Source organism: Scardinius erythrophthalmus (genome assembly GCF_964197995.2).
Source record: "Scardinius erythrophthalmus genome assembly, chromosome: 9".
Classification (NCBI taxonomy): domain Eukaryota; kingdom Metazoa; phylum Chordata; class Actinopteri; order Cypriniformes; family Leuciscidae; genus Scardinius; species Scardinius erythrophthalmus.
In genome coordinates this window covers 10,953,601-11,241,958 of record NC_138229.1, presented here as the reverse complement: position 1 = coordinate 11,241,958, position 288,358 = coordinate 10,953,601, and the positions used below count along the sequence as shown (strand labels likewise).

The window sequence follows — 288,358 nt, the reverse complement described above, 5'->3', positions numbered from 1 at the left end:
TTAATTATTACAATGTGGCCACGATTTATTAAAAAGAGGAAACTAATTATTATATCATGCACGCAATTTACTTAAAACGAGGGAACGAATTAGTAAAAATGTGCTTATGTATTAGTAAGTCATGGGAATTTGTGGCCACGATATACATATATTTGTTTGCCTGTGCAGAGCTCTGTATGAGCCAATATTTGTCAACTGCAAAACATTTACCATAGTACAATGAAACAAAAAACGTATTTTGTCTCAATACACAGCTATGAATCACAGTCAATTGAGAAAGTTGCTTAATGATCCCGGAATTGTCTTTCACATTTTTGTTTGGTGGTGCTAAATTGTAATTATACACTTTACCTTTAAAAGTTTTTTTGTATTAAAAGTGTTTCACACAAAAATTAATTCATAGAAAACTATATTTAAAACGAATAACACTCGCATGAGGCTCTAGTAAGTATCTAGTAAGTTCTTCTGCATATTATTCCTATTTGCAACCTTTGTGTTTCCAATAAAATAACATCAAAAGACAAAAGGTAGCCATTGTGTGATGAATCTGGTTTACTGATTAAAAACAGTGTACGCTGTCATTCACAGGGAACTTCTGTTCAAATCTGTCTGTGCTATTTCATGTGCCTTCAGCAGATCTCACTTGTAAGACGCCCATCAGCTGTCAGAAAAGCTTGACCGGTATAATGGTCTAATGAATTTGACACACAATCAGGAAATCAAGGTAAGAAAAAAAAAGGTTTCTGTGCAAGATGGTGGAATAGACAGAGATGATGTCATTCCTACCGCGATACAGTAATCACTCTCCAATTTTCTTTTTCTGTTTCTCATTCTCTCTCTCTTATACAGACATTATAAAACAATATAATATAATAAAACAAGTAACAACACTTTGAATATTAACTTACAGAGACATGAGTTCTCCAAGGCAACAACAATCTTACTGTAAACATACAGCCACTTTGAAACACATGGAGTATGAACCTATGAATGACTGCAGGAGAGTGTTTAAGGTAATTTCAGTGTTTGGCATGGTAATGGATATGACAATGTTAATATTTTTGGTCTTGGGAATAAATCTGCTATGCTGCAGAGTAAGTATGGGACACGCTACAGTATAAGACATGCTGCTGTTAGCAAGTAAGACATGCCACTGTTGTACGATATAGCATACATGAATTACCTATAGCAGATCTATATAGGTGGAGCTGGGGAAGGAGGAGGGTTTTTGAAAGTGTGCTGCAAATGATGACCAAGTATTTAAAAGTTGAGCAGAAAGCTCATTGGCTACTGACACGGCAGGAGCCAATCAGCTGTGCCCTATAGAGAATGATGTGATTGCAAGCAGATTGAGCTAAGGACCCATCACCCTGCACCCCCTAGAGTTTCATGATGGAACTTTTTTGAACTTTTTTGTTGTCAATATAAGAAGCATGCTGTTATGTATGAGAAACTTGTTATATTCGGAAGGATGCTTCATCTGCGGCATGAGCTAATAGGCGGTTATTATGCCCTGCACAATCTGTCAAACACATGATATCATAGTTATTTTGAGGGGGAGGGTTGCTCTGCAGGCTTGCATTTCCATACAAGAGCGCATGTGTAATCTCTCTGAGCACTTTATATCCTTAACATTTCTGCAGAGACCCCACACAGACAAGAAAGGCTCCATCTTCTGAGGGTAATCAGAACCGTAATTGGATAAAAGAAAGGCAAGCCGACACCAGGCCTTTTAAAGGCAGTTTTATCACGCGCAGTCAGGCTACGCTAGAACACATATACGCACTCGCACATTCACGCCAGTCCCATGTCTAGCTCAAAAGCTTCTGCTTTCAAATGCAGACACATCAAAGGGGTAGCGGCTACGGTTGTGTTTGTTGTTTGCGATGCAACAGCAGCGAGTGATTTCAGCAGTCTGAGTAGGATCAAATGTTCCTCCATCGGTTTAAGAACGATCGCTTCTGACGTTGATACAAGAGTATTTGATGTGATTTGAGAGCACCAACTAATTTCAACTGAGCTTCAAAAAACAGTTAATAGCCTTTGTTCATCTTCAGAAGATGAAATGTAAATGACATGATGTGGATGAGTCTAAAGGAGATCATACTCCAGGTTGTTGATTGATGGCCGTTGGTTCTTTTAATATTCTGCTCACAGTGAGGGAGGGGGGAACCTGTTTTCTGCACATACAGGGGCCATCTGCCATACTGGCAACACCATTGTGGGGTGAAGAAAATCTTCTGGCTCCTGTCTTATGATGTGTGTGTGTGTGTGTGTGTGTGTGTGTGTATGTGTGTGTGTGTGTGTGCCGCGTCCTTGCACACCTGTTAAAACCGCAGCGTTTGTCTGAAATCCTTGTATGTGAGGATGCGTTAGATGATGCACGAGAGACTGCTTCATTCCACCCGTTCGTGCTGAAGGGAATGTGAAACGCAGTCAAGGAAAAACATTTCAGTAACCTTGACCTTCATTTCAACTCGCCACATATTGACCTACATGTTTTGTCGACCAACTGATGGCATGTCCCACTTTTGGTTGCCTCTGTATTTAAAAGCTAAAAGCCACAACATTGACAATATTGACCAGGGACTAAAACATATCACCTCTTTTAGAAACCTAAACTTCATGGTCAGCCGATGTTAGCAGAATTAAATATCACATTATATTATGAGCTATAAATGGTAAAATTAAACAATTGTGAAATAATTTCATTAATTGAAATCAATTCATGCAAAAGGTGGGTGTAACATTTCAGTCTTTTTACAGGCAGAATTAATGCAACCCAATAATTGGCCTTAATAGACAACAATACAAAACACTACTGTTCAAATCGGTTTGATCTTCCTTCTGTTTTCGTCCTCCTTTGGTGTTTGTTTGCCGTGATTTTTTCCCCCCAAACCTGTTCAACGGAAATCCCAGCCTGCAGCTAATTTCATTGGTTAAACATACAGTATGGAATTTTTCGCCACTAGGGGTCGCTAACCTCTTTACCATAACAAAGGCGTAGTTTGATGACGCAACACTTATGGATGTTGTCGCCAACGTCAAGCCGGCCGATCTAATAATGTTTATGGTTGACTGAATACATCGATGCTTTTATCATGACTGTGATATGAAGCAGTTCGGGATTGCTAAGAGACAGCTATCAGCTCCACACGCGACGCGAGCTCCCGCGGATATAAAAGGAATATGGATATTTCATTCTACCGAACTACAGGCAGAATTACTACTCACAGGTCAGTTTATTAGACAAATTAAACTTGTGAGGTAACGCAGCGCTGTTTCATTGGTCTAACATTACATTAGCACACTAAACTGCATTGAATGTGTTGAAATGTATGTGTTAGTTTGTCTGTATGAGACTAGCAGTAAGCTAGATCAACATTAGAATAACATACAGATCATATTCTAACATTTTATCATTGTTGAACTATATAACATTGATTAGTTTTATGTAAATGTGCTCACCTGTTTAATAAAGTACATGTAGGAGCGGTCGAAGTCTCAGACGTGGAGCTCTCGTTTATATACTGTCTATGGGAGCTCTCAGCATCTCGAAAACACAGCGCTGATATTGATTCTCGTTTTAGTTCTCCTTTTTTATCCAAAGTCTGCTTGCCATGGTCCGAAATGTTTGAACGAAACAACAACAGCGTGCAAATAGACATTGCGAACTCCACAGTTGTCTGCGTCTGTCGCTTTGGTTAACCAGAGGGCTCTGCTCATAGCTCTGGTTGCCATGGCAGTACGAGCGGAAACCATAGGCGGAAACCAGGGACAACGCGGATATGCATTGACTGCGACAAAACGGAAATAAAGAAACGTGCCGTGTCTAAAAATTAAATTAAAATTTCTCCTGTTTTGAAAGTTGTTGGAAACAGTCGGGATAATGTAAGTTAGAGCTTAGATTCTCTGCCCGAGCCCGAGCCCGGACTCGACCCGGCCGGCGCGTCGTGGTCACTTACACAATTTGAAACTCGTAACACACGCTGTCACCGAATTTACAAATCTTGCTTGTTGCTCACACACATATTATGTTGAAATAACAATATGTTGTAGTAACATTATTAATCTTTAAGAATATTTGATTGAATGCTGAATGTTGTGCTTGTTCAATTTAATACAACTAAAACTTTAATTGTGATAATTAAAATAACTGAATATTTAATATTGAGTGGGCAATTTTTGCTAATTTATTAATAGTATTTATATAATATATATAACTGCGCAGCTCCCCCCTGTAGCTTAAATGATCTAGCACAGCAGCACCTGCGTTAAAAAATATTCTGGCGCCGTCCCTGGATATAACGGCCCACATATTAAAAATGGTCGGGTTTAAATCGGGCTCGGGCTCGGGCTCATAATTATAGTGAATGTGTCGGGCCGGGCCGGGCTCAGACACAACGGGCTCGGGTAGGGTCGGGCTTGATTTATTGGGCCCGATCTAAGCTCTAATGTAAGTACACAACTAAAAAAAATATATAACGTAGATATAGTGATTTTTGCTAATTTTAAAGCAAAAAAGATACATATTGTGCCTTTAAGGTTACAGTGACAGGTAGGTTTAGGGATCAGTGTTTGGTGTAGGCAATCAGTACAGTGATTGACATGACCAATGAAATCTTTAGAATCGGCTGCAGGACTGGTTTTGGGGGGGAAATCACGTGTTTGTTTCTGTCTTTTCCACCTGCATTTGCGCACAGCTGTTTGAGTTTCGCAATCGGCGTGTCCGCCCGTTTGCGCTCACCTGTCTCTCTTGCTTATTTTCTCCGCTATATCTATGCTTCCTTTCCCTTCATTCTCTGCCAGTGTTTTCTGTGCTTCTTGCTGGTCACCTGCACTTTTTTTCTTGTCTAGTTTTGTCATTTTATTTGGTTTTGTTTTGTTTTTATCTCACATATTTTTTATCTGCCCAGTTGTTGTGGTTCCCTGTTCCTCTCCATAATTCTCTGGTCTCGGACTGCTCTATCGTTTCTGACCATTTGGACTGTTACTGTTGCTGGAGTTTGGATTTTCCTGTTACCGTTTGCCTCTGCTTTCTGCTATGAACACCTGCCTGTTTCTGATCGTGAGTTGGGATGTCCCTGTTGGTTCTGTTTGCTCCTTGCCTGACTATCCTGCTTGTCTGACATTGATTCTCACCTCACGATTCGGATTTGATTGCCCTGGACTTTGACCCCTGCCTGCCTGACCATTCTCTTCTCTACTGTTCCAATCTGTTTTCAACATTTTCTTGAGAATTATTTCTGATGGATCATGAGACCCTGATGTCTGGAGTAATGGCCCCTGAAAATTCAGCTTTGCCATCACAGGGATGGATGGATGGATGGATGGATGGATGGATGGATGGATGGATGGATGGATGGATGGATGGATGGATGGATGGATGGATGGATGGATGGATGGATGGATGGATGGATGGATGGATGGATGGATGGATGGATGGATGGATGGATGGATGGATGGATGGATGGATGGATGGATGGATGGATGGATGGATGGATGGATGGATGGATGGATGGATGGATGCTGTACTGTCATTCCAAAAAAAACGCTAAATGCTGGACGAACAAAGAGAAATCGGTTTTATGAACTCAGAAATGAACTGAAAGACTAAAAGCAATTTCATGCTTCAGGGAATGGAGTTGAGATGTGCCATTCATCCTGTGCTTACTTCAACCTTTATTAAGAACAAAAAGGCACAGGTATTAAAATTAATAAACCAAGAAATATGCAAGTGGGATGAGGGAGTTCTGTGAGTACTGAGAAAGTTAAAGAGAAAGAAGGAAAATGGAACAGATAGATTGAAATCTCCAGGCAACATCCCAAATCTTCAGGAGGAAAAAGGCAACAAAAATGACATGGAAGATCTTTTCATGAAAATTTACCTAAGTGGCCATGCCAAGCATCCCACGAAACTCCTGACATTTACTGCTAAACTGATTAATGACATTTAACTGAAATTGAAATATTATGTCTGAGGGATAAAGGGTTACATTGAAGGGAAAGGTCGCCAGTTTTCTCGTCAAAAGCTGAGGTGACTGGATGATCATTTGGAACAATAGAAAGAAAAGACTGCAAGAAAGACAAAAAGAGAGTAACAATGAAAAGACATTGTGATGGAACACATTTCTTCGGCCCTTGATTGGATGCAGGGTAGGAGGTCGTATTGCACTAAAATGAGAATGACCTCAGCCATCTAATACAACTTAATGGGTGTAGTCACTGCCATCAAGATATCCAGCTGGGTATTAATAGCTCAATTAAAGAAAGAGTATTGGATTTCTTTTTCAATTGCAACGTTGAAAAGAACATTGATAAGTGCAGAAGCAGCAGGGATTGATTTTACTTCTAAAGTCAAGAGATCACAATGGTATTAAACCTTCTGTGAGATGTACGGATCATCGGGAACTGCTGGCTCCCTTGCTTTCTCGCTCTAAAACTCTTTCGCTCTCATGAAAAAGAGTAAAACAAAGTCAGTGTTGTAATGGAAGAGATGAAAAACACTGCCAGTTTTTTGCCCTCTTTGCTCATTGTAACATATTAGAAATTGATGTTTACTTACAGTAGGCTACTTGTTAAGACCTCATTGAGTGTCTAACTAACTCAGACTAGAGCTAGTGAGCTGCCTTAGGATGATAATTATAATGAAAACTATAAAGTTTTAATAATCTTCCTGGTAATGCTTTACAATTAAGTTTAAGTTGTTTGTTGTTCATTTGTCATTAGTTAAATACATAGGTTAACATGAACTAACAACGAACAATACTTCTGCAGCATTTATCAATCTTAGCTAGAGTTAATCTCAATTTTGTTTTGTTTTTAATAAAAGTTGTATCTGGTAACATTAATGCACTGTGAATATATAATATGTGACCCTGGATCACAAAACCAGTCACATGGGTCCATTTTTAGAAATTGAGATGTATACATCATCTGAAAGCTAAATAAATAAGCTTCCCATTTATGTGTGGTTTGTTAGGATAGGAAATGTATTGTTCATAATATGAAGTTTTTCTTAAAAATATTATGTAACATTAACAAAGATTAATAAAAGCTTGAATATATATTTACTCATTGTTAGTTTATGTTAGCTAATAATGCATATATATATATATATATATATATATATATATATATATATATATATATATATATATATATATATATATATATATATTTAACCAATGTTAACAGAACATTATTGTTTGCTGGTGTGGACGCTATGGTTTGTTATAGTTCTCGTTCTAGGTGTGAACAGGATTGTAACTGACCTACAGTACCATGGAACCTTGTAGATGAATGATCTACAACTTTTAAGACTCGACTTACAATTGATTAAATTGACAATTAATTGTGTTTGATGTTGGCATGTTGCTAAGTTAACAGCATAATATTCTAATGATTTAAGCATAAAATACACTGCGCAATCCACATCTTGCATCTACATGTAATCATTGCTCATGTATCAGTTTACCAGGTTTACATGGCCATGAGGAAAGCATATTGAAAGGATATAACTTCACACTTTCTATCACAATGTTTAAGTGATACAGATATAGCACTTTATTTTTTAGTCCTCTTCCGCATGTACATACTATGCACTTATTATAGCAATTACAATAACTGGGTTATAACTAGGTACTAACCCTGAACCTACCTCTAATTACCAGTACTTTGGGGAAGTACACTGTAATTACGTACTGTGAAATGAAGTGAAACCGATTTCATTTGAAAAATGAGATAAAGTGTGTGTATGTATGTATGTGTGTGTGTGTATATCTATATATATATATATATATATATAGAGAGAGAGAGAGAGAGAGAGAGAGAGAGAGAGAGAGAGAGAGAGAGAGAGAGAAATTCATTCTAAGTAAAGTCAAAATTCGGTGGTAAATCTACAGCAATGACACAGAACTAGGAATATTCAAAGCCACATAGGCCATATTCCTGGCTTATTATGGTCATAAATTATGAACAATCACAAGACTAATCAGCATTGTTAATTGTAGAAATTCTTCATCGAAAACGGCTGAAGTTTAGTGCGAGCAGGATGGATGTGGGGATGTGTGGTGCAACAGGCTGTTATTGCTATGCAATTCTCAGCCATAATAAAGATTGAACCACTGCTGTTCTGCACCTGTAAATGGGAGTGTGGAGGACAAATTGTCAGAGAGGGGCCGTGACGCTGCTTCATGAGTAAGAATCTTGTCCTTCGTGCAGTGGTCATGAATAATTCATCAACGGAGCTCTTCACACACTCCGTCAGCGCTTTAATGTGGCTTTACCTGCTTTAGAAACAGCTGGATCTCTGCTCTCCCTTCACACTCTTTCTGCAACTCAATTCCCACTGTGCTGCTCTGAGCCATGCTGGAAATGAAGTAAGTGTGTGTGTGTGTGTGTGTGTGTGTGTGTGTGTGTGTGTGTGTGTGTGTGTGTGCGTGCGTGCGTGCGTGCGTGCGTGCGTGCGTGCGTGCGTGCGTGCGTGCGTGCGTGCGTGCGTGTGTGTGTGTGTAACGGGAGACCCCTCGGGCAACGGGAGAGTGCCACAAAAAAACATGCAAAAAACGAAAGTATAAGATACATTTTACGGCAGACTACATGAAAGTGTACCCCTGTCTTATAAGAGTAAAACATAATGATAGTCTTGCACGCTGTAAAGTTTGTAACAGTGACTTCAGCATTGCCCATGGCGGGTTAAATGATTGTAAAAGACATGTTGAGGTGAGTTCAACAAGTTTCATTTCATTCATGTGCATATTAGCCTATTCCTTAGACCTGTTTAAAGCTGCAATGGAATATAAATAAAAGCAGTTTACATGAATAGTATAAGCAGCTTATAAATAGTAAAAGTAATCTACAAATTGTAACATTATGAACAAATAAATGCATAGGCCTATAGCCTATAGAAATTATGTATTATGCTTTTATATATTTTAGGGACAACAACTCTGTGGTGAAATGTCATATCCTTGTCCTCCTTCCATTTTTTTTTGGGGGGGGGGGTACCTCCCTGAAATGAACTTTTGCAGGTTGGGATGTCTGGTGTGTGTGTGTGTGTGTGTGTGTGTGTGTCCAGGAATGATTGGACACAGTGTATTTTCATATATAAAGACAAAGAAAATAGTAAACTGAAATAAAATAGCTTAAAAAAATAAAAACCAAAGCAAAATGGTACATACAGTATAAAAATTACAGATATATCATAATCTAACCTATGTGTGGGAGAAGACATCCCACCTGCAGATGGCAATATGATGTGTGATGCCAACAAGGTTAAACTTTAAAAAATATAATGAAATAAAATGAAGCAAAAAAAAAAAAAAAATATATATATATATATGTGTATATATATATATGTGTGTATATATATATGTATATATATATATGTATATATATATATGTATATATATATATATATGTGTGTATATATATATGTATATATATATATGTATATATATATATGTATATATATATATATATATATATATATATATATATATATATATATATATATATATATATATATATATATATATATATATATATATATATATATTAGGGCTGTCAAAAGATTTCCAAAATAATCGCATCCAAAATAAAAGTTTGTGTTTAAATAATATATGTGTGTATGTGCACTGTGTATAATTAAATTTGTATATATAAATACACACACATGCTTGTATATATTTAAGAAAAATGTGTAATTTATATATAAAAAAATTATATTTATATATAATATAAATTATATATAAATATATACAGTATATGTATGCAAATATTTCTTAAATATATACATGCATGTGTGTGTATTTATATATACAAAATAATTATACAGAGTACACACACATATATTACTGTATGTAAACACAAACTTTTATTTTGGATGCGATTAATCGCGATTAATCTTTTGACAGCCCTAATATATATATATATATAGCCTATATATATATATATATATATAGCCTATATATATATACACAGTGAGGAAAATAAGTATTTGAACACCCTGCTATTTTGCAAGTTCTCCCACTTAGAAATCATGGAGGGGTCTGAAATTGTCATCGTAGGTGCATGTCCACTGTGAGAGACATAATCTAAAAAAAAAATATCCAGAAATCACAATGTACGATTTTTTAACTATTTATTTGTATGATACAGCTGCAAATAAGTATTTGAACACCTGAGAAAATCAATGTTAATATTTGGTGCAGTAGCCTTTGTTTGCAATTACAGAGGTCAAATGTTTCCTGTAGTTTTTCACCAGGTTTGCAGACACTGCAGGAGGGATTTTGGCCCACTCCTCCACACAGATCTTCTCTAGATCAGTTAGGTTTCTGGGCTGTCGCTGAGAAACACGGAGTTTGAGCTCCCTCCAAAGATTCTCTATTGGGTTTAGGTCTGGAGACTGGCTAGGCCATGCCAGAACCTTGATATGCTTCTTACAGAGCCACTCCTTGGTTATCCTGGCTGTGTGCTTCGGGTCATTGTCATGTTGGAAGACCCAGCCTCGACCCATCTTCAATGCTCTAACTGAGGGAAGGAGGTTGTTCCCCAAAATCTCGCAATACATGGCCCCGGTCATCCTCTCCTTAATACAGTGCAGTCGCCCTGTCCCATGTGCAGAAAAACACCCCCAAAGCATGATGCTACCACCCCCATGCTTCACAGTAGGGATGGTGTTCTTGGGATGGTACTCATCATTCTTCTTCCTCCAAACACGTTTAGTGGAATTATGACCAAAAAGTTCTATTTTGGTCTCATCTGACCACATGACTTTCTCCCATGACTCCTCTGGATCATCCAAATGGTCATTGGCAAACTTAAGACGGGCCTTGACATGTGCTGGTTTAAGCAGGGGAACCTTCCGTGCCATGCATGATTTCAAACCATGACGTCTTAGTGTATTACCAACCGTAACCTTGGAAACGGTGGTCCCAGCTCTTTTCAGGTCATTGACCAGCTCCTCCCGTGTAGTTCTGGGCTGATTTCTCACCTTTCTTAGGATCATTGAGACCCCACGAGGTGAGATCTTGCATGGAGCCCCAGTCCAAGGGAGATTGACAGTCATGTTTAGCTTCTTCCATTTTCTAATGATTGCTCCAACAGTGGATCTTTTTTCACCAAGCTGCTTGGCAATTTCCCCGTAGCCCTTTCCAGCCTTGTGGAGGTGTACAATTTTGTCTCTAGTGTCTTTGGACAGCTCTTTGGACTGATTGTATGGGGTGGACAGGTGTCTTTATGCAGCTAACGACCTCAAACAGGTGCATCTAATTTAGGATAATAAATGGAGTGGAGGTGGACATTTTAAAGGCAGACTAACAGGTCTTTGGGGGTCAGAATTCTAGCTGATAGACAGGTGTTCAAATACTTATTTGCAGCTGTATCATACAAATAAATAGTTAAAAAATCATACATTGTGATTTCTGGATTTTTTTTTTTTTTTTAGATTATGTCTCTCACAGTGGACATGCACCTACGATGACAATTTCAGACCCCTCCATGATTTCTAAGTGGGAGAACTTGCAAAATAGCAGGGTGTTCAAATACTTATTTTCCTCACTGAATGTGTATATATATATATATATATATATATATATATATATATATATATATATATATATATATATATATCTTTTAATGCAGATAATGGCTTCATTTTCAATGGCAGTCAGTACTCGTGCCCTTTGCCTCTGCTTTCACAACCCTTTCCCACCAAAATGGTAATGTGCCAGAAACATTGCAAATTTACTATTTTCTATCTCTTTAATAACTCTATAACTAAGAACATCATATCATGTGTGTTTACCACATACAACATGTAATGATAAATATAATTTTGTAAATACCCTGACAATTTAAGGAGGCTAATAGCACTGAATAAAACAAATATTTTAAAATGTTGTATGCATCCATATCCCCAGGTAATCCCTTCTGTGGCAGTTGAGGAGTCTGCAACACACTGTCACTTCGAGTCTGTTTCTCGGGCTCATGGGAAATCAAAGAAGAGAAAGGAAAACAGAGACAGAGAGGGAGCAAGAGCAGGAGAGTGGAAGGCGGAGAGAGAGAAGGATCACACAAAACAAACAAATTCTGCACAGTTGTGGCAAAGTGGCAAACGTTTCCTTCCCACCCTCAGAGAAGTTTAGCATTTTTAACACGGCTGAACATGGCAGTTTTATATATACTGAAAAAAAGATGTTTGTAATTGTTTCAAAACATCACATTTGATGCAATTTTACTGTAAATACGGTCTAAACCTTTGGTTTTTGCAAGAAAAATTATGAATTACCATATCATTTATTGTAAAAGAAAAACCCAAACAAACAGTAAAAGGACATTCCCAGAGGTCCTTGTGTTGCACCTCACATATAATAAAAAAATTATACAGAATTTTGTTTCTTCTTATTTTTGTTATCAGTAATGTACATTAGTGTGTTTTGTGTTAAGTTTTGTTATTTAGTTTATTGCATTATTTTAGTGTCATGTATGCTACCCTGATGGTGTTTTCTATTTGTATATACAACCCTGTATACATCTATGTACGGGCTTACAATGAAATTTGATTCATCATAGCTTTCTATTGTCCCACCTGTATTATTGTGTTGTTTATCTGTATATTTGTAGGTAAAAAGGCAGATTTTGAATTTCGTTTGCCATAGTTAGTCTCATTGGTTGTAAATTAGTTCTACGCACTCTAAACGTGACTACTCAATAAAATGCTCCTTTTTTGTTTGAATCTCAGGGAGGGGCTGAAAATGGGAAGAAAATTTTTAAAACACAAATATTTGAGCTTCCGCTAATATCAGCCAACCTTAATTTGACTTTCCTGGGATGAATCTGAGTTGGGTTGGGAGGGAGAGATCTCCGCTAGAAATATCCCTTCTTCAGACACCCATAGCGCTGGACATTTTAATCAGGTTCACTTCAGCTTACACTCAAAACTAATCAGTCTTACTGCACGCAACATGTAATTTGGATAATTGTGTTATTTGGCAGTGCATCCACCAGCTGGGAAGTTCTCTTTGCAAATGTCAAGATGCTGAATCTTAAATCTTAAATCTTGGCATGGGACAATCAATTGGCAATTTTTATAGAGATGTTGTAAACACTTAACTCTGTTAAGTCTAACTTATGAAATAATAGTGAGAAAATCAAGTTTTTGAAAAATGGAAGAGTTTATTGAACTTTTAGACAAAATCTATAAAAAAGTTTGCATATATGTTTTAATTAAAGGTACAATATGTAAGATTTTTGTAATAAAATATACAAAAATCACTTGCACAGTGTGGTATATGTCCTGCAGCTGTGTACTTACAATATCCCAAAAGTTCCCAAAAGATTTTTAATTTCAGAGAAATTCCTATTTTAAATAATGGCTCGTCCCTGGTCATTGTCGCCTGTCAATGACGTAATATCCGCGTTATCCCTGGTGACAGACGTGGACAACTGCATTACGTCTAGCGGCACGCTCACGCTGTTTTTGTTTCGTTCAAACATTATGGATCATGGCAAGCAGACTTTGGGACAAAAGGAGAACTAAATCGAGGATTAATATTAGCGTGGCGTTTTAGAGATCCGCGACTAACTTCGACTTGACAGAGACGTCGCTCCTGCGTGTACTTTATTAGACAGGTGAGCAAATGTACATAAAACTAATCAATGTTATATAGCTCAACATGATGAAATGTTAGAATATGATCAGTATGCTATTCTAATGTTGATCTAGCTTACTGCTAGTCTCATACAGCCAACAAACTAACACAGAATAACATTATAACTTTCAACATACTCAAATGCAGTTTAGTGTGAAAGTGTAGACCAAGTGAAACAGCACTGCGTTACCTCACCAGACCTGTGTGAGTAGTAATTCTGCACTTGCGGGTAGTATCACCCAATGATATGTCTTAGATGATTTTATATGATCAAAGCTCTGTAGTTATTTAATTATTTATTTTCTGGGGAGCAAAACATATAATGCAATGCACCTCGATGACGATTGAGAGATGTACAAACAATCCTTCATCAAAAGCCTGATGTACCATATTTGATATTCACAGGATTTTCATAAAAAATTAAAGTAAACCTACATGTAAGTTTCTTCAATCCAGAAAGTGTTCATCTTGAAATTGATAAGTGCAAAGACCCAAATGAGAATGTTTTTTCAAAAACTAAACTTTTAACTATTAATCAGATGACAGAAGGCATTGTGTGTAGGTTTTATCATGTTGATCAGAGGCCTCGGAAATATGTGAATCAAATATGATACTGTATTAAATGGTTGAGCAATGCTGTTTCATCTCTTTTGTGTGTTTCGTTACCAAGGAGGTCTATAAGGTTTGTAGTACCTCAACGTATGACCTTCCAAGTCAAGGCTTTAACCAAAGTTTTAGCTCTTTAATCGTACTAAATATGATTACTCTGGTTTCTCTACAGACATGATAAATTATGGTGAAAAGCCATTTACTTCTCATTAGATTAATTGGCGATGCAGAAACATGCATCATTAGACCGATGCTGACAGCAGAGCAGGTTTACATCAGTAGTTACAATAAAGCTCACTGCAAATATGGATTTACAACAGTTATTTGCATATAGACTCAATATTTATGAAAATATTTTGATGCTAAAATTCTACCACTTCACTGTATCTCTGCAATATTTTGTGAGTGCCAACCCAATGTCTAACGAATCTCAGATCAATCCTAGCGCTTTCCCTCTAATGGATAATCTCATATTTCTCCAGGGACAATGGAACAATGCAGGAGTGTAGATGTGCCTCAGGCATCGGCTTGCATCTGTCCCACAGCACAAACTAAGAGGCTTTTAGTTGTTTTCTGGAGTTTGAGGTTAGCATCATTCCTTCCTATAGTTCCTCACACCTCCAGATTCCAGCTCTAATTTCACAGTCCACACCTCCTGAAAGCCGCACCTAAAATGCAATGATCCAAGAAGCCTCTTAAAGTATTGCAGTTAGATTGCTTTTTAAAAGAGGTAAGGTCTTACACAGTGCATTATCAAAATCAGCAATGTCTTTAGCCATGATTGACTCATTGACTGTGTGAAAAACTTTGGCTAGTTTGAATCATAGCATGCTAAATGCGTGTAATATCTGCATTAAACAAAAATAATGATTGTGCTAATGGAACACATCAAGTTTTTGCATCATTTTTCAGAGATTTGTCTTACATCAGTGGCATTTATTTCTTGTTTTAAGGATAAACATCACTATATATTGTACGGTTTGTTTAAAAAAAAAAAAACTTTATATACTGTGGATAATACTTCCACTATATAAAGATATATTTCATAAAATAAGTCTTAAAATATATTCTTCTGATGTCAGATGTCTGATGAACAGATGTCTCCTGGGGTGTTTATTTATTTTGAATAAAAAATCAAGACAAAAAAATATCGATATACACTACCACCAGTGAGATTTTTTGGAAGAAATCAATACTTTAAATCAGCAAGGACACACTAAATTGATTAAACGTGGATGTTAAACTCGTTAAAGTGGTTTCCACAAAAATATTAAGCAGCACAACTGTTTAACATTGATAAAACTAATTAATGTTTCTTGAGCACCAAATCAGCATTAGAATGATTTCTGAAGGATTATGTGACAATGAAGACTGGAGAAACAAATAAAAATGTTAAAATAGAAAACTGTCATTTTAAATACTAATCATATTTCACAGTATTGTGATCAAATAAATGCAGCCTTGATGAGAACAAGAGACTTTCAAAAACATTAAAAATCATATCAAATCATCTGTTGAACAGTGTGTGTGTGTGTGTGTGTGTGTGTGTGTGTGTGTGTGTGTGTGTGTGTGTGTGTGTGTGTGTGTATAACAAACTTTTTCCAAACTTCGGCTTTAAAGTTTTTAGAAGAATCTCGTATTGTCTTATTAGTGCTGAGCGTGTGAAATTGGTTTTCAGGGCTCTCAAGTCTCACGCATTGGGCGTGAGACACACGCAATTCAACCAGTTCACACGCTCACACGCCACACCGTGTATTTCTCACGCTGAAAAGGCAATGCCAACCAAGTTTTCCTGCGAGCTTTATAACGTTTTATACGAGGCGCAGGCATACAAAGTGAAGTTTCCTGCCGCCAGCACGTATCTCGGCCAGATTGCGTTCGTTACAAGGCAACACAGATGCGCGAACACACGGAAGTTGACGGAACATTCTCGGCCACCGTACGTTCGTTACTAGGTAACCAACAACATCGCGCGAACACACGTCGTGATAATGGAGAAGGTACGTTGGAAGAAAGCTCGTCTAACATTTTTAGGCTAGAACATTTAATATATAGCCCATCGTTTACATTATTATTGATGCAGTTAAAAACTCTACAACTACTCTGCAACCAGGCCAGAAGCTTTGGCTCAGTCAGAGACAATTTATATAAAGTCCTAAAAGGACTTTGGCTCAGTTTGGCTAGTTTACGTTTTCTTAATGTTCTTAATGGAATGTTAGTGGGTATGGGAAGGAATGAAGATGTATTTCTTCATTTTATTTAAAATACATTTAAATTTGTTTATTTTATTTTATTTTTAATTATTATACTGTATTAATAGTCTTTCTAGTTACATTAAGGCTACATGTATTAAAGCAGAGTGCTCTGGGTAATATTTTATATGGACTGTCAAAACATACATTAATCATTGCCATTGCATTTGTATTTTTCAAACACAAAACACATTTCATAAGCTGGAGTGTGTACTCTTGTGTACACACACACACACACACACACACACACACACACACACACACACACACACACACACCTTAATAATACTCTAATATGTCATTTGTTCACAATGTCCCATGCACCACACAATAAATAATTATACCATTTTGACTAGACACATTCAAAATGCAAAAAGATTTGTTTTTCCAAACTGTTTGGAGCAATTTGTTATATTTTTGTAATTTTTGTATAACTTATTTGCATTTTGAAATATAACATTAAAGAGTTTATTTGATGTGATGAATTGCTCTGTCATTTATCAGATTTACCAATTGTTATAATTTCAATTTGGGCTGGTTAATTATGAACAATGGGTAAAATTGGGGGGCGGGGACATATGGGGGCGGGGCTTCATTAGGGCTCCTCCCCTAACCGCATGTGATCTCACTCCAAGCTTTTGGTAAAACTTGAGAGCCCTGGGTTTTGTAGGTGTGATTTCCTTCTACCCAAAATAATCCCCACTTGCCCTTATTACAGCTGTGCTGCGCTTGATGGCTTACTCAAATGTTAAACGTGACCTTTTACGAGACATTTAAGGTGGGGACGCGGCTGATGTGTTTGCGTATTTCTACGACAGCGCCGCGTGAGACGTGCAACAGCATGTGTCCTCTGAGTCATTTCTGAATGATGTTCCTTTGTTTACACTGAGTGACACCACAAATTGTAATACGCAAGTGCAAAATATACCATAATTGAGAGAGAAACCTACTGGATTAGGTTTTAAACAACATGTCAAGTTATCCATTAGCCAAGAGACGGATAACTAAAGGAATTCACCCTCATACAATAAAGAACTCAGGCATCACATTAAGCACTGTCATACTGCATTTTTAATTAGCATAACCGCTAACCATCGAGACTGCTGGAGTCTGTGAGGAGAAGTGAGTGGCGTTTACAGCCTCAGCGTGATTCATCTCAACTTCTGCTCCACAGTCCACATCCACAACCATTAAAACATAAGATCTGTCTGTATTAACTGCTGCTATAAATGGCCATTGACCCAGCTTGTTATAGAACAATTATACTGTAGCATCACTCGGGCAACAAGCTAGGAGCTTCTGACTAGGAAGTTATAATGACAATATCATGACAACTTTTAAAGTGTTTGGCATGGTAATGGATATAGCAATGGTGTTATGTTTGGTCTTGGGGAAATAGATCTGCTATACTGCTGCTGTTGTTGTTACTGCTGCTTCAGAGCAAGTACCGGACTTGCTACTGCCAATACATACACGACACGCTGCTGGTGTACAATATAGCGTACATGAATTACCCGTAGCAGATCTATACGGGTGGAGCTGGGGAAGGGGGGCGGGGGGGTTTCTGAAAGAGCGTTGCAAGTGCTACAGAAGATTCTAACATTACATAACACATAACTACATAACATGAACTAACAATGGAAAATAGCATTTATCAATCTTAGTTAATGTTCATTTCAACATTTACTAATACATTATTCATACCTAAAATATTTTTAATGAACCTAAGCTAACATGAACTAAGAATGAACAGTTGTATCTTTATTAACCAACTTTAACAAAGATTAATAAGAGTGGCAACAATAAAGGCTGCATAAGTCACGGTTCATGTGCCTGTAATTATCAGCCTATTTAATACCCTTTAAATACCTTATTAACACTATTAAATATCTGTTTGAAGTCAGTTAAAATGTTTTTTTTAAAGAAATTAATTATTCTATGCAGCAAGGACACATTCAATTGATCAAAAAAATACATTGTTACCAAAAAAAATCTATTTCAAATAAATGTTGTTCATCAGAGAATCCTGAATTTTTTTTAGCTCTGTTTCCACAAAAATATTAAGCAGGACCTATTTTCAACAAGAAATTATTCTTGAGCACAACATTTGTGTGGAATTTGCATCAGAATGTGAACAGACTGTGGCTGTTCCATAGGAAGCTGAGGCTAGTTAATATAATAAAAAATAAAAAAAATATTAAAAGTTTTGTAGTCCAAATGTAGTCCATAAAGATGTACACTCTCAGTCTCAAGCTCTTGCTCTCTCTCAGTCACACACACCACACAAATAGCATGCAATTTTCATGCTTTTAGCATCATTTGATGTTAAAGTGGCTAAAAGCCTTGGAAAACAGAAACCGAGAGACTGCAGCTTTCTCAAATGGTGATACCTAAGAATACAAGTATCACTCTCCTCACCATTCACCTCTTAAATTTCATTTTTATGTTTATACTTTAAGAGGACATATTTCTTAGTGTGCAGAACACAATGTCTTCAGTAGTGATTAAAATGCATCACCTCTGCAAAAATATGTAAAAAGATATTGCATGAATAGCATGCATATCTGAACACCTCATTGAAAGATGTCTGCTCTGGTATGTGTCAAGACCTCCATTTACACATATTTATGTCGGTTTTTCCTTGCGTAATAGATACTCAGTTGTCTGATGTAAGTTTAACCCTTATGCACCTGTTTCTGTGAGGAATTAAACTATTAGATTGTTAAAGTGTTTTATTCAAAGAAATAACATGTGGAGTCCCTTCATGTTGAGGACTCACTATTACTTGTACATGCAGTAGTATAAATACTGTAGATGTTCAGTACAGGTTTATTTGATTTCATTTTTCTTTTTTAGAATTCTAAATGACTTATCACAAAAGCCCCTTCATAATCTTCACTTTTTTTGGTCCTTCCCCATTCAACTAGCAAATCAATCAATTCCCGATGGACAAAATCAAGTCCCGCCCTACTTTTTTTTTTTTCTTGTTTGAGAAGCCATTTTACTCAGATATACGTCGCAATAGGAAAAAGACAATTAAAATTTTTGTTTCATGCGGACTTTAACAGAAAGGATGGACTTACATTGTTATAGTTGCCATAATGAGTGATTTCTGTCTGTGTCCTCCTATATTGTCTCTGCTTGTAGTCATAGTAAGCAGTACTCAACTTGTGTATTCATGCATAAGTATCATGTAAAGCCTTCAGATACTGACTACTGAACTTTCTGTGAAATTCTTGAAATGGATTAAACAATATTGTCGTTTTATGTTCTCGTGGCTGATGTAGTACCAACAAATCCTGATAATCTTTTCACAGTTCACTCTAACATTCCAATACATATCAATAATATTTTCTAAATCTCAGATAAAACAGGGAAGAGAGTGTGGTCATAATGCCCCTTGGACCAGATAATTCGTTCAGGTAAAATAGAGTCATCAGTCAAATCTGAAAAGGTCATTGGCTGTGGCACTGTGACAAGCCCTTTCCAGAAAATCCATTAATCTCCAAATTCAAATTGTCATTCTTCATCCTTATTACAACAGGGTCCAGTTACCATCCAGCTGCCGACCCAGGCATCCTCATTTCCATATACTAGCCTCATCATCAGAAGGCCTCTACTGAGAGGATTAAAGATGACAATGGAAAGAGAGAGAGAAGGAAAAAAATTAATGACTGAAAGAAGGGATAAGTAGATGAGGATGATCCTAGTGAGCTGCTTCAGTGTCTACTGTATTTAGGACACCTTCTAAAGGTGTGGTCACATATAGTGTTGCTGTGCGAGCTTTCACAGGCTAAATCCAGTCATTCCAATAGGAATCCGCAAGATCAGGAGTTTCGCGTGAGGGCGAAAATTAAAAACTACATGAAAAACTACAAAACATGGCACAAGACAGGAAATAACACAAAAGTCCTCACACAAGACATGAACACAGGCTGAGATTGTGATAGAAACACTACAGACCCCGTTTTATTTTGAAAACTCTGGGGTTGCATTTCAGTGCAGACGAACCAAAACTGAGACTTTTGAAAACGAAGGCATTGCTGCCCACATTCGCTCCCTGATTGGGTCTTCTGGATAATTGCATATCCTTCCCTGATTTGTGAATCACCTATCATTTGACCATTACGCTACCGGATCACGACAATAACAGACCAGAGCCATCTCTCAACAGCTCTGTAACAGGCCAGCCTCGACAACAGAGTAAACAATAACATGGAGACAGAAGTGCAATCTTATGAGCTGACTTTGTAATTCTTTTTAGAAGTCATTGTGCAGTTAAACTCTGCATTTTATAATACTGCAGCTGCCTACAGTACATGCACAAGAGGCAAGCTATCATTAGAGCAATCGGCAGCTGTTCACTACACGCATGCCCAGTGTGTATGAATGGTCATGTGACGTATTTTCGTTCACGTAGTGTGGATGGAGATCTTTTCTGAAACGCAGTGGAAACTCCAGAATGGACGAAGATCGCAGTGTTAAAACGAAAACGCAGTAAGACCTTGATTAGCTGGTTCAGGTGTGTTTACATGGGATTGGAGCACTGGAAGACACTTCTGTTTTAGATAAATAACACCATATTGCAACACTTAGGGCCTGTTTACACCTGGTCACTTCATAAGTTTTTACTGATCGGAAATCTGATTTGTTAAAACCATTTTTTTGTCCATTTACACTTGGCCACATAAATGTGCCTCCGCAAAACGAATATAAATCCGATCTTCAATTCCCACGCTATATGCAAATCTAATGGAGTTCTCGTCAACAAAAGCAACAGATCTGCACTGCATTTTATATCAAAGACCGCTAGAGGAGAGAGAGCAGCATCAGCTCTGGTACGATAATTTAGGCCCACTACTTTTAATGAACACGACTTTATGTTGAGCTTCAGAATGTGACGCTGAACTTTCAGTTTCACCTGCAGCAGTTTGTGAGTTGGCTTGCTGAAGAGATACTCAGCAACTCATCTGCAAAGGCCATATCTGTGGCGAATGCGATGCATGTTGCATTAACGCAACCAGTAGCCAGTAGCCTATAACACGCTCTAACGCATTTATTTTCTTACCATTTTGGAAGGAGTAAGTTACATATGGTTTTAACAACCAGATGCATTTACCCTTGTCCAGTTTTGTCAGGACTGCATTTCAAAACATCTCCTGAAGTGGTTTGAGTGATTGGATTTAAATCTGTCTCGAAAGCTTTTTCCATGGCATTTACACCTAGTCTTTTCCAATCGGATAGCTATCCGATCAGAGAAAATGCATGATGGTGTAAACAGGCTCTTAGGTGCATCAGTACTTCACAGTTATCATATATATATACACATATAAAATATTTTTTAAATGTAAAACTCTGTTGTGTGCTTATATTAGGGAAGATGACAGTTCACAGGGCTCTATTGGCATAAGTATGCCCTTTGCTCATTTTGATTTTTGTCTAACCCTGTGAGACTATACAGATCAAATTAGGCTACAGTATACTGAAATTAACTGAATGTGATCACAATGAATTGAATCCTTGGGGTCTGATGCAAAATGCCATGCACTGACATTTAAAAAAAAAAATGTTATGCATTGTACGAACAGAGGCCACTTTATCTGCTCTACACTGCTACACACTAACAAAGGTTTTCTTATAATCTAAAGGATAATTGGAAAGAACATAATCAAATGAACATTCTGATACTATTCATTCACATCATACCAAACCCGTATGACTTTGTTTCTTCCGTGGAACACAAAAGGAGACCATTTTAATAATGTACTGATTTTCCATGCAATTAAAATGAGTAGGTAAGAAAGAGGTAATAATTACAGCTTCATAAAAAGGATGGATGGATGGATGGATGGATGGATGGATGGATGGATGGATGGATGGATGGATGGATGGATGGATGGATGGATGGATGGATGGATGGATGGATGGATGGATGGATGGATGGATGGATGGATGGATGGATGGATGGATGGATGGATGGATGGATGGATGGATGGATGGATGGATGGATGGATGGATGGATGGATGGATGGATGGATGGATGGATGGATGTTATATTCACACAATAAAATGAATTTAGAAGATGAACAGTCATATGGGACCACTTTTACAGACAGATAGATATCTAAACTAGATAGACACTAAACTAGTGTCCCTGCACACCAAAATTCCATTTGTGTGATGACGCCGTCCAAACACAGCAGCCCTGATCCCTTCAAAGATCTCTCCCGACCACAAAGAAAACCTCACACATTTCAGGCACTCAGCACGCTCGGAAAGTGCAGACGGTTCATCTAGCCCAAGAGCCTGTTTGTACAGCAGGTTATGGGCAAAAAAAAAAAAAATCTTTATGCAAGCTGTTTCTCCATACAAACACACACGCGGTGCAGCTCCAGAGCTCACTGTCATTACAGATGACAGCATCACCCAATGGGAGTCAGCTCCACTGAAGAGGGATGGCACCCGGGGTTGAGAGGGGTTTGGGAAGCGGAGGGGGGGGTTGTTTGAGCTGTATGGATTCATGGATGGATGGATACATGGATGTGAAAGGAAAAGAATGCATGGATGGATAGTGCGGAGAGGAATGACAATGGAATGAGAGGGCAAAGCCTGCCGCAATATGCAGGAAATGAGCACATGGGGCGCTGGGCTGAACACTACACCGTCTGGTAGGCAATTACTAGGCATGTGTGTGTCTTCCCAGGTTAGGTCTTAGAGCACAGAGAGCGGCTGTGACAGATACACACACAGCTGTGGGAGGAGAATTGTGCCGTGACCAGACTTCACTGTACTTCCAGTGCTTGAGAAAGGAAATCTAATGGATGCACAGTGTGGTTCTTCTTTGTCATCGAATTTTTCAACTCTCCCTGTTTTTCATCAGCAAAATCACAAGCAAAAAACAATCAGGATCTTGAGAAATAGCGTGGCATTTACTATGGTTCAGCTGTTTTATTTGCAGTTAAAAAGTTTTATGGTTTGGGCAGGGATATTAGCTCTTTAATTAATGAATAAAATGTCAGATATTTTATCAAGTGTTTTCCCTAAACGCAAGTTCAGATCTGGTTTGCATCATTTGCAGATCAAAAAGAAAATAATGACAATCCTTATTGGCTTATGGCACCACCAGAAGTCAAACAGTCCCAAACCTAAACTGTGATGTGAAAGGTGGCAGAAATGAAAAACATACCATAATGAACATATTTACATGTGTCTCCTCCAAAAATGTAAAAAGTATCTTTAAAAAATCTGTAAAAATATTTTTAAAAACAAAAAAATAAATAAAACAATGCAGTACTTGAGAATCAAAACTAACTTAAGATTTTAAGACTTGTTTTAATAGTTTGTATCTTAGGTGTATTATTGTCCTACTGCACTGATATTTGTTTTTCTGTTGTTGTTGTTGACCGAATACACCTGAAAAGATAAATTATTAATACAATTTTTTTTTTAATTAAAAAAATTGTAGCGCAAAGGACAAGAGTGTATGCAGCAGCATGGAATTAGCAATCAAATACATTTCAAGTTCTTTTGAAAAAAAAAGGGCATTATAATTTAAATGGGCATCATAATATTATGATATATGCTGCATATGATATATACTTTTTAATTACTGTCAATGGAGAAATATGCTAACTGCAGGCAAATACTAGTTCTACCAGTAGGGACTAACTGTCAAAGCTAACCAGCCAAACCTAACCTAATTTCCTACTGACACACTACAGCAAAAGGTATGGTATCTTTATTAAGAAACTGGCTTAAACCCATTTTTGGGGGGTGAAAATACTAATGTGCCTAAGATTTTTGCACAATACTATATAATAAATAGGGCCAAATCTTCTCACTAACCTCTCAAAGGCACAGCCGTCCAGGAAGCAAATCTGTACAAGAAGTACCCAGGAGCTGCATGGGAGGCTCTGGGCAGATTTAAAAGAGAGAGATGAATGAAGTCAAAATGGGTGAGTCAGTGCCTGGAGTGTCTCATGGTTTTCAGTGTGTCATTGCTGATTACTGTGGCACACTCCAGCACAATCAGGTTTATTAATCAAGAGGAAGATAGAAGCTATGGGGATGAGACGATGACCCTTCAAGCTGTTCGTGAAGTGTGAGTGGACCTGCATCACATCACTGCCACACTGAATTTCTGTAACGGGGAAAGGAACGGATATAAATAACCATGTCCCTGCTGGACTCTAACTGTAGAGTCTGGATGAGTTATTTTAACATCCTAGCACAGTGAATGTGTTAGTATAGGTGAAGAAATCAAACATGGTTAGTTTTTAAAAAAATATATGATTTAAAGACTAAGAAATTAACTGAATTAATTGCACCCACTGACAGCACAGTTCAAGACAAAAGAAAATCAGAAAAAGGATAAAGGTACAAGATTATCAGTGTTTACCATAATTTCTTTTAGACATGAAGATTTTTTTTCATCTGAGAATTTGCATATAACAACACTTTTAGCCTACAGTACTTTTTGCCATCCAAACAAAATGCCAACAGATCAAATTAAAGAAAGCTGCCATAGCTAAACATAATGAGGTTTCAAAAAATATAGTATTTGCAGACTGTCTTTGCTGAAACAGACCATAGATTAGACACAGGACTTAATAAAAAAGACATAATCTTGGAAATCTACTTACAAAGACTTATAAATTCCACTTAATTCAGTAGAGGCTAGAAAGCGCTTGAGATGTGTAAACTCAGATTATCTTTATCTGAACATGCTTGTTTTTTCCTCTATCAATGCTTTCAAATGTTTTGTCAGTTTTTTCATATTAGTGTGTATCTTGCAGTAGCGCCTCCTGCTGGTGAGGAGGTTTACTGCTTGAACTCAGTTCAGGATAGGTTAGCATGGCCCAGTTAGCCCCTGCTGGAAGATGTTGTAACTACATCATCTTTCTCGTAGAATAATTATTTCAGAATTTCCTGATTTTTTTCCTGAAGAAGTGCCTGATTTTTGGAGGCCTATATTATATTATATTATATTATATTATATTATATTATATTATATTATATTATATTATATTATATTATATTATATTATATTATATAACTTTTTCTTATTTATTCATTTCTGTTTTACAGATCAATTTCACAAAAAAAAAAAATCCATCCGTGAAAGCCAGTGATACAGACTCAAAAATGTGTTATTTTTTAAAGTTTCACGCCAATATGTTCATTCTCCGATGCATTTGATTTGCGTAACCTTTTCAGAGAGAAAGGTACATGTCCCCTGGTGTAAATCTCAATTAACCCCCTTATGGGATGACAATTAAAGGGGTGGGGGGTGGGGGGGTGGGGGGAGAGATGAAATGCTAATTTTCATTCAAATTAAGAGGGTAATATCAGGTCATTTTTTTATTCTTTTCGGTGGCTGCGCCCAGCCAAGAGCCACCGCGCCTCGTAGTTTGGCCACTAATTGAAGCCCAGCATGAAACTAAGGGCTAAAAATATATTAAAACTGTCAATGTGCCCTCTATTAGTTCATTCGACTCACAGCGGTAAGGCATAGAGCTAACTGCACTGGTTATACACCTCAAGGTTATAACAGCAAAGTGAGAGAGTAAGACAGCAAGACTGAAAGACGATTATTTACTGGACTTTCTCCTCATTACCTTTGACTGCTGTTGGACTTAACAATTATCTTGTGTTGCTATAATTAAAAAAGCTTTGCTTTCTTACTGTTATGACCTGCGTTACTTGTATTTGTGTTGTTGAGCTGTATTCTTTCTCTCCTTTTTCTTTCTTGCTCTATCTCTATCACAAGTAATTATTGCAATTTCGCATAAATTAAAAAAATACACTTACAGTTTCTATATTCAGCTGAATTTACTAGCCTGGAAATCCAGACCTAAATCTAAAACATTAATGGTCTGGCATCGACTAATGAAAATCGGCCAGCTCGAGGGGCGGCACCAGGCATGCATTTGAAAATCTCACTGCACGCAATTGGATAACACTACGACCAATCACAACAAGTTATCGCTTAGCTACCAGCGGAGCTAACTGGTAGATTAGACTCTTACCGTATCCGGTCGGCAAAACAGCAAAAACGCCCTTCTTGCAAAGGAACGATTCGAGCGCTGTCTTCTGTTCCTCTTTTAAAGAAAAAGTCTAAATCTTTCATTGTAGCGGCCAAAGCCGTTTTCAAACAAATGGTGTTCATCCATAGCCATCTTGCAATGTTTACTAATGACTTCGACGTCGCAGCGCTGTCATCATCTCGCCTCTGGCCCGCCTATATCAGATAACCCGATGTGATTGGTGCAGCTCAGATCGAGGGGCATATTTAATGAGCATCATTACTGGACACCAGAGTAACTCGCTGAGCAAATTCAACTTGTGCTCTCGCGAGAACTCACCAGGGTATGAATTTACAACAGCAATGTTCAATACTTCACACACCAAACCAAATGTTTATGTTTGCAAGACATAAAAATACATGCCATGTTGTTATAGCATCTTATGTTTATTGGACATGTACGGTAGGCTACATGCATGTAATAACAACCTGGCACTAGCCTGAAGTGACAGTTAGAACGTCAGCTGGCCAGAATCTCTCTGACACAGACACCAGCTCGCTTGTCATTCTCTGTCTAATATCAGACCATTTTGCTCACTCCCAGGCCTTGGTGAGGGAGGAGAAGCGTTTTCATCCATTCATCCCATACTTCCATCAAACTTTCTTTAGCTGTGTACTGTACATGGCGGACTGCTTTGATTTGTAAGTGACGACAGTGAACCTTTTGGTGTCACTCAAACAGACACTACAGAGAGACTGTGACTATCTCTAACAACACAGATTATCTCCCAAATATATATAATATGTCCATAAAAACATCATTAGTCCTTTGTTTGACATGTCATGCATGCTTTAGTATTTTTTGTATTGTTCACAATTAGATGGGGGTGGGGGGGCTGACTAGCGGTGCAAATCCTGGCCATAATAACAAAACACCATCATTTTGTTCCTAAATAATGCAATAATGACTTGCATTTCTAAAATTATCAGCACATAATGCTGTGTAGTCTATAAATGTGTTTCATATTTCAATAAAAAACGAGTCAAATGGCAAATCCTGGCCATAATAACAAAACACCATCATTTTGTTCCTAAATAATGCAATAATGTCTTGCATCTCTAAAAGTATCAGCACATAATGCTGTGTAGTCTATAAATGAGTTTCATATTTCAATAAAAAAACGAGTCAACACCAGAAGGCTGTCTTTCAGTCTCAAATGATCTAAATACTTTATTTCACCTGATAATTTGATGCATAAATAGACAGACAAGCTGAACCAAGCTAATGATCTGATGTTGTTTTAAACCAAAGATCAATGCATTTAATTGGTTTAGGTTACAGTAAGCGATTTTCAGGCCTTCCCACTTCGGTCTCTCCATCGTTGTAAAGCTTTTCTAATATTAACGCGGGTCGTAAAGCTAATTGCCTGATCATAACCTTTTTACAGGGATATTTCTCTGATCTTTTCTTTTTTGTAATGCCTCTTAGCCATCTCTCTTTCTACAGTATTTCTTAAAATCTCCCTCTTGCTCGCTCTCTCTCTCCTCCCGCATCATGAGTGGACACGCCCCCTACTGCTGATTGGCTACAAGTGGGTTGTGGCACTCGGTCTGATCAGCTTTCCACTCTCTCAAAAAAAGCTTACTGCACCTTTAAGTAATTCTTGGTGCTCTGTGATTTTGTATATGTAAAAGATGAAATTCTTGTATTTAAAAAAGAACATCATGCAGGTTTGGAATGACATGAGGTTGAGAAAACAAAATGTTCCATTTTGAGCAAACTATTCAAATGAAATTTCAAGTTTTTAACGATTCAAAGTAAAACAACTTACGATAGCTAACCTAAGCTGCTCTTTTCATTAATCAGACATTTGGGGATTCATAAAAAGCATATAAATAGCAAAAATCACAGAGCACTAATGAGAAAAAGAGACAGAGAGAAAGAAAGAGCTAAAGGAACACACAAGAGACTGTCTTCAGCATTCAGACAGCCAATTGACCTTTTCACAACATTGGGTCTGGCCACAGCACAAGCATTTCACACCACAGACAGGGTGGAAGAGCTGCCATCACAACAAGTGACTGGATGAGAAGGGGCCGTGTCGCAGCGGCTCCTGAACGAATACCAAACAGGGCTGGACAGATGGTGCCCTCTCAGCTAGAGGAACCCCGTGGCCCGAGCTCAGAGTGCCACTGGGCCTTGGCAGCCAGAGAAGGTTTTAAAGGGGTCACAGGGGCATCTGGAGTCGAGGCAGTGCTGGGGGTGGATCTCAATCTATAATCTCTCTGGGTGAAGCCTGGCAGCACAGTAAAACTTCCTGTTTACCTTTAAACTCCTTTAAACTTCTCAGGTCCAGTTATTTTGGGCTTTAGCTTTAATTATGTGTGTGTACGGGGTGAGAGGAGGGTGCATGTCTGAGATGAGGTCATTCTGTCGTGTGTCATACCCAAGGCGTCACTTTCAACCATGCTTCAATATCTGACGCTCAAAGCACCCTTTAGCGTCCATATGAAACGCATAACCCTACCACAGACCTAAACCTACCCAACCGAAGCGTCACATATTGACGCTAAAGGGTGCTTTGAGCGTCAGATATTGACGCTTCCGAAAGCGTCAGTTACATGACGCCTAAACCTACCCATAACCGAAGCGTCACATATGGACGCTAAAGGGTGCTTTGAGCGTCAGATATTGAAGCATGGTTGAAAGTGACAAAAAGTGACGCCTTAGGTATGAGAATGTGTTGCAATAAATAAAAAATCTAAAATATTTCTCTTAATCAGTATTTTGTCTTGTTTTCCAGTTTAAATATCTAAGCATTCTTAAAACAAGAATCATTTCATATTTCAGAGGTAATAATTGACTTAATTGAGTTAGTCTTGTTTTAAGCATAAAATGTCGTTAGGTTTGTTTAAATCAAGCAAAAATTATTTTTCGATGACATAACTTTTTAACTTAAGTAATTTTCTTCTCATGTAAAGTTAGATACATTTACTAGAATAAATATTAAAAATATGAAATCAGGAATAGCCATTACACAATATGTAATAATATATACTGCATACATGTTGTATGTCATCTTCTACACATAGACACAAACGCAAAACAGTCATGGTTTAACAGAATAAAAAAGGCTTAATATTATACTTCAATATCTCTATAATAAATTCAACTCCATGGTCCTGCCAGAAATACCAAGTAAAACGCTATTAAACAATATATACAGTGTACATATGTATATATACATATATATATATATATTGTATTGCACTGCAGAAGCAACTGGGATTCGTTGAATGTCTAATTTAGAGATCTCAATGAGAATCCATTCTCCCAGAACACAGGATGAATTCAACTGTAGTCAGCAACTGATATTTTTCTCAGTATTACATCTGCATCACTGTCATTATACTGCAGTCCTGTTTTATTATGGAATTTAGTCTCATTGCTGTAATCATGGTTGTCTTAGCTCTTCACAAAACAGCTGAAGTGGCAGTGGGCTTTTATTGCACTTGTTTTGAATAAACAGTTTTCTATCTGATGGAAAGGGTGAGCGTTGTTTTAATGTGTCTTAATCAGTGCACCATTTTATGTATCGAACTGCTGTGGGAGGCACCGATAACCGTCTTAGATTCACAACTAATTCTGAATTCCATCAATGATGTTTAAAACTTAATTAACAGAAGATCAATTGTGTTTACACTGTAAAATGGTGCAGGCAAATTTTAATTAGAATATCTATACATTATTAATTGTCTTAACAAGATCTGAAATTAGGAACAGACTACAGACTGTTTCAATTAAAAAACATCAGTCAGAGAGAGAGAGAGAGAGAGAGAGAGAGAGAGAGAGAGAGAGAGAGAGAGAGAGAGAGAGAGAGAGAGAGAGAGAGATAACTTACCAGAATCAAACTGAATTCCTAATTACTTTGAAATGATTCACTGACCCAGTAAGATTGGTGCTTAAAAATGACTGATTTTAATAAAAAGGTGTTTTGAATAAGAGTGACTTTGATGTAAGTGCAGAAAATTGTGCAAAATTTAATTATTGTTCTTGACAAGCTGACTTTTTACTCTTGCTTATTACATAGATCTTAAAGTCGATAATTGGAAGTTGCTAATTTGCATTACAGTAATCGCTAACAGCAACTTGCTGTTGTTACACACCCATACTTTGTCACAATCCATTATATTATACAGATACTGACAAATAAGAGCCCTCTATTACAGATATAATGAGTAAGAATTTCAGCATGACTGACAAATTGTCCCAGTAATTTGCTGTCACACTGAATTTGCTCGTGGTCTGTTTTCTATAATTCTTGTAAACAAATGGAAAGGCAAAAAAAGAAGGTTTCTTCTCATCTCTCACATACACTTGAGCGGTCACAAAAATTTAAAGGGGATAAAATGTTGTAAAAGACCCATTTACTGTAAGATAGAAAAATATGATAAAAACAACCCCGATCTCACGGCAATTCGTACGAATTTTACGAGGTGGCTAATTCATACAAATTCATACGACCTCACTCGTACTAATTAGTACGATTTTTGCTAAATCGGACATATTTTACGAGTTGCCCAATTCTAATTAAACCTACCCCTGGCCCCGCCCCTAAACCTAACCGTCACTGGGGTTTAACCAAATAGTATGAATTCATACAAGTGAGGTCGTACGAATTCGTACGAATCAGCCACATTTTACTCACTCGTACGAATTCGTAAGAATTGGTCATGAGGTAGCGTTGGATAAAAATGTGAACAAATATATGACAAAGGCCCTGACTTTCACACACTTATAATTCAAGCATCAATCATAATTCATGCTTTGAAAAGTGTTTTTTAGTGTAACTGTTTTAATGCTATGCATTGGAGACTAAACAGTAAAAGAGCAAAGAATGCGCTAGCAGTGTAGATCTAAGTTATGGTTCATCAGTCAGTGTCCCGCCAGAGGGTAGTCAGTGGGTGGTGGATCTCTGTTCTCTCAGACACGCAGATATCCTTATGCAACCTCATGCATGCCCTCAGACAATCTAATACAACCTAAAATACCTTTAACTGTCAGAACATACACACACGTTCAGACCTGTAGATCGATTCCTTTGTTCAGAAACAGTGATTTAATTTGGTAGTGTTGCATTTTCTCCTTCACTTGGTTCACTTTCACAAGGCAACATTTCATAACCAAAATGTGTTTATGCAAGTCACATGTGTGTAAAACAGTCTTCTCATTGGTCAGAATGCACCTGTTTATTTCCCAGGATTAGCATCCTGCTCTGGACTAATAAGTTACTGTAGCTCCACGGACGAGCTGAGTTTTTTTTTTTTTTTTTAAGAACTGTCCACTGAAAGGATCCTTGGGGAAGGTTCCTTTGGGTAAACCCCCTTTTTGGAACCTTTATTTTTAAGTGTATATAAGCCTTGAATATATATATATATGTATATATATATATATATATATATATATATATATATATATATATATATATATATATATATATATATATATATATATATATATATATATATATATATATATATATATGGTCTGTGTGGGAATCAAGGCTTTGTCGGGACAGCATTCTTGCAATTCTTGTTTTGGAGAAGAGCAATGACATTTTAAGATGAAGAGATGCTCTTTGGTTTTCAAGTGCAATAAGTAATGTGTTCACCAACATAATTAGACACTGCAGCTTTTTATGTAACACAGTAACCATTATGAAGAATGATACAGTTTGGTTTGTTTGGTCGGTTTGCTTTCTCAAGCGAATCAGGCTGAGACCACCTCGTTCAGGCGATGCCGGGACGATTATTTTGGTGCGGATCCAAGTGTGATTGCTGTGTTCATATATGCCTAAATTAACCAAACTAAGGGAGAAAACATTTCATGTTCTGTAACAAACGCTTAAATGGAGCCAGGTGTAAAAACGTCCTCAGCCTCACACTGCCTGAAAAGCCCACACACACACATATGAAACTAGCGCTGAGGTTTAGACAGATGTAACTTTCGTAAAGTGCCACTCTTCACACACTACATCCACTTTATATTCCAGTCACACTACACTTAAGTAAAAAAGACCGTAACCCCAGGGAGGGCTCTTAATCGATCATGTGTCTGCCTGCTAGCGAGTGATTGACATGGCTGATGTAGTCCTCAGTGCGTCTCTCAGGACCTTAGTCACTGCTACACACTTAATTGGTTTCCGCACCGATGTGGCGGGTCAGAGATAATCGACCGGCCCTACAACCCTTATATGACCACATTCTCCCACAAGGGTCTGCTTATTGCATTGAGTCATCAAGCACATATTGATGCTCTAATGATTAATGCCGATGTCTAATTTTAAGGTATCAGATCTTCAGCTTTTGTCACAGATGTGCGGGAATGTTTAATAGGACAGGCTACATGACCCAATTGACAGAAGAACTGAATGATGGGACCCACTGCTGACATGTGACAGCCTTCGTCCTTTTTGAAATAGCAAGGGTGAAATCGCTAAACTGTTTTGCCTCTTTTGTGCACATATTTCAGTAGGAAAAGCAAGCATGCATTTCTTATTCTCTAATCAACTATGATCCTGTTTAGCCATGAGCAAAATGCAAAGTCAGTGGATCTTAATCTTTTTAAATTTTAACTTCAAACCAATAATTTAGTATGATTTATGCAGTTTTCCTCATGGGGACCAAAAATGTCCCCATAAGATTAAACATTTCCCCATAAGGATATAACACACATACACATGACTGTGGAACTTCTTTCAGTTGTAATTCAATATATTCCACTTCCTTTAATTCTAATTAATTCCAAATCAACATGTGAAGTGTAGTCAGATCAATTCAAATTCCAACTTATAAACTAGTGAGCTCTCTTCCCCAAAGCCCCAAAGCAATTGAAAATGATTTACTTTTGGTTAGTCTGAAAGATGTTAAACATTGCGTGGAGGCATAAATAGAGATTATATATTAGTGTATAAAAACTACATTGTGATTTGACTGGACTAGCCAGTTTTATGGCCAAACTTTTAGCTGGAGGGCTGTTCCTGAGAGTGTTGTCAAATCCAATAGCATGTCTGTATATCAGGGGAGATCATTCAAGCAAAGACTCCAATCCATGACGCATTTTATTAACCTTCAAGATGGTGGACATTTTTTTGGATGTGTGGAGACTTGTCATATTTCCCCTATGGCTCCGTTGTGCAATTTCCTGCTCTTCACATTTTTCATCCCACACTCAATAATTTATTAAAGGGGAACAGTTGTTTAAAGCTGAAGAGCACTGTCAGACTCACAGACTAATTTATTCTTTAATCTTCAAGACAATTTCATTCATCAAAGTCTATGCCACACTTTCTGTAAAACACCCCTTAAATTAAACACGTCCAGCTGCATTACTTGCGGAGTAAACAACCCATTGGACTCTGACATTAATGAGCACTGAGAAAGTCAAAATGAAGAAAGTCTTGTTTGAAGACAGTACTTGCAAGGTGCTTCCCCAAGAGAGGCTGAGCACAAACAAGTGACCTTCCGAGTTTTCGTACCGGCTTTCAGACCCGAAACTAAATCTCCTAATATGACGTTCCGCCAATATTGTTTCTGGTAGTACCCAGTAATTAAGCCCCCATCATTGATTTGAGGGAAAATTCCAGGTGAAACCTAACGCAACAAAGCTGCGTTTTAATGTGACCCGTGCCGGATCCGGTTTCCCCTGGATGTGCAGAGCAGCACTTCGCTGCCTTGTATACGGCCATTTAGAAATCAATCCCGACTGTGCTGCTAATTCATTCTATCAGTATCCCAATGATTTTATCTGCGGTGTGGAGAGCTCCGCTAGGTCCCCACGCACAGGCCAGGACAGGGCATGGGCCGATAAAACAAGATAAACAAGTATTGAGCCTCTCAACTGAAAAGTCGCTGGCTGAATGATGCTGGGTGGATCACAAACAATGGACCCTATAGGAGCTGGGTAACTGATACAGATGAACATAGTCCGGGAAGTGGATTGAGCTCCGTCTACACTTCAAAAAAAGAGGTCTTTTCCAGACCTTCATTTCATGCCATGAAATATAACGATGAGGAGTCTTATTACGAAAAAATGAAACAGACCTCCACGCCGGCTCCAACTAGGGACAGATTTCAGATAAAGGAAGGCAGACCTACTGGCACTGACAATGTCAGAAGAGCTGTAGTCTGACTCAAGCTCAATTTTTGATCTAATTTAGTTCGATATAAACATAAACCAGTCTTCCTGGATGACAGTCAACTTGGGTAGGACGCAACTCTAACACAGTGGATAAAAATGCTCATTTATCAACCTGAGCAGAATGATCTTGATAATGATCTTATGAAATTTTGACATTGCCTCTCAACATTCATTCTGTAGGGCACCTGAGCTTTGTATTTTCCATCTTAAATGGCAAGTTCACCTCAAAATTAAAGTTTTGTCATTATTTACACAAATAAAGGTTATTTATTGGCATCTATGGTTGCATCAATAACCATTAACATCCATTGAACCTTTCCATTCCACTAAAGATTCGTAATAGTGGAAAAAGGTTCTTTGGATTCTTAAAATATTCTTATTTTTATATTTAAAACAAAAATGGTTCTTTTAAAAAAGGATCACTGCAAGGCTCTTTAAAGAACACAAAATGGTTCTCCTATGGCATCACTGCAAAAAAAAAAAAAAAAAAAAAAAAAAAAAATCTTTTTAAAACTTTATTTTTAAGAGAGTACTCACCCAAGATGTTGTGAAAAATGTACACTGTGCATTTCATATAGCTTTTATAAAGGGTATTTATTCCATATTGGATAGCCACAGTCCTCATTCACTTTCATTAAAGGGTACATAACATGCACAGTTTCACCTAATCTCATGTTAATCTTGAGTACCTATAGAGTAGTAGTGCATCTTTAATATCTCCAAAAAGTATTTAGTTTTATTATATTTATAAAAGAAAAATACAGCTTTCCGATTCTCTCCGGAAAAAGCCGAGGTCCTGGAGGCGGAGCTATAGAGTCAAGCGGTAATGCTTGATTTCCAGCAAAAGACAGAAATCTGATCCAGTTGTACTTACATTAATGGGGTCTTTTATCACTGGGACCGCTCCACGTTTTAATAGCAAACGATTTGCAAATCCAGCGTCGACCTGGGCCTTGTTAATAAAACATTCGTCACTGAAATGACCAGAACACACAACCGCACTTGGTACACTCCGTTGCTGCCCCGGAAAAACAAACTGCATCCACTGTTCCTGTAACACTGAGTTCTTTGGAAAGCTGAACACGGTAAGCTTTCCCTCACATCCAAAAAGACACTTTTTTGGAGACATTCTTGAACAAATCCTATGCAGCACTGGCTGCCGATGATTTCCTGTTGAAGCGCGTTGATGTGCGCGGTCTTGCTCTCCTCTGGTCGACGTGTGCGCGGGCGCGCTTTTCCGAGAGAAATGCTCATATAAGGAGTTCCACTCTCATCTACGTCATTAGATCCAAGATCGAAAAAAACCAGCCGAAACTTGTACCAACCCGGAAGTAAGATTTTCGGCACAGAAATTCTCCGTTATTCGTACAAAAGATTTTTTTTAAACTTTTCCCATGTTTAGCATGAGAATCCATCTCTTTAACACTGTAAACAACTCTGAATACATGAAACACCATTGTACCCCCCCCCCTTTAAGAAAGAAAGTCACATGGATTGTTTCAACAACATGAGGGTGAGTATATCTTGACAGATGTTTTGTCGAACAATCCCTTTAAAATCATGCACTGCCTGCTCAGAACTAATCAGACGGGCTTCATTAGGATGTTCCTGGAAGTTCATGGGTGGTTTCTCCATAAAATAGGGTTTATTCCGCACAGTGGGCCTAATATGGCATGACAGCTTTAAAATTGCATGAATAATCAAATAATCTAATTAAGCACACAACTTTAATTTGTCTAGGATGTAAACATGCAAGGCTTAACGGCTTACAAAGCACATGTCTCATATGATCTTCTGTGATATAGATTCTTATTACATCAAATTATCATATTACTACTGAAGAGGCTTTTTTTTCCTCCTTGAAACTTCAAAGTCAAAGCCATTGCTATTACCTTGACTATAGCTGAATAGCAAACTGCAGTTCTTTGGGGACAAAAACGCTGGCCTTGGATAATTTCACTGTGCGTGTCTAAACTGAGCCACCCACATTACTGCTTTATTCATCCTTTATCACTATCAACTGAACACAGTCTGTTTGGCCTGTCTGGAAATATGAAATACTTGTGGGAGCTCTTTATGTTATGGCTAACGGCAGACTTTGCGAACAATAGAGGCTCTGAACAACACTCCCCCTGCGTACAGTGCAGTGCATTGTGGGAACACTGAATCTCAATGTTCTCAATCAAAGCCAGCTCACTTGACGAGCTGGTGATAGTGATTCACACAGACAGATTAAACGAATGAAATGAGAAGAAAATGACAAAAACACCAGTCACCAATGGATCCAACATGTTCAAGGGACCAACAAAAAAATTAACAAAAGTGGTATTCAGGTCTGCTTTTAACATCAGTCCAATATGGATGTCCTTTGGTTGTACTTGAATGTACTAAATACACTTTATAGAAATATTACTCTCATTTTGTGCACACATTGAAACTGTAACAAGCTACTCATAATTTAAGGCAGTTAAAGGGATAGTTCACCCAAAAAATGAAAATTCTGCCATTCCAAACCCGTAAGACTTTTGTTTCATCTTCGGAACACAAATTAAGATATTTTTGATGAAATCTGAGAGCTTTCTGTCCCTCTTTTGACAGTTACGCAACTACCACTTTGACGCTTCAAAAAGTTCTTAAAGAGATTGTAAAACTAATTAGAGTATTAGTAGACTGTCTGCTTTATATCTTCTAACTATTTATTGTGATGGTCCTCCGACAGACATTCTACGTGTAGATGCAACATTACTTATAGTCAACAGAGTTAAAGGGACCATCAAAATAAAGTGAAACTGAAAATCTTACTCGTTTGGAACGACATGAGGGTGAGTAATTAGTGAAAGAATTTTCATTTTTGGATGAACTATCCCTTTAAACTGCAATCAAGCTAATTAATAATCCAAGCTACAAGCTACCAATAAAATATAGCATGGAAACTTGGGGGGAAAAGGATCTTGCACAAGGATTGAGGACACAAAAGAAAACAGTAAACATTATTTCCATGACGTTCGGTTTCACTCTTATGAGTTTATACATTTTAGTGAAGCAAAAACATACAGCATGACCAGTTTAAAACACACTTAATGATATTGTATGTGGTATTTTATAAAAAATAAAGAAAAAAAATTAAACATTTTAAATGTATGCAACACAGTACAGTGCTAACAAAAGCAATCACAGCTCATTTGCCCAGTGCCTTTAAATCACTCCACTCATGTCCAAATCCTCAGGCTGTATTTTCCATTATCTGAATGTCAGATTTCTCTCATCACAACACTTTGAAGATTATTCCATCTGAGAGAAGAAAAAAAAAGATAAAGAAGGACCATTTGTTGGTGGGAGAAAATAACTCTCTCTTTTGAAGCGGTTGCATGAGAACTAGGTTTAGTGGCTTTTTAACGGCAGGCATCAGAGGCTAACGCTTCATGTCCTGCGTGCCAGGGAGCCACAGCTGTGGAGAAATAATGTGCCTTTCTGAGAGCTGAAAGTGCATGGAGTCATATCTGACTTGCACGGCTGATTAGATCAAATAAGGATGCAAGAGAAGCATTCAGCAGATACAGACAAAATTGTATTTTCATGTTCAATGCAATATTTTATGTCGGGGCAAAACTGTTGCAATATAACAAAACGAAAACAAGGTCTAGCGTGTGTCTGTTCTACTTATGTTGCTGTGTGAAGAACTTTTTTCCAGCTTTAATGCTTGGCATGCCTGATATGCACAGTTCTTGTTTGCACAGGAGGAGAACACTGAAGTGTTTCAAGGGTATCAGATACCATGGGAAACTGATGCTGATTATGCTAACTGCCTCTTTAAGGGTAGTTAAAGGAAATATTTCAAATTTGTGAGGCAATATAAACAAGTAAAAGACATAATTGGAATGCAGCTGTACAGAGTAAATGCAGTTACTCTTTATGCTTGTGATTGACACTATTTGATAAGCTTTTAAATTGCCTTCAAGTGGAAAGAATGATAAATTTGAGATATTTGCCCCAGTCACATTTTTAAATACGTTTTTCTATCCCTTCCCTGCAGAAGAAATGAACCATTTGTAGTGACAAAGGCAGCAGACAAGGAAAAATATTTTAAGCAATCACGCAAGCAAAAACATGTAACAGATTTTTTTACAACAGTAATAAAATGTAGTTATTCTTGTAGATATTTTACACCAATTTGAGACACAATATTGACAGTTACTTTGTCTATTTTTTCTCAAACAATGAAGTTCTAAATAATGCCAAAGCAGAATCTATTGACATCTCTGAATGTATCAGTGTTTTTGAATGAATCAGTTAGGTGAATGATTAAACGACTCATTCATATAGACAAATCAGTGTTTTCAAACAAATTGGATGAATTAATGATTCAAAGGACTCGCATATAAAGACAGTCAATTGTTGGCACCTTCTGGTGTAAATATATAATGCGCAGCAAGTGTCAAGGGTCTGAAAATCCACACCAATAATGTGGGCTACAGATTGCCATGTCTGGAATATACTCAATCTGCCAATAAAAGTCGAGGACTTATATTCGATTATATTTTTGTACTTTTATATTTTGTATAATTGATATTTTATTTTATAATGTTAAATAAACATAGTTTATACTACAAACAAATTCAATCAAATTTACAAAAAACGTTTGACATATAACTATAATATAGTGAAATACTTTCAAGAAATATATTACTTGGATACAGTGTACATGTGTAGCTACTTTTAATTGGCTTTCAATGGAGAGAAGGAAACTCGAGAACTTGGCAGTTAGATCTACCAGCAGCTAAACCTCATAGTTCAGACTGAAAAAATGGCAACCCATCTTCGCTTAAAATATACAAAACTTTGCATAATTCATTAATAGTAACGCATGGTCCTTTTAGGAAATTCTCAGCTTTGAACTAGCAGATAAAAATAAGGGAATTCTTAAACTCCATCAGCTTTAAGAGTTAATCACTTCAGAAATCTTCAAATGCAAAGCCGCCTGTTTGACATTATCAGACGGCGTTTGTGAGTGCTCTGTACTCAAAGCTTTTGCGTGTGAAGTGCTCTAACTCAAAAAGAGCCTCAGTCAATAGATCTCGCCTTTGGCTAGCCCATTCCCAAAGTCCTTTATTTTCCCAAAATCCGTTATAGCATTCATTTCTATCCCACAAATATAGCCAAGTCATGCACTCACTTCACACTGCTTCTCAGGGAAAAGATATAATCTCTGCCATTTTCTGCCAACCAGAATGAGCTGAAAGTCCCCTGCTTTCAGCATCAGAGCCCTGTGAACAGGCTCTTTCTCTGGCAGCTCTGCAAGGCACCTAAAGAGAAGCTTTGTAATTTTTCTCAAGCAATAATTTAAAAAATGGGTTTTTGCAGGGCAGTGTGATAAAAGGCCTAAGCAAGCTGCTTATTTGAAATAGTCCCTGGAAACAGTTGATATGTGTGCAATGCTGTGCTTAACAGAGTACACAATTTTGCCCTTTCAATACCTGCAGTCAGAATCATTTGTGGTAAAATAAGATAATCTCTTCTTGTGCTGCATCCTCAGGAACCTCATCCTGTGGTGGAGTAAATGTTAGGTGTAGAGTAATAATTTTATAAATAAACTTAATACTGAGGATGTTTCCACCTGCACATCTTCAGATGAATGACGAACTGTGTACCCAGTGTAATAATTTTATCATTTAATTGAAGTGATTGTCATCTACAATGTGAATAATTGAGTGCCAGGATCAAATTTGTTTTAAATACTGTTCATTCATGATATGTTATATATATATATATATATATATATATATATATATATATATATATATGCATGCACAGCCTGAATGAACAGTATTTCAAACCAGTTTGAACCAAAATTTCGTTTAAATTCCATTATTTTTATCTGCTGTTTCAAAGCTATATACAAATAACTAATTTAGCATCTAATGTGCCTAAAGTTTTTGCACATTATGTTTGCACATTATGTTCACATTATGCAATATTATTTATGAGGTTCTGTAGCATTAATGGTTCTTGAAGATCTGCATTAATATGGATGGAACATTGCACTCAAATACTATGCAGTAACAAAACTAATATTCATAGTTCCCATTTGCATAAAAACAGTATCATGAGTCGAATCTTATATAATTGGAAAAAGCACATAAATATGACTTTAAAAATAAATCTTGAACATCATCAGTACTTATTTTCCTCACCTCGAGACAAACTCTGAACTAATGACTCTTTTAAACAGGCTCTTTTAATGAATCACTCTTTAATGAATCACTTTAAAGTCTTAAAGTTTTAATGAATCAATCTTTTAATGAATCACTTTAAAGTCTCAAACTCATTGGTTTGAATGAGTCTGCACTGTAAAACATGTTTATAGTTTTTACAGAAAAATACTGTAAAAATGCTACAATAAAACACATTAATTGGTTTTCTTACCACTTATAGTGATCAACTGTAAATCACAAATGAAATTTTACTGTAAAATACTGTCAAATTTATGGCTTTTGCAAGTAAAAACTATGAATTACCATATACGGTTAAAAACAGTAAAAGGACATTCCCAGAAGTCCCTGCGTTACATATCACATATGATTTTTTTTTTTATAAATAATTTTGTTTATTCTTTTTTGTTATCAGAAATGTAGATTAGCGTGTTTTGTGTAACATTGTTATTTATTTAATGGTTATTGCATTACTTTAGTGTAGTGTTTTTTTTTACCATTATGGTGTTTTGTTTTTAATGTGGTGGTTATTGGTACATTTTAATGTAAAAGGGCAGATGTTGGTATACAGTAGTTAAAGTAGGTATATTAACATTAAATCAGTAACACTGTAAATCAGTTAATGACCTGTTATTTCCATGTATACAATGAGACTTCATCAGTTTAATTACGGACTGGTTAAGTAAAAACATGCAGTTAACCCTCTGGTGCTCTTCAGTCTCTTTTTGACTGAAACAATGTATCATTTCATTTTTTTTTTTTTTTACTTCGGAATGATATGCATCGGAATGCTATGCCACTTGGTGACTTTTGACACACACACACACACTTGCATATGTGGTTTACAGGGACTCTCCATTCTACCCCCTGCCTTCACTAACACTACCCCTAAACCTACCTATCACAGAAAACTTTTGCCATTTTTAGAATTTCAAAAAGCACCATTTGATATGTTTTTTAAGCCATTTGGTATAACCATATATACAAGAAAACACACACACAAAATAGTGGACGTGATTTGAGAAGGTTAAACGACCCTAAAAAAAATGGTCCTCTAAAATGACGGCCTTGGAAATGAATGACACATTTTTGGGGGTTATAATCTACAAATCAGCTATGATGCAAAAAAAAGCATATAAATAAAATATTCAATAAACAAAATGATCATAATTATTTCATAAATATTACTTAGTACTATCAAATTCCCTCAAAATAAAAAATATTAAATAAAAAGTATTATTGAACAAAAATATATTACACTGAACTGAGAGAGAGAGAGAGAGAGAGAGAGAGAGAGAGAGAGAGAGAGAGAGAGAGAGAGAGAGAGAGAGAGAGAGAGAGAGAGAGAGAGAGAGAAGAAAGACCAGGAGAGTGTAATCCGTAAATGAGGAACACCAGAGTTGTGTTGTAAAATAAATGATTTTGTTAGTAGGCCTATTTGTTATTAATGGAATCATTAATGGAATCATTAATGGAATCGTTAAAGACCTGGAACCTTATATGCTATCAGAATCTGAACCAAAATCTTTACAACCCTAATGTTTCCCATCCCTACGACTGGCAGAGAAACATTTAAATTGGTCCTTTCTTTCCGTATTACAGCCTGCCCATTTCACTTGATAAATAGTGCGTAAGGGTTTAGCTATTTATAAACCTAGTTTCTTTTGCAAACAAACTGCAAATCTTCATCAATGTCTACAAACAAACAAAGAGTTACAAAGATCAGCTGGAGCACATTACAGATGTTGCCTGAGCAGTGAACTTGAGCAAAACACGAATGAGATTCTTCTGCGAATCAGTGCGTACTAAATAATAACTTGATTATAAACAGAGAGTTTGATGGAAACAGAAAAATCGTTATTTGGCACTTTTACATAATTGTCTGCTCCCTGAGGTGATGTCAGATTTGCTTCAGTTAAGGGCCAAATTGGCTTCGCTCTTAATATCATGCTTTCCCCTCACACAGAGTATTGCTTTTCTGAATATCTCAGGTGAGGAAGATGTCTTGCTCAACATTTCTCGCCTCGGGGGCTTTATTTTTCATGTGTGCCAAGTCAGGAGGAAAACAAACTAGGAGACGATGTACAAAAGGCAAAGAAATATAAAAAGGTGAAGGAACGGAAGAAACAAAAGCGGAAAAAATGAATAATGCATAACAAAGTCCTTCTCGCTCTGCAAGGGGGGCAATGAATACTGAGGTATCACCGGTTTTAGAAGGCTGTTTTGGTTGGTGAAATACGCATCCCTGGAAGCCTGAGCCAAACCTCACAGCAATACAGAGATAAAAAAACATAAAAGTAGCAGAGACAGATTTGAGGTATACACACCGTCAACTAGACTAACTGTATACATTTTCCCAAGTACCAAATCTTACACTTTCAGGGTTTTTCTGTTTTTATACTGATCTAAAATACCTAAAAATACATATTTTTATGTATTCAGTCCCACTTTTGAATATATTCTATGGTTGTGCCTTATGCAGCTACTGTTCCTCAGACTGAATTCTATTCTTTTCTGAATATCTATTCTTCTTGCTTTAATTATCAACCTACTCATCTGCTAAAAATAAAATAACAGCCTTATGGAATGACATGGTTATTGATGGTCCACTTTAGACACTCATAGGTAACTTTGCAACTACATTTCAACTAACTCTCATTAGAGTATTAGTAGACTGTTAGGTTAGGTTAGGTCTTAGTTCAGGTTAGTAGAATAAGTTGACATGTAGTTGTAAAGATACAATGGCAAAAAGTGTCCCAATCAACCTGAATTCACCCTACTTATAGTCAGTAGAATGTCTGTTGGGGAGCATCAAAATAAAGTATTAGCTGATAATAAGACATGCAGTCTACTGATACTCTAATAACTGGTTGTTGACATGTAGTTGCAAAGTTACTTCTAGTAAGTAGAAAAGTGGACCATCGAAATAAAGTGTTACTAGTAGCACGATACTTCACTATAGGCGAGACTGGGGCTTGTTGACACATATTTTACTACAGTAAATATTTTGTCTACAATACACTATTTAATATTTCTGTCATTATAGCCTCATTGCCCTCACATGGTGTTTTTTTGTGACAACATGGAGCAATAGTGATTTTGAGGTATGCAGTGTTAGCTTTGTTTGCTTCACACACAGCTTCTCGATAACATCTTGATTTAATCTGTCCACAAAGTAATTTCCCACATCACAACTGCCACAATTGTGCCCTTTCGCAAACTCCAGATGTGTTTTCACAGCTCTTCGTACCTTTGTGACACTTTCCCATACAGAGTAGTGTTGTGCTGAGTTCATGATATGGTTGAGTGCTGCCATATTCACAGCTACTGAGCTCTGAAGGTCCTTCAAAGAGATGGTTGTTGTCTGATTCTAGCACAAGTCTCACTCTTGTTCCCTGAGAAGAGTTTTGAGGAACAACCTTTTCAAGACAATGCCTGGGTGGTTTGATGAAGCTTTCACTTCATGGTATTTGATAAATGTTAAAATAGTGCTCATAAATGGCTGTTGAGATTTTGTTCTCAGTTGAAATGAGTAGAGGCTTGAACCGAAAGAGTATACCTTACATCACGACATGCAGATTAGCTTAGCAACATGCTAACTTCAATTTCAATTGGAATCCATTGTGATCCTCTGGATTTTTCAAAAATGTGATCCTTGACTTTTTGAGACAGTAAACAACAGAAAGAAGAGAGAGGGCAGATCATGAAATTACCTTAAAATTCACCTACCCACCAGGTCAGCGTATGTCACTTCAAGTAACAGACTGGATAAGCTCTGCTGAGTCCTGTAAAGACTTTTGTCCTGCCATGTCAAGGACCCTCACAAAAGCAGCTTACTATCATTCCTCTTAATTAAACATTCATTGAGCACATTAGCACAGACAAGCTGGGCCAGGAGGTACAGAGCCAGCATAAACGTGACTAAATACAGAGATGCTGAGTCTCTCTAAGACTCGGGGAATAAAATATACAGCCTTCTCATACCCTCCTGCCATAGACCAGAGTCACATACAAATGCATTTGGCATGAATCAACCCCCTTTTTATGGGAATAACTAGATTGGAAAGCATCGATAATGACTCATAACATCCTAGAAAATTACACTACTCAGGGCTTTGTTGCAAAATTGAAAAGAAAATTAATCCCCTTTATAATTGGCTGCCAAGGGATTAAGGCAATATTTACTTATGGGCTACATATCACAGTGAAGCTTCAGCATGTGTCCTTGGAACCCCTGCTTTTCTTTTACCTGTAATGTACTTGGAGGCAGAACTTTGCATGGAGATCTTCCACAAGGGAACGTTTGGAGCGATCACATATTCATAATGTTTTCTTGGCCTCAGTGTCCTTTCAGTTCCTCGACTGACATAACAGATTTGAAATTTCCTTTGACTGTGAATGGATTGTTTTAGACCGTTTTCGTTAATGCTTACGGCTTATTTTAGGTCTAAAACATGGATGTTAGGGCAGACTCAATTTGAGGTAATGTTCTGAGAAAACAGGCTCTTAGAGAAATATGGAAACATAATCAGTACCATTGTATGTATGAGACTTCACAGCAAATGTACTCATGAAAAACATGCTCAAATCAAAAGGATAAAAAAAGAAATGAATTACATTTTGCACCAAAGCAGCATATTAGAATGATTTCTGAAGAATCATGTAGAAGAATCATGCTTGATTCTGCAGAATCAAGTCTGGAATAATGACAGCTTTAAAATATATTTAAAATAGAAAATAGTTATTTTACATTAGATTTTACACAGTTCTTCTGCTTTTTTGATTAAAGGTACACTATGTAACTGTTTGACATCTAGCGGTTAAAAACAAAACTGCATGCATTTTGTGGAAGAACATTGTTTTGGTTATGCTTCGGCTCTGCGTGACCGTGTGGATGAATATGGTTCTTTCTCACAACTAAAAAAAGAGGGATTATCCTACTACTCATACAACATTTACTTCCAGGCTTAAGAGAAGACGTAACTGTAGCTTTACCCATTAAGAGGACAAGGCACTTGCTTGAAAATAAATTCCCTGTGCTACAACAACCATAATGAAATGACCCTTTACAATAGATAATGCTTTACAATGCACTCTGTTAGAGAGATATGGCAATTTATCTGTTCAATAAAATACCTTACTCACCTGTTGAGTAATAAAAATGCCACCTTTGTGTTGCTTTCACAACATTTCAAATCCCTCAGTTCTTGCAGTATCCGAAAAACCAAGCCAATGTTGATTCTCGTTTATTAAAAAGCTCTATCACATTCTCTTTTTGCCAGCAGACTCTCCTCATTTCAGCGTGTTTTTAAAGCAAGTGATTCCCCAGAGATTTGAAATTTAGCGTGCTACATGTCAACCTTTCGTGCTCTTGCTAAACTATGCCACTCACCACACACGTTTCAAAATAGCCGGATCAACTTTTCTATATTGACGGATATGTCGAGACACGGACGGCCATGGGATGTACGCAATTTCCCACAAAAGCCATCCCGCTAGGTCGAAAAAAAAATGGCATTTTTAATAACAGGCTTACCATAGTGAATCAGGGTAGGACAAAAACATATAGTGGAAGTTGGACTGATGATGTATTGACTTAAATTTTGTTGATTTTGAACAAAAAAGTTCAGCCCAGGCTCATTAGAAAAACATAGCCTAACTGTGGCAACATTTTTGCGCAAAATACGTTGCGGCGTGCACGTTTCGCGACAGTTTCAAAGTGAAATGTGAAATGAAAAACGCAATCGTAACCATGCCATTTTAGCTTGTTTTTGAACTCTTGTCTTTGAACTCTTTTATCATGACTCGTCTTTCACAGGATTCGTACCCGAGCTCTCTGCGTCACAAGTACAATTCTGTACCAGCTATCGAGCAAGCTCAGTATGTTAGTAAAACCGAACATATGGAGCTGGTTAAGTTATGAAAACTCCAAAATATATTCGTTTACAAATCATGCACTATGGTAAAAAGTTTTGAGGTCATAAATTGTGCGAGGAGCCGCATGAAGTCTTTATTAATTCATAATCTGCCACTGTAATCATAATTGTATATGAAATCGATTAAAAGTGCTTGCTGTTTTACTGCCTCAAGTGTTCATTTCTGTTGGAAACTGCAGTGATATGAACGTATTGGTTAGTATTTTACATTTGGCAAAAATGTTGCCACAGGTTTTTCCAATGAGCCTGTGTTGAAAAATATACTAGTTTTCCTTTACTATAGATACAAACTTTTCAACAGTACTTCATATTGTTTTTTGAAAAGTATAATGAATAAAATTAATATATTATGCTAATTGTCGTGAAAAGAAATTCTTAATGCAAAAAACGTCTTACATGAAAGTGATGTGATTAAAGTGGGACCCACTACAATCCTCTGGACCCTGTGAAATTTAGGAACAACATCTGTGCAATAAGAAGTACTGTACTGATCTATATTTAAATTGTAATTTCAATGCTGAAATGCCAGTGGTGGGTAGCATTATTTGCAAAACAGAACCACACTTTAGCCATTCACAGGTATACAGCTCATGGGAACAACAAGCAGCTTTTTATCTTTGTCCCCTTAATTTAATGCTCATGAATTTCATTTGTTATGTTTGCACTGTTGAAAATAATGGACTGAATGATGATTGAGAGAATAAGGCATTTTGGCGGTGCAGGGACATCTCAATGGAGCTGTGCAGTACACTGAGCTCTCAGTCTGTTTAGCCTGCTGGAAGCTCGGTTGATTATAGGGTTGCTCTTCCAGTTTGGCTCCAAAAGCAGATTTATGGCAATAGAGCACTGAGTGATATTGGCTGATTCTGATTGTTTAAGAGGTCCTTGTGTGGGACCACCATTTCTGTCACTCTGCCCATTTAGAGTGTCTGCTGCCAAGAAAGAAATGTATTTTTTGTGCCAGTTTGCAAACATACAGGAGAGCTTGGACTGCAGGGATAAAGGCTTCAGATGATTTGACTTGAGCCTTACTCTTAGTTGACAGTGTTCTGTGTGTTCTCCAACACCTTTCAGTGTTCACAAAAACATCACTTTCCAGCATCATGCCTTTAAGATTTTCTCTGTTTTGATTTAAAAATGCATGAGTCTGAATACAGTGTTACAGCTTACTTTGTCATTCAACCATAGCGAGAGTGCAAGCAGAGCCGGTTCTAGACATTAGGAGGCCCTAGGCAAAATTCATGTTGGAGGCCCCCCACCCCCAATAAAAAAACACTTGAAACAAATATGATTCCTAACCTTTTTATTTATACAACATTTAATTTTAAAAGCAGTATATTTTTACTTACACAGTACATAAGTTTGGACACATTACTATTTTTAATGTTTTTGAAAGAAGTCTCTTATGCTCATCAAGCCTGGATTTATTTGATCAAAAAAACAGAAAAATAATAAAGTGAAATATTATTAAAATTTAAAATAATGGTTTTCTATTTTACTATACTTTATATTTCTGTGATGCAAAGCTGAATGTAGTGCCACGTGATCATTCTGATTTATTATCAAATGTTAGAAATGGTGCTTAATATTTATTTTATAACCTGTGATACTTTTTTTCAGGATTTTTGATTATTAAAGAGTTGTTTTAAAAAAGTCTTCACTATCACTTTTTATATATTTAACACATATATTTTTTTTTTCTGTATTTTTGATCAAATAAATGCAGGCTTGTAGAGCATAATAATAAACTTCTTTCAAAAACATTAAAAATAGTAATGGGTCCAGACTTTTACCGGTACTGTACATATTAATCAAACTTTATCTACGGTAATCTCTTTTTTGTTTAATGAAGATGTTATTGTTGTTGTTGTTATTTTGCTGTTTTATTCAATTTATTCACAGTTCCAGAATCCCACTTCAGTAGATGAGCATAAGTGCTTTATATATTGCATTGCTACCTTAAATATGCTATACACAAATCAAGTGGAAGAGAAAGACACGATCGCTACTGAGCAGAAAAAAATATATAAAGTGAAATTATTGGCGTAATGTCAGGAATCTAATCATCAGCAGAATTTAGAAGATAGACCCATATATATGAGATCCTTTAGACTATTTGAAACATTTAAAAATGTTGTAGTGTGTTGGCTTTTTAACTTAGAATACAGACGTCTTGTCTTTTAATTTTGTAGCTTTTTTACTAGTCAGCTCCCGACGCGATGTTATTCATTGTACGCGCAAATTCAAAGCGTCGCGTCTGGGCACGTTAATGACGCTCGCGCTCTTTTAAACTCGTAATAAAGCGGTGAATGATTTTTCCAGAAATGACGCTGATCTACAGTACAAGTTTATATTTAGAATACATTGCAATCACTCCAAAATAGATGACGACAACTCTCACACCTGCATTATGAGCTGTGCTTCTTTGTGTGCTTATTAGGCTTTAGCCTCGCAGCATCTGATGGATGCGTTCGTTACACATACTTTCAGAAGCCGGCACACATTAATTGGTTTAACTGCAGTAATGTAACAGTCTATGGTTAAGATAAACATCGTCACTATTTATAGTGAATTAATAAATATTGAAATAAATTGTAGATAGGACATTTGTACTTTTTTTTTTTTTTTTGTCCCTCTGTCTGGGCCCCATCCCGCCAATCGGGCCCTAGGCACGTGCCTAGTTTGCCTTTGCGTTAATCCGGCTCTGAGTGCAAGTGGTTGGTGTTGCTTGGTCTGCCAGGAAGAGACAAACTAATGTGGGGTCATCAGTGGAGCAGACAGGTTCAGGCTTGGGTCATCTAGAACTGACACATTTAAAAATAAAACCTCAAATAGTGCCTGGTTTCTCTCTCTGAGTTACTTTTGGTAAAAAAACAGGAATTATCAGATTAAAAAAATAAACAATATTCAATCCAACTGATTTAAAAAGGCATCAAATTTGACATTCTTTCTAATTACGTGTCCTAAACAGTCAGTCAACTCAACAAGCTTCCTCAGCATTTTATCAGACCTCAGACATATTTATGGTTTGTCTCAATATGTTTCTTCCGCAATCAATTAACCTCTCCTCATCAATGTTTAAAATGTAATATTCATGAGGAGTGGGATTTTTGGTCCAATCAGTTTTCAGTGTGGGCGGGAAAATAGCCACAGAAATAGAAACCGAATGACCAAAAAATGTCTTGTCGCTTGCCACGGATGGTTAGGACACAGTATTAAATGTTGTGATCTGAATTAGTCATTTATGCTGTAAATTAATTTAAAATATATATACTTTTTACTTATAAAAATTACAAAATTATAAAAATTCTCTCTCTCTCTCTCTCTCTCTCTCTCTCTCTCTCTCTCTCTCTCTCTCTCTCTCTCTCTCTCTCTCTCTCTCTCTCTCTCTCTCTCTCTCTCTCTCTCTCTCTCTCTCTCTCTCTCTCTCTCTCTCTCTCTCTCTCTCTCTCTCTCTCTCTCTCTCTGCATGCGGGGAGCGTTTGGGTGTGTGTGAGTGCGGGTGAACGCGGTGAGAGGGCGGTTTTTCCTATTTCCTTTTTTCATTTATTTCTTTCACTTGGAAGTTATGACGGATAAGTAAGGAATTAATTATATTGGATAGGTGAGCTGAAAGTTTTCGTGAGTTGTTTGGAAAGTTTGACGGAGCTGAGATGGCATCCCTTCCTGAGGGGAGTGCAGCGTCTCTCACGCTCCGTCATGGGGTCAGGTGCATGGCGGAACCTGGCGTAAATGTGGAGGATGTATTGATCGCGGCTGGGGAGCAGATCGGCTACGACAATATTTGCTCGGCTTCTCGAATGAATAAGGCGGTGGTGATTTTCGTGAAAGAAGAAAATTTGGTTAATCGTCTGATAAGCAACGGCATTGTGGTAAGTGGTACCTTTATTACTGTTTCACCGCTGGTTACACCTACTACTAGAGTGACGATATCAAATGTGCCGCCATTCATTAAGAATAGTGAAATTGAACGAGCTCTTGCGAGTTACGGAAAGTTTGCTAGTCCAGTTAAAATGATTTCTCTTGGATGCAAAAATGAGGCCTTGAAGCACGTGTTATCATTTAGAAGACAAGTTTTTATGTTTCTGAATGAACAAGATTTGAATGTTTCTTTTAGACTGGGGCATGAAGGAAAGTCGTATCTGGTGTATGCGAGTACCGGGAATAATAAATGCTTTGAATGTGGAGACATTGGGCATAAGAGGGTTGCATGTCCACATAAGGCTCAGAATGTTGAGAATAAGCAGCAGAATGTTGAGAATACGCAGCAGAATGTTGATGATGGGAATCGTGAAATAGATCGAGGAATACAACCTCAGGCTGTGAGTGAAGTACATGATGGTGGCGTTGCTGTGGGTGATAGTGTGAGGCCTAGTGAGGAGCCTACTGTTGTTGTGAACCAAAGTAGGGATACTGAGAGAATGATGAGGGCTGATGAAGTTACAGTGACAGCAGAAGTAAGTGGAGTAGGTGAAGAAATTGTGATTAGTGAGGCTGGTGGAAGTGAAATTGAGCCACAACCTGAAACATCACAGGGCTTTGAAATGAGTAATGATGACAATGAGATGGTGGATGACGATGCTTGTTCGGAAATTTCTGAATTTGGTTCCCAAGTTATGGGAGAATTGTATACATTGCAGGAAATAAATGATTTCTTGGATGTAACTTTTGGTAAGATAGTTGAAGTAAATGACTTTTTCCCAGATGTGGATAAGTTTATTGCTTCAGTTATTATGCTACAGAGAACGGTAAGCCATGACGAACTAAGTAAGAAGAAGAGATTTCGTTTGAAGAAACTCTTAACGAAATTACGTCAGGGTAAATCTCGTGCTTCAAACTATTAAGCAATGATTAGGTTGCACAGGGTGTCTCTCTTACAATGGTTTCTTTTTCTATCCCTTTTATTCTTTCATTTTTCTATGGAGTGTTTGAGGGTTGGTTCCTTAAATATAAATGGGGGTAGAGACAGGAAGAAATTGGCAATGGTTTCAGAATTTTTGAAAATAAAACAGATTAATGTTGCATTTTTACAGGAAACACATACTGATAACAATAATGAAATAGAATGGGGTATGTGGTGGGGTGGAAAGCTCGTCTTAAGTCATGGGTCAAATAATAGTGCTGGAGTTGCTATTTTATTTTCAAAGAATTTGAATGTTAATATTTTAAATGTTGAGGAAATTGAAAAGGGGAGGATTATAATAACAAAAATAGAGTTTGAGGGTTTTTTGTTTGCTTTTGTAAATGTATATGCCCCGAATAATGGGTCAGAAAGGGTGAGGTTTTTTATGAAACTGAATGAATCTCTTAAGAAAATTGATGATGGTGTGTGTATTATTGTAGGGGGAGACTGGAACTGTACAACAGATTTCACTGTTGATAGAAATGGTGAAGAACCTCATAATCAATCTAGTTTAGTACTATCCAAAATAATGGAAAAAAGAGGTTTGGTAGATATATGGAGAGTAAGGAATGGAATGGAAAGACAGTACACATGGGTTAAAGTGACTGACAATATTGTGTGTGGGGCTAGATTGGACCGGTTTTATCTTGGAAAAATATGGAACAACAGAATAATGAATGTTTTTCATTCACCAAATGCCTTTTCAGATCATCATATGGTTGGTTTAGATCTTAACATAAAAGAATTGTCAAGACGTACATATTATTGGCATTTTAATGTTAAACTGTTACAAGATGTTTTGTTTTGTGAAAGATTTACAATGTTTTGGAATGAGTGGAAAATGAAAAAGAGTTTTTTTGAGAATATTAGCCAGTGGTGGGAAGTGGGAAAAGCCCACAGAAGAGTTTTTTGTCAGAATTATACCTTGCATACCTCATCTCAAATTAAAGTAACAGTACAAAGACTGGAAAGAGACATTGTGCAGTTAGAAAAAGAAATTATGGATAATCCTGGAATTGTGCAGAAAGACTTTTTGGAAAAGAAGAGAATGGAACTTGGATCTTTTTTACAGGAACGGGCTAAGGGAGCACTGATTAGAGCAAGGTTTTGCTCGATTAAAGATATGGACGCTCCTAGTTCTTATTTTTTTAACCTGGAAAAGAAAAATGTTCAACAGAAACAGATGTATCATCTTCGTCGTGCAAATGGAACTATAACCTCTGATCCGGTGGAAATCAGAAAAATGGCAGTGAACTTTTATGCGTCATTATATAGTAAAGAATCATGTGACTCTAAAAGTACTGAGGAATTACTGCTTGATTTACCAAAGTTACCAGATGGACATAAGAAATTGCTGGATAATGAAATTACTTTTAAGGAACTCACAGAGGCAATGCAGCAACTGTCTTCAGGTCGGTCTCCAGGAATAGACGGATTGCCAGTTGAATTTTATATGCAATTTTGGAATCTAGTTGGAGTGGATTTGTATGAAGTATTTTTAAATTGTTTTAAAGAAAAATCACTCCCGTTAAGTTGTCGACGTGCTGTCCTCTCACTGCTACCAAAAAAAGGGGATTTATGTTTATTGAAAAATTGGAGACCAGTGTCCCTACTATGTCTGGATTATAAAATACTGTCAAAATGTCTGGCTAATAGAATTAAGCATTGTTTAGGGTTTTTGATTGATAAAGATCAAACGTATTGTGTCCCAGAGAGATCTATTATAGACAATATATTTGTGTTACGAGATTTAGTTGACTTTAGCCACCTTAATAATAGTGATCTTGGGATTGTATCATTAGACCAAGAAAAGGCATTTGACAGGGTGGATCATGGGTATCTGTTTAATGTTTTAAAACATTTTGGTTTTGGTGAAAACTTTTTATCATATGTAAAATTGTTGTATTCCGATGTGTTTATCATGGTAAAGGCTGGTGGGGGTCTTAGTGCTCCAGTGCCTCTTGGTAGAGGGATAAGACAAGGCTGTCCATTGTCTGGGCAGCTGTATAGCCTAATGATTGAACCTCTCTTACATAGATTAAAAAAACATTTACAAGGTGTGTTATTTCAAAATGGAAGTGAAAGTGTTAAATTAGTTTTGTCTGCTTATGCAGATGATATTACGGTGTTTATCACAAGGCAAGAGGATATTAGAAGTTTAAATGAGAATATTAAGCTTTATGAAAAAGCGTCCACTGCCAAAGTAAATTGGGAGAAAAGTGAGGGTTATATTATGGGTCAGTGGGACGGGGTAGGATATCCACAACTTCCAGGTGGCTTGAGATGGGGAAGGGAAGGTTTAAAAGTGTTGGGAGTTTTTATAGGCAATAGACAATATCAAATGAAGAATTGGGAGGGTATGCTGGATAAGGTGTCTGCCCGATTGTCTAAGTGGGAATGGCTATTACCACAGTTGTCTTACAGAGGGAGAGTTCTGGTCGCCAATAACCTGGCAGCGTCTACACTATGGCACAGGTGTGTAGTCATGGATCCACCTGAGGACATTATATGTGAAATTCAGAGGAAATTGGTAAATTTTTTCTGGAATGGCGAGCACTGGGTCCGAGCATCAGTGATCTTTTTGCCAGTTTGCGAAGGAGGACATGGTCTGGTGGACGTTAAGAGTCGTATCCACGCGTTCAGATTACAAGCAGCAAAAAGATTTCTTTATCAAAAAGACTTGTTATGGACTCCTACAGCATGTGCCATCTTGCAGAGGGCAGGTGGGCTTGGTCTTGATAAACACCTGTTTTTAATGAAACTGGAGGATATGAATTTGTCTGAAATTACACCTTTTTATCGGACAATGTTTCACGTGTGGAGGAATGTTTTAAAGGTGGACAGAGATAGGAGCAGTTCTATTCACTGGGCTCCTGAGGAACCATTGTTTTTTAACAACATGATCCAGACAAGACTTTTGTCCTCAGTGAGTGTGCGAGCATGTCTGCTCAGGAATGGTATCGTGAAGCTGGGTCATCTAATGGATAAAGATGGATGGAAATCTGTCGAAAATATTAAGGAAGTGACTGGTTTACGATCACAGAGACTTGTTTCAAAAATGATGGAGGAAATTTCTCTGGCAGTACAAAGAACTTATGGAGAAAGTATAGCAACAGGACAAATGTCAAATCAGAATGACATGAAAGTTTTTCCAAGGATCAAGATTTCGTCACTAATGCGTGATGAGAATGAAGGGGAAGTTGCCGATTCTATTTTGAATTTACAGACTCCTCAACTGGAGTATCTGGATTGTGCTTCGAAGAAGGCACTTTACCACACAGCAGTTAAGGTGATACACCAGAGGTCACTGAAGAGACAAAAAGCTTCCAGATGGCTAGAGTTGTTGGGACCAGACTTCCTTGTTAGAGACAGGTGGAGGACCCTGTACAAACTCCCTGTAGAAAAGCGAACTGGTGATCTGCAGTGGAGGATCATACATGGGGCGATAGCTACGGACAGGCATGTGGCACACCTGAACCCAGCAGTGGGGGGGCAGTGTAGGTTTTGTGGTGAGGGTGAAGATCTAGAGCATCTGTTTTTAAAATGCAATAGATTAAACGACTTGTTCGAATTACTTGGAACTTGGTTTCAGGGGTTTACAGAAGAATTTTCAGATAAAATATTTATAGGAGGGTTGAAATATAGATTTTTATTAAGAAGGAGAGTATGTTTATTGAATTATCTAATAGGGACAGCAAAATTGTCCATTTGGAAAACAAGAAAGAACAAGGGCCTAGAGTTGGCAGCAACAAATTCTAGAGTAATGTGTATGAGTCTGGTGGCAGCAAGATTGAGAATGGAATTTACATATTACAGTCTCATAAATAATGTACCTGCTTTTTGTGAAATCTGGTGTATCAATGAGGTTCTATGTGTTGTACATGATGATCAATTGGTCTTAGGTTTTTAAAAAAAATGTATTTTTATTTTTTATTGTTTTATTTTTTTTGAATATTATATATTTTTTTTTTATTATTATTATTATTGTGAATGAGATATAAATGATGTCTAAATAAAAGTTGTTTAATCCTCCTCTCTCTCTCTCTCTCTCTCTCTCTCTCTCTCTCTCTCTCTCTCTCTCTCTCTCTCTCTCTCTCAATGCATTGGTATTGATCCGTCTTAGAGTGGACATGTATATAACTGTAGAGTCCAAACTCTGAGGTACAGATGCGCCCACAGTGTGGCCACTTCGGGACACTTTGGGGTGACAAATATAGCAGTATGACCATGGTTTTGAATATTGATATATCTGCCCTTTCCAATGACCACAAGAATGGGCAGTAATCTCAGACAACTTAATATATTTTAATCAAATCCTCAAATCTTCGTTTGAAGAACAGAATTAGAGATCAGTTATCATGATTAGAAAATCTGGCATCTGTCAAATCATCTCAGATGTATTAAGCAAGTTAAGAAGAATGGACCCAAGGATTTACATCATGTTTAACAGGAATTTTGGGAGACACAACAAGTGAATAGGAAATTATACATCAATCTTCCAATGAAATATCAGATATCATTATGAAAATGCTGCCAGTTATTACTCCGATTATTACATTTCTTTTTTCATTACATGTTGCCCCAAGAACACATTACTATGCAAATTAGATACACTGTATATACATTGTATTGAAAGGGTGTTACATCCACCAGCTGGAGTGCACTCCAGCCAGACAGTGCATTGGTGTGAATCATTGAGACAGCATTTAGCAAGAACTTGAACAAGAGGCATTAAAAATTAATCGTCCTCCTTTAAAACTTTAATTGAAACAGTTTGACACAAAATTACCCCATGATAAACTTTCACATCTGATCAAAGTTATAGCAAAAGCATTAAACACCGTTGTGGTAGATTAATTTTTAAAAGCTTTAACTTAAATGCACACCTTAAAAATCTCACTTTAGTTGTCTGAAAAGGGAGCATGACCTTGAATGATGGGATTACTTCAACATTTAAATGTGAACAAATTGGTGTATAATTTCCTACAGGGGGTCATTCTGAGATATCCAATCAATCTCATCTCCCTGTATTGTGTTATGTGGGACGCAAAAACTACTGAGATGGGATTTTGTCTGAACAGCACCGGATTTTGAGATGTATCACCTGCAAAACTGGTTTTCAGATCAGGAACTGCATCTGGGCTAAATCAAGCCAAATGTTTTATTGAGCTGTGGCATCCATTATTCATAATGTCATTAACGGCTTGAGCAACTCCACCATAGAGCGGCATACCAATGAACCACATGAGAGAAAGGCAGAGAGAGAGAGAGGAATATTAATTCTTGTCTCTTGACTGCTGTAAAAGGTAACTTAAGTCTCATTAATTCTCTTGGCTGATCATTAAGAGGGAACCTTGCTGAGTTGGTTCACAGAACAGCTGTAGCAAAAGTGCCGCCATTTTGGATTTTGAACTGGGTACCTCTCTGCCACAAGATTGGATCAGGTCCAATGGTACCACCATTGAACTGAGATTACTTATACAGAGACATTATACACTCCAGCTCAGTCATTTCAGGATTAATGAGAGGAAATGCAACTTGGTGACTGTGGAAAGGGGAGCCTTTCAATTAAAAGAGTCAATTTTCTTATTTTCAAAGGCATTTTATCTCTAAGGTGGACACCCAATTTGATATGGGACCTTTCAACCCAAACTAATGAACCAGATCTCATGAAATGTGTCTCTATAGCATGCATTGTGTTTATCGTGCAATTTATATGCGAAAATTAGTTTTTACATTCATATGATACGCACTGTAAACAACTTGGGTAGGATTAGTGGTGTGGGGTATTACACGCCATAAAGTGCGTATCATATGCATGCGAAAACTGCGTATCATATGCACGTAAAAAAAAAATTCGTATATAAATTGCACTATAAATACAATGCATGCTATACAGATGTATTTCATGAGATCAGGCTGGATATTTACCATCTGAATCTTACCATCTCACGTCGACAAATGGAAAAGTCATCCAGCTACTTATTATCATGTTAATTATTGTGCATTTCGCCCCAACAGGAGCACCTTTTACCCCAAATACCATACGTTTAAATATTCTTCTGTTGCTGAAAAACTGTTGCTTTATTTACCTTGAGCAAAATTGAAAATCACTAACAAGACCTTTGTCTCAGTCAATAATTTTAACAATTCTCATTTGCTACATAAATCTTACCCCGGTGCGCCTTTAGCCCTGTTGCACCCTGCTGAACATAAAACATGTTAATAAAACACGTCAGATTCTGTATATTCTCTTCCAATAAATCTCAACCAGTTTCCCCTTTGTACCACAAGGCAGGAAATGCAAGATTCGCCTCAGACTTGGCAGGTGGCTTTTGCTGCCCCTCTGTCTCCTCTATCACTGCATCAGGCAAAGAGAGAGAGAGAGAGAGAGTCTCATAGGAAGCCAGGGCTGTCAGACGGGGTCAGAGAGCACAACAGAACAGGCACAGTGTAATCAGCGCTGGCGTGGAGTAATAACAAAAGTGTTTACAAGGAGATGCCCCACTGAGATTCCTTCTCATATCCTGGGCCTGTGCTCCTCCGCTCAACTCATAAAAACACAGAAATAGGCACATAAAGAAGAGGCTTGAACGCACACACTCTCACTCACACAAATCCACAAACACGTTATATATGATGTGGAAAAGTTAGCTCCCACTGTAAGCATGAAATATAGCACCTTTTTGGAAACATTGGCTGTACTCATAATGTTCTCAGTAAAAATTCCAGCAGCAGGTTAGCGTGTTCCCAATGGAACCATAAATTTGCAGGTTATCTGAGAGACCTCCCTCACTGCTCCTTTTTTTAATGAACCATGAGCTTTAGAGTGAACATCCATCTTCCTCGTTGGCAGTGAGGAATGACACTGACCAGAGGAAGTTGAGGTCACCCAAGGTCAAAGCCATGTCAGCCAATGCTGTTCTCTTAAAGCGCCCCAGCCTTTTAAAGTCCCAACTGTAATTTCCCATGAAATATACCCCTTCCCCTACCATGAACAAGTCTATAAAACCCCTTTAAAAGTCAAGGTCATTTCTTATCAAAAGTAAATCCCTGCATAACGTAACGCCTGACTCCACAGCACCTCAATATCCAAATTCTTTATGGAAAATAATGTGGGTGAGAACTCGTGGGTGGATGGAGGTGGTTAGATTATGGCTGAGATGGATTCCTAATACTCTTTTCTTATTTTGGAGTCCACGGCCCCGTTTTAGCCAATCAGTCTGAGCCGTGTCAGCAGGAGGTTAAAGCACCAAATCTGGCTGGATGCAAACAGATGCTCATCTTTCAGAAAGCCATCTTTACACTAAGGTGAGTGTAGACAGAATGTGGAATAGACAGAAGACGATAGGCAAATGTCTTTTCCTGTCATGACACATGTGAGTCATGTGTGGTGTCTATAAGACATGAACGAATGATCCTGATAAGAGGTGGAGTGAAGGAAACCTGAGCCTGGAGGTGAGGGCTGAAACATGCTGATACAGACACACGCTGTGTGTGATTTAAATAGCAGGATACTTATATTATATTATATTATATTATATTATATTATATTATATTATATTATATTATATTATATTATATTATATTATATTATATTATAGGGTAAACGTACCTATTAAGCTCACCAAAATCTACATTGAGACATTTTTAGTGCACAAGATATTGGTTTTAGTACAAGAAGTTATTTTTAAATAAAATATTAATCTCTCACACTATAATATTTCATTTTATTTTAAACGACAAAAGTATTTCAATTAAGATATACATCATTGAATATAAAAAGTCTGGCTGTGCTTAATGGGTACATTTTGTACCCTTTAAGCACACCCCTGTTCCCAATAAGCTCACAACAAGTTTTATTAAAAAATCTTGTTTATTTTAAACAACCTTTTTAAGGAATAATTGAAAAAAGTTTTATTTGAAGGTACAGAGTCAATCACAAAAAAACAGAACACTAAAATCAAGCAACAAGGCATTCAATTTGATCAGGTAGCCTATCCTATTCATAGTGACGTGTCATTCAAACTCATTGCAACATCTAGACTAGTCCACGTTCAGCTATGTGTAACCCATATTGAAAAATCAAATAACAAAACAAACCAATGTGCTCCTTAAAGGGATACTCCACTTTTTTTGGAAATTGGCTCATTTTACAACTCCCCCAGAGATAAACAGTTGAGTTTTACCGTTTTCGAATCCATTCAGCCGATCTCCGGGTCTGGCGGTACCACTTTTAGCATAGCTTAGCATAATGAATTGAACCGGACAAGACCATTAGCATCTCTCTCAAAAAAATGACCAAAGAGTTTCGATATTTTTCCTATTTAAAACTCGACTCTTCTGTAGTTACATCGTGTAATAAGACCGACGGAAAATGTAAAGTTTAAATTTTCTAGGCTGATATGGCTAGGAACTATACTCTCAAAATCGCACCTTTTCATTTTCCGTCCGTCTTAGTACACGATGTAACTACAGAAGAGTCAAGTTTTAAATAGGAAAAATATCGAAACTCTTTGGTCATTTTTTTGAGAGAGATGCTAATGGTCTTGTCCGGTTCAATTCATTATGCTAAGCTATGCTAAAAGTGGTACCGCCAGACCCGGAGATCGGCTGAATGGATTCGAAAACAGTAAAACTCAACTGTTTAACTCTGGGGGAGTTGTAAAATGAGCTTATTTCCAAAAAAAGTGGAGTATCCCTTTAACTCTCTGGGTCAGAGCTTTCCTGTCTACTCCAAACTTCTTGGACAGATACGACAGGTTTCTGATGGCTCCTTCTTTGTATGACATGCCTCTTTCATCTTTGGGCATACACTATAGTTTCGTCTAGCTTTTGTCATCTTAAGACTGTGAAAATAAGTTTATTAATCATTTTTTTGAAGATTAACATAGTGACAACCATCAGTTAATATTTAAATTCTGATTATTAAGTATTTACATAGACGTTTAATGTGGGTGAGCTTAAAGGGAGCACACACTGTGCTTAATTGGAGCAAAAACATTTTTTAATTAATAAATATTAAATTAAAATTTAAAGGAAAATATTTTGCTAAATTAATAATCTAGGTAATGTATTAAGTTTATACCAATTTTAATATGAACAACTATTATAGACAATATCTATGAAATTATGCTTTTTCTAATTGATGTCACACTGAAGCTGTGTGATTGTCATAGTAGTGCACCCTTTAAGCTCACCTAACAATAATATGAATTCTTTAAAAATTACAGCAGTTTAAAACCACAGACTATCAATAAAATGTAAAATTATAATATTATGGATTTAAAAGTACAAGCCATTAATTCCTGTGAAGTAATATATTAATGTAGCACACAATCTTATACAGCTAGTAAGCTAGCTATGTTCGTAGCATCTGGGCTATGTTGCTAAACTATCTTTTAGATCTAACTGTAATTATTTCCCACATCCAGGTTCCAGGTTATAATATTCAAAAGTCTAAACATTAATCTCTTAATTTTGCAATAAGAAGATGTACTTCTTCAAAATAAAGGCTTAAACATATAAAAAATGCACATCTGAGGGGCTCCTCTTCTGGTGAAAGTTTTCAGACAGCTTTGAAAATAGCCGCCAGACAGTGTGAACACATGGACACACATATCTCAGTGTGCAATGGTCTGATTGGTTTAAAATTACAGGAGGTATATAGTAACAAACACATCAATTGGTTAATACATCAAATAGGATAATACATTGCCGTTTCTTTTTATAATCTGAGCTCCAAGATGGTAGTGTGCTTAATGGGTACTTGAGCTTAATAGGTACGTTTACCCTATTATATTATATTATTCCATTATAATATGCTGACTGATTATCATCATCATACATGAAAATAGTGGTGCTGCTTTAAATTTTTCAGGGTTCTTTAATGAATAGAAAGCATTTAATAGAATAGCATACAGGTGCTAGCAATGCCCAATTTATGATTCACTCTTTTGAGTTGGTTCTTTTCAACAAATTTTTCAAAGGGTAATGTATAAGCAAAATGTTCTGAATTGGTTCACTATTCACGGTGAATCACAGTTCACTCACACACTGATTCGTTTTGAGTGGTTTCTCATTCAGTACAAATGTAACGAGAGGCTTTAGAACAGAGAATAAAATGCACTTCATAGGTGAAGTGGATTTTGACCTACAATTAACTTCAAATGCATTTGCTTACGCATTTTACTCTGTATTGCTGGTAAAAAAAAAATATATATATATATATATATATATATATATATATATATATATATACTAGGAAATATGTACATACAGTACACACACAAACATGTTTACTTAGTTATTTAAATGGGACCAGGCTTCTGTGGTTTTTATTAACAGCTATAAATACTATATTTTCTTTGCATTGGTCTAAAAGTGAAATTTTTCCCATGTGTTTTTTCTTTGTTTTGTTTTTTTACATAAAACACCCCTAAAAAAATTGAGAACGGGGGTAAATGTTGCAATATGACAAAAAAATAATAATAATTAAATTAAATTGAATATTACTTTAATGAATTGAATCATTTACATGGAATGCCTACAAAATAAAAATTTGTGAAACATTATAATCCTAGAAGCATAAAAAAATAAATAACTGTATGCTATTGATTATGCTATTACGTACCCACTAACCCTAACAGAAAACTTTCTGCATTTTTAAAATATTTATTTTACACACAAGGACGTCCTAAAAAGGAGGATTTGTCCGATTTAGCTCACTTCTGGTTACAAAATTATCAAAATTGTTCCAAAAATATTAAGTGGGTACACACACACACACACACACACACACACACACACAGAGAGAGAGAGAGAGAGAAACACAGCTGTTCTTAACAGCATATCCAGTCCTGTTTTGAACAACAAACATAAATGATCAATGGAAATCATTAATCTTATAGCCAGCTTCTCTCTGTTCCTTAATTTAAACCACATCAATAGATTCCATAATTGATCACGAACCTACAAACAAAACAATCAGCAATTCAAAGCAAAGGAATAAGAGAGTAGATGAAAACATTACCATGAGCTCTTTCCAGACTTTTCTCTAGTTGTGCTACTGTAAATGCAGAGAATGTCAGTAATAATCACAAATAAAAATAAATGCACATGAAAGTTTAGCTATCAGCTCATAAATGCAATAAGAGGAAAGTGCACCGCATACTGAGTTTCTCAGAATACTTAGAACAAGTCCCCATTGTCCTGACTAATTACCATTCCCATCTAATAATCACTGACCAAAAAAAAAAACATATCCTTTGTGAAACAGTCAAAATAGAAATGAAAATATAGCCTTTCGTATCAGCAGCAGCATGATGAATAACTCAAATGGAACTGTCTTTTTTTGATAATTTAAAACAGCTAATTTTCTTTAACATTCTCTATATATTATGCAAAATGAGAGATTATTTTCCTGTCGCACTAACCCAAACTGCAAAAGCATAAACACTATTACTGAAATGTTGACATTTAATGATTGCCCTCGGTATTGAATTCCAGTGCAACATTAGTTTAATTCATTCACTCAGCATTACCGTCTCATTTACTGGGCACTGGCATCATTAATTATTCATCCATGTTGTAGGGTATCGCCATTATATTATATTTTTTTTCCTATTTTCCTGCCTGTATGATTTCTAGAAGCTGGCAAGTTCATAAATCTTCCTCTTATTCATGGCTGCCTCCTTGCCCTTTCCCAGGGGGTAAAGAAACAGACTAGTAAAGCTTCTCTTCCACTCCCTGAGCTCAGGCTGAAAGTCATGCCCACCAGACCATAGACAGCCCATGATGAGAAAGCCCTAATGCCTGTGTGGAAGTGGGCCGAGATGCAAAACTGCAGCTGGTGAGAAGGAGAAGATGAGGAGGGGAGGTTACTGAACCTGGACCGTACTGCCGTCCCACTGGAATAGTTGAGACTAGCGCCTATAAATGTTTTAAAGCATTTATATGGGTCATGATCCAGGTCTAAGGATAGACTGTTAGGAAAAAATGAAGGAGGGAATAAACAGAGATGCAGGTTTCTTGATGGTGGTGTATTATTATTTTTACTTGAACCCCGGGCCTCCTATTGACATTCAGCGCAGAATAAGGTGCATCAGCTGACATCAGCGGTTTCATCACCGCTCTTGATGTCTTCTGACCTTGTCAGCACTCATCTCTGAAAAAATGACTGCAGCTTTAAGGTAACAACTACACATTTACACTTATAACCCTGTATGTTATGCCAGGGACGTAACCTGGCATAACATACAGGCATTGAGGGGAACAATTATTTAATATTTAACAATATTTAATAAACAATATTTAATATTTGACAACTGTTTTAAGACAGATATGTTCAATGACCCACAGTAATATACAGTAATGCGAACTACTCAACTTTTTAATGAAAATTCACCATTTTGAATTGAAAATATGCTATCATTTTTATGACTTCTTAATTATTGAATTTCTTTAAATAAAACAATACAAGGCAACAAGACATGGTTACAGCCATGTTATGCTTTGTTATAACAATGTGATTTCAAAAATAAAAAAATCAAGGAATAAATGTTGCCATTTAAATGTGCCACATTTAAAAATGGCTGAAAAGTTAGATTTATAATTATAATTAATGTATATTATTTATACACGTGGAACTCATATGAAATAAAATATTAATATTGTTTCTAAAAACATTTAAAAAAAATCTATAATTATATTATTTGTACATAAATTCAATAACATAGATAGACAGACAGACAGACAGACAGTAGTATATTAAATATACTAATATTAATATTCAGTTATTTGTGGTGAGTTTACAAAAAAAGTCTTCTTGAGTTTTATTCTTGCAAGAAGGTCATTCACATACAGACATGATGCAGTTTTATGCCGTGAAACGACAACCTTACCTAGCGCGTGGTGTTTTTTATATATGCACACACATTACCATATTAAGAAATGGAAAAATACTCAAAGCGTTCAAAAACTCACTTCTGTTCCTAGCAGTCCAGTCTAGCTCCTGCAAAAGATAGTTTCAAGGATGTGCAGCTGCGTTCACAGACACAAAAACAAGTTGTTGTAACATACTTCTTATCAGAGCCTGCCGGTAAATTTGCAGACAGCATACAGAGACACAAATCATATAAAGTACAAAACAGAAATAAATGCTGAGGAAATAGTTTTCCATTACACTCCTCCATTTTGATTATTTATTAATCAATCATAGGTTTTATATTTCACACACACACACACACACACACACACACACACACACACACTGTATATCTATGTAATTAGATAAGGAAGCGAGGTTTGGAATGTAATATCCAATTGATAATTTAGATCAACATGACATGCCTGAGCATTCATGCGGCGGCAACAGCAGCTGCCTGGCCAGCACGGGTTCTTCCTTCAGTCTCACCTGGGTTTGTGAGAAAACCTCTCTGCTGCCAACCTGCTACCTAAGTCATGCACAACACACCAAAGGCTCAACGAAAGTCCGTATAGATGTTAGCTGGTTTGCCAACTCACATTTCAGTAACTTCGTCTCAGTCTGTAGTTACTGCTCAACCTGCCTTGCATTCCCCATTCTTCACAAAAGATAAACAGTGTAGAAAATCGAAATAAAATTTAGTGTCAAATTATTATTATTATTATTATTATTATTATTTACCCTTAAAAATCTTCTCTGCACTGTCTTGACCATCTGGAATTAGTTCACTTCAATGCAACATGTGTTGAAACATTCTCAAAGCAATTAGATGTTTTCTATACACTCCTATGGATGTTCAATCAAAAATCGTTATTTTTTTTTTTTTTTATATATATATATATAAAGGATCCATCACGGGTTGTCTTTTCCATAACTAATAGCATACATACGTTTCTTCGATTTACATATAACTGAAATATTCAAATCATGAGATCTATCAGTACTCAGCCCTAGTTTGATTTAATCAAATAAAATCATCAAAAACATCACACAAATGAATTCTGCTTAACTGCTAAGCTTAAACCATTAGAAGTTAGAAAACGCAATTTGTTGAGCACTTTAGGGTAAGGGTGAAGGAGAAAAACTCAAAGGTCACATGCTTAAAAACAGCATATTATTGATTTACTTTAAAGAACAACTAATTATGTTGAAGTTTTTCTGAAATATGCACTGTACCATACAGGTTTTTAACAATTAGTTAGATGAATAGCCCAAGAGGCTGCATCACATGGCAATTTACTGTAATCGGACGTCTCTAAATGAATGCGCGCATCCTATTTCCACCTTTGCGCGTTATTAGTAATCAGCTTCAAGCATTACGCGGATCCATTACAGCTCAAGGGCGTTGATGGAGTTGTTATTGTATGTGGTTATCATCCCGTGCTAATGCATTAACCATAGCTGTTATCTGCTTGACCATAGATGCATATCCTACAGTATGCACGGTAACAGGATGTGGCCTGTCTGCACCGCAAGCATTCAAGTGCATATAACCTTTCAATCGCTGAGTGTGTATGTGTGCACATCTATCTCTCCCTGAACCATTTATGCAAAAGCTGAGCCATGTATTAAAGTTGGCATAAGCTTGCTGCAGGCCTGCATGTTTAGATTGATGATACTGGAGTAAAGGTTGGGATTTGTTTAGCTCCGTGGCAGTCCACTCGTCGACTGATTTCTATTAATGACCTTATTATGGAACCAGAGCATTCAGACAAGCTGTTTACCTGCCCGGGGCACACGCCACTGCTAGAACTGATTGCACACATTCATCAATAAGAACTAGAATCCAATAATCCAATACTGGCTCCTGCTCGGCATGCACCACAGACTGTTCAGCAGTCTTCTCTCCAATGAGTTTATGAGGATAAAAATGAGGCACTTAATCCAGAGCGGGCACACATCACACCAGGCAGACAGCCAGATCCCTCTGCATCATCATCCTGGTGTGGAGACAGAAAAGAGAGAGAGAGAGAGAGAGAGAGAGAGAGAGAGAGAGAGAGAGAGAGCGCTTTGGGGTGATGGTAGAGAGATTGGAGGCACTTTTGAATTAAGGCTGCTGGGTCAAGTTCAGTAGAATATGGAGGTGGTGTTTGACTGACAGCTGAGTTTAAAACCTGGTAATACAACAACAGTGCAAGGTGCAACCACAGTATCAGCATTCATTAATATCTGTGGCATTTATTGTTTTGCTGCCTCACAGAAGCTTTTACCCCTTTTGCTACTGAAGATCTGAACCAAGCAATGCAGAAATTGCAAAAAAAAAAAAAAAAAAGATAATCGATCTGTTACAAAACCTAGCAAACTTTCTCCATGGACAACATTTTTAAGGAATCACAGGCACCAAATGCAAAGGCTGTTTCTAAGGTACCAAATTTTTGCCAAATTGTAAAGCTGCATGATGCCATTCACAAAGACAATCCCAGAATGCATTGCAACAGGGCTGTGAAAACATAAATCCAAGTTGGCTGATGTGGCAAAAGAAATATAGACAATATAAATATTCTTGTAATTCTTAAATACCTTAGTATTTCTATAAAATCTTAAAAATATTGATATAATCTTAAATTTGTTGGGGGAGCATCAAAATAAAGTAGCTATTGGAAGATATTAAGCAGACAGTCTGCTGATACTAGTTAGCTGACAAGTAGTTGCAAAGTAACTTTTAGTTAGTGGAATGTCTAAAGTGGACCATCAAAATAAAGTGTTACCAAAGATTTATCTTATGCTGAACAAAGCTGCATTTTTTTTTATCAAAAAATACCATAAAACTGTAATACTGTGAAATATTATTACTATTTAATATTGTAAAACGCTTCTCTATTTTAATATATTTTAAAATGTAATTTATTCCTGTGTTGGCAAAGCTGAATTTTCAGCATCATTACTCCAGTCTTCAGTGTCGCATGATCCTTCAGAAATCATTCTAATATGCTGATTTGCTGCTCAAGAATTATTATCAGTGTTGAAAATGGTTGTGCTGCTTAATATTTTTGTTGAAACTGTGATGCATTTTTCAGAATGATATGATAAACAGATTCTAATTTGAAACATATTTTTTGCAATGATGTAAAAGTCTTTACTGTGACTTTTGATCAATTTAATGCGTCCTTGCTGTATAAAAGTATTAATTTATTTTTACAAAAATCTTACTGATCTGAAACTTTTAAACAGCAATAATTAGAAAATAGAAAGCATGCTCTCCCATAAGTAGCACCGCTTGTGTAGTGACCAGATTTGCAGCTTAGGAAAAGCGTTCCAAATCAGTCACTTATGAGGTTCCATTTGAGTTAGGATGCTGCTTTAAAAAGAAGCTGTCTATGTAAACAGTAAGGCAGGTCACTAGGTTTGGGAACAGAACCCATGAGGCATTTATGCCCTGTACTAATGCTCAATGGCTCACAGTTTGTCCTTTTTTACAAAACATAAGTTGACTTTAGTTCACACCACAGGCTTCAGCAGCTCTTAGCACAACTGGAGCTGTCCAGTGCTGAAACTGTGACTCATACTGCATGGCAGAGGTGTCCAATCCTACTCTTGGCGGGCCACTGTCCTGCAGAGTTTAGCAATTAAACACACCTGAACCAGCTAATCAAGGTCTTACAAGGAAGGCATACTAGAAACTTCCATGCAAGTGTGTTGAGGAAAGTTGAAGCTAAACTCTGCAGGACAGTGGCCCTACAGGAGCAGGTTTGGACACCCCTGCTATATGGCATCTCGAATATCACACTAGATTATATGCACTATACATTATACATTTTAGAATGTTCATTGATTGCCAGTACTCCCTTAAATGTCGCTATGTTTATAGCAAGTCATGACTCGGCCCACACCAACTATATTCTTTGTGCAGAAAATTGTGTGCTCTGCAGAATGGATTTAAACATGGTGAGATGTGTAGCTGAAAACATTATAAAACAAGCATAAATGTTTAATAAATGAACACAAGTTGTGATGGATGTATATCTGTGGCCTATTCACGGCACCTAAAAGTCTTTAACTACAGTAAATGAATGTATACATACAGTATTTGATTGAACAACATGTATAAAAATTCAAATCAGTAGCAGCAAAAGTATCAAGAGACCTAAAAAAGAAAACAAATCGTTTCATGAATCATAAATCCTAAATTTATTAAATAATTGTGTCACCATTATTCTCACTATTTAACCCTCCCTGGTCTGATATACGAGCTTTAACATATTTGACAATCGAGCTAAATAAAACGTGTATTGCTGAATCAATGTACATGATCTAAAATAAGAAGCTCTCAAGTGAGCCACAGTGGGCCTCTGTTTTGTATCGTAGCAATACTGTATTTGACAGACCTACCAGGCAGAAATTAAACAACAATTGCAACATTCACACCAAATAGTAGTAATCAAAAGATCAGAGGGAGTGGGGGTTGCATTTTAATTGCCAGCTTATTTAGCCTAAACTGCAGAGTTAGCACCCCATGAATTAAACAGTGAAAGTGGTATTTCATCAGCAGAGTGGAGGCGTGCATCTTTTTATTGTTCCATAATTAATGGCCCCAGTTTTCACACCACACTAAAAGACAAATGGGGGCCTTTTTCCATGACCTAATTGGAGCCTCCCGTCTAAAATTACACGTTAGCAAGTAGAGGTTGGAAAATAACTGCAAATGGGTCATCAAGGAGCATTACTGGCCTGTGAAAGTTATCAAGAGCGAGGGGTAACCACTCCACTTTTAAAAGGCAGACTTTCACTTTCTGATTTTACTTAAGGAAATGTCCTTGCTCTCTTTTTCTTATACTTTCAAGTTCAAATATGCACAATGTCCTGTTGGGCCTATCATAAAATATCAAATAACAATCAGAAATAGCTCAACTTAGGGAGTAAAAAAAACATCATAGCTAACATATTTTAGTCATGATTTAGGATATCAACATTTTTGAAGTCCACAGATCAAACGTATTTGAGGTTCATAGAACACTGAATTAATAGGTTGATTTTATAGCACTTCTAACAAAATAAATTACATGTTTAAAGCCACCACCTCTATTTATAGTAACATTGACCTAAACACAGTTAAAGATTTGTATGTTGTTAAAAGGTGAATGCGATTTCACCAAGTACAATGACTTGGATCATCTTTGTTCCTGGATCATCTTTGTTGATCCTGGAACAACATTCCAATCAGATTTGAGGGATAAGTTTACAGTTTATGTCAAGTTTAGGCTTACAATAAAAGGTTTGGTGCTTCTACCTGTAAAATCCAATTACAATTGAAAATGAATTAAAAGAAAATTTCCATAAAATTATTTCATGATGGAAACCCCTAAAAGGTTCCATATATGAAGCGCCTGACAGAACCCTTTAAGTTTCTATATAGATAAAATTGCAAAAACATTTTAGGTGTTGCCAGTATAATATATGGTTCAGTGTCCATTCAAACATATACAAATGTATTTTGGGTATTCAATAATATAGTCAAAAGCCCAAACAATCCATTCGTAATAATGCATCAAGCAGAGATAGATCACTAACCATCTGTACTGTGTTGCAAAAGGCGATTTGAGTTTCCCCTTCCCACATTATATGGCAGTAATGATGGAGGTTTTATTTTCGTAAGGTGAGTGATGCATCTGTAAAGCTGAGATGAGGGTGGAATGCAGACAGATCCATTACTGAGCCATTAGACACACTTCTAATGAGCGAGTCATCAGAAATGATCAGGGCCAGGGCACGACACGTGTTCCTGTCTCAGACAATAAAGAGATATTGTTTGGTTAAGAGATGACAAATCATTTCGCTGACAAATTGCATACAGCAGAAACTGCAGAAGACTTTTTCAATTTATGCTCTTGCATTTAATTTAAAATTGTGCTCAGGTCTTGATATATGAGAAATTTAACATATGAATCTAAATTAATTGGTTCTTTATTCTTGTATTTTGAAGGAACAGGAAATTTCTGTCATTATTCTCTAACCCATGTCATTCAGTTGTCGTTCTCTGTGACTTTTTTTTAGACCATGGAACACAAAAGTAGAAATTTTGTAAACGTATACTTATTTTGAATGGAATAGACATCGGTTTAATGGGACTCCTGAGATATCAGACCGGTCTCTACGTATATATTCCAAGTCTTTGGTAGTCATACTACTGAAAAAGGGTGAGTAAATAATGAAAGATTATTTAATGTTGAAAATGGACTCTCAATGGAACATGCATTCTGTATAAAAAATAAAAATAAAAAAACACAAACTTAAATTGAGCTACAAATACAATAGGTAACTAAACAGAGCAATTCCAAGAGGGTCCTCCCCCTATCCGTGCTCTAAAATAAACTTAGACTGCAGACAAAACGGATCCTTCCACATGTTGCACAGCATTTTCTGGTCCTTTGCTTTTAGTCAGTGTACATTAGTAACAGACGTTATTTGTTCATAGCAAAGAAAAGGCCTCCATGGGTCACCTCATGTAGTGATTGAAGTTATTCGCCTGAGTGACTCTCTGAATGAAGCATTCATTGTCCACTCATCTTTTATTTCCCCATCCAGACAGTGTCCTCCTCCTACTTTCTTTCAATCTCGAAAGAAATATACTGCAACTTCAAATACTAAGAATTCCCTTATTATAAAGAATTTAACTATTATAGAGATTATGTCATTGTCTAACCTTTGACAATACTGTAGTTTGACAGTTGTCTTTGCAGCCAAGGAATAGGTCCATTTTAAGGTTTGTAAAGGAAGCCAGTCCTCTAGTTAAGTGGGTTTTTATCAGTAGAGACAAAGACAAGCTGCGCGCCTCATAAGCTGAGGAAATAGCCTCTACTATCCACCTGCTGATAGTTTGCTTGGAAGCAGGGGAACCCTTCTTAGGTGACCCAAAACACACCGGGGGACCAAGAACCAGTGAGGGGGGGCCCATGGGAAATCAGAAAATTCAACTGGAAATAAATACTTGTTTAGAAAATATTAAGCACAATTTCAAAAAGAGACCACAGACGTATTGTCTGTTCGCACTAGAACATGATGGCCTCTGAGGTCCAGAAGGAACTGTCTGAGAGCCAGAAATACTGACAACATCTCCAGGCAATTGATGTGTCCCACGAAAGATGGTGGTCCTTCCAAAGACCCCTGGTATAGCGGCCCTGGGACAGAAACCATGGTTTCTTCCACATGACCAAAGAACGAAGGCATCTGCGCGATACTTTGATAGTGCGAAATGGGTTCCCCCTCAGGGAAAACCCTCTGGTCCTGAGCCACCACTGCAGGGCCCTCATATACAGCAGGCCAAAAAGGTATCATGTTGGACGCTGCTGCCAGAAGACCCAGAATCCTTTGAAAATGTTTGACAGTGATGGCCTGGCTTAGCTTGATACTCATGACTGTGGTCAAGATGGTGTTTATACGAGCAGGCGACAACTGTGCCCGCATCATAACTGAATCCCACACTGCCCCCAGGAATATCGTTCTCTGTAGAGGAATTAGTGAACTCTTCTTGACATTGAGTCTCAACCCCAAGCACCTAAGATGGTTCAGAGCAACATCTCGCTTCAACCGCCATCTCCTCTGACTGTGCCAGAATGAGCCAGTCGTTGATGTAGTTGAGAATGCGAATGCCCTGAAGTCTCAGTGGAGCTAGAGCAGCATCTGTGCATTTCATGAAGGTCCAAAACCCGAGGAGCTTCCCTCTCCTGAGGAGGAACCTGCTCTATGGCTTCCTTTGCTAAGAGGGACTGAACTTCTTGTTCCGGCTGATAAGTGTGTGCACAACCCTGCTGAATTTTGGAGGATGATACTCGAACTGAATTCTGTACACTTTTTCCACTGTGCGCAAGACCCTTCCAGGTGTCTAGATATTCTACTAGGGGGACCAGTCTCTCGAGACTGACCTCGGATGTTATATTTTGGATTTCGGTGACCTGAAGCAGTTGACTGGCAGGAACTAACCGATTTAATTTTTCTACAGGCCTCGTGAGAGGAAGCGAACTCGGCAGGGCCGCAATATTTTCGGGTGGACACTGCGATTTGCGTTCGCTGGAAACCGATGAGTCCCGAAGTGCACTTGACGGCGCCATGCTGAAGGCGTTCCCCAATGTGCCGATTCTCGACACAGCGCAAGTTCCCTCGAAATTGAACGCTCTTATTACTTTTGTAACGGTTTATTATTGAATACATTTCTGTCCAGATAAATGTACAATTAAGTTCAATAATTTAGAATTAATAGAATCAAACAATAAAAAAATAAAATGCAAAAAATAAATAAACATTTTGCTACATTACTCAGAAGTCTGTAAAGTTGCATTTGAATGGCATTATTTGTTATGGCATAACTTTATGGCATAAACTGAACTTAAAGTACATTTTAGAACTATAGTAATTAAAATGTGCTGCCATCTGTTTAATTGATTCATTTTTCATTTTTTAGTCCCTGCATGACTTCAGTTTGCACACATAAAAAAATTATAAAGCTATGCTAGGAGATAAACAGCTTTTTCTGGAACACTATAATAATTTAGTGTTGAACTGCATCATTGTTGTTCACTTGGGTTTTAATTTTACCTGATCTGTTTTTTTATTTTTTTCCTGCACATTTTTTCAATTATCAACGGATGACTTTAGGATAGGACGTGTTTTGGCCCTTAATGTAACTGCAGTATAAACCCATCATTTGGAACATGTGCTAATTTAGGATTAAATGCTGACTTTATTACACTCATTTGTCATCCACCGGGTTGTTAAGGTTCTATCCCGAGCATCAGTTTGGTTAGAAAGAGCCTGGCCTAATGCAGATAAGTGACAGGCATCATTACATTGGTAATGAAGGAAAAGGTAATGAATTATAAATAGCCTCTCATGGTCCAGCAGTGTCCTACATGCTGTAATTGAAACATGTACTGTACTCTCAAGAGATTCTTCCAGGGGAGGAGTGTAAAAATCAGAGGCAACTGCTCCTTTAAATGTCTACATTTAGTAAGAATTCATATTGAACTCATTTCTAAATAAGAAAGAGAGCGAGAGAGTGACAGCACACCAGATGAAGAAATGTAGAGACAGCTGAATACCACTGAAATTACTTGACCCTTAGGGCCAGGCAAAGCGTGTTCCTGTTTGCCCAAAAGAAAAAAAAGTTCTTATAATTATAATTAAATATACACTCATGGCCATGTTATTAGGTATACATTGCTAGTGCTGGGTTCTACCCCCTTTTGCCTTCAGAACTGCCTTCATTCTTCGTGTTATAGATTCAACAAGCTGCTGGAACCATTCCTCTGAGATTTTAGTCCATATTGACATGATAGCATCACATATTTGCTGCAGATTTGTTGGCTGCACATCCCTGAATCCCCCGTTCTCATTTCTGTATTCCCGTTCCCATGCTCTATTGGATTGAGATCTGGTGACTATGGAGGCCGTTTGAGTATAGTTACCTGTCCGAAAACTTAGGCAGCTGACTTAAAAGGGTACCTATCATGCTACTTTTTACAAAATGCTAAATAAGTCTCTGATGTCCTCAGAGTGTATGTTTCTGTGTGAAGTTTTAGTTCAAAATACCCCACAAATACTTTTTTATAGCATGTTAAAATTGCCACTTTTTGGGGATGAGAAAAAAACGTGCCGTTTTTGAGTGTGTCCCTTTAAATGCAAATGAGCTGCTGCTCTCTGCCCGTTTCAATAAGAGGGTGGAGCTTCAAGAGTGTGTACTCTGGTAGCAACAAAACAGATCTCATGCAAAAAAATGTCAGAAACTGACATAGCGGTGTTCAGTTCAAACCGGAGTCGGACAATAATGCCAACAGAGCCAGAGAACATATGCTGTATGGAGATAGAACAGGTACAGTTTAGTTTAATTATTGTTATAACTTGTGTTGTCACCTTGCTTTTATCCTCCCTTTCATTCTCTCCCTTTCATTACTGCCGTGAACAGTATCCCTCCAGAGACTATAAGCTGGATCACGAACAGTTGGTACAGATCCAACCGCAACTTTCAGACTCCATCATTCGTTTTCTAGCTAAACTGTCATAGAATGGAAAGCACAGGATTGTGGGATATCAAAGGCAGCGAAGGATACCTCTATGCTGCCTTCAAAAATGTATCGAAATGGAGGTATCGCAGGAGACAGGAAGTGAAGCTTGCATTTCTTCGGATGTGCCTTGATGCCTTCCTTCCTTGGAATGAGTCCACCGAAGGCAGCATTTTAAGTTTTCCATTGTGTTCAAGAAACCAGTTTGAGATGATTTGACATTTTGCGTTATCCTGCTGGAAGTAGCCTAGCCATTGAAAGATGGGCACACTGTGGTCATAAAGGGATGGACATGATCAGCAACAATACTCAGGTAGGCTGTGGCATTTAAACAATGCTCAATTGGTACTAAGAGGCCCAATGTGTGCTAAGAAAATATCCCCCACACAATACACCATGACCACCAGCCTGAACCATTGATACAAGGACAGGATTGGACCCATGCTTTAATGTTGTTTACGCCAAATTCTGTTCCTACCATCAGAAAGTGAGACTAAACAAACCAGGCAACGTTTTTTCAGTCTTCTATTTCCTGATCTTAGCTGACAGGAGTGGGACCCGGTCTGGTCTTTTGCTGCTGTAGCCCATTTGCTTCAAGGTTCAACAAGTTGTGCATTCATACTGTAGATGCTTCTCTTTAGACCTCGGTGGTAACGAGTGATTATTTGAGTTAATGTTGCATTTCTATCAGCTCAAACCAGTCTGGCCATGCTCCTCTGATCTCTGGCATCAACCCAATTGTTTCATCATTTATGTATTATATCTACATCTTAGGGTCTGACTAGAAAATGTACATGTCTATCAATTCAGTTCAGCCATCCTTGACAAATCTAAAGTATAAAACACAGAGCTTTGTTCTGTACTGTGAAATGTTAGCTATTTTTCCTTAGAGGCCTTTGAAGAATAAGCTCTTCCTTTATTTCTTGGCAGACTCACCTATTTAGAGTGTCCCACGGCACCAATTATTCCTTATGCTTCCAAGTTACACTTGCTAGACTTCTTCATAATAGTAGTATGTGCAGGTAGATCAATAGACCAATAGTGGAAAAGAAGAGGAACAGGTTACAAGAGAGCAATTTGTTGACAACATAGTATGGATAATAATTGCTGAGTGAAAAACATGTCAGGGCATCAGGCCAAAAATCACAATGTTTAATACACATAGTTCAAATGATTCTTTAGCATTCATGTTTTATCATGTCCCAATTTTTCTTTTCTTATTTAAATTAATTCATGAAATTGGATGTAATAAATACACAGTTCAGCGGGTTTAATCCATGAAGTCTCAGCTGACCTCGCCTGCATGTTTTATGATTGTGGGAAAAAAGCAGACAGCCATTTACTAGAGGAAAGCACACTTTATCAGAGCCACAGAGACAAGAAGAGCTTCACTCCTGCGCGGTTTAGCATCCTCAGTGAAAGTTGTTTGCTTTGTGTTCATTTATCAAGAACAAGTTATGTGGAGGTAGTAACATAAAGCCAGGTACACTCAGAAGGTCATACTTCATTCTTTTAAACTGCACACATGCAGTCTCCATAGCAACAGACAGACTTCAGGAGTCCTTAGTCAACACACAGAACAGCGACGAATTCAGAGCAGCGTGGTGACATGACAAACACTCAAACTAATTAAGAAAATTTGCAGTTAAATATCTAATTGTTGGTACACATTCAAAAACAATGCTTTTATGGCATCTGAAATATGTATATTCATCATGAATGTTGTTTGTTAGTCTCAAAAAATAGTCTTTCTTTAAAGAACCAACAAGAGTAGAGCTGCACGATTCTGGCTAAAATGAGAATCACGATTTGTTTTGCTGGAATCAAGATCACGATTCTGAAAAGCTTTATTATTTTAAAGATCTACAAATCCTGAACATTAGGTTACCAAACAAGATAATAAGTAAAATAAGACAAAATACTCTTGCTTCAGTCAAATTTAAATAAATCTCCGTAAAAGCTCAGTTGAAGTTTTTCGATAGCTACTACATTAGTGGTGGAAATTTTGATTCTTTCCAGAGACTCGTTCATTTTCAGTTCGTTCACCAAAATGATTCGTTCAGACTCGTTCACTGATTCGTTCAGTGACAATTTCTTCATAAATACTGCAGCAGGTGGCGAAAAAGAGTGTATTTTATGATATGTTTTAACGAACGTATTTACTTTTTTAAAAAAACTGATTTGGCTTTGTTAAAATTTGTGCCTTATTTACTAAATTAATAAAATAAGTCTAAATAAGAGGTTCAGATGACCAAAACAAGGTTTTCTTGCATAATTAACATTTTAATTGTTTGGTCAGACATACACATTCATAAATCTGGGATTATATTAAACGTTGAGTTATGTTATGTATGTTAAATATGATAAACAATTATACGCACACCTATAACTGCGCTTTGAATGAGTTTGAATCACATGCTAAATGACCGATCTACCCAGTACTCTCATTCACGAACGAAAGTACCAGTTTGATCAATTCGTTCACGAACGAGATCTCTCTCTCGTTCTTTTTTTACAGTCTATGGTTCAGACTCAAAACAGAGCGATCTCGGTCAGTGACGGGCGTATTCGTTCAGTAGATCCAACCAATTACATGCCCCTTCACAGCCCTAACTGAAATGTTATTTGCTAACGTTACGCAAATGAGACCTAACCAATACTGTCATATTTTTTGGTTTGTTTTAGTTTTTAGAGAAGTGCATATGACATGAATAAAACGTAATTAATTCATTTTTGATCATACAAAATGAACACAAGTAGTAAAGTCAATTTTTCAAAGTGCAAAATACCACAAAACTAAGTCTAAAACACACAAACAAAAGAAAAGCAGGTAAAGAGAAGTGTAAATTTAAATCAAGTAAACCGTCAAGTACAAAATGACAATGTTAATTTGTCTTTGTTATATTTAACCATGCTTGCGTTATTAAACTGTTTTCATTACAATGGTAAAGTGTTAATTTCCTTCTTTGATGCAAATATGCTGACTACACAAACCCATCTCTATCGGTTCGCCACCATTATCGTTCAAACAACTGGTTCTTTTCGTTCACGAACAACATGTACCAGTTCGTTCACGAGAAGATCTCTCTCTCGTTCAGACTCAAAACAAAAGCAACTCGGTCACAGTCAGTGAAGGGCGTATTCGTTCACTACATCCAACAAATCACATGCTCCGTCACATCTCATACTCGAACGCTATTGGCTTGAGGTTTAGTCATTCTTGACAGGTTGAAAACACAGAGCTATCCAGTTCACTGAGCTGCGCATGCGCTGCAATAGCGCCGCGCGGCGGTGGAGTGAGGAATTTCAGTGAACGAGAAATATGAGTCAATGGATTACGTGAACGAGAACGATTCGTTCACCTAAAAGATTCGTTCAAAAAGAACGATTCGTTCACGAACGTAACATCACTATACTACATTAAAAACAACTAGCCTAACTGATAAAGTTCACACATTATTTAAAACAAGTGAACAGTCAGTAATAAAATAAGAACAAATACACAAATTACAAGCAGAGATGAATACTAAATAACAAAGTTTACAAAGTCCAACAGTATATTCAGGTACAGAAATTAATAATTAAACTTAAATGTAAAATAACACTATTTGTCACTGTATAAATTAAACATAGTTTAATCTTTGCTACAGCTGTATTTTATTGTTTTATTTATATCAATGACACAGAAAACAGTATATAATATTAAATGTGTGCTGTCACTTTAAGACTGCATGGACCGAAAAAAACGGACAAATATTTGTTTCTTTTTCAGATGTACACATATGAAATAAACGAGAGAATACTTGTTGAGACGGTCATTTAGACCGGTATTTTGACAATTTTGTGTTTGTGTCCGTTCGAGCACAGTCTGAAATGTGCCTCTCTCTCTCTCTCTCTCTCTCTCTCTCTCTCTCTCTCTCTCTCTGTGCACAGATAAAAGTTTTCGGAGATGGTCCTCACTGCGGAACATGAAATCCATGGGGAGGAGTCGGATAAAATCCAACTCCTCCCACCTTACATATACCTAAACCTACCCATCTCCACCCCCTGATCCCTAAACCCACCCCTAAACCTACCCATCTCCACCCCTTAATCCCTAAACCCACCCCTAAACCTACCAATCTCCACCCCTTATATCTGGATCCAACTCCGCCCCCCGGATCTCATGTACTGCATTGAGGTGCTACTGCAGGGGTGGGCAAACTTTTTGGCTCAAGGGCCACACTGGGTTTTAAAATTTGACAGAGGGCCGGCCCAGTAGCAGATTATGAAGCACAATCTCATGAAAGTGCGTATCTATACCACGAATTTTATTTCTCGTGCCATTTATACGGCAAAAAGGTTTTTTTTTTGTTTGTTTTTTTTTTTGCATATGCTGCACTGTAAACCCCTTGGTTAGGATTAGGGGTGCGGAGTGCGTGCCTATTACATGCCATAAAGTGCGTATCATATGCACGTGAAATTTGCGTATCATAAGCACTACAAATACAACTCTTGGTATTCGCACTTTCATGAGATCGGGCTGAGCAAACACATTTACATTGTGGCAACGTCTGCGCGAAATTCAACAACTGAGAGACGATATTCTGACAATACTTTTTTTATGTTAGATATCCCCCATTTAGCATGTTATGTCTTGATGTTAATTTTTAATTAGTCAGATGTTAGATAGCCTATACTTTTTAAATATTGTTTATTCTTATTATTATTTCATGGGCCTAACAGTAAATTAGAAACAAATTACCTGCAAGTGTACACTTAGAAGAGTAAAAATGACAGAAGGTTACGTTAATTCACCTTTATCAAAACTGCATGGCAATTTGCACTTCCAAAAGTCATTTGTGGAAAAAAAAAACGAAATAAACGAATACAAATTTATTTTAAGAATAATAAATTAAAACATAAAAAGCAAAGGTAGATCAGAACATTTAATGAAAAAACAAAAAACAAAACGGGTTCTGTAGCACTACATGGCAGACACGAGCCGAAAGCGGAATCAGTCAGGATACATCCACAAATCCAGAGGAGCTAAATAACTAATATTTAAAATAACTAAAAATAAATAGCGGACAAATCAAAGGAAAAACTAAGGTGTGCAAGCGGTTACCAAACATTTTTTTCTCTGTGAGCTTCCAAAAAAAGAAAAAACATTAACGTGCAACCAGTCTGGCTTAAGTCGCTGTCTGTTTGGTTTCCATGGTGACGTGTCATTGCTTGTTACGTGACGCACCGCAGCCACAACAGCGATGATTGAATGATGATCAGCTTTTATGTCATTTTTCCTTTTTTACATTTGTTAGCTATGGCTTGCATGCAATATCTGATATTCCGATTGTCAAATATATGCAACGCAATATATAAGGCAAAGTATTGCAAGAAAAAAGGCAAAATTAATGCGATCTTAAGACAATTTTTTAAATACTCGGCGGGCCGGATTAAACAGCCTAACGGGCCGCATGTGGCCCGCGGGCCGTAGTTTGCCCACCCCTGTGCTACTGGGTTTTCGGCTCTTCTTCCGTGATTAAAATTGTTTGAATGTGTAAATTGTCAAGTCAATACACGTCCAAATTATGAACTTTCACTCTATGATGGTTAAATTTAGCAGTTAATCCGCGAATCAAATGCATGCCGAACCTAATCTAGTGCGATCCGTTCCACCCCTAGCGCGTTCTCGTTGAATATCATTGGCAGAATCGTAGAAATGCAGGATTAAGATCGCGTGGGGGGGGGTGGGGTTGAATCGAGAGCGTGATCTTTTAACGATTAATCGTGCAGCTCTAAACAAGAGACTAAACAGTATACTTAGGAATAAATGAGTGGGTTAACAAGGGAAAGGTGGACTTAATAGGTTGCTATGGAAACCACCCCATACCCTTAAATAGGACACTATTTGAAGGAACAGCCATTTGTAGTGGTGTCCGAAACCGAGTGCACTCGTTTAATTCCATAATGTACCCAAATAACAAGTGTACAACTGATGTACACTCAACTGCTAGAGAATACCCATAATGCCCTGTGAGGGTCATGCCAAATTAAAGGGACACTAGGCAAGTCTGAGCGTTTTTTCTCTACGAAGCTCCCCCTAGTGTCTGGTAGTAAATGCTTTCAAACACTCTGTCGTAAAAACTAACTGTTGTCCCTCCCCCCTCGCCACGAGCAACCCAGCTGATCAGCTGTCAACCCAGCTGAGCAGAGGATCCGGGTATTTCAAAACCAGTTATGTCTACCGAGGCAAGTAAAGCATTATTTTATTTCCAACTGATGGCAATTTTTTTTTTAATGGGGTTGTCATGCATACTAACGTTAGTATTTTTACCGGGAACGAATGATATGAACGAGGCGAACTACTGCTTTCGTGTTTGTTTGTTTTTGGGATAATGGGCATGAGCATAAAAAACATATAGGGCCTATATCGGAGGTTAATATTTGTCTAAAGTTATATTAGCAAGGTCTATAAGTTCATCTGGTAGAATGACAGTTTACCTTTGCTTGTCTAAGAAAACATCAGAACGTTTTTTCTAGCTCGATCATGATATGTGCAACATGTTTATTGCCTATTATCAGACGCGTTGACTTAGTGACATAAAATAAAAGTGAAAGTTACACAAATAAAACCTACAGAGGAACGGCCAAACAACTAAAGAAATCAAACAACGTGTTTGCTAATGACAATGCTAACATCAAAGTTATAGTATCTAGCGTACTAGTAAGCCCGTAACAGACAGCGATCATAATAAAAACCTTTACAGACAATAGCAAACATCCTGAGGTCACAATTACTTGAAATTTAAATATTAAACACAGTTTATTCCAAAGATACTTGCAACAGCAGCCAGGTCAGCATCCGTTTTGCAGGCTTCTGTTTCTCTCAGTTCTCGCCATTCTGAAAAGCCGGTCCGATATTTACTCGAGTCTGACTTCTTGCTCGGTCAGTCTCCCGTTTCCTCTTTCGTTGGTCCTCCGACAAAGATTTCCTAGCTTTCTGCTTCTTTTTTACAGGCTCAGCCATAACTCAATCTATCATTGCCCTTTGCTTATAGCTAGACGGTGCTTGAATGGGGGCGTGTACGTGTGCAGTGCCGTCAAGCAATTCGTTACATCGCGAGACCTGATATCACACGATACTTCCTGACGGCGAGGCCGCCGACCCGCCGGCCCAAAGTTGCAAGTGAGTTTTTCCGCTCTCGGGCACCAGGGGGGTGCGAAACCACCACCATTCAACCCGAAATAAGTAATATAACCATTCCACTGACTCCGAAGCTGTTCAGTTAAGGTAAAAAAGTTACCTAGTGTCCCTTTAATTCTTGCATCTGACCAGCTGAATCATCTATCCATCCATTTTCCAAACCACTGGTCAAATGTGGCTACAGCGTAATATCATACAGGTATAAATTCCTTTTTAATTGATTATTAAATTGTTTAATAAATGTTTTTTCAAGCTAGTTTCCATGAGTTTCCAGAGTTCAAGATAAATCTTTTCATTACTACTGGAGCAGCCAGTTTGCTAAGTTTCAAATGAATATTAAACAGCAAACACAAGCTACAGTATGCAAAAGTGGCAGCCCTTCCGGCGCGCTCAAGTGACCGAATTCAATCAATCGTTTCATTCACTCCATCAAGAGGACTATATTAGTGGAGTAATATAGGAACACAGCCTTCGGTCATCAAAGGGGCCGTTTACATGACACCGTTTTCTTTTGGAAAAACAGTTTTCAAAGTGCAAGTTTTTGAAAACGATATCGTTATTGTCTCCTTGTAAACCACAAAACCGTGCATTTGTGAAAACAGTGACAGCGCATGTGGATTACATGTTCAGTCTATGGGCACGTAGTGTTTCTTTACAAAGTGACATCGCTTACTACTGGCCTGGCATGAATAATAGCCTACAGCATTTTTTATCGTTTCCATGGATCCATGTAAACGGGGATCTTTTTGACAACGTTGTTGTTTGTACACGAAAAACGAAAAAACGTATATCTGTTTTATTTCATTGTTGTTCAGTAAACGTACCCTAAGGCAAACAGGAATAGGAACTGGGAACACATCATTTATTTTGTATAGTGCCTTTAAAAGTTGCTTTCTCAAAGTGCTTTCCAACACAAGAAAACACAACAATATAAATTGAAACACATTAAATACAGAGCAAACACACCAAAAAGAAACATAGATTAACACTGAATAATTAAACAAGGAAAGTGATGAGTTAAAAAAAGCAATCCTGAAATAAACAGTTTTTTAAGACAAGATTTACAAAAAAGCAATCTAACAAATTTGCTTCCCTAATGTCAACCAGAAGACAATTGCACAATTTTGGAGCATAAGATGAAAAGGCCCTGTCACCCCTGGAACGAAGCCATGTTTTAGGAATGACTAAAGAAAATACCATGAGAAGATCGCAAGTTGCGACTAGGTGTATAAGGTGTTAGAAGCTCAGCCAAGAGCCAGATAATGCAATGCCTTGAATCTAAACCAAAATATAGCATAAACCTAACAATTTAATTGTTTAATCCATTTAAACTGGTAAACTATAACTTGCTAAGATCACACCACACTGATTACTGATATCCTGACATTTGCTAAATCCACTTACTCTCACAGAAGAAGACTCTCAGTGAGTCAAATCTGTTGACAGTCCATTACCATTCTGGAGGTGAAAAGCATTCACAACTTATTCTGGTGTGACCGTTGTTTTTTATTAGATTGCCTTGTGTGGCATCTCATCTTTTGTTATGGGATATATTTGAGAAATCTGAAGAAGCCATCTGTTTTTTTAGAATTCCTCTATCTTTCCTCCAAATATAAAGTACCTTTATTTGTCATTCAGATGTCACTAGTACGCCACAGAATTATTCCGAGGTTCTTCCTATAATTATAAATCCAAGAGTAAAACAACAAGCTAGGCTCATTTACATAGGACACATTCAGCGAGTGTGCATGCGTCATTCTCATTATCTCAGAAATCCACCTGTGATGAAGCCAAACAACAACACTGCAAAGGTTTTATGAGTACATATTTTAGGCTGATGGGATCCTGCATTTCTCAAACAAAGAGTCAAGGGTAACAACTTTTTGGGAGTGAGCTTCACCACTCAGCAATTCTGCAATTATTTTCCAGTTCAAACAAATCATTATTTTAAGTCACTTTCACAGTGCAAATTCATCATTAGGCAAGCACCAAGACGAATGGACATGTTATTGTTGCTATTGTAATTAATTACAGGCTACTGCCATTCAAAATATTGGGGTCGGTAAGATTTTTTGGTTTCACTTTACTTTTGATGGTCCCTTTAACACATTCTGTTGACTATAATAATGTTGCACCTATGTCTAAAGTGTTAGTAGAGTATAATAATCGACTAAGTTTACATGTACTTGCAAAGTTACTTATAGTCAGTATGTTGAAGGACCATCACAATAAAGATATTAAATAGACAGTCTACTAATACTCTAATGAAAGTTAGTTGGCATGTAGTTTAAGTTTACTAGTAAACAGAATGTTCAAAAGGGACCATCAAAATAAAGTGTTTTGAAAGAAGTCTCATGTTTACCAAGGCTGCATATTTTACTAAAAATACAGTTAATATTATTAAATGTTTTTATAATTTACATGAGAATACAAAAGAACAGCATTTATTTGAGGCAGATTTTAGTAACAACATAAAAGTTTTTACTGTCACTTTTTAATCATGCATCATTTCTGGATAATAGTATTAATTAAAAATAAAAGTATTAATATCAAGCATTTAATCATCAGTCTTTAGATTAAAGCTTTTTAAGATTCGTAAGACATAAAAGGAATGAGAAACAAAACACTTTTGACTGGCAATGTATTATACGTGTAAACATTTATGGATTCATGCATAGAAATATGCAATACATGTTTAACAAATTACATTGCAAATACTGCAATTTGTCATTTATTTTTAAATAAATTAGATTTCTGTAAAAATATAATATATTGGTATATATTACAAAGTATACACATTTCAAGTGGATCCACAATAGATTGACTACAAAAGCTGCTGTGGCCTTTGTTTCAAGGGATCAGACTGTTTATCTGCCATCATTACTGCATTATCTGTATCGCATACTGCTAGAGCTCAAGGACTGATTCTCCCAGATAAATGTGTTGTTTATTTAACTTGATAGACTTTACTGTACCGAATCTGTCATGTCATGCCATGCCATGTACTGTTTTTTGCCACAAAACTATTATAAGCTATGAAAGTACCAGCGCTGATGCTCAGTGTTAATTCCACTGACTGAAGAATGAGATGAGTTTCAGAATGGTTAATTAAGTGGCCACCCACAAAGCTGTCAATTACAAGGCATTTCAAACTTCTAATATATTCTCTCACATTCTCTTCTGCGTTGGCACATGCTTCACAGACATTCATTCACAGTACACGCTCTCACAAGCAGATGCTTACTAAGTCCTGTTTACACAAGTCCAGACCCAAACAACTGGCCGGCTCATTTGCGGGTCATGTTGTAATCATGCAAAAATGCAGTGTTGTGCAACTGCAATGTCTTCAAACAATGATCATGCAGCATACAGTATAATCAAGATTTAGCATATTAGTCTTCCTTCTCAAATTAAGTGAATTATGACACGAAATGTCCAAATCTAACTCACAACATTTTCTTTTCTTTTTCTTTCTCTTTCTCCACATTTCCTGTGATACCTCACTACTGTTTTTTTTTTTATTCAAATTGCAGTACTGAAGAAAAGGAAGAATATAAAGATTATGAACAGATTTTGTTGCCTCAACTTCCAATAGCCAAATGGAGTGCAACAGTTGGGCTGCGGAAGTAAAAAACTATGCACTTATAAACCTTTAAAGACAGACTTACTGTGAGCTACGAGGTTGTTAATCCATGGTATTTGCTTCTGCTGAAGCCGTCAGCCTGCATTATTTCAACTTATTTTAAAAAATAATCGCGTTTAACAGTGGAATTCCTGGTGAAAAACTACATTACCCATGATGCTGTACTGAAAATTACATCAATCAAAGAGTAAAAAAACAACACCCTCCAAAATACTGCCCCACCCACTCCCATAATGCACTAAGAAAGAAATTGAATTTGATTATGTTGTTCGCAATGCTTCATGAAACCGTTAAGTACACAGTCTTGTACGTTTTTCCTTTTGTATGATTTTTTTATTCAGATTTTTGTCTGAAAAACATTCTTGCTTCAAATTAGGGGTCGAACAACTTCAGAGTTTTTTTTTCTGATTTTTTTTTCAAGACCCCGTCAACTAGTCGCTGATGACGTCATTCATGAACAAATAAGCCTGAACCAATAAGCTGTTAAAAACATGCATTCACCCAATCTATTTAGAGCATCTATATGGTATAATCAAACAGATCTTGTGGAGAGCTCTGGAAGTGTGCATTTATTTGTCATTTTAACTGTTGGAAACGGAGCGTAAAAGTGGACTTCAAAGATTTCTAATCCTGTTGCGCCCTCTGCCATGACCAGCAACTAGTCAACATCAAGCTTAAAGCGTCATAGCAGAGCATTAAAGTCGACTAGTCAACGGTAGCTAATGTTAATGGATACAATTATTAACTACAGTGCGACTCTAATTATATATTTTGTGTTCTTTTTAGACTTTGGGCCCTATCTTAACAATCTGAAATGCAAGTATCAAATGCGAAACGCAAGTAACTTTGTGGGCGGATCTCACAAATCTAAAATGGGTTGGTCTGAAGTAGCTACATTACTCATAGGTGTGGTTTGGGCGTAACGTGCAATAAACCAATCAGAGCGTCATCTCACATTCCCTTTAAAAGCAGGCATGCTTATTCCATGGCGGATTGCTATTATAACGGCGAATTTGCCAGGCGCACGCCAGGAGCGGTTCACAGCCGAGGAGACCGACGTTCTCGTCAGGCCCGTAAAAGACAGAGAAGTGACATTGTATGGGGATGGGAGAAACCCACAGGTTTGATCCGGCATTACTACAATTAACCTGAATAATTTGGGTAAATGTGTAAGCTAGATTTATGCCTATTTTTTCACATCTTCATGGACACCACAATGATTTCCCTTGTGTGGTAATATTTTTCCTTGTAATTATGTATGGTTTGCAAAAATGAGAACTGCTGCATCTGTGTAGATGAGAGAAGCAAAGTATATGCTACACTATGGCCAAGCATACTCCCTTAAAATAGCATCTGAATAATGTGCCACTGACTTTAGACTAGGTTTTTCCTGGTCTGTGGCAGAATTGTTTTCTGAAACTTCAAAATAGCACCAGGGAACGTTTGCGCTGGAACACGCATCCTCTTTTCACTGAACTGCCCCCAGGAGCGCAAGTTCATTCCCTAATTTACAGTCGGTGTACAAAGTCAATTGCGCTGGATGCAAGATAGGGCCCTTTGTTTGCATTCATGTTTTAAATACTCTATTCATACTCTTGCTACTACAAGAGAAACTTGCTGCTACAAAAAAAACGTTCAAATATCATATGAATCCTCACACAATTTTCCTTTTAAAAATCTGGAGTTGAGGCAGCCTACAGTTTATGTCTCCCTTTCTTCTAATTTCCCAATTACTCTGAACCAAAGCAGTGACGGATCTCTGCCCACGCTCTCTCTGTGATCTGCTTACGTTTGTTTCTATATCTCCAACCGGCTCTGATGCATGAATTACACACACTCAGGGCAAATGAAGCAGGACAGGGAGGTTGTACAGTCTAAGACACATACTAGACATTTCGTTCAGTGCCCTCTGCTCTCTCAGAGCAGGAAGAGGAGGGGATGGAAGGAGATCAATGTGCAGGCATTAATTCACTAGGGCACTTATCCAATAGGTTGACTGACAGGCACTAAGCTGGTGTCGGGGAGATTGTTAGAGAACATCCATTCAGTTGTAGGGTCTGAAAAGAGCAAAAGGACAGAAAAGACCAAACAAACAGTGCTGTCAATGTCAAGAGAGGGCAGACACAGAAAGGTGGGCAGAAACTAGAGGCAGCGTTGTTTTAGTATCATTGATACTATTATAGTTTATATTTTGAATTAGATTTGATTTTTACAGTTTCTGGGGGGGGGGGGGTTGTTAGTTTTTGTTTTTAAATATCTATAAAGTATTTAATAAAAAAAAAATATTTATTTGTATTTTTTTATTTCACTTAAACAAAATGAAAATGAGAAATGTTGCCTTGGCAACTAGCTGAATTAATTTTATTTTATTACTGTTAACGTTTATTTTATTCAAAGTAACACTTTTTAGGGTTTTAGTTTCAGTAAACAATAACAACCCTTCTAACAACTCCATAATCAACCAGTGTTGGAGAGTAAGAGGACAGACTCTTGAGATGGTTAAAATCAGTCTTCTTTAAATACATCTTTAATTAGAATATCCACAACAACAACAACAACACATATATATTTTATTTTTTTATTTAATAATACTTATTGTTTTGTTATTATAATTGTTTGAGTGTGTAATAAACAACATTATTAAATATATATTGTAAAAATTTCGAAGTTAGTGTTTTTACGCATTTTTACATTTATTCCAAAATAATAACTAAAGCCAGTAACAATTTAAACAATATATATTATATGTGAACTAAAGTTTATCATCAAGCTTGTACACACTAGTCATAAACACAGACATGAAGATACCTTTAACTTCACCCCACAGTCAACATGTTTTCAGGCCATTTCTAGTCTGATTTTGACATGACATAAATCAGTGATATCTACAGTAAGTGGCTAAGCTGTTTACTTACTTTTTAATTAGTCTTCCCAATAATGCCATTATTTTCTTCATTCAGGCCGATTTGAGAACACACACGAAAATTCTCATCCCCCATTCATTCTCAATTTCCCCCCACTAAACCCACCGGATGCATTAGGGGGTCAATTTGGCTTAGATACACGAGAGACTAAGACTCCCACTGTAACTTCAAATTTGCCCATTGTCCTCTGTCCATCATCATCATGGCCTCCTAATCATCCCCATATACTGATTAGCTTCATCACTCTGTCTCCTCTCCACCAATAAGCTGGTGTGTGGTGGCGTTCTAGCAAAATATGGCTGCCGTCGCATCATCCAAGTGGATGCTCACACTGGTGGTGGTTGAAGACATCCCCCCTTCCCTGTAAAGTACTTTGAGTGCAGAGAAAAGCGCTATATTAATGTAATTATTTGTAATAGTAATTATTATTATTATTATTATTAGTGGAGATCTGAGTTTCTCCACTGCCATATGTGCCTCTTGTGTTATTAAAGGAACTGATCGAAAGACTCATGTCTGCATGTTCTTTAGAGCATGTGAACAAAAGTGTTTCTGTGATCATTCAGATATTCCGTCAAACACAGGAGCTCATTGAGAAATCTCTCTGTGTGCTTTGGGGAAGGGCCATGGGGTCTTTTTAAAAAGTGGAGAAAGGGAGGGATAAATTGACTGAGGGATGAAAGGCTGGAGAAAGATGAAAGACAAGGGGGCGAAAGGAAAGACGATAATAGATAGATTGGTGCAGGACTAACGCAGGACAGAGGAGCCAAAAGGTCAAATGCTACATATCCAGTCTGTTTACATCATTCATTTGAGTCTGCTGCCACTCGGATGAACGACAGATCTATTTTTGTTGCTCAGGAACTTTAAAGCCAGCCCAGAGGTAGACAAGTTACAGTTGTTTGAGACAACAAGAGGTGAAATAAATAATGAAAAATGATGCTTCATCACTTAATCTCTGTGTTCTCATGTGTGTCAGCTCTTGCGATTCAGCTCACACCAGCAACAGATAAAAGAGAATTCCTGAGTGAATCAATACTGCACATCTGCCATTATCATGACAGTGCCATGATAAATAAATAAGAGCCCATTAATTACCTATTTTTAACCGTCAACAGATGTCTGTTTTGTTAAAGCACATACAGTAGTTTCATAAAGTAAACACGAATAAACTATAATATCAAACAAAATTGTTAGAGGTGTAAGCTAAAGGTCAGCAGCATGAATGTTCTGACACATTGTATCAAGGTACCCCTCTGGGCAATGCATGGACAAGTCTGGCGTGAGTAATGTCATGATTCCAGTTTACCTCAACTTTCAATAAAAGTGTTAACATAATGTAAAGTAAAATAAAGTCAAATGTAAAATACTGGAATTCAATTGGACTGCATTTGACTGGCTTTAAAAATGTGTTTATTGTAATAGTATGTGAAGTATTGTACATTACCTTTAAAATCAGTAAAAAAAAATTAAAGAAATTAATACTTTTATTTAGCTTAAGTTCATACAGAGCCCCTAAAGGGACATATACAATTTACAATGACACTAACGACTTTTATTTCAAATAAATGCTTTCAACATTGATAATAATCAGAAATGTTTCAGCATATTAGAATGATTTCTGAAGGATCATGTGACACTGAAGACTGGAGTAATGATGCTGAAAATTCAGCTTTGCAATCACAGGAAAAATTACATTTTTAAATATATTAAAAATAGAAAACAGCTGTTTTAAATTCTAACGCTATTTCACAATATTACTGTTTTATTGTATTTTTATCTTGTATACATTTTTATTATATACAATTAATTTATTATTAAAATAACCATAATTTTCTTTTCCCCTTAATGATTTCAAACTTTTTGAACATACTTTTATTAATCAAACCCGCTGAAGTCAGTTCTATTTCAGAGTGTCTCCCACTTCCACTGGCTCAAAATATTTCTTCATCTCCTCACTGCTTGTTAAATTCAAGACCTGCAAATAACACACACGTCTCCACCCGCTCATTCCACTGCAATGTAAAATTACCAACCAATCTCAGTTTAAAATGTTTCCCCCTCCCCCCTGTGCAATTTATATTCTCTGATTGCCTGGGGAAAGAGGTCATTACTTCTGATTGACAGTCATTTGGCTTTGGAAAGGACTCTACCCGTTCCGAGCCTGTTAGGCTGCTGGAAATCATTAGGTAATGGGAAGCACACACTTCCAGTATAGACCCCGTAGACAATTGTCTGACCAGAAAAAACCTAAAATAAATTGTAATTTTACTCAAGTAACTGGCTTTGTTAGTACTGTGGCATGCCCTCACACACGTTTCCAGTCGGACAAACAGATTGTCTGCTACTTTACGAAAAGACCTTGAAATTACTTATCTTATTGTCTCTGAAACTTTAAAACTGTGAACTTTGGATGAGTAGACAGACTCAGTCCATCAGTGTAAGCCCGCCGGAACGCTGTGGGGGATGAGGCTGACTAAAAGACCTGATAGATTGGAAGCTGCCAGTTTGATTAAGGCCTGTGGGTTTAGATGCCTATGATAGGACCAACCCAGAGCCACAAAACCACATTCAACTCACTGCAGCAAGGACACAAAAGTTTAATTGCATCACCTTGGGACACATGCTCAATTTAGGATTTTTTTACATGCATACACACACACACACACACATATATATATATATATATATATATATAGCTAATACATTTGAGTGGCTCTCTTAATTTGAGATTTTTTATGACAAAAACTAATCACAACAGTTTCCTTTGCAGAAACCTACCAGGATTTTAAATGTTATTATTCACGTAACCATAACAGAAGAAATGCCTGCATGTCAAATTTCACATTGTGTCCATATACTGAAAGTCATTTTGGAGCGCATAATGGAATTGAACGATCTGTATAGCCAGCATATGTTTGTCTAACTATCAGCATGTGGTGAGTTCGAGATAGAACCACAAAGTGTGCAAGACCACCATTACTTTCATTCACATCTACTGTACGCCATGAACAAGAGGACATTCATACATAATTATACAGCTTATATCTGAGAAATCAGCATATTTCAAATGAACTAACACAAAAATCACTTTTAAATGCAAAACAAAATGCTTATTTTGCTTCCATATTTGGCATATTTCTATAAAGCTATTTAATGGTTTTAAAAAGAAATGTTGTTCATTTTATCCTTCAGGAACTGATTAGAAGGGCAACGTAATTACATTTTGATTAAAAAGAAAATGATTTGTATTAAAACATAACATAAACAAAAAGGCAATTTCATGTTGACTTCAAATAAAGCATCCCAAATGCAAGAATCAAGCATACAAACATTAATACAAACAAGAAACCAAGACCGCATGCCACGACAACTTTCGGAGTGTTTGGCATGGTAATGGAAATGACGATGTTAAAATGTTTGGTCTTGGCGGAATAGATATGACATACATGACACGCTGCTGTGAGCATGTAAAACATGCTGCTGCTGCACAATATAGCTGTGGCAAGCAGGACGAGGCCGAGAGCCGTGAGAAAGGCGCAAGGCTGGTGGCGTGATTGATAATGAGCATCACCTGCGCACCACACCAGCCTCGTATCTCTCACAGAGGAGCTGCGGAAGCATAATAGGAGGGGCGATGACAGAGAAGGGTGAGAGAGGACCAGGCCTGGGACATTTATGTTATGTTTGTGTGTGTGCAGCAGTCGTCTGTGAAGGGATGCCGCTTTACTTTAGTTTTTGTGTTTGTTTATTTTATAATAAAGATTTTGTGAAACATTCGCCGATTCCCGCCTCCTCTTTTCCTTATCAACCAACTTTGTTACATTAGCATACATTAATTACCTATAGCAGATCTCTACAGGTGGAGCCGGGGAAGATGGAGGGTTTCTGAAAGCGTGCTGCAACTGCTACAGCAAACACTGATCAAGTATTTGGAAGTTGAGCACACAAGCTCATTGGCTGCTGATGCAACAGAAACCAATCAACTGTGCCTTGTGGAGAACAATGTGATTGGAAGCAGATTGAGTTAAGGACCTATCAGACTGCGCCACCTAGAGTTTAATGACAGAACATTCCCTGATGCAATTCACTCGCTTTTTCTCGAAAGTTGTCAAAACCTGCAAATGACACCACACCGGGGGCTCTGCGAGTTGTGTTGGTGTGAAGAGGTTGATTCAGGTGGCAGAGGACTCTAATTAATAGTTTGGGTGCTGTAAATCTCACCATCTTATGCTGCTGCAAAATGCAATTTACTGCACTGCCCTTCAGCCCTGGCAAACAGCGAAAAGCAATCTAGATAGAAATGCTGCACAATCAAATGATCATGGACGCCATCTTTGCGCGCATACACACACATGCATGCTTCCATGTCCCCACAAACGCATTTGATAAGAAATACTGTAGTAACGTTTGGTCTTAAAACTAATTTCTGGACATGGTAACACAGTAGATTAAATGCTCAAGGAATTTGTATTAGACAACGTCATGCTCATAAAAACAGGCTCATTTAGTATTGATGCACTTAATATGATAGAACCTTCCGGTCTACTGAGGACTACCTGACATATTGAACTCCGTGGGGCTAATGACCATGTGACTAGCAGCTGTTTTGAACAGACAGGAGTCTAATGAATGAATATTAATAGCACCAGGTCAACGAGATTGAGTTTATTGTTCAATAAATTGTAAATCTGTCCAGCTTGAGATGCTTCTTTATAGAATTAAAATCATTTTCCCTACATCTGTGCAGAAAATGACTCTGGTTCAACTTTGGTTATCCCTATGGTCAACTTTGCATTTAATTCTGCTATCATAAGTGTTAAAACTCAGCAGGGGCCTGGGATTATCTTACTCAGCATTTATAGACATTTTTCAGTTGTAAAAATTCAGATGATTCACATTCTATTCCCATTCCGTTTTATATCTAGTTGAAGTTTGTTTATCAGGTGAGATCCATCTGTTCCAGAAAAATGAATACATTTCAAATGTGATTTTTGTGCAGTTCAGTTTCACACATTCCCCAATGTTTCACATGTGATGACATATGCAAATTTCAAGCCTTACATTATTTTTATGAGATCACGCTACATAACCACACATATATTTTACATGCTCCTACATGATTAACATGTGTTTGCATGTGAAAATCATTTGAGTTTGTCTTTAAGGGATTCTAAAACTGATCATTCCTCATCATTTAGTGTGCTGCAACAGTGTGTAATAGATTGCATTAGAGTTGTCATGTCCACGGAGACTGAACTGCATCAGCAAAGAGGGGCTGAACTTCATGTGTTTGTGATTCTGGCCTAAACTGCCTCAGACATTGTGGGCAAAACCCTGGCAAATGAGCCCACAGGGATCCTATTATTCCCCTCTCACACACTCCACATGGGAAATACTCCTATTATGCCGTATTGTTGAAACACTTATCAACGTGCATGGTACACTGATGGAGAAGCATGGACGATTTTCCGCTTGCAGCAACACTTTCGCCTACATTCATTCTCCCAAAAGAGGTGCCAGTTTTGTTGGAGTCTGAATTTTGGACCGTCTTATTATTAGACTGTGAAAGTTGAGGAATGTGGTCTATAGAGATAATGAATAGTCTGGTCATTATCACTAAATAAACTTCAACACAAAGCAATAAAACACTGACTGACCATTCATTATTACAGTTTTTCTCAGTCGCTTTGGTGCATTTCTCACATCACTATTTACATTTGCACAACAGTTAGTTCAACCTCCACAACATTTAGTCATTTGTGCACATCATAGTAGCAGTTTCTCATTCCTTCCAACAAATTGCAAATGCTTTTGGACATGCATCAATTGCTTTCATACAACTCTCTGCTGTTTTATAACATTATCATTTGCTTATGTCATGTCAGTCAAAATTAACTATACTTGTGAATGCTGAATAGTCATTCCATATAAAACTAATAGTCCTCATTTCATTGCTTGAGTCATTACATACAAAAATGTTGAACTAGCTGTCAAAATTTGTCATTTAAAAAAAAAAAAAAAATCCTGAAAAAGTCTCCTAAATTGAACAATTTGCAATTGAGCAAGAGATGATATTCGCTGTGATGTAGATTACTGTAAATTATGTGACCAGACAGAGAGGAACGTCTGGATGTGCATGAATGATTACAGTCCTATGTATGTTGTATGTTCAGTTCCAATATGTTCTGCAATATTGTGTACAGTTGTGCACAGCTCTACCCAAAGGGAGTTTATGTTTGTTGTAAATAATGGTGTATTTTTTCTTTTGCACAATGCTGTGAACAAATTAGAATTGCAAAGAGCATATGCAGTAAAAATGTGAAACATACATATTCAGTGTCTTGTACTCAGTTACCTCATAAATACAGTAATGTGTAACTTTACTGTATTTTTCAAATGGCTGTGCAAATAGTATATAGTGCTGTCTTGAGCATTTTCAGGTAGTATCACCAAGATCTGACTTTTATCATTGGAAAACATTTACAGAGTAAACTGTCATAATGAAAACACGACAAAACCATTTGACTATCTTGTTCATAAACGATGGTGTCAGGACTTTTTATTTTGATGACACTGACACTTTCATTGACATAAATACTTGCTTTTGAGGAGTGAGCTTTCCATTTTGAGCAAGTGACACGCTTTTGCAGGTTATCAACTAGGTTTTGCAGTTTGTACTAATTGTTTTGAGAACTGCATTAACTGTTGTGCAAATGTAAATAGTGTTATGAGAAATGCACCAAAGCGACTGAGAAAAACTGTAACATTGCAAGTAGTCATGAAATATTAATTTTATTGTGTGAAAAGAAAGAGACAGCAGGGTGACATGTAAGACATGGAACTAGCACAGTGTAGGAGATTGGTTGCCAGGGACAAAAAAAGTAAAAAAAAAAAAAAACATTATTTATCAGTCATTGTAGGGGATTCATGACTACACTATCCAACTTAAGGTAATTCACACAATAAATAAATTATTTTAAAATCTTGTATGCTATCTGAAAAAATCGTCTAATTCAATGAACAAAACAATCGAACTAGCAAAAAGACGAATACTTTAACATTACAGTAATATTAATACGGAAATCAGATTTTTTTTCTTCAACTACAATCAATAACTGAGAAACAGAAGTTGCGTCAAGGTTTCTTTTGAGAAAAAAAAAGAGAAGCCTGTTTATTCCAGATAATCTTCCGCATACCTATTTACAAGACTTTCAACACATTTTAAATACCATTAGAAAGCACAAATACTGCCTGTGAGTGCAGGACATATAAAGGATAAAATTACCAAGTAATGCTGCCATCTCTGTCCCTCAAGACCTCCAATTAGTAACAACTCAATAGAGTACAATAAGCACTTTAGCGCTGCCTCATTAAATTGTGTGTGGATCAGAGAGAGATGGATAGGGAGCAAGGGAAGGAGAGAGAGAGAGAGAGAGAGAGAGAGAGAGAGAGAGAGAGAGAGAGAGAGAGAGAGAGAGAGAGAGAGAGAGAGAGAGAGAGAGAGAGAGAGAGAGAGAGAGAGAGAGAGAGAGAGAGAGAGAGAGAGAGAGAGAGAGAGAGAGAGAGAGAGAGAGAGAGAGAGAGAGAGAGAGAGAGAAATTGGTTGGCTGCTCTGTGTTTACCGTGTCCAATCTCATGGCTTGAAGGTTTGGCATGGCTGAAATGTTTGGCCTCAGGTTCCTGCTGTTGCCATAATGCAAATGCAGCACTCTGTTTCCTAAGTTTTTTTTTGTGTGTGTGTGTGTGTGTGTGTGTGTGTGTGCGTCACTCTGAAAGTCGTGACTGGTTTGGATTTGTCTTTTGGATTATTATTTCTCTCAGGGGCAGACTCAAACAAGCAACTATGTGACAGCAGCCCAACATTAAACTGTGGCTTTCGGTTTCAACTCAGAGCAAAACACTGATTTAATGAAGTAACAACTTGTGACATGATGCATATAAATATTTTCTCTGTCTGTTAACATCCTGTTATTTAGTGATTCCCAGGATGTCCCAGGATTGCCCCCATAGAGTAGTCTACTGTCTGTCAGATATATTACACACAAAACATTCTCGATCTGGTGAGGTAATCTGATTGGCTGGTTTTATAAACTCTCATAAACAAATTTGGATATTATTTTATATTACATTTACATATTACATTCACAATTTAAAAGTAAATGCAGTAATAAAATAAAAAGTTTTTGCCATAAAGTGAATAATTATAAAAGTCTGAATGCTAATCCTAAATGATAACCAATATAATATGAGACTATTATAAAGGAACACATTTCTGGTATGGTGTTGATAAAGGTGAACGATACTCGGTTACTCACGTAACCTCGGTTCTCTCTAGAGAGGGAACGAGTATTGCGTAAGCTTGCTTACGCTGCGGGAAAGTCTTCTTTTCTCGAGATACTGAAGCCAAAAATTATCCTTAATTTCATTTTTTGTCAACGCAGTGCAGCTGCGGGCAGCTGAGCTAGAGCGGCATACTGCGCGCTCATTGGCTGCCGCGCGGCAACTGCTTAAGCCTACCAGTGAGCCTGGCGTGACGTCACGCCCAATGAGGGCGCGCGCGCCCTAGCGCGTCACAGCCCGCCAGAATGGGCGGCGTCAGAGCATATATAAGGAAGGCTCGTAGGCTATATTCTCTGTTTTCTGTCGAATGAAGCGACACGAGCTACAGGCTTCAAGCACGGCAGGGAACGCAATACTCGTTCCCTCTCTAGAGAGAACCGAGGTTACGTGAGTAACCGAGTATCGTTCTCTTACGAGAGGTTCTCTCGTATTGCGTAAGCTTGCTTACGCTGCGGGAACCCCTTGTCCACGCCGTGCGAGCCTAACAATCACGTATGACTCTATGAAGAGCATAGAGGTGAAAAAAACAGGTGGCCAGCGGTGCGGGCCAACACATGTTCATAAGCACATCTAGGGAACGCAAGAACGGCAAGGCCGGTCTATGTATACTGACCCTGAGCGTGCAGCTCAACAGACAAGCTAGTCAATAGTACAACCTGCGCATATGGGCAGGACATGAACACGACTAGACTGACAGAAGTTTCGCCTGCAGAGCGGGAACTTCCAGGTTATAAAACCTAACAAAAGTGGAGGGGGACGCCCAGCCCGCCGCCATACAAATGTCATGAATGGAAATCCCGCTGGACCATGCCCACGATGAGGCCATGCCTCTGGTGGAATGAGCCCGTATGCCCAACGGACATTGCAGGTCTTTTGACGCATATGCTGCCGCAATAGCGTCCACTATCCATCTGGATAGCGTCTGTTTCGAGGCGGCGCGACCCTTAGCGCGCCCTCCAAACGAAACGAAAAGCTGCTCTGAGAGCCTGAAGGCTGCAGAGCGCGTGACATAACACCTTAACGCCCTGACCGGGCAAAGGCGGTTGACACCCTCCTCACTGCCGGATGACGGCAGGGCCGATAGGGTAATGACTTGAGCCCTAAAGGGAGTACCTAACACTTTGGGGACATAGCCGTGCTTCGGTTTGAGAATGGCTAACGAGTCGTTAGGTCCAAACTCGAGGCACGACGCGCTGACAGACAGCGCATGCAAATCGCCCACTCGTTTGACTGAAGCTAGAGCTAGCAGAAAAACGGTTTTAAGCGTCAAGTATTTCAACTCCACAGAGTCCAAAGGCTCGAACGGATGCACTTTCAGGGACTCTAGGACCAGGGACAGGTCCCAAATAGGGACTGACGGGGGCCGGGGAGGGTTCATCCTCCTGGCCCCTCGCAGAAAACGGGTGATGAGTTCATCCCTGCCCAGTGAGCGGCCGCGCGCCGAATCGGCGAACGCTGCTATGGCCGCGACGTAAACCTTGAGCGTGGAGGGGGACCTGCCCGCGTCCAACATCTCTTGGAGAAAGTTCAATACCTGTGGGACTCCACAGGACTGAGCATTAGAACCCATTTCCACACACCATTTGTTAAACACTGACCATTTAGACGCATAGAGCCGCCTCGTCGAGGGGGCTCTAGACTGCGTGATCGTGTTAATTACCCCTTCTGGCAGATCAACGAATATCCGTTGATTTCCCACGCATGCAGAGACCAGTGCTCTGGATGGGGATGCAGAATCGACCCTCGAGCTTGAGAGAGAAGATCTCTCCTCACCGGGATCGGCCATGGGGCTGTGTCTGTCAGCCTCATCAGCTCGGAAAACCATGGTTGGTTTTCCCAGCGCGGGGCTATGAGGAGCGCTGCGCAGTTCGTCTCCCTGATCCTCGCTAGCACTTGAGGCAGCATCGAGATCGGGGGGAACGCATACAGCGGAACGCTGGGCCATGTCTGGGCCAGCGCGTCCTCGTGTTTCGAGAAAAACCTCTGGCACTGAGCGTTCTCGCTCGCGGCGAAGAGGTCGATCTCCGCTTTGCCAAAGCGATGCCAAAGCGCTTGGACCGTCTGGCGGTGTAGAGACCATTCCCCTGGGGGAACGTTGTCCCTGGACAGTCTGTCCGGGCCGTCGTTGAAGCGACCGGGTACATGAGCTGCCCTTAGGGAGCGCAGCGGGCCCTGAGCCCAGGATAGGAGGCGCTCTGTGAGAGCGCGCAGGGCTCTGGATCTGATTCCGCCCTGGCGGTTCACGTAAGACACTACTGACATATTGTCCGAGCGGACTAGCACATGGTGTCCCCGTAGGAGTGGTAGAAAGTGCTTCAGCGCTTTCTCGACCGCCAGCATCTCTAGACAGTTTATGTGAAGGCTTTTCTCCGTATTCGACCACCGGCCGCAAATCGGACTGCCCTCGTGAGTCGCTCCCCAACCCATGTTGGACGCATCTGTCGAGACCACTTTGCGGTGTGCGATGACCCCCATCGACACTCCCCGCTGAAACCATTCGGCCGCCAGCCAGGGCTGCAGGGCTGAGACGCAGCGCTGAGTCACTCTGACTGGTGCACGGCCCGAAATCCATGCTTTGCGGGACACTTCCGACTTTAGCCAGCACTGAAGCGGGCGCATTCGAAGTAAACCCAGCTGCAGGACCGCTGCGGCTGACGCCATATGGCCCAAAAGCCTCTGAAAGGTTTTTAGGGGAAAAACTTTTCCCACCTGAACGGAAGCGGCGAGGTGCCGAACACGGCGCGCGCGCTGTGTTGACAGTCTGGCCGTCATCGCCGCCGAATCCAGATCTATACCCAGGAAAGTGATAGACTGGCTGGGGGTTAGAGAGCTCTTGTCCCAGTTCACGGAAAGACCCAGGCTTTCCAAATGACCGAGAAGCGCTTTCTTGTGAGAAACTAGTTCCTCTGTTGACTGCGCTATAATGAGCCAATCGTCCAGATAGTTCAGAATTCGCATCCCTTTCGATCTCAGGGGTGCGAGGGCCGCGTCCATGCACTTCGTAAAAGTACGGGGTGCCAGGGACAAGCCGAACGGCAGGACGGTGTACTGATATGCCTGACCGTCGAAGGCGAATCTCAAGAATGGCCTGTGCCGGGGAATAATCTGAATCTGAAAATACGCGTCTTTCAGATCGAGAGAGATGAACCAGTCCCCCGGGCGAATCTGCGCGAGGATTTGACCGGTCGTGAGCATTTTGAACGGTCGTTTCACGAGCGCTTTGTTCAAATATCTCAGATCTAGTATAGGTCTGAGCGCTCCGCCCTTCTTGGGTACGAGGAAATAGCGGCTGTATAAGCCTGCCTCGGCAGCCAGAGGGTGAACCCGTTCTATGGCACCTTTGTGCAGTAAATTCGCTATCTCTGTGTGAAGCAGATGGGCTGCATCTGCTTTCACTTGTGTCTCGACCCGGGCGCGAAAACGCGGGGGGCGGCGAGCGAATTGAAGCGAATAGCCCTTTATCACTGTGTTTAATACCCATTCCGACATTCCCGGAATAGCTTTCCATGCATTCGCACTCATAGCTAGGGGTCGGATAGCCTCCGGGTCCCGCCCGCCGCACAGCGCGGGACGGGGAGCCTGTGGCGGTATGTGCGCGAGTCGCGCAGTGACAGTGAGGGGAGACGGGGGCTCGCTGATAGCGGCAGCCGGCTGAATGACGCTGTGAGAGAGCGTTTTGAGCAACGGCTCGCGGCGCGGAAGCGGGGCGGGCTCGTGAGTGTGTACATGAGAGCGTGCGTGCTGTATAGCGGGCACAGGACTCTTTATTAACGCACAGCCGGCGGTGGAGTGCTTTCGTCCCCGAATGTGTGAGGCAGAGCGGGCACTGTGTAGGTGTGAGCACTGGGTTGTGGGCACGTGACCTACAGCTAACACTCGAGCGGCCGTAGCGCGCTTTATGTGAGTGCACTCTGTGGGGTACACAGGGGGGATTGTGCTTGTGTGTAGTGATGAGCACTGGGGTGTGGGCATGTTTACTACACTCATAGCACTGACGGCGTGAGCCGGATGACCAGATTTTACACTCTTTATTCGATTTATCTGGGTCGCCGTAAAAACGGCGTTTGTGTGCAGGCGAGAGAGTTGAGAAACTGGCTCGTTGGCTGCGGTGGACACTACTGCAGTAGCCTTTATCAAGGGGACTGGCAGAGGGATACAGGTTAGCTTCGACGGCGGTCCGGCCGCGGCGGGACTCAACCGTCTTTTCCTCCTTGCGAGTGCTAGGAGGATTTCGCAGGCTCGGTTTTCAGCGAAACTCTAGGCCGGGGACCCCGCGGGGGTGGCGGCCTGTGTTGGCTGGTGGAGCGGGACCTGGGTCGGCCGCGCTGACGCTGCTGCGATGCTGGAGGTCGGGAGGGGCGCCGCGTGGGACTGCGTGCAGGAGGCTGAGTTTTAGAGCGGCCTGCAGCGGAGCTCGAGCGGCGGGGCAGGAAGAGGTTCATGGCCTGTGACGCCTTCTGAACTTCCGAGAAACTGTCCACGAGGCCACTTACCGCGGGGCCGAAGAGGCCGGCGGGTGAGAGCGGGGCGTTGAGAAAAACGGACCGCTCTTGCTCTCCCATGTCGGCTAGCGTTAGCCAGAGGTGGCGCTCAATGACAGTCAGCGCAGCCATAGATCGTCCGATCGCCTGGGCTGCTGTTTTCGTCGTGCGAAGAGAGAGATCCGTCGCACTGCGCAGGTCGGTCAAAGCAGATTTATCAAGTTTTCCCTCGTCGAGCTGGCTGAGGAGGTCGGCTTGAAAAACTTGTAAAACCGCCATTGTGTGCAGGGCTGAGGCGGCTTGCCCAGCGGCGGAGAAAGCGCGGCTGGCAAACGCCGAAGTAGTCCTGCAGGCCTTGGACGGAAGGGCAGTCTTTGAGCGCCATCTCGCGGATGGGGGGCAAAGATGCGCTGCAACCGCTGGTTCGACCGGTGGGATCCGGTCATACCCTTTCTCCTTGGCTCCGTCTACGCGAGAGAGAGTAGATGAGGCCGGAGAACGGAGTCTGGCCGAAACTGGAGCGTCCCAGGATTTGGTAAGCTCCTCGTGAAGCTCCGGCAGAAAAGGCGCTGGCCTGGACACTGGAGCTCGTCGACTGGCGGGCAGGAAGCACCCGTCGAGTCTGTTGGGCGGAGTCACCGCTGGCGGGGACCATTCGAGGCCCAGGTGTTCGACTGCTGCCGTGAGGAGGCGGAGAAGCTCGGCGTCCACACTGGCGTGAGTCCTGCTGGACGCTCTGGTGGAGGAGGCGGAGCGGACAGAACCGGACCATTCCTCGCTGTCCGACGCCATTAGTGAGCACGTGTCCAGTAGCGCGTCATCATCCGCTTCATCCCCTGAGGCGACGGCATCGAGGGCGTGAGCCGTCGGCTGCGCGTCGGGAAGCGGGGGCGGAGAAGGAGAGAGCGAGGCTCGCGGGAGAGGCTCCGGCGAGGCCTTGGCTCGAGTCTCGGGCTCCGGTGGTCGCTGCGAGCGGCGTTTCTTCTTACGCGGCCCGAGGACAGTTGGAGCAGGTTCCGCGAAGAGGGCGAGTCGAGCCCGCAGGGTCGACATCGGCAGCTCTTCACAGAGAGCGCAGCCGCCCGTGGAAAGCGCGACGGCTGCGTGGTCCTGGCCCAGGCAGAGAGCGCAGAGAAGATGGCGGTCTCCGTCGCTGAGCGCGGAGCGGCATGAGCCGCACGTGGTGCGAGGCATTTGCAACAACGCCTCTGCTCTTTTAGAAAGTGCTGCGGAAGCAAGAACACACACAAAAAGAGCTTGCAAAGGATATTCGCCGGATAGCTGAGCTGGCACGGCAGGCTGAAGGCGGCGAAGATCGTCCGGCTTCCTCAGGCTGACCTAAGCTGGCTCGTTAGCTGGGCCTTGAAGGACAACGGCGACGGCTTCCTCTCCGAGATCAGCGATGCGAGTGCTTCGCTGAAAAGACAGAAATCAGAGAATATAGCCTACGAGCCTTCCTTATATATGCTCTGACGCCGCCCATTCTGGCGGGCTGTGACGCGCTAGGGCGCGCGCGCCCTCATTGGGCGTGACGTCACGCCAGGCTCACTGGTAGGCTTAAGCAGTTGCCGCGCGGCAGCCAATGAGCGCGCAGTATGCCGCTCTAGCTCAGCTGCCCGCAGCTGCACTGCGTTGACAAAAAATGAAATTAAGGATAATTTTTGGCTTCAGTATCTCGAGAAAAGAAGACTTTCCCGCAGCGTAAGCAAGCTTACGCAATACGAGAGAACCTCTCGTAAGAGAACTAGAGATTTACTAATTGGGCTCTAGGGGAACCAAAGACAAAGAAAAGAAAAAGGCTGGGAAACATTGATTCAGGAGTTTATTGCAGCATAAGGAGCACCTGTTATATGAAACTATTGCGTCCAATAAAGTTCTAACTCAGTTAGTTTTTTATGAGAAGGATTGTGCTGCAAGGGATTTCACTGCATTTTAAATAGATCTTACAATAAAAAAAACATGCCCTTATTTGCTTTTTCATATATGTTTTAAAAATAAATCTTTCATCCACCATGTGTCTATTTTCCGACTGTTTTCCAAATTAGTGTTAATACCCGAGCATGGATTTTTAATTTGTTTCATAAATTTGCTCATTACTTCCATTCTATTAATTAGCATGCTGTTAGCACTGAACAAACAGGTCTCCAACCATGCCCATCTTTGTGCCAGTGTATGATGGAAAGGACAGAATGCCAGCATTAATTTGCCCTGTTTTAAAAGCAGCTCGACATGTGGCCAAGAAGGTGTCACGCTGTGCTGATGACTGCCAATGAACCTCTGAGCCGTGAAACATGGCAGTATGGCCACCATTCACCATTTGCGCTTCTGCAGCTTTCCCTTGAGGACAGACATCTCTGTGCCATCATATGTGGACTGTGGACAATCATTAGTCATGATTTGACTGACTTTGTTCTTTATTTGCTTCATGTTATCATTGTAATTCAAACCTGCCATATTTACCTCCAAATTGGATTCAAAGTAATTAATCTGGGTAACACTTTATTTTACAGTTTCCTTGTTACATATGTTACTTACCATAGTAATAACAGTAAATTATGCATAATTACATGCAACTAACCCTCAACCAAATCCTAATCCTACCCTAACCTTATAGTAAGCACATGCAGTTGCTTAGTATTACTCAGTACTTAAATATATAATTACATTGTAACAATGACACCTTACATTATTACAGCACCTCTCTCCCCAGTCTGGCTCGAACGCGTCGTTAGTTCCTGTTTCGATGAAGCTCCTCCTTCCGAAATACGAAATGTGCTGTGATTGGTTAGCTGGCCCAGTGTGTTGGGACTGGCACCATGTGTTCGGAAAATGTCACGCCCCATCCCATTAACGCGAGTTTCCTCTGCTCAGGTGTAAATATCAAGAATGGTGTCAATTTCAAACCAATTCAAGTCTGATTCAGACTTAAGAATGTTAACAAACAAGAGGATCATCCAGAACGGATTTCATGCAAGGACTTTCCAAGCACGGATTTCACAGGAAGTTTCAAAGTGTTTTTTATTTTTATTTTTATTATAGCCTACATTTTAGATACGTTACACCATTTAATCATGATATTTGTTGGAAAACTATGGTAATACTAATTAATTGAACAGCATTAACAGAAGGTTAATTTTCCTAAGGGATGGTGAACAGCCTTACAAAAGCGAGAGCTTAAAAGCTACAGTAAACATTACATAAATACTGTAAAGTTTAGTTAGCAGGTGAGTGGAGGCAAAGCTTTGCCCCATGTTTACATCATAGTGACAACATAAAACTTATAATTGGAACTGTTAATAGAAAACACAACTACAAATAGTAAGCATACTTACAAGTGGTTAATAAAAAAACGATTGTCCCGACAAAGTGGGAACTGCTCCATTTCTAGAGAAGCTTTTGTGTGTAGCCTGCATTCTGCTCTCTTAGGTTCTGGAAGCTGTTCTCCATAAAATGTGCAGCACACAGGTAAACATTGGGGTTATGTTCAGGAAGAGTGTTTAAAATCTATTTTAACCACTCAAAAATTGTCAGCCTTAGGAAGGTCAAACAAATGAGTTTTGTAAACGGGGTGGAAAAACAGTGTATCTTTGACAAAGCGACAACACAGTCTTCTCTAATGCAGCTCAACCAGGCCTCGTCCCCTTTTTTTGCATATTCCGTGGGCAGGTATTATTTAAATGAGTAACGTTATTACTTCACAAAGCCCAGGAAAAAACGCGTTGTAGTCCAAAAGTTGAAAAGCATAATATGTAAGCATAAGCATAATTATGAAATAATTATTTCATAATTTCATAGTCATTTAGATTTGTATTGAGTTTAGTGTTTGGATTTTCCTATGCAATTAATATACATGAGAAACAATCCAACCGGCAAAGTGCAGTTTTGTTTGTGTCATTGCACCGGGTTAGGACACAGTTTTAAGTGAAGTTGCGATTATTTGAAAAAATATTTTCCCATTTGTTCTGCAACATAAATTATACAAATTCATACCTAAAACATGAACTTTAAAACTGGTTTGTGTTTTTAAAATGTAAGTTGCTATCAAGTTGCTAAATAAAGAATACAGCTACCACACACATGCATAAGTTTATGAATTGGAAAACCATTATGTATTAACTTGTAAGCACCTTTAATGGATGACCATGTAATTTAATATGTTGAAAAAAAGAAAAAAAGTCTCCAAGTAAATGTTAAAATAGTGTTAATTAGTGTTAATGCTAATTTTCTAATGGTTTTTAAGAACTGCACTGCTGCTTGTCATTGAAAACTTGGTGCATGCTGTTAGGCTTTAGCAACTAATTGAGATTAGCATATCAAATAACTTTATCACACAACACAAAGATGCAGAAAACAAAATATCAAACTCACATAAAGGAACTGATTCTGATTTCTGGCCTAAAGCAGGCAAGAAATATTACATGTAAACAAACGTGCACACATCTAACCGTGCCTCTCCTTTATCAGACATCGCATTCATCTCCCTGTATGAGGCCAAGGATAGGGCATGATTAGAGGCAATGAGCTCTCCCAGCAGGGCCTGGCAATAAGCCCTCAGATCTCTGCGGGGGTGCGGGGCAAGGTGAAGACAGAAATTCAACCCTCCGGTCCTCCCTCACCTGTCCCTGTCTCCTACAATCCATCCCAATGCTTCCAGTCGCAGTAAGGCTGAAGGCTGGAATAATCACTCACATCCCCATGGCTGCAGTAACTCCCATTAGTATTCCACACCTATGAAGTTTCATCCACAGTGGGAGAACACAGCATCTTCCACATAGCTATTTTAAAACAGACACATACAAAACAAGCAAATACCAGAGTACACTGGTATTAATATCTAACACAAAAATATGGATGTCAGCAGGATTGTATTGTGGCTTAATTGGCTTAATTTAGGTTAAAATAATATTATTAACAAATTAACCAGAGTGCCATTAGACATTCTACTAACCATAAGTAACTCTGCAACTTTGTCAACTACCATCTATTAGAGTATTAGTAGACTGTCTGCTTATCTGCTAACACTACTGAATATATGTAGGCTAACTTTACAACTACATGTCAACTTACTAACCCTAAACCTAACACTCTAGCGAGAGTTATCCGACATGTAGCTGCAAAGTTACTTTTAGTTAGTAGAATGTCTAAAGTGGACCATCAAAATAAAGTCTAACCAGATAAGGTTGCATTGATCAAATCATCAAATCGTTAACATTAGGTAATGCATTAAATATCATGAACAAAGATAAATAAAAAAAACTTTTATAGCATCAACTAATAATTAATTTAAATATGAATTTCTGCATATGCTAATAAATATTTGTACTTTTCAAATTGTATAAAGTAGAGGGGGGAGCAGAGCGCAGTTTCGATGGTACCCCCAGCCTGGGAGGGGCGATGGGGGTATGTGGCAAGCAGGACGAGACTGTGAGAGAGTATACAGTAAAGCCATCAGTGTTCAGGAAAGGTCAATGCTTGAATCTGGTTTCTTTAGATTGCACTGATGTGCAGTATGTGCCTTCAGTGGCACATTTTCCTTAAGCAGCATCGACTGGTTGCCCTGAACTTATGTACAATCACTGTACAGCAATAATTACCAGCTTAACTCATCAAGAGCAGAATGTTTCAGACATGTTCAGCACAACAGGACCCTAAAAGGCATCCGTGTTAAATTCTGCAAAGCCTCATGGTCATGTGATTTCATAGTGAATTCCTTGTCTGCCTCTGAAATGAGCAGTGTGAGAACCTGAAGTATGTGTTGAATTCGCTTCCAATTTAAATGCAAGTTTTAATCAATAAAACTTAAACATTTACGGTCAAACCGCAGGCCCAGTGGTGGCAGCTAATCTTTAATTTGATACATCTGGCACATTTGACAGTATCACCCGTCAGCGCAGCAGGATATGACCGCAGAACCTCCATTATGCATCAGCGTCTCCAGCACTGCATGTCAGTCAGACTCAGGGTGGATCCGCCACAGCTGGGAGAAAGTTCAGTCACTATATCAGACAAACCATCAACACCAACGGGTATTTTTCTCTCTCTCTTTCACTGCTCTGCACTGCGTCTTTCCTTGTAAGGTGGCATGCGTCTTGCATACATCCAGCCTTCCCTCATCTTTGTCCTCCCTCTCTCTCTCTCTCTCTCTCTCTCTCTCTCTCTCTCTCTCTCTCTCTCTCTCTCTCTCTCTCTCTCTCTCTCTGCACCTGTCTTATGGGTCACCAGTCATTCTGATGGGCTCTAAACGCAGACAGACCCATTCTCAAAGAGGTAGTGGAGCAATGTCTGCTGTAACAAACACACACACACACACATTCAGACTAAAAACACCTGCTGGGACCAGCACAAACTAAAAACATCTCACACTGAGAACCTGACAGATGGAAATGGACATCAGCGCACACTGTCACCTCATTTAAGGCGCATAAATAAACAGTGCTTTTCAACTGGATTTGCTTCAGAATCCTGTTTTTACATTGGATGTCAAGTGTTGACCCAACACAGCAAAAATTGTTTGTCAAACAAACAATAAAAAAAAACAAAAAAAAAAACATATATTGTAAAACACACCATGGTCGGTACAAACCATGCGTTTGTCACAAGTGGGCCCAAATTTAATTTTGGCTGGCATGTCCCTCAAACTGTTTACATTAGAATCTGTCTAATTTGACCAAAAAAACTGTTCAGAACTGAACAGAGAATCCCTTTTGTAGTCCTGAATCGAAATTTAATTGAGACAGCAAACAGAATTTGAATGAAAAGAGCTCGATTTCTATTTGAATGCAAAGAGGATTCATTAAATATGTTATTAAACTGTTGAAATTCATACAGCCCGACTAATTTAAAAAAAAGACAGACAGACAGACAGACAGAGATAGATAGATAGATAGATAGATAGATAGATAGATAGATAGATAGATAGATAGATAGATAGATAGATAGATAGATAGATAGATAGATAGATAGATAGATAGATAGATAGATAGATAGATAGATAGATAGATAGATAGATAGATAGATAGATAGATAGATAGATAGATAGATAGATAGATAGACTGACAGACAGATAGATTAATTACGTTATATTTTTAAATGTTGCAGTCTATTATCTCATTCGCCTCTAAAAATGACACCTAAACCTTCAAACAACCCCGTATTTAAATATTTAGCTGTGCTGTTTTCTTTTGTTTTTTTTCTGGAGAGAGTGTGACTGGTTGAGGGATTCAACATGCTCCAATAACAGATTACATCACAGAGCGCCTGTCAGAGAAATTCACAGAATTTACTAGAGGTTTTGGCAGATCTCACCATGTAATTTACTGAAGTAGGAACTCTGTTCCCCTCATCTCCTCCAGGGAGATTAATTTCATATCCAGTGTCACACTGTGTTTTGTTTTTCTAGTAAATATTAAAGTCTCCCAGTAGAATCAGATAAGACCACCAAACTCACAGAGTGCACTATTTCAGAAATACTCTTCTAGTTGCCAGTTGGAGGACAGCAATAAGTATATCGCTCTCTCAAACATCATTTGAATGTGGATGGTTTACTATGCTGCTTTAAATGCGTAAAGTAAGTAATTCCTACAGTACATCAAAAACAAATAAAATAAACATACTTCACCGTTAAAGCAATTTTAGTTTACTTTCTGGCTAAAGCTAGTTTATGCTGGTTAGTTCTGTTTTCCTGTTAAGGCACACTGAAATAATGCTGTTCACCAGCATTGATAAAACAGTTCGACTGAGACTGTTAGTCATCAGCGGCGTAGTGAGACTCTCTTTCTTGGCATTATAATCTGTAGCAATTTCAAAGTACTTTATTGCCATGATTGTTTTACATATAATATTGGCAAAGCATCTATAAAAGTAGCAACAGGAAACAAAGGGAAAACATTAATATGCTGTCACAATGGTAAAAAAAAAAAAAATAGAATAGAATAAAACATTCAACAAGACATTACTAAACATTAAGAATATTCATGTACACAGAAAGCTGAATATGGTGATCACAGCAGTAGCTGGTTTATGATTGTGTGCAGCTCAATATAACTTTTACAGCAACACATACATGTGTTCTCCACCAGTCCTTCATTTTTCAGGCTTGAATTGAATTTTGGAGTTTTGAAGGTGTTTTGAAGACTTTCACTCTTATTAGATTTATGGCAGTGAAGCAGAAATTGTCTCAAGCTCACCAATATCACAAAGAGCACAGGCTTTTTCTTCCTTTGGAATCCATATACCTCTCTCTCTCTCTCTCTCTCTCTCTCTCTCTCTCTCTCTCTCTCTCTCTCTCTCTCTCTCTCTCTCTCTCTCTCTCTCTCTCTCTCTCTCTCTCTCTCTCTCTCTCTCTCTCTCTCTCTCTCTCTCTCTCTCTCTCTCTCTCTCGTTGTCCTTTATTTTCAAAGTAGGGCGGCGGCAGGTGAAAGCCGGAGTTCTTGATCTGCTGGCTTGGCCAGTGGCTTGTTTTCCAGCAGTGATCTTCAGTGCCTGGGAGAGCAGTTTCTCAACTCTCACTGTTGCATGTCATTAATCAGGATTCTCACTAAACCCAGAGTCCAAATGATTCTAATTACTTTTCATTATGGTCCTTCTAGCCCAGGGATACTGCTGCTTTCTGTCCCTTCATCAGAAGATGCACCAGCCAGAAGCATTCAGGAGGACCTATTGTGCTTTTTTATGCAATGTTGCTGTTTGAGCATGAAAAAAGTCTGCAAAGTTACAAAGCATAAAGTCCACTCCAAAGGGAATTATTCAGTAAGTATATATCAGTAAGCAGTGTTTCTGAACTCCCTGAAATGCCTCGACTGTAGTCTTGGGTTTTCTTCTGGGAACGTACGTTACAATATCCCTTATTTAAAAAAGGGGCGAGGCCTGATTGAGTTGCAATAGTAGTGTGTCGTGGTCATGGTAACCCAGACAGCAACATAGTGTCGGCCCAGATCCGGCCCACATCTGGTACACATGGATTGCACATGGCCCAGATGTAGGTCGGATCTGGGCAGACACTATGTTGCTGTCTGGGAAGGGGCGTGACATTTCTAAAACACCCTCAAAACACTGGTTCAGCAGACCAATCAAAACGCATTGATTCATAGTTAGCTGGACAATAACTTTATCCTAGCTGTTGTAAAGCCTAAACAATTTTCACTTTCACTTTTCGGAAGGAGGGGATTCATATTTAGCTGGACAGTAACTTTATCCTAGAGCTGTTGTAAAGCCTAAACACGTTTACGGTAATTTCCTATTATCACTGTAAAGCTGCTTTGAAACAATCCATATTGTTAAAAGCACTATATAAATGAAGGTGACTTGACTTGACTTGACTTGAATTGACTTGACTTGACATAGAGACTGGAACTAATCAGGGATGTGTTTCCAGAACAATTATGTAACTTGCTGATTAACTACCATAGTATGATGCATTGTAGTAGAAACTAGCTAGTCACACCTGTTTCCCAAAACCGTTGTAACATGGCCGTGTAACCTACTGTGAGTTGGATGCACTCGACACAGAACGAATATATTTAATTTAGAGGGAAACGCAAAAAGAATACAGAATGGTACAGCATATGTCAGCCTCTGTCCAACTCTGCGTGAATGCAAGGCTCCGGGGGAAACTCTAAACATGGGTGTTAAAGGAACATCCCTAGAGACCGTTACAGTCGCACCTCTGTCGTTTGAACCACATTTGTTCAACAATATAGGACTGCCATTAATGATGTCACACGCAGGTAGAGGAGTAATAACTTCTGCTAATGAATCTATCTATTGGAGATACTGAGATGCTAGAGTAACAAACATGGTACCTAATGACTATACTCCACTGTTTTTGTTCCATGTCTTTTTTCTTTATTAGTTCTTCCGCATTTTCCGCACTCTTCAAAAACGCTGCTGATAACTTGACACGCTAAAATATATAGATTAAAATGTATACATATATTTAAATAGAATGAAAGATATAGAATGGCCTGAATGTTAGCTTGCTCAAGAGCATGACCTATTTAAGTTCACATGTTATTTAACAAGAACTTCTAACCACAGCTTGAGAGCTGCAGTTCCAACCACGTTAGTTTGCGATGTTCGTTGGAACTATGGTTTTGGAAAACGCAAAATTGTTGAACTATGTTGGTAACGACAGAACGATGACAATAGTTGATGAATGTTCAAAAAACACTTTTAGCATAATATACAAGCATGAAAACCTATCCTAGTAGACCCCAAAAACAAAATCAAGACTTTGTAAACGGGCATATAGGTCGACTTTAAAGCAGAAAAAGCAAAGGCATCATGCACTAATTTATATTTTATTTTATTTGAGTGGGCATATATGGCAGTCCTGGTTCATTTTGTGCGCTGGTTTGTGGGAAGATAATGACAGAATTAGTCATTTTAAACTAATTATCTGCAGAAAGTGCAACATGATTAGACTGGTCAAGTGTCATTGTCAGCACGGAAAAATACCGCAACACTTTAATAAGCATTAGGCATTAAGTTATTGCATTAGGTATCATGAATTTGTTTTACAGCATTTACTAATCTAATTCATGTTAATTATTAAAAACATACTAAAGTTCACTGTTAATGAATTTATCATCATAATACATTATTATTATATATAATGTCAGTGTGTATGTTAAAAATGCAGAGTAGTCTAAACAACTTGTGAAATACTAAAAATGTAATAGTATAATGTAAAAATTAATATTAACCTAAAAAATAAATTGTGTGAAAGTGTTCTTCATTGTTAGTTCATGATACCCAATGCATTAACTAATGTTAACGAGTTAATCTTTAGCGTAAAATGTTACCTAAATAATGGAAGTTTGGAAGTTTAATTGAAAAATGACTTCTGCTTCTGATCAAAAGAGCTCAGTGCTTTCAAAAATCCATTAGCTATCAACCTTGTTCTTCATCTTTTCCTTTCTTTGTTCTACAGTATTTCTTTTTTTTTTCCCAACGCTGCAGCTTAATGTAGTTTCCTGGTGGTGTGCAGTAACCTTGGTATCCAGGTTGATGAGTACCGCAGGGGAGATGGGGTGTGGTTATCTATTTCCGATGTGGAAAAGTCCAGAGGATGTGTCTAGTATATCCCAGCTAAGACCCACATGGAAACAGAGTTGGCTCTGTAATGTTCTGGCAGGCTGACACGGATTGCCATCACTTCCATCAGACAAGTACTGGGAGCATATGTTATGTTTTATCTACAGCAATTTAAGCCAAATCAAATAAATTTCACACTATAAAGAACAAGTTATTTATAAAAGGAAAAAGTTGCATTTAAACAAAAAGTGAGTATACAGTAGGCAAGACACTACATGCAAAATCATTGTTTTTTCATGCACTGGTCAATTTTGAGATTTTGTCATATCAATTAGGCTTTGAATCTGGCTTTATTAAATGTTCTATTCTGGAAATGCAAGCAAATTAGTGCATATATATGGGGATAATGGCTCATTTGCCTATTTAAATAGAACATGTACCAAAACAAATAGCAAATTCAGAAAACTTGTGATACCAAACTGTATTTAACAGTGATTAATTCAATTAGGGATATCTATTAGTTAAAATGTGCATCCTATTCACCTTTGGTGCCTTGCCTAAAGACTAATGAAAGACAACATGTTATGTCTCTTTGCATGCATCATGAGGACTTCACCAGCAGAAGTTGGATATAACTTAGCACAGAAAGGTAAGTAAATAGTTTGAATTACTCTAGTCTCATTTTCAGACATATAAGCGTATCTACTTCCACTTTCAAAACAATGAGTATTTTAATGTGTACTCTGGTGCAATGCTTTGCCCCATAAACTTCCAGGAATGAGCCTAAATTACTGTCATCTAAACTGAAAGAAGTTTACATATACAGTAGTATATACAGCACAACCCAACATTCCACTTCTGAGTCTGATACTTTTCTGGCAGCTGCTGTGTATCAAATCATGTCCATGTCATTTATATATCAAAGCCACACAGAAGGGATTTCACCTCATCTAAGATCACACTGAGTTTCCAGAGCTCTGTCTGTTTATCAGCTCTCCTCAGCACTTTTATACAGTACATGCTCACTGAATTATTGGCAGTGAATGTTTTTGGTAAGGTCCAAATGAAGGTGATGTGATGTTGATGATCTATTGAAGATCGTAGACTTTGATTTTCGCTCTGCGATTCAAAGACAATCTCAACATTCTGTTTGTATCTAATAATTCCCATTTGAATCGCTTGTATTATGAAGAAACAATTTCTGCTGATTAAACAGACTTTAGTCCTGAAGGTATCTAAAATGATATGTAAACAGATTCTCATAGCTCCTCATTGTAAACCAAATTTAGACAATGAAATGCAAAACATTAGCTTAAACCTGTTAATTGCTTCAATTCCTAGGAGATTTTTGCCCTCTCTTTATGATTCTACACAGGACACCCCGTTTTGTTCCCATTACACCGGTGATTTGTCATCGGAGCAGCTGTATTTCCTCGGGGTCAGGTTTATCCCTTTACTCCTCCCTTTGGGATGCTGCAGAGATGAGGAATTATTTGGGATTTTCATGTATCACAGCACTTTCTGGTCTTGTTGAAAGATGGAGCGAACATATACCCACCCACGCACACACACAACCTTGTCAAACACACACGAAAACATATGCCAAATGCACACACTCACACTTTTCTTCCTCTGTTGTTCATTTGTCTGGTGTGAGCGTAGAGTCCTCTCTAATTGGTACCTGAGTTGGGCTACACAACAGTCTGTCAGCTGTGAATGACAGAGAGACGAGTCTAGGGAAAAGGTATCATTATTTGCCTTACACACAAATGCCTTCTCAAAACAACAGGGTAGAAAGTCATTCTTCACACAAAAAGTGTTGCTTGCACTGAGACACTGTCTGATTCTGTGGGGTTAATGGTATTTTGCATAAAATCGTTTATATATAACAAGCCAAAAAAAAGTATATTATGCCAGGAAATTGATGTCAGTTAGCATTATTGTTCATCTCAAAAAGGCAGTGAAAAATGGTTCCATTAAAAACTGTTACAAACATCCATTTCTCACTTTAAATAAAAGTACATGTATGTCAACTAAAACAAATAAACATGTTAAATAAATCAATAAAATATCATGTTAAATAAATAAAAATACATGTTAAATAAATAATTTAATAAATATACAAATATAAAAAACACTAGTAAAACATCTACTTTAATACAATTAAATATTTGCATTTATGTTGCTTGTGAAAAATCTATTTTGTGACATTTTCAATGGCTATCAATTTAGACGAATCCTTTACACTCCAGGATTGTGTGATTACTGTCAACAGGTGCAAAGTGAACCACGCTAACTAGCCAAATTATCAACTAACACACTCACATTTAAGATGGTACAGCATGGCACTATCAACACCAAGGTCATATGTTTTATTTACATGGAATGCACATACTGATAAAATGTATAGTTTCAATGCACTGTAACTCGCTATATGGATAAAATAAATAAATGTAAATGTAAAATGTAAAAGTGAGGAGACAAGTTTAGGTGAATGTTCTTCTTGTGGCCTATAGATGAATGGATGGGGTAATGGGCACTAGTAGTGAAGATGAGACCATGGACGAACAGGGCAGGGGAGGTTTGGTGGTGAACTGACACAGAAAAAAAATAATCGCAATGGGAGGAAAATCAATTCCTTCATTTGTAGCAATTCTGTGGAGAGCTTTTCCGACGGTGACAACAAAAGACACTCTTGCCAGGCAATTACACATTATTTAATGGAGTTCACCTTAAGTCTACTAACCACTACCTGCAGATTTGAAGTGTGCTGGGAAAACAGAGAAACTCCCATTACCTTTCAAAGGTTGTATTTACCATGTGACTGACAGGAAAGAGAATTCACAATCCATCAGAAAAATTTCACCTTTGAGTTATAGACAAAGGCCGGGTTCAGACGTGATCCATTTGGACGGTGGTCGACAATTGGCGTAATGGGGATGGGGACGTAAGAATCGAACGTTTTATCTCGTAAAGGGGGTTATAGTGGACTCCGTCGCGTCTGCAACGCTTCATGACGTCAAAGACTAGCATGTCGACAAAAAGATATTGTGCTTCAGCAACCTGGAGAGTACTGGAATTAGTATTAAGCTAACAGTCCACTTCGGTAGCCATTTTTTGTTTACGCTCTTGTTTACAGAATTCAGACGCTAGTTCCGCCTTCTCGCTGACATCGTGCACGTCATTAAAGACAGCAAGTGATGGATGGTCGGGAAGCAACGCGCTTCTAGTCCCCAACCCGACAAGAATTTAGGAATCAAAATCGCATAATGACACAGTGACGTAACAAATAAAAATATTGTGTAGTCTGAACACGGCATACGAGCTCTGATTGGTGTAGCTTTGATGTTTTAAAAACAAGACATCTCATTCTGATCACATCAGTGCATTGTATTTGGACGTTTCTTTCTTGAAACTGTGCAAGACACAGAGGGCCCTGAAAGGCTGAGTATACGTGAAATGTCAAACATGACCACAGCAGCTTGGAGCAGCTGCCTGCACATTTTCAGCATAACAGCAGGATTTCGTCTCCAGTGGGAAGTTTGTGTCTGAGGTAGTTTAGACAGAGAGTCAATGTTGCCTCCAACAGGCTTAAAGCAGCAAAACATTTTTGCAGTGGGCCTATTGTGTTAGCCATTTTTCACATATCAAAAGTTAACTGTTCATTGAATGTTCAATATTGGTTTCTTCATTTACACCATACCATTCAAATGTTTGAAAGAAGTCAAAGCAATATTGTTAAATATTACTTGTTTATAATAACTGCTTTCTACTTTAATGCATTTTAATATGTAATTTATTCCTGTGATGGTAAAGCTGAATTTTCAGCATCATTACTCAGTGTCACATGATCCTTCGAAAATCATTCTAACATACTGATTTGATGCTCAAGAAACATTTATTATTTATTTTTGTGGAAACAGATTTTTTCAGGATTCTTTGATTAATAGATCTACTGTATCTAAGTATCTATTGGAAATTAAATATAAATCCTTTTTAAATGACTTTATGGCCACTTTTTAAATAAATTTTAAAAATCATCATTGATATTGATATAATATGGGGATATTTTGGGGATATTTAATTTTATTTCATTAATCAATAAATTCCACAAGAAACAAACCTTGTTGTATTATTTTAATTTAATACTGTGAAGCTGCTTTGATACAATCTGTATTGTGAAAAGCGCTATACAAATATACTTGACTTGACTTGACTTGATTGTCAAAATCATGCACTATGCCAAAATGTGCTTAAAAATATGGAGATGAAAACTCAGCTAGTAACTCTGCCTGCAAACGCAAACACACTAATCATTTGCGGTAACATGTAAATATGGCAGGCGTGCCTACACTCATCTCTCCAAACACATGCATGAAACACAAATACTCATTTGCTTGCACATAAACATCAGGCTTTATGGGTTTTCTATATGAAGGACCGATCCATCAAGCCAGTCCCTGAAGAGTTGTGAAATATAGCTCGCCTAGGGCAAGTTTGCTTTGCCTTTATACCAGGGAATGGAAGCGTAAGGTCAGACTGTACAAGTGCAAAGAAAAGGACTAACATAACTGATGATTATCGTGTGTATGTGCGTGCGTGTGTGTGTGTGTTAAATAAAAAAGGATGTTAGGTCACTGGTCTGCATGACCTCTTTCTTTAAGAAACAGTGTAAATGGGTCTGGTATCTACAGTGGAACGGCCTACAGCGTTCCTACATCTATCAGAGTTAAAAGGGAGAAAGATTGCACATTTATAGGCTCTTGAAAACATTAATGCCATCACAGATTTATAGAACAAACTCTGTGGTCATCAGGGGCGGACTGGGACCAAAAAGTGGCCCTGGACTTTCTGGCCCACAGCAACCCACCACATCCCACATCCCACATCATTACACATTGACTCATTAATGTGAAGAATAATATTTAACGCCCGTTGGCGGGCGTGCTCAGTAGTGTTTGGAATTAATATTAACTACCATCATTGTTAAAATGAGTAACTAGTTCACTAGTGCGAGCTAAATAATGCTACTACTGATTTCATTTCAGCTTACCGGTTCAGTTTGATTGCCATCCTCTTCACTGGCTCAGGTACAGGAGGTGTTGTTGGTCATCATCAGCAGGCGCTGCTGGTTCATCATCACTGACACTGACTGTGCTGCTGGGTCCAGCCTCGCTATCCTTGACCTTTGCTGTACTAGAGCCGTAAGAGCCTGCTGAACTGCAACTTCCCTTAGCGCCAAATGCATAATCTGTTAATTTGAAGCATTTCACAGCACCTACTACATCTAATGCTTTTTTTTAACACGCAACTTTTCAGCTCCACCTTTTCTTTTCTTCCACCTTTTCATCCATGGACAATTATTTGTAATAATCTGCTCAGAGAAATTCGCTGTAACGGATCAATCTCTCCCTCTCTGTAAATGAGACGTGAAAGGGGGCGTATTTCAAGATACGCAATGGAGTAGACCAAACTAATTAACAGGGAGGGAGGGCAATACACTCACATGCAGACAAGACACCAAAACACACTCCTTGTCGGCCGCGCCCGCGGGATCGACTCACTCATCCATTTGCGTAGAGCCAAGTTTAGGCAACAAATAATGATTTCCTCCACACCACGGTTTGCAGCAAAAAAAACAATGTTTCAAACTCATCATCCATGAATTCTGAGAACACGCACACCCAGCCACACACAGCCGCACAATATTTCTCTAATAAGCATGCTGGAAAGCAACAAACCCGATAGCTTACAGGCATGAGAGATTACATTAGCATGCTTTAATGCAATTTCAGGATCCTGCATTGTTTGGCCCTGTAAAGAAATCTATTGCTCTCACCAGAGACAACTAGAAGCTGAGATGAAGGGTAGGATCAGGAATAGAGCACCGTGGAGGAGAGAAAAGGGGATAGGCTGGTTATTATAGAGGTTTATAGTGCCGGTGTACAGGGACGGCCGTGCGAGTGGTGTGTTTGTCCTCTGATAAGGCCTGTGTTCCCGGTGCGCCCGGACTCCCAGGTCCAATATGATTTGGACAGACAGTGGATCAGAATGTCCAATTTCCTGCCACTGGAGAGGCAAACTGGACGACGGATATGACTGGATCTATGGCCTGGGCATTTGCGCAGTCCAATCAGCTTAATGGCTTAGTTGTCTATGGAGACGTGGAGGACGGACACTACTGGACTGGACTATGACCAGCTTATTTGGAGCTGAAGCAGAACACTAAATGACCACTAGTTATCTGAATCAATTCGTTCACTCAAATGCATTGTTTATATGAGATTAATCAGATATAAACATAACAAAGGTTTTACTTTATGTTGATGGTCCCTTTAACTCATTCTGTTGACTTTAAGTAATGTTGCACTTACATGTCTACTAGCTCTCATTATAGTGTTTGTAGAGTATAAGTAGACTGGTAGGGTTAGGGTTAGAATAAGTTGGCATGTAGTTGCGAAGTTACTTATAGTCAGTAGAATGTCTGTTGGAGGACCATCACAATAAAGAGTTAGCAGATATTAAGCAGACAGTCTATTAATATAGCCTAATGACTGCTTGTTGACATGTAGTTACTTGCAAAAGTTACTTATAGTCAACAGATTGTTCAAAAGGGACCATCAAAATAAAGTGTTACCAACATAAATAAATAACATTCAAAAGTTTGGTTTTGGTAGGATTTTTTAATGTTTTAGCCACATGCAGTATACAACTGTGGCTAGTGGTTTTCCAAAGTTACTAGCCACTCAGCATTTTCACTGGCCACAATTTTGACATCGTATAAAAAAGTATAAATAATTTGGCAGTAGGTATATTAGGCTGCTGTCACTGGAGAGCGTTTCCCGAAAGCATCGTTCGCCAACTATGGTCGCAGGTTCTGTTGTTATTTCAATGAGTCTGTGTTTCCCGAAACCATAGTTCTAACGATTATTCGCAAACAGCATCGCAAAGTTGTGTGGTTTGAACGACAGCTCTCCACCTGTGGTTAGAAGCATAGTTTCTAGTTTGCATGACATATAGACTCAATAAATCCTTATCTTGGGCAAAATAAGCAAGCTGAAATTCAGTACAATCTGTATCTTTTATTTATAATACATAATATCACTTACATCTTTTAGTTTGTCAAGAGATTTAAAGCACTGTTTTAGAAGAGTGTGCATGTGCTCTAATGCATAAGAACGAGACTATGATCGAATCTGGAAATAAAGCAAAATAACTGAGAAAAATGAGAAATAGTCCTCAGATGCCATGTCCGTAATTTATAGCAAACCGTCTAGCATTAATTAGATCTCAAACAGATTCATGAAAAGAAGAACTAGCTAGTTGATTTCTTCAGTGATCCATCGTAGTTAAAGCTACACTGTGTAATTTTTTAAGTTGATTCTTAGCAAAAAACACTTTGTTCTTTCAAAATGATATGTGCTCATTAATGTGTAATTACTTCTACCAACTAATCAAGTATTCTCGTAAGCGTAGAATCTGCCATTTAGAATACATACGAGCGAGTCGCTCGAATGGCGGCAGCCATGTTGTGCATCCATCTTGAAAATGCATTAGCCAAAGAGGGACATACCTGGAAATTCAAGCTTCGCCCTTCGCGTTTTTACACTCAGTGGCAGCGTGACGAATGCGAGGGGGAGATTACTCACGACTGCCGGCAGATTTAAATTAATACGACAACCGTAGGAGTTAAAACGCCCTCGGAATGGGAGGGGCTAGAAAGTAATTTTCAGTTGGTAGTCATAAACAATTTCACCGCTAGATGGGAGAAAATCCTACACAGTGTAGCTTTAAGCAGTGAGTTACGTCATTGTATGGAAAACGCACCCCAGATCCATTATACAGTTTCTTTCTCAACTGGTTACGTTCATATAACTGACTGTTTATGTGAATGCATTTTGACATTATTTTGTGTGTATTTAAATGTTTAAGTGCAATAAGCAGCAAAAAAGTGCGCCCACTTTGGGTGTAAGCACAAAATTAAGAGCAATACACGCAATCCCACGCCGAAATTCAAGCCCTGTAACACCAACAATGGGAAGGCAGGTTTGTTTTGCACTTAGTTTATTATTTCACATGCCTTTTTTAAAAGACTACACTTACAAAAAAAATTATATATTACGTAAAATTCAACCTTCAGATGGTGTAGTTATAGAAGCTATACCTCCAGGGGATAACGGACAATGCACCCAGACCCTTATTTTATAGTAAAGATGAAGCATTTAAAAAAAAAAATCATAATTTTTGTCAGGGCTATGTGCTAGCCTATTGGTGATCACATGAGTGCCTATTTCATCCACCAATCCTGTTCCACCCTCAATCTCTGCCATTTCATCACTTTCTTGATCAATAAATATTGCAAAAAGCCCTGAAAATAATTCAACAAACTGTCAGTTGATGGTGGTTCACGTATCAAATTATGCAAAAGTTCATCATGTCTATCTGGCCCCAGACAAAATAAATACATATAAACTGAAATGCCCTATTCAAATGATTAGCAAAACAAAATGAATATTCACATCTAAACGCTTGCCAAATTAGGTCATAACTCAAATTCAGCTGTTGCTAGAGGGAGGTTGGCAAACCCGTCAAATAACGCCTTTCAAGCTATGCAGGACCCGAGCAACATTAATTTACCATATTTAACATTTATGAAATTAATTACTCTACTCTGTCAAACCAGCACGCAGCAGTCATTAGAACTAGGCAATGCTAATAAGTCATTACTTGTTTGTTTATCGGTAACGGTGTACAAAACACATTTTCTTCCTGCTTTCTCATCAGTATCTGTAGAGGGCTGAACGGCAGGTAATTAAGGGCATGTGTCTTTGCACACAGCTAGATCTTATAGAGTCCAGTGTTCACTGCCATGCCCTTACTGACCAATACATCCTGCCTAGATGCCAATAGCAATGATGTCAGCAGCACTTTCCCACCGACGGCACAGTATTTGATCCTCACGGTTACACAGACACTTTGTCACAGTGACAGAACTCAAAGGCTTGTTCTTTTGTGATCTGCAAAATGGCACACACCATTAGCTCTCTGTGAAAGTAAACCTCTGACCTTCTTACGTAATGCAATACACTGACAACATACAATCAATAAACACTTGTGCAATATATTAAAATGAAAGGGATGTCCTTGGATTCTAAAAGGAGTTAAAAAAAACCTTGAGGTTACTATTATTTTTATAGTCACCTTTCAAGTCTTGAATTGTTAAAAAAAAAAAATCCAAAGGTCTATAATAATGTCACATTGCAGTGAACTGCCAATGTTACTGGCTGAATGAACATTCTCAGTTTTAAATAGGTTAAAAAAAAACCTGCACAAGTTTTTTTTCAGCACAAGTTGAAACTTTTGTTTGGTGAGTCACTGGCTGCACTTGAAATCGCATATAGTACAAGTATCCCTTATGAAATGAAAATATATTTACCATTTGTGACCCTGGACCACAAAACCAGTCACAAGGGTCAATTTTTTAAATTAAGATTTATACATCATCTGAAAGCTGAATAAATAAGCTTTCCACTGATGTAGGGTTTTTGTTAGGATAGGGTAAGTAAGTAAGTAAGTAAGTAAGTAAAATTTATTTATAAAGCGCTTTTCGCAGATAAAATCACAAAGTGCTGTACAAAAACATAAGAAAAACAAACAAATATAAAACATTTACATATGTAAAAATTTTTGTGAGACTAATGAAAACCCATCAACCAAAAGCTTGCCTAAATAAACATGTTTTCAGATTAATTTTAAAAGAGGTAATAGAGTCTAACATGCGTATGGATAGGGGTAAAGCATTCCACAATCTGGGAGCAACAGACTCAAAGGACAGGTCCCCTCGTGTCTTATAACGAGTCTTAGGGACAACAAGCAGATTCTGGCCAGAGGACCGAAGAGTCCGGCCAGCAGAATAGGGCTTCAAAAGGTCCAGAATGTACTGTGGGGCTTGCCCCTTTAAGGCTCTGAAAGTCAGTACTAAAATCTTAAAATCGATCCTGAATTTTACAGGGAGCCAATGGAGAGCCGACAGGACTGGAGTGATATGAGACCTTCGAGGGGCACCTGTTAAAAGTCTAGCAGCAGAATTTTGAACAGTTTGTAGTTTGTTTAGAGCAGACTTATTTAGACAGGTAAAAACAGAGTTGCAGTAGTCCAGTCTTGTTGATATGAAAGCGTGAATTATCATTTCCAGATCATTTTTCGACACCATTTTACGAATTTTAGATATATTTCTAAGGTGATGAAAGCAATTTCGTACAAGCTGTTTAGAGTGTGTCTCCAAAGACATTTCCTGGTCAAACACAACCCCCAGGTTTCTGAGGCTGGACTTGACCAAGGGGCCTAGAGAGCCGAGGTGCTGTTTGATCAGCGAGGTCTTATGGTCTGGGGCGAATATTAGCGTTTCTGTCTTGTTTGAGTTTACCTGCAAGTAGTTAGTGGCCAGCCAGTCTTTAATGGAGGACACACACTCTAAAAACAGGGACAGGCGGTGGAACTCAGCATCATTAAAAGAACAATACAACTGGACATCATCGGCATACAAATGATATGATACATCTTTAAAACAATTGATAATTTGACCAAGTGGCAAAATATACAATAAAAACAGGATTGGACCCAAAACTGACCCTTGAGCCACTCCGCAGGATAAATTTGACACCTCAGACTGTACATTGTTTGCTGCAACATTAAAGGTTCTATCTTGAATATAAGAAGAGAACCACTGAAGGACAGATCCTGATAGTCCCATCTCATCATGAAGACGATTTAACAGTATACTGTGATCGACAGTGTCAAATGCAGACGTCAGATCAAGAAGTACAAGTACGGTATAGCGGCCAGAGTCTGATGCCATCATCACGTCACTAGAGACTTTTATGAGAGCTGTTTCAGTGGAGTGTAATTTTCGAAATCCAGATTGAAAAGTATCAAACAAGCTGTGTTGCTCCATAAAGGAGGTCAGCTGGCTTGCCACTACTTTTTCCAAAATCTTGGAGATAAATGGAAGTTTAGATATAGGTCTATAGTTTTTTGGTTCTGATGGGTCAAGATTGGGTTTTTTAAGGATCGGGTTTACCACCGCATGTTTGAAGTAGCTGGGGACTGAGCCAGATGTAAGTGACAGATTAATTATTTTTACCAAGCAGGGGCCGATAGTTTCAAACAATTTCAGCAATAAAGTTGTTGGGATAACATCAACGGGGCTTGAAGATGGTTTAATGTTTCCTATTATTGTCCTCACATCCTGTAAGCTGACGGGAGTGAAGGATGACCAAGATGATACCGGTGAGAACACAGTAGAGCAAACACCAGTACGTGGAGGAATTATACTGGCCCTAATGTCATGTACTTTGCTCAAAAAAAATGACAAAAAGTAGTTACAGTCCTCATCTGTGTACACAGGTACCTGAGTAGCTGAAGGTGCAGTGAGATGTTCAATAGTGTCAAACAAGACTTTGGGATTTTTCTTATTTCCTAACACTAGGTTAGAAAAATAAGTTGAGCGAGCCTGCTTTATTAATTCATTTAGATCCAGCATCATGTCTTTTAAATGGAGTCTATGTACCTCTAATTTAGTGGCTTTCCACATACGCTCTGTCTTCCGACATTTCCTTCTAAAGCTACAAATGTTATCATTTATCCATGGGAGCTCCTTTCTCTTTGACCCAGAAATATTCTTAACAGGGGCTACTGTATCCAAAACTGATAGACAGTGGTTGTTGAAACGTTGCACAAACGAATCAACATTATCACAATCAATAAAGGAACGAGAGTCAAATGAGGCAGAGAAATCACTGGGTGTTGTCTCACTAATAGTGCGTTTTTGTGTTTCAGCTTTACAGACAGTAGGCATCATATTATGTGTCAAATCAAAAGAAATACAACAATGGTCACTAATTTGAAATTCTTCAACACTTAGATTATCAATATTTAGGCCAAGAGAGAAAACCAAATCCAACGTGTGGCCTTTTTTATGTGTGGGGCCGGAAACATGTTGTACAAAATTGAAAGAATCCATAATAGACAGCAGTTCAACTGCATTTGAACAAGTAGGATTGTCAATATGCAGATTAAAGTCACCAAGGACTAAGACGCGATCTAGTTTAATAGTAGATGTTAAAAGCTCGGATAAATCATCAAGAAATGACCGTGCGGGACCAGGAGGTCGGTAAACTAAAATACAGTAAAAAGGGTGTATTTTTCCAACCTTACACATCTGCAGCTCGAAGGAATCGAATAGAGTGTTGTCCATCAAACTACAGCAGAAAGAGTCCCGAAAGACCAGCGCAAGTCCACCTCCACGGCGCGCTAGCCGAGGGGACCCAAACACGGAGCAGTCCGAGGGGCATAGTTCTTTTAGATGGAAATGTTCGTTTTCACGCTGCCATGTCTCCGTAATGAACAGGAAATCCAAGTTCTCCTTAGTGAAATAATTATTCAAAGTAAAGCCTTACTCGCAATAGAGCGCGCATTTAGAAGGGCAATCCTAGAAGAGCGCGTGCGTGGCAAGGGCTGACCTGGCACAGGCTGTATGGCAGGATCCGTTCGACAGCTAACCGGGCACAGGACACGCTGGCGGGGTGCACGATGGCAAGCAGGCCGGGTGGGAAAGATCCGGTCGGAGGTGCTCCACACAGACGAAGCCACGTAGACCGCGTCCCGATCTGATTCACAGACCGGAATTTGCTTCAGACACCGCTCATTCCAGGGAGCTCTGGATCCATTTGACCCTCTCCACTTTCTTCTCCAGACTTGGGCTCCAGCCCTGGAACCCCGCTTCCTTCTCCTGCCACGTCGCCGGGTAGGCAACAGGTATTCTGGTGATGATGTGTTGCACTCCAGTTTTAGAGGGAGAAACTCAGAAAATCTGTCCCGGGTACTAAAATCCTGCATATGTGCTTTAATGCGGAGCAAAGCCGCCCGATCATATTGTATGATTGCAGAGACATAGCTGGTAGTTGATTGGGTTAACACAAGAAAAATCACAAGGAGGATTACAAATGCATGAGAGAGCAGAGAGGCAGCCGACGCATAGCCGGACACAGGCGCCATCTCGTACGTCCGTCAACCGCAGTGTGGTCACACTGTGGCAATATTTGGCCGAGATAAAACTATTTGAAAATCTGGAATCTGAGAATCTAAACATTGAGAAAATCGCCGTTAAAGTTGTCCATTTATGTTCGCGATTGTGCTGCATCCACTCACAAAAATATATATTTTTTATATTAACGGTAGGAAATTTACAATTTATCTTCATGGAACATTTACTTAATATCCTAATGATTTTGGGCATAAAAGAAAAATCAATAATTTTGACCCATACAATGTATTGTTAGCTATTGCCACAAATATACCCGTACAACTTGTGACTGGTTTTGTGGTCCAGAGTCACATAAATGAATGATCAATATATTAAATGGTTTAACAGTATATCTGAAAATATAAGGAATAATAGGCTATAGTGTGTTAATATATTACAATATATTGAATAATACATAAGGAATTGCCTCTTTTCATATTAAAAATTATGTGACAATATATTTACTAATATATGATAATGCATGTAATTTTATATTCAGTAATACACTTAATAATATATAGACATACCGGTACAGTGATCAGATATGGTGCATGTGTAATATATATTGCAGCAGATATATTTACTCATGCAACATAAACACATACATATAGAGAGAAACATCAAATGTAATATAATTCTTATATTTTTTAAATCATTTACACTTTAAATGTTCCATATTTTCAAGCTAGTTAACAAAAGCACAAGCATACCTGCATGTACTAAAGTAATAAGCCAGCCAAGAGACTATCACTGGGCTGAGGAGTGCACAGCCATTACTTTTAAAATATAGTGATTATAAACTTATGTTCGGCCAATCGTTAAACGAACCACAGGCTCTACTCTTCAGCACAATAGTAACCCCCAAAAACTCAGACATACCAGGAAACCATTTAAATTCCAAAATAATAGAACATTAAACACTAACAGATCTCCCCCATATTAATATTGAGCAAAACACATTAAATAACACTTAAATTGCAACATTTGCTCTCAAAAACAGTCAGAAGCAAAGCATGCTGGGAATTAGAAATCTGTTGTAATATTCTGTGAATGTGTGTGTATATTTATATATGTGTGAACATACATTCACATTTATATGGGAACATGTATGAGCAATATATGTACACAATAAAGGATAAACATTTGTGAATATGTAAATATACTATGTAATATCGCATTATATTCTGCATTATATTTGCATATATTTTTGACAATAGAAATGTACTACACTACCATTGAAAAGTTTAAAGCCATTAAGAGTTTTTTGAAGAAATCATTCAGCAAGGGTGCAATAAATTGATCAAAAGTGACAGTAAAAGACCTTTACAATGTTACTAAAAAATCCATGTCATAAAGAAATATGTTCTTTTGAACTTTTTATTCATCAAAAGATCCTGAAAAATAGCATGGTTTACACACAAATATTAAGCAGCACAACTCTTTCAACTTTGATATTAATAAAATATGTTTCTTGAGTACCGAATCAGCATATTAGACCTGCACAAAAATTTGATAGCAGCTAAACCACACTTGTAGCAGCTAAACCAAATATGCAAGATATGTGTGAGCAGAAGTATATTCTGCTTTGTGCCATTTACAACTGATCAAATATTTTAGATATACCTGGTCCTAAACTGCATGTAAAAACATGTCAGTCAAGCAGAAGTTGGCAAGTGGACTGGATCAATACTGATAGTCAAAAGTCTGTCTACACAAGACTGTTCAAGAAGTAATGCCACCTTGTGGGTGGACCACATGAAATGAATTTAAACATCACATTATCCATATTTCATATTATCTCATCATTCATATTTGAGTGTATCTCACCATCTGAGAGATGTAGCCTAATTCTCTATTTTTCAGCAATTCAAAAAGTAGCATTTATATGTTGACAAAGCAACACACAAAGGGAGATCTGAAAGCCTTTAAGGATTTATTAAGAAAACACAAATTTAGAAATGCCACAGTGATAACAGCCGAAGCATCAGCGAGTAGTTTATGGAAATTCCCTGGAAGAACTTATGCATATGAAATCAGAGAGGTATAATGGCAGGAGATAAGCAAGTAAAGAGAGACAAAGGTGTGGTGAAGGAGGTATCTGGGTGTATATTTTTAGAGTGCAAGTACATGATGAGACCTGAAGCTTGCTGATCAGCAAGGGAGCTTCTGCTTTTGAGCAGGAGATAACTCAGAAGTGCTGCTCTATTCATCTTCTCTGCCACAAAGACATTCTCCCAGACATTAAAGCTTCACCGCAATCTTTTATTTCTCTCCATATACATTCCCTCCCTTATTCTTCTGTTCACTCTAATACAGTACATGCACAAAAAAGTGCACTACACACATTAAATGTATGGTTCTTTCTCCGTTCTCATCTGCCTCCCATCACAATTCCATCTTTGCGCATCCCACCTGATCCACACGCTTAATAAGAAAGATATGAGTGCATTTTTCCCTGACTTGTCATCTGCCTAACTTCCAAACTTACAGTATAATCATACACTTCCAAACTGTCATCAGTCACAATGTGTGTTCCAAAAAAAGAAAATATTTCATGCATGCAGTGGGGTTGAAATGCAAATGCTGCAATACAATAATACAGTAGTTCTCCTTTTTTTTTACTGAAAAAGCAAAAAAATTACACAAAAGAATGTCTTTGTTGATATTTGTGTTGTGCATCGAGCACAATCGAAGTCTTAAAAAGAAACAGAAAAGAACACCGGTTGACTTGTATTATCAACTAGCAGTTTTTGATAAAATAGGAAAATTTTACCATTCCTATTTTATCATAACTTCACCTAGCTCACAATGCCTTCAGGTTACCTCTAGGCCTATAGGGGATGCAATATACACTGTGAGAACTACTGCATTAAAGGGGCTATATGTAACATTTTTTATGTAATGATCGCTTTTTTATTGCCAATGTGTGAACAGTTTGCAACGAAACTTAAAAAAAGGACACCGTCCCCGAATTTCTAGGTTGTCTATGAATGTGAAGGCCTTGGGAGTCGGGACGTTTTTTCCGGGAAAATCTAAATAATGTAACGTTTACGCACGCTCCCGAGAGGCTCTTTTTTTTCAGTTTTAGTTCAGGATAGTGCCAAAAGAGCTATTCTGTACTGTAATGTCAATGTGGCATGAAAAGAAAAGGAATTAATTCAAACTATAGTCTCAAATTGCCAGATATAGTCTCAAATATAGGCCCTACTTTATAATCACCACCTATTGCCTCATCTGTCGTAATGATGCTGGTGACTTGAAGAGCTTGTGAAACATCCACATGATGAGATGCTTTCTTAAGTGCTTTCTCGCCACTTGCGTTTTTGTTGTTCCTAGGGGTGTAAGAAAAAATTGATACACTTGAGTATCGCGATATTTTATTTTGCAATACTGTATCGATTTTCAAAAACGCAATATCGATTTTTTATTTATTTTATTTTTTTTTTACGTCCAAAAATATTCATGGTAAGATCGTAAGAAAGTGGTTCACGTTTATGTTGTTTAAATCCCTACCACAAGATAGCTATGCTGAGACGCACCACTAGTGTCCTCGCCAGGCTCGCCTAACGGTGCGTGTCCACAGGACATTTTAGGATTGACAGCGGACCGGAGAAAACTTTGAGAGCGACCGAGAGCGTCAAAAAGTTGGGCAGTTCTCGACTTTATACAAATAAAAAACGCAGTCGGCAGCCAATTGCTGTGAGGTTCGGGGTGTGACGTCTGTCTTGAGAGTTTAAACATATGCAGATTGTGCCAGAGCTTATGCTGGATTTAGTGTGTAAATCATTTTGTTTTCAAATTAGACGTTGTGCAGTTGTTATGTTAAATATTTCATTTTGGATGTGTTTATCGTGATTATATTGGCTGGTTTTATGAAAGTTTATACAATTGAAAGGATAGGCTATCTTTGCTTGGTGCATTTGGAAGCAAAGCTTGTCTATTTCTAAATGTAATCGCGTTCATCGTTCACACCAAACGCGAATATATCGTCTGGCGCGAGTGATTTCAATGTTAAGTCCATGCAAAGACGCGTTTACGTGCGTCTGGAGGTCTTGCAGCACGAATGAGTTGTTTAGCGCGGCGGTTCGCCTCATTCGATATTTCAATATATGACACATTCATTTTGTTCACTTTCATCCACTTTCATTCATTTTCGTCTAGTTCACGTTGTTGTTTTGTATTGTAACAGGGGCTATGTACCTATTTTCTTTTGAGCATATAAAAATTTGCTCACTAAGAACCTGTGAACCACAATCCCAAACTGGCAGTTTGATTTTCTGTGTACTGAATTGTTTACCTAAAGTAAACTTCTTTGACTTTTATGCATATCATGTCTTTTTTTAATATATTTTACTTAAAAAAAAATCCCAATATATCGCCTTATGCACAGTATCGAAATATATTGCAATATATTGAATCGTGACCCATGTATCGTGATACGTATTGTATCGCCAGATTCTTGCCAATACACAGCCCTAATTGTTACTATTTTCTTATTGAGAGCCATGTTGCCAGATTGGTACGGTGATTTCCAGCCCAAAAGCTCACCAAAACCTGCCCACTCCAAGAAAAAAAACACCCAAAATTTTACTGCCAAAATAATGTGATATAATTTTATTGCCATGTCATTCAAGGTTGATAAGCACCATTTTTATCTCCTTAAAAAAAAATAACGATGATAAAATAAAATGTAAAATCAATCAATTTCCCAGGAAAACGGGTCAAAACAGGGCAATAATTAAGGACAATTAGCAAATATGACTAAAATGTCTAGGTAGGTGGACACTGTCAAAACGACAATCAAGAAATTAACCAATGACTTTGACCCTTGGATGTACACATTGCAGAACATAATGCAGAATTTCAGGGTGCATAATGCAGAATTCCATTTCCTGTCAGGGACGAGTAGAGTGCAATCTGACTCTGGACGGTGTAAAAGTTGCAGATGTCTGGTTAGGCCAGACTAGTACATGACCATGGACAGGAGTCGTCCCATATTTGATTTCAATTCAAGTCATTCAATGTGCTCTCAGAGTTATTTATTTATTAAGAGCCATTGAGTCATCTCCCACTACATGTGTAATCCAAGTTTTAAGAGATGCTCACTATCTCACTCTTTACTGTAGATACAACTTACTGTATATTTATGCCACTTTGGCATCACTTACAGCTACAAGTTATCGCGCTAAATCGCGTCTGCCTGCTGATCGCTGATTGGCTAAAGGTGCGTGCTCGTCGAAGTCAACACCAACGCCAGCTGACTCTGCATGGGCGTGTGTGTTTAGTAATGTCATGATGATTGATTTTATGGACTAGTACATGCACACTTTAGTTTTGTTTTTAACCGATTAGACTTTAAAATGTAGATGTTTGAAAACCGCCGAACTGACCCCAAACCATCCCAAATTTTGTCGACCTGCCCAAACCCATTTTTACCGGCACAATCAAATTCAAAAACGCCCCCAATCTGCCAACATTGATTGAGAGGAAAGCACGCAGCAAAATGTCACTCTTAGCAGAGTGGACGGCATCTGTATGTTTGTTAACAACTAGTATATCGCTGTAAAGCTATTTCCAACTTCTTTTTACTTATAAACAAAGAAAGAAAAAGAACCTCGCCACGAGTATTTCGGGGCACTGAATCATGTTTAGTCTCTTTATGTGAGCTCGAGACGAGTGCGAGCATGAGAAAATTTACTAGCTGCAGTTCACTTAACGGCCACCAGTGCGCTAATAGCAAGGGTTTCTGAAATCTATGTAGAAACTTTAATACCTCATATTAACAAGTGTTCTAGATATCTATAAAAAATATATATGTTTTGTTTAAAAGCTGTAGGCCTTCCAAAGGTTAAAATGAACCAAATACACAAATAGGAACTAAAAACAAAGTAAAAAAATATATATATAAGATATAAGCTCAGTAGCAGGCAGCTCAGTCTGACTGTACAGCATAAGCTAATACTCTAATAAGCACACACCAAAAAAAAAAATCAAAACTAACATATGCAGAAGCACATAATAAATAACCTCCTAGTTAAAGATGCTCTAAGCAATGTCACGAGTTTTTTAGGCCAAAACATTTCTTGTCACATCCATCAAACATCTCCTCACTATCCGCTAGCTGCCTATCCCAAAACGCGGCCTCTGTAGACATCCCAGGCTCCACAAACGGCAAGAAAAACAAACTGGCCCAGCCTTGGCCACGAAACATAACAAACAGTGTTCCAGCCAATAACCAACAAGAATGATTTGGGGTTGGGGGTTGGGGGGTTAGAGCACCTTTAACCTTAATTAGAATACCTGCATTATAGCCTATACTGTAGATATGTTGGTCCAACGAAACTCAAAACCATGAGTAACAAGGAAAATAAAGCTGCTTGCTGAACACATTTGTTATTCATTGCTAAACTGAAACACATAAATAGTTTTTCAATTTTGTTAGTGTGGCTGCAACGAAATCTCAGACATCCTTACACCAAGAATCTCACTGCAGGAGAGCTAAATGAATTTCCCCAGTGGGGACTGAGCTCCTGTAAGATAATTCACTCCTGCCTTTATTGCATTTACTCCTGTCTCAGCTATCTGAAGCTTTATTAGTTTGTTTCAGTCAGGCTGCACTTCTCAATTTGATATTTAAAAAAACGTCCATCGCAAGATGATTACTGTTAGAGTTACCGCAACCTCAACAAATCATATAAATTTTCATATGACCAGAGGGAAATGGATCTCTGATTGATCAGATGCTCAGGAAATTGAGTCTAAATAAATAATTAAGCATGGAATCATTTTGGACTGTAAGGTAAATACAATGATCGCTCAAGAGTGCTTTACATAAAATAAATCTCATAGTCACATATGTATTCTATATATAGGTGTATGGTCAGTTCGTTGTACTGATCTATGTCTAGATTTGTGCTGCGGAAGTTGAGTTGTGCGCTACTCTCACAGGGTTTCTCAGATGGCCACAACAATGAAGCAAAAAATAATGGCAACACAACATTACTAACCAACAGCATCAAAAGAGCATTTAAAATTGTTGCATTAAACACTCAAAATTGTTGCATTAAAATCATGTTTGCTTAATAATAAATTCTAGGAAAAACAAACTATTTTTGATGTAATGTTAGCATAAAGTGTATATATAAAAATACTACAATTTTGCAATGTTTACAGTATGTGTAACACGTCACAAACTGAATGTGTAAAATACACAAAAACTTACTGTACTTTACAAACAAAACATAGCAAACTTCCCTTAATCTCCTGTTTTAATTTTCCCTGCACACATGTGAGCAACATGAAATGCAGGATCTTGGTTCTGATATTGTGCTGTTAACTTGTGTCTGCTTTGCTGATGTCATTGTGTGGTAAGCAAAAAAGCCTGAAGAAAGCAGGTATTTAGTTGGTGGAAGGCCTTATTTTTAGTGATTTGAAACGCGCCATCTCTGCCCATTGGTGCACACTTTTTCAATCAATCAACTGATTTGTCCATGTGACTTTCTCTGGAGCACATGACATGAGAGTCTGCTTTGACTATCTAAGTATCAGCTTGTTGACAATTCTGGAATTTCGGTCAAATACAGGCTATTTTTGCTGTGTATAAAACATACAATACACATGAAATGATTATTCATAAATGTAAATATGCACTACTACAGCAGCAATTGTTCTCCCCTCTGCCATGTTTCAATTTTATGGCACGTCCAACTCTGGAATTTGGGTATCAAAATTATCCCCAATCTTCCCAGTGGTAAATACAACCTGAGAGGGCATTCATGTCCAATTTTTAACTGGGAAACTTGTATTTACAGTAATTCTGATTGCACGTGAAGGCAGCATTAACCACTGGTTGTGCCTATGAAATGGAGGCCAGCTAGTAAAAGCTGTGAGATTAAACCTCACTTCCCTGACCTGAGGCGTGCTAGCGAATTATGCTAAGAGCTGTGGCCTTTAGTGTCCTTGTTAGCGCACTCGCCTCCCATGCTGGAAATGCCCGTTTGAATCCCGCTCGAAGCGGTGCGATTAGAGCCGGAGGGGTTACACCTAGCAAAGTAGCTTTTTTAATGTCAAGTCAAGTCACCTTTATTTATACAGCGCTTTATACAATATAGATTTCTTCAAAAGCAGCTTTACAGTATTAACAGAAAATAATGCATTTCAGCTGATGGTTCGTCAAATCTTTTCCTACATACTAACTCTCTGCTGATATCTTCTGCATAATAATGTTTACTTAGTAAATGCATAATGGGTCAATTTGTAATTGTTAAGTTAGTTTTTCTCAAGAATGATCTTTACATTAGTAGTGTCACTTTTTTTTTTTATCCTAAGTGACTTTTGTTTCTGAGAGGCCTGTAGATTGCAGACAGTGATGAGTTGACAATGTTTAAATAAAGTGGGCCAATATCTTCTGGCATTTTCACAATAACATGCACTAAAATAAAAAAACTAATGTGTCTTACTAATAAAAGGCTGTGATTTAAAATTATGCTGCAAGTTTTCTATGTTAATGGGACCATTACACACTGACCTCAATAAGAGGGTAATTTTAGAGGAATGAATTAAAACAGCACTTTAATGAAAAATGAATGTGTAATGAAGCTTGGTGAGTCTATCATGCCAACAGTCCTAAAGCACGGAGTGAGCGGTTCTGACATCCATCATCCACTCTGCAATTTAACACATAACCTTTTCAGTTCACGCCACATCAAAATTCTCGCTTTGACATGATTACATTTGCAGATATGATTTTGTGTCAGTAAATGGGACCAAAGATGAGAGGGAGTTTTGGCTCGTGAGTAAAATGATATGAAGCGAGTGACGCATGCTATTTGACTTTTTCCTCTTTATAAATGCATTGGTCAAAAACAATACACACACACACACACACACACACACACACACACACATATATATATATATACAGTATATATATTTTTTTCAATTAATTTTTTTTTACAAACTTTTGTTAGATGCGAATAATAGTGATTAATCGATTTGACAGCACTTATATATATATATATATGGTTTATATTTATTGCAGTTAAACCAAGTAATATATACATTATTTTATATCAAACTTTAATATCTAATAAATCATATAGTATATGATATATAAAACTATATAAATATTATTAATATAAATAAATATTGTACAATATCATATACTCAACAAAAATTATAATATTTTATAAAAAAAAATAATATAATGTTTCATAATAATTTACAATATTTAATTGACTTTGATTAAAAAAAACGATTTTATAATATTAGGTCAAATGTGAATTTGATTACATAAATGAGTACAGTACTGAATTTCACATTCAATTGCAAATGGAGCCATGGGGTTTGCTCAGCGCTCAAGGCTAGACTAAAACCAGGCACCTCACAGGATGTGAGAAGCCAAGGAGAGGTCAGGAGCGCAGAAGCTGTCATGGAGAAACGGAGCAGGGTCATACAGCGGTGAATCAAGGTTCCTGCCATGATGGAGGGATTAAGTAAGTTTCAGTGGAATGGAATTATCCATTAAGAGAGACAGCAGGCAGGCAGGCAGAGCCTTCAGAAGACAGCATTGTAAATCAAACGAGTCCAGGGTTTATGTCTTCACCTGACGACCAGGGCCTCCCGAGCCCCTACAAGGTCACCTGTAACGATGGTGTGGTTGGAGAGGGTGGAGGTTTACAAGGGATATGGGCCAAGCTCAGATTGAGAATCATGCCCGCGAGGTCAAACATCCCACCGTGGCATCATTCTACATCGAGAGCAATCTCTACTCTCTTCGTCCACACCAGCCCTGGAGGAAGGTTTGTCTTGGCTGCCTGGCCAAAGCCTTATCTTCCTCCTTCAAGTATTCACTATCCTTTCAATAGGTTGCACATCTATGAATTGCCTCTCTCTCTCTCTTCCCGACAAGGTTGTGCTTTACAGCTGTAATCTTCTCAAGCCTGTCCTTCAAAGCCACCGGAGACCCTATGTCAGCACAGCGTTCTTGAGGATAGGAGCTTTAAAGGCTAATGATGTCCATAGTGTGGGCAGAACATTGTTTTTCATTGGTTCGCTGGTGCCCAGGGGGTGGAGGGTTTATGAAAATGTCACTGATGCACAGAGCGTTCAAAGATGATTGATTTCAATGACACAGTGAGTGACCCTAAACCTTGCACTTCTACAAGCTCCAGGGCTTCTGCCTTCACCTAATGGGCTTAGATAGAATTCTGTCAACACCTCATCAACAACAACAACAACAACAAAAACAACAAAAACTCGTTCCCAGCAGCAATCACTGCAGAAGCACTGCTGTTTAAAGGTTTCATACGAGTGTTTATTGTACTTTTCTTTTTTATTTGAACATTAAAGATGCTCTCACGGAACTTTTTTTATTTGTCATGAGTATTAAACTGATGTTCCAATAGAAATAAAAGTGATGTGTACAGTTCAACGAATAGTAATGTACAGTTTCTGTGCTTCAGTATGCATTGACCAAGGTTTGAAGAATATATAATATAAGTTACTTCCAGAACCGTTCTCATTGCAGGAGCAGGGTATGTCTTCCATGCTATACATCAGTTTTATAAGCCCTCTCCGCAGGGCCCTAGAATCCGCTGTAGTGTGCTCTATCATCCAGACTTCAGCAATACGCCCTTTAGTCTCCCTCTGCCTGCTCTGCCACACAATGGTTGGCCTAAAAATCCCCTTCTTTTAAAACTATATTTTCTCATTTATATCCTTTGATGTAATTACTGTAAATTAAAGATGATCATTAACAATATATTGCACTATACAAAATAATACATAGCGATACATAATCTAAAAAAAACATAATTAAGTTAGAAAATATCACTAACAATAACTTAGTAAAAATGAACAGACAACACAGGCTGAATGGTTTAAAAGCAATGAGGCTCATATTTTTTGTTTTATGAATCCACCTTAATCAGGGTAGATGTCACATTGAATTTTACACATATGAAAACAAGAGTTTAAAGGATAGAATTACCGTCTTTATAGTGGCATGTAACATTAAGATCAGATGTATTTTTCAAAAACTATCAAAAGAGTCTTTTGGAAATATGTATATAATCGGTATGTTAAACAGTACAATGCATTGAACGCACTGTACTTCTATCCCTCACAGCCTCATTTTCATTCCTGTCAAAAATTCAATTTGGTACTACCCTGACTTTGGCCGGATTTAGTTCATGTGACCCAATTCCGATTTTTGTGACACCGATCAGATATGACCCAAGAACGTGTATACTGTAATAAGGAAAGGAGCACATGGATTCTGATATTCTCAGATCGGTTTCAGACCTTTTTCACATGTGGAAATAAATATGATATGAGTCGGATACGTTTTTTTGCATCTGCCATGCAAGCAGACAGATCAGATATTCCCGTCAATCCAAGATGTCATTAAAAAAGCGACGGTGGCAAATGACGTCAACTCGATTACAGCAGCGATTATTGCTACATTAGCCCAAGGGCTCTCCTCTTTTTTTCTCTGCCTTAAAAATTAAATTCACCCAAAATGAAAGTTCTGTCATTAATTAAAACAAAAATATCCGAATATTTTGTCCTAATTTTCTCGTTTGACTTCACTTTCAACATCTTCATTCCTCACACAAAGCTATTATATGGTTTCAGAAGACTTGGAATGTAAAGAATGTGCTTATTTTAAAATGATTTCGTGGTGCAGTCCATTACATTAAAAAGAGTGACCAGGATATTCATCTTTTATTCTCAACTTACTAAAGAAAGTCAAACAGATGTAAAATGAAATAACGAATAAATGGTAACTGATGTTTTGTTTATGGATTAACTATTTCTAAGTTCCAAGGCTATGGAATATTCTTTTAAAGATGACCTGTGCAGTATCACAACACTTCTGTAAATCTTTTGAGAGGGTGTTTGTTCAGTCTGCAACATTTTCTCATTAAGCTTCCTCCTCTCCTCAACCCTATTTACCCTTTCAGCCAACCCTGATCAACACATTTCTCCATCTCTACATACCTCCTCCTCATCATCATCTCCTTTTCCTCCCCCTCTTATCTCTCTCTGTTCACAATCAGTACGGCTTCATGATTGTCACCCAGCCCACGTCTGTGGAGCAGATGAGGCCGCAGTCTGCTTCCAGGTTCTCAGTCCCAGTTCCTTGTGTGTGTGTTGTATGTATGATGCATGAACCGTGGGCTGCTGTAGATTGAGAAGAAATCCTGAGCAGACAGGAACATGATGCTCTCATCCCAAAAAATTGCAGCCCCTGTAACTCATTGTTTTCAGTATTTGGAACAGGAAATGCACCAACTAGCCTCTAATGAGACTCGGTGTGAGATATTTTCATTTGTCTTTCCACCTATGTGCAGGTTTGTTGTGAACGGTGCAGTGCTGTCATTACTGAGGCACATTAAACACTATCAGCAGTGACTGACAAAGCCATTATCTCGTTTGCTGCTCCGCAGAGTATTAAGAAGTAAGTGCTAAGTAAACATAGCTTTTTTTAATTTTAACGCAGCAAGAGGAAAATGCTTACCAGTGGAATCAGTTACCTGCATGTAAAAAGTGCAAAACATTATTTTCTTGATAAATATTTTTGAATTTTTGAACAAGATAAATTTACTTGAGAAGCATATCTGCGTAAGATTTAAGGCCGTTTCACACCGAGCGCGATAAAGCTTAGCGAATCGCAGATGAACGGAGCTTTCACACTGAACGCCAAACGATTGATTGCCTTCGGCTGATTCACACCTGTACGATAGGTGGCACTGACCGAGAATACATTTTTCCTCATGCATGTATCTAGATTTTCCCATTTGGCTTTGACCTCGTGCCCTGCACAACATACAACAGAAAATTAAGATAAATGAAGTTTAAACACAGAAACCATCATGGAGTGCGTGTAATAACTTCCGAATGCAATCTAAAGTGGATTTTGATTAAATAATGGGCAGGCATGCATTATTTGTAGTATTTTAGAATAAACTCAGTGCTACTTGCTTAGCATTTCTCATGCTAGCATTTCCATACTTTATTGTTATAAAAAATATCCCGAGCCGCATGAAAAAAAAACATTCAGAACATACATCGTCACAATCATATTTATTTGGCTTTATGTTTCAGCTTGGCTATAGAAGCTTTTCTCTCAGTTATTTTTGTGAGGAACCTGTGCGGAACTCAGAACGAGGAAATAAACATACAAGTTGTCATTCGGAAGGGCAGGAGTTATGATCACATAATATGGGCCTTTATTTACAAATTGATATCTTGAATATATTTATTTATTTATTGCAGGTTTTTTTTTCTTGTTTAAAGTCGGCATGAAACGGAAGTTTTTCTTCCTTATTGTGACGTAGAAAACGTAGAAAAATGTAGGGCGGGTTTGATTTCGCCCTTAGAATTGGATTGGATCGTATGTAGGAAGTTGGGCATTGCTAATCGGAGGCAGATCTGAATGCCAGTTTGCAGTCAGTTGTGGAGGATATTTATTCCCAGCCTCCGTCGAGAGCCACGTCATGAAGAGAGGGCAGCGGGGTATTCCAGAATACAAACTTACCGTCACATATACCCCAAACTCTGGTTAACCCAAACCTTGTTTTACTCTAGGTATGCAGATTCCTAAACCGCGGTCTGAAGTGAGATCAGTCAACCCGGAGTATGAAACGGTGACCACACAAAGACATTCTCAACCGAGCAGTGAATCCATGAGTCACCATGGTCACTACAAAGAAGCGTGCCATACTTCTTTTGTTTAATGCCGATTTACAGTCTTAGTGCATATCGACACCTACAGGGGAATTGTGCAATATATTTTTTAATATTATCTTTTAATCTTTAATCAGTTTCTTATTACTGTGAATAAGCATTATATTGTTTGTTTGTTTTAAAAAAGTATTTTTTGTTTAGTCATTTTGCTTTCACATTTCTTGTAAGGTGAAATGTATCCCATATGTATTTTTATTACAAATACATTATAAAGAATTTTGCAAAAAAGCGTGTGTGGGCGGCAGGGGGGGAGGGGGAGTTATGAAAATTAATTGTATATATTCAAAATAAGTTTGACAGTTTCATTGTTTTAAGTTATTTCTGAAAAAAAAAATATTTTAATGAGTATCTTTGTCTTGTTTTTCAGTAAATGAAAAAAATCCAGAAAATCAAAATGTCTGAATATTCTCAGTTACATTGACCTGAAAAACAGAATATAAATATATTTTTGTCTTGTGGCCTCTGCAGGTTTTTTATTTTATTTATTTTTTTATACTAGTTTTCATTGTGATTGTTTCACTCACTGATACAATAGAGTTCTTTGACTTTATACTGACAGGTGTGGATGCAGCATGACACAAGAGCAAAAGAGTAAGCCTTTAAATGCAAAACCTCAAATTTCACATCTCTATATTAAAAAAGATGACTGATTTGTTAGAGGCAAAAGGAGACCTCTCTGGAGAGAATCTTTAAAACTTGGCATTCTGCATTTTTCCATTAAGCTGTCAAAGTAGTTTTGTAATATCATGCTCTTATCGTACCATCTCCGAGCCCAGGAAGCTCCTGAGGTTTGGTGTTCCGATTCACTTTTGCTGTCGATGTCCCCTTAACCACATACTCATCTGTCTTTATTCTGCTTATGGGATTTCACTTTTCCTTTCAGCGAAGATCTGTCAGGACTCATGGAGAGAGACAGTGCGGGATCCTGTGTAATTGTGAAATTTAAATTTCTTGCGTGTGTGCAAGGCACTGGAGATATTTTTTATGGCAGCAAGTGCGGCAAAATCTGAGATGAGTTTAATTTGATTCATACCTTTATTGAAGAGGAAAAATGGCCAATTGCTAGTTGGAATCGATCACGGAATTGCTTTAAAGTGTCCGTTCCTATTTCTTTTCTGACAAGTTGATGCACTTGGCCGGAGAGGCAGCAATCTTTTTGATAACAGCCAAAATGACCTGTCTGAACTGTGTTTGAGGACACATATTCTCGGTTCTGACAGCATCTGTAAAATCAAATCCATACATCATGCCAGCTCTTGTCACTGTCTCGCTTGTCTGCTACCCGTGACTGGCCGAAGGAAGATCGGAATGTGAATTCCCAGCCCTCCCTGCGACACGGCTTCGTATTAAAATTGCATGATAGTAGCATGATGGAACTGCAAGGGTCTTTCCCTTCGGAGACATCTAATAATGTCACCCTGCAACATTTATCACATCATGACAAGTCTGTTCATTAAATCTGCCATGTGATGTCTCCTCGGTCTACATCTCTCCCTCCCTTTTCTTCTCTCGTTGTTACCCTAGGTGGGATGCAGGATTACTAGAATAGCTAAAAACAGCCCAGGCCCATCAAAGTGTGGCCTGGATCTGTGCTCGCTCTTTGAAGGCAGAGCTGAGGGAAGCGGCCGTATCAAACATAATGAGGCCTGAGTTATGTAGGCCACTCACCGTTTTTATGTCATTTTTAATTGCTGTTATAGCATGGCCTCTACCCAGATTCCCTGGGCGGACGACCTCATATGGCAAAGGACAATTAGGGGCCATTTTGTCAGAATTTACGTCTTCATCGGCTATTAGACAAGCCAAAGATATGTCATGATTGTATTCTTCAAGTGGAGAATCTAATTGGTCCATTATGCTCTGACAGGAGACATTTGTACGAGCAGATGTGCTTTTACCACTCCTGAAAAAAAAGCTACCTTGTTAAAAGGATTTTTTTTATTTTGAAATTGATGTTTTTGTCACTAATGTTATGTGTCGGGAAAAAATGCCATTTGTTATATTGATACATGGCCAAATTAACTGATATTTAATCTGGACAAATAGAAGAATTACTGTAAGTGCTCTGACACAAAGACATAAAGATAATTTACCCAAAATAATGTCAGCAAATAAGAAATTAATGAAATAACCATGTAAAGCTTGACATATGAAATAAAGTCTGAAAAATGGAACAGTTTAGTGAACTTTTTGACAAAATATTTAAATAAATTGTGAGAGCTGTAATGTAAATCAATGAGATCATTATAATAGTATAGTAGAATACTTACATAAAATGAATATAAATATCAGTTGTCACTCTAATCTCTCCTAGTAAGATGATTTAAACACTTAGTTTTATTATCAAAGATCATAGTTTTTATTGTGGGGGGCAAAACATAATGCAATACAATGATGATTGAGAGATGTACAAATAAACGTTCCTCAAAAGCCTGATGTATATAATATTCTCACAATTTAACATGATTTTTCTAAAAATGATGTATGGATAATCAAGCGCACCTAAGCTGCTTTCGTCAGCCTATAAAAATCATTACAAATTTCATTTTTGGTGGTCATTTTTATCAGTTTTGATCATTTAGAGGCAGAACAAATTTGCATATCATATATGATACAGCAGGCTGATAGGGATACAAATCATTTGTTTTTAGAATCCAATTCTCATTCTCGGTTGCTGCAAATCCAATACGAAATGGAAAATGGGATATTTTAATATGGTGTATATTAGGCTATGATATATGTGGTATTTAAATCATGTCCAAAACACTTTTTAAGCCTCTGGATCTTTCTGCTCCCCTGTCCTTGTTTTTGTCAATCTAATCACTAATGAGCAGTAATATCCAATGCAAATGTTTGCCGGTCGATGTCTCTCATCACAATGGTAATCAGTTTTAACAGCACTTATCGGCCGAGTGATTTCGGCGACTACCTGGAGTCTAATCAGATGTAATCAGCAATGGCGCACTGATAATGACCACGGTGCGATCAATGTCCTCTAGTTGCGAGAGCAAATCATTAGGGGAACATAATCGTTAACTTTGACAACATTAAAAATTGATAATTTCATTTGCATCTTCTGAAAAATTGGGAGAGCAATATCCATGTCTGCAGGCCCACTTGTCATCGTAATCACATTTGACTAAACAGCACCAGGTAAGGTGAAGGCATCAGAGCGCAGATGATCACTGCCAGCACTCTCCAAAGTGTGTTAGGAGGCAAAATTGTTGAGTAAAATGTGATTACGTATTAATCACTGGTTGAACAGTACCTTTTTGCGAGCTTTGGGTTCCTTGCTGATGTTGACCAGCATGGCAGGGACTAAATGTTCTCAGTCAGCGTGTGAGATGGGCAGGAAGGTGGAGGTCCACTACCCTGCTGTTTGATGAATGGATGTGGAATTAATGTGGATGGGCTCTGACTGAAGGGATTGATACTTTTATCAATGCCCTTTTCCATAGCAGCAGACACATCAGCTAGCTTTGGGCATTGATAGAGAGGGAGACAGCATCTTTGTGTTGTATTTGACAGTCAAGCTGTGTTAGACTGTATCTATATTTGACATTTCAGATGTAAGAGTCTCTTAGCTTACAGTTTCTGTCTGTTGGTGTACAAAACATTTCTTTATGAGTCTTGAATATTATGTTCTTAAAGTCTCCCTGTGGTGAAAATCAAGCTTTTAATGCTGTTTATATGTTAATGTGGTGTTTTTAATATGCTATAAGACAAACTATGAGCAAATTCATAAGTCAACACCATTGCTGAGTATTTTCTCTTTAAAACTGAACCAAAGACAGTCTCAAAAAAGCGGTCTGAAATCACAAACTACCTCGTAACCAATCATGTAAAAGTGTGATCATTAACAAGTGGATCTTTGAGTTGGTGTGAGTGAGTGGAGGTGGGGCTAATTTGCATATTCATAGAACCGAGTATAGTAAATGAGGCAAGGAGTTAGCCTACATTCAAGCTTTTAAGGCATGAAGAAATTATTTTCAAGGAGTAAACGTTTAAATGTGACATTTTGGTGATAAAAGATACGTTTTAAGGGATACAGTTATTGACTACAGGGGGACTTTAAGATACTGAGTGCACACAGTGTTCTTCTCACTTTAGGCATAAGCACTTCTCATGCAGATTTAGGGGCCGTTTACACGACACCATTTTCTACTAAATACTGAAAGCTTTTTATGCGTTTAGGCCATCCATTTACGACAACGGATTTTGCCAGCTGTACTGTTATCGTCTCTGTGTAAACTCATGCGCATGCGTTCAGTCTACAGGTGCATAGGTTTTCTTCACAAAGTGACCTCGCCAACTACTGGCCTGGCATTCATTATATAATTCATAATTTTCGCACATCTATGTTAATGGGGATCTTTTTGACAACGTTGACAAATGCAAAGGAAATACGATTCCTTTTTAGTACATTGTTGCCGTGCAAACGTACCTTTAGACAGAATGACACTGAACAAGATGCTAGATATCTCTCTTGTGGAACAAAAAGTAATCTAGTGATGTCTGAGATATAGCCTAATGATTAGACTTTACTCTGATGCATTGGTGTTCATGCAGCTTTAAATCTGGCCTGTGGCATTTTGTGATCCTGTTTTCCTCACTTGTCCTTGATCTGTCTGTCAGTCAGTCAAGCCCACTTGACCTCGTAATCTTATTTGAATAAACAGCACCAGGTGAGGTGGAGCCATCAGAGTACAGATGATCACTGCCAGCACTCTCTAAAGTGTGTTAGGAGACAACATTGTTGCATAAAATGTGATTACATGTTAATCTTCGCCATAGGGTGTATTTTTACACTGTATCGCTGAGGTGGTACAATCTATCTATCTATCTGGCATACTACACCAAAAATGTTTAATGTTCTAGATTAAATAAATTTTGATTAATATTGAAATGTTTGTTTTAATATTTATTTATGTATAAATTAATGTCAATGTGTTAATTAAAATTAAATATAAAGATTTTTATCGGTGGTATTTCATGAATTCAGTATTAATATTATATGAATTTTGTTCATTTTTCGTCATTTCAATACAGTGTATTACTGCTTCCATGAATTCGAATTTGAATTACAAATCTGAATTGTGATTGTTCAGCTGAATTCTGAATCATGCTCTACCAATATTGTCAAAATGGCATTAATCAATCCACATTAATTTAAGCCATTAAATGTCTTAAATATAATTTATACATATTCATATTTATGTACTTAATAATGATTTTAATGAGTTATTTTAACGTTATTGTGAGGAATCCAAGCACGTGAAAAAAACTTTTTTTCTGCTGGTCTTACAACAACGCATGCAGCTCTACGCTTTCCCTTCTGTGCGAGTCTCCATCAACGTCCATCTCGGCTCATCTCCTCAGGAATAATGTGATTCTGCCGCACTTTGTTAGAATCAAACTCGTCTGTCGGATAAGCATCCAGCAAAATGCCAGACTCTACAATCTCCATAAAACAAAACAATTAAGCCCATATTCATTATGAAGCTCCATCTCAATAAGTGCCTGTCTATGTGATTATGAATTTGCTATTGTGAATAAAAGGCCTATGTTTTAAATGGCTGTATATTTATCAAGTGGTAAATGTCATTGCAGACATACACAGCAACCTAGAATCTGATTATAACTGAGACATTAATGGAAGGCTGAGACGTAACAAAATGCAAATGGGGTTTTCAAAAAACAAATTTATTTTCAAGTCAACATGAAATCAAAATTGACCCTATTCACTTCCTTAATGCATGGTCTTACTGAGAATGGTTCATCAGCAAATGTTATTCCTAAATAAAAAAGACTTATTTGCATGGCCATCTGTTTTCGTGCAAACATAAGGTATTCATTGGGGGTCAAAGGGGACAGGGTATTACATCTACCACTTGAAATTCATGATGAAGTGTTCTTAAACCCTAAAATCCATTAGTCCAAAAATCCTCATTAATTATTTACCATCTTGAATCACAGAACTTCCCCTATACCAGGGGTGCCCAACCCTGCTCCTGCCGATCGACTGTCCTGCACAGTTTATCTCCAACCCTAATCAAACACACCTGAAGCAACCAATCAACGTCTTCAGGATCGCTTGAAAATTAAAGACAGGTGTGTTTGATTAGGGTTGGAGATGAACTGTGCAGGACAGTCGATCAGCAGGAGCAGGGTTGGGCACCCCTGCCCTATACCATACATAAACGAGAAGCAGATTTTCAGAGGGGTGCGATTTGAAAGAAGAAAATCTGCCATGTGTGGGTGTGTGATATATGTGCCCATTTCTGTCAGGTATTATGGAGCATTAAATACATTAAGGTCTGGTAACCTTGAGCAGAACGCTGAGTTAAGGAACTGTGCCTGAAGCCATCCCTCTTCACCAGCCCAAGTGACGGAGCAGAGGCTGCTTCATTAGCCCCCATCTCAGTCCCCTGACAGCTTTACACACACACTTAGTGTGTATATCTTAGTGTATGTGCATGCACATCCTCTAAAATATATATTCCACTAAGGTGTCACTGGTGCTGAACAGAATAGATTATCTCCGGAAAAATGAATAGCTGCCCTATTAACACTTTAGAGTACATAAAAATGTGTCATCTATGCTGCGAGTGACACAATGCTCCCATTATAATCAACAAATCAATCATTCAATTGCATTGAAGAGCTAGTATAAAACTTCCACTGTTCATACACAATCAGACTTTCATGATAGAATTCCCAAAAAACAAAACAAAGGGCTTCCTGATATCAATAATTCACGGTAATCCTGAGGTCTGGATTAGCCAAATCCTGGTCTGTTTTGGGGAGGCTATATCCATTATTGTCTTTGCCTGCCCTGGTGGTTTTATTGTCTACCCTGCTCTAGAGAGATAACAACTACAGCTGCCATTCTGTTTGATATACAAAGAGAAATATATTTATGCAGTGACATATGAATGGAAATATGAAAATCCCATTGCCAAGTACGGGGTAAGCAGTTCTGTGAAATTAATGATGCGCCACAGATCTGTTGTGCGAGGGGGTTCATATCTCAGCCAGTCTGTGCTGATATTCTCTCGAGCACTTGAGCTACATTTTTCAGGACACAAAAGGTTGCTAACACCACAAAGAGCCTGATGAAAAAAAAAAACAGCAACTGTAATTTTATGAAATATGATTTCATATGCCAGCAGTTGGAATGCCACTACATCTACCGGATGCTGGATTTTCAGCCTGTAGGTGGAAAGACAACAAACAGCAGCAGCAGAAACGGCAGCTTTGCCCTTCAGACTAGAGCCGCCCACTATTTATTAGAGAGCGAACACACTCCAACAAATGGCTGTGGGGATGTTTACAATTCCTCTAACAAAACCAGAAGAAAGACTGATCCGCAGTCTGCCCCACTCTCTCCTCTCTCCATTAATGATTGCTCAGGTAGAAGGAGGGAAAGAGTGATGGATGCCGGCCGATGGCGTCTCTCCCCTTCTCCTCTGTGATGGAATGGGAAAAGTCAGCATTTGCCTGCGGATTGAGCTGCGGGTGATTAAATAGTCCAGTTAGTCCACAAAGTCGTTAAAAACATTAAGTGCTGGGTAATTAATCAGAGGCGCTGGGCAAATGAGTAATTGATTTGCCATTAAAAAAAAGCCTTTCTTGCTCTTGGTCCACCCAGAACGCTGTTGTTTTTTTTTGGTGAGCCCAGCCTCTTTTGATACCGCAATCTCATTGTGCATCAATTAAGGCATCTCTCATCATTGAAAATATTAACTCCTTATACACTCTGTATCTGCTGAGTGATGCTCGTCGTGTTTTAGTTTTGTCTCTGAGGTAAGGTTGTGAAATAAATATAGTCATATAAATATTTATGGTTAAGAAAGCGTTTTTAGTTCCATAATTTAAGGAGGTAGAATTAAGCTTCACTATATATCATAGGCCTAAATATTTTCACAGAAAATACTGTATATTTACACAATTTGATCATATTAATAATAAAGATTTGAAATGCAATCAATACAAATGTATTTGTTTATTTTAAATCCTTTAAATATTTTATTCCAATTATCACTGTTAACTAAGGCTCTTGCCTCTATAAACTTGTAAGGTCGTTGTCATGCATTAATATGTGCTTCGAGAACTAATAAACAGCCAATACACATGCTAATAATAAGCAACTACAGTAGTCAACATTTGAAGTTGTCCAAAGATAAGAACGGGTATGGTTCAAAATTCATTTATAATTTTGATGAAAGGTTTTGATCCACTTCAAATGTTGACTACTGTAGGGAGAATTGGACCCTAAGCTTAAGTGTTACCATTGTTTGGCTTTTATAAAATTATCTGAAAACAATGTGGACATTTTGTGGCTCAATATGGCAAATTGAAGTATGTTTTGTCTGTAATAATTGTTTTGACAGCACTTAGCTTCTGAAATATGTCTACTCAGTTGTGAAAATGTGGTACATCTCAGGGAATAAATGGATACAATTAGTCAAGAATAATAGCTTTGCAAAAAAAAAAAAAAACATTACATGTGTAACTGTTGTGAATTGGCAATTTCTTTTAATATTTAGATATAAAAATCTGTAATCAAAAGTTAGATTTTTGTATGATATAATATTTCTCATTAAATTTGTCATAGAGCAAAATAAATCTAAACTATAATAACGCACTTTCATTTTACTCTTACTGTTTGCCTACACTTGTCTCATTTGTTTCTACGATGTGAGAAATGTGAGACAAAGTTTATATTAAATGTAAGTCAAGAAACCTCTCAGCAATAACATTGTCCACTAGGATCGGCTCATTCTCAGAGTTTGAGCTCTTAGAATGAAGCCGCCCGTGAATAGCAAAGTAAATCAGCAGACCGAATTACTGCAGAGCCACTCTGCACGATTCTAATTCAATTAGACAGTCATCGTGGAAGAGACAGAGAGAGCATGGATCTGTACTGGAAGAGTTAGAACCCCACATAAAAGAAATAAATCCATTATGAAAATGGTCTTCGTCCCAGATGGGCAGGACATGTAAACAGAATGCCACCATTCCGCATCCATCACTCTATCCTCCATGGAGTTCTGGAAGAGGGAATTCGTCACACTGGTAGACCAAAGTTTCGCTTTGAAGATGTACTCAAACGAGATCTTGCAGACTTTGGCATACAACCTGAATCCTGGACCGTAGCATCAAGGAATCGGGATTAGTGGAGGGCTCAACTTCACAAAGGAAGACAACTAGACAACGCCAACAACCTCCAAAAGTTGAGGGAAAGACGGTTGAAGTCAATCAACATGGACTAATGTGAACTACCCAAGCACTGTCATTCATAACAGATGCATGCCAATCATCGCTTGTGAAACAACCACAAGCTTTCCATGTTATACTTGATCATGCTTTGTTTGACCCATAATGTGTAATAATCATGTTTAAACAGCATGCTTTGGCTCCCAAAGTGATATTGATTCTCTCATTTGAGTGAATGTGGTTGAGTATTGATTATGCAAATCATCCCACAAAATCGTAGATTAATCATTCCATCTGACCACATTTGCACACTCTCTTATACTTAATTTCACAATATTGTCCACAAAAAAAACAGGGTGTAACCAAGCAAAAAGCTACATGATTCACCAATACTGAAGTGTGCTACACTTAATGGGATGCAGTGGATTGTGGGAGTCTACACTACCAGTCAAAAGTTTAGAATAATTAAGATTTTTGAATGTTTTTGAAAGAAGTGTTGAATAAAAGGCTGCAATTATTTGATGTGAAATACAGTAATATTGTGAAATACTATTACAATTTAAATCAAGTGGGTTTTTTTATCTTAGAATATTTTAAAATGTATACATTTATTCCTGTGAAGGCAAAGCTGAATTTTCAGCATCAATACTCCAGTCTTCAGTGTCACATGATCCTCATTATTATTATTAATGTTGACCATCTTTTTTGCTGCTTAATTTTTGAGGGCAGGGCTTGACATTAACACCCGCCAACCAGCAAAATGCGGGTGGATTTCAGCAGTGGCGTTTAACGCGGTCACTCCTACTAGCCACTTTGGCGGGATGAATTATATACAATTTTCAATTGTAGTCTTTTAAAAAGGCATCTGAAATGTTAAACAATGTAGTGCAATGTAGTGTTATCGATTTTTTTTTGATACGATAATGAAATATCTGAAACGCTTATCTCTCCAACAGCGAGTTGACACACAAACTTGCCTCCCCTCACTCACTCGTTTCATTTGCTCTGGATGAATATTCTTGGTGATATACAGGGCTTGAGTTTCGGCCTGGGATTGCTTGTTTTGCGCATAATTTTACTCATTCTCGCAGATTTTGTGCTCAAAGTGCACGCACATAAATTATTTTTCGTTGCTTATTTCGCTTAAACAGTCAATACACATAAAATAATGTCAAAATGCCAGTCTTGGCGAGTATTCATGGAAACACAGTGGACATAAACAGTTGAGAAATAAAAGGCATGTGTAACATTATAATGGATCAGTGCCTGTCTTAAAGTGACAGCAACCTAATACCTGCTGCCAAATTATGATATGGAGAATATCTATATGGCAGTTTTTCTAATAGTATCGATGTCAAAATTGTGGCCAGTGAAAATGCTAGGTGGAAAAGGCTAAATTTGAGGTAAGATTTTTTTATATAATACTTTTATTCAGCAAGGACGCAACAAATTGATCAAAAGAGACAGTAAAGACATTTATAATGTTACACACGATCAATATTTCTAATAAATGCTGCTCTTTTGACCTTTCAAACCATACTTAAAAAATGTATTGCGGTTTCCACAAATGTTTTTTTTTTTTACATTGATAATAATAAGAATCATTATTAATACTTGAGCAGTAATAATAATTGATGATAAATGAGCACCAAATTAGGATAATTTCCAAAGGATAATGTGACACTGAAACTAAATTTAAATCACAAAAATAAGTACATTTTAATAGAATTTTTATATATATATATATATATATATATATATATATATATATATATATATATATATATATATATATCACAATATTACTGATTTAACAGATAAACGCAGCCTTGATGAGCGAAGGAGACTTCTTTCAAATAACAATCTTAATTATTCCCAACTTTTGACTATAACAAGACCTGAAAAGAGCTGAGGCTTTTAGTGTATGGCCTTACATGCATAAACACCCACACACCCACACCCTGACAGAGACAGAGATGGTAATGAGGAGGTGAGACTCAGCAAGTCATCTGTCGGGCAGTGAGAGATTGTGTTCCCCTCCACTGAGTCTTCTCTCCCCAGCCGCCCTCAATTTCCTGCTGTTAGTGCACTCATCAACGTTAGTGCTCTAAATCCTTAAACACTCCTACAGACCAACATTACCGGCCAGATTTTCTTTGGCTTGAGTCTGGAGTCTGCGGGCAGGCCGTGATTTCAGCGATATATCAGTTTGTGCTTCCACACACACACACGTCTGCTTGACATTTGTCTTATTTCCCTTAAGGATGTGGTTGGTGGCTGTTTGGTTGGGCTTCTGTGACAGTACTCAGGCGGAGGCAGATAGAATGACAGTGTGTGTTGATAAATTGTACACAGTGATACGTCTACAAATGCCCGTGACACGTAACATCATTATGGTGCTGCTGAGCCGAGCCAGGCATGTCCATCACCTGCAGAGATGCAGAGCGATGAAATAGCGCCACCTAGTGATTAAAGTTATTTGAAGCCTTATAATTTTCTAAAGCCCTAACGAGGATCTGTAGTTCACTGGAAAACCTGTATTTAACTGCCTAATATTTCTGGTATGCAAAGCTCACGGGCCTGATTGAGTTGTAGTCTTATGCAAATGTCAGTCTAATTTGTGACATATATAATTATGTAGATGAGATAAGCATGCAGTCGCAGGGGGAGGTGTGTGAACATCTGGAGTACTTGGCATAATAGGACGTTATGATAAGTGTTTGCTGTACTGCACCTGCATATAGCTTATAAATACGCAGAACTGCACTAAAGAGGCTTCATCTCAGCAATTTTTAACTGTAAAAATAGTAATATTGGGAAATATTACATATGCTTTAAAAGAACTATTTTGATATATTTGATTTAAATTCATCCTGTGATGGCAAAGCTGAATTTTCAGCAGCCATTACTTCAATCTTCAGTGTCACGTGATTCAGAAAACAGTCTAAAATGCTGATTTGGTGCTCAAAATTTTGTTTGCGAAAACTGCAGATTTTTTTTTTTAGGATTATTTGATAAATTGAAAGTTTAAAAGAACAGCATTTATAAAAATACAAATCAAGTAATGCATCCTTGCTGAATAAAAATATATATTTTATATAATTTCTATGTTTTGACCAGGTTTTTTTTTTTTAAGACAGTGTCGTACTAATACACAGAAGGTAACGTGCAAATACAGAAGGTAAATTATATATGTCTTTGATCATGAGTCTCTAATTTAGTTTAGATTAATTCAATAAATATGTGTGATATGACATCTGTACCAAGTGTACGTGTGGATTCATAAGAGAGTTAAATTTTTACGAGAGGCAGACATATCTCTAATTGGATTCAGGATTGTTTGGGTCCTGTAATGAGTGAGCTATCTAAGATCCAAGCAATTACCATAGTGCTAATGATGGGTTCAGGCAGGTGGAAAATATTGCACATTCCAAACGCGTATGAGGATGTGTGTGCGTGCGTATGTGTGTGTGTGTGTGTGTGTGTGTGTGTTTTAAAGCAGAGAATCACACACCTTGGACATGCATTACCTGACTACAGCCATGACATTTGATGGATGACGACTCTACATCATGTTGTCATGTGTCAATTTTCATCCTGCAGAAGCTGGATGAGTTGTGTACCTGGCTTATATTAACCATGATCCTGCATCATTCATAACATACTTCAAGGCTCACTTCAATTATACTCATATTGTGTTTTATCTCATTTAATGTCTCTGTTTATAGCCGAAGCGTTGCAGAAGGAGGACAAACAGCTGACTGATGTACTTTTTTCAAACCCAGACATGAAATTACCATGTTCACCAGCTGTTATATAAATATGCAAACAGTGTGATTTAATGAAGAGAATAAGCTTTAAAATGACGATCGCTAGCAGGATTTTTATTTATTTTCTCCTTTTTTTATACAAAAAAGAAAGAATGTTATTCTGCATCAGAACAACAGCAAGGTGAGTAAATGATTACTTATATGGACTTTTTTTGTATGGACCAAAAATAAAAAACACTTATGTTCAAAATATGTTCTTCTGTTTTCCACAGAGGAAAAAAGTCTTAATAGATGTTATCTCTACGAATAAATAAATAGCCAATTGTGAGACCTCAAATTCAACAAACAAATAGCTATTATACACAACTATTTGCTAACACAGTTCTTTTTTTTTCCATTTTTAAGTTTATGATAAACAGGGCCATCATCAAAAGGGGAAAACTAAGAATGTTACCCTGAGCCCTTTCAAGAGACAATCTATAAAGGGCCCATCTATATAAAAAATTAGCTCTGACCTATGAATTTTAGCTCTGATGATGCATATCCACTGTCACGTTTAAAAAATAATGAATTCACTTGTTTAAAAAAAAAAAACATTCAATATAATTATGCAATCGGAAGTATCAATATATCAAGATCAATCCGCCCCTGATTCCTGTGGGCAGCTGAATGAAAACAAGACTTGTGCTGCTGAGTGTAAAGAATGGCAAAACAGCTCTGATATGGCATTTCATTTACACCGCACCAAAGCCCGAAACCTAAGCTTACCTAAAACTTTAACACAATTCTCTTACTGTCTTGAAAGCACTGCTGTTTCCCTTACGGAAATTCGATTCTGGCCCTAATTGAAAATCAATTAATCAGTTCCAATCCGCTAACAAGTCAAATCCATTAATAATCCATTAATCAATCAAATAGCCCTCATCCCCTGCAGTGTCATCTTAGCTAAAAGCCTCAGTATAAAGGACGAGTGTGTGTGTGTGTAAGCTGCAGGGTCAGGTGTAGCTGGCCTGTTTGCTGTAACTGATACATTACACATCCAACAAGAGCTCTTTGATAAGCGCAGGAGCTCAGCTTACCGGATGGAGAAAATCCTGTGTCAGTCACATTCAATCGTACATGCATCCCTTATCATACCCCGCACTTCAGCTGAAATGATGTGTGACGGAGACGGAGCAGGCATGGGGTGTGGGCAGAATAACTTTCACACGCATCGCAATGTAGTGTATACGTATACTGTATCTGCCTGACCTGAAGCTGTAATATAGAGGAGTTAAACCTTCTTGTGGCTCCATTTGTGGAGCCAGAGCCTGACTGAGGTAATGGTGAGCCTGGGTACACTAGCAGGCCAGACTTCTCTCCCACACAAGTGAGGATCACTGCACAAGGGCACCTGAAAGGTCTGTGAAGCAAAGTGCTTTGGCAAGACGGCTGCCAAATACAGGGCCTCTTTGCCATCTACTCTACACAGATCTGGCTTTGTGCGAAAGGTACCAGCTTGCACCCTCAGGGGACTCGAGCCGACGGCCCCATGGGTGGTCTGAGGAGAACTACTGTAAGAGTGGGAATTATGTGGGAATTTCAAGTTTTCTGAGCGGAATGCTTGCTTTGAGTTTTGTTGTGTTAGCATCGCTCCTTTCACTTTGTCCTACCACTGAAAGTGTAAGCATCTGTAGATAATTTTTTCTGAAAGTCATTAACATCACATTGTCATTTCCACTACATTGACTATGTTATGGAAATGATGGTGATGGAATTTATATATTTTTTAAAGTTAATTTCATAGCTAGAATTTTATGACTTATTTACCTTATGCACCAGAGAAACAAGCATACAGTTATATTAATAATTTTGTGTTTGAACTTCCGTTTTTGTGGTAGCTCTGTATATTTCTATGGCATCGCAGTCGAAGAGTAATTAGCTTGTGAAGTGGATGTACTTATTGTAGAGTTAACGACAGTTATCATGAGCATTGTTTGAAGCGGATGTCATAACACATGTCAGTGTGGGGAGATTTTAAAACAAGCGGGTCATTCATGAATCCGTAAGATCTTACCTTCATGCTGTGAAATTACAAACCGCAAGACAGAATGCAGCGCTGAAAAGGAGTGGGTCTACATTAAGACTATACATCCACACAATTAAATATTTTAATACTTTATAAATAATTTCAATGTGTTTTATTTACCTTGATTCTTTATTTTCTTCACACACTTCTGTTTTATCTCAAGCATCCTCTTCACTGACTGGAAATTATGCCTGAGGGACATAATAGTTAGTATTATTTATTAGAATTAATTCATAATAAATATTGCAAAATTAAAAGTCTGTGTCTATGATAAGACTAAATCTATAAAATCTAAACATAAAAGACAAAGTAGCAAAAATAAATTAAACAGTAAAAGGTTTCCAAAAAAGTTGTGACCATTAATATGTTAACAAAAAGTTTAAATCTGTTAATTTAAATAACAATCACACCCTGGTAGCCTACATTAAAGTGCCTGTAGAAATCTCCAGAATAATTTAAGGCATCAGAAAAAAAAACGAAAAATAAGTGCTTTCCTTGAAGACTACAAAAATACCTTGATCACTATGCATCTACTTTTCCGCTCTTCTTTAATAGCCACCAGACTTTAATAGCTCTGTCCTGTGGATCCATCAAGTGTGGGTGTTCATTTTCTTTCTCTGTAATTCACTGCAGGCTTCATTCCCCTCTCCTGTCAGTCACCAGGCTGAATCCAGTGTCCCTCTTTTGAGACTGTAATCAAAGCTACCATCATCATGACTTAATAGGCGTCTCTCTCTTTCACTCCCTTCAATCCAAATATAATTATGACTTGCTGTCTGTATTCTTTGGCAGTTTGTGTTTTCAATGGTTACATTCACACAGCAGAAGAAAACGGTTGTCAGTCCGGTTTTAACAGTTGGGCCTACGTCGTTCACTCACAAAACGCGGACATAAAATGTTATAGTTCAGCTTCCACTAAGAAAAAATAATCAATCACACAACGTATACAAAACATTCGCCCTGTCGACAAAACAAGCACTGCAACAATGTTACAGTAATAATTTTTCTGGTGAAATCCTCTGATGTTCATGTTCACAACAATCGACAGCCAGGCTAGATTGCGCCAGTTCCGTTTGTTTGAAACAAGAGCGAGTCTGCGGGTCGATTCGAGAGAGTTTTCCTGAGAGACGCTATCTATCTATAATATAACTATCCGTATAAATAACACTGTATCAGCTGTACGGTTATTTATTGTGGACAATAGAGTTGAACTGGCTGGTAGTTGGTCAATGAGCAGTTAGGTGAATGAGTCATTTCCACTGGAATCGATACGATGATCCGATTTTAAGATTCAGACGAGTTCAACCGATTCACTAAAAAGAACCGATTCAATTCCCGAATCAGACTTGATCCGATTTTAAGATTCAGACGAGTTCAACCGATTCACTAAAAAGAACCGATTCAATTCCCGAATCAGACTTGTTGACTGTAAACAGACGACTTATATTAACTGTTCAGTAGCCTACACGCGTCTTTGTTTCTAACGCTAATATACCTTCAAACTAAAATAGCTATGTTGAAAAATCTATGATTTATTAATAATAATAATATTATTAATAATAGTAATAGTTATGACGCTAGCTGTTTGAAATACTCAAATGCTTCAACAATCACTTGGGACATACATTTTTGCAATTTAGGAACACTTGACAAAATAAATGAATCAAACCGTGAAAATCAACTATTAGAGGTTCAGCTATTTTCACAGCTATTTTTTGTTCTTGACCATGGCCTCTCAGTTTGAGTGTGAGAGTGAACGCTGTGCATGACCCCCTCTCTCCCAGGAGTGCCCCCAACCACCAGGATATTAAGCCTGAAACGTGATCGAAGGGATTGTGAGGAGCAGAGATGTGAGGTGTACCTGAGACCCCGTCATGCCCATGCAGGGAAAGATTATCCTGAAGGAAAGAGTGAAGCTGCCCATAGCCTAATCCTTTACCTTAGCAGGTGCCAGATTATTCTCTGGACTGGACAACAGTCTGATATGCAATCACTGAAGTCTATGTGTATTGTGTTTATGTATTAGAGAGGAACAAACTAATTAAACGAAATACATAATGATTCGATAAAACTGGTGTCTCTGTTCTGTGCTGATCAATGATTTAAAAGGGATGTGTTTCATTTAAAAAGGCTTTTGTGCCTTTAAGGATTGTAAATGGGGATTATAAATATATTTTTCTTTTTGTTTCAGTTTTTTGTGAAACTGTTGTGTCATGAAAAAATATGTGAAAATGTATCATTATCATTATCACCCTCATGTCGTTCCAAACCCATAAGGCTTTCGTTCATCTTCGGAACACAAATGAAGATCTTTTTTTGATGAATTCTGAGTGATTTCTGTCCCTCCACTGACAGTTTCCCCTTGAATCAGAATACATTTTCGAATTATGTTGTACTGTAAAATGTTGAATTAATGATATCTGCAATACATTCATGTTGGTTCTGTTCTGTTAACCCTAAGGGGGTTATTGCTGCTCTCCCTGCTCTTATCCATGCTAGGCTGCATCATGGATGCGCAGGGAGTTCTTGCCCAGAACAGAACCATACCGCCAAACTGTATGCTAATTGTCAATCGTATTTGACGAAAACAGCCCTGACTGAACTTATATTTCAAAAGACCAAAGAAGATCCTTTTACTATAGTAATACCTTTGCTCTGCCAGTTTAAGCCCTGTTTACACTGACAGTGATTAAATATACTGTTGCCTGACTAGTATACGCATTGACTTCACAGTCTGTGCTCTCATTTAGTAGTTGCAGTGTTGCGTTGCTGCTCATTTGCATAAAGTAAAATTGACAACTTTTTTTCTAAATCAGCAACTCTCTTTGAAAACAAAAGACTGTCTGATACACAGAACAGAATTTTTGTCAGTGTAAACTCCCCTTTAGGCTTTACTGAGTCATTGACAATAAGCGAACAAAGTTTTGACACAAGTATTAAATGTCTGTAGTGATTAATAGAGGACGTATACTTGCATACAAATGGATTAAAAGGCTTCAGACTTCATTAACTTGTGTCTGTGTTAATGACATAAGCTGCAGTCACAGCTCATCTTGCACTACTGCTGGTGAGTGTCATCTACATCTCAGATTAATGAAGCCCGTGTTCATAAACAGACCGACTCAATGTGTGAGCTGTAGGACCATCTGGCACCATCAAACTTTCTTCTTAAACCAAAAATATTTCCCCTCCGTCTACATTTTCATTGGTCTATAATTGTTATTCTTTGTGTGGCACGCAGTGTGGCAACTAAGACAGTTCAAGTCCACTTTTCACTTGGACATTTTTATTTATGCACTAATGACTTAATAATCATAGGCTCCGTAAAGCAGCAGGGCGTGCGGCAAAGCCTAAGAGAGAGACAAGATAATTAAACTTGTATTCAAGATAAATAAATGATGAAACATCTACTGAAAACACAGAAAAAGACAATAATTATGTGAGCGTGTGTGCGTACAAAGTTCTGACGAACATTTTCAAGGACGTTGGCACAAAATCCTCAATTAACCTGCAATCAAATTTACAAAAGTTCATTAGCGATGTTAGAATGCCATAGACAGCTCATTATGAATTCATACGAGACGCTATTGTCATTAATAATACATTAGCATTCACACACTAGAGTTGGATGAGTTCATTTGAGTCATGGAGTTGATGTTGGCTAGAATGCAAAAAAGAGAATTGCAAATGTTTGACAACATGGATTTTTATTAATAAGAGAAGGCTCTATAAATCTAAGAGTGACATGACTATTTACACAGTAGTTCAAGTTGGTATTTTGTAACCTTGAAGGGTCAGGAAACAGCACCGTTAAAGCACCTGTTATGTAACAACCAACCATAAATCTGTCCACTTTTAAGAGTTTTAATTATGTGCTACTTTGAGTATCTATATATGTAATAAACTTACTTATATCCTCTCATTTTTAATTCCTTGATATCTGCACACTGCTAGTTTCAGATACACAAAGAATATGAATATTCAAGTTAAAAGTCATTATCAAGCAGTCAGAAACATATTATGCGCAAGTACGCAAACTCAGATGTGACTCAATATGGACACTGCAAAAAAAAAAAAAATTACTTAGTTTTTTTGTTTTGTTTTCCATTCCAAATACCTAAACAATGCTAAATCAAGATACATCAAATTACATAAGATATTAAGACTTATTTTCTGGAAAAAATAAATAAAAGAAATCCGAATTAAGTAAGTTAATGCTTAAAACAATAACAACTATCTGCCAATGGGCTGTTTTCTCTTTGAATTTAGTTTATTTTACTTACCCCATTGGCAGATTTTTGTTTTGTTTTAAGCTTAAACTCACTTAATTTTCATACATTTTTCAGAAAGCAAGACTTAGCATCTTAAGTCATTTTCCTTCTCATGTATCTTGATTGAAAAAAATTTCAGAAAATCACTTTTTCGCAGTGTACGTACTGAATGTTTTCTTGCAGTCAGTATTTAAATTCTATAGTCTGTGCCATTAAAATAGACATGACATTATTCAGGTATATAGTTGATCTAAAATAGAAAACTTGCTGTAAAAGACACTAATTCCTGCTACAGCGACACTGAATACGACACATACTTTTAGTCTGATGCATAAAGAAAAACAATAACATGTGAAATCAAACTTGTTTAACTAAAATCATTTGTGTTCATGTACTTGCGTAGAGTATGCTTTGGCCCTGAATGCAGACCTCATGTATTTTGTGCTCAGAAAACTTTGCATCCCTCGGTTGAACTGTAAAGAATGGCATGGATTAACTAACAACAGTCAAGGCAAAATACCCTTCATGGTTTGCGGTGTGTTTCCCTCCAGTTCTTTTCTGCATTGAAGTTTGGGTCTTTTTGTGCTTATTTTTGTATTTTTCACATGGCAGGAACTTAGCTTTAGCGGCAAAGAGGTGAAGAAAATGTGATAAAATGAAGCCATAGAAAGACTGCGAGAACAGAACAGTAATAACAGTACTACAAAACACAGGCCAGAGCTGGCTGGTGTTCAGCCCATATACGAGAGTAGCACACTTTACACAGAGTGCTTTAGGGTTAGTGTGAGAGCCTTTCCTCTTTCCTCATCAGATCAACACAAACCTGGAGAGAGAGAGAGAGAGAGAGAGAGAGAGAGAGAGAGAGAGAGAGACCAGAGTTAGCTCATGTGTACAATGCAGGTCATCTTTGCACATCTGCTACATGGACAGCTTAAATCCTATTATGAAAAATAGGAAAAATGCTAATAAAAAAATAAATAATAATATATTATGCAAACATTAGGGGTATGACAGTGGCATTGTTCAACATTTCAAAGAATTGCATGACACGTAACATTACCGCTAAAAAATTTGGAGTCTGTAAGATTTTTAAATGTTTTTGATTGAAAATACAATACAAACGGTAATACATATTGTTTTAAATAACTGTTTTAATATATTTAAAAATGTAATTTATTCCTGTGATGACAAAAGCTTTTAATATGCTAATTTGGTGTTCAAGAAACATTTCTTATTAATATCAATGTTGAAAAAAAGTTGTGCTGCTTAATATTTTTGTAAAAACCATGATAAAAAAAATTCAGGATTTTTTGATGAATAGAAAGCTCAAAAAACAGGATTTTATTTTAATACAAATCTTTTGTAACATTATGAATGTCTTCACTGTCACTTTTGATCAATTTGATGCATTCTTGTTAAATAAAAATATTAATTTATACTGACCCTGATTTATACTGATTTATTTCTATATCTGTAATGTTTTTACCTGTAATTTTTTTTTTCAATAAAGGCATAAGGCTTTTTAAAATAGGAGAATTAATTTGAGAGAGAATCATGATGCATTGGTGAATAACATGCCTTGCAAACATGCTTTCAGAACTCAAAACCTCAGTCCAAAAGGATACTTAGATCTTCAGAGGCCTTTACATTAGTCTTAAAGTTATAGCACTAAAGAATAAAAATGGTACTGTGACTTTAATGCTTATGTAAATTATGATTTTGATGCACCTTCACTAACATCAGAAGTATTCACGGTATGACACGGAAGGACGGGAACAGACTGATAGTAAAGTGACTAGTAAAGTTTTGTCATCTCCCGTTCACTATTATAGACATTTACCCAACTATGATGACTTTAGCTTCTGAGAACCCCAAAAAAGTGACAATTGTCCATTGCTGTGATCTTATGTATGGAAGCTGGAAACAGAATAAAACATTTTAAAAGATTATTGCGACTTTTTATCTCACAATTGCGAGTTTACATTTTGCAAATCCGAATTTATTTCTCAGAACTGCGAGATATAAACTCGCAATTGCAAGAAATAAACTTGCAATTCTGACTTTTTTCTGAATTTATATGTTGGAATTCTGACTTTATAACACACAATTGAGAGTTTATATCACGCAATTCTGACTTTATAACTCGCATTTGTGATTAAAAAAAAAGTCAGAATTGTGAGATAAAAAGTCGCGATTACCTTTTTTATTTTTTATTCTATGACGGAAACAAGCTTCCATACTCAATGTGAGTGACAGGTTGTCCCGCCTTCCCGCCAGTAAAAATATCATCAGTGAAGAGAAGAGATGATGTTGTGAGAGGGAAGAGGAGATATTTTGATTAAAGATTATGAGGGCACTTAAAAAAAAAGATGTGCTCAAATAAATTATTGTATGATGAACACTGTAATGTTCCATAAACAATAAGAATTGTTTTGATTTCACGGTGAATTTGAGGATGAAAAGAAAATGACACTATGACCACTATAAGCCCCTAATGAAACATTTACAATATTGATGTTTGCATAACAGCAGTGCTCCAATCACTGTACCTTCACACTCGAACGCCTTCAGAATAGTGGTGTAACTGGGCCCCAGCCAGGAAGTGTAGGTCCCCATAACACGCAGCAGCTTTTTGGTGGAATCGCTGAACAGCACATCAGGCTGCCCATAATTCACCGAGCTGAACAAAGAGAATCCTTCAGTGGCATTAGCAAATGCGTTCTAGAAGACAGAAATGTGTAAAATAAAATAAGAAAGAGAAAATGCAATCAAATGGAATTTCTGGAATACTAGTAGCAAAGCAAATAAAAGACAGGAGTGGGTGTTAGTTGAAATATACATGTTTTGTTTCATTTTCAAATATTGGATGTTCTCGACAATCTTTGCTCATATCTTGCACTGTGGTTTGCTTAGTATGTGTGTGCATGCGTGCTATTCCTGCTCTGGGATTTTAGAACAGAGCTCAATGTAGTCTCATCCTCCCCTGATGACACACTGTAATGTAAGACAGTGTCTTGTGAAAATCAATGATCACCACAGGGCTCAGACTGGATGTATTGAATGCATAAGTCAGCCTGATGTAATCTGTGTAATACTGCAGACGTTCAGAGATACCATTGTTAATATAGGTTTTGGCAGGGTTCGTTTAATCATACCGTTGACCGCTAATGTTCAGGAACAATATTTCCAATGAGATTTTCATGCTCTGAATTGTACAAAGGGGATTTCTTGTTCTTTTTTTACTGTTTTTATATTATTTCATGGATAATGTAATAAAAAGTTAATCAAACCTGTTGTCTACAGACTGTGTAACTGTCTGGCACAAATGTCATTATATAATCCGTGGCATTTCTACTGTGTGTGTGTGTGTGTGTGTGTGTGTGTGTGTGTGTGTGTGTGTGTGTGTGTGTGTGTGTGTGTGTGTGTGTGTGTGTGTGTGTGTGTGTGTGTGTGTGTGTGTGTGTGTGTGTGTGTTCAACCTGAATGCACACAGACTCATGGGGACTTGTGTCACAGTGGGGACCTAAAGTAAGGTCCCCATGGGTAAACAAGCTTATAAATCATACAGAATGAGTTTGTTTGAAAACGTAAAAATGCAGAAAGTTTTCTGTGATGGGTAGGTTTAGGGGTAGGGTTAGTGTAAGGAGATAGAATATACAGTTTGTACTGTATAAAAACCATTAAGTCTATGGAGAGTCCCCACAAAGATAGTGAACCAGACAGTGTGTGTGCGTGCGTGTGTGTGTGTGTGCGTGTGTGTAGTAGTAGTGTTATTTTTGTATCATTGAGATACTATTGTAGTTTTTATTGAATCGGTTTTTATTTTTTGTTTTCATTTTAAATTGTAGTTACATTTTTTTAGTAATTTTGTGTTTTGTTATTTTTAACCTTTTTCTATAGTTCTTCTTTAAAATATGTCTTTATCAATTTTTATTTCAGTTTTACATTTAGTTATTTTTGTACATCAAGTTAAACTAAATTAAAATGGGAAGTGTTGCCTTGCAACTAGTTTTAGTCAAATGTTACACATTTTAATTTAACTACTAAAACTTCTACTTTAATTAAAAAATACTTTTTGACTTAACTACTACTACTAATATTAGTGCAGAATCTTAAATACTTCTTCATTTCACACAATAATACATTTCTTTGACTTTTTTTCCTAGGCTTAAGTGCAAAAAATCCTGGATTTTCTAAGTGTTCTCAGACTTTTGGACTTCAATGTGTGACTGTGTGGCCTTCTCTCCTGACCTGCACACGTTCCAAGAACTTGTAAACGCGGCATTTGTCCTCCAAACGTACTACCACAGCATTGGTTGGCACTTCAGCCAGGTGGCAGCGCTCATGTTGGAACAGGTTAGCTTCACTCCCGTCAGGACACAAGAGCTTCAAGTCTTCCAGCTCTATGTCCAGCGCCCAGGACTCCTGGTTCTTACCTTACATGAGTAATAAGCCAAAGGTTATTTACAGATGGTGAAATTTCTAAAACAGGAGGCATGATGGTATCCAACATTTGGATTAAACTTTGAAATATAAAGTAAGAAAGCTTGCAAGTCACGCTAGATTTTTAAAAAACTAGATGCTATTAAACTAGCATCTATAATCCTTGAACTTGGCTAACAGGGTTTATTGAGACTAAACAAGGGTTTCACAGATCCCAGCAGGCACACAAAGTGATGCATTGTTATGAAATACTGCCCCCCTGTGTCTGTCAGCCAGTGAAACATGATACAGACCATGAAGTAAAGGCTACAATTGTCCTCTTTCACTTCCTTAAAAAAATCCATTTAATAAGAAACCAACTTGAAATCCTTACTGCATCTGGACATTTTTGACCTCCTGTTTAACCAGCTCTTCTTACACTCTGCATTACTTACCCTGCATGTTGTCGAAGACTGTAGTGTGCTTAACAAAAGCAACATCCCCGAGATTCTCTGCCACACACCTGCATTTTTAAATAATAATAATAATATATAATAACACATAAACATGTATACACTGTTGTTCAAAAATTCTGATTACTTTTAGGAAATTGATACTTTTATATAGCAATGATGCAATAAACTGAGAGAAAATGACTTTCTGTTCATCCTTCATTAAGCAACCCAACCATTTTCAACTAATAATAAAATAAAAAAAAGGTTTCATGAGCCCTAAATCAGTAAATTAGAATGATTTCTTAAGGATCTTGTCACACAGAAGACTGGAATAATGTCTTCTGAAAATGGAGCTTTGCCATTACAGAAAAATAATAATAAAATGATATATAAATAAAATAGAAAACAGTTATTTTAAATTCTTTTTTAATTAAAATATTTTTCAGTGAAAAATAATATTTCACACTATTAATGTTTTTGATTAAATAATCGGAGCCTTGGTGAATTTTCTTTTCAAAAACATAAAAAATCTTACTAACCCAAAACTTTTGATTGGTAGTGTATTGACATATACATACTGTAGCAGTTTGTTCTCAAGAAACCATTAAGCAATCCAATATTCTGGCTTTACAAAGAATATTCACATTTTGAATAATGGTTCCACTGAGACATATGCATTCTCTCACATCTCTGATTATACAGCACCTAAGAGCTCCAGCCTCCCCGAAGTGCCGTTCCCGAGGGTTGTTGGCGCAGATGTGACGGTCGTTCTCGTCACCAATGCAGGCCTCACACAGGTTCCTTGGGTTGTTTCCTTTGGGATCATGTTCTGGGTCCTTCACTCCTGGGACACAGCTATAGCCAAAAAAATCCCCTACCGCTGTATACCACAGGGAGAAGGAAATGCCTTTTTAAATTGCTGCCAGAAGTTGTATTTAAAATCTCAGTTTGCATGTGAACCAGTTTTATTCCAATTTCCAAACATAAAACATTATTTTGTGTATGTATGTGCAGCTCACGAATAGTTAAACCAGATGTTGAATACTTTGTGAAACAACAGCTTTGTTGTTATCTACAGTATAACTATTAGCATAATGAAATAAAGCACAGTAACACCTCACCATGGGGAAAGTTGCACTGCTCATCCACACTGATCTGTGATGTGTTGACCAGGAAGCCGATTGGGACAGTCCAGCCCACTGTAGTCCGCATCCCTGGGTGACAGGAGCTGCGCTCGTGCATCTCCAACAATGACAGATCACTTGATGATGTCCGAGCCAGAGCAACCACGTAATAATTAATGCCATCTGTGTCAGACACAAAACATCAGTGACATCAAATGAAAAGATTTTATCCAGTGTTGGAAGTAATGCATTACAAGTAACATGAGTTATGTAATCAGATTACTTTTTTCAAGTAACTAGAAAAGTAACGCATTACAGGAAATGTACAACAAAATATCTGAGTTGCTTTTTAAAATAAGTAAAGCAAGCTACTTTTTTCCCAATTACTGACTGACAGCCATCCTGTCCCCATGTTGAGAGAAATCGAGAGTAAGGTGCAGAGGCATTGTGTGCGCTGTGTAAACATGATGGTTATTGTACTTCTACCGTTCAGCCGTGAATTTGCAATTCCTTCAACCTGAGGCTTATTCATTTCACTTTTGCTGTGAAAGGGCCTTTACATTTTTGAACTTTTTTTTGTTATTAAAAACAAAAAACCCAGCCCAACCCAGATGTGAGAAAAAGTAACGCAAAAGTAACGTAGCAGATTACTTTCCATAAAAGTAACTAAGTAACAGAGTTAGTTACTTTTTAGGGAGTAACGTGATATTGTAATGCATTACTTTTAACATGAACTTTCTCTAACACTGATTTTATCAGATCTTTAACTGGTGTTTAAATACTCACCCACACCATTATAGGACTCTCCCACAGCTACATCTAAGCCATAGCAAAACCCAGCCGTGTAGATCTCATCAGCATACATAGTTGAGGCATCTGCAGTGCCATTCTGTTTGAATCACAGACAAATGATCCTAAATCATTTATGGAACCATTTCCATCTAAACATGTAAAACATTCTGTAAGATTGAATTTTCAGTTGAGAAGGAAAGTGAGTGTAAGAAAATCAAAAAGGAGGAGCAAAGATTTAAACAATTTTAAGGTTCTATCTGAAATCTCTGAAATCTGTTTTCTTGCAGTATTTCTGATTTGATTTGCTTCTTGGGAAACAATCTCCTACAACCTTAATTTGCTTCATGCAGTCAGTTGGACTTTGGCCCCTCACACACAGTAGTTGTCCGCGGATGTTCCTGGCTGTGGCATTCCCAGCTAGATCCAAACACTTCTGCTCTTCGACATCAGACACTGTGCACCATCTGACTGCAAAGAAAAAATAATAATTGAAAATGTATACTTTTCCAAATGAATGAAAACATCAAATATATTTGTTAATTGTTCACACTACCAATCAAAAGTTTGCATACATTGTTTTTTATTAATATTACAGTCAGTCAAAAAGTGTAGGAAGGAGGTGACCAAAAAATTACACAAATCAAAACAATTTTATATTTTAGCTTCATCAAACCAAATCAATCTTAATCAACTTAATTAGGAGACACTTGGGATACAAACAGTATTGAATGAGTAACCATGAATGCTGGACTATTTTCTTACATTTATCCTTCTTTTCCATGAATGAATAATATTTCTTAATATTAATTGATTAAAATAACTATTAATAAAATAATAAATTAAAATTCATAGGTAGGCACGATTTATATTTCCTACAAAAATACTGTCAAGCATTTAAGCATACATGTTTCAACGAAACATAAGTTTAGTTAATTTTGTCCAAAACCTTTTCATAATCATTGCTATATGAAGTTCTCCAAGCAAAGTGAATCCTGTGTTCATTCTGATCCAGTGCAGAAAGCCAATCCATAACAATGTCATAACAAGATCAGAAAGCTGAGAACATATATAGTACTTACTAATGTTGTTTTCAGTGGACATAGAAACCAGAACAAGCAGGAACAGAACCACTGCAAGGTGTCCTCCTGGATGATCCATGCTGACTATGAACAGTAACCTTCCAAATGGGCTCAGACTCACAGGGTGCTGTGGGAAGTAAAACTAAAAAAAGGAAAAAGACAGGAAAAAAGGCTTGGGGCTCATATTGCTCCCTTTTTAGGGTACCCAGAAGTCTCAGAAACCAAGAGGGGAGGGAAAACTTTCCATTAGGTCTTTACTGAAGTTTCTCTGCTTTTTTTTTTTTTTTTCAGATCTAACATTGCTAGGTTATTTTCCACTTATCCGATCATGATGGGCATCTAGTGTTTCTTTCCTTAACCAATGGGACCTCATGGCATGCAAGCTCTTGCACACTTCACTGCACCTGGCACCCGGGCAGGTCAGATCATTTCTGAGGTTATAATTAAGTAAGATACAATAGCTTTTTGTGGACAGCTTCTAAAGCCCCTCAAGATTAAACCAAAGGTCCTAAACTAGCCAAGTTTGATTAGAGATATGGATGAAGGGGCAACAGGAGGTTCTTTTGTGCCACTATGCAGTTGAGGAAGCATATAGGCCACTTGATACCTTCTCTGAATCCTAATTCTCATGTCACCTTCCCCATAATCAATGCTTTATTGAAGGAGACACGAGTCAGCTAAGGGATAGGAGACAGCATTTCAGAGCCAAAAACAAACCTATAAAGGTACACATACAATGATGTCCACATTTAGCCAAAACATTACAAAATCCTTGTTAATAAATGCAAGAATTTTTTTTTTTTAAGTATATATACAGGTGCTGGTCATATAATTAGAATATCATCAAAAAGTTGATTTATTTCAGTTATTCCATTCAAAAAGTGAAACTTGTATATCATATAGACTCATTACATGCAAAGTGAGATATTTCAAGCCTTTATTTGTTATAATTTTGATGATTATGGCTTACAGCTTATGAGAACTACAAAATCAAAATCTCAGAAAATTAGAATATTACATGAAATCACACAGTAATTACACAGTAATCCCATGGTCATTGAACCAGGTTTTGGTTATTTTGGCAGTGTGGGCAGGTGCAAATCCTGCTGGAAAATGAAGGAAGCATGAAGTGCTCTGGAAATGTCCTGGTAGACGGCTGCGTTGAGTGGACAGCACAGTGGACCAACACCAGCCGATGACATGGCTCCCCAAACCAACACAGACTGTGGAAACTTCACACTGGACTTCAAGCATCTTGGATTGTGTGCCTCTCCATTCTTCCTCCAGACTTTGGACCTTGGTTTCCAAATGAGATGCAAAATTTGCTCTCATCAGAAAAGAGGACTTTGGTCCACTGTGCTTTATTAAATCCAGAGTCAACGCAGCCGTCTACCAGGACATTTTCAGAGCACTTCATGCTTCCTTCATTTTCCAGCAGGATTTGCACCTGCCCACACTGCCAAAATAACCATGGGATTACTGTGTAATTACTGTGTGATTTCATGTAATATTCAAATTTTCTGAGATTTTGATTTTGTGGTTTTCACAAGCTGTAAGCCATAATCATCCAAATTATAACAAATAAAGGCTTGAGATATCTCACTTTGCATGTAATGAGTCTATATAATATACAAGTTTCACTTTTTGAATGGAATTACTGAAATAAATAAACTTTTTGATGATATTCTAATTATATGACCAGCACCTGTATATATATATATATATACATTTTTTTTTTCACAGCAGCAAAATGGCTCAAAAATGGCTAACGGTACAATATTTTATCAGTAAAGTCAGACTTTAAAGTGTTAACTAACTTCAGAATGCTATATTCAGTAACTAGATCTATCCCTCTATGTTTCATGTTGTTGCATGCCAAGGGGGGAAAAAAAGCATTTCCCACAGAGTTACAATTGCGTTCCACACAACATCCACCCCCATGCCATAAATGCCAAAAAATTACATTGCTTTGATTATACATGAAAAATCTATGATATTGAGTGGAACGGAATTGCCACTTGAGGGCCGTCAGACGACTTATCTCCCTGCCCTTTGGTGTCCCTGACTCCATATCCTTTTTTCCGCATACAGAAAATGACACGGTCATTAATCAACAAGCTATTTTAGAGCAAAAAAACTGTCTGGCCACTGGCTCCTTGACTATCAAGGCAAGGACATTTGCTTTCTTTAAGCAGATATGTGTGTCTCTTTAACAGATTGTAAATTGTAATAAAAATGATCATACACTTTTAGGTAAACTGATAGGCCTACATGGAATTGATGGGCAGTATAAACTTACATAGGTGATGTAAGACCAGGCTATTCTATATATATATATATATATATATATATATATATATATATATATATATTGCTTTATAATATATATATATATATATATATATATATATATTTATATATATTGTCTTAATGCTATTCTAATGTTCGTCTTGAAAACAAGCATCAATATGTAAATATTATAAAATAGATTGAATTCATCACTATAAGTTAGCTCACAGACAATCAACGACGTAACTTTAATAAACAGGTATTTTTATTAATTGAAGAGAAAATTGGGCACTGTTTGTTGACGAACTAAATTTCTACCTTCGTGAGGCTGAGCCAAACGGTTTTGTTTAAAAGTTGTGTGGGGTTACAAAATAATCAAATGCCGTTTTGTGCTTCCTGATACCAGCTGATACTCTCATTCGGCGGACTGTGGTATCCCACAATGCTCTCGCGCGTCAGTTGTTTATGGTGACGTCACGGCGCAGTCTTTTCAGTCTCTCTGGGTGGCGGCAGACAGTCTGTCTGCGCTTAAAACACGACTTCGAATAAAACAGTGAAAACACGGAACGTTAACACAAACATGAATCTGCATTGCAGCTGAAGGTAAAAGCGATCTTCAATGTCACTTTGAACTGTTGGAAATAAACCCAGCGAGGAAATAATGGTCGTTGTTAGCACCGTTAGCACAACTGCTGCAAACAGGCCGTTTGTTAGATATAGTAATAATACAGCCGTTGTCATGATATGCGACAGCCTCTGTTTTTGCGAGTTATTTTATATTTTTGTTGATGTTTGTGCGTGGATCGTTGCTGTTAGAGATCTTTGATAATAATGTAGCGACTTGTATCTGTTAAAGCAGATCTGTAGTGTTATTGTCGCCCACCTTCGTGAATACAAGAGTCTTATGTAAATAATCTGCTTGTATAAAAGGTTTTCATTAACAATTATGGGTGTAATACCAATGTATGTCGGTCGTCTTGATTGTTTTGTTGCATGTAAGACTCTTTTAGATCGTGACAATAAAGGCTCGCTCTGGTCTTTACTGAAAAGGCTCCCACGATCACTGAAATCTGGAAATACCAGTGCATGTTAAACTGTGATTACCAGGCCTATAGTATTCTTATCTATTACACTTGCTAGGAAAGTGTAACGTGTACAAACTCTATGAAATCATATAACACTGAACTCTATGTAATATGATCCAGGTTGTAAGAGCTTCCGAATATGAATGAAACCTTGAAACAATATTGTGAAAGCATTTGGAGAGAAAAAAATGTTACGACGTGAAGTGAATTTTTCAGATTTCTTCACTATTTCAAGGTCTAATATTAGTAAAATTACATTTATCATGTGAACTACTTTGTACAGTCGGATGTTGTTTCTTCCATTGAAGCACAAGATGCTGCTGTCATTAAAGTGAAAGAGCAATGATTCATTTGAATTAATCAAATTGTTATGCTGATAATCTTAAAAAGCAATTCTGTTAGATCAGAAAAATGCAAAACAGAAGCATTTAGGGATCCCATGTCTTTGTAAAACCATAACTTTTTAAACATGAGTAGCAGCAGAAGGGAATCAGCTCTCTTACTATCAGTGTAAAGACTCCCAGGCTCCCTCTTATCCTGTCACTCACTCCTTCCTGTTAAGAAATGACCAGGGAAAATTCACCGCTGTGGGAAGAAAAGAAAAATAGTTTAACATGCTGCTATTGTTTCGATCTTCTTTTTAGGATCCAATGGGAAGACAGAGTCTTGTTGTGCGCATACTGAAAGGCAGTGCTGAGAGTCACCTGAGTTGTACAAGTAAGCCTATCCTTGTCACCCTTGTGTAAAATTGCATTTTGGTCATTTTGAATTCCTTTTTTTTTTGTAAGGAGTAAAGAGGCGTTAGATAAAATGATGCAACAAGGACTCATAGTCTATAATTAATCATGACTCCCTGATTTGTGTCCTTGAATATTACACCGTTATGGTGAGTTCCTACACCCCCAAAATGCTTGTTCCTTTTGCCTCTCCTAATGTGCTCCTCCGCTGTCTTTGATGTCGTTCCATAATGGGCATCTCTCTCTCTCTCTCTGCTCCGTTGGCATGGAGACAGACCCCTGTCTGAACACACACACACACACAGGAGTGAGGGAGGCAGAGCACAGCTGCACTCTTTTAAAAAATGTAATTAAGTCGTCATCTTTGTGTGTGTGTGTGTTTTTTTTTATTAGTGATTGATTCTGGCCTACTGTTTTGCAGAAGTTTTATTTAAACTGGACGGGTGATATGTGGTGTGTATCGGATTAAATGTGCAGTTGTAACACCTCGCTTTCCTTTCAGTGCAGTGAACCAAATGGGGCATTGCAGCACCCGAATCATCGTCCTTTTCCTGCTTCAATTCTTACGGACATCGGCTAAAGGTAAAGACCTGGCAAACATAAATCCTTTTTTTTATATATATAATATTATTATTACGTTATTATGGTTTTATAATGTTTTTTAAGTTATTATTATTATGAATAAGAATTGTTATTATTATGAATCATATAACTACAATAATACCAATTATCTTTAAAAAATACTAATAATTATTGTTAGTTATTTATTTTATGTGATGTTTAGTGATGGGTAATTCTTAAAGTCCCCCTGTGGCTAAAATCAAGCTTTTAATGTGGTTTATATGTCTATGTGGTGTTTTTAATATGCTTTAAGACAAACCATGTTCAAATTCATAAGTCAACACCATTGCTGAGTATTTTCTCCTTAAAACTGCAGTGAACCAAAGACAGTCTCAAAAAAGCGGTTTGAAATCGCTGGTGTTTCTGACGCCACAAACTACCTTGTAACCAATCACGTCAACGAGTGGATCTTTGAGCTGGTGTGAGTGCGTGGAGGCGGGGCCATTTTGCATATTCATTGAACAGTGTATACTAAATGAGGCAAGGGTGTAGAGTTACATTCAAGCTATTTTCAAGGCATGAAGAACTTTTTTTTTTCTTTAAGATTTTTTTTTTTAAATATGTAATTTTGGTAAGGGATACAATGATTGACTACAGGGGGACTTTAATTGCCAACTCACAAACCCGAACATACAGATATGTTAGGGGACAAGTTTGTTTGTGTTTTGTTTAGTTTTTCTCAGCATGACTGAAAATTAATCCGAAGTGTCAGTAAAGTCATTTGTAATGTTACAAAAAGATCTCTATTTCAAATAAATGCTGGTCTTTTGAACTTTCCACAAATATATGAAGCAGCATAACCGTTTTCAGCTGTGATAAGAAATGGTACAAACTGACAACTAGTTGGTTCTCTAAAGAAGCAGACTGGAAACCTGTCAATGAATTTCCTTTAAAAATGAAATACGTATCATCATTCACTCACCCTAATGTCATTCAAAATCTTGTATGACTTTCTTCTTCTGTGGAACATAAACATTTGAGAAATGTCTTAGTGTTTCGTTACCACAAAAAAAATGTGTTCTGCAGAAGAATAAAAGTCATACAGGTTTTGAGCCAGATGAGGGAGAGTAAATGATGATGGAATTTTTATTTTGAGTAAACTCTCCCTTTAATGAATGGAGCTGGCAATGTCAACCATCTTTTGCCATTCATGTGAACAAATGTGCATTAACCACCAATAATTCATAGTGAATTAATTCATAGTGAAACTTTTAGACACAGCACTGTAGGAATGGTGTACCTTGTAGTAGTTGTACTTTCATTAGGTGTCAGTGTCCTCTCTTCTCGGGCTCTGTTAGCGTGTCTCACGAAGGGCATAAAACATGAATGCTGGGTTAATTGATCTGTGTCACTGATGCTCTCTGGCCTTTATCCTGTGTAGTCAATTTGTAAAGTCGACAGTTCAGTGTCACAGGAAATGAAGGCAGGGAAAAGGGAAGAAAACAGTCTCAGTTATCAGGCAGAGAGAGTCTCGTCTGTGAGGACTGGCGTCATGCTGCTCTTCCTTAATTAATTTCATTGTACCCAGAGTTTTTGCAGCTGGGGATAACTGGCGACAGACTGGGTCCCTTTTTCCTAGTTTTTTTATTTAACTACCTCACTTTCTGTTTTCTGTCTCTGTCCAGATGTCTCCATTGACTGCATGTGTGTCGGCAGTGACTGTAATGAGCAGCAGTGCACCGGAGACCAGTGTTACACCTCTGTTATCATTATCAACGATGTGACGACGTTCAAACGTGGCTGCCTGATTGGGCCAGAGAGCAAGCGCATGACCTGCTCTGCAAATCCCTCTGCTAGTCACATCGTAGAATGCTGCTCCCAACACATGTGCAACGCCAACGTCTCCAAAGAGACCCTTCTACGACTACTGCTGACAAGTAAGTCAATTCATTCAAACTCTAGAGAAACAAGATTTGTAATCTGCAACCTGTAGGAGATTTGAATACCAGTTTTGCTATGGTACTGTTTTGTAAACGGGGATCAAGAGTAAGGACTTTAATGGCTAAAGTTCAGATATGTACCTGCCCTGCGAACAATTTCACTGACCATCAAATAAATAACAGGGTTCCCACGGGTCATGGAATTTCTGGAATGTCATGGAATTTTAAAAGGTCTATTCCAGACATTGAAAGTCAGGGAATTTTATATATTTTTTGTCCAAGTCATGGAATATCAGGGAATTTAGTTTGTTGCTTTAAATTTTAGTTTCCATTTATCAAAATGTAATTTTTCTATAACGATTTTTTTATTGCGCTGTTTCACACATCTTTCTACGGAGCCACTGAGGGCACCTTTGCAAAAATAATAATACGGACTTTGATTTGATTGTCTGCTATATATTTGCTTCTCATTTATTAAATACAGGCAATTGGTTGATGAAAAATATATTAAAATTAAGATACAATTTATAGAAAACGAAATTCACTTTAAAGAAAGGCTTTCTACAAAACAGAACAGCTCGGTGCTCCGCAAAACAGCAGCCTGTTTTGCCGTTCATTATAGGTCATGGAAATTCATCTTTTTAGTCAGTGAAAGTCAGGGAAAAGTCAGGGAATTTGACATTTGGTTTAGAGTGGGAACCCTGAAATAAGAAATAAAATTCTATTTTAGTTTTAATTAAATTAGTTATAGTTGTTTAATTTATAGTTTAGCAACTGATTTGGCTCAAAGATTTATAATTTTTAATTTAATACATTGTAAATGCATGGTAAATCTATTTGCTTGTGTTTTCTGAAAAGGTCCAGAATCAGAAAAGGCTGTGCATTACCGTGTGGAGATGCTGGTTCTCTTTGTGTTCGGGCCGTTTGTGGTTCTGGGTTTGCTGTCTGTGCTGGCTTTGCTGGTGTGCCGTAGACTCCATCATGGGCGCCTGGAGAGACTGCATGAGTTTGACACTGAGCAGGGGGCCATCGACGGCCTTATTGCATCTAACGTTGGAGACAGCACACTTGCGGTACTTTAACATTATACACTACAACTGTTTCTGAAATATATATTGTATATTACAAATATCAGGGCCTGTATGGAATATGTTACATTTATTTTATTTGGTGAGTGAATTGTAATGGGAAACTTCACTCATGAATCCATTGATGTTCACTCATTCAAAAGTTTGGGATTTAAAAAAAAAAATGTTTTTGAGTCTCTTTTGCTATCCAACACTGCATTTATTTGAATAAAACAGTAATATTGTGAAATATTACAATTTAAACTGTTCTATTTTTATATAATTTATTCATGCGATGGCAAGGCTGAATTTTCAGCATCATTACTCCAGTCTTCATTTGCTATGTTTCCATCCAAAGTTGCAAATTTAACTTGTGTGCAAAAAAATTGGAATATCGCATAAAACATTCCCGAATAAAGGACTTTTCCATCCAGTGAGTCGAAGAGAACAAAATCATCACTTCCTGATAAACTGGCGCTAAATATCACTAAGAAATGTTGGAGAAGCCACTGTATATAATAATTTTCATATATAATAAATTACTTGCATCTCAGAGCTCGCAGACGAAAAGCAGTAAATGTGTAATCTTACTTTTGGAGGCAGATGCTGTTGTTTTTGGAATGCAGTCATGTAAGAGAGTAGAACTAGAGGTAATTCTACCAAACCACTTTGACGATCCTTTGCTCAGGCATTACAGAACAACCAAAACAGCATTTCAGATGCTGTACAAGACGGCTCGCTGGTTAGATCAGTTATACCATCCTATCATGCAAAGTCACATGATTTTTTTTGATGCGCATCGAGGAATTTATTTTGATAAAATGTGTTTCCATTGCAGTTTATGCGCATGTTCCAACTCAAATGAGTGCATAGATTTTTTTTATGCACATTTTTTTTTAATTGATGTGCATCTTGGCATTTCCATCCACCGTTTTTCAGAAATCGTTCTAATATGCTGATTTGATGCTCAAGAAACATTTCTTCTTATTAGCAATGCTAAAAACAATTGAGCTGTTTTGTCTTTGAATAATAGAAAGTTCAGAAGAACAACGTTTATTTGAAATATAAATGTTTTTATAACAATGTAAAAGTCTACACCGTCACTTTTGATCAATTTAATGGAGCAGTGCTAAATAAAAGTATTAATTTCCTTCAAAACAAAAAATCTTACTGACCCCAAACGTTTGAATAGTAGCGTATGTTGCAGTGGTTTAGCTAAAGTTGTTCTGTATTCCTTCTTTTAATGGTTAGATATTGACTCATCGGTCTTGTTTTCTCTAGGACCTGATGGATCATTCTTGCACATCAGGCAGTGGTTCAGGACTGCCCTTCCTGGTGCAGAGGACAGTTGCACGGCAGATCAGCCTGGTAGAATGTGTTGGTAAGGGCCATTGGGTTTTTGGGGCCTTTGTATCGATTACACAATTATGTAATCTCTGTCTAGACAAATGTGCCCCAAATTGGGGACGGTGATGTATGTGATATGATTTCTTCGTGTTTTATGTTCTCAGGTAAGGGACGGTATGGTGAGGTGTGGAGAGGTCAGTGGCAAGGAGAGAATGTAGCCGTGAAGATCTTCTCCTCCAGAGATGAGAAGTCATGGTTTAGAGAGACCGAAATATACAACACTGTTCTACTACGACATGATAATATATTAGGTGAGTCAGACATATTTTTTTTTCCTGACTCATAAAGAGAGAATAGCATCTTTTCAAAGCATTGTGGCTAATGTTATTTTAAACTCTTTTCTTTGCAGGATTCATGGCTTCTGACATGACCTCCCGAAACTCTAGCACTCAGCTGTGGCTCATCACACACTATCACGAGAATGGCTCTCTCTATGACTACCTGCAGCGTGTTGCCGTGGAGATGGCAGATGGACTGCACATGGCGGCGTCGGTAGCCAGCGGGCTGGTGCACCTGCACACGGAGATCTTTGGCACTGAAGGCAAACCGGCCATCGCTCACAGAGACCTGAAGAGCAAGAACATCCTGGTGAAGAAAGATCTGCAGTGCTGCATCGCTGACCTGGGTAATAATCTGCTGTGCTTTTGTTGTTTTTTTCCTTCAAATTTGACCCTGTACACATAATATATATTTTTTAAATTCTTTTTAAAATACATTTTCTGCAAAATTTAATGAATTTCTTGTAGTAACTGACCTAACCAAGGCTGTGCGGACAGGAAAGAAACATTTATTAAATCAATAATAAATAGTACAACTTATAGGTACACTAACTTCTTTTTTTTCATCATCAATTAATCCTTCTTCAAAAACCTGTTTTGTCTTACCCTGATTCACTATGGTAAGCCTATTGTAAGTGTTTTATATAGACCTGACAGGATGGTTTTCGTTGGAAATTTTATACTTGTATTACTCGTCTGTACGCGTCTCGTCATATCCGTCAATAGAGAAAAGTTGCTCCAGCTACTTTTACGCGTGTGTGGTGTGGGAGTGTCATAGGTTAGTTGTCACAATGAGTGAGAAAGGTTGATAATGGAGCTCATGAAATCTGCAGGGAATCACCAGTTAAAAAAAAACAAAAGCAAAATGCAGAACAGAGGAGAGTTTGCTGGCAAAAAGAGAACGCGACAGGGCTCGTATTAAAATGAGAATCAACATTGGCTTGCCTCTTCGGACATGGCAAGAACTGAGGGATTTGAAATGGTTTAAAAGTGCATGGAGATGACGTTTTTATTACTCAACAGGTGAACATGTCTTCTGTGGCTGCATTTGACCACATGAGCGTCTACACTATGAAATTAATCCAATCGAATGCTTTTTCGACTACTTCTGGTAGTAGTAGTTGTAGTAGTTCGACTACACTTAAGTTTAAAAGTTTGGGGTCGATAATTAAGTCTCTTATGGTCACCAAGGTTGTATGTGTTTGATCAAAAATACAACAGAAATATTATAAATGAACTGTTCTTACAAAAGAACATTTATTTAAAATAGAAATCTTTCTTAACAAAGTAAAAGTCTTTACTATCACTTTTCATCAATTTTAATGCATCCTTGCGGAATTAAAATCTTTAAGAATTTTTTATTTTATTTTTTTACTGAACAAACTTTTAGTGTATAATAGAATTAGTTTTACATATAGACCCACTAGTGATTCACAAATGTACTTCTCTCCTTGGTCTTCTGTTCATTCCCTTCCTTGTATCTTTCTATAGGTCTGGCAGTAACACACACGCAGTCTGATAATCAGCTGGATGTGGGAAATAATCCTAAAGTAGGAACCAAGCGCTACATGGCACCGGAGGTTCTAGATGAGACCATTCAGACAGACTGTTTTGATGCCTATAAGAGGGTGGACATCTGGGCCTTTGGTTTGGTGCTGTGGGAGATCGCTCGCAGAACCATCAGTAACGGTCAGCTCACTGGACACAACATTATATTTTGTCCGTATTCAAGGGCAATACTGTTATTGCCTATATCTGTTCAGACAGTTGTCCAAATGAATGCTCAGTGACTGTTTCTTCAACTGTTATCCTGTAGGAATCGTAGAGGAATACAAGCCACCTTTCTACGACCTGGTGCCTAACGACCCCAGCTTTGACGACATGAGGAAAGTGGTTTGTGTGGAGCAGCAAAGGCCGTTCATTCCCAACCGCTGGTTTTCAGATCCTGTAAGTACTGAGGAGACATCTCTGTGTCCCTGTAAACCTGTCCAGTGGATGTGTTAATAGTCCACTCATAGAGTGCTGCAGGATTGAGTACTTAAACCCAGAGATGAGTTAACATTTTTTCACTTCTAGTAGAAATGTCTTGAAAAAGACTTGCTAACAAGTGGCTAAATTGGCCTACAGAGGTTGTGAGGGACATTCCACGTCATCACGCCTTCGATGAAAACTAATCTGCTCACTAGTCTGCTTTTACAGCCTCATCGCAAACTATTCAAACTTTCCAGCTTACAGATTTTAAAGACTGAAAGAGTTGTCGAAAGTTTAGCGGTGGTGATGTTGAAGCCATGCAACCGTGTTGTAGTTTGTTTATATCATCATAAACTTTTGTTGGTCACAGAGCTTATTTTCTGTTATAATCTAAAAGCATATTTAAAAATCCTATTGGCTATTTGTTGAGGGAATCAGGGTGACTCTAACTTCCGTGTTGACCTACAAAAGTATGTTTTCTCTGCAGCACTCACTATCTTTAGACTAAAAATAATCAGTAGTTGTGATCCCTGTAAGAAAAATAAGGAACTAGATGTCTGATTATGCTTCTAAAACATGGATCCTCACCATGATCTGAAAACAAGTGTTTGTGTGTGTGATCACAGACCCTGTCTGCTCTGGTGAAGCTGATGAAAGAGTGCTGGTACCAGAACCCATCGGCTCGACTCACCGCCCTGCGCATTAAAAAGACTCTGGATAAAATCCACAGCTCCCTGGAGAAGGGCAAAATCGACTGCTGAGAAGAACTACTGACCGCTCATTATACAGACACTGCTATATCCAGACCATTGGATTCAAGCGCTGGCTTCTGTCCCAATCCTGTTTATTCGCTTTGTTCTTCCTGTCCATTGGCCTACAAACGTTTTATAGGGGAATTCTGCTCTTTTATGGATTGTTTTCTCCACTGAACCCGGTGGGACTCCTATTTCCCCTCAAGAATCAGCATAAAGAAGAGATGCACAGTCAAAATATAGACACAGTCTAACAGGCCTTGAATTGAACCCTCTTTCATGGATTTTTTTTTTTACACAATCACATTGTCTATTTAACCATTGGCAAACTTTTAAGATTTGTACTTTTCGGAAAATCGAAGAGGACAGATTCACCCGCTGAAATGCAATCAGTACCCATAGTGTGTGTGTGTGTGCATGATTCTTATTACAACCAGAAGAACTTTATAGCTGTAATGTCACTTGCTTTTAGAAATCTGATGGTTTTTGAGCTTTTAAAAGGTCCCAATAATTCTTGTAGATAAGTTAGGCAAAACTCAGTCACAGTTTTTGAATTTGCTACAGTGGACTTGTGTTATAAAGCTCTTTGGTTACAAAATGCCACTATGTACAGTAGAGAACTACAGACTGTCTTTAATTAGGCTTGTTTAGTGATCAGACTTGGTTAAAGGTATAGTTCATCTAAAAATGTCATTTCAAACCCAAATTACTTGACCAGGAACTGTCGAAATCCCTGAAAGTGACATAAAAAACAGTTGTATAGGTTTGTAAAGACAAAAGGGTGGGTAAATGATGACTGAATTGAGAAACTAAGAACTATCCCTTTAATTCCCAGTCTGGTTATGCTCTTAGCACCCCCATGAGGGCTTCCTTTGACAAGGCCTTTCTGACCTGTTGCCTCTATGCCTGCCTGACAAAAAAGCCATTGTAGCACATCATAGTGCTTTTTTTTTTTTGTAGCTGTTTGTCTTTCTCTTTGCCCTCACCGGCATGCATACTTGATGTTTCTTCACTGACAATCAGCCGCTGTCCAGTAGGCCTAAATTATTTGCTAATGTTGTGTACAAAACCCTATTTACGAGTGTTCAAGCTGACGCGTCAACACACTAACAGAGCTATTCAGTCATAAACACTTTTTTTTTTTTTTTGTGAATTTGTTTATCCTCACGCTTTTTCACACTTTTGTATCAGTTTTCAACATACACCATAAACCGAGAGAATTTTAAAACTATTTAAAAGTGCGGTGTCACTCTAATATAGGATTTATGAGGTTTACAAAGGAAAACACTATCGTTACATCCCAAGTCGAAAAGGTTTGTGTACGTTGCTTATGGATTGAGTTGAGTGAAGTTGTGACGTTTTTTAGGAATTTGAAGATGCCGTCATGACACGGCTGTGTAGCGCTCAACACTGGTCACTTTTGCTCTCCCATAAATGGCTGAACGTTTACATATTTGTGTTCTACAGGGGAATGATGTTAGGAATTAGACAACAGGAATTGTTGCATTTTGAACTGTGAATATGTTATAATGAAGAACCCATATGTATGATGTTACTGGAATATAAAATGCAAGACACAGTTATGAATTAAAAAAAAATGCTCTTTTCATTGGTTACAACAGTGGAATGGTTTTTCTTTGTCATGTCCTTGTGCTTAACGAAAGGCAATTCATGCTGTAATAATGCTTTCTTTTTAAGCGTACATTTCGGGAATTGTGTTGCACAATATCATGCATCTGTCTTGAGATTTGCTGTAGAGGGAGAAGAGCTAAATGAAGCATTAGAAAGGGTTTCCCATTGTCTGACTGCTGGGAAATGACCTGATTATCTGTGGCCTTGTTTACAGGTGGTCTGGAGCCTCTCTTGGATAACCAGTGCTTTTATAGCTGGTAGGAGAACGTACATGCCAACTCTGCCACAGACGCAAGATCTCTAGTAGCATTCTTGAAAAAAAATGCCTCTTAAATAAGCTAAGATATAGTTCCATTGCTTTCTTCCAGAAATAGTTTTCCTGTTGACCTAGAAAGGAATTAAATGTGGGTTGCACTTTATTTTAAAGGAACACTCCACCGTTTTTTGAAATAGGGCTTATTCACCTTCTTTCCTACATTTAGATAAGTGGGCAAATGCATTTTTGTCTCAGTGCATGCATTGTTTAAGTTTGACAGGGTCGGCGCTAGCTTAGCTTAGCATAATGAATGGAATCCTTTGTTGCCAGCTAGCATGTCCTGAGTAAAAGTAATATAAAAATTTTTTAAAAAACACCTAATTACTTGTGGCTTGCGTATTCACAACGAGTACAAATAGCGATGCAGATTAACACTAGGCGATTTCCTAGGCAGATATTGACATATATTAAGGACTATATTAGAGGGAAGCACAGGCGAAGCACTGCTACTTGGGCGTGATATCTCTGCGCCCAAGTAGCAGTGCTTCGCCTGTGCTTCCCCCTAATATAGTCCCAAGTTAATATCTGCCTAGGAAATTGCCTAGTGTTAATCTGCATCGCTATTTGTACCTGTTGTGAATACGCAGGCCACAAGAAGTAATTAGGTGTTTTTTTGTTTTGTTTTTATTAAATTTTGTTTTTCTAGTAAATTATAGACCCATTTCAAATCTACCTTTTATGTCTAAAATACTAGAAAAAGTTGTGTCCGCTCAACTGGGCTCTTTCTTACAAGAAAATGACACCTATGAAAAGTTTCAGTCTGGATTCAGGCCGCATCATAGCACTGAAACTGCGCTCGTTAAAATCACAAATGATTTACTTTTAGCTTCTGACCAAGGCTGTATCTCAATATTAGTTTTACTTGATCTTAGTGCTGCGTTCGATACTATAGATCATACAATACTCTTAGATCGACTACAAAATTATACTGGTGTTCAAGGACAAGCATTAAGCTGGTTTAGATCGTATTTATCTGACCGCTACCATTTTGTTTATTTAAATGGAGAAAAATCTATCATAACTCCAGTAAACTATGGAGTGCCGCAGGGATCTGTGTTAGGCCCTCTATTATTCTCAATATATATGCTGCCACTTGGAAATATTATAAGGAAACATGGAATTAGTTTCCATTGTTATGCTGATGACACTCAAATCTATATTTCATCACGGCCAGATGAAAACGCTAAATTATCCAAATTGACAGAGTGTGTTAAAGATATAAAAGATTGGATGACGCATAATTTTCTTTTATTAAATCCAGACAAGACAGAGGTACTACTTATCGGTTCAAAAAACCACCCACAAAACCTCTCACAATACAACTTTAACATAGTAGGATGTCCTGTTACTTCATCCTCTACAGTAAAAGACCTGGGTGTTATATTAGACTGCAACCTGTCTTTTGAAAATCATATTTCATATGTTACAAGAACAGCCTTTTTCCACCTTAGAAACATTGCTAAGCTACGTAATATGCTATCAGTTTCTGACGCAGAAAAGTTAGTTCATGCATTCATGACCTCGAGACTAGATTACTGTAATGCGTTATTAGCCGGTTGTCCTGCATCCTTAATAAACAAGCTACAGTTAGTCCAAAATGCCGCCGCTAGAGTTCTAACTAGATCAAGAAAATATGATCATATAACACCGATTTTATCATCCCTACATTGGTTACCTATAAAGTCCCGTATTAATTACAAGGTATTGCTACTGACTTATAAAGCCCTAAACGGCTTAGCTCCAGTCTATTTAACCGATCTTCTATCGCCCTATAATCCATCGCGCTCTTTAAGATCACTAAATTCGAGGCTTTTGGTCATACCTAGGATATCCAGATCCACCAAAGGAGGGAGAGCATTTTCACATTTAGCACCAAAACTCTGGAATAGTCTTCCGGATACTGTTCGTTGCTCAGACTCACTCTCCCAGTTTAAAACTAGATTAAAGACGCATCTCTTCAGCCAGGCATTCATATAATACTTTTAATCCTACAGTTAAATCCGACCTCTAGTTCATAAACGCCAGAGGAGAACTGGCCCCCGACTGAGCCCGGGTTCTCCCAAGGTTTTTTTTTCTCCATTAGGTCACCTGATGGAGTTTTTCGGTTCCTTGCCACTGTTGCCTTTGGCTTGCTCAGTTGGGGATATTTGGGGATATTTAATTGAATTAATCAATCAACGATACTATTGATCAGCATTACCGAACGTAGACGTTCCACTAGAAACAAACATTGATGTATTGTTCTAATTTATTACTGTGAAGCTGCTTTGATACAACCTGTGTTGTGAAAAGCGCTATATAAATAAACTTGACTTGACTTGACTTGACTTTATTGACAGTTAAATTGTACTTACTCAAATAAGTACTGAGTAATATTAATAAATTACATGTACTTACTATAGAGTTACGTTTAGGGTTAGTTACTTGTAATTATGCATAATTTACTGTTATTATTATAGTAAATACATGTAGTATTGTGTAACTGCCACCTTAAAATAAAGTGTTACCTAAATTTGTTTTCCATTTAGCACAACGGACAGATGATTTATGAATTTATTTGTATTTGATGGGGAAAATTACTCCTATAAGTTTTTATGCCAGTAAAGAGCCATTGTTAACCAAAATATTCTTTTGTATAAATGAATTTAACTTTTTGTTGGTGAGGAACATTAGACAAAATCTGATGTATTTACATGATATAAAATAAAATCTCATGCTGGGCTTTCATTAAAGAATTCATGAAGAATTCAGTGCTGATTTGTGATTTCATTCTTGTCTCCAACTACATTTTTATAGATGGCCATGTGGCTCAGTAGTTTTTAATGCCTAAAAACAGTTAAGGGCATATTTTTTGCACCATCAAACAAAACTGCAACAAAAAAACACCTTATAATATGCCAGTCAACAAACAGGTTATTTACCAAACACCATTGGTTAAGCCAGTGCTTTCCAAATTAACACAGTTTAAATTACTTTGGTCTATTTTCCTAAAAATAGCCTTACCAGATTATAGTTTCCACCCTTATTTGATATGAATAACAATTTATTGTCAGCATTGCTAAACTTCTGTAACGTTATTTTAAAACAACTGATTTCATCGTCAAAGCAACAACAGCATATAAGGTATCTCTACCTGATCAATAGAAATTGTTCAGATATCCGTCTTCGCGCTGATTAGGCGATCACCTGTCATCATCATCATGTGCACAGCGGTGAGGTGTGCCTCTATATGGAGATAGAATTGTGTTTTTATTACATGCGAGAAAATAAATGATCTGAGAGAAAAAAAAAGTTTGAGAGAAAAAGTTATCACACTGATAGCAAAAAAGCATTTCATGAGAGAAAAAAAAATATTTGAAAGAAAAAGTTTTCATACCAATAGCAAAACATAATAATATTTGAGACTAAAAAAAGTTTTGAGATTAAGAATTTTCTCATAGAACATAAAAAATATAAAAAAACCTCTCAAATATATATATTTTGCTATCAGTGTGAAAACATTTTCTCTAAAAAAAAGTGTTTCTCTCAAAACGCTTTTCTTTGCTTTGCTTGCCGAAGCACAACTCGCGTAATTACCAAAACAATGTTCCTCCGCAAGTAACTTGTAGTTTTATGCTTCAACCTCTAGAGGGCCAAAGGTTACATAGTGTAGTTTTAAAGCATCACTTCTAAAACACAACACTGAACAAAATAAATACTTTGATTTTAATCTATTATGGTCCATTCAACTTAAAATAGTTTTACAATAACACCGTACAAATAAAAATAAAACAGTAATTTTTCATAGAAATCATGAATACCATCAAACTATTAGTGTATGTTGTCTGGCAGCATTTTGTAAGGGTTGAGAATGCCTTTAGGATCCAGCATGGCTTTAATGCTGCCCATGAGGGCGACTGTCTCTGAGGATTTACTGTAGTAAATGTAGTTTCTCTTCTTCAGACCCAAGCCATGCTCGGCACTGATGCTGCCTTTCCATTTGGATGTCCACTCGTACACATACGGCTCAATGGCAGCCAGCAGAGCGGGGTCTTTAGAGGGGGACGTGATGTTCAGATGAAGATTTCCATCACCTGAAAGAAAAACAAAAAGAAGAAATACTGAAAACCAAGATATGAATTATGGTCAGGGTTTGAGGGGGTCTGAACCCACTGTTTAAGGCTTTGTGCACATAAGTACACTATTGTAGCATTTTTTTGTTTTTGAAAGAAGCTAGGCTTGATTAAAATCAAATAAATATGACAAATGTAAAAAATATGGTCTCTCTCTCTATAATCATGTTTGATGACTACATGGAAATCAAGAGTCTGCGCACGATTTTCATTTCAGAATTTTCTGTGACTGCAGACAAAGTCAAGTAGTCTATTCCAGCTTTAGACACAGTCCAGCAATTATTGTAAGAAAAAAAAAAAGGTAACCATACCAACATGTCCATAACCGACAACATTCTTGGCCATGTCTCCAAGGTGCCCCCTCATATCTTGAACTAAATCGTAGATCTTTTCCACAGGGAGGGAGATGTCATATTTGTAGGTGTAGCCCTCATGTGTCAGAGCTTCTGTGACTCTCTCCCTCAAAGACCACAATGCCTGTATATAACACAAGTCATTTAGCGCTAGACAGAACAATCGTCACAGAAAAATGTTGAATTCTGCCAATCGATCCACTACACAAGTGAGCAAGAGTGCCTTGATTTTTGTCGCCTCTGTCGCAACTGTCCCATCAGTCACCAGAGATGATGTCATGACCTCCTCAAGGAAGTTGTGTAGTTTTTCTTCATCATGGCTTGCGTTGGATCCAGCGGTCTCGATGACGATGTAAAAGGGACTTTCTGCAACACAGTCATTCTACTTTAAAACATTTAAGAGTCCAATAAAAACAAATGAAAAATCTTCAATCATAATTTTAAAGTCCACCTGAAAATCCATTCCATTTGCTCTAAATGCATGTTTAAATGTAGCTTCTGTCATCGTTTACTCATCCTCATGTCGTTTTAAACCCGTAAGACTTTCGTTCTTTCCTCGGAACACAAATGAAGATCTTTTTGATGAAATCTGAGAACTTCCTGTCCCTCCGTTGACAGCTACGCAACTACCACTTTGACGCTTCAAATGGTGAACAGATTGAATATAGGCTTTTATTCACATCTAAACATTCATCAACTCACACATCAGTTGTGGTAAACGTAACCTTAAGCATGTTCACTTGACGTGGGAGAACCAATGAGGTTCATTCTCGTGTTACGCATCACGTTTCAGCTTCAGCAAGAACCAATCAGGTTCATTCTCGTGTTACGCAACACGTTTAAGCTTCTGCATGAGGTTTGTTCTCGCGCGTCAAGCAGGTTCAGTTGAGCTTCTGTTTATGTTCACTGATCAATGTTTAAATGTGAATGGTTGGTGAAAAGTCTAAATTCAATCTGTTCACCATATAAAGTGATCGAGTCTCTTCAGAATTTTTTTGACTAAACCACTCAGTTCATATGTATTAGTTTTACGATGTCTTTATTAACTTTTTGAAACGTCAAAGTGGAAGTTGCGTAGCTGTCAATGGAGAGTACAGAAAGCTCTCAAAAAGATCTTCATTTGTGTTCCGAAGATGAATGAAAGTCTTACGGGTTTGGGTATGAGGGTAAGTAATTAATGACAGAATTTTCACTTGTGGGCGAACTATCCCTTTAAATGGTCTTGTAACAGTAATGACACTACTGTTTACCAGTGATGGGGTTGGTGAGTTTCAGATGCTTCTCCAGAAGTTTCATACAGGAAGCATCTAAAAACTCAAAAGCAGACAGGATCTCTCCCAGCATCCCTCTACAACACTGAAATGTTTCCAGCAGTTGCTGAAAGCTGGAGCACCCTGCAAAACACATGAGGAACTGCAATAAGTTGATGTAGCCACACAGTAAAGGCCAGTTTACACCAAGCATGATAACTGTAAAGACCGTCAACAAGTTATGTCGTCTACTGCTCTAAATGCTCAAGCTCCTCTGTGTTGTTATATGGTAATAGTTGTGGTGTGGACTTCCCTATTAGAATGATTATTAATACTTTATAGTTATACTTATCATCCTTGTTGTGAATGGCCCATAATATCTTTAGCAAGTTTAAAATGTACTTTACATTTGACGTGACATTTTACCTAAAAATGCTACATTGACAGCTTTAGGCTTGCGGGGGCACAGGATGGAAACGGCAGTAATGACCCCTAATGTCCCTTCTGAGCCAATAAAAAGCTGCTTGAGGTCATAACCAGTGTTGTCCTTGCGAAGTGCGGCCAGGCTGTTCAAAACCCGCCCATCTGCCAAAACCTACACAAGAAAGATAGGCAAGAATACAACTTAAAGCCATTTAGGGACTTTTGGATATCAAAAAGAGCCTGAATTCTAACTCCACAAATGTTAGAATGTGGAGATGTAGAAGAGATGTAGAAGAATGTAGAAGAACCTGGATATACTGTATGAGATGGCCTAATAAAAATAAAAAAATAAAGATTTCCAGGAAAAGTCATGAAAATTAATATAATTTCACTATTCCATGGCCATTTTACTATACTTTATGAATGTACAATGTGAATGAAAATTATGTTTGAAAATCGTTATCAAGTATCAACTGGACAAGTTATGGAGCCTTGGAATATTGTTGTGGACAATGGGGGTCCTTGGAGTCAAAAAGTTTGAGATCTACTGTACATTCAGAGTCGGAAAACATCTCATGTTAGTGTTCATTTTTTGTTAAGATGGAGGTGCTCACCACTTCCAGGCCCAGAACTGTCCCTCTAAGCGACCCGTAGCGCAGCAGTCTGAGACCCCCTGCATTAGTGGACACATTCCCTCCTATATGGCAGCTTCCCTTTGCCCCTAGATCCAGTGGCATGATGAAGTCTTTTTCCTCGAGATAGTGAGACAGGTTCTCTAACACACATCCTGCCTGACAAGTGAGGATACCTGAAAGCCAAATTAATCTCTTTTTAAGAAATGTATTAAGGGAAAATGATTTTGATTTGTTTATTTATATTTAACTGTCCCCAATAACAGATGATACATGTAAAGTTATAATAGATAAATAGGTGATCTAGCAAGCAAACATATATGCACACCTGAGATGCCGTCAAACATCATGACTTGGTTCATTAGAGAAGTGGAGAGGATGATCTCATCAAACACAGGAACACTTCCTCCCACCAGACCTGTGTTCCCTCCCTGCGGACACACTGCCAGATTCCGATCATTACAGTACCTGTGGAAAAACAGAGGATGATTCAAGAAAACAAGTCTTGTAACCAAACACACCATGCAAAATTCAATGTGATCATGGAAATCTGACCTAAGAATCTGAGAGACCTCCTCTGTTGTTTTGGGTCTCAAGAGTACTTCACTATTACCTGCCAGAAAAAAAAAAAAAAAGAAAGAAAAAAAACATTAATTATATGACCACTTTTGAATATTACAGTAACACTTAACAATATGGTTCATTAGTTAATGTATTAACTAACCATGAGCAATACATTTGTTACTGTATTTGTTAATCTTTGTTAACATCAGTTAATAAAAATTAAGCTGTTCATTGTTGTTTTGTGTTAGTTAACACAGTGCATTAACTAATGTTAACAAGATTTTCATAAAGTATTAGTAAATGTTGAAATTAATAAATGCTGTATATAAGTGCAGTTCATTATTAGTTCATGCTAACTAATGTAGTTAACTAATGTTAACTAATGAACCTTATTGTAAAGTGTTACCAATATTACAATCCTCACACATTATGATTGTTTTGTTTTTTCTTAAATACTAATTATTAGCATTTAACTACTGTAGATTGTTTTTGAATAATTTACATTAGGGCTGCAAAGGCATTATATAGAGTTTGTACGATACATTAATATATTTTTTCAACTAAAATCTGATTAAGTCATTTATGTACATTGACAGAACATTCCCAAAACTTTTCTTTAGGAAATGCAAATAGTAAGCAAAATTGGCAAAACACCTTGCACTGTCTTAAGCCAGTCTATATTGCTGGACTTCAGCAGGTCTGGATCGGTGATGCTTCTTCCAGGCAGGAGTGTTCTGAAGAAGGCAAGGTCTTTCTGTGTGACCCTGGAGAAGGGTAACCGTGGAGGAGCATCACCCGGGTTGGCTGGGCTCGCTCCCAACCCTCTGCTGTGCACACAGCGATGCTGAATCAGCTGGCTCGAGGACACTATCAGAGCTCTGTCTGAGGACTCTCGGCCCACTGAACTGAGAGCAGAGCTGTACTGTGACCAAATGAATGTGGACTTCAGAGGAAATCTTGTGAACCTCGGAAAGATCCCCATATCTGTAGTGGAGAGAGCATGACACAAGAGTAATTACATTTCAAACTGCAAATATGGTTTTAACCTAGTTTGCCATTATCATGTGGACAGATATTATTATGAGATAAATATTAAATTTAGTCTTATTGCACAGGGATGTTAAGGAATAATGGATGGTTGAAATGAACCAACAAATGTATTACAGTGATCACAGTACACAATCAAGTTCTAAAACACAAAATATGAATCTAATCTGGCAATCCAATTGAAAAATTCTATAATAATGATACGGTCTCATAATATAAACATTATATTAGAGGGAGAGGGAGAGGGAGAGGAAGAGGAAGAGAGAGAGAGAGAGAGAGAGAGAGAGAGAGAGAGAGAGAGAGAGAGAGAGAGAGAGAGAGAGAGAGAGAGAGAGATTTATTTTCTTTTTCACTATTTCTTTAACGTCAATGCAGAATGATAGCATACTTATACAACAGTTTGCAACAGCAAGCTCATAACGACAAAATATTATTGACCAAAACAGCTACAAACTACAAAGAAATACATGTCCCAAAAGTCCCATGGTTTATATTTGCACGAGTTAAATTAAATGGTTCGGTTTTAACACCTGATTCAGATATATGCTGGTGCCTTGGTTCTTTAACATTCGCTATCGTGTTACACATCATGTCGAGTAGGAAACCTACTGTGTCCGAGGTGAAGGGACTTTCAGCTGATTTCACATTATATCACAAAGATACTGAATCTTCTAACATTTTTGCCTACAACTAAAAGGTCTGTACAAGTGTTGTGATTAACTTCCTCGTGACCTTCGAGCTTTAGCAGCAGGATTACACGGTGAAACAGCGCGGTCTATCGCCCAGGAGTGAAATGGCTCTCAATTATCCGAATAGACTAAGCGTTTGGTTCCTGTATTAGTACGTTTTCATTATTTTTTACCATATTATAAAACAATGATTTCATATAAGTTAACAGGCGCTACTTATATTTATTTTCTGAAAGAAATCCTAAACACCAAGACAGACATTGCAAATTTTATTGATAATTCACACAGAATTATAATACATAAGCTGTCAGTATAATTTGTATCTTTTTATATTTTATTAAATCTTTTATAAGCAGTCAGATTATAAACAATAAAGGTCATTATGAATACTCCACAAAAGCAAAAGTGTCAATCCTACGTTGATGCTTGAGCAGCACATGATTTGGATCTCCAGATATCTAAAGCACAATGTTTCCTCATATACTCAATCACGTTTGTATGACGTTCCACCGTTATTTGTGACATTGGTTTTATTTCCAAGTCATTCTGATTTAATATTAGCAGCAGTTAACATCTCAGCTGAATCAATATACACAGATGATTCTCATGGTAGACTCTACTACTGTTATTAACTCTGGAAAGTTGATGTCTACTGATTTAGAACATGACTTGAAGTCTGAAATGGGTCTGTTTGGTGGTGTTATTGCCCATGCCAATCTTCAGCATCCACTTGGACTTCATCCTTCGTACATACTGCATGTCCTTCTGCTGCTGGCTCATGAAGCCCTTACCTGCAAGACAAGGCACGTTTTAAACACTCAGTGGTGCAGAAATAAGTTAACCACCAGTGAAAGATAAGGACTGGTAGAACCACATTTACAAAACCAAATGTTGGATTACTCTACAGTAAAATATTTAGCTTGCACACTATCCACAGTAACATGTAACTTACCGAAGTCTCCTGCCCAGCCAAGAGCTTTGTACTGTTTAAGGACTCGACCAACGGCCTTCTGGTTATGTGCAGGAACCAGTGCCCTCTGAACACCAAACCTCTGCTTATAGTACCTCATGAGGGAGCGGTGGCCAATCTTAGCACCTGTAACAAAGCAAAAACAGTTTGGTCCTATATGCATTTTAAAGGATTCAGAATTAAATGTTCATGCTGGGAGAAATTTTCTTTCAAGAGTGAAAGCCTGATGTGTCCTCTGTTCTGTGTATTTTTTTTAAATGGGTGATTCCCCAGAAGTTGGAGATTTAGCAAGCTCCATGTCAACATTTCTCATTCGTTGTAACCTATGCCTAGCCTGGCTAACGTCAGACCTCTTTCTCATTGAGACGTGATCTGGGAACCACATGTTCATTTTCTCGTATTTGAGGCGTGGTTTACGAATGCCCAGAGCCGTTTATTGGGCGCTACGAATGTCTATCAAATGCGCCAGCACGTAGCTCATAGCCAATCGTTTCAATTATACAAGATGACGTATGTAGAGCGGCAGAAATTCGACGAGGAAGAAGACGAAATAAACTTGCGTTCTAAACTACTTAGAACACTATCTAAGGCTGCATCGAAAGGTAACTTCGCGTCTGATGCCATGTTGGATCCATAGATATAAACAAACTGCTTCGGTGTGTCGCATAGACGTCGTCATCGTCTTGCTGCTCCCTCCCTGTTCTGTGATTGGTTCCCTTTTTGAGGGGAAAATCTGGTCCATGGTGTCCAGGCTGCCTAGCAGCGTGAATAAAATCGCGCTGCGCTCAAGGCAGCATGGGGAAACCCAGGCTAACCTATGCCTCCACTTTTTACAAATATGATGAGGGTGATGCTAGTACACAATTTCCCACAAAAACCATCCCATCAGGTCTAAAATATAAACACTTATAATATTCTTACAATAGCTGAAATACAGCTGTCTATCAGTACCTGAAGGCAAAGTGAGCTCCAGCGTGTCGTCATCAATCTCTACAGTCTTTTCATCAGGCAGTTCACCATCCTTCATCTCCACATCATCTCCATCTTTAGCATCAGGATAACTGCTCCTGTCATTTTAGAAGGACAAGAATGTTTAATTGCTTACATTAAAAATACAATATTCTTTTATTACTACTCCTGATGGGTCTGATGAAGTTTGTACTTAAACCTAGAAACTAAGTAATGGTGGGGAACACTATTTCTATCTATACTCATGTAAAACTTCTTTAAAAAGAAGTCTTTTTACATATAAAAGCCACAACATTTTTTTACTCATTTTATACTTGTTGATACAATAAAACTGAGTAAATTTTTTTAATAAAAAAATATTTTATTTTGGAACGTTTTTTATCAAAAAAAAAGAGAAAAAAAATGTAGGGTGGGGACTTGGCTCTATCTATTGGTTGTTTGTTAAAAACTAAAATAACACTGTACCTAAAGTAAATTTATACAACTTCAAATGTTAAAAATGTATTACAGGGCTCACAAAATCATTAGCCAGACGTCCCGGGGCTATTGTGTTTTCCAGTCGGGCTACCAAATGCATAACTGGCCGGCCCAACGGGCTATCTGAAACAGTGTAATCAAATTCCTCCCTTTATTCACATTATTGACTAGTTATTTTAAGGAAAAATATGACCCGCCAAGTTTTTGATCAAGCTGATTTATCCGCAAGCGCAATTTCTCATGAACCTCCGTGCCTATCACTGTAAAGCTGCTTTGAAACAAAAAAAATCTGTATTGTAAAAAGCGCTATATAAATAAAGGTGACTTGACTATCATATATTCTGCTATATAAACAGAATAAAACAATTAGAGCACCATTTACTAGCCTCAAAAAAAGTCTGGTATTATTATTCCATCTGAATTATTCCATCAGAAAATTAACACTTGTCAGGCGAGCTGCACGCTCTGGTTTATGGCTGCTATAAATTTGACCTGCCACAAGGTGACACTGTTCTCAAAACTCCTGATGATTACAATCTTTAACCGGAACAATCAGAGAAATGTGTCAGAGTCATTATTTCTTTTCATATTTCATATAATCTTTTTGCCCTGACAAGGCAGTTCGTTCCTGGATGTTTTCTGGAATATGTTCAAGACACCTGAAACATAAAACCCCAGCAATAAAAAAAAGAGCAGAGAAGTGGAGACTGATGCACCGGAGGAGAAAGCTGATGCCCTCAACATCGAGTGGCATTTCCTCATCTGTGACTTCAGCTGATATCTCCGATTCAGAATCTGACACAGACTGATTCATGTTCCATACTGTTCACACACATTTCAGTTCAGTTAGAACCAGATGCATATTTGTATTGATGATTCTAATTTGATTATTTAATATCCGATTGTTGATGCGTTTTTAAAAAGTTTTTGATTGATGGTTTAACTCCGAACCAATTTTCTACATTCAAAATTGTCTTTTTATTAGGGCTAGTAAAATTCATTTCAGGCTACCAAAATCTAAAGAGTGCCTGGCCGAACGGCTACCAGAGATTTTGAAATTTTGCGAGGCCTGTATTAGAATATCTAACATTTAACACTAAGCAAGATGAATAAATACTGTAAAAACATTGTCCACTGTCATTTCATATCAATTATTGCATTAACAAAAGTTAATGTTATAGAACTTTGTTACCATAGTTTATTTTTACCCTTTCTCCTCATTAAAGGGATAGTTCACCAAAAAATTGCTGTTGATTTACTCACACTAAGGCCATCCAAGATGTACTGTATGTCTTTTTTTCTTCAGTAGAACAATATTTACAACTTTATTACCTGTAATCCACAGCCTCTGCAAACTGAGTGCTTCCTGTCGCACAATTGCATTTGGTTTTGCCTGTATATGTTTCTTTGACTCTCAAAGTGACGGCAGCCGTTGACTTGCACTATATGAATCAACAAAGACCACGGTTTCAGCTAGAAGCCCGGTTTAAACTAAAAATCTTCCTTCTACTGAAGAAAAAAGGCACCTACATCTTGGATGGCCTGAGGGTGAGTATATTAACAGCATATATATATTTTTTTTCCATTTAACTGATTATTAGAAATCATGTAATATGAAATGACAATCCAACAAAACATCTGGTCAGAGGATATTAACAGATGCCCATGTTACATACCTGAAGTCATAGAAGTCTGCAAACTCAAGCGCCGCGTCTCCGTCTGTGAGGAGTTTGCAGTGACTCTTGTCGGTCATGTGTGCCTGAACTGCTTCTGTAGAGTAGAATGACTTGCCTTTTTCATTACACCATAGGCACACCTTACCTACACCAACCTTCTCTCCTACAGAAAAATACATGGGAGAGACACAAAGATTAATGGCAGAAACATTTTTCAAAGACCAACTTCTAAAAAAACAAAAAACAATTCCATGCCGGTTCATAACTTCAGTTCTCTCTCTGGCTTACCCAGGTATAAAATAAGCCCTCTCATGTCCACCAGATACTCAATATCTGGGAGGAAGAAGCTGTGTGTTTTGGTCATGTGAGCCATGTTTCGGGAGAGCGTGCGTGAATGATGTCCACAGAACAGACAGTCTGTCGCTGGGAGAGCACCAGGGGCCAGAGCTGCCCCAGATGTGGAGGCCTCCTCCATCTCCTCTTCATCCTCATCATCATCATCATCACCATCCATATCCTCATCAACGTCCTCCCATTCTTCAAAGAAAAACAAACACTCTTAACTAGCTAGCAGTTTCAAAGCAAAACCAAGTCACATTTATTTATATAGGGCTTTATACCATACAGATTGTTTCAAAATAGCTTCAGATTATTAAACAGGACAATGGACTACTTGCACAACTACTTCCGTGTTCTAGTTAGTACATATCGGAAGTGTCCGGTTAGAGCGTTCAGCGCACCTACATACATGAGAATGCAGATTATCACTATGTTTTAGGACTGCCAATTGATTAAAACAATGAATAATGATCTCTGTATTAGGCTAATTATCTTGAGCCAGCTGAAATGTTCCTATAAATATATTTTATGTGCATTCTGAGTAACAAATAGGCTAAATATATGTATCCACTAAGCTGCAGCAGTCCTATATGCTCGTCTTCTCATTAACAGTGTTTTTCTCTTTCTGACATTTCATACCAGTTGGGTTTACATTTTTAAATGAAATTGACTATTAAAAGGATTGCTTGTGTGCGCTGGTGTTTATTCCAGTCTTTTTAAATAGTTGAATGAATGAATGCTCGCGAGGTGCCTGTAACAATGTTAAATAGGCTAGGCTATTTAATCAATAACGTACACAGTAGAGGAGAATGACAGTCAACTACTTTGAATATTATAGCATTTTGGGCATAAACATGTAAATAGTGAAAAGACTGACATTGAAAAATGACACAGAATGATTAAAATTTTTAATCCAAATACATAAATGTTCGTGGTTCGTACTGATGTTATTCATCTGTTCTCATACACTTCAGGTCGCGGTCACTAGTTTAGACGAACACTGACACCCTGTGGTGAGGCAATGTCGTATTTTAACACCCGCTGCTTTCTCAGATCAGCTTGGGTTGGATCAAAACTTCATGTTCCGATGAGTTTGGAAAATTCTGCACACAGTAAAAATCAGAATATACCTTCTCCTGTCAATAAAAATGGCCAAATTTTGAAATCTTATTGCAGACACTCATTTTAGGCAGCGTTTGTTCAACTCATTGACCACAGTACATTGAAAGTAAACATAACTGGAAATAAGTGAGACGAACTATTTCCAAACAGAAGTGTGTCACGAAGCCCAGTGCAAGTGGTCCATTACAGTGTTAATGTTATAAAATTAATCTTGATTCTATTCAGTTCAATAACAGTGTCAATTTTGCAAAGTTCATCAATTATGAAACATTTGATTTCAGCCATAAAGCAGTTCTTCATAAAACAAGTCACTATTCAGCTCAGTTATTTCTCAATGTTGTTTTAATTCAGTTTAATATTCAGCTTAAGTCAGTGTCAGTGCAGTTAAATCGGTAATATTAGTGAATATGCATATATGTCTTTCAAATTTCAACTGTGCAAGAAAACAAACATAATAATGACAACAATTTCTGTATCTGTGTTTTTTAATCATTCTTACCTTCCTCCTCCTCCTCCTCTTCTTCACCTTCCTCTTCTGTGATCTTCTTGGCCTGCTGTTCGAACCACTGCAGCCGAGGCGGTTTATCGGGCCGCTGCCTGACCCGCTTCTCTGTGGGTGTGGCTTTAGAGGGGGTGTGTCTCTGTTGCTCCATGAGTGCTTTCTGAAGCGCTTCATTCTGTGCATCTTTGTCTAGCTCCGCCCCTTTCTCCAGGTTCTTCTCGTTCATTCGCTGGACAGTCTCCTGGGCGGCGGCCATGGCTTTCCTCTCAGCCTGCTGGTGCTTGTTGGACTGAATGTGATTGGTGTAGGCGTTGTCAGTGGAGAACTTTTTGTTGCAGGTGGCGCAGTAGGCCGACCCGTGTCCGTCACCCAGGCTCTGCTGCTCAGCGGCGGCCCGCTGTGCCAGCACTCGCTCCTCGAAGTTTTCTGCGGTGACCGGAGGCATGTCTGCAACCTTTCTCTTCAGATTGTAGCGGTGCCAGTCTGTTTTATAATGTGCCCGCTGGACCTCGCCATCAGAGAACTGCACACGGCAGCTGATGCAGGTGTACGACATGACTGCAGAAAAATAGACAATTATTTAACCCTCTGGTATTCTTAAACTTGGGGTCTCACCTGGGATCCTGGAGTTCAAAACTGACGTAAGACAGTAAGCATAACATTTAGGTTTTTTTTTTTAGTTTTTTTGTGAAATAAATGTTCTACATTATAGTCAAATTATATATATATTTAATATTTTTGATTTTGAGGGGAATTTCAGTTAAGTGTCTGTTTGTATGTGTGTGTGTAGTAGTTGATTGTGCACGAGTGTCTATTTTGCACTCTTGATGAGAAGTGTTTTTGTACATGGAAACGTCAACAATATTATCAAAATATCGTTTTGTCCAGCTAAAATTATGCAATTAATAAACTGTGTGGAATAAATATAAAAGAGCTGTATTATTGGTGTAACTTAGATGTTGTTTACCCATCATCTACAGCAAAAATACGATGATATTGGAATTTGAGGGTAGAGCGGTGCAGAATAACATTTATATTTTAAACAATTATTATAACTCAGCACAGTAACTTAGTGTTTTGCATATACAAAGCAAATCACTACTACAAACAAAAATTGTGGAATTGTATTTTTTGACTCATGATCTTGACATGTATCTCGTGACAACTAACGACAACCCATGGTCTGTTCGCCAGACTCTTGTAAAGAAACATGCGTACACAACATCAAACACTCACACGACACATAAAGCACGACGTTTTAGCATATAAAGTAATATACAATTACAATTCAATCCAGTAGTGTCATATTAGATCGGATCATACGACACGTTCATTGTGCTCGAGAGACTAGACTAGAGCAACAGAGTGTACCAAACCATTAAATCTCGTAAAATTTGAGTATATCCATAACAAGAACATATGGTAAATCTCCATAAAATAAATACATTATAATTCATTTTCACAGCTCAGAAAGTGTTATCTTACTTGGTGTATTCGATCCTCACTAGTAGAAGTTCACAACGTCACAGCACTGACAACACGAGGATGCTGAAATGAAACAACCTTTGAACTCGATCACAAGCGATCTTACAGACACAGCGCCACCTGCGGTGTGGAGGATGTTTATTTATTTATTAGGATTAACTCTGCAACAGTTTTATGCTACCCAAATCTACTAACTTATCAATTTGTAGGCGATTCGAATTTATAACTTTCTGTGACAGATTCAATGCAGCACAGGTTTAAGATTGGAGGTAGTAGTTTAAAAACTGACCCACATTGACCACTAATGTAAATATCAGAGGGAACATTCCTTTTGTTGCTTTATCATGCTGTAATTACATGTTTACAGCATGTAATTACACATTTCAGCCACCAATGTGCAAGGTTTAGTTTAGTTTCAGTTTTATTTTTATGAACTTTTACCATGTGTCCGAAATTGAATACTTCCCTACTAGATATACGTTAGTATGTGAAAAACAGTACGCCAAAAGAGTAGCATGTCCGAATACATAGTATTAAAAAAACAGTAGGCCAAAAGTCAATGATGACCTAATTCTTCCAGATTTTGAAGTGCACATTTGATAGAAACTTTATATCCCATGAGGCCATGGGAGAGTATTTCTGAATGCCATAGCAACACAACCAAAGCTATAGAAGCCTGCAACCTTTAGCCAAAAAAGCGTAATGGCTAATGTTAACGCTGCGGCTGTGGGTACACAGGAAAGGAGACCATAAGCCTTTTTTTTTATTATTTTTTATGGATGTCAATGGAGAAGGGGCGTTGAATAAACCCGTTTTTGTTTATATTATATATTTCAAATTTGCAGATAGATTAATGTTCAGGGCACTTTGCCTAATAATAAAATGTATTTTAGAGTTAATTTCCATGCATATTTATACATCCAATGCCCTGGGGACAGAAATTATACCAATCCGGTGGAATATAGGTACTTATTTTGAATAAGTATTTACTTTGCACCCATTTATAGTATTAAGGGATGTAATATGAATGTAATCCGTACTTTCACCATGTTGGCATTATCACATGAACTACCAGCGTCAGATGCGTCGATTCACTTTCATTTATAAAACCTTTCTCGTGGCCTCATGGCATGGGATAGTAAAATGTGAGAATCTCGCCGAAAGTAGTAGGTCATCCGGGTACTTTTTGCCTACTCTTTTGAGTACTGTGAATTCGGACACACTTCTTCTGTCACACACTGTTCTTCGCCTACTATAGCAGGGAAGTGTTATTTGGATGCAGCCATAGTCCTCAGTTTCAGTTGTTCATTGTCTGGTGTCGGTTGTGCTTTAGCACACTGTTACATTGATTTCTCGTGTTGGATATATGGCTCTTTTGTTTTGTTAATAAAGTAGCTGCTATTAGATACGCTTCACCTCACCTCATCTTCTTCCTCTGACCTGACACTCAATGGCATTTTTCTGTGATTAAGCCAATACCACCAAGGATATGCAATAAAAAGATCAGACATGGTTCATAATATCAATACTACTTCTATTTAATTATTGTAGGTGGACCATAATAAGCTTTAGAATTGGCCTATAAGTATCATATAAAAAGAAAATCCAAACACAATGATATAGGTAACTGGTTAAAGTAAAGTCTTTTTGAGTAACTGCGCAAAGTGTCATGACCTCTTTCATGTTTCCTGAAGGCTGAAGCTTTTAGTACAAATGGTAGTTTAGGAGATAATAATTCATTTCAAAAATTGTTGTGAATATTGTGACCTTGTGTAGCCCGCTTTAAACATGATTCAGAGCTCATGGACATCTGAGGAATGAATTCAAAGCCCTTTTTAATATTTAATTGGCATTTTCCCATAAGTCTGACACTGGTAAATCTGCATGGAGGCGACGTTTCAATCAGCACTTTCTTTTTCATGACGAGACTCATGTATAAGCTGGGAGTTTAAATGTTTCTATACCTCAGGTACATCACAACCTTGGAGACTTAATAGCATTAATGCTGTTTGTATGACTTCTCGCTGGCACCGCTCAATTGAAATTAATTGCGGCCCAAGGGTCGCTGTCCCACCGTATTACACAGCGTTCCAAATTATTATGCAAATTGGAATTAAGTGTCATAAACCTTAAATATTTAGTTTTTCAATCAAACTCATGGATGGTATTGTGTCTCCGGGCTCTTTGGATCACTGAAATCAGTCTCAGACACCTGTGATAATTAGTTTGCCAGGTGAGCCCAATTAAAGGAAAACCACTTAAGAAGGATGTTCCACATTATTAAGCAGGCCACAAGTTTCAAGCAATATGGGAAAGAAAAAAAGATCTCTCTGCTGCGGAAAAGCGGAAAATAATGCCATGCCATGCCATGCCATGCAAGGATGTAGGATCCTCCAGAGGCTTGCAGTTGTGCATAAACCTACTATTTGGCCACCCCTAACCAATGCTCACAAGCAGAAACGGTTGCAGTGGGCCCAGAAATACATGAAGACAAATTTTCAAACAGTCTTGTTTAACGATGAGTGCCGTGCAACCCTGGATGGTCCAGATGGATGGAGTAGTGGATGGCCACCATGTCCCAATAAGGCTGCGACGTCAGCAAGGAGGTGGCGGAGTCATGTTTTGGGCCGGATTCATGGAGAGAGAGCTGGTAGGTGTGAAAATGAAGGTGTGAAAATGACCTCTGCAAAGTACATAGTGTTTCTGACTGACCACTTTCTTCCATGGTACAAAAAGAAGAACTTCCGTAACAAAATCATCTTCATACATGACAATGCACCATCTCATGCTGCAAAGAATACCTCATTAGCTGCTATGGGCATAAAAGGAGAGAAACTCATGGTGTGGCCCCCATCCTCAACCCTATTGAGAACCTTTGGAGCATCCTCAAGCAAAAGATCTATGAGGGTGGGAGGCAGTTCACATCAAAACAGCAGCTCTGGGAGGCTATTCTGACATCCTGCAAAGAAATTCAAGCAGAAACTCTCCATAAACTCACAAGTTCAATGGATGCAAGAATTGTGAAGGTGATATCAAAGAAGGGGTCCTATGTTAACATGTAACTTGCCCTGTTAAGACGTGTTTGATTGAAATTTTCAGTAAATATGACCTGCAAATATGCTGCAAATTCAACAAATGACCATTTTCAGTTCTTTACAGCCTATAAAATGTTTTCAATCTCTGCTGTGCATAATAATTTGGAACAGTGCATTTTGAGTTTTTTATATTTAAAAAAGAAAACTGTTTTCGTTGGGTGGTTTGTTCAGTGAAATTCGACTTATACCCTAACGGTTGGTGACTTGAAAATTACACTGACTGTCATTTGCATCGACTATTTAGGAAAATCAGTGTAAAATATCATTTGCATAATAATTTGGAACACTGTGTAATTAATATTCACACGCTTTCCTAAGAGAAAAGCAGCGGTGATTTATAACGGTTATCCTCCTCTTCAGCCACACAGCGAGGGCGCTTCCTGCGGGGAGATTGATGTTGGTGCCGTACACTCAGTTCTCAGGGGAAGAGAGAGAGAGAGGATGAAACAAGAAACCTGTGACAGAACTGACCTCACCAGCACAGCCTGTCCACATAACACTCACCATGACAATGTTTCTGCCCACAGAAGTGTGTGTGTGTTTGTGTACATATGCATATATTCAAAAGTTTGGGGTCAGTAACATTTTTAAATATTTTTGAATATAAATAAATACTTATGATCACCAAAGCTGCATTTATTTGATCAAAAATACAGTAGAAACAGTAATAATATGAAGTATTTTAACTATTTAAAATAACTTTTTTTCTATTTTTATAGATTTTAAAGTTTAATTTATTCCTGTGATGGCAAAGCTGAATTTACTCCAGGAATGGAGTTATTGCTGCTCAAGAAACTTTTCTGATTATTATCAATGCTGAAAACAGGATTCTTTGATGAATATGAAGTTCAAAAGAACAGCATTTATTTGAATTTTACATTGTAACAATGTTAAAGTCTTTAGTGAAATTTTTGATCAATTGAATGCATCCTTGCTGAAAAATATAAATATGTCTCATTAAATGTTTAATGTACAATACCATTTAAAAAATGTTTTAACTTAATCAAAAGGGACGCATTAAATTGATCATAATTGACGGTAAAGATTATTTTATATAGATATGTATTTTGCAGTAAAGATTTCTTTATCAAATAAATGCTGTTCTTTTGAACTTTCTAATCATCAGAATCCTGAAAAACAAAAATCACAATTTCCACATTGAACGGGTTTCAACATCTATATATATGTTTCTTGAGCAGCAAATCAGCATTTTAGTATGATTTCTGAAAGATCATGTGACACTGAAGACTGGAGTAATGATGCTGAAAATTTAGCTTTGTCATCACAGGAATACATTTTAAAACATATTCAAATAGAAAAGTTATTTTAAATTGTAATATTTCTCAATATTATCATTTTACTGTAGCCTGGTTAAAACCAGACCATTCTCAGTAGTAACTGAGTTATGGTCTGGCAAAGCTTCATTAATAACTCATTTCCAAAGGGGCGTCACCAACGGACGTCGCTCAAACCAATCAGAGCGATCGTCATCGCGTAAAGCCATATGCTGCGTCCTAAGTTACACTACGCCATAAAAGTATGTACTCTTTTTGTGAAGAAAAGGTATTTACTTTTGAATGTGTAGCAAAAAAGTAGGCAAGCTTTGGGACATACTACTTCGTCATCTTTATCGGACAGATCTGTCGCGTACATCCCGTCACGTAAACTGCCCTGTCAATCATCGTGTCACAGTTAAAATCCTCTATTAAATCTAATTTAATTTCCTACCGTTTCGGAGAGAAATCTAGTAGCACGTTCATCTGCCAGTGGGTCTTTCATGGAGACTGTCCTCATGTGTTTGCAATTTGAATATAATAATGTGCGCTTCACCAACGGACCTAAAACCAATCAGAGCGATCGTCATTGTGTAAAGCCCGCCCCAACGTTTCTGATTGGTGCCGCGATTTCGACGGATTAGAAATGGGCTTGAATGGGCTCTTTGCCAGACTGCTTGCAGAGCAAATCTAAATTTGCCGGAAGTTGTCTGGGTTTTCCCAGGCTAATTTTACTGTATATTTTATTAACAAAATGCAGATTTTGTGAGCATAAGAGACTTTTGAACGGTAGTGCATGTAAGCAGGTGCAGTGAACAGAACACATAAAAAGAACACACATTTCAAAACAATTGGTTTTAATAAATTAAAAGCTGGGAGAGCAGGAAGTCTTGGTAAAAGGGGTTATGTTATTTTATTAGTCTTAAATTTGTATCTACAACAAAGGGACAAGCAAAAAATAAGCAACAACTCCATGAAAAAAAAGAAATTAGAGAGAGCAAAAAAATACATTATTGAAGCACTTTTTCCATCCTTTTTTTTTTTTTAATAAGCAACTTTTAAATCTAAAAGTAACTTTACAATATAAAGAAACATACAAAGAACATCTTAATTTACTACACAAGACAGAAAGAGTCCCTAAGACAAGGATCCAAACTACCCTAAACATGAAATACAAAGCAAACCCAGGAGACAGACTGCTTTATACTCAATACTGCTTTTCGTTTGCCAGAAAGAACAACGGTGGAGGATTTTTTTTTCCTTTCCCACATCTGAAGCCCCTCCGCACCTCGTCTCCTCGCTAATGTTACAGTATCGTACAGCGTCACAATAGAATTACAGAGATGGCCAACGACGTGAGTGGTTTACATACAGAGGACTGGCCGAGGAGAAGAGAGACTGCAACCTAGAAAACACTATCTCAAGAGAACAGGAAGGACACTTCCCTCCATTTTATTATTATTTTTTTCAATCCTCACCCTTTTTTTGTTCGTTTTTTAAAATTTAAATAGATAAAAATCCTTCATAGTAAAGTTTGCAATGCGTGGTCCCTTTTGCACACAAAGAGACGACTTCCTGTGTTCATGTATGTCCGTATAGGCAATGTGTTAAAAGGTGGGCTGCTGTCTGGAAAGTGCAAAGTGAGGACACGTCCGAGAGAGAACGGATGCATCGTGAGGCTTTCGCCCTCCGCAAGCATCCTCCCGTGTGTCTGGTCTACGAGGAGCGAACGGTACTGGTTACTTTCCTAAAACATGAGCGCTCAGACGTCGTTTACTAAGTAGAGGCTGACAAAATCTTTACATTTGCATGATTTAGTACATCTGTACAGTGGGACAGAGTCAAGGACAGAGAATGGCGACTCTTTACATTTTTTTTTTTTCTCGTAGTATTCATTGGTAGTGACTGAAATATCAAAACATGTCAATGATATCAAAATGCATTTTACAGTATTTACAAAGAAAGAAAGTAATAAAATAAGATAAACACTGTATAAATGTGTGTTTCTCGGTGTACATCGTGTCGTTGAGCCGTGGCGAACTGAAAAACAGGTGCTGTATGATTAATGTGTGTGTGTATGTAATCAGCAGGAGGATTTTAGCATTTAGCTCTGATATTTACCCGTTCCTTCTGACCCCTAATAACCATTTCACTGAGAATTCCAAAAACACATTTTGTTTAAAGGACACAACAGATATACCCAATGCAAAAGACAAAAAACGAGAGAGAGAGAGAGAGATAGAGAGAAAAAAAAGGCTGTCGGGCACATTTAGCTCATATATCCCTCATTCAGTAGTCCCTGGATGTCATATTAATGACCCTTCATTTCATAAGTTTAGAAAAGGTCTGGATGTTGCTGACATCGCATGTTTTTGCACATTATATTCGGTGTAATCATAGACTGTAAAAAAAGATGGACGACGTGTCTCCACTTTCTTCCACTGTAGAAAAATGAAGCCAAAATAGCCCAGAAATGGCCGTTGACATCATGCCCCAAATAGGTCATTTGGAGCCCGAGTCTGATCCTGAGATAGGGCCGCGGTATCAAGGTCCCGCCCACACTCCCGTAGACTCAATCGCAAACTAAAACCAAACTTGAAAAACAAACACTTGAACACGTCAAGCGTGATGAGAACTACCTAAAATGACAGAAACCATCTTTGGGAAAAAATTACTTGAAGTGTTACTTGGAATTTTTTTTTTATTTTTTGGCTCGCATCCCGTTCGATTACATGGAGAGGGCGGGGTTTATTACCTATACTACAGCCAACCACCAGGGGGCAATCAAAATGTTTTGGCTTCACTTTTCAGGACGTGTGTGCGCCACTCTTGAGTCTAATATAGAGCTCATAATTAACAAAATGTGTTTGAGGAGGAGGATTTCCACACCTGAAAAAGTATCCAGTATATTGAGCACAGAGCCAACGGGAACCTAATTTGTAGTGAAATGTCATGTGACCTGTTCAGATTCATGCAAAAGGAAAGCATGTGGGTCTCTGGCGAGGGACAGAACGATACAAATCTTCAGGAGGTATCTTAGACTGGCATATTTACATGTGTACAATATGTCCTGACGGGTCGCATGCGAGACGTGTGCGCGATAAATCAATTCATGAACAAAAACCAAAAATAAATAAGATGTGAATCACGGTGTCGTGTTTGAGTCAAGTTTAGCACTGGTTACTAGTATAACTGCATGTTTTCGGCTCTGGTATGACATCACTTCCTCTCTACAGATAGTTTGAGTCTTCAAAACGTGTCGTCAGACACACAGGCTGGTCTGAGAGGTTAAAGTCGCTGCTGGTTTGGGCCTCGCACCTCTTGGCCTCGGTCGTTCGCTCAACAGGGACAATGAAACCTGTATACTAGAGACGTAGAATAAAAGGTGCGCTACCTTTTTAATCTGCAGGAGGTAAGATTTCACAGCAAACACAAAACGTGGTGTAGACTGCAAAAGTCATGACACGTTATTGTGCATTATGGAGGTGTGCTTTTTCTGTCAAATTCATGGTTTACATACATACAATGTGCCCCTTTCAAAAAAAAAAAAAAAAAAGATTAAAACCTAATCAATAACCATCATTACAATATTAATAAAAATAAAATCAACAATTGATAATAATACAATACATACACAGAATAATGAAAACGCTCATTGCCGAACCCCTCGTAATGAGTTTCCTCTTGCATTTACAAAATAAAATGGAGGAAAAAGGTGCAGATATTTTCCACTGTTAAAACGACTGCATCCATTCAAGATAATAAAAAAAAAAAAATGAATCAAAAAAAGTGGAGTGAGTTCATAAAGGTCATAAAGTGTGCAGCCCGGTGAAGCTGCTCACACACACGCGCACGCACACACACACACACACACACACACACCTGCCTTCATATGTGTGTTGAACCCCGTTAGTGTCCTGAACCAGAGAGGAAGTCCGGGAGGCAGGGAGATTCAGTCAACAAGCTCTTCCTGTGGCTCTGGGGCTGTTTCCTGTTGCCGCTGGCCATTTTGCACAAGCTGGGATGGGCCACTTTCATGTGAGTCCTCTGCTCGTGGGGCATCCCAGAAGGCTGTGCGTAAAAAGCCAGAGTTCCATGGGCAGAGGGTGCCGGGGGTTGATCGACGTGAAGAGGGGACGGGGTTAAAAAGGAACGGGGCAGTCGGAGGGGGTTTGAAAACGAAACAAAAAAGAAAACCCCAAACAAAATGATAAAACAAGAAGAAATCACACACTCATCGTCATGTTGGGTGAATACTGGAAAGAGAGAAGGGGTGGGGGGGGATATATCGGAGGTGAGATTATGAGAACTCCACACAGAGCAAATACAAGATGGTTATGACATCACAGTCCCAAAATACAGCAAGAAAATGCATGATTTTGTTGACAAAGCAGTAACCAAAGGACAGAGAACTTGGAAATAAAGTGTCCGGGAAACTGCTGGTCTTTTATAACAAAAGCCATTTCCAGCACTCACTCTTGGACTGAATTAGAAACACTTATAAAATCAAATCATTTTGTATCGCTCTTTTTAATTTGCCACCGATTGGATATTCTGTTCTGAGTAACATGGTCAGTATGTGAGGCCTTCTGAGTGCCTGCTGGGCGGAGCTACACTAACATTCCAAAGTTTGGGGTCGGTATGATTTTTTTATGATTTTGAAAGAAGTCTCTTATGCTCACCAACACTACATTTATTTTGATCAAAAATACAGCAAAAACGGTAATATTGTGAAATTTTATTACAATTTAAAATAACTGTTTTCTTACATGTATTTAAGTAAAATGTATTTTACTCCTGTGATGCAAAGCTGAATTTTTAGCATCATTACTCAAGTTTTCAGAGTCACATGATCCTTCAGAAATCATTCTTATGTGCTTATTTGGTGCTCAAGAAAAATGTCTTATCATTATCAATGTTAAAAACAGTTGTGCTGCTTAATATTAATGTGGAAACTGTTATGCTTATTTTTCAGGATTCTTTGTTAAAAAGAACAGCATTTGAAAGAATTTTTTGTAACAATGTGAAAGTCTTTACTGTCACTTTTGATCACTTTAATGTGTCTTTGCGAAATAAAAGTATTCATTTCTTTCAAAAAATCTTACTGACCCCAAATGTTTGAACAGTAGTGTATATGACTGGCAGGTGAGGGGAGTGGCAGGTCTTTGGGTTTGGGTCAGAATCTACTCACACTTTCACTTTGGAATGGGTTGAGGAAGTTGCCTCCCATTTCTCCGTCATCCCGCGGTGTGCCCGGTGGGTTGTTCATGCCTGCCATGTTGTTGGGGGAGTTCTGCAGCGAAAGGGATGTTTGACAAAGACAGTTGAGAATGAGGTGTGAAAACCTTGGAAAAAAATACATACTGACTGGCAAACTAAAACCTTCCTTACCTTTGGCAACCCATCCATGTCACCAGAGCCTGAAAAAAATAAACATAGTAAATGTGTTTTGTGGCTCATTAATCATATTTAGACATTATTTTGATGCAGTGTAATAAAATAGTGCTTACCTAACGATCCGTTCATATGATGGGGTTCCATGCCACCCATGCCGCCCATTGGTCCATCTGGACCGGGACCCATGGGGAACTGAGAAACACAGAAACAATCACAATCACATTCACATTCAATAAGACTGCGTCAATTATTGAATTCAAGATATAAACATTTTGAAAAGGATGAACATGTCCCCTTTGATTTCTCTGAAAGCATGCATGCATTTTTATGAAAACAATGATCATAATGTGACATTTAGGATTAATATAACTAAGGCATAATGTACAATCAGGAGCTCATTATTACAAATAAATCCAGACAGGTCTTAAATCACACTGAAGGGATTTATTTTGAGATAACGATCGACTGGCATTATCAAGTTTATTACATGACTACTTAAGCAAATAGATAAATAATTGTACATGAAATGTTAATTTGAGTTCAAATCATATTATGTAAGAAGAAAGAGACCACAGAGTGTTATGAGCACTAGCTATTCAACAATATTATTGATCTGACTGTACTGACGCTGTTGTATGAGAACTGAACCGAGCTGGACGATTACATCATTTCTTGCTTTATAGATGAAATTGACTAAATTAATAATTGATGATCTTTTCAACAGAACTGAATCAACACTGAACTGACTTCAGCTGAACAACAGCAGAAATGCATAATTTTTCCTGTTACTGTAGCTTTTAAACAATCTGTATTGCAAAAAGCGCTACATAAATAAAGGTGACTTGACTAGACTAGCACAGCAACCATATGAAGGTAATCAAACAACAGCCAATTATACAGCTTAGCATTTATGATACGCAGATATCTGACCAACCAGAATCCAGTATTTTCAACTGCTGTATAATAAATCAGACTATAGAATATGTAGCTGTGGCACTGGAAAAACACCACAAATGTCAAAAATTCATTATGTGGATAGATATTACACAGTTTGGGATCAGTAAGATTTTTTTGTTTGTTTGAATGAGATGAATGCTTTCATTAGCAAGGATGCATTAATCAAAAGTGACTGTAAAGACACTTGCGATGTTACAAACAAATTCTATATCAAACAGCACAACTTTTTTTCAACACTGGTAATAACAAGTAGCGTGTCTTGAGCACAGATTCAGCATATTAGAATGATTTCTGAAGGATCATGTGGCGATGAAGACGGGAGTATTGATCAGATTTGCCGTCACAGGAATAAATCACATTTTAAAATATATTAGCACAGAAAACAGTCATTTTAAAAAGCTACATATCACAATATTACAGTTTTACTGTATTTTTGATCAATTCAATTTAGCCTTGGTGAACATAAGAGACTTTTAACTTCCTTCACATTTCTTTCAAAAACATTGAAACAATCTTATAATTGCTCTGGAAAATACACATCTAAACAGGAATAATACATACATTGGGTCTGTTTCCTCCTGGTCCAATTGGGTTCATCATTGTGTAGATATTTTCACTGGAGTTTGTGGAGTCTAGAGAAGAAGAGAGCAGAAGGCCATTTAAGTTTGTTTCTAAGACCAGCGCAACTTCTTCCAAATACGAGACCAGATAGCCAATGCTTTAGCAGCACACTAGATCAATACAGAACATGGTTGGACTGGATTAATCACCATAATAAATGTGTTCCCTTTAATGATTTATGGCTTGTGTGTGAGAAAGAGTATGAGAGAGAGAGGGAGGGAGACACAGCTCACATCCTTAATCTGTGGTTCAACATCACAAACAGAAGCGTTTGGAGTGGAATTACATTAACGTAGTGGGAGGGGTGGAGCTGACGTCACATGTTTTGTTTTCCTGCCAGAGGAAGTGCAGGTAACCTTGCAGTGATATTGAGGGTGTTAAATAGGGTGTTTGTGAAGTGCTGAGCATCTTTCTTCCTGGAGAGACATGCACCGTTTCCGGCTGTGCTGATTAAAGAGACGAGGTGAGAGCAAGTGTGTAGTGTGTGAATGACATTCATAAGGGGGAGCGACAGAATAGATCTACTCTACCTCCTGGGCTTGGCATTATGGGAGTTCCTGGTGGACCACCTCCTCCTGGAGGACCCTGAGGGAGGAAACAAGCGCACAAACATGAGCCTAGCTTTTTAGTGTGTAACAGTATCAGAACTACCAGAGGAGCAGTTTTTAAACAAAGAAACACTAGGCACGGGGGAGCCATTAAGCCGCTTTGACTAATGTGCAGATATTTTACTTTTAAGAGAGGCAATGCTAGGAGCAAAACTAAGCAGGATGGTAATTGCTCAAGTAAAATCAATACATTTAGAAACTTTAATATGTGCTTAGTTATGCTTTTAGTTTCCAAAAGGAAGCACTACATTTTGCAGTGGTTTTTTTTTAGTTTAGTTTTTTTTTTTTTTTTTTGCTAAAGACGAAGAGGGGAAAAACAAAAGAACAAACACACATTTTTACAAACTTTTATTGTAGATGCGATTAATCGTGATTAATTGATTTTACGATTAATCGATTTGCATTAACAAAACTACCTTATTTTTTTATTAAATATTACAAAGACAGCTTTTAAGTTGTTTCTTTTTTACGCAATAACAATGAGACAATTTATATATATACTACAAAAAGTACATTTTGATTTCATGTTGACTAAAGTTTGGTACTCACCACGTAATTTCCTGGAGACGAGGAGGAGTATGCTATCTGTCAACCCAAGCAAAAGAATATGAATACAGTTTATTTGGGTGAGAATAAAACATTAAACTGCACCACTTAATGGTAATAATATGATACATGAATATTATAATCTTTGGTATATAATAAAGAACCAGGTCAGTGCAGCAATAGTGCATGTCACATCTTTGTCTGCAGCAAACAAAGTTGCATGCAGATAACAGCACACAGCGTATGTATGAACTTACCGAGTTAGCATTGGGGTTTGGCCAGGGGCCACGTCCTCCAGGTCCCCTGTAAAAAGGATAGAAAAACAGAACAGACACAGAAAAAGGTTAACAAAAATGATTTAAAGGGATTAAATAAATGGCGACAGGAAGTGATCTCATGTTGAAGAACTCACATGTTCATTCCGGGCATGCCTGGACCACCGAGAGAGTTTGGAGGAGGCCTCATACCACCATAGTTCTGCAATGGGCATAGAAAGCAAAAACACAAACTTTTCAACATTTTTTTTTTTTTTTTTTATGGAATCTGTCTGGATTGGAACACAGTATTAACCTTCAACAGTGTCACTGCACTTAAAAATAAATAAATACAATTTATTTCATTCTCATTGTATACAAAGAATTACATACAAATAAATGCATTGAAATAAATCATTAAAAAAAAAATTATATATATATTTATATATATATATATATATTATATATATACACATACATACATACATACATACATATATATATATATACACACACACATATACATACATATATATATATATATATATATATACACACACATACATACATACACACACACATATATATACACATATATACACACACACACACACACACGCACACACACACATATATATATATATGAAGAGTTCAGATGCAAAAGCCTCTAAGTGCCATCTGAAATTTTCTTCTAGAATGATCATTTTCATAAACCTTGTATATTTAAATTAAGTAATTTCACCTAAATGACAATTAATAGGTAATATGCATTGCCATTTAAGTGAAATTATTGAACTTAAATTAACAAACTTGATAAAAATTATCATACTGGAAGAAAAGTTCAGATGGCACTTAGAGGCTTTTGCATCTGAACTCTTCATATATATATACACAAATACACATATATAATACTTATGTTTTATGTAACACACACACACACACACACACACATATATATATACACACACACATATATACATATATAATACTTATGTATTATGTATTATGTATGTAATACACACACATACATATATATATATATATATATATATATATATACACATACACACACAATTATAATACTTAAATTATACTATATTACCTTTTTAATAAATACATTTATTTATCTACTTACTACATTTATTTGTATGTAATTATTCTTATATATACACAAATTCATTACTTCAATGAGCTCATTGTTTCTGCATTAAAACTGCAATTATTACATTGTTTAAATTAATACATTTTTAGATAACTGATTTTGTATATGTACATTTCTGAAATACATAACTTAGACAGTTACCTCTGATAACAGATCATTCTAAATTGTAATATGGACTCATGCACTTTCTGTAAAGCTGCTTTGAAATGATGCGTACTGTGAAAAGCGTGAACAAATAATTATTTAAAACATATATTTTTAATTAAAAAAAATATATATATATTTTAATAAATGTATTTGTATATAATATATATGTATATAATATACAAATACATTTATTAAAATATTTTTTTATATATATATATATATTTAAATTCTAAGAAATATACAAATACATTTATTATAAATTAATAATAAATAGATATTTTTCTTTTTAAATTAAATAAAAATAAATTTTAAAAATAATTATAATTGCACACAAGATTACATTTAATTACATACAAATAATTGTATTGAAATAAATAAATAAATGCACACCGAGTTGAAAATCTGTGTTGTCTGCATTATTTTGGTACACAATCTATTTAAATTCAGAGTACAAGGTCACAATTTGGGGGAAAACATTTTTTTGTTTTGCTGTGGTGCTGATGATTCAGCAATGGCGCAGTGTAGGAATTACTGCCCTTCATCCACTGTCGTCCGTAGCGGTGGGGATCCAACCAAACAGGTTGGGAAGCGATTGACACTATGCTAACGAAGTTCTGCTCAGGCAGACGGCGGCCCACCTGTCTGGCTGCCCGTGGGTGGAGGGCAAAATGTGACAGAGCCTTTCGGGCCTGAGGCTGCTTCTTTCTAACCCGAGCCTTTGTTCTGCGCTCTACCCAATTTGTCGAACAGATGCTGCACCAGCTGCCGATTTGTGCAGCACCTCGCTTGCCAAGAACAAGAAGGACAGGGAGAGATAGAGAAGCAAGGAGAACTCTGCTTTCAGCACAGGTGAGTAAAGAGGAGTAACAGGGTTCTTCAGACAGTCTTGGTCCTGTGGCGTTTGACTTGTACTACCAGAGGATAAATGAGTAAAAAGAGAGCTGTGCCAACCTGAGGGCCCATGCCACCCATCCCTCTGGGAGGATTCATTCTCATTGGACCGCCCATGTTAGGATGTCCTGGAAAATATTAGATTTATTTAGATTTAGAGTTATTATACAGGTGATATCATTCTTCAATCTGTATGCAAATGGCTCTGTGGTTATGAAGTGTTGGAGTGGGGGCGAGCGGACCAAGATGCTACCTTGGGGTCTGGTTGGGTCCAAACTGTTTGGCAGGAGTGGTTGTGATCCTGGAACCCCTACAGGAGGCTGAGGAGGAAAATGAAGGTCAAGAAAAGACATGGAAAGTTTTACAGAAAACATACATCATGTGACCCATCTACATTGGAACAGTGTGAATAGGAGAATTTCCTTCCACCTTTTACTTTCAATGGAAATGTTCAATGGAAAAAAATTAACTTCAATTAGCCTCTGAAAATTTTACACATGCTAGTATTGCTACAGTACATCGGTTAGAAACATTATTTTACATTAGAACACCAGAGACCAGAAACATTACAAACTGGCTTTGATGTATCAGTCAAAGCCATTCAAGTGTATAATGAATAAAATAAATGTAAATCGAATCCAAAAAAATCTATTAACACAAACATCACATGATGTTTGGAAACAACCACCAGGATTCCCGCATTCTGACCAATACATATCGATGACATCTGTGTCATTTTAGTAATGTTTATGTATTAACATAGCATTTTTTTATATTTTTAATTAGCTATTATTAAGTATTTCAGCTTTTATTTGATTTTTTAATTAGTTTTTGTTATTTTTAATATTTTTATTTAGCTTTATTATTTTAATTATTTGTAATTACACTTTCTTTATTTCAGTTAATTGGCAAGGTTTTTCTTCTATTATTTTTATTTTATTTATAACAAAATTATTTCAATTATCGAAAACAATTTAATGGTTTTAGTTTTAGTAAACAATAGCAGCACTTTTTTATAACACATTATAAAAAAACAACAGCAAAAAAATTGACCCTTAAAATATCCTAACATTTCCAGGTTTTTTCCTGATTGTGGTGAGCCTGAAGATGTGTGTAAAAATGGAAGAACTACTGCCCGTGTGATGATGTTTTCCGTACCTGATTTGGCATGCGAAGAGACGGCCGTGGTCCACCAGGGTACCGTGGAGACATAAAAGGCTAGAAGAAAAAGAAGAGAAAAAGGAGTCATTAGCAACATGTTGCCCTATTTAAAGAGAACGCGAGAGCATTGTATAGACCAGAATGAATGAGTGCAGCAGGCCAGGCTATAGCAGATGGAATGGACAGACAGATGCACGGAGAGCAGAAGCCAATGAAAGATGCCATCAAATATGTACATTTGACATCTCTCCTTCTGTCCGTCAACACAGACTGCTCCCATTCTGCCTTTTAAACGTGCACACACACACACACACACACACTCTTGTGGTGTTTCGACAAACGCATAGTAAAGCATCGGCAAAGTCAGACCTCGAGCGGCTGCACTTAGACGCATCTCAAGTGAAAATCTGGTCAGGAAGGAAAGTGACCACAACAACCCAAACGAGGGCAGTATCGTGCCTGTCTCCTGACATACAAACCATTAGAGTCGTGTGGCTGCACGTCTAGAGATGAAACCCGATGCCACTTCTGTGGTCAAGGCCTGTGGGAAGCTTCCCGGGAGACTCTCGCCAACTTTTAGGGCTCTGTTGAAACATGTCGGCGCTGAACGGAGGAGGGATAGGCTGCAAGTGTGTGTGTGCATGTGTTTTTACAGCTAATTGGAGTGATTTTACCATTGTAGGAAGATGTTGTACAACCGTAGTGCTCTAATATGCAGTGTGTGTGTGTTTTTTTTTCCAGGAGCAAGGAAGTGGAAGTGTCTGATAAGTGTAGGTTTCGCTGTGTTTTGTGGGTGTGCGCATGTGAGTGCACATCCACGCACAGTCCTTCTGGTTTCAGCGCAGTCAGTGTGCTTGTGTGTGTGTTTGTGAGGGCGCTGTGTGGCGGGAGGCTCTACAATATTAATGTGCTATTGATGGGGGATGGGGTGCGGCCCAGGAGTGGAGGCCCATCTCCAAGAACAAGGAGGAGACTAAATTATTTATCCTGTTCGCAGGGAGTCGACTCTATGGAGGGGGTAGGAGGTATACAGGATACTTCACACTCCCAATATAGAGAAACAGAGGGAGAAAGAAAGAAAAAAGAAAGAGAAGACAAAGGAGGAATGGACTTTAGGGTGTACGTCCAATGAAAATGGGATGTACAGTCTTTCACAACTGCATGTTAACCAGATTTTTATTGTCCACTTGTATTGTACACCTATTGATCTGTACTTCTATTCCTCACAGCCTTTCTTTCAGTTGTAAAAATAAAATGTTTTGAACTAGATCAACTGATACTTTGAAGAGATCAGATTCAAAAGAACCATGTTCACAAATCAGACATCGGTACTTCTCTCATGAACAACACTAGGTGGATATCAAGACTTTCATTGCTGTGTCTTTTTCTAGTCTAATCTATTGTGCAACTTCAAAGGACTTGAAATACAGCACAAGAGTCACTTTTGTCATACTTTTATGGTACTTGTTTGTTCTTTCTTTCTTAAAGGGATAGTTTACCCGAAATTTAAAATTCTGTCATTAATTACTCACCCTCAAGTCATTCCAATACCACCAGTAATACTGGTTTAGAAAAACACAAAGGTGTGTAAATGAACTATTCCTTTAAAAATGGCGTCAACCCTGACTAAAGTCCATACAGAGGACAGTTAAGTACAATTCTGCAACGTTGGTTCAAAGAATGTGTTTCTGTGAATGTTTCCAAGAAGAGGACTTGGAAAAAAAACTGAGAATTAAAAATAACCATGTAATTTACACCGTTCATCTTGCCCGAGCGAGTTGATGCCAGCGTCGCCAACAGTTCTCATGTGTGCAAGTGTGACCGTGTGTATATCGAGGGTGCAAGCAAGGACACGGTGTGTGTGTGTGTGTGTGTGTGTGTGTGTGTGTGTGTGTGTGTGTGTGTGTGTGAGGATTGCTGTGTGTCTTACCTGGCCGTGTGGTCCCATCATGGGGTTGCTGGTATTGTGTGGGGGAGGCTGTGCGTGTGGTGACGGCTGCGAGCCGGGAGGCCCCTTTAAGAGAGAAGAGGGAGATGAGAGATGCACAGACGGCCTTCCAGTGAGGCCTGCTGCTGCCGAAGCCCTCACACACACACACACACACACACACACACACACACACACAAGACACAAACTCACTCACTCATTCACTAGCACTAAATACTGGTGGGAAACCCAAAGCTAGTGTGTGGATTTCAATGAAAAACAGCAGTTTATGAAAATCAAACAAGCAGTTATTCCATCAGAAAGTTTTCAAAACATGGCAGGATTTTTTAGACCCACTTCATCATTTTGAAGAGAAAATGTGTTTCAGATGTATAAGTGATGAGTGTGTTCAAATTCATATTTCAATATCAACCATACAACCTCAACAACAAATCAAGGCATCTTGGGACGTTAAACACTCAGCTCATGTTGGCAATGTAAAAAAGATCCGATGCATTGATAAGTGGATAATTATTTTCATATGATGGCTATGATGCAGAGTTTTGCACACCACAAACATATATTCTTCAGAAAACATAAAATGAGTTTATAGACCGGCAGCATTCATGTACTGCATGTACAGAAGAAATATTTCCACGAAACGTCACATAAAACCCATTAAACCGCTCAGTCACTCTATAATTATTTCACAGAGCATCCATTAGTGTTCATTAATGATCAACAGGCCATTGAGCTCGAGTCCAAAATGGTTCTGTAAGGAACATGAGACTTTGTGACTAATAACTAACACACAACAAAGGAGCTTAGCTTCTATTTCTCTCTCCCCGTGAACAAGGCCGAATGAGAAGCATATGGCATTATGGGTCCTGTGCACCTACATTAGGAGCGTTTAGCCAATCACAGTCGCTCTGCAGTTCTGCCTCATTGGGAAAGGATCTCAAAACAGCGATATATAAAAATCACTTCCGACACCTTTGAGAAGATAATAACCTGCCACTTACTGGCATGGCTATCAACAGAGAGCCCTTCAATCTCCATTCTCAGGCCCTAAAGGGGCAGTTAGTTTGACAGTATTCATACACTGTGAATGACGGCCACAGGACAGCTGCAATAGCTCTTCTCGGCCACTCGGGGGCAGTGTTAACAAAGCAAACCTCTCAGTGGTGTTCACGTAACTCACAGAACAACATTTATTTGTCTGAGCACTGAACTCTTCACTATTCGAATTAAAAATATACAATAATCAGATACATACATTTCTATGCTAATCATTTCAAGTAATACTGTCTGATGTCAACAGATCAGCTCTTAAGTTTAGTGACTAGAGGGAGACAGTGGTTTCATTGGTTTTTTTCACTGTACAGTCTGTGTATGCGGTTGTGACCCATACTTATTACCGCCTCTTGACCTTTGGCCAGTGCTCAGACCTCAGACAAGCCCTCCTGCTGGTTTCAGAGGGGCTGAGGAAACCATCCATCCAACACGACCGGAAATCTGCCACACACACACACGCACACACCACACATCTGTCCAGGGTACAACACTGACCCGCACACATCAACGAAAATAACACCACTGAATGAAACAGCACGTTCAGAGTCGGAGCTGTGGTTTAGCGGTTAGTATACATGCGATTATACACTCTTAAAAGTAATGGTTATGTATTGGCATCTATGGTTCCACGAAGACCCTTTAACATCCGTGGAATCTTTCCATTGCTCAAAAGGTTCTTTATAGTGGAAAAAGTTTCATTAGATTATTCAAATGTATAAAAAATAATAAATAAAATAAAAGGTTATTTTAAGAACTGCTCACTGAAAGGCTCTTTGGGGAACCCAAATTGGTTATTATATGGCATAGCTAAAAAAAAAAAAAAAAAAAAAAACTTTTGGAACCTTTATTTTTAAGTGTACATAAATGCAGCAGGCCACATTTTTCAATACACTTCCACACTCATTTCTTCATAATTTCTATCCTTTCTCTATTGTTTGTGTGAATAAAAGGCCTGAAACATACAAGACGTGCGACAACATTTATCTGTGACCAATTAATTTAATGATACAAGCAGGTTTTATAAAAGTATGCATGAGGTAAGGAGTTTTTGAGCTGGATTTTGTGAGATTTGGTTTCTGATTTAGCTGTGACCCGTCTCTGACCTCCCTGGGAGAGTGGATCGCTGCAGGGTCTGGCATGAGAGCTGCTCTACTGACTGTCCCAGAAACCATGCGCTGATACAACAGGAATACATGAGCATATGTGTGTTTTCCCTGGCCACCTGCCTTTTTCAGAGTGGGTCTGAGGGAAGGATTAGAGGGGTCTAGGGATGCTCAAGGCCTCTTTAACTCGTAGTAGCGCTGAGGTCACGACTGTTCATTACACCTCATCACACACAGCAGTGATAGCGCTCGCTCTGCCGCTCAATGCCTCTGCCTTTCTCTGCTAAACAATCTTGGTCCTTGAGTAACACCCGTTCACTTTCTCTTCCTCTCCACCTGACTTCCTAAATAATAAAAGCAGGGGTGTGCAGTATATATGTGATCACACTGGCAAATATCTGCATTTTTTTTCAATTAGCACTTTACAGTAAGGTTTCATTAGTTGACATTAGTTAACTACATTAGTTAACTAACTAATAATGCACTGCACTTCTACAGCATTTATCAATCTTTGTTAATGTTCATTTCAACATTTACTAATATATTATTTGTTAACACTAAATGCACTGTGAACTAACAGGGGAAAAAAATGAACAGTTAAACAAATATAGTAACAAATGAATTGCTCATGGTTAGTTCATGTTAGTTAATACATTAACTAATGTTAACAAATGAAACCTTATTGTAAAGTGTAACTATATTATCTTAATTTAAAATAATGATTCAGGTATGATTCAGGTCAGTTTACAAGGTATTCCAATATACTCTATGGTACATAACTAAAAAAAAACATGGTATTACTGTGGTAAACGCCCCAACAACAATTTCTTTTTTTAAATTGTATATTATATTGGTTTGATGCTTAAATTGACCAGAAACATATAAAATCCTAGTTTGTAGCAGTATTTTTATTTAATCAACACATACCATAGTAAAGATAATAATCTCTGCTATTGTACCAGTTATCTGCCTTTACAAAAAAAAAAAAAAAAAAATCTCTAGTATGAACTAAAATTTCTATATTGTGCATCACTAGTAAACAGATGAATGAACCCAAACCCACACAGTCCTGTTCTCTCAATGATGCTTTAGAAACAGATCTCAAGAGCAGCGCACACACACACACACACACACACACACACACACACACACACATACACACACACACACACACACACACACGAGAACACCTCACACCTCTTCTCTCACTCCCTCAGCGCTGATCTGATATAAATAGCACTCCTCTGCTTCTCCAAAAACCTCCTCCACACCTCTCCGTTCCCTCCTTTTCCTCAAACCTTTCCCCTATATAGCTCTCCCAACCCTTCCCTCCCAATACAGCGGAGATTCCAGACAGCGGTGGAAAGCGTCTCCTCCCTCGACTCTGTCTTATCACTAACACTGCCAAATGCCAGGCCTGTCCATCACTGAACAAACGCTCCACCACCCCCGCTGCATTATGGGAAGGTCTGTGGATGTGTACAAGCATGTTTGATTATGAGGATAAGTGTGTCCGTGCTTGTGTGCGTGTTGTTATGCGAACTCAGTGTTTCATGTAAACAGATGGGAATAAACAGGAAAAAAAGCTCTTTGACAAAATATATCCACATCTCCACTTTAGGACAAGTAGAGGAAATTTTTATGCAAGTTAATAGGATTTTCAGTATTTCATAACTAGCACCACCATTACTAGTGCTCCCACCGAGAATTAGGGATTTGAACAAACCACTAACTATTCTGGATGCACTGATATATAAATACTGGTTATTACAAATAAGTCACTAATTATTTTCATCTTATGGCCTATAACTGATATCTATTTTGAGATTTGCTAAAGATTACATTTAAGTGTTATTCAATTATTAGTGTTTTTAAAGATTAACATTAGGTGAGCGTTTAGGTGATGCCAAATGTAATCTAAATGTAAAAAAAAAAAGGAAATGAGCAGGCATAATTAAATTTCCAAAATCTTGTGGAATCTGTAATTGTTTTGTTTCAATAAAAATGTATTTGACCAAAAAAAAAAAAAAAAAATGTATATACAAAATCAGCCAATCAATTAAGTAAGGGATAATGTATAGCGAGGCGGTTGTTATCCGCGACGCGAAGCGGAGGGGTCTTGAATCAGCCTGAAGGGGTTGTTATTCGCTATAACAACCGCCTCGCTATACATTATCCCGTTATTACATGGCTACCTACAAAATAAATAAATAATTTGACAAAATGTTGATTTAAAAAGGAGTTTATTGATTTAAAAACGATTGTATTGCTTCCGCTAAAGAAAATAGTCCGTTCCGCATCCATAGCAACGCTCTTTTTTTCATGGCAACGGTGTGCTATGCTTCACACGCATTCTACATTGGAATTCAACCAAGCCATGTAATAAATATTAATAATGATATAAAACACTTTATTATTGGCCGATAACATGGTACCAATATATCATGCATCCCTAGTAACATTTCTGCAGTGTTTCTGTTTGTACTGCAGACACGAATGCTAACTCAAATCGAGTGACTTTTCTTCTGGGCAGAAAAATAATCAGAGAATGAAGGAGGGAATATATCTAGAAAACATAATATCATAAAGATTTGGGTTTTGTCGACCTGTACCAGCAAGTAACCACCTAGCAACTGTTTGGAACACTCAGAACCCCTTAACAACTGCAAAGAAACACCATAGCATCATGGCAGCAATGTTTCATCGACAAAAGAGACGTTTTTCATAGACTCACGCTTTCTTCAGAACAAGAAAAAAAATCGACATCGCGTCTAACACCTTCATTAACACAACACGGCCTGCAGAATGGAATGAATAAAGCTGCGAGCAGATTGATGGAGGGATGATGAAGAAAGAGAAGGAAAGATCTTAGCAGGAAAGAAGGAAACAACAAAATTTGTTAAAGAGGAAAAACTCATTCAGAATAGGCCTGTCACGATAACAAATTTTGCTGGACGATAAATTGTCCAAGAAATTATCGCGATAAACGATAATATTGTCGTTCTGAGACCATTTTCATTTAATATAATTATAATGGCATAATAATGCAGGTACACCTTTTCAACGATCTATAAACTTTTATTTCTAAAGAATATTAAACATTGAAAACGGAAAACATTTTAAATATCCAAAAAAATGAACAAAACAACCAAAAACAATGAAAGCAATGGACTCTTAGTGTCTGTTAACAAAATAAATGTCTGTTAATATATAAAATGAAACAAAATTGCACTTCAAAAAATATTAAACATTAGGCTTTAGACATTATTAAATGGTGATACATTCCATAACAGGCAAAACTGACAGTTAGGACCTTTGTAAACAAATAAAAAAAAGCCTCAACAAGCCATATCGCACAATTTTGCACTGTTACTTTGTCCTCCTGTTACTTTGTCAAGTGATTGTGTACTGTCGGGAAGACGGAGACGCACTTTATTGCGTGTGTATGCTACGCACTGAAAATACTTGGTTAGGATTAGGGGTGAGGAGTGCGTGCGTATTACACGCCATAAAGAGCGTATCATATGCACGCAAAAACTATTTTTGGCGTATAAATGGCACGAGAAATAACATTCGTGGTATAGATATGCATTTTCATGTGATCGGGCTCGCTGTCGCAACTCACAACTAGCGTCTTCTCTCTCTCCCGGCAGTAGCCGCAAACAGTCCCGCCTTTCCCACACAAAGACCATGTGACTGACAAGTGCCGCGCCGCCGCCTCCCCACACAAAGACCATGCAACTGACAACAAGAGGGTTCACTCCTCCTACGCTAAAGAACCGAGAGTGGTCATCCAGTCTCTTTGGTAGAGAGAGAGAGAGACGAGGAAAACAAACAAGCATGCAAATGGAATTATCGCGGCCGGAAAAATTATCGAGCTCATTTTTTTTATCGTGCGATTAATCGACTTATCGACTATCGCGACAGGCCTAATTCAGAAGCACATGAAAAGTGGGCATCCCATTCAGTCTCTCTCTCACACTCACTGTTAAATATGTTTTGTAACACAGTTGATTGATCATCAGTCAGCAACTGTTCCCATCGATTCATTATGGGAGCCGTATTACAGAAACATCCTAACTCCAGATCATATCCGTTCAGTAACCATGGTGATTTCCATTTGGGATCTGAAAGACTTGAGATAGGAAGAGTAATACAGCTCCAGAAATGAAACTACAGCTATTTCCACTAACATTTAGTGCTCTAAACCTCCATCTTACCATTGGATGGTAGAGGACTTTTTTTCCAGAGTGGAAAAAGGCAAAGTTGGGAATGATCTCATTCTGATAGCAGAGCTCCAGGCTGCTGTCAAGCCGCCCACAGCCACAGACAGACCCACCAGCAGCCCACGCGCACAGACAGAGAGAGAATGAAGGAATGAATGAATGGATGAATGAATGGAGCGCAGGCGTGACAGGGTGATGAATGGAAAAGTAGGCAAGGACGAGAATGAAACCAGCTGTGCTTACCTGAAAGAAACCAGGGGGCATGGGTCCGCCTGGCATGCCGTCGTTGGGGGGCATGTTGCCCATTACGGGGCTGGGGGCTGCTGCTGCACTCTGGGAAACAGAAAGAGGGAACAAGTTAGTATAGGGATACAGAATTAGTCAACCCTGATGCAATATTGATATTACACTAATACTACTTTTACTTTGATGCTGATATCTGGGTAATTCGTGTTATGGAAAGTGCTGCACGATTCTGGATAAATTGAGAATCACGCTTTTTTGTTTTGTTTCAAATAGAGATTGCAATTTCTTCCACGATTCTGAAAAGACAAGCGACAACTAAACAAAATAACTAGAGGTAATGTAATGTTAATTGCTAGCCTAGAAATCTAGACGCACCCTAGCGGCAGCAAAATGTATTTTGCAGCCAGGGCAGTTTAGCAACTCTCCATTGACTTTCGAGCTGCAAAAACCTAAATTGGGTCAGGCCAATCACGTCGTGTATAGAGTAGGCGGGGCGGGCTTAACATAATGACGACAGAGTTGCGACGGTTACCTGCCACTTGAAAACAAAGAATGACGGCTTTTTTTTTATTAGTTTGAATGTATGATTCAATGACTCACTCATAAATACTTCACTTATTTCATTAATTGGTGAATCAGCGTTTTTGGACGAATCTCTTGAATTAATGAATGATTCAATGACATACATTTTTAAGTCACTTGTCACCACCAACTGGTGTAACATTGTAATTGATACAATCATTATTTAAAGCACCAAGTTACTTTCAGAAGGATTTGCTCTATTTTGATCACTTTCATAGACATCAGTGTTTATCTCGGTTCTTCTGTGATAATGTGATAATATGAATATTTCTAACACAGAAACAACAATACTGTGTGGTTAAAAAGCTGTTTTGTACCTATACATGACAACTGCTCTCTTGGGCTAAGCGGCAATGCGAGCGCAGATTTGAATGCTCATTCTAATAGACACAGGCAAATCGTTGTAATTTAGAAATGACATCGCCTGAGTGCTTGAATCGAGATAGCGGTCTTTACATGATCAATCATGCAGCTCTGTAACATGTCCCCCGTCAAGTCTTTATATTGGTTAAAAATATTAAATGCACAATTTATAAAGATGAAAATCATTCAAGTTACTTAATCTTCTTTTAGATTCTACCATTCTTTTATGGTAGGAGAAGAAATTAAATGTTTCTTTGGCCATCTCGATCTATAACTGTCTTCCCAAACAAATGCTTTATCACCATGTTAAGCAGACAAAATACAACACGGACCACAAACAAACATTATAGGCCAAATTTGCTATGTTGGAGTTTGTCTAATTACCGCAAACAAAGCTTTTAGCTGTACAACCTCACTACACGGCTCTTAAACAGAGCATAATGTAAGTATCAGTGTGTAGTTAATACACAAGTAAGATCACTCTCGGTAAACCTGCACATTCAACACAGAGTGTGTTGTTAACACGAGACGTTAATTTGCATCAGAAAAACGCCTGCACTACAGCACAGCTCTTGTGTATCTGTGTACATACTTCCCCTTGTAAAGGGGGCATAAAACAAGCAAACAGAGCGAGAGGAGCCTCAAGTGGAATCTCCTGAGCTAGTGGAACACTTAGAGACTGGGGCCCCTTTCCTCCGCTGGCCCCGTTCCCTCTCTCTCTCAAACCTCTTTAACAGTCTGCTGCTGCTGGGGGCTTGTGTGTTTGCCAGTCTGCCCTGTTCTACGAGAGAGAGAGAGAGAGAGAGAGAGAGAGAGAGAGAGAGAGAGAGAGAGAGAGAGAGAGAGAGAGAGAGAGAGAGAGAGAGAGAGAGAGAGAGAGAGAGAGAGAGAGAGAGAGAGAGAGAGAGAGAGAGAGAGAGAGAGAGAGAGAGAGAGATAGGAGACGAGGCACATTGTGTGCGTCTGTGTATGTGTGAGTGAAAACGAGAGAAAAAGAGACTAAACAAGGAGTGAAAGGGGGAAGATAAAGGAGAAAGTAGGAAAAGAGAAAGAGAGGGAGGATTAAAGAGCAAGAGCTGGCAGTCGGCTCACACACTCCCTCCCCCTGCTGTAACTCAAACCTCTCTACAGTCGTCGTACAAACAGCCACGCCACCCCTGACCTCACACACATACACATACACAAACTCACACAGCCTCTCTCTCATACACACAGAAACCTTGGGGTCAGTGGGCGGAGCTTATCGAGCATGACTCCTCCCATATACTCCAGAAACACACACACACACACACACTAGGGCTGGATGATATATTAAATACTCATGATATAACATTAGGCAACATTGTGATGACTTTATTGTGCTTTTTATGTCAATTAAGTTTTCCTAGACTTCTTTCACCATTCCTCCTTGTCGTGCATCTCACGCAAATATGACATTGCCAAGACTGATGATGTCATATACCATGAACTTAAGTTTTTTTTTAAGTTGGTGAGTTCGATTCATTTTTATGAAGCATTTCAAATATTTTTAATAGTTGATTTAAATGAATTGATTCCAAATTATGATTCAATCATTAAATGTTTGAGTGCAGTGCACATGTCCCTGAAATATATTCAATATTTTTAAAAATTATGCTGCTGGCGATATAAAATTAAGTTAAATTAAAATCATGATGATTTTAAAATGCTTTTTATTAGGCCATTAAGTTTTATAAAGAACGTGTCATTAGTTTCACAATTCTTTCTTGTCTTGTTTCTCACAAGCATGACAGCATTCATTTAAACTGCAGTAGAAAAAGAGCCATTAGATTTGGTAAGATTGATTCATTTCTGTGAATTAGCTTTCAATGATTTAATTAAAAACCGAATGAAATAATTCTCTCATTTGTTTGTATCAACACTCAAATATGTTAAAGTCGGCATGAAAGGAAAATTCACTTATTTTCTAAATTAACGTTATTGATCTTATTGTGAACAAGTCATCCATGCATAAGTTTAATTTCTTACAATATTTGTTAACCTTGACATTTTTTTATCAAAATATCATAACTTGATCTTCCGGTGAAACTGCCAGAATTCTCTCAGGTGACGTATAACCAAGCTTTTCCAAGCATTTAGTCCACACAGAAGTAAATAGTTAACAGAAAGTGTCACTTTTCATGCAACAAAATGTCATAATATAAATATAAAATATAAAACATATTTTAATTAATATTTTTCAATTATATTCAAAAATGGAAATGTTTAAATATTCTTTCTTGTGCTTGATTTCTAAAATAAAAAATAAAAAACAGTATAACAAGTCTTGATTATTTTTTTAACTGTATTTTACTTCTTGCAATAAAAATTTCAAACCGACTTGGTAACAATAAATAATAATAAAAAAAAAAAAAAAAATCGAAATTTAACGAAAAAAGTTAGAAAAATATCAAGATATAATCTTCCTAGCTATATCATCCAGCCCCAACCTACGCAAACCAGGGCTCTGAACCGGTTCAAGGAACGAAAACTGGAAACGAACAGGAACAGGAACATGAACATAAAAAACGAAAACGATATCAAGTTTAATCGTTCTGAACAAAAATGCTTATTTGAAATTACCATTAACAGGTTAATAACATTATCGTTCGGTTTAATATTTTAATTTGGCAGTGAACCAATTATGAATTCTATGCAAATGTGACATTGAGGCATCCAACGTGAGTGACATGCCCAGTTGTCAAGTCATCATAGGTAAGTCGCAATAGCAATGTTGGATCTCAGGAGTTTTTTCAAGGAGATGTCACCAACCATTGAAGTCCCCGTGAACCGGTAGTTGCAAACGACTTTTCTCCAGTGAAGTATTTCCAAGTGAAACGGAATATTGAATAGAGGGCAGGGTTTTACTTTAGCGCACCTCCTCTCCATCTCTCGCTCATAGCAGACTAACGGTTTGAGGGGAGTGGTTAAGCGTTTTCAACCTAATCCGTCAAACTGACGTCGTCAGAGAAGGAACGCCATTCCAGACCAGAAGTAATTTTTCAGATTTTGATAAAAGATTACCACGACAAACTATTTTTTTCTGTGTATTAAATTGCACGGATTAGTTGTTCACCACAAGACTAATATGTGCTAACAAAGTAAATAGGATTTTGATTTCATGACAACTTTAAAGAATTACATTTAAAAGTGTTTTGAAACCAGCGAAAATTGCTGGTTAGTGTAGAACTGCTATTGAGGAAATAAAATATAAAAAAAAAAAAAAAAAAAAAATGGTATTGTGGCTTTATTACGGTAAATTGTCATTACTAACAATTTACCAAAATCAAGCTCAAATGGAGTTAAGAGGTTTTTCACTAGCGAATGTCGAAAATTTGTGTTTTGTCAGTCATTAGAAACGCATCTAATTGCCTCAATTGTGTTATTAACCGGTATTTTTTCAAATCAAACCGTTTTCGGAACGGTAATGTTTCAGAAGGAATTTTGAACAGAACAGAAACGTTAAAATACTGATTCTGCTCGGAGTGAACAGATTGATCCCCCTCCCCTGGTTTTTAAGCCCTGACGCAAACACACTCATGAGGCAGGAAGAAGGACTGAGATTGAGTTTGCTCAACCCTGTAAACACACACACACACACACACACACACACACACACACACACACACACACACACACACATTGTGATACTGGCGGCTGGTACCGATCCAATTCTCAAGGGAGGTGAGTGTCTGTGAACAGGGTCTGGTTCCCTGTTTCGCCTGAGATCTGTGGCTCTTATAGAGCTGTTATACAGCATCACCCCCTGTGCCATACACACACACACACACGCACCAACCCAACCAATCCCAGCAAACACAGCAGTGCAAGGGGGCGTGTGGTGAACCGTAACCCGGGGCGACCAGAGAGTATTATCGCTCGGGCTCCAGCTCTTTTACGAGGAGAGAGAGAGACTGCGGTGGCTAGATATGGCTTCACACACACATGCACACGCTTAAACACACGCAAAGCACTGTGTATACTGCGGACAGAGGGGAGGGACACCAGAACTGCAGTGTGTGTGTGTGTGTGTGTGTGTGTGTGTGTGTGTGTGTGTGTGTGTGTGTGTGTGTGTGTGTGTGTGTGTGTGTGTGTGTGTGTGTGTGTGTGTGTGTGTGTGTGTGTGTGTGTGTGTGAAAGAGAGAGAGAAAACCCAGTCCTGCGAGTAAGATTCGGCTCTGTTCAGGTGCATAAAGAGAGAGTGAGGAAGAGGGGGAGAAAGAGGCCTCCTTCGTCTTGTTGCCATGACAACTCCGACCTCAGCTCTCCCTCTACAGTGCCATTAAAACCCTCAGGCCGTCAATCATCCGCCAGTAGGGAGAGCGTGTGCATGTGTATGTGTGTGTGTATGCATGTGAGAAGGGAGGGACCAAGCTTTTCAGCGCTCGTCTCGTTGCTCACTGATTACTGCCATCATCTCATCAACCCATTAAACAGCAGCTCATTTCGGTATACACACCTCTACACCAGCCACTAAATAACAGTACTCGTGTAAACATAAACATACACAACACACGCTCTCTCGGGTATTACGCTTCAGCACGGTACTCAATACCCGCTGCACAAGTAAACAAACACTCGAGCATGCTCGCATAAACACTTGGGGTTTACATCTCAACACCAGTTGCAAAACTAATATTCGACACCCAGTTCACAGAGCTTGAGAAAATAGACACACGTGGCTCATACTAAAAAGTACTGTGAATGTACACAGTATGCCAAGAGTATCAGAATGAAATTGTGTGACTACCATATTCATATAACTTACCTTAGCATGGTGAGGATATTTGCATATTTTTAAACAAGGTTGAGTAGAAATATATATATATATAAATATATAAATATAAATATAAATAACTATAATATATATATATACACATACACTCAACCTTGTTTAAAAATATGCAAATAGTTTATAGTTTTTCTATAAGAACATGGTGGCTCCATGTTCTTTCCCCCAAAATGTTCATATGAGAACTTTAAAGGGGGGGTACAATGGTGTTTCATGTATTCAGAGTTGTTTACAGTGTTAAAGAGATGGATTCTCATGCTAAACATGGGCAAAGTTTAAAAAATATATTTTGGACGAATAACGGAGAATTTCTGTGCCGAAAATCTTACTTCCGGGTTGGTACAAGTTTCGGCTGTTTTTTTTTCGATCGTGGATCTAATGACGTAGATGAGAGTGGAACTCCTTATATGAGCATTTCTCCCAGAAAAGCGCGCCCGCGCACACGTCGAACAGAGGAGAGCGAGACCGCGCCCATCAACGCGCTTCAACAGGAAATCAGCGGCGCCCGCGCTGCATAGGATTTGTTCAAGAATGTCTCCAAAAAAGTGTCTTTTTGGATGTGAGGGAAAGCTTACCGTGTTCAGCTTTCCAAAGAACCCAGTGTTACAGGAACAGTGGATGCAGTTTGTTTTTCCGGGTCAGCAACGGAGTGTACCAAGTGCGGTTGTGTGTTCTGGACATTTCAGTGACGAATGTTCTATTAACAAGGCCCAGGTCGACGCTGGATTTGCAAATCGTTTGCTATTAAAGGGGTGATGAACTGAGAAATCAAATTTTCCTTGAGCTTTTGACATATAAGAGATCATCATACTATAATAATATCCTGTAAGTTTCAGAACTGAAAACTACCTTGTTAGTCCAATAAAAGCTTTTATAGACATCAGGCTCAGCAAACGACTCATTTTTCAAAGTGGGGAACAATGACGTCAAAGAGGATAAAACACCGCCTCCACAAAAGAAGATCAACGCCTACTTCAACACGGCCTGTTTAGCCCCGCCCACCGATTCGCCCAAACATGCTAAATAACATAGGACATGATAATTGCTAAACCGGATCGAGCTACTTCCAAGCAATAAACATGCGGTTTACAAAATATTGTGCAGCGCCTGTTTGTGGAAGAAGACAGTCTGCATTAAGCTTCCTTAGGATTCCAGCATGGTTAAACTTTATTAAATCAGTGAGTCGATCACAATTTCCCGACACGGATCTGCCAGCAACATGTAAGTAACCATGTGTACTCTAATGCCTGATCTGCGATCAGTGATTTCTGATGTGTAATTATTCAAGTTCAGATATCTTTCTCTTAAAATCGTTCAATACTGTTTATGCATCAGTGACTAAACGATCAACTTCACATAATTTCTCGTAGTATTATGAAAATAATCTTTTTTAAACTGTTATTAAATTAACGTACAGAAAGCGATCAAAGAACGATCCCTTTCCATTCGCCCAAGCTGTCAATCAAACAGCACAGCGCGAGCCGCGAGAGCTTATCTGGACACTTACCAAACTCGTGATGAAATAATGACACTGTTACACTACACAACGAAGCTCTTACTGTGTATTCACATCGTGTTTGCATTGTGATTTGGTGTAAGCATTTGTGAGAGTGCAAAAATTGCGTTGCAATGATAAGATCTTTATTCACGCGATCAACAGACTGTCTGTCATCTGCTCAGTGCTCATCATGCTGCAACCTTTCATGTGATGGAATAGATTTAAATATAATGCTTTAAACGATACTTTTCACGATTTGTTATCTCGATAGCTGTAATAGTAAAAACGAAGTAAAAGTTTTCGAGAGAGTTCATGTAATACTAGCTATTTCATATGCAAGCATGTCAGCCAATCACAGCAGTGGGCGATTGCACTGCAGTCTCACAGCAGACACGCCCCTTAAAACGGAGCGTTCAAATCTGAGGCAGAAATCAGGCTTGGAAAAATGGCTTTTATTTATAAATTATGACAATTTTTGATGTAAAAATCATACTAACATTATAAGGGCACCCCAGGCAACATTATAAAATAATAAAACAATCCAGTTCATGACCCCTTTAAAACGTGGAGCGGTCCCAGTGATAAAAGACCCCATTCATGTAAGTACAATTGGATCAGATTTCTGTATTTAGCTGGAAATCAAGCACTACCGCTTGACTCTATAGCTCCGCCTCCAGGACCTCGGCTTTTTCCGGAGAGAATCGGAAAGCTGTATTTTTCTTTAATAAATATAATAAAACTAAACACTTTTTGAAAATATTAAAGATGCACTACTACTCTATAGGTACTCAAGATTAACATGAGATTAGGTGAAACTGTGCATGTTATGTACCCTTTAAAGGGACACTTCACCCATTTGCATTAAGCTTTGCATTGTTAGAAACCCAGTCATACTATTGAATGGTCGTGCAACACTCTCTCATTTTCCCCTGAGATGGGAGAAATCTGTTATTTACCTCTTACACTTCCTCCTACAATGACGCAAAAATCGTCATTTTGCGTCATTGTAGGAGGAAGTGTTAGAGGGGGGGATTTCTGTTAAGACTACAGACACTAGTTTCTCATCTTTCCCAGGGTGGGGCGCGCTCACGCTACAGACCTATTACAGATCAGTGGGTGGGACTTTACTCTCTGAAACTGAAAGCAATATCCTCCATCTTGTTTGTAGCTAAGCTAACAGGCGCTGTGGAGACAGATGTAAAGTTATGACAATAGCAGAGGAGAGTGCTCAATATGATATAGAAGAAGAGGATTTCGGAAGTCTGATGCTTGAATCAGGTGTTTGTGGCTACCTTTACAAGCCGCATTATAGCGAAGAGCAGCCGAGGCAGAAGACCTGCCTGCCGCGGACGAGGAGCCCGGACTGGCTCGGGTTAGGGCGGACCGGTGGCGCCGGTGATCTTACTATGCAACTACGAACCGCTACGAACACAGAGATAGAGTCCGTCTGCGGCAAAGAATTTCAACGATGACAATTTCTCCTGGACGAAATCTCTGAATCAGACGAGGACACGGACGTTTGTGTTGAGAACTATCCTAGTTTCGCACCACATATGTTCTGACTGAACATCCAGGTACCATGCAATAATTCACCTTTTCGAAAGAAATACAAACGAGGAGTAATGCACTATATGAGTTCGCCAACTAACTAGACATTTTGTGTGAATGTGAAATGAATTTCAAGCTCTGGTAGTAGCTAGCCTTGTAGACGGAAGAGTGATTTCTCTTATAGGCAGATATGCGCTTTCTGGATTAGTGGGAGTGGCTTGCGGAGCTGTGCAATGTGGTGCATTGTGGGAGTTGTTGTCTTTCATACAAATGCGTTCTGAAGTTATTTTTTGTCTTTTCTCGTTCACGAAGGCACCAAATTCAAAAATTATTTTACATTTCGACTACATATATGACCCACTTTAAATAAAAAACAATGTTCAAATGGGTGAAATGACCCTTTAAATATTCATTTTGGAGTGGACATACAGTATAGTGAGGTAAAATACTGCAATAGTTTAAGGTGGCATGTAAATAGGGTGGGGATATATATATTTTAAATAATTAGCATGATGGTACTGTCCAGAAATGATGTTCTGTCATGACAACTCTCGGAGTAATTGGCATGTTAATGGGTATGCAAATATTGTATGTTTGGTCTTGGCGGAATAGATCTGCTATGCTGCTGCTTTTTTTTTTTTTTTTTTTTTGCTGTACAATATAGCGTACATGAATTACCCGTAGCAGATCAATACAGGTGGAGCTAGGGAAGGTGGAGGGTTTCTGAAAACGTGCTGCACTGCTAAGGCAAATGCTACCCAAGTATTTGAAGTTTGAGCAGAGAGCTGGCTACTGATATGGCAGGAACCAATCAGCTGCGCCCTATAGATAACAATGTGATTATGAACAGGTGAGTAAAAGGACGTATTAGCCTGCACCATATAGAGTTTCATGCCAGAACTTTGTATTTGTTATTTTCAACAACACAAAAAAGGTAGTACCAGGTTGTTGTTTTTTTTTTTTTTTTTTTTATTTAATGTATTTGGTCTCGTTTTTGGGGGTATTGTTTCTTTGCAAAACAGTTCCTACACACCACACTGCCACTCACAAACATACAGCTCAAGAAAATATGTTTAATAAAAACAGCACCAAGGCTGCTTCTCTCATTCATTTGCATTTCAAGCTGAACTTCAGTCAATTAAACCTTTAAATATATAAATGTTATCGGGCCGAGTAGCGGGACCTGTGGCATCCCTGAATGCCTGGCTGCTGCAAATAGACTCTTCTTTGAGGAAAGACCTTCAAGCAGCTGTGCAAGTTATTAAAAATGATTCAGCAGGCAAAGTGGGAGGCGAGATTTAGACCCTTCAGCTCAGTCCAGCATCCTTAACCTTTGCATATCTCCTCCCCTCCAACTCTCTCCTGATGGCATTCTCTCTGGTGGCTTCCATATCCTTGCTTTCCTCTCATTCACGTTTCTCTCCACCCTCTCGCTCTGTTCCCATCTCTCTTGTACTCTTCTGTGCAGCTGGAGTTGAGTCTATAAAGATTAGCTGGAAAGACCTGCATGCATAATCAAGCTGAGGACAGGACAGATGTGTCGTTAACCGAATGGGAGATGTGCATGTGTAAGAAGCTGTGAAGGAAAGTGAAGTGAAAGTCGGTCGTGAGGTGAGGCTAGTCCACTGACTAAAGCAACTCCAAGCACAGAGGTACCAGAACCTCAACATCTGTCCTATGCATCTGAACTTTATGGGCCTGAACCCAGTTTCTATAGGTTGTCTGTGCTAAAGAACAGCTTCCATCCTAAAATGTTGCCTGTTTAATGTTTGTTTTTAGCTTGAAGTCATATGTGTAGCGCTATGGCAAGAAGAAAAATATATACGAATATAAGAGAACTGGGTGAAATTAATGAGAGGCACTAAACAGAATTAATTGGTTTGAAATAACAGTAGAGAATAAACCTAATCAAATTTTGTAATTTTAGCTTTTTTTTACCAGCAACAACCAGCCATTAAATTCCCATAGCTTTCGGGCGTCCTTTGAAATATCTTAAAGCTAAGATAGACATCATTCTCATCGACTTTTACTTTCGTCAATACAAATACAATCCTCATCCTTTATTGGATGGAAGCACATGCATCCCATATACTGACAATCTTCTTCAAAACAGTTGCTAACATGTTACTTTAAAATGTGATAATTGGACTAGTGTCAGCAGGTTAGCCAAAGCAGGCTCATTATATTCATCAGGGCATTATGTTCAGGCCTGGAAACGGTTTGAACGCAAACACACCTATGTCCCCGTGCATGTCCGTTCACATGAGCCTCACATGCCAGTGAGCACTGACCCACTCGCTATCACCTTCCACAGATAAGACATGGAGATAAACACCTGTATGGGAAAACACACAGCAGATTCCATCTCGGCAAACTTAACTCAGGCACTGTGAACTACTACTAATGAGGCTAACATGCTGAAGTACTCTAATAGAACAAGAGAGATAGAGAGAGAGAGGTGAAAGCAAGGCCTTGTAGCCTTTCATTAGGCCGGTGACAGCCCCACAGGGAGAATACTATGTCACAGACCTCTGTGAAACAAAAGAAATGAGGGGACAGAAACGGCTGCCAAGACCACACTGCTAATTGGAGATAATTAATGCCATTAATTAGGCACTGAGAGGGAGGGAGGCAGTTATGCAGAAGAGAAACAGGAGAGGGACGGTGAACAGTACCGGGAGAGCACCGAGCACAGAGTTTCTGGTTTGCGCTCACAGTGTCCAATTCCTCTGTGACCCGGGTAAGAGGGGGTAGATGGCACCTCAGAGCGCACCTTTTGGCCCACGGAAAATCCGCAATGCAAAATAAGGCAGTGCACTTTTAAACTCGTAGTCGCGGGGAGAGTTACAGGCAATGGCCCAGCTAAAAGATACAAGGCAGGACTGAAAAAATGTATATTATGTACAGTACACTGGTTGCTCCCTCAGTCCACATACATTCCAGTGAACACGAGTTTATGTAAGTGATAATCCTCAGTTTTGCGTCGAGTGGTTCTATGCCTCCACGTTGTGTATTAAAATCGTTTAATGCACACTGCACAATGTGGATTATCCCGCTGGTATTATCCCACTGGTACCATGGTACTTATACCATGGTCGTCTGCCAGCATTGACAACTTAAAGCTGTTATATATATATTGACTGGAAGGGTAAAAACGACGGTTATTTTCGTCAGTTACGGCTCGTTAGATCTAGCAATCTGCCCATTTTAAATCAGACACAGATAAAGTAGTATGTAAGATTACATTTACTTGAATTAATTAACTATAGCAGTTAATTGAATTAATTACGGAGAGAGAGAGAGAGAGAGAGAGAGAGAGAGAGAGAGAGAGAGAGAGAGAGAGAGAGAGAGAGAGAGAGAGAGAGAGAGAGAGAGAGAGAGATCTGTGAATTACCTGCATCTGTGCAGTGTGTCTCTCTATTAACAACGAAGCTGTGAGTTTAATCACTTCAAAACCAGCAACGTTACCCCCTCTTTTCTGAGAAATATAATGTAGCGATTCAGTATTTATTGATAAGTCACAGGGCAGTGTTAAGTTTCTGTGCTCCTGAATGTATCTGTGTGTGCACAGCACGATCTTCAAGCCCTGTGTGACGTAAAGTATGTGTATGTGTTTCAATTAAAACAGCACATTAATATAGAAAGGTAATCAAACTGACTTCAATCCACAATCCTGTGCATTAAATGGTTTTATAGCACACCTTTTCAGCCAATCAGAATTGAGTATTCAGACAGACCATGGTATAAACATGTAAAACATATAATGTGAATTCCACCAACTGACACAGGTGTGACAAGGTGTTTTCATGTTCTTGAAAGAAGTCTTATGTCTTATGATTTGCTATATATAGAAAAATCACGAACCATTATTTAAAATAACTATTAATATCTTTTATAAATAAGAACCAAGCAGTGTATAAATTTACAGATTTGTGTATTGTGTTGTGTAATAGATCTGCTCATGCAATTTAGGGTAATATACAACAGTGCTAAAAAAAACTACTCAACTGCTCAAATCTTTACTTGACTAATTGAAAAACCTGAAAAAATATCTAATTAACTGAGAAATACTTGAAGGCTACATGTCACAGTTTTAACTGAATCTTTTAATATTTATATTAATATTTAACTTTCATAATGAAATAAATGAGTTTTCAAATCAAATCATTTAATTTTTACAGGTATTTGATTTGACTACTGAAATTTTAGTATGGTGACACCCTATGCCACTCTAAACCAAGGAATGACTGTATTACTGAGGCAGAGGGACAGAAAGAAAAAAATATGCTCATAAAACCGACACGTTGGGATGAGCCTGCTAAACTCAGTTGTGTCACCTAATTTCTAGAAACTCTCTCCAAACCCTGCACATTAGCACACTCCTTCCTTACATACTGACCTGAGCCCAAACGTGCAACAAATCCTCCTCATGCTTTTGAAGTGAGCCACTATTGTAAATGAATATGGGTGAACACTGTGGGCCTTTGGGATACGAAGTCACTTCATACTGGAATGCTTGGGCTAAAATGCAAAACTCCGATAACAAGCAGGATTAAAGCTCAGTCTTCTCAATCATTTGCTTCTTAATAAAAGGATTTTGGTTGTGATAAAGTTACTAACTATACTATTTAATTATGCAAAACTGTTTGTCACTACAAGAAACTTCTCAACTAAGCAGACAGGCAAAACAAGCTGTAGGAGAGATCAAGAAGACCTCTGATAAGTCAACGGGACCCTCTTTAATAGGTTCACGATCTAGCAAAGACAACAACCAAACAAAAATAAACTACTTTTTTGGCTCTCCATGAGATCTCAATCATCACCACTGATACTGATATAGATAACTGGTAGAGATTTGTCTTCCTTGAACTTTAAATGACCTCTCTATGACCAAAATAATTTGGACAAGCACTGTTTGAGTGACCGGTTTTGGTGTGGAACCTCCTGTGTGCTCCGAGCAAGCTCTCTAGTAATGTCCTCAGCAGGGCGCAAGCACACAGGTCAGATAAACAACCGGTCACAACATCTCTTAATCCAGAGTAAAGCCGGAGCTCACCCTGTAAAGAGTGCAAGAGCTCAGAGGATGGGCTGACAGGGCAGCGGACACAAACATCTCTAGCCTTACTGATCATTCTGGTGGTCTGTGAAACTGCCTGCGTGTAATACAGTGCTAATAGCAACAGGGGGCGCTCTGTGCAGCAAATACACTTCCCTGCCTTATTTGAGATTTTAATTTCATGTTGTATGGTTTATGTGTAAATAAATTACTTCACATAATCCAATTACGTTGATAAATAAAAAAATGATTATGAGTTCATCCAACAAGTTCTGTCATCATTTACTCATCCCTATGTCTTTCAAACCTGTATGGCTTTCTTCTGTGGAACCCAAAGGAATATATTTTGAAAAGTTTTTTTTTATTATTATTATTTGTTCATACAGTTGTTTTGGACCCCATTGAGACTCACTGTATAGACAATTTATATATTGTGTTTCACAGAAGAAAAAAAGCCATTCATGTTTGGAACAACATGAGGGTGGGTAAATGATGTCCAGTCTTCATTTTTGGGTGTGCAATTCCATCATTTCTTCAACAAAATTCTAGCACTAATACTTTAAGAACAACCGCCTGGCATTTAAATCTTCTTTGGCCCTGATCAGATACTGCAGATAAAGAGCGTGGAGTCGAATAAAGTTGTCAGGGCTTCCTCTCGGCAGCTGGCAGACTGCGAACAGGCACTTGCATGTCATTGGGGCAACCTGCACCAGCATCTCCATGAATAAATAACAACACACCTCAAAATATCCCTGCAGGCCATGCCAAACACCACAGCACATACAGCTTTATCACTCCCTCAATGTCATGGAATTTCATCCCTCGCTCGCTTGCTCGCTCACTCTCCTCCGTTGTGTTGGTGCGTGCGAGACAGCGTTACGCAACGAGAGGCAAAAGTGTGTGTTGTAGGGTGTGTTAGGCATTAACTATACATTTAGAGTGATCTTTGTTTTCCTTCAGATGTTTAACCCCTCCCCTCCCATCAATGCTCCTTTTCCATCCAACTTCTGGATCTGATTTGGAAAAGCTCATGCATGCACACATGGTGAATGTTTAAAAGAACTTCCATGTCATTTGTAATCATGTCTACACTGACATACTGCTGTTAGAGAGTATGATTGCTAGATGCCCAAAGCTACAAATCATTTTAACAGCATATTTACAACACAACATACAAAAAACATTTCCCATTTTGTGAAACATCTAAATGGCTTTATAAAGGCATGTTCTTGAGAATCACTGTGGAAAACCAGTAGCCACGAAGCATACCGGGAACTTTGCCTTCTTAATATGTTCATTTAGTTACTGCTACATCACCACTGTTACAGTTTTTTTCACCTGTAAAATCATGATAAATGTGTATGAGATCTTTAGGATTCTTTTGTTGATTTTGATATTTTGTTAGTCGTTTTTAAATTTCAGTGCCGACTAATGGAGATCGGCCAAAATTGTTTCTTAACGGTTATATAAGTGATCTCATCAGAAATTATTATTAATTGTTTTATACTTTTGACATATATGCACATTATGGATATTTTACATAATAATAATAATAACAAAAACAACATCAAAACAGACCCCAAAAGTAGAAAAGTGTTAACATAATAAAAAAATAGATGTTATGTTTTTATATTATGTTATATTATGTTATGTTACATGTTCAGACATATTTCCCATAAAAATCAGCACTGTTTTCAACATTGATAATAAGAAATGTTTCTTGAGCAGCAAATTAGAATAATTTCTTCATGAAGGATCATGTTTAAATTGTAATAATATATTTTTGATTAAATAAATGCATCCTTGGTAAGCACAGGAGACTTTTATACAGTATTGTTTTTTATTATATTATAATATATTATATTATAAACATAAATAATAACCGATTAATAATCTATCTCTCCCAAGTTTAAGTCAAAATAGTAACAAATACATTTGGCAGAAACAATGGTTACATGGGATATTTTTCAAAGCGTTGTGGAGACTTAAAAATAATAAAACACAATGTAATACGAACAATGACAGTGCAAACCTCCAGGCAACAGACTGACCTAGAACCAGAGACTTTAAGACCCTGGGGAGAGTCGTACCCCCTAAAACGAGCTCACACACACACACACACACACACACACCTAAGAAAATTCCAAGCTCTCCCTCCCCCTTCCTCCTCTATGCTAATTCTGTGAGTGAACGCACAGGCCGCCGAGTCCCAAGAGAAGGAATAGTGTTGCTTGCTTCTACCCTTCCCTCTCGTACACCCTCTATGGTTTCTCCCTCCCCCCTTTTGAACACCCCCCCCCCCCCCCCTTGCCAGGAGGGGATGGGTGTCAGCAGCTTGCAGAAGCTGTTGCCATGGAGACGGGTCCTGTCTGCTCTCCGTCCCCCAGGCATCCCAGATCAAGAAGGCAGAGGGGGGAAATAGAAGGATAAAAGAGTGAGAAAAATAGAAAGAGTGTGAGTGAGAGGCAAAGAAGAAACAGAGTGCAACAGAGAAAACTATTTTGGTATGGCCGATATTTGGCTAATTAGAGCTTATAGACTTTGTCTGAAACCAGTGTCCGCTTGGTCAATTAAGTGTGTGTGAATAAAATAAGTTTGTGATCAAATTGTGTTAATGCAGTTATAATGCTAATAGTGTTTGTGTGTGTAAATAAAATATGTTTGTGATCAATTTGTGATAATGCAATGATAACGCTGACAATTATCACAAAAAGAAAAAAACTCAGTAGGATGATCATTATCACCCTTACAGGGTTTATTTTCAGATAATGATCTACTGACTGAACATTATCCTGCTTATATCACACCTACTTATCAAATAAATAAATAAATAAATAAAAGGACATTAAATATTAATATTGAGCTTTTATTGTCTAAGAATAAAAAGACTGTAGAGTGATACAAGAGACTAGCATAGCAATTTAGTAAATCGGCTGGTCAATTAGCGTCAACCATTAGTGATAAAATCCTACTTTGCTATGGATGACGGATGAGAAATGAGACAGCAAAACATGTTAGTGAAGGAAGAGTGTCATCGTAAAAGTATCATCGGTTCTCCAATCCAGCCAGATCACATATCAAATGCTGTCATGCTGTCAAATGGCACTGTTTAATTGGCTTGCACCCCCATTATGCCTGTAAACTTGCTCCAGAAGTTTAACGCGTCTGTTTCCAGTAGCTAACAGAAGTCAGTCGCGAGAACAAAAGGGGGTTTCCTGCTCTGGCTTAAGGGGGCGATATGTCATAACATGACATGAGAGATGTCACTTTAAACTCTGAAACACACGGAATGAGAACAGAGGAGGAGGAGGAGGAGGCGGTCTGGCCTGAGGTAAAATAACAGATGTCTTTGTCCGCTGACTCCAGACTATCATTTAGACTTCCATTACATAAACTGTGATACCTCAAACAGTCATTTGCGCCCCTCAGGTGTTCAGTGCTGAGGTAAAGCAGCTCTGCGAAGTCACTCCATTTGCCTTTCGCAAGTCTGAAGCAATAAATCCAGTGTGAATATGAAGTGAGCGCATTAATGGCTGATAATGCAGGGGCTGGGAGGTCTTGTGCGAGATAACGAATGCCTTTTGCCTGTGTATGGCCAGCTCATCTGTTCCGTAATTTAACCAATCAGAGCCACTGCTCCTCAGTCACCTTCTCTGTCACCATCAGAGGAGAAAGAGGGAGAGCGGGAGAGCGGGAGAGCGAGAGAGAGAGAGAGAGAGAGAGAGAGAGAGAGAGAGAGAGAGAGGGAGAGCGAGAGAGAGAGAGAGAGAGAGAGAGAGAGAGAGAGAGAGAGAGAGAGAGAGAGAGAGAGAGAGAGAGAGAGAGAGAGAGGAGATATGGAAGGGGGGACAGCAAAAGGGAGAGAAAATTCCCTCTGTGCCTTAGCCAGATTAAACTGGCTTTGTAATCCGCTTGGTTTTCACCCCCTCGTCCTCAGATCCGTGTGTGCGCGCGCGGAAAAGATAGGGAAAAAAACACTGCATAAGTCGAAGTGGGAGAGGGGGAGTGAGATTTCCGTTATAAACAAACCGCACGTGTTCCAGACACTCCAACATAAATATAAATGAGGAAAAAGATAAAAAAGGAGGCTAGAGAGATCGTGGGGGGGGAGGAGGTTGGGATAGGGAGCACGGGAAGCATTGGGAAAAAAATAGTGTGAGTGTGTGGGCTCCTATCGTAACAGGAACGAGGCGGGATAACGCTGTTTGCACACACACTCTCTTTCTGTCAGTCTGATGGTGTTGATGACAGCAGGACTGAACGAAAGATGCCAGGAGGTGACTGCTTCACACTGCTGCCAGATAAAGAGAGAAGAACACGTCACATCACACAGCTAGTGGGTGGAAGTATGCGTGTGTGTATACGATCAGCCCACACTCACTGGTGGGGAAGACCAAACATGCAAACGTATGAAAGTGACGTATGTCACAACTGGCCAACGATGGATTTTTTTTATTTGCTCTTCGTTACTGCATCACTGCTTTGGTGAAGACACGAATTAAGCATAAAATAATCAGATACTACCACCAGTACATCTGTGCTTCATGTGGGTCTCTTTTCAGTCAACAATTAGTGTTAGTTATAGTTTGTTAAAGTCCCCATAAAACTCATCTTTGATCACCAAAATTACATATGTAAAAAAAAAAAAAATCCTGTGAAAAAAAATCTTAATGCCTGAAATAGCCTGAATGCAATCCACCCTTGCTTCATTTAGTATATGCGGACACCCTGAATATGCTAATTATCCCCGCCTCCACTCACACCAGCTCAGACACCCACTCAGTCAACTTTACTGTAGTAAATGCTGCGCAATGGTATCGCTCTTTACAACGTCTGACACATAACTAACTAAACGTTAGTTGACTTGAAGAGGTTTGGTCGACCAACATTTTATTGGTCTGTTAGTCGCAGAAAAAAAAAACTCTACAGGAAGTTGCGAAATCACACAGTCTGTGATGGACAGATCGTTAACGGCAGGAAATACAAACATTCGCCTATCATTCATTGACCTCAAATATAGCTAATCACTTGAAACAAGTCCGCTCGCTCTAATATTCACCTAGATAAATGTTCGCTATTATTAGACGTATAAGTGTTTGTGTGGAGAGCACGCTTACTGCATGACATACTGGCGCCGGCGCCATCACTTGCATTTAATTTAAAATACTCCGTCATTTTTGGTCATACAGATAAGAGTAATGCAAACTGTAAAGGGTCGACTTTTATTTCTGTAAACTCACAATAACAACAAAACGCTGTGCTTTTGTAAAATAATGTAAACAATCAGGATGCGCTTTCTGCCGTCTTGGTCTTAGTCACGTCACAAAGCCTCGCAGACATGAGAAATAGATCTATAGAAAGCTTGAAATATCCACTTTTAAATAAATTCAAATGTATAGATTATAGATTCAAATCTATAATCAGGCATATAGGTAGCTAGGCGGGTCCAGTAGCTACTGCGGAGAGGACGAGTAAGTATCATGACTTAATCTCTGCAGCCAAAAACAGAAAAGATTATCAATAAATTATTAAAATGTTTAGACAATCTTCTTATGTTTTTTCACGACACACTCATAATCATTACATTTGCCGGTGTGCTGTGGCAAACTTTATGCGTGCTTTTGAGCGCTGATTAGGCTATGTAATATATAAGCAATTAAATGCTTGTTATTATGATTTATGGCTTATTAACATAAACGCACGATTATCTGCTAATCGCCTAAATAAACAACTACTAGTCGACTAGAAAAATCTTTAGTCGAGGGCAGTCCTGCATAGAGAACATGTGACAAAACATACAGAAACTGAGACCACAAAATATTTCAATAAGAAATTGGCCTCCTGAACTTAAAACTGAAGAAACGGTTTACATTTTTTATGAATGAAACTAACCGAGAGCACAGTGCAAGCGTGTTTGTGTCAGGTTAAGTGCCTCTTCATCATGTTAGTGGTGACACTGTGGTGTTCCTGTGACCTCTCTGACACTCACCTGAAGCCTTGAGTAATTAACGATACGAAGACGAAAAATGATTTTATTGGTCTTCTTTAAGTGACTATTCAACTCCACTGATCAGGGTTACAAACCACAGTAGTCATGCAAGGCAGAGATTATTATAATAGTAAAACAGATGCTGAACTGGACAGGTGGTTTATTTATTTATTAGTAAGTTAATTGACCAACATGACCCATCTCTTGTGTCACTATGCTAACAAGCATAGAAAATGTAATAAAACTGTTACCACTGTAACCATATCATAATGTGACCTGTGTCTGCGAGGAAAAGAATTCCAGACAACAATGCCCTCGGATGACAGAGGACAGCTAAGAGCCGAGGACGGTGTAGAGCACTAAAAACAGCAGTATTTTTCACATTAATGTTGCCATGGACACCATGTCAAACGTGTGCATGCTGTACGTGCGGACATGGTTAGTTTGAGCCTGTCTTGATGTGCTAGATCTGTTTATACCAACACAAGAAAAGGCCACATTAAAAACAACTCCAGAGGTCGCACAATGACTAAGAACACATCTAAAAAAGCAGATTCCTTCCTCTCTGTCTTCACAGCGAAGACCACCCTCATTAATTCAGGGAGGTGAAGCTCACAGATATCAGTGAGCAGAACAGAAACGCATTCCTCCATAAATGTAATGACTTCAAAAAAAAAAATTTGAAATAAATCTATTTTCTGAATAAAATGTTAATCTTGCAGCTTTTACAAAAGAAAATACTTGGTCTAGTCATTACTGCATTATTCTCAGCCAAGTCTCAATTCTGATGAAGTCATGAGGAACTAGACCAACTGTCTTAAATATCCTGGACCAATTTAAAGGAGTCATGGATATGAGAAATCAAATTTGCCTTGATCTTTTGACATATAAGAGGTCTTTGTGTCATTAAAATATCCTCCTCATTATAAACAAAGCATTTCAGCTCATTTGGATATTGTGGGATTTGTGACTGGTCACATGCATTTGTATATGACTTCCTCAAGAGCAAGACATCGATGAATCGTTATACATCGTCGCACCATAGGCCCCACCCACTGGCACTCTGTCGCTTTACGGCTGACATATGCCTACACTGGATCCGAGCATCACGTCAAAAGCAAATAGAGCCCATTATAACCACTGTTATCTACACTTCAGGTTGAGTCTGTCATCAACAGGACAATTGGAAGAGTGAAGAACGTTTGCTTTGACGCGTCCAGTTTAAACAGCTCATTTGCGTCTCTGTACAGACTTCAGAAGGATCCCAGCATCAGGAACAAGTGGATGTTTTTTTTTTTTTTGAATGGCGTCCTGGATCGCTTTGAAGGATTATGTTTGTTTGGATCAATTTGTTTTAACGAGACACAATGGAGAGTTCACAAAAAATCTTTTGTTGAAAGATGAAGCAGCCAACTGTACTGGATTTGACAGCAGCTGCATCACAAAACATAAGTTAATTCATAATGCTTTGTCTTTAAATGACTGTTTTAATGGTGTTTTCAATACACTTATTCATGTGTAATAGCGAGTGGCATTGATACTGTTTCCTGCACAATGACGTTAACCAATCATAACAGTGGCTGTTCACTGACAAGCCTTAAAAATGGGTCATTTCAGACATTTTTCTGCATAAATATTTGTTTTTTGTGCAATTTTTTTTTATTAACATTATAAGTGAACCTCAAGGGACATATTAAAATAATTACAAAAAAAATCCAAGTCATGTCCCTTCAAAGGCTCTTTATGGTCTTTTTGTAAAAGAACATGAAAATATAAGGAAACCAAAAAAAAGAAAAGGAAGAAAAAAGAAAAGGAAAGAAAAAGAAATAAAGGATAAAGAAAAGAAAACAAGGGAAGAATAAAAATTGGGAAAAAAAAATAAAAGCTGGTTCTACTGAATGGCTCAAAGCCATTAACGCACTACTGATCATCTCCAAAATAATAAGCGTGCATAAACAGGCAGTGACATGTGCCCTTACTGGTTGTTTCATACAGAAGTGATAGATTTGTTACACATTCAGTCAGAGAGTGTGTGTCGGGCCACTGATCTGATTACTGTAACTTTCTACGACCTTTATTAACAGACTCGACTCGAGCTGAAATTACAACCAAACACTTCATTTGTGCTAATGCAAAATCCATAAGAATTTAGACATGTGCTTTAACTAATTAGTGGGTCAACACCATGAATGTGTGCAACAGTCACACAACTAAGCTTCCTGGAGCATGTGGAAGCAGAGCTGCTCGGAGCATCACATGCATCTAATTGTCCACAGCGTACTGTTCTACATTACAGAGGATTCATTTTATCGATTTAAAATTGGCAGAGAGCTCCAGTGGAGAAGACTCAATCGCAATCAACATAAAAGTGGGAGCTGATTGGCTGTGATAAACCAAGCAGTTAAAATAAAATATAAAGTAAATATGTATAATAATAGATTTTGTAAATTAACATAAGTAAATATTTTAAAATTAAAATTCTAATACAAAACAAAAAAACACCAAACCTAAAATCACTGCATGTCAGTCACACAGTCATTTAGGACATAATTGATGTTTAGTACTATATACCGGTAGTTTAAAAGTTTGGAGTCAGTACTGTTTTTTTTTTTTTTAAAGAAATTCATACCTTTATACAGCAGCAATTGATCAAAAGTGACATTTACAATGTTACAAATGATTTCCATTTCAAATAAATGCTGCTCTTTTGAACTCTCTAATCATCAAAGAATACTGAAGGAAAAATATATTACAGTTTCCACAAAAATATTAAACAGCCCAACTGTTTTCAATATTGACAACAAATGTTTCTTGAGCAGCAAATCATCATATTAGAATGATTTCTGAAGGATCGTGTGACTGAACACTGGACAGCTTTGCCGTCACAGGAATAAATTACATTTTAAAATAGAATAAAAGTTACAGTTATTTTAAAATGTAATAATATTACACAATATTACTGTTTTACTGTATTTTTTATATAAAAAAAGCAACATTGTTGAGCACAAGACTTTTTTCAAAAACAATAAAATTCTTACAGACCCTTTCAACTTTTGAAAGATGGTCTATCTATACCAGGGGTTCTCAAAGTCTACATTCAAAGGTCCAAATCTGAATTTTCATCAATGACAAAGGTCCGGAACTATTGGTAATTACAAAACTTATTTTTAATAAACATGTATAACAAATCAACATTCATTTTATGAAAAAATAAGGTAATTTAAAGCATTATTTATTTTATAAAGGTATTTGTAAAGGTAAAAATGCACTGGAAAATTCGATTTAAGGGGGCAAATATTGTCCCTTACTTAAAGAGGTGTGAATGAAGAGTGGGGGTACGCAGAAGGATGTTAAAAGCCTCATGGGGTACATCTCTAAAAAGTTTGAGAACCACTGGGACTGGGTTAAGGAATAGAACAAAATAAACATCAACATCAAAGCACAATACACATAACTTACCAAGGGCAGAAAGTAGGCCTAATATTCAGAGGTCACTTACAAAGTTAGGTTAAAGACACAAACAAAGAGGGATTCAAACAAATAGCATATCAATAACAATGTAGAATTTACAGAATGTGAGCTGAAGAGTAATATTCAGATAAAAAAAATGTGTTTTTGAAGGAGAGAAGGGTGGATGTTTGACGGATGTCTTGAGGAAGAACATTCCACAACCTCGGAGCCACTAACGTTACGCTAAAAGACTCCCATTAACAGACTATTGAAACTGACTGAATATGACACAGCCCCACCTAAGATATTTTTCACCAGCTGCCACTGTCTCACAAGCAACTTATTTGATGATTCATATTAAGACTTTAGCTGTCATAGTTTTGCCATCCGTACCTCTGTATTTTGTGGATATTGCCGTTCAAAATGACCGTTTTTTGTTTCATAATGCCGTTTTATCATTTCCACTCTTCACAACTCCAAACTGTCTCGTTACAAATCAAACAGAATGGCTCCGTGCTGGATTGGGGCAAAATGAACGCATACCTCTCTTTCCAATCATCTTTGAAAACTGTATTTTCTTCGTCAACTTTACACACCCATTCAAATGCTTATTGCGGTGAAGTGTCGCGTTGCGCGGCTCGCGCCCGATTACGTCAATAGTATACGCTCACTGGATGTCATGGCAACTGAATCACGGAGGAAAACCTTAAATATCTCGCCTTCGCTTTAATTTCGGACCATCTCCAAAAAGACATAAAACACTAAACAAATGATTTTGACATGCGTTTATCAAAGTAGGAAATCCAGAATTTTAATCCCTTACACGCAATTACTGCTGTTGAAATACGAAATGGAGGCGGGTCCGGATTGAATTCCCTCCGGGTCCGGATCCGGACCGGAGTCCGGACTTTGAGAAGTGCTGATCTATACTGTTATGTGGGGTGGGATTTTGGACCATTCTGATTGGTCTGATTGCCGCAGGGGGTGGGGCTACCCAGTGCAATACCACCAAGATAGAAACCAAGCGATTGGCAAAAATGTCCAGTTGCTTATTGTGGCTCTGGTTAGGATATTAACTCAGAAGAGATTTTTAGCGCGTTGTGTCTGGTTTCACAATGCAGGCTGTGGTGTTCTTACGGCAAGAAACCCCAGAAAAAAGAAATGAAAAAAATTATTTGAAATCTGTGTTTTTCCTTCATCCTTTCCTTCACTTTCTCGGTTCTCCTTTATTTCTTTTTTTTTTCTGTTTCACACTCTCTTCACTTTTCACACGCTGCAAAAAGGACAGTAGGTCAAGGAAAGAGCGAGCGATGTGCTGGGGTTTCAGTGTGGTATAGAATGTAAATGAGGTGTGTAGCGAGACTTACTGCGGGGCCTCCGCCTGAGGTCTAACCGTACCACAGCTGTGACAAACCACCGCCACGCTTCAGGCCTATTTCAACCCAGTATCGACGAATGCTGCAGGAGTATTATTCTAAATTAAGCCTAGTGTGTTTTGAAATATTTCGAATCTAATGGCCCTTTTAACGTCTACATTTTTGATTGATAAATGAGAAATTTAAGTCACGAAGAGGGGAGGCAGCTCCACAGGCTTATTAAAAACATTAAATCATTGTCTGCCTGCTAAATTGGTCTGGGCAGGTACTGATTTTTTCTTCTGCGGTACTCTTTACACAAAAATCAACACTGCAAAGTTCAAATGTTGGTTCAGAGCGAGACTGAAGGCTTTGACCGGAGGGACTGCATGCTTTTGCTCTTTTTCACACACACACAGGTAAAGGTGCAAGACTATTCATCAGGGAGCCATGAGATGCTGCTGAAATGACAACAGTAATCGGAGAGCATTACCGTCACCGGCTGCAAATATATGCAAGACCCTATATATGATATACCCTATACAACTGCAGATACAAAAAAAATCCACCCTCTACAGCAGATGTCTCAGAATCATCATCATTTTGCAGCAAAACTGCCACCTCACACCATGTGCAAGATTTCAGCATCATCACTGCAAAGACAGAAATTCAAGACATTTGGACTCGATTCACACTTAAAGGTGACATATGCCCCTTTTCACAAGATGTAATATAAATCTTTGGTGTCCCCAGAATGTGTCTGTGAAATTTCAGCTCAAAATACCCCCCAGATCATTTATTATAGCCAGTCAAAGTTGCCCCCTTTTGGGTGTGAGCAAATACGCACCGTTTTTGTGTGTGCCCCTTTAAATGCAAATGAGCTTCTGCTCCCCACCTCCGTTCAGAAGACGGTCGATCCTTTACAAGAGCTTAAGATACAATAACAAAACACGCGAATAATGTCACTCATCCAAAATCAGCCTTACAGAGAGACTCAGGAAGAGGTTGCAACTTTTAGACGCACCTGGACGCTTCTGAATGGTTAGTTGATACATTTATGTAGTTGTCGTGGAGTTACATTGATTCATCTCATCGACTTGCATGTACCGTCGTGTTTAACTTTTACACAAGTTGACACAGTTCGCTGAGGTCTTTATAAGACAGCTGTGACATTTTTTTGGTCAAATTGTGTTTGTCTGTGCAGCCAACGACAGAACAATTTGCATGCTTTGCTCAAACTTTTGCCATTGCGTTAGAACTGGTTACACTGTTGTCGCTTGCGAAAACCAAATGGTGGCGCCGTCGTGGGTGGAAACGGGCAGATTAAGGGGCGGTAATATTATAATAAGATCCCCTTCCTACGTCAGAAGGGGAGCGAAAACTGATCGGCCTATTTTTTGACATGCTCGCAGAGAAAGGCTTACCAAAACAAAGTTACTGGGTTGTCACTTTTCACATTTTCTGGGTTGGTAGATGCACTGGGGACCCGATTATAGGACTTAAAAACAGAAAAAGTTAGATTTTCATGATATGTCCCCTTTAAGTCATAAAAAGATTATTTAATAATAATAATAATTTAGAAATTTTATAAATATCTTTGTTGTCATCGTGGAGTTCAATGATTAAAATAACAGCATTTTACTGGTCATTGGTCATTCTGATAACTTCATCAGCAATTGACAAATATCAGGTGACCACTAAACTGAATCCTGGTGTTTTGATTGCAATCAAGTGGCTGGATTCAAGAAAACAACAGAAACAACAGCCATAGCGGCTGAGTTTCTCATTCTCAATCATTATCATTTCCTCTCACCGTGTGTCCCATTAATTAGTGCCTCGTTGAGCGCTAACGAACGCAACTTGTGTCAACAGCTATAATGTAACAGCGTAACTGGAAAGCGAGTAATCTGTTGTGTTGATACTCCCGTTTGTTACCATTAGCTGAGGCGGTGCAGTGGTTCTCAGATAAAAGGAGGCACGTAAAACATGCGTGTGCCGTCTGAATAAGCATCGAGTGCGTTGTACACAGATGTAGAGCATTTGCACCCCTGGAGAAAAACAGGCCGTGTGTCCAAACACACAAACACACGGCATATGCAAACATGCCTGAGTGTGTGTACATGTAAAGGCGCTCATACCCACACAAACACACAAAGGAAAGAAAAGCAATCCAAGGAAGCCTCTTTTGGTTCAGGGATGGGTTTGGATGCCCAGCTGGTACTTGAGTCTGGTGTACTTGCGCCACCCCTCACAAGCTGCTACCAGCCAACGCGCTACAACAGCACCAGACGCACGCCGTGCCAAGAGTGCCCTGCCAGCACTGCCTGCCAACCCTACCGAAGAGAGAGAATATTTGTGTGAAGAACGAGAGAGGCTAACAGGGAAGAGTGTAGACGAGCAATGGGTTTCAGGCTGACGAAGGAAGAGTAGAAGAAGGAGACGGGAAAAAGAAGTGTAGTGTGGCAGATCTGGGCTAGTAAACGAAAGGTTGCAGGTTTGAAACCTCATCAGCGATGACAACTGTGCCCTATAGTTAGGTCCCACGTACTTTTAAAAGTTGAACGAAGAATGTTTAAACAGATTTAGGTTTTTGAAGTAGGGATGCACCGAAATAAAACCAAAAATTCTGCCCTTGGCCGAAAGCGGAAAAAAAAATGTCGTCACATTTTAAATTAGATTTTTTGGTATAATTGTATTAATATTAGAATATTTAATAAAATTCAATCATTTTAATGAAACTGAATTTAAAAAATAAAAGCCAATAAAATTAAATAACCACACTTTTATTGAAAGTACCGCACTAAAATTGGACAGAAAATCTAATAATAATTAATATCAATATATTATTCAGTTAATCAGTTCTATGCAACAGAATCCATTTTTGGCCGGTAATTGTCTCTGCATATCAAGCTGGGATAGGATTCAAACGTCAAAAAAAAAAATAGGACACTTCACCTTTAAGTCTCAACCATCAGATTGCGATCAACACAGTGAGGCAGAACTTGTAAACTGTGTGAGGGTCATTCTCAGCATTGTTTGGACATGACACACACAGCATTTAATAAGCCGATGCAGCACCGGTCATAAGTGTGCGTGGTGAAGAAATCTGTGCTGTCTCGTCCAATCAGAACTGGCCTGTAGACCATGTGCACAAAGAATCAGAGTTTCCTGACACGTCCTGAAGAGTCAAGCGATATCATCTCGTCCATATTAATTAGAGGTTTTATCCCTGCTGGAACGGTGGCAAAAAACAGGTCATTTGTGAGCCACATAGCTCCTCCCATAGTCAACGCTGATTGGTCCAAAATCCAGCTCCATATAGCTCTGTAATTAAACCTTAAATGCTAAACAGAAATTAGCAAGTTGGCAAGAAAAGCAAGAGCTGAAGACATTTTGAATTGTGACTAGTTAGGACAAGGAAGGATTCCTTCTTTTTTTGTCCCATACCATTCCAAATTCCCTTCCTTGATCCTTTCAACTCTAGTCCTCCTCCCAGTGAGTCTGGATCAAATATTAAGTATAACTGGGCATGCTCAGTGCAGCCCCGTGCGCCTCACTGGATAGCAATCATAAACAACCAGTGGCTTTTAGTTTTAACTCACGGCAGAGCGCCCACATGTTTGAGCCAACAATAAAAAACCCTGTGTTGTTAAGAAACTTTTCATGTTTGCGGACAAAATTCTCCTATAATGAAGAAAGCTGTTTTGAATGCAATTTCCTTTTAATATTAAAAGACAGATGGGAGTGTGTGAGAAAATAATTTAGAGTACATGTATATGTGTACTTCTCAATATAGATTCTTTAACTAGGGATTCTCTTAACAAATAGTCTCACTTCTCCTTTGTTTCCCACCGTGTATATGTGCATGTGTGTGCGTGTTATCATTATTCCTGTGTGTCGTCATACTGCCCGCACTGCCTCTCCTTCCCCCAAGCCAGCTAGCGAACAGCATCATGGGGGAAACAGCAAGATTACCCAATCAATCTTCCCCAGAGAGAGAGAGAGAGAGGGAATGAGGGGGATGGGAAGGAGAGAAAGGCAGACACGCATATATGCACACAACGTCTATATACAGTACGCAATTTCCATATTTTACTACACTAATCTTCCTGATGATATCATACCAGCCGGCAACCATCAGAATGATTAATTGGAGACCTAATACTCCAGACACAGGGGATACTTGGAAAAATCTCTCGAGGAGAAAGACTGTGATTGCACTCTGGATATGTTGCAGGCAGGACTCGAACCTCAACATGTCTAGTGCACTAAATAGGGCTTTTTCAGACTATAAAGGTAAGAATGAAACAGTCTCTTCTTCACTCCAATTGATGTGTTTTCCGTCATAATTTGACATTTTTCCCATACACAGTGAAACTACTGTTTATGCAACAGGGAGTGTTTCCTTGACTGTCCAAACCAAGTAAATATAAGCCACGTTATTGGCTGTCTGTTGATAAGCTAGCCGTAACATTCTAACATTGCACAATTTTGGCACCAGAACATGGGGATAACCCCGCAAAAGTGGTGCTAACCCTTCTCCGGAGCAGGGTTTTATAATCCAGGGTAAAAAAAACAGTGCTAACCCTGCTTCTAAATTAAAAGTGTAAAACGTTCCATTACCCAAGGTTAAAATCGGGGTTAAGAACGACAATAACCCATGGTTAAGCAAAGTGTGAAAAGCCCTTATGTCTGGTTCCAGATGTTGTCCACAAGCTCAGTTAACTAGAAGCGTTAAACTGAGGAATAAATATTCCATGTTTCTGCAAATATTAAGGGGAAATGAAAAATATGGGCAACAGGTTGTAAACCAAGAATTATAAAATGGAAAAGAGATGCGTACAGTATTAGAAATACAGAGAGAAACTTTGTAGATGAAGCAGATTTTTTAAATATTTTAGCATTAAATGACAAAACAGATACACAAAAAAAATTTCACCAAGTCTTCTTTCTCTGGAAAACAGAGGTAAATTTGTCCGAAGTTTGTTAATTAACCCAACTGAAATTCAAGACACGGATGGTCATGTGATTTCAGGACAACCCACTTTATGTAGAATGGAAAAATTCTATAAAATACAGTATTTAACTGAAATCTATTTTAATCTTATGTGTACATGATTTTAGACATTTGTCAAGTAATTTTTTTCTCTTCATTTTTTTTTACATGATCTTTTTTTAATCAAGCAAATTAAAAATTGATTTACATTTTTTTACTATTTTATTCTATTCCTTGTAAGCTTTTAAAAATTGGCGATTCTGATAAAAAAAAAAAAAACATCTTAAGCAGGACTAACAGAAGGTGTATTTGGATCATCAAGCAGGTCTGAGGTGTAAGCATGTTCTGAGTTAGAATGCGTTAATCAATGCTCATTATGAAGCTTTACGACTCAAGCCCGGCAGAAAGTGAAGAGCACACAGACGACTCTGGCATTCAGAGGTGTTGCGTCCCAAAATTCCATCCCCATTGCCAAGACACCAATCCCACAAGATCCCTGGATTAGCCCTCAACCATTCCCAGGATTAGAGGATTAGACCGTTATATTCCATTATCTTGTACCTAAAGGATTCCTGACTGTTTGGATTTTAGAGCAGCAGAAGCAGCCAGGAAGGTGTGGGCAATGCAGACCTGAAGACCCAAACAGGTACACACACACACACAGCACAGGCCTATACAGAGTTGTGACCCAACAAGGGAGCAAAGGGATCAGAATAAGAACATGATAAATCACTGAACTCAAGGACACCCTAGTAGCAACAAAGACCTTGCCAAGACAGGCACACATGATACTGCAGCTCTACAACACACATGGGCTCATTTACACACACACCCTTACAAAAGACTGTTTGCAGTGGAACACAAAAAAAATCTACACATACATTGATTGTTCATGAAACAACAGTTTATAGTGACCTTAAGCTCCAAAAAGGACAAATAAGCATTGTAAACACCATAAAATAGACCTTATGACTCGTGAGCTATATTCCAAGTGTTTTTAAGTGTTATGGTCACTTCTGAGTAATGATAACTGTGATAAAGTCACTGAAATTTAAGCTTTCAAATCAAAAATGGGGCCAATGGCATAGGTTTGATGACATGAGTTTTAGCAACAGAGCTGCAGCAGAAATAAAGATTCTGTGAATAATGACAAATTCAGGTCTGTTGATCATATAAAGCTATTATATCACTTCAGAAGAATTGGCATATTGTGCGCCACTACTATATCATACTAATATATATATACATTTAATCACCATTTACCATTATTTTGTTTTGTTTTGACAGCTGATGGTTACTTTTGTTATATTAAAAGGATATATGCAAAAATTATTGTAAAACACTTTTGCGTTCCACGGCAGTTCACTAAAACTATTGAAATAATTTTAACTAATTGAAATAAAGCTGAAATAAAACAAAAAAAATATTAGATGAAAAACAAACAGAAATTAGAAATGTTACCTTGGGAACTAACTGAAGTACTAAAACGACTAAAAATAAAAATCTTAAATTTATAAAAATTACAAAAGCACAAAACAAAATACTAAAACCAAAATTTAAATTTAAACAAAAAAATATATATACTATAAAAATACTATAAAAGTATAAATAATACTAAAATAACACTGTTCCACTGAATACATAACAACATACAGGGTTAAAATGAATAAAATTATATTTTTTGGGTGAACTATTCCTTTAAGCAGATTAAGGGAATGTTTGAAAATGCAGAATGGAAAAAAATCCCCACGTTCTAATCAGAAAAAAATCTTTTGGTTCAGAAAAAAAGGAATATTTGCACAACTAATGAAAAGGATGTGCATATTTAATCATGTTTAACAAAGTCATTTAAACAAGTAATACATTTAAGATCAATGAGCGACGACATGCATGAGGCGTTTGCGATTAGCTATTAGTAAAATACTGCAAATCACATCCCAGAGGGCGGATACATTTTAGTCAAATATTTGCTTTGGTTTTTTATACAAGCCAGTGCAATGTTGGTCGGTGGAATGAAATTGGATCCGTTTCCTTCCAGATGTTGACAGAACTCTTGACACTGTGCAGACTCCTTCTGAGCTGTCGTCTCCATAAACGCCACCAGTCAAGTTCAGCAGATAGACTAGAGGTCAGGCTCTCTGAACTAACCCTGATACCATTATCCACTAAATCACATTCTCATATTATCTCTCTCGTTCTGTCTTAGCTTATGTAAATGATGTTTCTGAAGCTACTTCACCAGATGTTAGAACATAGGTCTTGTAGAACTGACTTCTTTAAGCAAAAACAACACTAGAAAATTTGGTATATTTAAAACTAATTGTATCATATTAGTGACAAGATTATGACCTTCATTTTAACAAACATATGCATTAACCAAACATTTACAGTCAACCTGTTCTGAGCCGTCCATCTATCTTTCTCGCTCTGACTCGCACCCGCGGGCATCCCGGCAACAACAACTGACATTTCATTATGCCTTTCACTGTTACTGAAATATTACATCTGTGAATGCAGAGCATTCAGTATGTTAATCAGATTACATGTCTGTCTGTGCAAATTAAAGAAGCCGCACAATTCTGTGTTCCCAGGGATGCTGTACGGCTGCTTTATGAAGGCCATTGCCGGAAAAATAAACGGAAATAAACATCCCATACTTGTCTTCCTATAACACACAACGTGAGCATTTTTAAAAAGGACAACCAGGGAGAAACATGATCTGGAGCAAAACACTCATGTACACACATAACGCATCTAACACACACTTATTCATGCGAAAACCCTCTATTCAGCTCACTTAACCTTTATGTGCTTATGGAGCGCTTGCATCATGTGACGCTTTGGTAAGCAAATCTGCCATGTGTCATTCACTAAACACCATCACATCAATAAACATGAACAACAGATTGAGGCTAAGACCCAACCCCAACACACATTGCTATTGGACGAGAGGTTGAGGCTCGGCTCTGCCCACGCCACCTAGAAGACTAAAAGACTGTCAAGTTTGTCTGTCACTCACATAGTCGTGGAAGGCCTTGGCCTCGCTGGAGTGCTCACAGGTCTCACGCCGGTCTGGAGCGGCACAGTACAAATCCCAGAATACACTGCAACAAGAAACAGGAAAGATTGAGACCGTTAAATACAACATATATGAAGTCAAACCAGTTGAAATACATTAGCATCATACATACAAAACGTGTAAGCAGCCAATACATTTCTTTGACTTCATTTGAGCTTTATTAATGATTAGGAAAGCCAGCATGGTTAAAAAACAAAAAACAAAACAAAAAGTCCAGTCAAACTTGAGCTGCATTCGTGAGATTTGAACACTCTTTTACCGCTCCCACCCGCTTGGCAAAAACAGCAGGTAACAAATCAATTAAGCCAGGGATTTCCTCAATTAAGAGCCTTTGGGTCCTGCAGGGCTGTTTGGAGGGTGAACAAGGTTTGCGTCCAAATGGTATTTTAATTACTGCACTGAAACTAAGTACCTGTTTAACTGGCCCAAATTAGATCACTCCAGGTCTTCAGATATCGATTTAATGGATAACCTATAAAATCTCCTGGAAGAAAAGGCCAGCGGCACTAAGGCTAACCATTGCCACACGACACACACGCGCCTGCTGTTGCTCTCACCAAGAAAGAGTAAATAAACATAGTTTATAATGTATATAGTATCTCAAGTATATCTAGGATATCATATAGACAAAACTACTTTTTTGTTTTTATACTATTTTACCTAAATTGGGAAACCTGTTGATATGATTGCCTTTGTGTTGATGCAGAAAACTACGCTTTTTTCCTGCAAATATTTACCAGGATAAAGAACATTCCTGAACACTTGTAGAGCAAGTGAAAGAGTTACACAGGAAAGGAGAGAGAGAGAGAGAGAGAGAGAGAGAGAGAGAGAGAGAGAGAGAGAGAGAGAGAGAGAGAGAGAGAGAGAGAGAGAGAGAGAGAGAGAGAGAGAGAGAGAGAGAGAGAGAGAGAGAGAGAGAGAGGATAAAAATGAGGGACCCTTTGTATGTGGGGGTGGGGAACATTAATGGGAAGAGGAAACTAGAAACAGACATGGAAAGAGAGAGGGGAAAAATGGAGGGAGAAAAAGAGACGGATAGGAAGTGAGAGAGAAATAGGTGGGGGGAAACCTCTCATGTTGCAGATAAATGGCTAGATAACATTTCAACAAACCTATTTTTACATATATTATAATACAAAATCTCTAAATTACAAAAAAATGTCAATGTTCTCTCCAAAAACAACATGCAAACTGAGGGCTATACAAACAAATAAAGGTTAATGTATGCTATGCATTATGCTAAAACTATAAATGTAAATGGTTTAAATAATTTAAAAAAAACTGAATAATTAAACACGCATGTGTCAGCTTTATTTGAAATTTAAAGTGACTAGCTTGCTGTTAAAAGATGGTTCTGTGAAATTTAACCATTTACTGGACTCTGAAATTATAACAATCACAGATAATATGCGTTCAGGAAAAACTTCTCTCCACCATTTTAAACAACTGAAGCATTCAATTTCTGCAATGGCCACATGAAACGATATGCATTTGGCAAAGCTTAATTTTCAGCAGCATAACTCCAATCTTTAGTGTAACATGATCCTTCAGAAATCATTCTAATATGATGATTTGGTGCTCAAGAAACATTTATAATCACTATTGAATGTTGAAAATGGTTGAGCAGCTTAATATTTTTTTGGGAAAACAACTAAATAAATGTCACATTTGATCAATTTAATGCATATTGGATGAATAAAAGTAATTTCCTCTTCTTTTTTTTTTTTCAAACTCACTGACTCAAAACTTTTGAATGGTACTGTAATTTTCTATTGGGAAAATGGTAGGCCCTTAAAATCAAATAACGTGTAGTAAAGTTTAATGGCTGACTTGTATACATGGTCTAACCCCACAAGCAGGTTTGCCTGACTGACGTCATGGCACTTCCCTGCGAGCCAAACAATGCAATTCGGGCTTTACGCGTGCCTATGATGCTAATTGGACGGAACTACATTCTCATGTTAATAGATTCTCTTAAACACTAAGCTCTTCTCTGGGGGTAATTAAGCAAATCCTTATGGTGAAGACAGTACGAGACAAAAGCTGGGGTAATACGACCACATCCATACGTATATAGACTTTACAGTAAGGAGCTCTTTCGCATGTGTATGACTAGGAGTACAGTGGTGTGTCATTTGCATTTGAGAAACAAGATAATCCCGACTCTCGGACAGTCGCTGACCTCAGGTACCGGAACATCCGCAAGGCTTACGGTTAATAACAGAATCATGGCAAATGGGAAATCCTCGCCGACTGAACACGAGCAATATGAGAGATGCAATTATGGGGAAGTTGGTGAGCCGTCACACAGAGTTTCAATGCGCTAACGCACAGGAGGTGAGGTTTAACAACTCGAGTTCCTTCCTCAAATCTGCACTTATCTGCCTTTATCCTATACGACTACTGCCGACCGGTGAGCTGTTTTGACCCCCTGGCCCCCCACTGGCCCTCAGTTTGTCACTGACCACCCCCAATGGAGGAGAATATATCCAAATTGGGCCAGTGGGGGATTCAGACACTTCTCCACAAAGGGGAACGGTATGCAAAGAGTTAATCTGTGTTTGGGGTCTTTAACAGGAACAAAGGACAGCAGCAGAGACAAAGGTTGATGGAAGGGGTTTAGAGGAGGGATGGGACACGTCTTTGCTCCACCATCTGGGCCTTTTGTCTGAAGGAGCGGGGTGGGAGAGCCAGACCCGGGCAGACGTGCCCTCCATAAAGGCTGCCTGACCCAATAATACATCCACTGCCATGGGTCAAACCGCAGCAGGTTAAACATACAGTTTGACGGCGGGTGTCACAGCCAACCTTAAGCCTAGATTAGTATAAATCAATACAGAGAAAGTGAATACAAACAATATTGAAGTTGCTCTTGTAATAGATATACTTTCTCTCTTTGGTGGGGTTGCTTTTGAGGTTACAGTGAGGAAATTTTCGGTTTAACTGTAGCTTTCACCTTTTGTCAAAGCTAGGATGTCAAGGATAAGGATTTTTTTTCTGCTTGCCTGGATGGGCCAGTAGTTCAGATTTGAACTTGCCCTGTCAACATTTTTGTTGGCACAAAACACCAAAATAAAATTCTATGAATTTAGACGTATGTGTAAATGTATCATTTTTAAATTTATCATTTAAAATTGATTTTAAAATCAGTTTTTTAAATTATGTATTTAATACTTTAATATTTATTTTTAAATTATTAAAACAAAAAGTATATTATATATATATATATATAAATATATATAAATATATATATATAAATATATATATATATATAATACATTTTTCACACATATACATGTACTTTTTTCTTGCATAAAATTAAAAGTTTTTATAAAAACAAAATGTGCAATAGTAGTTGTGAATACAGATCTTATAATCACACAGGAATCTCCAAGACAGCAATAAGTTTATAAACACTTTTGCTGAAAAACAGTAACATAAGCCCCTTTCACACAGAGATTCCGGAAAACACACGGATAATGTGTCCCTGGGTTTGTCCCGGTATCGTTTGATTTTGGTTCATTCACACTGCCAGTGATTTGCCGGAATCTGTGAGTGCCATCACACACACCCCTTAAAGATCCCGTAAAGACACGTGACCACGCTCATGCATTTTTCTGATTCGATCATAAACTAGCAAACTACCTCAGCTTCAGCGTCATCACTACAACACGCCAATTACGGCATTGGTCTTGGCTTTTGTTCACACAGGACGCGTTCCGGGACTGATCCGGAATGTTACTAGGTCCTCATCCCGGCATCGATCAATCCCGGGACGTGTTTGCGTTCACACAGGAGGCAGTCTAGCAATTTTACGGCAATTTCCGGGGATCAACGTGCTGTGTGAAAGGGGCTGTACATTGCAAAACATTACTGTTTGATTTGTAATTTTCAACACATTCTTACTGACGATACCAAGATTAACACCGAGTCATTCTTGCAATTTCGACAAAATCTCATCTGTCAACCACCTAGATAATAGTACCTAGCTGACAAGTTTAAAAAGTTGACAGGCAGAATCCTCCATCCTTGCTGTTAAGGTGTAATGCGATACAGTTACAAGCTATAAATCCAACTCTGTAATAAAACTAACTCTGAGTAACAGTAATAGTGATGCTTGTCTTAGTAAGCACTACTAAATATGGTCGGAAGAGCTGTGATTTCGTAGCTTAACGCAAAATGTGTGTGTTCAGCAAGAAAAAAAAACAACTTGACAGTGCATTGATAATAAAAGAAAATCATCTGTCCATATAGAAATACTCACTTATTAGTACTAGATTGCATACAGACAGACAAAAACAAAAACAAAAAAACATGGGACTTACCACCACCATGAATGGAGGAATCCAGGAGGCTCCCCTAGTGTAATGTTCTTCTCCCATCGGATCTACAACAGGCAGTGAGAGGAAAGAAAGGAGAAAGAGAGTGGTTTTGAGATTGAAGATTGCGAAACATTTTCCTGTCAGACGTTCTGCAGATTGGTTCCTGACCCAATCCACATCCCATATATCATCCTGCTTTTTTCCACCACAGCATTACACTGTTCCTCACTCCATCCTTCTATGACAGCGGAGCTCCAAATGTTATAGGCAGAGAGGAGAAATATATCAGATGTTTCTGATAGGATGTGCGTTGAAGTAATTTTGGTCTGGGCAATTTCATTATTTTTTGGACTAATACAACAGAATTATGGTCAATGCATATCACTGTCACGTTGTTTCAAACCATGACTTTCTCTCTTCTGTGGAACACAATAGAAGGTATTTTGAAAATGTTTTTTGTCCATACAATGAAAGTCAATGGGGTCCAATGTTGTTTTGGACCCCAATGACTTTCGTTATACGGACAAAAACAGTTCTTCAAAATATCTTCTTTCATGGTCTGCAGAAGTAAGAAAGTCATACAGTTTATAACAAGTAAATGATGAAAAAATACATATTTTGGTTGAACTACAGTATGCCTTTAACAACATACAAAATGTTAAGAATGACTCTAAAGTCAGCATTCCCAATGCAAACATAATTTTGACAAATACTAACTGGCTTTCACCATGACTGATTAATTAAGACACTCTCAACTCAGAAAGTGAGAGCTCAAAGAAAATCCAGAGATTCACAACTGGTCATTACAATGTTGATGTCCTTCACATGCCCACATCTCATAAATACGACTACTGCTACATGACTTGAAGGCAACGTCATTACTCAGCTTTATCCTGGTCAATCAACTATTGTGGAGACCTACATCAGGCTTTAGCCTGCTAGAGCCATGACCCTAAAAATTAATCATGGCTTCTGTTTTTTCCTACGCATCATTCAGTCCTTGGGGCTCACTTTCACTTTCCATCCCTTCTGCTTGTGTGGAAATGACCAGGGCGCCTCTCATTAAGGCCATAATCTCAGTGTATTTAAGAAACGTTCCCCTTTGTAATAGGTGAGTAGAGGGACCTGAACTGACCATGGAAAGTGTGAGGAAAGAATTAGCCTATTATAACAATTATATATGGATGATTACACAGGAAACTGTAGCGAGAGAAAAAAAATTCTAAGAGGATAGAGAGGATAGGTTTGTTCACTGCAGCTGAAAGTGGATTACCGAAGCAGGTCTGAAGGTTAAGAACACATTATCAGTCAATTTCACCTCGTCGGGCTGCCAAACGGCACGATAAACATCTGACCAACTTGTGGTGCTTTTGAGAAGTGCTGCAGAAACAGGGAAACAATGCCGCAACGCAGCAGAGATGCCGCCAAGTCAACAGGGTGGAAAAAAACAGCCTGGGGTAACAGAGCAATGGGCGGAAATGGCTGTTCACAAATACACTGCAACTAAAAGTCCTGCCGGTCGGCGTAACATAAACAGCTATTACCAGATAATTAATGACGGGTAATTAATAATTTTGCACATGGTTGGTGCACACATACTGGTTCATAGATTCTGAGAGAGTAGAAATATGGGGAAAAGCAAACAATTGTGTGAATATGTTGTGTGTTAGATATTTCCTTATAAAAACAAAAAATTCTAAAGTTATCATTTAAATGTGGATGAACAAATTTCCTGAAAAATGTTACTGTGGCAGTACAGCACAGACTCACAACATCCTGACCAGTTCAAATGAAACAAGTGGATTCAATTTAGATTTTATAGCATTACAGAATAGAACAAGCTTGATAGAAAACATGCTTTTGTAAGTGATGCCATATTGCTTATTGTATGCATTTACACACAAACATTTATATTATAATAACACAAATATACATATTATATACACTCCTGGGCAAAACAAATATATATATTCTAAGCTTTTATTTGTCTTAACCACAAGTGATTGGTCAGGAAATTAGCCAAATTTAAGCAAATCCACTACTTAAAAAGCCATTGCTGTCTCAAAAAAATAAAGGCAGAATGGAGGTTTTGGCAGAATATTTTGTGGGGAGCCTTTTTAGCTGCTGGTATTGGTTCACTGTTAACAGTCATTTAAAGGACAAGTTAGGTATTTTACACTTAAAGCCCTGTTTACAGATCGTTTCTGATGAAATAGAACGGTTAAGATTAAAATGTGGACACATGCTGCTGTCCCGAGAATTTTAGGTTTATTTCGCTTTCCCCCCCACCTACACAATGGCAGCCTATGGGCACTGGAACAATCCTTCATAAAACGCATTAAACTTTCGTTTACAAAGACGTGAAACTCACCGAGTGGCCAGGGGTGTTCAATGATATGCTCACAAAAAAATCGCTGCAAAAGATGCTTTCCAACAGGTGTTTTACCATTCGTTGTAAAACTGTGGACCTATTTTTCCAAACGTCTCACACCCGTAGATTCTTCCGTTGAGAGCTTGAATAATAAACACTCCAGCCCAGTTGGAGGCGATAATGCACCTTTGCCAATTACAAGCAAACCACTGGCATTTCATTGAATACACAGAAGAAGCAGAAGAAGAAGCGGCGGAGTAATACCGTACCGCACACAGCCCATCCAATTCAAGTCAATGGAGTTGGACAAAAACTACGATAAAACCTGTTGGAAAGCATCTTTTGCAGCGATTTTTGTGTGAGCATATCAGTGAACACCCCTGACCACTCGGTGAGTTTCACGTCTTTGTAATCGAAAGTTTAATGCGTTTTAGGAAGGATTGTTCCAGTGCCCATAGGCTGCCATTGTGTAGGTGGGGGGGAGAAGCGAAATAAACCTAAAATTCTCGGGACAGCAGCATGTGTCCACATTTTTATCTCAACCGTTCTATTTCATCAGAAACGATCTGTAAACAGGGCTTTAAGTGTAAAATACCGAACTTGTCCTTTAAAAGTACAGGAGAATATTGCAGAATGGCTTGCTTCCCACAAATGAAAAGTTGTTATCTAAAGAGGAATGATCAGATTCAGTTGTTTTTCAACAAGACAATGCTCCTGCCCAAATTGCAAAGAACACAAAGAGTCCAGGTTTGAACCATATAGTGAATAGTTGGTCTCACATTAAACTCAAACGAACTGGGAGCCTTTTTTCAATTACTTTATAAATGAATAATACAATTTAAATTATCAAAATTGTTACCCCTGTCTGTGGGTTTTGCGAATATTTAACCAATGACAAGTATTAAAAAGTGCTTGTGACCAAATCTCGTAACTCCATTGCCTCCTCAAACTGTCAGTCAAACCTTATAACTCCGCCCCATCTCGATCCTAAATGAAGTGCCAAAAGCAGTTTGGAGCGTCTCTGCTTATTTACGATGCAAGGGTAAATAAAGAATTGGTTCTTTGAATAAGTACAGCGATTTCTTTACTCAAGAAACTTTATAAATAAATGGTGATCTTTTATGTATTTGAGGAGCAGAGAAGAGCGTCTTTTGACCTCGAGTTACAGCCAAAATAACCTGTGTGTAGCGCTTCATTATAATGTAAGATTTTGGCCAAATGACAGAAAAAAACAACAACAGAAAAACAGGGGGGGGGGGGAACGAGCCCCCACATAGCTACAGCTACAATAATCTTCATTACTTTAAGCTGATGAAAACGTGATGTGATGGACTGACTGCCTCAGATGCAGCTGTTGTAATAACGAAAAAACACGACATTCACTGAAAAAAAAACGTCCTAACTTCATTTGAGCTTGATTTTGGTTAATAATTTAATGACACATGCAAGTACATGATCACATATAAAGCCACAATATCAAATATTTTGCCATTTTTAGCTTGTAGTGTTTATATGTAGTTTTCTAACTACAAATTGTGTGTGCGTGCGTAAAAGTATCACTATACTTGTAGGGTCCAAAATGTCCTCACTAATATAGTGAAACCAGACCACCGATTAGTTAGGTGACAACTAGTTAAAAAGGCTTATAAATCGATCATGCTTCTATTTAAATCTAATGCTGCACATGTGTCTGTGAGTGTCATGTTTAGGGGTCAGATTAGGTGATAGAAAATATAATTAACCCAATGGAAGTCTATGAGATGTCCTCATTAGGAAAGATTAGTGTGTGTCTGCGTGTGTGAGTCCGTCCATGTGTGTGTGAGTCCGTCCATGTGTGTGTGAGTCCGTCCATCCGTGTGTGTGTGTGTGTGTGTGTGTGTGTGTGTGTGTGTGTGTGTGTGTGTGTGTGTGTGTGTGTGTGAGTAGAGTCTTACCTCGGAAAGGAAGGTCTGTGCTGATTTCTGGGCCCCAACATGCAACAAGTACTCGTACACGTATAAAGCTAATCTAGAAGAGAACAAGAAAGAAACAGTCATTATATTCATGGTATAACAGACTTCACTGAGAAGAAATGTTACATCTAAATAAACTTATTTCATGAACAATATCAATACAAATATAGTACATATAGACTATTTTACATCAAGTTTGACATTAGCAAGTTGCTAATGTATATATTTTATGAAAATCAACTACAAGTAAAGTTCCCAGTCCAATAAAGATTCCATAAAGTTTAGCATGCTGCCTTAGGGGCCATTCACACAGACAGAACGCGTTTTGCGGTTAAAAATGTGAGACGCAGTGCAGTGGAATAAAAAAAAAAAACAAAAAAAAAAAGTTCTTTTAATTTGAGTGCAGCATTTTCAGAACACCTTGTCATGCATGAGACACTGCAAAAAACACAAGGCACAAGTGAGCACAATGGTCAAACACATCCGCCTAGTGCATGTCTTCATAGAAAAACAATGGAAAAGCAGCGCAGTGGATTGGAAAAACACGTTCTGTGTATACAGCCCCTTAGAAGGTAACTGCTTATTTTAGAACACAGCTATAGACTTTTGGTCCCTAACTTGCTGTCACTCTAGTTTGGATGCTGTTTAAAAGTGTCCGAAAGAAAATCAGTGGCTACAGACAGATTGTTGATCACACAAGTCCACATGCACACACAAAACACCCATCAACCACAGCGGCCGCATATCCGATCTCCACAGCCCGGTTACTCTGTGAAAAGAACCGAGAGATCAGCCAAAGCAAGCATGGCTGGAGTTGTCACAGTAATCAGACAGCACCATCGCGGTTCTTGTGTTTTTGTCATTTTCTGTATCCATTTATGTCTGTTGTTTAGCCGCTTGGGCTAGCAATTACCCAGCTCCCAGTGTACCGCAGGGCTGAAACATACCATCCCTCTTGCTCCTATCCTTTCCTTTTCTCTTCCATCAGCCATGAGAGAAAATAGCCCTGCAAAGCTCTCCTGGCAAAATTGCATCGAGAGACGGGCACAATTTGGTAGAAACACGGTTTTCGTCTGGATGCGGCACATTTGGGGCAAAAACACTTATTTCCACCAAGGGTAAGGTGATGATGGCATACACAACAGATTGGCTATTGCATGTGGACGTGTCCATGTCCAAATCTGACTTTTCAACACAGAGATAACATATTTGCTTATTTTATGTAAAATTAAGCACTGCTTGAACAGAAAAGATAACTTAAGGTATAGTTCACCCAAAAAATAAAAATTCTGCCATCATTTACTCACACTCATGTTCCATTTTTAATACAATGAAAATCTATGGGGTCCACTGTGTTTTGGACCCCATTGGCTTTCATTGTATGAATAAAAAGAGCTGAAACATTCTTAAAAATATCTTCTTTTATGTTCAACAGAAGAAGAAAAAAGCCATACTGGTTTGGGAATGATTAACATGATGACAGAATTAAAAAAAATTATTAAACTTACCACTTACAGATACAGTGTGACTAAGAACAGGAAATGGGAAACAGAAAACGTTGAATTCAAGTCACACACATGAACACCACGGCTCAATGTTTTGGTGCATGTATGCTAACCGTTATTTAAGAAAATTAGCAATCGTGTTATAAACTTTAAAAAAAAAACTATTAAAAACATTTTAATTGAAATATTATATGGAAAACTTAAACTAAATGAAAATTAGAAACATTACCTTGGCAACTAACTAAAGCAAGTTTAAGTTGAACCACAAAAATGACTAACTGGGAATGAATTAAAACTAAAACTTATAATTTTTACATTATAAAATTACTAAAATTAAACAACTGAAAATGAAAATACAAAATTAAAAACAAACAATAAATGTTAATAAAAACTATAATAGTATATACATAATACTAAAATAACACTGATCTGATGGAGCATTCACTCTAACACACATACTCCAACACAGTGGGCAGAAGCGTGTGTTTGTGTGGGAGCAGGAAGCTTTCCCAGGCATCAGCGAGGAGGTGAATGAGTCAGTGGAAGGAGGCATCCAGGGTGGCAGGCTCATAAATAGCGAAGGAGAGCTCCCTCTGATCAGCCAGTCAATGACTGTGATAAAGTTGGATATGAAAGACAGGGCGGAGATCCAGCGCTCCATTACAGCACAAACACTGGCGCACTGGCGCGGGAGAGTGACCAGAATGACAATGCCTCCTACCGAGAGATAGTGGTGGGGGGAAGTCAACGACGACCATAAAACAGTGGATGAGAGCGAGAGGTTCAAACAAAGTCCATCTAAAGGTTCTATTGCCACAAAGGATCTACGGAATTAGAAAGTCAGCTATATCTACTTGTAAGGTTTTAAAATTAAGCAACACTTTTCAGTTCATGTGACAGGCAAAACAAACAGAAGTAGGTTTGGGAGACAGGGCTCCAGACTAACTTTTTTTAACTAGGAGCGCTGTAGCCCCTGACCGAAGCAGAAAATTTAGGGGCACACCAAAAAATCAGCTTGACAAATTCTTTAATAAACAGATATTACAATGTGCAGTTTTACTTTAAGTTTACAGGGCTCCAGACTAACATTTGAGGGCAGCAGCACCGGAGCCACTGAGTTCTACAAAAAATAAAGCACTAAGATTAATTTAAGGTGTAGATGAAATTAACTTTAATTATTATCATTCATAATATCTTAATATTAATTAAAAAGCAAAACAAGTGAAAAAAATGATATTAGGGAGTGAAAATAGCCAATAAGCATCCTACTGTTTACAATTGCAATTTATTTTTATTTTTAAATATGTGTTTAAATAAGAGTTTTCCTACATCTTAAAATTTTTAGTTTTAGGACAATCTTTGATGGATGAACAAAAAAATGTGTTGGTCATCACATTAAAAATAACATATGATATTATAGTTTTGAAGTGCTGCAAAAAGATGTGTAACGTTAGTACTTGTAAGCGTTTGACTATTTCTGTCACAATACCATAGTTATGGTTAGAGTTACTACATTAGCCTAAATCCATGGTGAATGTTGCTGATTTGTGGACTGAAAGCCTTCTATAAGTGTTTCTCCTGGTTTCCACGTCAGCGCTGATTGATCTGATATCTATGGTTTATCACAGAGAACTCTGCGCCGAATCAGAATGTTTCTCACTGGATCTTGCAGCGATGATGTTATTAATTCTGAGGTGAATTCAATGGATTTCTTCACTGGATCTCCAGAGTCTGGATCTCCTAGTAACAGTGTCGTGTGATCGAGATCGCCCCGCGACTGGCAAGTTCGGGGCGCTGCGCTGTCTATTATTGGTCTGAACTAATAAACGGTCCGTGAAGCATAAATGAGTAGCGCATTTTCGTTCCGCTTTCATTTTGTTTGCATTCGCTGCTCGGCAACGTTGTGGTCGCAGTCTGGAGCCCTGGGCAAAAATATAATATCACAGTTTTTCATATCACATCTTATCAAGATTCTTTTTCATGTTGGGTTTTAAGACTATTTGGCCAGATACTGAGCATTAGAGCCAAACTAAATTCCCTTAAAAAAAAATACAGCTCTTTGAAGAAAGATTGAAGGCGCCTCGTGATACACTACAGTACACATTCTATCAGTAGCGGTTCTGGTGCCCCGTCCCAACATACTGTACAATGCCATGTACTACAGACACATCATATATGGCAATGCTAGGGTTACGCTCACATGAAATTGCAGTACTTTGCCATCATGAAAGTTTATTATTTGCGTGCGTTTTAAAGTCTTGCCAGGAAAAGTTTTTAATTTTCACGCTATTCTGACATAAGTTTTCTGAGCGCGTTCACCCGCAGTACATGCACACTAAGGTTTACATAAACACATAGTATATGTTAACAGTTCGGATGCATCAGTATGTTGGATCCGTGCAATCCGTCTTAAAGTGACATCATCCTAATATTCCTTGTCGGTGTCATTGTAAATCAAACAACAAAATACAAAGACAAAAACACTCACTTCTCTTGACTAAATATCTTCAGTAGCATTAAGAATCAGTGTTAATCAGTTTAATTCGTAGAGTGAAGTTTTATTTTTGAACTAGTTTTATTTTTACATTTGTTTATTCAATTTCTTACTTGAATGCTACAGTAAATACACCTACTGTAGCTATCTTATATTGTATATTTCCTAATGTCATTTGCATCTTTGTTCTTATGTTTAATAACAAAGATAAAATAAAAATATTTTGGTCACATCACCAGTTGGGCTAAATGGTCTAAATTTTATTTTTTGTTTTGTTACCTAGTAAGGCTAAAAATACGGCAATTAGTTTGGCTGTACTGCTCAGTGACTGGTAAAATAGTCAAACCAACATGAAAAAGAATCGTGATAAGATCATGGATCGTGATCCTCGTGATATGATGTCCAGAATCAAAATTGCAAGTCAGAAAGTCTATGACAGGGATGGGCAACTTCGGTCCTGGAGGGCCAGTGTCCTACAGAGTTTAGCTCCAACCCTAATCAAACACACCTGAACAAGCTAATCAAGGTCCTCAGGATTACTAGAAAGTTACAGGCAGGTGATTTTTTCAGGGTTGGAGTTAAACTCTGTTGGACAGTGGCCCTCCAGGACCGAAGGTGCCCATCCCTGGTCTATGATATTGCTAAAGTAACTGGAGCCTTGTCTTAAATTGAACTGCACCCATGACACTCATTCAAGCTCTGCTAAAGATCTTAATCAGGAAAAATGCCATATTTAATTTTACCTGAATGAAAACAAGGCTGTTAAGGGCAGTCCGTTTTAGATGTACAGTCTATATAATAGCGTCACATATCACAACTCCAGATATATTTGCAATGTAAACAAAGTATGCAACAGTGTGTTCAATTAAACATACAACACATTGGTCCCTCATAGACATTTTCATTTGTATATAATGACAAATTATAACATGGCATCTACTCTAAGGAACTTAGCTCTATGTACTAGTGATGCACCAATCATGATTTTTCATGTACGATTCCGCTTTTTTACAAGCAAATCGGCCAGTTCTGATATGGGTTGCCAATTTTTTTCTTCAAGCAAATTTAATTGTTGTTTATTTGCTCTATAACAGGCAAACTGGATAACAAGATGCAGCATAAGACACCTGCACAAAACAAAAACAGCAGACGGACTCAATGAAAATGCAAATTCACTCTCTGACAGTAGGTGGTGCTTATGGAAAAGCAGCAGTTTCTTTGGGTACCGCTGCTGAACACAAAGCAGCGCTTATAAACACTGCTTTATGCAGAGGTAAGAGGAAAAGAAAATGCCATCAAAACTTTCGGTTCCGATTTATGGACGGTCGACCAGTGCATCTCTACAACGTAACCTCTGTAAGAATAAACAAAAACATGTCGGATATAATTCTACCATGGCATTTTCTCTGTAAAAGTGCATTAAATCAAAACTTAACACATAATGTGACTCAAATGAACCTAAAGTGCAAGAAAACACATAGAGCTCTGAAAACAGTTGTGCGTCATATCCAGATATTTATTGGCTATGAAATAAACTGCAAGAGTCTCAAAATTTAGGGCAAAACACTGGAATTATTTTGTTTTCTGGAGGAAGTAAAAACCACCATTACATGTCCCTGACTGACTTACTGCAATGAGCAATTTAGTCAAGATAACTGAACTGTTCCACTTTGCAATTTGCTACTCACTTAGCTCACTACCTCTCTTACCATAAGCAAGAGTTTAGGAAAGCCAAAGGGGTTCAATCTCTGGGCTTGAAGAAAACATTTTGCAGATGCTATCTGCTGAAGTATGAGGGAGCGCGAGATGATCTGGATCAAACTGTGGAATCCCAGGAGTGGGCTGATAAAAATTTCATGGAAGGGAGGCCCATGTGATCTGGGTGAAGGAGGGTACTGTGAGCTTTGGTACAGGGTACCAGCATCTGGCCCTGATGCATTATTGAACACCATTCATTCAGTTGCGCCTTCAAGGAGAGTTGTCAGGAACATTGGGTGTGAGAGCCAAGAACGGGTTCTCTGGATTCCGAAGGACCGAGCAATTTAAGACATCACAGAGGGATGGGAACAGGGAATTACAGCTGATGGGACGCATTCCTGAGGTGCGGGCAAGAAGCAGCGTCTGGCCTTGCTGTTAGAGTGGACACTACAAGCAATGCTGGGATGCGGCCAAAATAAATTAGATCAAGTTCATTAGATAAGTTAATCGCAGCAATTTCAGCCCGCTAACAAGTACATTCTTACCAACAACCTCAATACAGATCTCTGTTTTATGTTGATACAAAAGTAGTACTTAAAAATTATAATACATTTTTGGTAGATTATGGTTTAGTAAGTTAATCATCAAAATCAAGAAAACCTTTATAATACAACATGAAAAGGCAGATTTTCGGAAAATGTATGCAACATGTTCCCACAATGCAAGGTGTTGTGGATGGTTTTCAGGACGTTGCAATGCGGTTGATAGGGTGTGATGAGTGTTTTTAGCATGTTGCAGTGCAGTTTCTAATATGTTTTGAAGGATTTTAGCATGTTGCAATGTGGATGCAAAGATGATTTGAATGTTTGTTTGTTTTTTTTAAAGTATGCATGTATGCTGTTGCCCGGATGTTATGGGTGGTTGTCTGGGCATTTATTTGTAGTTAAGTTTAAAGGATGCTTCACCCAAAAATGACAATGCTTTCATCATTGCGTTTATATCTTTCTTTCTTTTCTTTTGCAGAATGCAGAATAAATTTCACATTATTGATTTTCATTGTATAGATAGGAAACAAATAATGTTTTATAAAATATCATCTTTTTTGTTTTAGGGAACAAAGTCATGCAGGTTTGGGGATGAATAAATAAATGATAACATTAGTTTTATTGTTGGGTGAACTATGCCTTTATGTCTATGGGATTTTTTTCATCGTTACATGATCAACCAGGTGAAAATATTAATTATAAATACTAGGACGTTTTCACACCTGACTCATTTGGAGCATTTGTTTTTCAGAACCTGGTCCGTTTTCTCCCTTAGTATGGGTTTGTTTAAGCATATGAACTCGCCAATAGCAATCCGCACCAAAACAACCGCCTGAACGAGGTGGTCTCGGACCAACTGAAAACAAACTCTGGAGCGGTTCGGTTGAGGTGAGAAAGAAATCCGACCCAATGGACCAACGAACCAAGCGGTATCATAATTCATAATGGGAAATGGGTTATATAAAAAGCAGCGTGTCTGATTCTGTGAGTGAGCACATTAGTTATCGCAGTTGAAAACCAAATAGCGTGTCCTAATCTTAAAATGTTGTGCATTGCTCTTCTCCGTGCATTGCAAGAATGCTGTCCCGGCGAAGCCTTGATTCCTGCTCGAACTGCATTATAAATTAGGCCTAATATGATTTTTTTTTTGTATTATAGCCTAATTTTTCTCATTTTTACCAGTTAGCACTTTTCATGTTTCTTGCCTTCTTAAGATGATTCATAGAGCGAACTTGTCAGTCCATCTTAAGGAAACTCTGACCAATAAGAGGAAAGTTTTACGCACATGTGACTTACATAAACACATTTTGGTACATTTTGCTCCCTTGTGAAAGCGAACCGAACAAATAAGAAAATGCTACATTGTAACAAAAAAGTCCCTGTTTCGGAACAAAGCAAATGATCTACAGGTCTGAAAACTCCCTACATCACTTTGAAAGGAAAAAGTCAGAAACATTAGGCCTATGTGCTGAAGATTGTTATTAAGAAATCTTCATTTGAATTGTATAAGCAATAGTAGTAATAGTAATACCTAATGCCTTAGCTGGTAGGTACTGCTAAAAAAGAAATATATTCTATTTTATATTTACACACCATTCGAACACATCTGGCTTTACATGCCAGGCTCTCTCATATTCAAATGGCTGAGAGCAGGTGTTAATGTATGCAAACCTGATCAGCAAAATCTAAATGGTAGGCTCTCTCCAGAGGAGCACAGGACATATACAGCAGCATATTATGGCGATGGGGAGGGGGTGGTAGAGACCTTGTCAATGGCTGGGGCATCAGGAGCTTGCGGCATGCCGTCTTAAAGCTCAGCCTCCCTGTTCAAATGCCCGAAAAGAGGTCTGCTGGAGGGAATGCCCAGGGGGACAACCCGTGAGTCTCTCAGCCCCTTCCCCTTTTGTTCTCCCTCTGGGAGAAAGTCTTGCCAAACGGAGGTGTTCAGAAGAGCTAACTCCAGTGATGTTGGAGTAGTGCAGTATAGGTGGGTTTGTTTTGAGGCGAGTGAGGTAAAAAGAGCTGATGTTACGGTACTGCTGGAACATAAGGTCTTTCTGCAAAATAGCCTCACCATGACTCCCTGTAGCGCTGTGTGGAGTCTCGAGCGCACTGGGAAGTGGGAACATTAAACACAGGTCAGACTGCTTGGCCTACAATATAATGCAGGTGCGAAATAGTACTTTCATAGTCATTTTCCCCCTTCCTTTAAGAGAAGGACAAAGGGTCATTAAAGAATAGTTCACCCAAAAATGTAAATTACCCCATGATTTACTCACCCTCAAGCCATTCTAGGTGTATATGACTTTCTTCTTTCAGACGAATAGAATCTGATTTAAATAAAAAAAAGAAATGTCCTGGCTCTTCCAAGCTTTATAGTGGCAGTGAATGGAGGATATGATTTGAAGGCCAAAAAAAGTGCACCCATCCTTCATAAAAGTACTCTGCTCTGTACTCCGAAGGCTTGAGGATGAGTAAATCATGGGGTAAATTTCATTTTTGGGTGAACTATCTCTTTAAGTTGTTTCAAATCAAATAGGAGTATGTTGGAGGTCAGTAACATCAAGCGTCATGGGTTTAGACTCTTGTGATCAGACATCATGAATACTGTGAGTTTAATGAATTATTTGATTTGAAAAATGACTCAAACAAAGCTATCATATGGGTTCAGAAAAAGTGTTATTATTCTTTTGAATTTTCTATTCATCAAAATTATCCTGAAATAAATGAATCATGTTTTCACAAAAACTGATTTCAACATTGATAATAATAGGAAATGTTTCCCATGAGCACAAAATCAACATATTAGAATGATTTCTGAAGGATCATGTGACTCTGAAGACTGGAGAAATGATGCTGAAGATTCAGTTTTGTCATCACAGGAATAAATTACATTTTAAAATAAAAATAGAAAACTAGAAAAAAAGTTATTTTTCATTGTAATAATATTTCATATTATTGTAGTTTTAATCAACTAGCTTAATGTTGAGAACAAGAGACTTACTGTATATAAAAAACATTAAAACATTCTTTCTGACCCAAAATGATTTTCTAATGAAAACTGAAATATTTACCAACCACCTGCAAAAAATATATATAAAAATGCCACTAGATAGCAGTAACACTGGACTGCATTTAACACAGTTCAGCATTTTTAAATGATACTAATACTAGTGCATCAACTTTGGCAGCCCTAAAAAAAACTAAAACTAATATAAAAACTAAACAAACTAAAAACAAAAAAGTCTAACATAAGGTCTAAACCACCATGGACTAGTTTCATGGTACATTTACACCGTTTTGGAGCTTGACAGACTACTTATTATGCAACTGCATGGAAAACAGGTATTGGAAATTATTCCAAATGTCTCATTGTGCATTCCACATAAAAATTACCAGCATAACAGTTTGGAATGACATGAGGAAAAATAAAGAAGTTAAAGGTAAAAGTAACATTCATTTAAAATGGTTCGCTCAGGGACGTGACACTTTTCATTAGACATGAACCAAGGCGAGGACAAATCAGCTTATGAAAGCTCCAAAGGAAAATCTCTAAATGTATTGCTAGAGATAAACGGGTCCCCACGTTCTGCTCTCATCACAACAGAGCCCACACGGAGTCCTCACATCAAAGAAATCTGCCAAATGTATGCCTTGAGCACACCTGACATCTTGCCTGAGGCTCTCTGATAAAACCGTCTTTAAACATGAATGAATCACACATAACCGTCCTACAAAGGCACTGTTAGAAAATCATGTTTTCAACCCTCCTATCAATTATTCACCCAGCACAGACGTGCGAGACAAGAGAAAAGGGTGAAAATGACAAGTTCCTAAAAAGTTTTCTGACAAAAAACATCCTTGCATCAACACTGCCAAACTGAGAATCCATCTGCTCCTTTAGCCAGAGACGGTGCACTTTCAATGGTCCATTTTATAGTGTTTTAATGCTCTGCCACAAGTTGTAATTTAAACTTTTTTACTAAGTAGGCTATAGAAACTCTCGACTACTGAGAATACAAACTGCACAATAAATGTGAGTTCAGCAGGAATTAGACTATGTTTGCTAAGGTGAATCATTCATTCAAGCCATTTCTAGACATGCAAAAGGCATTTAACATCCATGATACCACTTAACTAAAACGAAGCATCTCGTAATTTTGAGTGGTCACTATTGGCGCAACCTGAATTAGAGGTTTAAACAGAACAACTGAAGCTGATCACAGGTGCAGACCCAAGCAACTAGTCAAAAATTACAAGTACGAGAACAACACTGTCATAAACTAGCTATATGGACACTTATAAGCCATCACTGAATTATGATGTGCTGAACTAAAAGCAACTTTTGGACAACCTTACAAACCAGTAAAGGATTGGCTGCCACATGATTGCTCTGCATTAGATATAGCCTAGCCGAGATATAAGTTCTCTTTTGAATGAGGTTCCCGCATTTTTTTGACCCATGAATTTACACTGACTTTTCCACGACCTTTCAAGCCACAATTACCAGATGAGGATTTTTAAAAGTAATTTCATAGAGAGAGTGCTTTTGAATGCATAATCTAGACAATTTAACTTATTATTGTACAAATGTCTCCAATAAGACCCTCTTACTCCACAAAGACCAATATCTAAGCTGATTAAACATTGCAGAACTTTAAAAACTATAAACATCCCTAAAGAAATATCTGACTTTGTGTGGAAGTCATACTTTTAAAGTCTCCTAAGACTGTCAGGTTTAAATGATTGTGGGGAACCATGTTTAAACTACATTGTACACATAATATACTATAGCTACAAAGCATCATTACTTGGATGTCTTTGTACACAATGAAGGCCCTAGCTTATATATTTAAGACAACAAAGTCATCAGGACACAATCAATTTAAGAAAACAGACAATTTATGACAACTTAAAGTGGAAGTATGATCAATGAATAAGCGTAATGAGTAACTCTGTGCGTTTTAAACTAATTAAAAACTACTCACAAACATACTCATCAAATCAAACTATTTCATTACACTAGTTTGTACAGCTGCTCGTGCACAGTTTACCATGGTCTGTGGGATTTCTGTATGTCTCGTGCACTAGAAGCATCAGAGCATCTACACATCATGCATTCATTTAAACGAACCCCCCACAAACTCTGCATCTGCACGGTAGCTACACATCTTCATATAAAATCTACAACCTGAATGCATTACAAAGTAACGTTAAAGCGAGTACAAGCAGCACGCATAAACAAACATATCAAAACAGCTACACGAACACTGCACAACCCCTGCACATAAACTACTTTGTAAAAGTGTCGCTGGTAACGTTAGCCGTCTCGTGCAATACAGCGCAGACATCAGAGAACGTGCAGGTTTTTACTCTATATGTGACAACGTACAAATTCACTTACTTCTCTCTGGCTTGACTATCGGATGGAACGACAGCTCCTTTCCCTTTGGCGTACATGGTGGACTCTGTTTGAAGACTTTTAACCTACTCAACACCTGTCAAAGGAAGCGGCCAGGAAAACGGTCTATCTCCATAGCTACCCGCTTAGTGTTTTCCTCCCTTTTCGTACATCTCCAGCATTGGCCACAAATCAGGCACAGTTTCTACTGGGGGAACTTGAAACAGTCTACTGGTGGATTTTTTTTTTTTTTTCAATCGCTGTTCCAGGATTATGCTCACCCTCCCCTGCTGTGGAGAAAAGGAGGGGCTTCTTAAAGGGGAAGGCAGGCTGTATTCGTCGGATTGTTGTACTCTCCAGACCTGTGTAAATCAAGTGACAAACTTAACTGAAAACTAAAATGTGTAACACGCAGAGCACTATTACTAGATGATTAAATTTGCATTCTCAATAAAATAAGAGACAATTGTAAAAATGTTTCAGCAATAAATATGTTTATTTGACAAAAGAAGAGGCCAGACCAAGTCCCATATCATGCTTGGCTTTAAATCAGTGTGACTATGGCTGCATCCGAAATCGTATAGGCTACTTCCCTACTATATAGTAGGCGAAAAACAGTATGTGACAAGAGAAGTGTGTCCGAATTTACAGTACTCATAAAAGAGTAGCCTAGGTAAAAAGTACCCGGATGACCTACTACTTCTGGCAAGATTCTGAAGTGTGAATAGACACTTTACTATCCCATGAGGCCATGGGAGAGGATTTATGAATGGAATAGGCCCTATGCACAGCTGCACTACTTCCTGAACTTCAGCCAGCTCCTTTGTTTCCTGTCTGCCATTATTGGACAAACTGATTAATCCAGGTGTGTCTGACCAACAACAATAATCAGACACACCTGGATTAATCAGTTTGTCCAATAATGTCAGACAGGAAACAAAGGAGCTGGCTGAAGTTCAGGAAGTAGTGCAGCTGTGCATAGGGCCTATTGAAGTTGACGCTGGTAGGTCACATGATTATGACAACATGGCGAATGTAGTAGGCTACATCCGGATTACATTCATACTACAATTATACTACAGAACATACTTTTTTAGAAGTCATTAAGTAATTACATATTCAAAATAAATACTTAAGAGAGTATGCGATTTTGGACACATCCTATGATTTGTTTTTCCAGGGTCTTTATTTTTTAATGTTTACTCATGGTAGGCAAGTTTATAATATATTTCTTCTTTATTTTTTATTTTATGTTTTTTCTGTTTCTCTGAAATTCATTGTGACTTAATTCTAAAGACCCGAAAATATTAAATTTCCCAGGCAGCAACATCTGAGCCGTGTGGAATCCACGTGTACCAGATGTGGGCCGGATCCGAGCCGACACTATGTTGCTGCCTGGGTTAGTGTTTAGCTGTGTAATTGAGTAGCTTTTAGTCCAGAAATACACATTTAAAATAAAATATGAAATAAAATATGTTTGGCAGAAATACACATTTAAAATTGTATTATTTATTTATTTATTCCAGGAAAAATCAACCAACATTTTTATCATTCATCTTGCACTATAAAGATTTCTGATTTAAAAAATGTATAGAAAGTAGCAAATCACGGTTCATGATGCAACTAAAGCCTATTGGCCCTTAAAAAGGGGGGCACAAGCCCTTTAAAGTCTGCATGGAATGAATATCTAGTTGTGAATGCATTTTATATTATGTAACCCTGGACCATAAAACCAGTCACAAGGGTAATTTTTTTAAAATTGAGATTTATACATAATCTGAAAGCTGAATAAATAAGCTTTCAGTTGATGTATGGTTTGTTAGGATAGGACAATATTTGGCCGATACAACTATTTGAAAATCTGGAATCTGAGGGTGCAAAAAAATCTAAACATTGAGAAAATCGCCTTTAAAGTTGTTCATGTTCACGATTGTGCTGCATTCACTCACATAATAACATTAATAACAATAATTTTGACCCATACAATGTATTGTTGGCTATTGCCACAAATATACCCATGCTACGTTTTACTGGTTTTGAGGTCCAGGGTCACATATCTTATTGTGAATGATTCATCCATGTATCATCCATGTTTCTTCTTTTTTATTTTTTTTATTTTTTGACCTCGTAATGTTTAATCAAGATGTCATAACATGATCTTCCAGTGAAAATGGCAGACTTCTATTTGGTGACGTAAGCTGGACTTCTGTAATTATTTTATCCACTTAAAGGAATAGTTCACCTGACTTAGGACTTAGCTCCTCTTCTCTTATATTGAAATCCTGTTTCAATAGGAAATATTGAAAAAATGCCCTCATCAAGCTAATGGCGAATATTAACCAATCACTCCCCACCTGTGTTGTGTTTAGACATTGTAAGACGGAGATCATTCTGTGGCTTTCGACCACCATTTAAGGTGTAATTAAGCATTAAAAATGTACTTAGTTAATATTCCACTTCATAAATAGCAGCCATTTTTATCAATCTAATTATGACAATTATAACACTGAGAGTGAGTAATATGCTGCAGATTTTGTCAGCATGAACACTAAACGAAAAAAACTAATTAAATGAATCAATAAAGTAAAAATTAATCAATTAAATTAAGCATTTCCTCCTATCTACACACAAACACACAAAAAAAACCATGTAGCTCATCCTGTTATTTTAAACTCTGTTTCATACATACATATTGTGTAATCTTATTTGAACTTCCAAAGGGTGACTTGTATTTTGAAAAATGCATTTGTCAGGTTCTGATTTACAGCATGTACTGTATAGGGCACATATCAATACTAGGTCAACAAGGACACCATAGGCTTGTGTAGGACAACTAACCACATCATCTCCATTACACAAGTGATGTTTATCCGGAATGTTCTTCCACGCTCTCCGGCCTCCTTCTGTGGTTTATGCTGCATGGCTGAGTCATGTTTAGGGCAATAGCTCTGGCAACATCTTTTAAATACCAATACATCTGCTTGGCGACATGTTGGATAATATCTGTCTACCTGTTAGAAATGAATCACTTGCTGCATTTGAATATAAGTATTGTCGTGAGTGGCTGTTAAATGTTCCTTTAAGACTTTGAAGAGTGGATTGCCAAAGCTGAGGTGATGTTTTCATGCTGTTTTTTTATTGTGGGAAAGACAGAGGCACTGCACAGCTGACTACATGTTTGTTAGGGTTTGCCTCTTCCAGAGAGTGGAAAAAAATTCATGCTGATGACTATATTCCACAGGCGTCTCCCAATGAGAGCGAGGGTAAGAGAGAGAGACGGAGGGTGAAAGAAAGAGAAAGGAAACGATATAAAGAGAGAGAGATGGAGGGTAAGGTGGAGATAGAGAGAACGCAAAAGATGGAGGGTGAGGGAGATGGAGAGAGCGACTTGGCGAGACACTCTGAGAATAGCAAATACCTGCATTCTCCACCTCTGCAGCAGTACCACAACAATCTGTACTAACAGACCCAAAGCAGCCAACATTTCAAAATGATAATCTTCATCTATCCTTGGATGTTTTCATTTAAAAAAAATGTTTTGAAATTTAAATAAGCGTCTACATGAGGATGGGTAGTGCTGCTTGAAATGGCATGTCAAATTGACTTCTGTTTCTAATCATGCAATGTAATGAAAAGTATAAACAGACACACCCGCTTAAATGGCAACCAGGGGTGCAATTGCATTTTTGATGCAACATTCATTGTTGACCACCGAGAATTTGTAATGAATTGCCTGGGGAGTAAAGGCAGATCGTGCAGAAGAGCCTGTGGAAAAACGCTGCGCTGTGAACAAGTGTGGTGAATGGCATCATTGCATGGAAACGCACCAAACCTCAATACTCAGTATTTCAGTATGTTAGACCATGGCAAAAGCAATGAGAATGAGAGTTTTAAAAACAGCCTTATAGTAATCTCTATACTCCCCATTCTATCACATTCTTTCTCTCTAGCATTCCTTGTAAAGGGTTGAAGTTTGGCTAGTTAGTGTCATGTTCAGTTTAGTTTTGTTCATGGACTTTGAGTGTTTTCTTCTGTCACATGTTTCTTCATTCAGTTTCTTGCTACTCATCCGTCTCCTTGGTTACCGTCATTATTAGTTCATGTGCGTCAACTGTGTTTAGTAGTTATCCTCGTTATGTTCACTAAGTTGTTCCTTCTCCTGCACTCCTGGTCCGCGCACCGTAATAGCCTACCTACACTGTGTTAATGTGAGTTTCCCTGCCTGTTACCTGAGTGTTACTATTAAAGTGTTGTTTGGATTTCATCTTCTGAGTCGTCAGCCTGTTCCTGAGTACACCACAGCGTTACAGTTAGCATGGGAAAGTTAGTCCCTGCTAGTAGATGCAGAATATAGCCTACTTTTATACACCAGCCAAACAAAATAATAACTCGCCATTTGGATTTGAACAGGCAAATGCTTATGAGTCTATTTGTATAATTATTGCAGTGATTAATGTGTTTCTTGCATGTTATAAGTTTGGCAACAGTTCTTCTAACCCTAATTGATGGAGTGTGTAGCTTTTCCTTTCTTAAACAACCATGTAGGAAGACGTATCATGGCCATATTCCAGGATGACAATGTCAAGATTCATCAGGCTCAAACTGTGAAAGAATTGTTTTTACACATGAATTGGCAGCTCTGAATCCAGACCTTAAATTCATGGAAAGCCTTTGGGATTTGCTGGAGTAGACTTTACAGAGTGCTTGACTCTTGCATTGTCAATACAAGATCTTGACCAAAAATTGATGGAAATAAATGTTGTGATGTTATTTCCATCAAGAGGTACATACATTTTGGTCAAGATCTATAAGGTAATTCATTCCTGTGATGGAAAAGCTTAATTACTCCAGTTTTCAGTGTCACATGATCATTCAGAAATCATTCTGCTAATTTGAAGAAACACTGAACACAGTTGTGGCACTTAATATTTTGTTGAAATGTAATTTTTATGACTTTCAAAAAGAAAGAGAAAGAAAAGAAAGCTGTTTTGTCATCACAGTTCATGATAGTTGCTAATGAAATGCTTGGTACTGTGTGCGTTCTTATGGCGCCATCCGCCAATTAATGTCTCCAGAGTAATCAGTCACATGGCATTTATGGCTCAGGTGATTGGCTCAGAACTAAATGCCCATGAGCAAAATGGTCATGCATCAGTGAGCAACTGCCAATGAGATGACTGGGAATGCTTTCTCCAGGTGTTAATAGACATTCACAGTATTTTCTCATGAGGAAAGTATAATACTTCATAAACAAAGCAGACCTCATATCTGTCATCAATCATCACCCAATCCATACCATTCTCCCTCCAGCACCATTTCTCGATCAAAGTGAAAAAATTATTCGATATGAATATAATGATCAAAGTTTGAAAAAATTAACAGTTTTTGAGCATCATTTGCTGATAGTCCCTTCCTCAGATGATGTTACAGTATGAGTCTGTTAACATCCCTCCAGTAAGATCCTGAGATACATGCAGTGAGGTGGGCATGCAGGCACACACACTTCAGTGTAAGCAGCAGCTGAACCCTGCAAGTGTTCATTGAGCTAAACACGAAAACTCCAGAGAGAGGCTTACGTAAATATTATTTTGGTCAGTCTAACTGTCTTCCAGCCTGATGTGTAAAGTAACTAATGACTCTGACGTAAATGCCACAGTTTCCACTCCAATTATTATTATGAACATTCCCCCCTAAATCACCATGATAGTGATTAAACTAGTATTTTTCTAAAGGAAATATCTAGTGTTGATAGTTTTAAAGTCTGACCATGTAAAGAGACAATATGTGTGGAAAAATGTCTCTGAGGTAATGAGCTGTATGTGTGACAATTAATAATATGTGTATTACTGGACCCAGGTAGCTTAGCAGTGACAAGTTTGCCTCATTATCTGGTACAGCGAATGGTGATATGCAGCAATAAAAGTCAGGGGCAGTGTGAATTGAACTTACTACAAATAGTTAAATATATGCATCATTGCAAGACCAATCAAAAGTTAGTATGCAAATAGTACAGCTCTAATCTGCAAAATGCAACTAAGAAAGATCTCATAATCATTAACATAATGATTTTCTAAGCTGCATTGAAACAATGTGAATTGTGAAAAGTGCTATACAAATAAAAAACCCATTTGAGAAAAAAGATCAATAACGATGAAGTATGCATGTATTATAAAGACATAATTTTACATCACAATTCAGTAAAGCCGTAAAATCTGTGTAAGCAAATGTGAGATTTTCACAATTTCAAATCTTAAATGTATTTTAAAATGTATAAGGTTTCCAAAACCCCAAACTTGATAGTAAACTTAAAGGGATAGTTCACCAAAAAATAAGTTGTCATCATTTACTCACCTTCATATTGTTTCAAAACGGTACAGGTTCCAAAAGGGGTTTTCCGCAGCTGTGCCATTAGAAAACCTTTCAGTAAACATTCTTAAAAGAAACTTGTGTGTGTGTGTGTAGAACATTTTAATGATCTACTGTATAAAGAACCTTTTTCTACTATAAAGAAACCTTTTGTGCAATGGAAAGGTTCCATGGATATTAAAGGTTTTTCATGGAACCATAAATGCCAATAAAGAACCTTTATTTTCAAGAGTGTATGATTTTCTTTATTTTGTGGAACATAAAAGAAGATGAACTATCCGTTTAAGACTGAAACTATGAGTTTGTAATGTTAAGCAGTTCGGGATGAATTAATCAATCACACAAGTTCACTTAGGGTTAACGATTCAGAATAACCCCCAACAAGAAAGTTTGAGAATTATCAATCCACTGCCTTTGAAGAACTGATGAAGAAAACCAAGCATTAAAACAAAATGTACCCTGAAGTATTAATGCTGTAAGCTGCACAAAGTAGTTTTAGTGCTCTGTGAAACGTGCCTTGTTTCTAACATCCGCAGTGTGGGCACTGCAGCCAGATTCTTGTCACGACAGTTGTGCATAATGTGTTTGTGGTTTCCATATTGAATTGGATTGGTAGGGGTTGCTTTCAAGAAAAGGATCTCATTATTAGTGCCAGTGAGAAATCTTCCTTGCTCTCAGTTGCGTGTTGTGGGTAGTGGAGGAGTGGGGGTGTGTGTGTTTGTGTGAGTGGGTTGAGAAAGAAAAAGCAGGAGGAAGAGAGTTTAAGTAAGTTGGACAAGTAAGTTAATGTATAAAAATGGAAAGCATACCTTTTCTGACATACCTTAAAATGGCATAAATAACGCTGCGTCGGAAATCGCATACTGTATCCTACATTTGGTTTGAAACTTACTTCGCAACCATTAAAAAGGTATGTTCTATATGAAAGAAATTCTGAAGTACTACATCCGCCATGTTTTCATTATCATGTGACCTACCAGCGTCAGTTGAGTCGCTTCACCGTCAGTCACAAATCCTCTCCTGTGGCTTCATGGGAGGGTAAAGTGTCCATTGAATGCACACTTCAGAATCTCATCAGAAGTAGTAGGTCATCCAGGTACTTTTCGCCTACTGTTTTATGAATACTATGAATTCTGATATACTAGTCATCTCACATACTGTTTTTCGCTTATGGAAGTTGGCATATTCGGACTCAGCGCAAGAGTAGTAGCCTATACTAGTATGCTATTCCGATTTAGCAAATATTTCTCTCACTTCATTGAAATGCATTATGGGACTGAATTCACCATGTGGATATATGTGGCCAAAATTAGATTTTCATAGTACAGGCAGAAAAACTAAAGGGATAGATACCTAAAAATGCAGACTCTATCATTTAATCACCCTCATGTCATTCCAAACTCATGAATGTCTTTCTTCTGTGGAACACAAAAAATATTTTTCTTTTATGTTGTTTGTTGTTGTTTTGGACCCCATTGACTTTCACTGTATATGAACAAAAATGGTTGATTCACAAAAGAAAGAAAGTAAGGCCTACTGGTTTGAAACAACATGAGGGTGAGTAAATAATGACAGAATATACACTCACCTAAAGGATTATTAGGAACACCATACTAATACTGTGTTTGACCCCCTTTCGCCTTCAAAACTGCCTTAATTCTACGTGGCATTGATTCAACAAGGTGCTGAAAGCATTCTTTAGAAATGTTGGCCCATATTGATAGGATAACATCTTGCAGTTGATGGAGATTTGTGGGATGCAAATCCAGGGCACGAAGCTCCCGTTCCACCACATCCCAAAGATGCTCTATTGGGTTGAGATCTGGTGACTGTGGGGGCCATTTTAGTACAGTGAACTCATTGTCATGTTCAAGAAACCAATTTGAAATGATTCGAGCTTTGTGACATGGTGCATTATCCTGCTGGAAGTATCCATCAGAGGATGGGTACATGGTGGTCATAAAGGGATGGACATGGTCAGAAACAATGCTCAGGTAGGCCGTGGCATTTAAACGATGCCCAATTGGCACTAAGGGGCCTAAAGTGTGCCAAGAAAACATCCCCCACACCATTACACCACCACCACCAGCCTGCACAGTGGTAACAAGGCATGATGGATCCATGTTCTCATTCTGTTTACGCCAAATTCTGACTCTACCATCTGAATGTCTCAACAGAAATCGAGACTCGTCAGACCAGGCAACATTTTTCCAGTCTTCAACTGTCCAATTTTTGTGAGCTCGTGGTTATTTCAGTCAAAGTTGCTCTTCTATCAGCTTGAATCAGTCAGCCCATTCTCCTCTGACCTCTAGCATCAACAAGGCATTTTCGCCCACAGGACTGCCGCATACTGGATGTTTTTCCCTTTTCACACCATTCTTTGTAAACCCTAGAAATAGTTGTGCCTGAAAATCCCAGTAACTGAGCAGATTGTGAAATACTCAGACCGGTCCGTCTGGCACCAACAACCATGCCACGCTCAAAATTGCTTAAATCACCTTTCATTCCCATTCTGACATTCAGTTTAGAGTTCAGGAGATTGTCTTGACCAGGACCACACCCCTAAATGCATTGAAGCAACTGCCATGTGATTGGTTGATTAGATAATTGCATTAATGAGAAATTGAACAGGTGTTCCTAATAATCCTTTAGGTGAGTGTACACTTTGGGGTAAACGATCCTTTTAAAATTCTGCTTCAGGCAGAGCACAGGGAGTTTCAGTGAGTGTTATTTTAGTATCATTGAGACACTAAAATAGTTTTTATTTTGAATATAATTTTAAAAATAAAAATTATAATATATTTTGAATTAGTTTTTAGTTTTATATTTTCCATTTTCATTTTAATTCAAGTTTTAGTCATTTTGCTGTGGGGTTTTTCTTTTTTGATACATATATATCATACATATATATACATATATATCGGTTTTATTAATGTCCAATTTAAAAAATTTCAGATTTTGTTTAGTACATCAAAAATGAGAAATGTTGCCTGGGCAAGCTGACATAAAATTTCTTTTTAAAAAATAAATAAATATATATATATATGTTTAATTTAAAGTTTATTTTACAAAAAAGTAACAAAAATGTTTTTAGTTAGTTTCTTAATTTTTGTTAACTCTGATAACACTGAAGTGAGCTAAACAAGAATGCTAGGGTGCCGTATTGCAGCATACTGTATGTGAATATATTATAAGGATTTTGATAAATGATGCCAGAAATAGTTTAAGTGTGTGCATGAATGCATGCAAATGTGAGCTTATTTGCATGTGTATGTACCTGCATTATAACAAACAGCCAACGTCCAATAAGTATCATTTGTGTACGTCTGGTGAGGGCAATCCAGATCATAACAACCCCAACCGAGGATGTAGAGAGGTGGGGGGTATAACAGGGAAACGTGACCTACATCCCCCATACGCAAACACACCGACACACAGTATCTCATTAACATAACTCACATATGGTTGTACAACAAATACGCGACACTGACTTGAGACGGGGTGAGGATGGAGAGCTATTTACGTCACTCTCTTTGTTTATTTTAATCTGCTGCGCTCATCCCGTACTGCCTATTCAGCGAGTCTGTTTTCATTTGCCTATCAGCAGATGCCCTTTTCTTGATTTATAATGCTCACGGCATCACCTCGCCGACTCAGGAGGGAAATATTTAATTAAACTGGAGATGGGTGGGCCTCTTGTGCCGCTCTCAGGGGCCAAGAGCGGCAGGGCCACTCGCATGGCTTTTCTCACTGATGGTGCTATAAGCAGGTAACAGAGAACCTGAGAAACTAGCTTAATGTGACAGAGACCAATTGATAAGGATCTCTAAGGATATATAATGACGCCTAAACTACATCTCTCTGCTTTTTATTCCGTGGCAGAGTTTTCGCTGTCTGGAAAACCTGATTAAAATATGCAGAATTTCATGGTTCCAATGAATTATTATTGTTCTCAAAGTCTACAAAAAAGTGAGTTCCCAGAATGTGGTCTCAAAGAGTGAATGTGTGTGTATGTGTGCTATGCAGCTGGTGTTTTTTCTCTCCGTCATTTCCCTCTCAGTGCATTTGCGTTAGTAGCAGCCGGGCTCAGGACAGCCATTAATCACAGGATAAAATGATAGATGTTCTTCACAGAATAAGTGGATGCACCGTGCATGCAGAAATAACCTGCTGTGTTGGCTCAAGGAGGACACACAAACACTTTATCTATCTCCAGCTTTCTTGGAGTAGTACACAAATACACAATACAATAATACACTGATTTTGCACAAAACATCATAAGCATGCACATGTTGGGTTTCCATGTTTAATGGGGACTCTATAGACATAATGCAAACAGTATCCTCTAACACTAAACCTACCCATCACAGAAAACGTTCTGCATTTTTACATTTTCAAAAAAACATTTAATATTATTTATAAGCTGTTTACCTCATGGGGACCAAAACATTTTGTCTCCACAATGTAGGAAATGACTGAACCACACACACACACACATAGACAGTTGAGCTCTTTGCAGAGTCTATTTAGCATTGTTTTTAAAGCTACACTGTGTAGGATTTTCTCCCATCTAGCAGTGAAATTGTATATGACTACCAACTGACTATTACTTTCTAGCCCCTCCCATTCCGAGGGTGTTTTAACTCCTACGGTGGCCGTATTATTTCAAATCTGCCGGCAGTCGCGAGTAATCTCCCCCTCTCATTCGTCACGGTGCCACAGAGTGTAAAAAAGCGAAAGGCGAAGCTTGAATTTCCAGGTATGTCCCTCTTTGGCTAATGTATTTTCAAGATGGAGGCGCAACATGGCTGCCACCATTCGAGCGACTCGCTCGTATGTATTCTAAATGGCAGATTCTACACTTACGAGAATACTTGATTAGTTGGTATAAGTAATTACACATTAATGAGCACATATCATTTTGAAAGAACAAAGTGTTTTTTGCTAAGAACCAACTTAAAAAATTACACAGTGAAGCTTTAAGAAAAGAAAAGTTAGTAAAAAATAATAATAATTCAGCAGTGGCAAAAAAAGAGATATTTAAATACATTCCACAAATGAATGCAAAATAATGAGCAACTGGATCACTGACTCGGTGAGTTGAGTCAGAAATTGATCAGTTTAGAAACTCGAGAAATTTATCAGTTCAGTTTGTGAATTAATCATTCAAACCAGGATTGTAAAGATGATCTGATTCGCTAAAAATAATTGACTCAAAATTAAAACAAAAAAAATTAAAATAAACCAATTAAAACAATGATTCATTTACAAATCAATTGTTTAAAAATGTATGCAAATATGTCAAATAGCTGCATCAGGACAGCAAATGAACAATAGTGAACTAAAACCTTTTAAAATCATCATAAAAACTGCATTATTTTTAATTTGGTCTGATCAAGTTGTGTCTATATTTATAATAAATAAATAAATTAATAATAAAAAAGAATGATGTCAAATCGATTAATTGTGATTAATCGCATCTAACATAAAAGTTTGTGTTTATATAATATATGTATGTATATATATTATACAAACACAGAGAAATATATGTAATATATATAAATATAATAACACTCACATATATTATGTAAACACAAACTTATAGTTTAGATGTGATTAATCGATTTGACAGCACTAATAAATAATGAACAACAAACAATATACTAAAAATTATTCTCATTTCTAAGACCCAAGTGTGCTGTATACTCATAAACTAGGGTCAGTGATGTACTTTACCAGTTTTTCATAAACAAATCTCAATTGAATTACAATTGAAAATCAGCATTGTATTCTAAAATTGTGTGAATGTCAGAGCTCAGTAATCAGAACGTCATCCAGCCACGTGAATAAACTCTGATTTACTAGGATGTATAACTAGGTGGAATCAATTGCTACACACAATCAGCGATGTTTGTTTTTTTCCATTTCAAAGGACGCATCAAGGAGTCTATCACTTTTGACTTCGGATATTCAGGCCCCCATAACACCCATCACCAGTGCACTAACACTCAGAAACTTCTGTTAATCTAAACTGAACGCAGCAGACGCAAGCTGCAATCACCCTCATCTCCCAAGTTCATTTTAATTGAATGTGGTCCCCGGCACCTAGTAGAATAATGACACCCTTTCCAAGCGAAAGCACTGTTGCATGCAATTGCTAATGGGGGGCAGGGCTGCGAGAGGTTGGGTGTAACAGCAGTCATAGCAGAGATCAGGGAGGGTTTATGACCCTTACACTTCCTGGGCTACTTATGGCCTGTGAGATAAACAGACAATCATAATGGACATGTATCATCGGGGATGGGAAAATTGAAATCAATGCTCAATAAATAAAAGCAAAAACAAAAGGAAAGCAACTTTTCAATCCTTAAGTGACAGGTTAATGCGATGCAAAAGTAATGAGGATAGACTGAGTTGTCACAGCATACAATATGATCTTTATAAAGAATATTATTAAATTATATAATAAAAATATATTAACAAATTATAATAAAGTAATTTAATAATTAAATAATAAAAAAAAGTATTAAATTAATCTATTATTCCGTATCCATCTATCTGTATAATTCTGAATGATGAGATTCTTATAGGAGATTTTTGAGTGCTTGATAGAAGTATCATTAGGAGCCAGTTCATTTGCATAGCTAACTGGGGCCTGTATTCTGAAGGAGGAGCCTAAGTAATTAAGCATTAAACGGAGGTTGATCTGTTGATCTCTTTAGAGTGATTTATTTAAATGGCAAAAGCTGTAATTGCTCCTGCCCAGATGCCAGAAAAAAAAAGCCTTAAAGCAGCATTAGGGCGAGACCCTCTTCAGCACTTCCTCGTAGGTCATGCTCAATTACAGACCTGCATCTCTCATCAGCCCCAATACTGCACATTGAAAGGGGTTTTATTCAGATTTCATGCTAATTGAATAGACTTGTTTGCATGTCAATCAGCTTATTTGTGAGTTGTGTGTATTTGCATTAATGAATATCCAGAGGATGCAATCACAGTGGCACAGAGAATCAGTGCATCGCTGCTGACCTTCACAGCAGTTTGAAGAAGAACAGTGCTGTGTCTGAGTGAGGGGGAATAGAAAATCACTTATAATAAAATAAATGAATTAAAAAGAAAAGAAATCACACTCCATATCATTATAGCTACTTAAATCTGTATTATAGACCTAATAGATAATAAAAAATAAACAAGATGTCATGTGGAGATGTTGTGTTTTTTGGGTCAAAAGA

The 288,358-nt window shown here is 38.0% G+C and overlaps 5 protein-coding genes across 16 annotated transcripts; 1 reads left to right on the top strand and 4 right to left on the bottom strand.

The window, feature by feature from the left end:
• Positions 1-157,962: 157,962 nt before the first annotated feature.
• Positions 157,963-176,059, bottom strand: otomp (otolith matrix protein). Of its 3 annotated transcripts, none has more exons than XM_081373537.1 (11): positions 175,940-176,059; positions 170,290-170,371; positions 166,413-166,554; positions 165,665-165,801; positions 165,328-165,430; positions 164,539-164,724; positions 164,123-164,297; positions 163,418-163,485; positions 162,792-162,976; positions 161,090-161,261; positions 157,963-159,363 (listed from the first exon to the last, which is right to left on the bottom strand). In XM_081373537.1, the coding sequence occupies exons 3-11, from the start codon at positions 166,489-166,491 to the stop codon at positions 159,353-159,355; spliced, it is 1,116 nt and encodes a 371-aa protein (XP_081229663.1). In that variant the 5' UTR covers positions 166,492-166,554; positions 170,290-170,371; positions 175,940-176,059; the 3' UTR covers positions 157,963-159,352. The 3 variants fall into 3 exon arrangements, with proteins under 3 accessions (XP_081229663.1, XP_081229664.1, XP_081229665.1); XM_081373538.1 differs by lacking the exon at positions 175,940-176,059 and adding an exon at positions 172,385-172,493; XM_081373539.1 differs by lacking the exons at positions 170,290-170,371; positions 175,940-176,059 and having other exon boundaries at positions 166,413-167,268.
• acvr1l (activin A receptor, type 1 like) lies at positions 169,163-180,744 on the top strand. Its single transcript, XM_081373536.1, has 11 exons — positions 169,163-169,304; positions 170,431-170,503; positions 171,026-171,105; positions 172,770-173,021; positions 173,883-174,097; positions 175,373-175,472; positions 175,603-175,749; positions 175,848-176,123; positions 177,268-177,465; positions 177,593-177,723; positions 178,374-180,744. Exons 3-11 carry the CDS (start codon positions 171,039-171,041, stop codon positions 178,506-178,508), a joined length of 1,521 nt encoding a protein of 506 aa, XP_081229662.1. The 5' UTR covers positions 169,163-169,304; positions 170,431-170,503; positions 171,026-171,038; the 3' UTR covers positions 178,509-180,744.
• On the bottom strand, positions 175,118-189,638 carry d2hgdh (D-2-hydroxyglutarate dehydrogenase). Of its 8 annotated transcripts, XR_014030708.1 has the most exons (12): positions 189,438-189,561; positions 188,436-188,765; positions 187,773-187,830; positions 187,546-187,685; positions 187,200-187,393; positions 186,589-186,757; positions 186,163-186,306; positions 185,136-185,278; positions 184,871-185,036; positions 184,248-184,520; positions 183,581-183,672; positions 175,118-176,065 (listed from the first exon to the last, which is right to left on the bottom strand). XR_014030708.1 is itself a non-coding variant. In XM_081373534.1 (11 exons), the coding sequence occupies exons 2-10, from the start codon at positions 188,761-188,763 to the stop codon at positions 184,258-184,260; spliced, it is 1,605 nt and encodes a 534-aa protein (XP_081229660.1). In that variant the 5' UTR covers positions 188,764-188,765; positions 189,438-189,564; the 3' UTR covers positions 181,676-183,672; positions 184,248-184,257. The 8 variants fall into 8 exon arrangements, 6 of the variants coding, with proteins under 6 accessions (XP_081229660.1, XP_081229659.1, XP_081229657.1 ...); XR_014030709.1 differs by having other exon boundaries at positions 187,546-187,830; positions 189,438-189,560; XM_081373534.1 differs by lacking the exon at positions 175,118-176,065 and having other exon boundaries at positions 181,676-183,672; positions 189,438-189,564.
• Positions 189,639-189,701: 63 nt separating this feature from the next.
• On the bottom strand, positions 189,702-197,175 carry znf622 (zinc finger protein 622). The gene is made up of 7 exons (XM_081373585.1): positions 197,058-197,175; positions 195,570-196,130; positions 193,898-194,146; positions 193,610-193,772; positions 191,439-191,554; positions 190,470-190,613; positions 189,702-190,308 (listed from the first exon to the last, which is right to left on the bottom strand). Exons 2-7 carry the CDS (start codon positions 196,126-196,128, stop codon positions 190,175-190,177), a joined length of 1,365 nt encoding a protein of 454 aa, XP_081229711.1. The 5' UTR covers positions 196,129-196,130; positions 197,058-197,175; the 3' UTR covers positions 189,702-190,174.
• A 5,094-nt stretch (positions 197,176-202,269) lies between these two features.
• LOC308696297 (single-stranded DNA-binding protein 2) lies at positions 202,270-275,049 on the bottom strand. 3 transcript variants are annotated; one of them, XM_081374836.1, is made up of 18 exons: positions 274,764-275,049; positions 263,100-263,172; positions 258,798-258,859; positions 254,413-254,497; positions 221,744-221,833; positions 215,101-215,184; positions 213,168-213,227; positions 212,263-212,329; positions 212,070-212,137; positions 209,968-210,032; positions 209,813-209,858; positions 209,559-209,594; positions 208,932-208,986; positions 208,342-208,412; positions 206,937-207,015; positions 206,818-206,846; positions 206,618-206,719; positions 202,270-205,682 (listed from the first exon to the last, which is right to left on the bottom strand). In XM_081374836.1, the coding sequence occupies exons 1-18, from the start codon at positions 274,817-274,819 to the stop codon at positions 205,653-205,655; spliced, it is 1,158 nt and encodes a 385-aa protein (XP_081230962.1). In that variant the 5' UTR covers positions 274,820-275,049; the 3' UTR covers positions 202,270-205,652. The 3 variants fall into 3 exon arrangements, with proteins under 3 accessions (XP_081230962.1, XP_081230963.1, XP_081230964.1); XM_081374838.1 differs by having other exon boundaries at positions 205,206-205,497; XM_081374837.1 differs by lacking the exon at positions 215,101-215,184 and having other exon boundaries at positions 202,319-205,682.
• Between the last annotated feature and the right edge of the window lie 13,309 nt (positions 275,050-288,358).

Bases quoted from the DNA above. Each gene is read 5' to 3' on its own strand.
- otomp (XM_081373537.1), bottom strand. From the start codon at position 166,491: ATGGATCATCCAGGAGGACACCTTGCAGTGGTTCTGTTCCTGCTTGTT. The intron at 163,486-164,122 runs GTGCTGTATAAT...TTAAAAATGCAG, and splicing joins GGGGAGGCTGGAGCTCTTAG to GTGTGTGGCAGAGAATCTCG. The intron at 161,262-162,791 runs GTCAGGAGAGAA...TCTGTCTTCTAG, and splicing joins AGTTCTTGGAACGTGTGCAG to AACGCATTTGCTAATGCCAC.
- LOC308696297 (XM_081374838.1), bottom strand. From the start codon at position 274,819: ATGTACGCCAAAGGGAAAGGAGCTGTCGTTCCATCCGATAGTCAAGCC. The intron at 258,860-263,099 runs GTAAGACTCTAC...TGCCTGTTGTAG, and splicing joins CACAGACCTTCCTTTCCGAG to ATCCGATGGGAGAAGAACAT. The intron at 209,595-209,812 runs GTAAGTTCATAC...TTGGGTTGACAG, and splicing joins CAAACCCCAATGCTAACTCG to ATAGCATACTCCTCCTCGTC.
- znf622 (XM_081373585.1), bottom strand. From the start codon at position 196,128: ATGTCGTACACCTGCATCAGCTGCCGTGTGCAGTTCTCTGATGGCGAG. The intron at 194,147-195,569 runs GTAAGAATGATT...TTTTCTTTGAAG, and splicing joins AGAGGAGGAGGAGGAGGAAG to AATGGGAGGACGTTGATGAG. The intron at 191,555-193,609 runs GTATGTAACATG...CTAAAATGACAG, and splicing joins GCAGACTTCTATGACTTCAG to GAGCAGTTATCCTGATGCTA.
- acvr1l (XM_081373536.1), top strand. From the start codon at position 171,039: ATGGGGCATTGCAGCACCCGAATCATCGTCCTTTTCCTGCTTCAATTC. The intron at 171,106-172,769 runs GTAAAGACCTGG...GTCTCTGTCCAG, and splicing joins CTTACGGACATCGGCTAAAG to ATGTCTCCATTGACTGCATG. The intron at 173,022-173,882 runs GTAAGTCAATTC...TTTTCTGAAAAG, and splicing joins TCTACGACTACTGCTGACAA to GTCCAGAATCAGAAAAGGCT.
- d2hgdh (XM_081373531.1), bottom strand. From the start codon at position 188,763: ATGGGGATCTTTCCGAGGTTCACAAGATTTCCTCTGAAGTCCACATTC. The intron at 186,758-187,199 runs GTGAGCACCTCC...TTTCTTGTGTAG, and splicing joins CAGTTCTGGGCCTGGAAGTG to GTTTTGGCAGATGGGCGGGT. The intron at 186,307-186,588 runs GTAAAATGTCAC...TGTGTTTTGCAG, and splicing joins TGTCAATGTAGCATTTTTAG to GGTGCTCCAGCTTTCAGCAA.